Source organism: Sarcophilus harrisii, chromosome 1 (assembly GCF_902635505.1).
Source record: "Sarcophilus harrisii chromosome 1, mSarHar1.11, whole genome shotgun sequence".
NCBI lineage: Eukaryota > Metazoa > Chordata > Mammalia > Dasyuromorphia > Dasyuridae > Sarcophilus > Sarcophilus harrisii.
Window position 1 is genome coordinate 191,135,247 of NC_045426.1, and position 288,358 is coordinate 191,423,604.

Here is a 288,358-nt window from a genome sequence, read left to right on the forward strand (position 1 = left end):
AATTTAGCTTATTCTGCTCTTCCCTACTTCTAAAGCCATTTAATTAATTTCATTTGGTGCTGTGTGGCAGACTTCTTTGTGTCCACAAAACATTCATCTGACAGGAAGATGACAAGAGTCAAAAAAGTGATTTGAATTGTAAGAGGACTAATAACTATTATTAGTTTTATGTTGAACCACTCCAAGATTCATACTTTGAAGGTAATGATTCCTTGGTACGACATATTTGTCAAATATCTTGGTCCTTCATAGTTCTTCAGCTTCAGCAAATGCTTTTAGCTCTTAATCAGTCTCTTAAGTATATCTATAGATTTTCAGTCTCTAAGTATATCTATAAAGTTTTTTTACTTTTCACAATTATTATCCTAACCTATATCTAAAACAATGGTCTCCACGTTTGGGGTTGTTGTTGTTTTTTAATTGCATAGCACCATCAATAAAATTGAGTATGTAAAGATAAGATTTTGAAGAAATAATAAGAATTATTATATTTTAATATTTATATGTAACTGGGGAGGTTAGATGGTGCAGTGAATAGAGCATTGGGCCTGGAGTCAGGAAGATTTATTTTACTGAGTTCGAATCCTGACACCAGCTGGGTGACCCTGTTTACCTCAGTTTCATCATCTGTAAAATAATGTAGGATTGTTTTAATAATTTTGTATATTACTAAATTTATTCAAAAACAGAAATTTTAAAAAGATGAGATAAGGATGTTATAATACATGATTCCAGGAGGCCACTGGAAATTTTTTTTTTCCTTTTTTTTTTAATTAAAGCTTTTTATTTTCAAAACATGCATGGATAGTTTTTCAACATTGAACCTTGAAAAACCTTGTGTTCCAAATTTTTCTTCCTTCCCCCCCAACCCTTCCCCTAGATGGCAAATAATCTATGTTTAACACATATATTAAATTCAATATATGTATACAGATTTATAGTGGAATTTCTTGAATAAAAAGTAATACATTCTGATCTACACTTTAGGAAAATCACTTTGGCAGATAAGATTGAAGAGGAGAGAAATTTGAGTCAGGGAAAGTAATTAGGAGACTGCTGCAATAGCCAAGGTGATGAGAGCTTCAATGAGAGTGATGATTATGTGAATAGGAAGAAGAGGATGTAAAGATGAGATGTTGAAGAAATAACAAGAATTATTATTGTATCATAATACTTATAAGTAATTGGGAAAGCTAGAGGGTTCAGTGAATAGAGCATTGGGCCTGCAGTCAGGATGATCCATCTTCCTGAGTTCCAATCCTGTCACTTACTAGCTGTGTGATCCTGTTTACTTCAGTGTCCTCATCTGTAAAATAAACTGGAGAAGGAAATGGCAAATACCTCCTGTAACTTTTACAAGAAAATCCCAAATGGAGTCATGAAGAGTCAGACATGCTGAACAACAATTATTATTATTATCATATCCATAGGTTGAAGGAGAGTATGGAGTTGAAGATGATAGTGAAGATTGTACCAGAGTTGTCAACCTGGGAGATTGGAAGGATGGTGAAACTATAGGCAAGAAGAATGGAAGAGATATGGGAAGATAGTGTATAATGAAGATCCATCCTTTCCTCTTCAACTAGAGATAATCCCTCTCTCGCTTAAAATGAAAAGAAGGGAAATCCTTATTCATTTGTTATTGCCCCTGAGCAGCAAACTTGCGCCCTAGAGATGTTGGTCTCAGCCAGGAGATTCGAAGGGAGAGAACAGGCAGACTGGGGACAGGATTTTTATCCATGACCCTTACAGGTCCTGCTCTAGAGCTGCCTGTGTAGGGGATGTTCTAATTGTCCTGAGAGCCCAGACTTAGCTGGGAAAGGGAGAGGCAGAGGGAAGGTATGGAATGAGAGTCCACAGTGGGAGAAGAGCAGAGGTATTTGCAACAAGCCTCACAACTGGCTATTATTAAAGATGCTGACCAGTCTTCCCATCATATGATCGGCTGATTCCATTCCGCTTTGGAACCAGGGTACACCAGCTATTAACAGTTTTTCCTTTCTATAATAACATACTGATCTTGACATTGATCAAGATATCAACCTCAGCTATGAAGGGGTAGAGAGGAAGTCTGAAAAGTTCTCTAATTTTTTCCTCTCATTCTTTTTATCATCCCTTTTACAGTATAGTTAATGCTAAATCACAATCTAATTAATTTTGTTCTTCAGAGGCCCAAACAGAAGGATTTGGGTGGGAGGATTCTGATGAACACAATGAGAGAAATCATTTGACTTTATTCCACAGCGTGGGTACTTTCCAGACCTTCTCTCCTCTCCACCCGACTCCCCACTTTAGTTCTGACTTTTAAGATAATGCAGAGCAAACAACCTACATATTTTTTTCCACTTCATTTTATTTCCGGGCCACTGTTATAATCTACATTGTCCAGTAGGTGGTAGCCATGTTCTGCTATTGAGGGCATGGAGCTCCGTCCCAGCTGTAAAATTCTCTTTACAGGATTGCAAGAGTTACCTCGCCTGAGGTTTGTGCGAGTGCCCAAAGGCAGTTACTGCCAAATGCAGATGATGACGGCAGACATTATTAATGGCGATAACATCTGATGACACTGTAGGTCGAAAACAAAGTGCTTATGTATGTCTAGCTAGAGTTCACATCACCCAGTTCCCTGGATTTTATAGGGCACAATGAGCTCATGTTGAATTCATTTCAGGATCTTACCATGACTCAGATTCACTTTTTTTAAATCCAGGCCAACATTACACTTCCCCTCACCTTGACATAGTACTTGATATGTTATGGTACTATTGTTAATGTATTAATTAAAGGAATCTGACTCTTTTTAACTTTTTTTTTTTTAAAGAAATTTAACAATTCCAAACAGAATTTTCCATTTGCAATTTCTGTCACCTTGAGTTTTGCAAATGGGTAGTCAGGTGCTTAAAGTTATATATGACATGGATATTCCTGGGAAATTTTGAAAATATCGCCATGGGAGGAAATCCGGAGGGACTATATGTAGGAGGAACGTTTGATGACCTGAGATAAAGAAAAGAGAGAGGGGAGTGTGTGAGAGTGAGAAGGGCAGGTGATTGGGTGTGGGAGTGAGTTGCTATTTGTCCTTAGTTGTTTTTTTCACCCGGGAGAAATAAATGGGTTGGTGGTGATTTTATCATAAGGATTATGGGACCATCTTGAAATCAGAAGAAAGGAGTGTGAGGTAGTCACAGCTGGGGTGTTCAGGGAAGCTAAGTAGATTTGTGAAAAGTTTGAGTAAAAAAATAAGCATTATCTTGAATTTGCATCTGCCAAAGAATGAAGAAGGAAAACAATAATTGGCATTTATAAGACACTAAGATTTGTGAGCTGCTTTTTGCAAAGATCATCTCATGTTTCACTTCATAACAAACTTGGAAAGTAGCTATTATTATCCTGTTACAGATGAGGAAACTGAGGCAGCAAATGCTTAAGGGATGTGTCCTAAGTCACTCAACTAGGGAGTGTCTAAGGATTCCTGACACTAAGGTATGGGCTCCAACCAAGGAAGCTCAGAGAAATGTTGACATCTGAGTGGAAGAAATAGAATTTAGAGCCAACAAGTTTTTTACTATGTCAGAGGTCACTTACTTGGGGACAATTCCAAAACTTGTGGCTATAAGAAGTGATTCTTTACCCTCTTTCATTCTGTTCCCAGGCAGCTTTCCTCTGTTTCTGACCCTTGTCTCATTCATTTCTTTCTTAAAAGGAGAAATACTTCCCAGAAATCCATCTCTAGACCCCTATTTCTAGCTTTGACTGCCTTTTAATCTCTTTCCTACATCTTACTTGATATTATACGGGGGATGGCAAAAAGGTCAGAATATTGAGGGTTTTTTGTTTCATATGTTATTTTGGTTTTTGACTGAGAGATTTCAGGAAAGCCTGGAAACCAGTACCTACCTTCCTTTTCCCTCTGAATCTGGAATCTTCTTTTTGCTCCAGGAGCTAAAGACGACCTGTCTGAAAAGAGCTTATACTTAGGCCACTCTGAAATCCAGACTTTGAAAAGATCTTTAGCATTTTAAATTGCTTAAAAGTTATATCCTGTGATCCTCTCTATTAGTACCTCTCAAACTGTTTTGCAGTTCATTACTTTGTATTTATTTGTACTTCTACTCTTTATAGTTATTGAGCGAGAAGCCAAATAATAGAGAGGATTGAACTGGCCAAGAAAACCTGGGTTCAAATTCCATCCTGGACAAATAGTGGCTTGTGATCCTGAGTAAGTCACAGAACTTTTCAATACTCTAGGCCAGTGGTTCTCAAAGTGTGGTCTGGTGACTCCTGAATGTCCCTCAGACCTTTTCCTGGAGGCTAAAATTCTTTGGTCAAATAGATCAAAAACATTTTTATAAGAATACTAAAAGTTTTAGTCTATAACACAGCAAATATCTATAAGTAATCCACATAAACAAAAGTTCTTTGAAGGAGGAGTAGTCCTCAATTTTTAAGAGAATAAAGGATAGAGTAAACCCCAAAAGTTTGTGAATCACTGCTCTAGGCAATATTCTATAAGTTGCAGAGTAGCTGCTCACCTATAGTAGTAGGAGATTTTTCATGTAGGAATTCCCTATACCAATGAAATACAACCTAGCCTATAGTTACATATGCTTTTGTTGACTATCCATTAGAATATAAGCTTCTTGTGAGAGAGGATTATTTTATTCATTCTGTTTGTATACTAGACACTAGCATTGTACCTGGCACATAGTAACTATTGGTTGGTTGGTTGACCAATGTCTTGTTTGATTATAAATTCTCTTATTCATAATTGCAAAAGGGATCACCTACTTCCTTGGTTTATTTATTAAATGAATTTTTATATTATATGCATACATATATTTGGACAATATTATGGTATATAGTTTGAAATATTGGTCTAAGCCACATTTTTGCTAGATTATTTCCAGTTTTTGCAGCAAATTTTGCCTACCAGTGTGTCCTTTCCCTGTAGTTGGTATCTTTCAGTTTATTGAAAACTATGTTCCCTCTTTCATTTGCTTCTGCGTTTTATGTTTCTAATCTTTCCCACTGATCAACTATTCTATTTTTTAAACAGTAGGAACTAATTTTTATGACGACATTACAATATATTGCTAAGCCCCTTTACTTCTCACTTAAAAGAATTTCTACTTAGATTCTTAATCTTTTATCCTGCTAGATTAATTTTATTATTTTTTTTAAGCAATAGAAAATAGCCTTTCAGTAGTTTGGTATGGCACTGGTTAAGTAAATTGATTTATATAGTATTGTCATTTTTTAAAAAATTGTAGGATTCTGGGAGGATGGCTCCTCCCAGAAAATTTCCATGCTCTTCAGATTTTCCCCACAAAAAAAAAAAACAAAATTGTGACTCAGGGTGAATGTAGACTGATAAAAACAAATAAGACTTAAAGTAAAATAAATATCCATTTGGAACAACCTGAGAAAACTTGAAGAAAGACCTCAGGACTGGAACTTTCACCTTCATATATCATGGGGTAGGGTGTTGGGAGTATAACTCTGAGAAAACTAAAGGAACCATTGTTTATTAGGAGCTCTAGGTCCAGCTGTGCTGCTGAGATGGCCCTGGGAGAGAAAGAAGCAGCAAACTCAATTAGTCAGAAGCAATGGGGCAGGGATGTTGTTGATTGTGGGCATTTGCAGAAGGGTGCAAAGTTCTTAGTTTGGGGTTCCAGACTAAAGGGGAGAACTGAAGTGAAACCGGAGGTACCATCCCCTTTTTCCTCTCCCCTCCTCCACCACAAAACAGTGATAACACTAATAAACTCTTATTTTTTTTTTTTTAATTCAGCAGGTAAAGGAGAAAGAATCCAATAATAGAAAGCAACTATGGTAATAGGAAAGACCTGGATTTGTTTTCATAGGAGGGTATTGAAGTAAAAAAAAAAAAAGCCTTTCTTACCCCAAAGGGTAATGTTAAATAATTATCTACCCTAAAAGAATTTATAAAAGAACTCAAAAAAGACTTTAAAAATCAAATGAGGTTGAGGAAAAACATTTTTTTATTTAAAAAAAGGACAATCCAAGAAAAACAAGATTATGAAAAAAAAAAGTCAACCAACTAGAAAAGGAGATAAGAAGTCTTAAAAGATGAAAACAACTCTTTGAAAGTTAAAATTGAGCAAGGGGAAGCCAATGAATGAGTTATAAGAGACCATGAAATAATAAAACAAAATATAAAAAATGAAAATAAAAAAGAATGTGAAACATAAGAAAAACAACAAATCTGGAGAATTGTTCAAGAAGAAAAAAATAAAAATAATGAGACTATCTGAAAGCTATATCAAAAAAAAAAAAAAAAAGAACCTTGACACAAAAATACAAGAAATAAATTTTAAAATTGTCCTGAAATGATGGAATGAAAGAGGAAAGTAGAAATAGAAAAAATCCACAGATCATTACCTCAAAGAGATCCTACAAGGAAAAGACATAGGAATATTATTGCCAAATTTCAAAACCTCTAGATCAAAGAGAAAATTTTACAAACCACAATGACAATAACAAAACCAATTCAAATTTGCTGGAACTACAATTAGACTTAACACAGGATTTTTCAGTGGCTATAATAAAAGACTGCATTACTGGAATACTATATCAACAATTAAAAAAAAATAGGGTTGTGGCCAAAACATAGTATATTTAAATTAAATATAATATTGAATGGAAATAAAAAACCCCAGACATTTAATGAACTGTAAGATATTTAGGATTTTGTCTCAAACAAACCTGAACTTAACAAAAAATTTAACATCAAAGACTAATTTAAAGGGACTCAAACTGGACAAACTATTTATATTCTACACATGGGAATGTAAATCATATGTCTAAGACTGATATTAATAATTGAGTAGCCCAAAATAAAGACTGGGATGTATATATAACACTTTCCAAAATCTATAAAGAAATAAGGGGGGAGGGAAAAGGATAAGATAGGGTATAGAAGGGTGTGTGAATTAATGGGAGTAGAATAAGATGAAGAGATTAATGGGAATGGGATAAAGAGAGAGGGGAAAAGGTTGGTAAAGAAAATAAAGAAGAAATCCATGGTCAGGCGAGGGGTCCAGCGGTAGGGAGTTTAAATAATAGAAAGGCAAGTTAATAGAAGTAAAGTAAAAAAGTTGGTTGGGATAGAAAATAAGAGATAAACACAAACACAGTAAAAATGATCAGGAATAAAATTTATTAGGAAAAAAAAGCAGATATAGTAATTATTGATCTCAAATGAAGTCAAACTTAAAAAGATTCAATCAAGAGAGAAATCTACATTATGTCAGCCATATTAATATATATCGTATATATATATACACATTCACATACACACACATCTAAAACAATATTAATATGGCTATATATATGCATATGTGTGTATATATACACACACAAAAATCTATGTGTATGCAGATATGCATATATACATGTATGCATAAATATATCCATGTTTAACAATAGCCTGCTTGAGGGAGATAGGGAGAGGGAAAAGGGGAAAAAACAATAAAGTAAAAAGTGTACAGCAGAGAACAAAAGAATAACCTACAAAGATGCAAAGAAAAAATGAACAATTGTGAATACAACGTCTTGTATTATTATATATGCTTTCTTGAAGTAGAAATTTATAGTTACATATTTTGAACCCTCCCTGATGAAGATGATGACATAAGCTTTCCCCCCCTTTTCTGTTTTTCTTTCTTTTTCTATTTTGTTTTTTCTTATTTTACACTTAAGTTTTAAATAAATAAATCCATTAAAAATATTGGCATGGTCCAGTCATGAGTAGTAATTTATTTATTTTGATTTGTTCTTATTTCTGTAAAGAGTATTTTGTTGCTTTATTCATTCAATTCTTGTGTGTGTGTTGATGAAGAGATTCTCAAATATCTTATAGATTCTGCAATTATTTTTAATCAAATTTCTCTTCTTATGGGGTTTTTAATAATCAGGAAGACTGATGATTTTATATCTTGCTGAAGTTATTGTTTCAATTAAGTTTTAGTTGAACTTTCAAGTAAGCCATCACACCCTGCAAAAAAAGTTAGTATTGTTTCTTATTTGCCTACAGTTATTCTTTCAATTTATTTCTTCTGCCTTACTCCTAGAGTTGCATTTTTAGAACATCAAGTTATCAACAGTAATTAAGGACTTGCTACTCTTTGTCCTGATCTTAAGGAATAGAACTCTAGTCTTTGTCTAATACATATAATGCTACCTCTTGATTTTAGATAGATACTATTTGTCATATTTCTAAAGGACTCATTCACACCTGTGTCCTAGGCATCTTTTTTTTAAAAATTAATTAATTTGAAATACACATTGGTTGGATCACTGAACCACTGAGAAGAACCAAGTCTTTCACAAATGATCATTGCATAATCTTGCTGGGTATTGTATACAATGTATTTCTAGTTCTACTGGTTTTATTCAGCATCAGTTCATGTAAATCTTTTCTGGCCTTTCTAAAATCATCTTGTTTATCATTTTTTATAGAAAAATTCCCTAACTGATAGGCATCTACTCATTTTCCAATTCTTTGCTCACAAAAATAGTTGCTACAAACATTTCTGCATGTGTGGGTCCTTTTCCCTCCTTTATGATTTCCTTGTAATACAGATCCAGTAATGGCACTGTGGGTCAAAAGGTATGCAACAATGTTATAGCCCTTTGTGGCCTAGCATCTTAAAAACAAAAACAAACCAGAAATAGGTGTAAAGACTTTCTGTGCACTAATCATCATGTCACTTCATTTTTTTAATTAATGTAGTCTATTATGTTGTTTTCCTAATCTAGAATAAACCCTTCATCCTTAGTATAAATTTAACTTGATTATAGTATGTATAGTATTTAATCTGCTATAGAATCTTTTTGATAACATTTTTGTTTTTCTCTCAACATTCATTAGAGATATTGGGCTATAGTTTTCTTTCTTTGAGTTTTCTGTCTTTAGTTTAGATATCAAGACTATGTATGGAAAGAATTTGGTAGGATCCTTTATTTTTATATTTTTGTAGTTTATATAATTATGATTTATTATTATTTGAATTTTTGATAGCATTCACATATAAATCCTTCTGATTCTGGGTTTGGTGTTTTTTTTTTTTAATTTCCCTTGGGAATTAATTTATGGCTTGTTCAATTACTTTTCCCCATACTTCTAATCTGGGAATTTTATATATTTTTATAAATATCCATTGATTTTATATGTTATCAAATAGTAGCAATAATATGACAACAAAACTGGCAACATTAGTCTGGTGCTCTATCTAGCCCTGGAGTCTGAAGATTTCACATTAAATAAAAAGGAAATAAAGAAAATTATTAGAAACTATATTGCCCAATAAATAAAAACTATTTTTCCTAACTAATAATTGGAACTAAGATTGCCAATTTTGTTGTCATATTATTGCTACTATTTGATAGACAATATCAGAGAAACTTGTTGCAGAGATTCCCCCCCCCCATTCTCAACTTTTAAATATAATTTTGGCTGCATTGATTTTGTTTGTGCAAAAACTTTTAGAATTATCTATTTTACTTCCAGTGAACATCTCTTTTTAAAATTTGTTTTTTGGTTTTTGATACTTGTATAATATTTTGATTTCCAATTTTTCTCCCTGCCTCCCTTCCCTTCTCCCTCACATGACAGTCTAATATAGATTGTCCATGTACAATCTTATTAAACATATTTCCATACTAATCATGTTGTAAAAGAAGAATCACAACAAAAGGAGAAAACCATGAGAAAGAAAAACAACCAAAAAATGAAAATAGTATGATTCTGTTGGAGTTTGGGGATTGACCTAAAAATTATATGGGGCTTTGAGCTGGTGTTGCAAAATATTTCAAAAGAATATTTATAAGTTTAGATTACCTCCAAATAAAGAGACAAAGATTTTGTTATTACACTATTAATTGGTGGGCTAAGTTCCAAAAGGGAGTTTTAGTGATTAACAAGGACAATGACCTAGGCTAAGTTCCCTAGCAAAACTTACCATGAATAAGGGGGAAGATGCCATAAGGTGGGGCTGAGTTCTAATGAACTAGTGATTCCATAAGTTGGGCTAAATTCCTAAACAAATTAGCTATTACACCACTTAATAAGCAGACTAACCTTAAAATGAGTTAGCAAAAAAGTGGGTACCACTAGGTTCTTTTATAGGAAAAAAATAATCTTAGGTTCACATCATAACTTGGCCTTCTGATTCAGTTAACTGTAAAATCATGATAATTTTTGTCATCAAAGAAATGCAAGGAATTCAACCAGGGCCTACAGCAATGAAAGTTTACTTAAAGATAACAAAAGGCTTACTTAAGAACAAAAGGTCCATCTAGGGATGGGATAATCTTATCAGAATTCCTCCCTGTTTGCCTCAAGAAAAAGCTAGGTTTCCTAATTGTTTGGAGTTAATTAGGCTCTCTCTGGTTAATGACTCTTCTTATGGCCCAAGAAGCTATCCTAGACCAGAGATCTTTTTGCTGGGATCTCATTCACTCTATCACTTTGATCTGCATTCATACTCCAGAGTTCTTTCTCTGGATGTGGGTAACATTTTCCAACATGAATCTTTTGGAATTATCTTAGACCTTTGTATTGCTGAGAAAAGTCTATCAAAGCTGATCATCCATACGATGTTACTATTACTGTGTACAATGATCTCTTGGTTCTGCTCATTTCACTCAGCATCAGTAAATGTTTTCCCAAAATCAGTCTGCTCATCATTTTTTATAGAATAGTAATCCCTTATATTCACAGACCTCAATTTGTTCTATCATTCCCTAATTGATGGACACCCCTTGATTTTCAATTCTTTGCTACCACAAAGAGAGCTGGTATAAACATTGTCTTTTTCCATTTTTTAATGATCTCTTTGGAATACAGACTTGGTAGTGGTATTGGTATTGCTAATTCAAAGGGTATGCACAAATTTATAGCTCTTTGGGCACAGTTCCAAATTATTCCCCAGAATGGATGAATCTGTTCACAACTCCACCAATAGTGATTGCAATTTTCCCACATCCTCTCTACCATTTATCATTTTCCTTTTCTGTCGTATTAGCCAATCTGATGGGTATGAGGTGGTATCTCAAAATTGTTTTAATTTGCATTTCTCTAATAAATAGTGATTTAAAGCATTTTTTCATGATTATAGAGGGTTTTAATTTCCTCATCTGAAAACTGCCATTTTATATACTTTGATCATTCATCAATTGGGGAATGACTTATATTCTCCCTCCCCACCCCGAGTTTATTTATTTGTTTTTAATAGCTTTTTATTTATAAGACATATGCATAGGTAATTTTTCAGCATTGACCCTTGCAAAATCTTCTGTTCCAACTTTTCCCCTCCTTTTCTCCATCCCCTCCCCCAGATGGCAGGTAGATCAATACATGTTAAATATGTTTGTTAAAGTATATGTTAAACACAATATATGAATCCATATCCATGCAGAAAAATCGGATTTAGAAATAAGGTAAAAATAACCTGAGAAGAGAAAGAAAAATACAAGCGGACAAAAACAGAAGGAGTGGAAATGCTATGTTGTGGTCCACATTCATTTCCCATAGTTCTTTCTGCTCATTTTACTCAGCATCAGTTCATGTAAGTCTCTTCAAGCCTCTCTGTATTCATCCTGCTGGTCATTTTTTTTTTTTTTTGTATACTAAACCAATTTTATTTTATTATTGTTTGTATTATAGCTTTTTATTGATAGAACATATGCATGGGTAATTTTTCAACATTGTCCCCTGCAATCACTTCCGTTCCAACTTTTCCTTTCCTTCCCTCCACCCCCTTCCCTTAGATGGCAAGCAGTCTCATACATGTTAAACATGTTAAGTATATCTTAAATATAATATATGTGTACATTTGTACAGTTCTCTTGTTGTACAAGAAAAATCAGATTCAGAAAGGTAACAATAACCTGGGAAGAAAAACAAAAATGCAAGCAGTCCACATTCATTTCCCAGTGTTCTTTCTCTGGGTGTAGCTGGTTCTGTTCATTATTTATCAATTGGGACTGAATTGGATCTTCTCATTGCCAAAGAAATCCACTTCCATCAGAATATATCCTCATACAGTATTGTTGTTGAAGTGTACAATGATCTCCTGGTTCTGCTCATTTCACTCAGCATCAGTTCATATAAGTCTCTCCAAGCCTCTCTGTATTCATCCTGCTGGTCATTTCTTATAGAACAATAATATTCCATAATATTCATATACCACAATTTATTCAGCCATTCTCCAATTGATGGGCATCCATTCATTTTCCAGTTTCAGGCCACTACAAACAGGGTTGCCACAAACATTTTTGCACACAGGCCCTTCTTTATGATCTCCTTTGAGGTACAAGCCCAGTAGTGACACTGCTGGAGCAAAGGGTATGCACAGTTTGATAACTTTTTGAGCATAGTTCCAAACTGCTCTGCAGAATGGTTGAATTTGGTCACAGTTCCACCAACAATGCATCAGTGTCCCAGTTTTCCCTACATCCCCTCCAACATTTGTCATTATCTTTTCCTGTCATTTTAGCCAATCTGACAGGTGTGTAGTGGTATCTCAGAGTTATCTTAATTTGCATTTCTCTGATTAATAGTGACTTGGAACACCCTTTCATAAGAGTAGAAATAGTTTCAATATCATCATCTGAAAATTGTCTGTTCCTATCCTTTGACCATTGGAGAATGGCTTGATTTCTTATAAATTAGAGTCAATTCTCTATATATTTTGGAAATAAGGCCTTTGTCAGAACCTTTAACTGTAAAAATGTTTTCCCAGTTTATTGCTTCCCTTCTAATCTTGTTTGCATTAGTTTTGTTTGTACAAAACTTTTTAACTTAATTTCTTCCAGTATCTGCAATTTCTGGCTACCTTTTTTGAGTAGACCTGGGTGTACTGGACAAGTGTATTGTATCTTTTTCTTGGAATTCCTTGGACATCAACGTAGTATACCACTGGTATTGTTACCAACCTTAAGGAGGACACTGCTTTACACTCCTAAAGAGGAGACCTGGGCTCCTCTGTAACCTCTTAAGCTACCATTTTAACCAAAATCTTACTTGTACTTTTAAAAGTACCACTAGGTGGCACAGTGGATAGAATATTGATCTGTTATTAGCAGGATCTGAGTTCAAATCCAGCCTCAGATAATTATTACGGTACCACCTTAAACAAGTCTCTTAACTTCAATTTCCTCAAAAACAAACAAACAAACAAACCCCAAACCAAAAGGCGCTTTTATGTTCCTTATCTGTAAAATTAGAGGTCAATGCTATAGCGGCTTTAGGGCCAGATATTGGTATCAGGAAGACCTGAATTCAAGTCTTGGCTCTTCCATATGCTACTTGCTTAATCCTAGTCAAATTCCCTTCTTATTATTTTCAGGCAACTCCCTAAGATTTTAAATTATAGAAATGTAGCTGATCTAAATAGATAAAGATACTTTTAACAGCAAGTACTCCTTCTTCAACCATACACGTGCAAAATCACAGGTCTGCTTTTTACCCCCACCTTCCTGAATCTGTAAATTAGGAATGAACTGCCTCAGGGATGTGCTATCTCTAGCTTGGTTTCCACGTGAGGGATTTTGTTTGGGAGTATGTCTAGTATTTAGACAGATGAGAAATTGTATTAATCCAGTTTTATCCTGGTGTTTTATGGTGGCTTTTTTTTTTTTTTTAAGATTTAAATTTATTTTCACAGGCTCTTTTTGTCCCGTGAATTTATTTTTGAAAAAGTAAAATAAGAGAAAATTCAAAACCCAATAAAATAAAGTGCTCTTTAGTCATATCTAATTCAACAACCCAATTTTGGGGTTTTCTTGGCAGAGATACTAGAGTGATTTGCCATTTCCTTTTCCAGTTCATTTTACAGATGAGGAAACTAAGACAAAAGGGGTTAAGTGACTTGTTCAGAGTCACAGAGCTAGGACATATATGAGACTGGATTTGAACTCAGGAAGAAGAATGTTTCTGACTCCAGCTTAGCACTCTATCTGCTGCCCACTAAAATAAATTACAATAATGAAATTGCAGATTGGGATTAAAAAAATTACAGAATACAACATTCTGTAGAAACAGAGAAAATAAATTTTTTAATAAAAAAAAAAGAAAATTGTGAAAAGTAAAAAAGTGATAGATGAGCAAGAATAGCTCCATTTTACAGATGGGAAAACATACAAAAAGGTTAAATTACTTCCTTAAAGTCAGTATTGTAATTTGGAGCCAGGATTTTATCATGTCTAGTTTTATGCTCTATCACAACATAAAATATGCTCAAAGAGCTTGTAATTTTTCTGAGAGATCATATTGATTTGGACTATGAGTTTATTCTTTTCCTTTGTCAGGAAGAAGCCCAACCTATTATTCTCAGGCATAACCAAGTCCCAGACTTTCCTGTTTGTATAGAGTGATTTGTAAGATGGAACTCTTTATCAATCTCCATTGTCTATCTTCAAACTTCTGGGCATCTTTAAACAAATTGAGTTATTGATTAGCATATCTTTTAGACAAGTCTGGGACCTAGTCTGCCAGGTGCATTCCATCTGGCGCCTCTTTGATCCCTCCCTCTTGAGCTCCCTGGCACTTCCCCTACTTTCCTGAGAAATCCCTAAGGTTGTATTTCCCCTATAAAAGATGAGTTTATGAGTAAGATCTTTTCTAGATCCTTTTCAGGACTAAACCTGCTATGAGGTGCTCTCTCATTCTCTCCTTCAAAGAGTCTTCCCTTTAATAATGTCTTTCTCTTTACTCTAACTCTGGTTATTCTGCTAAATTCTTCTTTGGATCTAATCTGCCAGTCAGTGGTATACTCTGGATTCATGGTATATTCTTTTAATGGAATCTTCCAGACTACTTCCTTGGTAACCTTATTGCTCTCCCAATTCTATTTCATAATTGCCACTTTGGGTGCTTTTTTTACCTTTTTATTTTTTCTATAATGGCTTCTCCTAAATAAACCTACCTTTTGGCAAAGACAATGGGCATTGTGAATTGGTCACATGTTTATTTCAAACTACAAATTGCTACCCCGACCTCATCAAGATAATTTATTCCAATGATAATAAATGAAATGAGGAAAGGGAGCATGAGGTTTCTTTTTTTTTTTTTTAATTTTTTTTTATTTAATAGCCTTTTATTTACAGGATATATACATAGGTAACTTTGCAGCATTAACAACTGCCAAACCTCTTGTTCCAATTTTTCACCTCTTACCCCCCACTCCCTCCCCCAGATGGCAGGATGACCAGTGGTTGTTAAGTACATTAAAATATAAATTAGATACACAATAAGTATACATGACCAAAACGTTATTTTGCTGTACAAAAAGAATCAGACTCTGAAATATTGTACAATTAGCTTGTGAAGGAAATCAGAAATGCAGAGCATGAGGTTTCTTAACATTTCCTTCCAAGCCCTTTAATTTATAGGAAGATTAAACTTCAGTGACTAGTTCAGAGTCAAATAAGGGAAACAAGTCTAGAGCCCTCCATTTCCTGCTTTTCAATGTACCTACTACTCTACCTGGAAATATGAAATACACATTTGGGAGCAGGTTTGATGAAACTTATTAAAATATATAAGCCAGGGTATTTTTCCAAATTGTGTAGCTAGGATTGTAAAGGCAAAGTTGGCAATTCTCCTTAAATTAATAAATTCCCATTAACTTAATAAAAATAATTTGTCCATTACAAATTAATTAGTAGATTTACATAATAAATATTTATTAGAGCAAGTCATAACAACAATAATAATGGCTAGCATTTATTTAATACTTGTGTACTCTGGCTCCAGTGTTGGGGTCAGGAAGATTTGAGTTCAAATCTGAATTCAGGCATTTATTAGCTGTGTCCTTAACCCTGTTTGTTTTAGTTTCCTCATATGTAAAAATGAATTGGAGAAGAAAATGGCAAACCACTCCACTACTTTTGCCAAGAAAACCCCAAATGGGGTCACCAAGAGTCAGACATAACTGAAACGCATGAACAACAACAACCTTACTCTACCCAACAGAAAGTTTTGTTTCCACTGGTCAGTTATGAGGAAATCCAGACATTCCCTCCCTTAGTGAGTATTGATATCAAACTGGAATTGCCAAAAAAAAAAAAAAAAAAAAAAAGGAAAGGGGGTGAATTGGAGGCATGGAGCAGTAAAGTAAGAAAGTATGCAGTGAAACATTTCACTGTATTTCTTTCCCTGCAAGGAGCTCACTATTTTCCGTTCAGCTCCAATTTTATCTATTTTAAAGTATGGAATGTGGTAGACAACAAGGTTTACATCATCCGGGTTTTCATAATTTCCTCATCTTCTCTTCCTGAAGTGTTTTTGCATAAGAGAAACTTCCTGTCTGTATTTTTGGTGCATAATTCACCCTGGTTGCTTAACTATTTGTATCCATGCTAGACTGACTTATGCTGCTTTTCCGATACCACTGACAGTAGTAATGACTAGTGTGTAGAATTAGATCAGAATGGAAATTCCAAAAACTTTCATGGAGCATGAAATGGAATACAGAGTGGGAAAGCAACCTTGAATAAACTGACCCAACCCCTTTAGGTTGTGACTAGCTGCTCTTAACTAAATTGCTCTTAGAGGGCAGCATGGTGCAAAGAAATTGAGTTGAGTCCCTGAGTTTAAATTCTGCTTCTGATGCTGATCACCTGTGTGATTTTGGGCAACTCACTTAATTTCAGTGGCCTTCAAATCCCTTGAAAAATGAGAGGGCTGGACTAAATGGCTACCGGAATTCCTTTCCAACTTTTGTTCCTGTGGTCTATGAAAGAGCTGCCTGGTTTACCTCCCAGGGTCATTCTGAAGATCAAGTGAAAAAGGGAAGTGATTGTAAACTGGAAGGTGCAAATTTAAGGTAGTACTTTTTTTTTTTTTTTTTTGTCTTCAGGTTCCACTGACTTTTCATGACTGTTCATAGACTAATTGGAGATCAAGGGCATAGATCAGAGAGCGCTTTGTAAAGAGGAACTGAAAAGAAAAAGAAGATAGGGCTGGAGGAAGAAGATAAAGGAAGAAGAAAGATCTTGAGAAAACTTCTGAGAACCACGTAATACATGTCTTTATGCCTTTTGCTCACTGCTGTCTTGCTGACTTTTAAAGTTGAGATGCACTTGTGACTCAGAGGCACTCACTGGGGCCAAGGCAGCCATGGCCAAGGAAGGCACTGTGGCCAAGGCATGGTGAAACAGCTGACTCATGACTCTGCTCCTTTGATGCAATTACAAACATTATTATCTCATCTGGAATTAGGTGGGGTGGTGGTTGGATATGAAATACACATTTGGGAGCAGGTTTGATGAAGTTTATTAAAATATATAAGCCAGGGTATTTTTCCAAATTGTGTAGCTAGGATTGTAAGAGGAAAGTTGGCAATTACCCTTAAATTAATAAATTCCCATTAACTTAAAAATAATTTGTCCATTATAAATTAATTAGTAGATTTATATAATAAATTTTATTAGAGCAAGTCATAACAACAATAATAATGGCTAACATTTATTTAATACTTATATGTTAGGTAGAGAGCTAAGAGCTATTCAATTATTATCTCATTTAATCCTCACAACTCTGGGAAGTAGGTACTTTTATTATTATCCTCATTTTATAGATAATAATAAGAAAAAGAAGAATAACTTAGATATTTAGCATTTGCTATGTGCCAGGCCCTGAGTTAAGCATTGTACAATTTTATCTTATTTGAATCCTCACAATGACCATAAAAGGTAGATAATGTTATTTTTCTCATTTTACAGATGAAGAAACTGAGGAAGAAGTTGAGTGACTTGCCCATGCTCAGCATAGGTAGAAAGTGTCTGAGGCTGGATTTGAACCCAAGTTTTCCTGGCCTTCAGTCAGGTATCTACTATGCCACAAGGTCTAGTCCAATAATATTTTAACAAATAATAATATTAAATAAACAAATAATTTGTTAAACCACTTAAAATATTAGGGAGAAATACTGCCACAAAGATTTCACAAACACTACTGGTAATCCCTCCTGTCTCTATCTCAAGATATCTTCTTTGCTCTCTACCCAATTCTTTCCTAGACATTGTATCTTTTTTTTTTAATAGCTTTTTATTGACAAGATATATGCATGGGTAATTTTTCAGCATTGATAATTGCAAAGCCTTTTGTTCCAATTTTTCCCCTCCTTCCCCCTATTTTCTTCCCCAGATGGCAGATTGACCAGTACATGTAAAATATGTTAAAGTATAAGTTAAATAAAATATATGTATACATGTCCATATATTTATTTTGCTGTACAAAAAGAACCGGGCTTTGAAATAGTGTACAATTAATCTGTGAAGGAAATCAAAAATGCAGGCGGACAAAAACAGAGGGATTGGAAATGTTATGTAGTGGTTCATACTCATTTCCCAGAGTTCTTTTGCTGGGTGTAGCTGGTTCAATTCATCAGTGCTTTATTGGAAATGATTTAGTTGATCTCATTGCTGAGGATGGCCACATGCATCAGAATTGATCATCATATAGTAATGATCTCCTGGTCCTGCTCATTTCACTCAGCATCAGTTCATGTAAGTCACTCCAGGCCTTTCTGAAATCATCCTGCTGGTCATTTCTTCCAGAACAATAATATTCCATAATATTCATATAGCACAATTTATTCAGCCATTCTCCAACTGATGGGCATCCATTCATTTTCCAGTTTCTAGCCACTACAAACAGGGCTGCCACAAACATTCTTGTACATACAGGTCCCTTTCCCTTCTTTAAGATCTCTTTGGGATATAAGCCCAGTAGTAACACTGCTAGATCAAAGAGTATGCACAGTTTGATAACTTTTTGAGCATAGTTCCAAATTTGCTCTCTAGAATGGTTGGATGTATTCACAATTCCACCAACAATGTATCAGTGTCCCTGTTTTCCCACATCCCCTCCAACATTCCGCATTATCTTTCCCTATCATCTACCCAGTCTGACAGGTATGTAATGGTATCTCAGAGTTGTCTTAATTTGCATTTCTGTGATTAATAATGACTTGGAGCATCTTTTCATATGGCTTGAAATAGTTTCAATTTCATCTGAGAATTGTCTGTTGATGTCCTTTGACCATTTATCAATTGGAGAATGGCTTGATTTTTTATAAATTAGAGTCAATTCTCTATATACTTTGGAAATGATAGTGATTGTATCTTTGAGAACTTGATTCAACTCTACCTCCTGGACTCCTCACTGACCATTTCCTTCTGTTACCCTTGTTAACATTCCTCTATTAAATTCAGGATAGATTATTTTTAACCAGCTTACATTTTGTTTGTGTTGTTTTCAAGGGGCTCAATATAATTGAGCTAGTTTTGTCCCCCAAAATAGATTGTAAACTCCCCAAGAGTATGAATCAAATCTTATCTTTTCTATCCCTATTCTATTCCTTGCCTAGTTATTGATATGGCAGCTTGGATTCCCCCTTTGAGTCCCCCTGAAGACCTGAATTTAAATCTTTTCTCAAAAACTCCTTAGCTGTATGACCCTGGACACATCACTTAATTTCTGGTTGTCTTTGTTTCCTCATCTTTAAAATGAAGACACTGGGATCCAAGACAATTTCAAAGGAGTAATGATGAAGCATATTATCTGCCTCCAGAGAAAGAACTGATATTGATTGAATACACACTGAAGCATGTTATTTTTCACTTTCTTTTTTTTCTCTTTTTGATTCAAGTCTTATACAAAATGACTAATATGCAACTGTTTTACATAATTATATATGTATAACCTATATTTGATTGCTTAGTTTCAGGGAAGGGAGAGAGGAGGGGAGGCAGGGAGGAATAGCATTTGTAATTTAAAGCTTTAAATAAGAATATTTTTTAAGGGGCAGCTAGGTGGCACAGTGGATAGAGCACCAATCCTGAAGTCAGGACCTGAATTCAAATCCGGCCTCAGACACTTAACACTTCCTAACTGTGTGACCCTGGGCAAGTCGATTAACACCAATTGTCTCAGGGGGAAAAATTAATTAGAGCACTGAACTTGATGGCCTCTCAGGTCCTTTCTAGCTCTAAATCTGTGATCTGTGTTTATTTTCTTTAACCTATTCCAGTTACTAGTTGTCATTTATTTCCAAGCTATACCAACCAAATGCTCTCTGAGTCAAAGTCAGACAGTGAATATGAAATAAAAGTACATAGGGAATATATGTGTGAAGGAGCCAAGACTTCCAGATACTGAGCTAATTAATTAAGATTGCTCATTGCACTACCAGTCAAAAATGACTTTGCTGATAGAATCTTCTATTAAATGACACATCCCGATGTTTCTATTGCACATTTGCTATTTGTCACATGCTTCCTGAACAGGTTTCCAGGTAACCTTAATGGCTGTGCTTCTGGGGAAGGAGGAGTAGAAAATAGTTCACCTCTTCAGTAAGTGGTTTTAAAAATATAACAGCATTTAAAAGCTTTTAAAGGACAATGTTGTCCTTCTTGCTATCCAGATTGGGCCATGTTTGCTTTGCGATAGCAGCCCACGTGATGCTTGTGGCAAGGCAACTTGTGATTACAGCAGAATATGGATTTAAAAGGACTAACCCCAGTTGGAAGATTGATTTTTTTCCCCCTCCTTCTTCAGGGCTTTGCATATAGGAATAAGAAGAGGAAGGAATTATTTTGTGAAGCAGCAGGTCAGTGAGGTTATTATTTCTACCTCAGCCATGCATTCCCAAGTAAAGCTAAACAATTCCATGACTAACCAGAGATCTCAAACCACAGAATTGAGCAACTCATGTCTGAACTCCTAAGGCAACATAGGTTTCAGTGGGTGAAGTCTGAGCTATAACAGGCTCTAACATCCCAGAAGTGTACAGGAGCCAGCTTCAAAAAGATCTTAAGACCCATTGTTATATTTTTAGTGTGAGAATTTACACCTCAGCAATTTGGCAAAAAGCTTTAAAAAAAATCAGCACTTGATTTAATGTTTATTGATTACCTAGATTTAAGAAGATGGAGAAAATGTTAATAATGAAAATTAAACTTAAAAGATTTGTTGGACTTTTTAGAGAGCAGATTAAGCATATAACAACAAACTTTTGTTCTTCACCACCCTTCTCTACCAATCCCTTGACCTTGAAATGTATAAGGACAATTTCTGAGGACCTCCTACAGAGTTCCCTTCCTCTTAGCCACAATCTAGATATGATGAACATATCTCTCTCTATATATGTCTTATATCTATATATAAAAGACTTGACATGACTAAATAGATAATATGGATACAGCTGAACTGAACTGAATGAGGAGAAATCTGCAGGGAATTTTCCTTCTTGGTCAGATTTCAGGGTTTCCTTCTTCCAGAATTAAATAAGAGTTTTATGATGACAACAATCATAAACCTTGTGATTTATTCCCTTCAGTTGTAAGGTGAGGATGAGGAGGAAGAGTAAAAGCTTAATATAGAGGATTGATGTCATGGAAAGGCCACAGAATTTATTATGAGAAGACCCAGATCTGAATCCCATTTCTGCCAATTACCAAATTTCAGTAGGTCATTTAACTTAATAAGTGAAAAGTGAAATTGGTCTCACTGATTTCTGAGTTTTCTTGCAGCTCTAATCCTATAATCTTGTATTGTTCCTGCGTCATTACAATGGTACTACCTAACTCACTGGGCAAATAGAGTGCAGTGAATTTAATACTGGTAGTCAAGAAGACCTGATTCAATTTCAAGCCTTGGACACTTATAGACCCTGGTAAATCACTTGATCCCATTTTACCTCAGTTTCCTCATCTGTAAAATGAGCTGGAGAAGGAATGGCAAACCACTCCAGTGTCTTTACCAAGAAAACCCCCAATAAAGGATTGAACACAATTGAAATGTCTAACAACTTAACTCAATAGACTTGTAGTGAATAGAGTGCTATAAACCTTACAACGTCCTTACTTTAGCACACATATACTAAAGAGAAGAGACCAATGCTATTGCAGTATCAGCTGTGGGACAGTATGTTGACTTACTCTTTTTAATCTTAAAGATTATGATTTTGTTAAAGGAATTCCTAAATTATGTGGGGTTTTGTTGTTTTTGATTAAGGGAATTCCTCATTGTAAACTAAACTATAATATTTCCTGCATTTTCTTTTCTGTTTTCTTTACAAGTATACTTTTTATACCAGATTGTGCAAAGTTATATACAAATCCATTAATATTTTTAGCTGAATGGAGTATTTTGCTGTGCAACAAGAATTCCATTGTGACTTAAAAAATAAACACCACTGAATGCTACCTAATATATATTTTAAAGTATGCTTTGTAATAATAATAATTTTATAATATGTTGAGAGTGTCATTTGTACCATATTCCTAACAGGAAAATAATTGTGAGGAAAACATTGTACCGGGGAAAACATTTCACAAAATTGATGCATGAAAGACCTAGAGGATGAAACAGCCTACAATTTCCCTCGGTTGGTTGTTACAAGCAAAAGAAAAAACCATGGGCAATAGGGAAAAGGTACTTTGGGCTGCGAATGCATTATTCAAAAATTAGAGGTCTATACTACCTGAAAAAAGAACAGATTACTGTTGATCAACATGTGCTGATATCTATAATAGTAGTAACTCCCATATCACATTTCATCATTTATAAAATAGTGTATATTATATTTATAAAAACACAATGGTTCCATAAGGCATATAGGTTGGTCCTAACATTTATCAGCCCTATTTTAGAAACAAGAAACTGATGTTCAGAGTTACATGGTTGACTTACAAGTTAAAGATTGAAGCTGCATTTGAACCAATGTCTTTGTACTCCAAGGTTGGTGTTCTTTTTGCTTGGTGCACCCTCTATTTCTTGGGAAATGCTATACTCAGGACCTGAGTTCATGGAAATACTATCAGCTGCTAAATCACCAACTCATTTTCATTAGGCATCTAAGACGTGGTACTCTCTTAGAGAGGAATGACCTAGGCAGTTGACACTTACTACCAATTCAGTATATGTCTGCCATTTGTATGAGTAGGCATTTTTTTCTGCTTCTCTACACTGGTGCAGAAGGTAAGGATGGGGTTAATTCCCTATTAACCCCATCCTTACCTTCTGCACCAGTGTTATTGTTATTGATTTACTACAGGGAAATCAGTGATTCCCCTGCCTCCTATTTGCCAAATACTACTAGTACTAAGTATTAATCACAATGATTGTTTTTGAGAAGCAACTGTCCCATTTAATTGTAAAATTTGAAAATAATAAGTGACTTTATTTGTATAATATGTATATAGATGGAACAGATACATTTACATAGGCATCCATCAATTCACTCAAAATCAACAGAGATATAAAAGTCATCAGAAGCAGAAGGATTCCTCATTTGAATTGAAGTACAAGACAATATGCTTTCATAAAGTTCAATCTCAAATGACTAGATACCCATCCCTCTTTAATAGGAAACCAAGGTGGGATGTAGCTATAAAGGATGTCAGAAGCAGAAGAGGGATAGAAAAAGGCCAAATTTTTTGAGCCTTTTTACCCAGTGAACCATATCTCTTTCAAGAAGATTATAGTCTGGGGGCAGCTAGGTGGCACAGTGGATAGAGCACCAGCCCTGAAGTCGGGAGGACCTGAGTTCAAATCTGATCTCAGACACTTTAACATTTCCTAGCTGTGTGATCCTGGGCTAGTCACTTAACCCCAATTGCCCCAGCCAAAAAAAAAAAAAAAAAAATCATAGCTTGCTAAGTGAAATGAGTAGAACCAGATCATTCTACACTTTAACAATACTATAAGAGGATCAACTCTGATGGAAATGGCTATTTTCAACACCAAGGATCCAAATCAGTTCTGATTGATCAGTAATGAATAGAACCACCTACACCCAGAGAAAGAACACTGGGAAATGAGTGTGGACCACAACATAGCATTTCCACTCTTTCTGTTATTGTTTACTTCGATTTTTGTTTTTCTTCCCAGGTTATTTTTACTTTTCTAAGTCCGATTTTTCTTGTGTAGCAAGACAATTGCATAAATGTGTATAGATATAATGTATTTGACATGTATGGGACTACCTACCATCTAGGGGAGAGGGTGAAGGGAAGGAGGGAAAAAGTTGGAACAGAAGTTTTTGCAAGGGTCAATGTTGAAAAAATTTGTCAATAAAAAAATAAATAAAATATAGCCAATCTAGGTAAAAAAAAAAAAATCATAGCTTAATACATTTTTGTTGAATTGAGCTGGATGGGTAAAACAAAAATAACATCAAATATCACACAAGCTGGACATTATTCAAGTCTTTTGATGGGAACTATGCAAAGGAGAAGTAGTGACGTGATTCTGCTGGATTCTTGTGGACTGTCCTCACCTGCATGGGGCCTAGGGCTGATCTAAATCTTAATGATGGTTGTGGGAGCCAGATTGCAGCTAAGTCTATATGTGTAGCACCTGGTGCATCCAGTTACCAAGAAGAGGTGGGGCTATATACTCAGTATAGAAGGCTCTCCAAAAGAACTGTGGAGTGGGTGGACTTCAGAATGTATCAAACATTCATTTTCAGGGCCTGGATAATGGATGTATTTAGTTTAAGATTTGCATACACTGACCTTCGGACCATGAGCCTGTAGGCAGATAGACAACTCTTAATGAGGGACTCATGCTTCAGAAATCCAATCAACTATATTATAGAGTCTCTTAAGAGTAGGAGCTTGGGCAGGTCAACCAAACTGATATGCCTTCTCCCTTACCCTCCCCCCAGCACAAGAGGTCAATAATCTAGGGCCTTATCAGAGCAGGAGGGCAAAGGAATTTCGAAGGCCACATGGAACACACCCAGCTTTGGCCCCAGAGATTCAAATCTAGATTGGGAAACTTGTACAGCAAGCTTTGGTGTGTATAGGGCTTAAAATCAGCCAGCGTTCTTAATCCCTTACTTTTATGAACTCCAAATTTACTCAAACAATTTAGAAACAGAATTTTTTTTATGGTATTCTAATTACTAATGCAGGGCGGGGAAAGAAAGAAAATCCTCAATCAGGAACTCAAAAGCTCTGTTCTCAAATACTGACCACCACTTTTTGGTGTGTTGTTAATCCCAGTGTACATTTTTTCTATTCCCATCCTATTCCTCTTTTGCTTGTAACATCCAAATGTCAGTTTGGAGAGTATTTCATCTTCCAGGTCTTTAATCAGTCAATTTTAGGTAGCACTTTTCAACTTACAAAGCTTTGAAGTCAGGTCTTCCTGAATCCAAGCCCATATTCTATCTATGGTGACATTGAACTGCCCCAGAGTTCAAATTTGACCCAGACACTTAGAAGCTGTGACCCTGAGCAAGTCACTTCACCCTGTTTGCCTCAGTTTCCTCAACTGTAAAATGATAATAATAGGCTTGTTGTGAAGATCAAATGACATAAAAAAAGTGAAAGCACTTGATCAAAGGGTGATTTGGGGAAAAAAATCTCAGCCTATATTTAAATCACTGCTAACAGATGCTCACTTGACATGCTTTCTTTCTATTCCTATCAATTTTACACATTCTTTTCTTTCTATGTATGTCAAGGTTTATGTTTGGATTTTATGAATTTAAGATGATTCTGTCACCACTGACTCATGAGTGACTCAGCAGTTGAAATGATGAATCAGCTGAAACTCAGTGCTCCCAGGCTAGTGTAATACATGTGCAAAATAAAAGTGGATAGTAATAAGTGCTATGGGACTCCAACTTATGGAATTACCGCCTGTAATTCAATTCTCTGTTTAGTTCTGGGCAAAACATCTTTGGAGGAACATTTATAAATTGGGTCTCCTCCAAAGGATGTCATTCAGAGTAGCAAAGAAGCCAGAGATCACGCCAATGCAAATTGTATTGAAGGAACCTGGAAGATTTGGTTTGTGGAAGAGAAGAATTAAAGGAGGTATATAGTGACTTCAGGCATTTGAAGGGTTGTCACCTGTAAGAGGACTGGCATTGTTCTTGCTTGACTCCAGAGAGCTATACAAATGTGGAACCAACTGCCTTTTTTGGTAATGAGTTCCTCATCTTGGCAGATGTTCAATAGAGGCTGAATGAGCATCTCTCAGGGATGTTGTAGATGTGATTTCTGCTCAGGTAGAAGTAAAAATAGATTAACTTTGAAATCTTTTTTGATCTGAGAGTCTTTGAATCATCTTTCAAGGGACTATTATGTAAAAGAGGAGAACAAAGATAAGGAAGTCAGGGTTCCTGCCCAGAAGGATCTTACAATCTAGTATAACCTACAAGACACTCGTTAATTTTTGTCTTCAGTAGACTAAACTGACCTCCAGTTCAAGACAATAAATACTTCAGCTGTAGCTCAGAGAGCAAATAACTCAAAAAATGATGGCTCATAAGAACCATAAGTATTTATGGAAGTGGTGACAAAAGGCACTTTTGAATCTAAGGACCTGTAATTATCCTAAAAAACAGGAATAATCATAACCTCAGCAAGCATTTGGAAGGCAGAATAAAGGAAGACAGTGAATGATTTGAGCCTATGGTTTAAACAATACCTTACCTTGCTTTTTCAAAGATCTTGCTGACAATAGATACTTTCCACCCTCTCATTGAAGTTCCCTGGCCTGGAAGGCTTGAACACCTGCTAGAAGCCTAGGTCAAAAGCAAATTCCTTAAGCCCTGGTCATTATCAGCTGTCATGTTTCTATTGAGATTGGCATATTTACAAACCAGCAATTCAAGTCTGCCTATTAACCCTCTAGAGTCCTCTTGGATAGTAGCCCAAAATAGAGTCATACAGGCTAAGTAAGTTAGTTTTACTTGTTTCCTTGCTGTAGCTACTTGTAAATTCTGACTTTCAGTTTTTACCACACCCACTGGATTTTAAACACTTTGGAAAAAATCCAAGTTGAAAGGAAAGAAATGGAGTTTGAATTCATTTGAGAATTGCAATCCACCACAAAGCTGTAGTGAGATGTCATGTGAGATCAGAATCCAGGGTTTAAACTGTATGTCCAATGTGAGAAGAAAAGTGGAGTGGTCTTGGACTGTGTCTCTTCCTAAGGGAAGACATTTGCTGAAAGTTCTTTCAGCTCAAAGTCTAGGATCCTCCTATGAAAGCAGAGCTGATGCTTAGAACCTGGTGAGGTGAAGAAATAGTGAGCAGCTGACAAGAGCTGGATTAGACCAGAAAGGGAGTGAGATAGGAAACTAGGGGAGAAGGGAAAAGTGGTTTGAGTCCAGATGAAGGCATTAAACAGGGGAAGTTAGGTGGCACAGCGGATAGAGGGTCTGAGGTCAGGAATTCCTGAGCTTAAATATAGCCTCAGAAATTTCCTGGCTGAGTGACCTTAGGCACGTCACTTAATCTCTGCCACTGGAGAAGAAAACGACATCTTTGCCAATGGGTAATGAAGAGGTATTCTTAACTGAAACAGCTGAACAACAAAAGCATTAACATAGGCAGAAAAGGCTGTTTTTTGAGCTTCTTCCCACCCAGGCCTGCTAAGAGTAGTGGAACAAATGTTCTTCTTCATTTCTCCCTGTTAAATTCTTCTCTTCCCTGCCTAAACTGCACTTTTTTTCTTGAAGGCTTCCAAGAGTTATCTTTCTCTTTAAAATTTCCAAGCCCAATTTTTCTGGCTTTTCCCTATGTGTATTTCTGTGAGTGTGTGTTTGTGTAAGAATTCCATAGAGCATTCATAGAGTCGCCATTTCTAGCTGTGGGCAACTATATGGAAGCTTTGGAGGACTTGCTTATGACTCACTACACAAGGGCTTGTATTTTGAAATAATTATGAGTCTTCTTATTGGCTAGAAGATCTGATGACCTGGTGGAAATTTGGAAGGGAACAGCATATCCATTCACCTTTCCCTTCCCTTCTGGCTGCAAATCATGTCAAACTATTTGTAGATGTTTCCAAAAAAAGGTGTGGGAAGAAGAGTAGCCTACTTTCACTATTCACCCCAAACTTCATGTAGTTGAGAGCACATGGCATCTATAGCACATGTCCTTCCTAGGTAAGCCTGAGACTGGGTTGGGCTTCTTGGCATTTGTTCTTTCCTGATTTTGGTGAACCAGTTCCTAGACCATGATGGATATACCCACGCTTAGAGCTGACATTATGAATTGAAGAGGTTTTGGAGGTCCTCCATCTAGTTGGAGCTGAATGGCAAAAGGATAAGAGTACCTAGCAATTAATTGCTCCAGTGTTCTTGGAGAACTGCTCTGACAAGAGGCTTGGTTCAAGTTTATTTAACCAAGTGTCAAGGTAAAATGAGGATGCTTAATTAGTAATCCTGCAAGATGCTTTATGTTCTGATGAAGATTAAGTAATAGGGGCAACTAAGTGGCAGCAGTGGTAGAGAACCAGCCCTGAAGTCAGGAGGACCTGAGTTCAAATTTGGCCTCAGACACTTAATACTTCCTAGTTGTATGACCCTGGGCAAGTCACTTAACCCCAATTGTCTCAGAAAAAAAAAAAAGATTAAGTATTAGACTCTTAGCAGATTATGGTAATAGTTATGTTAAATCATTGAATTATTTTAAGGTTATTTTTGTCAAATGCACACATGAGTTTCTTATGTTTAGCATTTCTTTTTTATGAATAAGAATAAACTACCTATCCCAGATCCCTCATTCTTACTGTACCTTGTGTACTTCTTTACATCCTACCCCCAGTTTTGGGGGAGGAACCCTAGACCTGAGCCATAACCTACTAAGATTTAAGTAGAAAGCATCCTCAGGATGCTGGAATTGCCATTGGGGAAAAGGGATTAAGGAGTTAAAAAAATGAGGACAGGAAGTTTAACCCCTGTTAGAGACAGTCTCCCTCTGACCCAACTCCATCCCTAGTTTCAGATCAAGGAAGAGGGGTGCTTCAGTTTCCCAAGTTAGATAAATATAATCTGCTTGTATGTGTTAATTATGGATTTATTTATCCCCTATACACACACACACACACACATAAATATATATATATATATATATATATATATATATATATATATATATATACACACACACTTGGTGTGTGTATGTGTGTATATGCTTATGTACATATACATATGCATACACACATACACATATATGTAATATATATATATTCCCATATGTATCTATATCTATATTCCTTGAGAGTATAGTTTATATTTTATTTAATCTCTAAGTTAAGCACAGTATCTTCAATAATAATTTAATACTCTTTGTTTGGTACTTACCACATTTAAGGGGGTAATCAGTTGGTAAATGTTTGGACCCATATACATGTTCTGCTGAATTGAACAACACTGAACATACCTTTCATCAAGTTGTGACCATATTCATATGGACAATGAGGTGGATAAAGTATCAGGTCTGGACGCAGAAAGACTCATCTTCCTGAGTTCAAATCTGGTCTCACTTAGGAAATAACTCTGTGGCCTTGGACAAGTCACTCAACCAGATTTTTATCTCAATTCCTCAGCTGTATAATGAGCTGGAGAAAGAAAAGACAGACCATTACAGTATTTTTATAAGAAATCTCAAATGAGATCAGGAAAAATGGAACACAATTGAATAACAAGATACTTTGACCTTTTATAATATTGCTCTCCTATTTTTAGCATAAATTTAGGTTTTGGTTTTTATTCTTACAAAGTGCTTACAAAAATGTCTTCAATATGTAAATAACTTTTCTAATAAATGAAATCAGATAAGAACATCAATAAAAATTTGTCAAGATATTAGTCAGCAAACATACATGCAGGTATTTGTACTTACGTTATGGCCAACTTCCAGAAACTTATAATATGGAGATAAATATTTATGAAGATAAAGGAACAGAATACTCAGTGCATGTGTGTGTGTGTGTTTAAAACTTCTCATTATTTGTTTGGAGAATGATCAACACTGGAGGAAGTTAAGAAAGTAGCAGTGACAAATTGTGCTTGTGTTTAATTCACTATTGCCGAGTTTCTTTTAAAACATCATATACTTACAATTGAACATCACACTTTTGTTAGCCAAAGGATGAAAGGGCTAAATGCTGGGATGTGCCTGGGTGTGACAAGTATCAGGTCATAACCAGAACTCCAAATGATTAAGAATAGAAAAGAAAATAATTCAAACTGTAATAGGATTATTATTTGGAGAATATAAAATTTGCTTTTTGTCTTGGAAAACAATTTCTTCACTGCAAAGAATAAATGGCATAAAGTTGACTTTAGTATCAAAGCTTCCTATTTTCATTGGTGCAGTTATGTATATTTTGCATTGGTATATCCCTCCTCAGATTCCTGGGCCTTCATATACAAGATTCATGTCCTGGCAACGTTAATTTTCTGGTAATGGCCTTTTCTGCACTTACCTAGATAATAGACTCCTGGGCGTGCTGCTTCCATTGCAGTTGAAGTCTTTTCAGATTGATGGTATTGAATTGAGTCGAGAAATCTCATCTAACTGACTTCAAATCTGGTCTCATATACCTACTAACTGTGTGACTCTGGGTAAGTTACTTAACCCTGTTTGCTTCAGTTCCTCATTTGCAAAATGAGTTGAATAAAGAAATGACAAACCACTCCAGTGTCTTTGCCAAGAAAACCCCAAATGGGAATTGTACACTACTGAAATGATACAACAAGAAGATTGGATCAAATTTGTATTCTTCTAGAGAATCTAAGGTCACTTCTGCACCAAGATGAAGCTTTGGAAGAGGGCTTCAGCAGAGGAACATGGAGCTTAGTAAATGGAAAATTTTTGTAGTGAGATAATTTTTTCCAGTTTGTCCCTGGGAGTTGGATAACTGAAGGTGGAGAAATATGAAAGTTGGAAAGTCTTTGAGTAGAACTCATGACTTAACAACCATCTATCCTGGAAGGGCCAGCCTTGCCAGGGTTATCACTCAAGTGTTGATCTCTGGATCATTTCTGTTCTTGGCAATATTTATTATGCTGAGGGACTAGAATGGTGTTTTTCACTTTGGGAAAAGTTGTTGGAAACTGGTGAATGCAGTTCATTTCAAGACATTGTGTGATTTGACTGTTATTTCATTTTCCAATTTTCTTTTTCTTCTGGTTACTGAATTTCTTAGAAATGTTCTGGCCTCATTTTGACTTTTAACTAGGTAGAAAATGAGCTCGGTGGGGGGCTGTCCTATACATGTTACCCCTTTACATCTGTTCTCTTTTCAGAGAAAAGCAGAGTCCTCCGATTTTACAGTTCCCTGTAAGCAATGTTTATTTTGTTTTCTTCTCTTTTCTTTTTTATTATGAGTTTAATCACCAATGAACACAAATATTCCAATATACAACAAAAAAAGTAATGTGAAATTATGAAACTGAAATTCTGTTAGCTTACAATCTTTTTAAAAAGCATATATTAAATCTTATAGGTTTTAACAAAATTACCATGTGTTCTGTCTCCTTTTGAACTATTTGTGTTCTCTGCATTATAAATAAAAAAAATATTGATCCCATCCTTTCTTTGTGCACTTCTATTACTTTCCACTAACTCACATTCCCACCTACCCACCACCCATCCCCATCCAGTAGAAGCCATTACTTATAGAAAACAAATCAATACACTGGCAACATTCAAAAATGTTGCATGTACTATTCATGTTTGAAATCCCCAATTATGCTCAATTACTTCAAAATTCAACCTCTGGAAACATCAAAATGAAGTTTACTTGGAATTTCTTGTAATTTTTCAAAGAGGGGTGATAACTTTAAGGCTTGTCCTAACAAGGAAGAAACTTAGTCTTCCTTTCCTTCACTGAAACTGATGCCCTTCCACAGCTTCACTACAGACATGGAACATTTAGAATAGGACAACTGTACATGAAGTTCTAGAAGCTCTAGTAGGATTAAGATTGACCTTTAGCTGAGGAAGCGTGCAGTACAACTGGGAGATTCTGACCTATTTTCTCTGTACATGTATAATGTTGCACCTCTAAGGAAAACAGTGGCAGCTTCCCAAGCGAACACTGGGTCAGAGTCTAAATATCCTCAGAGAGCTTTCTTTCAATCATTAGTGGAATTCTCTCTACACACATTAGGATGATCCCCAAGACTTCCATTAAAGAGAAGTTCCTTTTAAAGAAAAGTGAGGTACAGTTTTAGAAATCTGTTTTAAAGATAGAAACATAAAAAGTGGTCATCAATGAAGAAACAATGGGGGAAGCACTTTAAAAGTATTTATTCTTATGTATGTTGAATAGTCTAAAAAGTAGATTTGGATTTTTTCAGGAACAGTTCAAAAATCCTGGAAGAGAAATATGTCTGAATTTGAAGTCAAAGAAACTGAGTTTATATCCTGACTTTGTCTGAAATGATCTATACGATTTTTGTATTATAACCTCCCTACCTCTCAGTTTCCTCAGATAAAAGAAAAATCTTAGGAATGAAAATTGTAGCTTTAAATGTATAATCAATAGATAATTGTTAACTTTTAGCTAAAATTAAGTTCCTGGAGACCCACAATTGATCTTTAACATCTCTCTTGCCAATCCTCTCAATATATGCCTACAGATTTTTATTTGTTTTAACTTTTTCTTTGCTTATAACAGCTAAGTGGCACAATGAATAGAGTTCTCAGTTTGGAATCAGGAAGCCCCGAGCACAAATTTGGTCTCAGTTACTTACTAGATGTGTGACCCTAGACAAATTCACTTAACCCTGTTTCCCTGAGTTTCCTTATCTGTAAAATGAGCTGGAAAAGGCATGACAAACCACTCTAGAATTTTTGCCAAGAAAATTCCAAAAAGGATCATAAAGAGTTGACCATGACTGAAAATAACTCAACAACATGACATTCTGAAGCATTATCCTCTGAAACAAATATTTGCACTTCCCTCCCACCCCCATTGACAGTTAATGGTACAAATTTATTTTCTTTTTTGCAAAGCAATTGGAGTTAAGTGACTTGTCCAGAGTCACACAGCTAAAAAGTAATAAGTGTCTGAGGCCAGATTTGAACTCAGGTCTTTCTGACTTCAGTGCCAGTGCTCCATCCACTGTCATCTAGCTGCCCCATTATCTAATATTTTTAATACTGTTCCTCTCTATCTCCACCCAAAGTAGGCCAGTTTTCCCTTAAAAGGTATTAAAATTGTTCTTGAGATATGATTGGCTCAGGGGGACTAAGATTCAATCTACTGACATAGTTTCCTGATCACTTGATACAAAATAATTCAGACACAGTCTTTCTGAGATTTCATTCTGTACACTAAGCAGCATAAATAAGACTGGAAACTCAATTGAATCAGTGATTTATCTAGAGAATTGACTTGAGCAAAATTTCTGTCCTACAAAATTCATTTCTGCCATAATTATTTGGTTTCTGATCAGATTCTTTTCTGGATAATGTTTTTATACACTCTTTACCAGTAACATCATAAATAATTCTGCTCAAATCTGGCAAGTCAATAGGAATTTTTCAGGTCCAGAAGGGTTCCTTGTTAGCTTTTGTGAGCATATGCATATAACAGGGATCGGCTAGTAGGATACCAATCAGTTGCTGCCACTTAGCTGCCCCCAGTATGTAGAGTTTTAGGTGAGAAATAAATGATGTTAGGGAAGTCAGGAGGTAGAAATGAGGAAAGAGAAAATGCCAGAATTGGAGGACAACTATGAATATGTCCAGTAAAAATGTGGGAGTATATTGTGTTAGGAATAATAAAAAGGCCAGTGTTAGTGATTTCAGGGTATATGGGAGGAGGGTTTAAGTTGTAAGAAGACTGGAAAAGGAGGAAAATCCAGGTTTGTGAAAGATGTTGAATGACAAGCACAGAATTTTATGTTTTCTCTTGGAAGTGACAGAGAGCTACTGAAGTTTATTGAATAGGGGAGCAACATTCTTAGTTATGTACTTATAGATAAAACTTGGCAATGGATTGAATATGAGGGTGAGAGAGTGAGAGTGAAAGATGGTACCTAGGTTGTAAGCCTAGGTGATTGGGAAGATTCTGGTGTCCTCAATAGCAGTAGGGAAGTTTGGAAAAGGGAAAGGTTTGGGGGAAAGATGAATTCAGTTTTGAACATGTAAAGTTTAAATATCTACAAGACATCTAATTTGAGATATCTAATAGGAACTTTGAGAAATAAGACTAGAGATCATTGGAGAGGTTAGGTATAGATAAGCAGATCAGAGAATCATCAGTTTAGAAATGATCATTATGTCCCTGGGAACTGATGAGATGACCAAGTGAAACTGTACGGAGGAAGAAGAGAAGAGGGTGTCAAGACAGCCTTGTGGGACATCTAGTTAGCGGGTATGATGTAGATGAGAATTTAGCAAAGGTACTGAGTAGGACAGTCAGACAGGTAGAAGGAAAACCAGGATGGAGTAGTGTCATGGGAATCTATTGGGAAGAGATGATTGAGAAAAAGATAGGGGAAGATAGTCTTCTAAAGGAGTTTAGCCAGAAAAGGAAGGAGAGATATATTAGTTGGGATAAATGGATTAAACGAAACTTTTTTTGAAGATGGAGGAAACACGTGTATGGTTGTAGGCAGTTGGGAAGCAGCCAGTAGAAAGAGAGAATTAAAGGCAAGTGAAAAAATAGGGGCAATAGAGAGTGCAATGGAGAAGAAAGGATGGAATGAGATCCTTATGCACGTAGATGGGTTTGTCTTGGCAAGAAGAAAGGTCACTTCAAATGAGACAGGGGTGAAGGAGGAGAAAGTGGCAGAACAGATTTGGGTGATGTGAGATGAGAGAAAAAAAAGGCAACTCTTGGCAAATGGCCTCTGTTTTTTCAATGAAATATGAGGTAAGATTCTCAGCTGAGAGGGTGGCTGGAGGTCAAGCAGATCTCTCCTGAGGATTGACTCCTCATTTGGACCAGCTGCTGTGGTAGTGTTAGACTCTGCTATGGTGTCTAATTACAAGACCTAATATGGTTCTTGCATTCTTTCAAAGCTTACAAAGTCATAATCTGGTCTGTACATCTCAGATATTCATTCATCTAAGATCAGAAAATAATAGATACTACACAGACAGAAGAAAGAGAGATGGCTTTTTTTTTTTTTTTTTTTTTTTTTTTTTTTTTTTTTTTTTACTACTACATGGTGGGCCCAGGTGGTACTCCCATTGCTTACCTGGGCAACTCAATTAACTTCTGTTTGCTGTGGTGTGCTTATAAGTAAAATGGGGATGATAATATAACAGAACCTACCTTAAAGGTTGTTGTGAGAATCAAACTTCCTTATGGTGCTGAGACCAGACAGAACAAATCTTTTTTCCCCTCTAATCATTCTCAGTCTCTTCTGTGTCAACTAATCTTTGTCAAACTCAGAAAAACAATTGTTTAGATTTTGTGCAAAGCTCCTTTCTTCCTTTCCTCCCTCTTGATTTTTAGGAAAATTATGGGGTCTTAATGATCACTGAAATCTCTCTGTGTGTTTTGTATTAGCCTAAAAATATTGTCATTAATAACCCCATTTCCATCCTTTAATTCTTCAGGATTAGCGGTAGCTCTGGAGTACATCTTGACGAAAATCAATTTGTTAAGCACTTTTTCCTTGTCCCAACTGGGCAAAAACTCTTCCCTGCAAAGTCTGGAAAGACTTGTTACCAGACATACATAATAAAGGAAGAAATTAGAAAGAAAAATTAAGATGGAGGGTGGTCCCTTGAAGGAGCCCTTCTCATAAGTTTTCATAACTATGCCTTTCTTCTTCCTATTCATTTACATGAAAGATGACTTGTGTTTGAAGTCTGAGAAGATAGAAATGGCTCATAACTGGTGATGTCTCTTCACTGTAAAAGTGGGTTACCACCTGTTTATGTCTTCAGCTTAGAAAAATTCTAAAAGAAACAAGTGATGACAGGATCCTCTAGTGCAAAGCTTCTTAAACCCCCATATGGGGCTGCAAAACTGAATGTGGGGGTCATGAAAATTTTAGCAATGGTTAAAAAGTATCAAATATTTTGCCAAGATTTAATTCTTTATGTAAAAAAAAACAAGCACATCTATCTCATTAGTGTGCAAATTTGCTTTCAGCTTTGATAAACGGTAAAATTATATATATACCAAAGAATTGTTTTAAAATAAAATTCTTTATGACTTAATATAACCTATGGAGGCTCTAATTGATAGTGGAAAAAAGTGACACTTTGAAATCCTCAGGGTACCTTGGAGGAGATGTAGTAGCCTGAGAGAGTGGACCCAGACAAATATTTCATAAGAAGAATGGTACTAATAATAGCATTCTTTTTCTATGTCAATAATGAGATTTATTTATTATTTATTATTGATGGAAGTTAGGTGGCACACTGGATAGAGTACTAGTCTTGGAGTCAGAAAGTCATGAGTTCAAATATGGCCCTAGCACTCAATGGCTGTATGACTCAAGCTTTTTCTGCCTCAGTTTCCTCAACTGTAAAATAAGAGTAAAATTAGAGTGTCTTTTTCATAAGGTTGTTTGTGAGGATCAAATGAGACAATATCCATAAAATATTTAGCATGGTGCCTGGCATATGAACTATTTTAAAAAATGCTTATTACCTTCCTTTTTCCTTCTCCCATTGGGTAGTCAGTTGGATTTTCTACTAAGCAGGAGGAAAATAGTAATGAAAGCCTTTCATTTTACAGATTAAGAAACTAGGGACATGAAGTGGTTTGCCCCAGAATACACATAATTTATGGCATAGCCAGGACTAGCACCTAGATCTTCTGATATTGCTTTCACAACTTCAGTTCCTGGCTAGTCATTCCTTACTTTCCTCATCTCTAAAATAGGACTAATAATACTATTCCTTATATTCCATGTCCATTAAAAATCATATGAATAGTTCTTTATAATCACAAAATTATGTAAATGTAAATGTAATGTACTAATGTAAATTAATCTTTCTGGATTTAAATTTCCTCATCAGCAAAATAAGATAAGATGATCCTTTCTAGCTCTTAAATATTAATGGGGGTAGCAAGGTAGCACAGCTAGATGGTACAGTGATGGAATGCTAGACCTGGACTCAGAAAGACTTCTCTTCATGGGATTGAAAATGACCTCAGACATTTACTAGCTGTGTGACTCTGGGCAAGTCACTTAACCTGTCTTCCTCAGTTTCTTCATTTGTAAAATGAGCTGGAGAAGGAAATGGCAACCACTCTAGTATCTTTTCCAAGAAAATGCTAAAATGGAGTCATGGAGAGTTGGACATGACTGAAACTGCTGAATGGCAATTAATTAGGGAGACAGCATAGTATAATGGATAGTGGATCTAGTAGTTGGGAAAGACTGACATATATAGCTGAGTTAGTATGAACAAGTCATCTCATTCACATCTTATTTAAGTCTGCAAATTATAAAACTGCATGTCTGAAACCTCTACCCGCCTCAAAACACTAGTTTCTTGGCTTCTATAGGTCTAATGGGGAAAAAAAAGGAAAATTAAAGAGGTGAACATTGAGATGAATATTTGACACTACAACTATCACCAGTAGGCAAGCAGGTCTACCTGGGGCAGGATGGCATCCTAATGGGGAGGCAAGAGTAGATAGCATGAATCAGGTACCACCACTTGCTCAGTCCCTGTCCCTGATGGAGACAAACCAGAACCTGGAACTCAAGAGCCTTGAGAATAGCAATATTTCCAGCCCGGTGTCTTCAGTCATCATGCTCAAAAGCAACCCTTTTGGGGATGCAGCCTGGCAATGGCTCCTTCAGTTGTTACTACTATGCTATTCAAAGACCCAAAAAGGAAACTTTCTGTCACCAACATCCTGCATCCTGTCAAGTGGTTCAATAGCAGAAACTGATGATTTTGTCAGTGAAAATGACAGTAAAGAGACATGAAATCTACTTTGCTGCAGACTAGGCAAGTGGACCAAGGGCTGGTGGACCTTTCAATCTGACAAGCAGATGAAACCTTCTACATGTGCTTTCTCCCCCAAAAGAATGTGAGCTCTGTAGAAATAGATTGTCTTACTTTTCTATTTATATACCCAGTGTCTAGCACAGTGCTTTACACGTAGCAAGTGGCTAATAAATGCTTTTTCATTCATTCACTCATTCATTCATTCTTTATTCAAAGAGCAATATTTCTTGAGGGCAAATGGAATTTTGAACAGGTAAAAGAACAGCCCTGAGTCCAATTCAAAGCTAGTAATAAAGCTAATTATTTAACTCACTAAGTTCAATCAAATCCTTTTATAAAGCAGGAAAGGTATTCCCAATGGGAGACCTTTCTTCACCTCACTTACTGTGAGGTAAAATTACTTACTTATCTTCTGTGATTGGATAACTTTGAGTTAGTCTTTTTCTTTTCTTTAGGTTGAAGGCTCCTTTTGTATCCCTAGTATTTAGCATAATGTTTATTGATTGATTGGTTGAAAATAGATTAGGAACTACACTTTGAAGAATGGAAGTCTGGGCTTAATAAGCACCTACTGAGAAGGATGGCTCTAACTCAGATATAGATAACACTGCACTCAGATTTGGAATGTGATGAGTTCTGATTCCTGCTCTGACAAGTGACTACAGGCAATTATGAATCTCCATACCTATAAAAATGGGGACAACTTCTACTCTACCTACTTTACTAATCCATTTAATGTTTTTTTGTATCCCCAGCCTTTGCACAGATTGGTGCTTAATAAATGTTTAAATTGATTGAATTTATACGGAAGTGTTCTGAAAGCCAAGTGTGATAAAACCCAGTGTAGCTGGACTTATGGGGTGGAACCAAAATAGTGGAGGAGAAGAAATGCTCAGTTGAGTCTTCCCAACATTCCCCTTCAAACAACTTTAAAATAATGCTTTAAATTGAATTCTGGAATGACAGAGCCAATGAAACATCTGAGTGAAGCATTTTTTTCCAGTCTAAGACAACTTAGGAGTTTGGAAAGAGACATATGTGACATGGGAGTGGAAGCTGACCCAGACCCCATGTTGATGAAAGACCAGTGGTGGGTCTAGATGGTGATGACAGAAGCAATAGCAGCTTTGGGATCTCCCAAGCCAGAGGTAAGGAGACCTGGCAACTGGCCAGAAAGAGACTACAGATGACAGTTAGCAGTGGCCAAAGGACCAGATGCTGTTTGATAACTCCATTACCTATATCCACTTTCATAGTTCAAGAACAGGGAGGGGCACTTTTGGACAAGAGTGAGTAGAAGGCCTGAAGAACAATTGTTTGGCAACTCCATTGTCTATACCCACTTCTGGGTCATAGTTCCAGAGCAATGAGGAACAAATGAGCAGTGACTACTTCTCTCCATAGGTGCTTGGAAGCACCTATCTAGAAAAATTAGCTCTGAAAACAGTGGTGTGAAAAAGTAGTATCCTCCCTCCATGAGCTCCCATGCTGGTAATGAAGCCCAACTTCAAAATAAAATTCCAAATTCCAAATCAAGAAAGAGGGTGGGAAAAATGAGCAAACCACAACAAAATAACCAGACCACAAAAGTCTACTATAGTGACAGGGAAGATCAAGACACAAATGCAGAAGACAATGAAGTCAAAACAGCTACAAGGAAAGCCTCAAAGATAAAAAATGTGAATTGGACATGATGGAGAAAAGAGGTACAGACAAACTTAAGCTATACTGGGGTTTTGGGCCGGTGTCAGGAGGTATCTCAAAAAAAATTTGTAGGGTTAGAGCTCCAAATCAAGAGGCAAAGATTTTATTATTAGGCAAGGTATTTACTGGTATGCTAAGTTCCAAAGAGGAGTTTTAGGAATTAACAAAGGGAAAGACAAAGACTAAGCTAGTGGAACTCACAATTAACCGGGGGAAGATGCTTTTAAGTGGAAAGACTTCCATAAGGCAGGCAAAGTCTCTGGAGAATTTGCTGCCATAAGGCGGAAGTTAATGAACCTGCAAAAGAAGTGGGAAGTTATGCCATTGATTGGAATGCTAAGCCTAAAAAGGAATTGGAAGAGGTAAACTGAGGTATAAGTAAGTTCTTTTATAGGGGAGAAATAACCTCAGGAGTTGACCTCATAACTTGGCCTACTGATCAGATATAGTACCTGTAGGATTTGTCAATGCAAAGAATTAAACAAGGAAATCAATAAGGGCCTACTTATGAAAACAAAAGATCCTCTTAAAGAGAAATTATACTGAGTGCTACTCCTTCTTGCCTCAGGGAGTAGCTTGGTTTCCCGATTGTTCATAGTACCTACCTAGCTACCAAAGACCCCATCAGATAAAAGCTCAACAGGAATTCCTGGAAGAACTTTAAAAAAGGATTTTCAAAATCAAATAAGTGAGATAGAGGAAAAATTAAACAAGAAATGAAAAGGGAAGAAGACAATTAAGAGCTTGATAAAAGAGACACTAAACTAAATAATAATACCTTAAAAAAACAGATTAGACCAATTGGAAAAAAAAAAACATCTTTTGCAAATGATATGATCGTATCCTTAGAAAACCCTAGAGAATGACTGAAAAAATTAGTTGTAACAATGAACAACTTAAGCAAAGTTGCAAGATACAAAATAATTCCCATAAATAAGCATTTCTATATACCATCAACAAAGTTCAGCAGTAAGAGATATAAATGGAAATTCCATTCAAAATAACTTTGGACAATATAAAATATTTGAAAAACTACTTGCTAAAACAAACCAAGGAAATATGAAGATAATTATAAAAAACACTTTTCATACAAATAAAGACACATTAAGAAACTGGAGAATTTTAATTATGTGTGGGTAGGCTAAGCCAATTTAAGTGTTCTATCAACTTTATTCAGTGCCTTAGCATTCAAATTACTAATTGTTTTATAGAGCTAGAGAAAATAGTAAAAAATTCATGTGGAAAAACAAAAAGTCAAGAATATCAAGGGAATCAATGAAAAAAATGTAAAGGAAGATGGTCTAGCAGTTCCAGATTTCAAATTATTACAAAGCAGTAATCATCAAAATAATCTAGTACTGGCTAAGAAACAGAGTGGTGGATGATGAGGTCCTAGGGTAACCAAGTGGAGTTGGCAGAGACAACCTGAAGTACTGATAAAATTAATCCCTGCAATAACTACGGAAGGACATTGATGGGTATCAACCATACAATCCCAACCACTGTGGAAGTCTTGGTAATTCTACTTTACTATATTCAAACAAAAAGCCAAGTTATGTTAAATGCCTGAGGTTAAATTTCCCCTAAAATTTGCCCATGGCCCATGACATCTTTGCTGAATCCTTTTTAGGTTAACTCAGCACAGCATTCTGCATCCCGGTGTCTTTCTCTTTAGAGCTAAAACTAATTCTTTTGGGTACTATGTCGTGCCAGTCAATGGTATATTCCCACCTCATGGTGTATTCCCTTTCCCTGGTTAATTGTGAGTTCTACTATGGAACTTGTCTTTTTTTTTTTTTTTTTAATAGCTTTTTATTTACAAGATATATGCTCTATTAGAACTGATTTGATTCATCTCATTGTTGAAGAGGGCCACGTCCATCAGAATTGATCATCATATAGTATTGTTGTTGAAGTATATAATGATCTCCTGGTCCTGCTCGTTTCACTCAGCATTAGTTTGTGTAAGTCTCTCCAGGTCTTTCTGAAATCATCTTGATGCTCATTTCTTACAGAACAATAATATTCCATAACATTCATATACCACAATTTATTCAGCCATTCTTCAACTGATGGGCATCCACTCAGTTTCCAGGAACTTGTCTTTTCATTGATAATTGTTAAAAACCCTTTTCTTACTAACTATATGCTCTCTCAAATCTATTTCATATTTACCACTCTTGGTGTTTATTTTACCTTTTCATTTTGTCTGTAACCTCTTCTCATAAATAAAAATATCTTTTGGCAAAGAGAAAGGACACTGTGAATTTATCACATGACTGTACCCAACATTGGTATAGGTGCTCAATCTCATCATTTGGTGCAAATTTCTCTCCTCAATCTCATTAATAGATACACATTAGTAATGACCATAATAATCTAGTGTTTGATAAAGCCAAAGACCCAAGCTTTTTGGCTAAGAACTCACTATCTGACAAAAATTATTGAAAAAGTTGGAAAGAGATGTGGCAGAACCTAGTCATGAACTAATATCCCATACCATATACCAAGACAATGTCAGAAGGAAGAAATGATTCAGACACAAAGGGCATTATTATATAACTACATTAGGGGAGCATGGAAAAAATGTACCTGTCAGACCTATAGGGAAGAGTTTATGACTACAAGAAGAAAGACAGAAAGTAAAATCGATACCTTTGATTACATGAAATTAAAAAGCTTCTGCATAAATAAAATGAATGCAGTCAAAATTAGAAGGAAAACAGAAAATGGGGGGAATTTACAACAAATTTGTTTGATATATGTCATATTTCTTAAAGATACAGGGGGCAGAGCCAAAATTGCCCAAATGAGAGGCATTCAAAAATGTTTGTGGCAGCCCTTTTCGTAGTGGCTACAAACTGGAAATTGAATGGATGCCCATCAAATGGAGAATGGCTGAATAAGTTGTGGTATATGAATGTTATGGAATATTATTGTTCTGTAAGAAATGACCAGCAGGATGATTTCAGAGAGGCCTGGAGACACTTACATGTACTGATGTTAAGTGAAATGAGCAGGACCAAGAGATAATTATATACTTCAACAACGATAATGTATGAGGATGTATTCTGATGGAAGTGGCTCTCTTCAACAATGAGATGAACCAAATCAGTTCCAGTTGTTCAGGATTGAAGAGAACCAACTATACCCAGCAAAAGAACTCTGGGAAATGACTGTGAACCACAACATACCACTTCCACTCCTTCCACTTGCATTTTTGTTTTCCCTCTCAGGTTATTTTTATCTTATTTCTGAATCTGATTTTTCTTGTGCAGCAAGATAACTGTATAAATATGTATACATATATCATATTTAACATATACTTTAACATATTTAACATGAATTGGACTATCTGCCATCTAGGGGATGGGGTGGGGGGAAGGAGGGGAAAAATTGAAGAAAAGGTTTTGCAAGGGTCAATGCTGAAAAATTACCATTGCATATATCTTGTAAATAAAAAGCTATTTTTAAAAATCCTATTAATTGTTAAAAAAGAAAGAAAGAAAGAAAAATGAGAGGCATTTCCCAATTGATAAATGGTCAAAGGATAAGAACAGATCAAATCACTTTTAAAAATGGTTTAAATCATCACTAATTTAAAAAAATGCTAATTAAACAATTGTGAGATATTACCTCCTTCCTATCAGATTGGCTAACATGACAGAAAAGCAAAATGACAAATACTAAAAGCAAAGTGGAAAAGCTGAGACACTAATGCTTTGTTGGTGAAGTTCAACTATTCTGGAGAAAAACTGGGAACTATGTCCAAAAGATCTAAAACTGCATACCTTTTTTCCTAGCCAAACCACTACTAGGTTTGAATTCCAAAGAGATCAAAGAAAAGGGAAAAGGACCTATATGTACAAAAATATTCATTGCAGCCCTTTTTGTGACGGTAAAGAATTGGAAATGAAAGGGATACCCATCAATTGGGGAATGACTGAACAAGTTGTGGTATGAATATGATGGGATACTGTTGTGTTATAAGAAATGATGAGCAAGATGGTTTCAGGAAAAACTGTGAAGACTTTTATGAATTCATGTTAAATGAAATGAGCAGAACCAGAAGAGTATTGTACATACTAACTGCTATACTGATGATCGCCTGTGAAAGACTTAGTTGTCCTAATCAAGACATCTAGTAATCCAAGACAATTCTAAAGGCCTCATGATGAAAATATCCACCTCTAGAGAAAACTTATGAATTCTGAATGCAGATTGAACCATACTTAAAAAAAAAAAAAACCAAACTTTTTTTATTGTATTATTTTGTTCCTATTTTCTTTTACAACATGGCTAATGTGGAAATGCATTTTTTATGATTTTACATATAAGTCAATATTAAATTGCATGTTTTCTCAGAGAGGGAAAAAAGAAGGGTAGGAGGAAAGGCAATGGAAACTCAACATTTAAAAAAATGAATGTTAAAATTTTTTCTACATGTAATTATGGAAAGATTAAATTTTAAAAAATTAAAAAAATAAAAATAAAAGTATCATTAAAAGGTAAGTAAAGTGGTTTTTAATGATACTTTTATTTTTAACTTATGTGCTCATCTTTGTAGAAAAGCATCCCCGAGTTTGCCTTTCTATTAGGTCCTATTAGGGTACTCCCTCAAACCTCCCTCCCCTTCCCCCCCCCCCCCCCTTAAATCAGACCTGGGATTTCATTGCCACTGGAAACTCCTAGTGAGGACATTCCTCCTACCAATGCAGGTTGGCACTTGTTCTGCAACACATAGTCTTAGAAAGTTGCCCATGGCATTGAGATGTTTAGTCAGACAACCTGTACCAGTTACTGGCAGGATGTGAATTCAGGTCTTTCTCGCTCTAAGGTCAGTCCTTCAACTTCTAAACTTATAAAGGTAACTTTTTCTTTCTTTTTTTAAAATGTTATTATAGTTTTTTATTTACAAAACATATGCAAGGGTAATTTTTCAACATTGACCCTTACAAAACCTTCTGTTCCAAATTTTCCCCTCCTTCCCTCCACTAGATAGTAGGTAGTCCAATACGTGTTAAATATGTTTAAATATATGTTAAATCATATATATATATGTATATATATATATATATATATATATATATACACATGTACACACATATTTATAGTTATCTTGCTGCACAAGAACAATTAGATCTAGAAAGAAAAAAAAAACCTGAGGAAAACAAAAATACAAGCAAACAATAATAGAGTGAAAATGCTATGTTGTGGTCCACTCTCAGTTCCCATAGTCCTCTCTCTGAGTGTAGATGACTCTCTTCATTACTGAACAATTGGAACTAGTTTGAATCATCTCATTGTTGAAGAGAGCCAGGTCCATCAGAATCGATCATCTGGTCTTATTGCCATATATAATGATCTCCTGGTTCACTAAATTTAATGCCCATAGTAAGGCTAGATTTGAAGTCAAACTTTCCTGAATTCTAGGCCCAGTACTCTATTCACAGTCACTTAACTTCTTGTAGGTCTTACTAACTGAAACTTTCAAATATAGGTCTGGTAGTTTGGCTAACAGCTATTTAAATTAATTATCTGCTCATCCACCTACCTTTGTATTTATTTAATCATTTATTTATCATTAGATGCTAAACTTATTTATCGACTACTGCAATTCATGCAGACTGAGAAGGGAGTAAGGATAGAAAACTTGTCATTTACATCAGTGGAGGATGTGCCAACAGGGATTAAATAAAGATTTTGCTGGATGATGATCATAGATTTTGAACTGAACAGGACTCCTTTTGGATCAGGCCATCCAATTTCTTTTTTTTTTTACAGATGTGGAAACTGAAGCATCTCTGTAAAATGACTTGCCCAAGATTACACAGAAAGTGGATGGCAATGTTGGGATTAAAACCTCCCATCTTCTGACTCCAAATTCTGGTTTTCCTATTATATATGCTGCCTCTGAGATAGAAATATTTTCTAAATACCTAGAGCAAAAATTTGCTATTCTATGTTTGTTTGTTTTTCTGCAAAACTGCCTGTGGACAACAGGCCCTTATAACTTGTCCTAGACTTTTTGGTGTATAGCCCGGAGAGACAGTCTAAATTCAGTCTACCTGTGAATCTGAATCCCCCATGCACTCATTATATACCATCCTCTAACCTCAGGGATTTAGTGATCATTCTGGGACTCTTGGGGAAGGCAGTCATTACTTCTTCCAAAGATTTAAACTATTGCCTTATTTTAGGCTGTGAATATATAAACCATTTCCTATGTATCTGAATTAAGAACCCAGTTTTCAGGATTAGTTGTCTTGAGTTTGGCAGGAGGATACAGTAAATAGCCTGGTTAACCAACCCTAACATTTACAGCATTAGGGTGAATGCCTCAGACTGGCCTTTGACAAGTCTCAGAGAAGAAATAATCAAGGGGCATTTTTCAATCCTGAAGTTTTCTCCACTGAGAGTACATAATACAAATAGATAAACCATAGTATCACCTAAATGTTGCTTTATTCTAAACAAAAAAAGGCCTGATGAAGGCTGATATTGAACTATGTGAGGGTAGTAGTATTGCATTCTCTAGAACCCAGCCTTAGCTCCCTATCATTTTTCCCCCTAAACCCACACAAATTGGGGTTCAGATTTCTATACCGACTATAAATAAAAAGGCAGTCATGACCACATCTTGCTTTTGCTTATCCTAGGACAGTAAAGGATATAAGGAAGGAGCAGGTGGGGAGGTGATAATTGGCTTCCATAGCACTCCCCACAGGACAGTAAAGATTTGTCAACAAAAGGGAGGGTTGAGGGGGAAAGCAGGAGGTTGAGCTAACAGCCCCTGGTGCCACCATCTACCACACAGCTGTTCCCTGCTCAGGGCTTTGGTAGCTCAGGTGGCCATGACTTCCTTGGAGACCCTCCTGGAACTTCTTTGACCCCATTTAAAGAAACACTGAACTAAATAGATTCTTTCCATTTGAAGGGCAAAGAAAGTTTACAGAGCCCTGGGTGGAGAAGTTTCACAGCAGTGGGTCTAGAAGCATTTGATCCATGATTAACCACTTCCACCCTCCTTCTACAAACCCCGAAAGCAACCAGGTGGCCTATTACTTGGATGTGTGAATACCTTTGTTATAAAAACCCCACCCCTTTGGGACCACTGTGATTTAAAACACAGAAGTTGTAGAGTTTAGAGAGAGGATTCTGAAAGACGCATCAATCAAAGTACCTGAAGGCTTTTTTAGTGTCAGGGAGCTACTTCTTGGCTGCTCAGGGACTGAATTGTAGAAAACATTAATATTAAAAGCTGATTTCTTAAAGGATAAGGTCAGTGTTTACTGTTTTGTCTGAGATGGTGCCTATGATACCACAGCCCAAATAGAGTATATTCAATTCTTTGTGTATGGGTTCAACCCAAACCATAAAAATAAAATTTATGTACTTGCTGGGTCAGTCTGCAACTGGCTTTATTCATTTAGCACTATAATTTACTGTCTCACATTTTTTGAATTGCTTCACATATGTAAATGGTATCACTGCAATGAAAAGACTGTATCCTCTTTGAAGGGAAGGAGCAAATCTTAGGATCTGTTGTCTCGTCTACTTTTGTCTCCCCACACTTCCCAACTGGTTGTGTATTCTAGAACAAGACCTTTCATCTAATTGGGCCTGACCTGTAAAATAAGTAAGAGCTGAATTAGAAAAGAGGGGTTCTTAATTGTTGAGATTTCTGAGGGTATATTTTGGAACTTTTTATATTTTGATAACTATGTTCCAGTATAATTGGTTTTCTTTGTAATCCAATGAATTGCATTTTATGCATTTAAAATCACTTATAAGACAGGGTTTACAGACTTTACCAGACAGCCAAAGGGGTCCATGACACAAAAAAAAGATTAGGGTCTCTGGTCAAGATCTCCAGCTATAACATCTCTTCCAATGTCAAGCATTTTGCTAGATGCCAAAGACTTGTTAAATTCAGTTCAAATAATCTGTTAATTCCTTTAACAAATATGAAAAATACACTGCTTTATTTTTCATGTTACTGAACTTTATTGCCAGTTTAATCCATGGTATGAACTTGATCAGTAGGGGGAAAGCTATTTAAAAATTATGCAAATTAGCTAACATTTTGAACTAGATATTGGAACCTATTTGTCAGTTATGTTAAATGACTGGAAAAATGACACTTAAATGCCTGCAGACATGAGGATATGGATTCACTGTTAGAGTAAGGTAGGCTTAAAAGCTTCTAGATAACTATAAAAGAGAATAAGCTTCAAGTCTACCATCCACAAATGCATAATATTAAAGTCTGAAGAGGAAGAATATATGTATCATCTATGCATCATCCATGCATCATAATCCATATTCTTCCTCAGGAATACATCTACAGAAACTTTAACAACCAAAGCTAAAAAGTAGGAATCTCTTTCATTTATAAATATATTTCCAGTGAGTGGTTGGTACTAAACCATCTCTTAGCACTTTAGAAGGTCTATTTACTTCATTCTACTCCTTGGAGTCGGGAAGACTTAATCCCTTACTAGTAGTAGGACTCCAAGAAAATTACTTAAACCTCTCTTTGCCTTAGTTTTTTCATCTGTAAAATGGGGATAATACTAGGATCTCCCTTATAGATTGTTAGTGAGGATCAAATAAGGACACATATCAAGCGCTTTACAAATCTTAAAAGCACTATATAAATGCTAGTGATGATGTTGTTATTATTGCTACTATTGTTAATGTACCAGGCACTGTATTACCTATCCTAGAGGAATTGATAATCTAGTAGGAATAAACATGGACACATTTGTGTAAATACAAATATATATTACATAAATACAAAATAATTTCTCAAGTAATTGGGGAAATGGTACCAACTGGGAAAATAAGGAAAAGGTTTCTTGAATTAGGTGTCATTCCCTTGATCTGAGGTGCTAGAGGTTCTAAGATATAAAAGTGAGAAGGGAGAATATTGTGGGCACGGGGAATAGTCTTCTGAAAAAAGTCATGGGAGAGGTGGTATAGTCTTCTAAGAGCAGAAAGCAGGCCAATTTGCTGGGATGAAGAGAAATGTACAATCGATCTAGATAGGAGGATAGAGCTAAGATTTTTAAGGGTTTAAAATTCCAAACAGAGGAGTTTTTATTTTATTCTGGAGGAAATAGGAAGTCACTGAGGCTTCCTAAGCAGGAGAGGGGAATAGTCAGATTTGTACTTTAGAAATACCAATATGGCAGCTATGTGAAGGATGGATTAGAGAGGGAGAAACTGGAGATGGGGAAACAAATCGGGAGGATTTACAACAACCGAGGCAAGAGATGAGTGCCTGAAAGAGAAGAGATAAAATATATTAAAAATTAGCACTGGGGGCAGCTAGGTGGTACAGTGGATAGAGTACCAGCCCTGAAGTCAGGAAGACCTGCGTTCAAATATGAACTCAGACACTTAACACTTCCTAGCTGTGTGACCCTAGGCAAGCCATTTAATCCAATTGCCTCAGGGGGAAAAATTAGCACTGGATTCAGCCAATCACTATAGTTTTATGACTTCCCACAGCAGTACATTTTATCAACACTCAGAAAAGCTTAGAAAAGGCAGATGGCTAAAATCATATAAGATTGGGATTTGGAAAGGGATTAATGGGGCCAGGAGTAGGGGAACAGACATTCAATGGTAAGGGACAGTATTTAAAATTGAATTGGTTATGGAGCCAAGATTTATAAGGGAAGAGACTGAGGCTAGAATGGGGTGATAGTCTGGGAAAGCTGGGAGAGGATGGGGGAAAATAAAGAATAAGATTAGGAGTGGTCAATCAAAGGGAGAAGTGGTATTCTGGCAAATGTTTAGCAATTTCCTCTCTGGGGAAAAGAAAATACCCTGACACACATGGTAAATCTGCATTATAATTTTCACAATCGCTTTCTTATCCAATGAAAATAAATCAAACTGATTCGTAGTTTTTACTGGTTTGTAGGGGTAATTCTCTGAAATTTAAAAAATTGGCTCCAACACACAAGCAAAGATAGAAGGTTATGATCAGATGGAATTTCAGAGTTATGAATTGTTGAGATTAAATGCTTGAAAGTGAGATGGTATCAAAGATATGATAGTTGGGGCAGCTAGACGGAGCAGTAGATAAGAGCACCAACTCTGAAGTCAGGAGGAGCCGAGTTCAAATCTGGTCTCAGACACTTTTCTTGGCTCTGTGACCCTGGAACAAGTCACTTAACCCCAATTGCCTCGGGGGGGAGGGGGAGGGGGAAGATATAACAGTTCCTGTATATGGCTGAAGTAGAGAGAAGATACAGATGATGGAAGCTGAGGAAGTTCATGAACAGGGAAGCCAGGGTCTCTTGAGGGGGCAACAACATGAAGCTGAAGTCCCCTTGTTTAAGGGCAGGGCAAGGGGATGGCAAGAGACTGTGAGCATAATACTGAGATCATGAAAATCACTACAGTATATTTTAGCCTACTTTGGCTTGTCTTCATCACATTACTGCTTTTAATCTACATCACTGATAACTAAAATCATGGCATTCTGTTTTTTACAGCCACAGAATATCACCTTTATCTATCACATTATCTAAACTTTCTGTTCAAAATTTTCCACTCTCCATCCAATGCCTCATACTTACGCTTAGGGGCTTCTGCACAAACTAAGTCAAATAGACTGCTTGCCTACTTTTCCCTTGAAATAATAACCTGTATTTTTCTCTCCTCTATAGAATACTCTCTTCTTTCCTTTCCCCACTCAAAGCCTGTCTTTGAAGGTACAGATCCTTGGAAATCTTCCCAGGGAGCCTCCCTCCTCTGAAACTTGTCTTACATATTGATCTTTTATTTACTGTCCTGTATTTTTAGTTACATCATTATATGCATTCTTATCTTCCCAATTAGGCTGCAAGATCTTTTAATGTAGGACCTGTTTTATAAATAGTACCTTGTGTGTATTAGTAAGCATTATATACTTCTTTTGAAGTATTGGGGGCAGAAACTTGGTCTGATGGGGCACTGAGAGACTTTAAACCAGCATCAATAAAGTGACATGTAAGTCGTTAGAGTAATACAATGCTACCCAACTAAGAGTTGGGTAACTACTAAGTTGGAGAACTATTAAGAATTATATCAAACTCTTTGTGACCCCATTTTGGGTTTTCTTGGCAAAGATATTTAAATGGTATATAATTTTTCTCTTCTAAGGAAGAGTTTATTAAGGGTTTACTATATGTAAGGCATTATACTAGGTCTTGGGGAAATTCAAAGTTTAAAAATATGACAGTGCTCATTCTTATGGAATGTATGCTCTACAATAGCAATGGTTTTCAAAGTATGAGCTTTGGAATCTTTGGAGATCCCTGAGGCCCTTTTTCAGAGGATCTTTGAGATCAAAACAATTTTTACAATCCTAGGATGTTTTAATTTCTAATATAGTAAATAGCAATTCATATAATCCATATGAATTAAAACTCTTTGGGGGAGGGTCTCATAATTTTAAAGAGAGTGAAAAGGTAGTAAGATAAAAAAAACTTGAGAAATGATGTATGCTACAGTGAAAAATGTAATGAATGAATGAAAAAGCATTGATTAAGCTCTTACTATATGCAAAGCATTGTAAGCTAAGTAATAGGAATACAAATTGAAAAGCAGGACTATCCTTGTTTTTAGGGAGATCACATCCTAATAAGAGATTTCAACTGAAAGTCAGATGGAAAGAACTGATGGTGCTTAAGGTACAAAGGCAAAATAGATTGTAATGCATCTTTAATGTTCTTTCCAGCCATAAAACCACTGACAATGCAAGATAAGAGTTAGATGCCAAGGAAAGGCACTACCTACACATCAGAAGTTCAGGTCTCAGAACATGTGAAGAGAGGGAATGTGCTTTTAGCAAGGGTATTTCTTCAACATAATAAATAGGTACAGGTTCAATGCCTGCCTTCTCAATGAATGGGGATGAACAATCTGGATGAAGAGAATTTGAAATAAAATTTTAAAAAGATGAATGTAATAAATAGTAAAATTTCAAAACAGGCATAAGCTCACTTAATCAACAAGTGTTTATTAAATACATACTGTGTTTCAAAGTTCTGTGCTAGATACTAGGGAAGCAAGTACAAGAATGAAATAATCCTTGTCTTTTGATGAGGCTAAATTTAGAAAAACTTTGAAATATCCCAAGACTTCAAAACTCCATGAAATACTTTTTGCTATTTTACATATTGAATATGCAAAATATTTTCAGTTATATGAATTTTTACTTAATGGGGTCTGCATATCTCATCTAACTTTTCCAGATTTGTCTGAATAATTCACTTATCTCTTAGGATCTTGCATAATTTTATCTGTCAAGAATGTGAACCAGGTTTTTAAAGAGACTGGCCAACTCTTTAGTTCCTAATGACAGAACAAAGTGAAGAGTCCCAAGTCCTAGGCCCCGCTAGCAAATTCAGATAAAGAAATCTCTCCTACATTTCAGAGACCAATATGTATGGCTCATTGTCTTTCTACAAATGGTTACATTGTACCAAGGATTCAACCACAGTAACAAGGCATGGGCAGCCCAGCTGAATCATCTAGGCAAGAAATGCAAATAAGTTCATGTTCATGGTTTCAGTCCTCCCCATTCATTAAATCATGTAAGACAGAAGCATTGACCCCAACTCTGCATTTAGCAATAAGCCCATGTCAGGGCTACTGACTATCATTGCTTCCTTCTGTACTTTCCTGGTTAGCTTAAACCTGTAGGACAGGTAAACCTGTAGGCCCCAGCCTTTAATAAAACAAACCCCCAAACACTCCACCCCAAAACATCAAGCCTCTCTCCACCTTTTGTTTCCTTTGTATTTCATTTAAAACTGATTCATCACAGGATTCCTCACCTAAAATCCAATGATCCCACAGATCTTTTAAGACTCTACCTTTGACATTCTAAGCACATGGTTTATATTTAAAACTCCTTTCACCAACTGACCTGCATGTGTTTTCCAAACAATAATTAATCCTTCCAGTTGTACAGTGAGGTAGATATTTTCATTCTAGAAGAGGTAAGTTAAATAGGTTGGTCAGACCTATAAAGCATTCCATGGATGACGCTCCAATTCACAGCTTTCTTCTTCCCAGAGAGTAGATTGTAAATGTGATATATAGTTCTATGGTTGGAAATGAAATTCTATATGGCCAGATTCATTCCAAATCTGAAACGCTGCATAAATACAGCAAAGTACTTTACCAATTCAGTTTATTTGTTTAATCTTCTCCCATCGATTCAATAGGCATATTATAAATTCATACTCTCCAGCATCAACCAACTGGGCTCTCACTGAAGCAAGGCAACTCAAGGCAACTTTTTTACCGTATCCTTGTTAGAAGCCATGCCTAAACCTCTTCTCATGTTTCCCTCCCTCTCTCCCCCTTCAGTTACTTTAATGAGAAATTGAGATTATTCAACGTGAGCGCCCTCTTCTCCCCTTTTCATCTCAAAATCTCTTGACATTATCGTCTGCCCTCTTACTCTTCCAGTTTCTTAATGAAGCAGCCCTTCTTCCTGCCAAGGCTCTCTACATATATTCTTGATTACATCTTGTGCTGTGATTTAGATTTTTATTACATGGAAAACTCAATCACTCCCTGGGTAATCTTCAACTTTTCCTTTATCTACTAGTGCCTTTCCTGCCAGCATACACATACAGATCTATTCCATTATTAAATAACCTTCACCAGGTGCTATCAATCCCTCAAACTATTTCTCCTCTCCTCAAAGTCCTAGAAAATGGTCCTCTAGTTGGCTCACGTCTTCTGCTATATTCATTTCTTAACTTGTAGTTTGGCTTCTAAACTCATCAGTTAACTGAAAGCGTTTTCTCCAAAGTTACCAATCTTTTGGGGGTTGAGGATGTGTGTAGGTAATTGGATTAAGTGACTTGTCCAGGATCACACAGCCATTATGCTTCTGAAGTTAAATCTGAATTCAGGTCCTCTTGGCTCCAGGGCTAATGCTCTATCCTGAGTCACCCAGTTGTGCCTATCTTTTACTTGTCAGATCTGATGAACCTCATCTTTCATCCTCAACCAAAATACTTAATACTTATGTATTATCTCCTGCTATTTATTTTCACATCTTTAACCCCTATTCTCTATACAACTATCACCTTGGTTCAGGACTTTCAATTTCTCTTGCTTTTATTATTGCAGTAACTTTTTAATTGATCATCCTCCACAATGTCAAATCTTCCCTACTCAAACTCCAGGGGCTCTGTAAAATATTGACTCTAGTGGGGAAAACAAATTCCCTTTGTTTAGCTTTTAAAGTCCTTCACAACCAAGCTCCCATCCAAACTGGCCTCTCTATCCCTTACATATGACACTCTCATATGTTTCCATGCCTTTTGCACTAGTCATTCCTCATACTGGGAATAAACTTTCTCATCCCTGCCTTATAGAATTTCCCTCTTCCTTCAAGCATGACTTCTCTGAGAAGTTTCTGGGGATTCTTCACCTACTTCCCTTCCCAAAATAACTTGTACTTACCTGCTTTGTACTTGTTGTCTTTATATTCTCCTTATATGTAAGCTCCTTGAGAGTAGAAATTAACTTGAAGATTCTTATCTATGTCTTTTCAGAAATCATACATAGTGGATTTATCTATGAATTTAGGAAAATTACCAAGATACTAATGCCTACTGGATTTCACACCTTTCCCTGCAACTTTTTTTTTTTTTAATAATATTAAAAAGGCTATTCATTTTTCTGATCCCAAGTCATTGCTTTCCCAATGTAACTTTTACTGCTCTTATTCATGAAAATGGTAGATGCTTAAGGAATAGAAAGATATTTTAGAGAACTTCCCAAGCTTGGGTATGTGAATTTTTTAAAGAGGTCTTGATAACTGTATTCAACATATTTGGTTTTCTTTGTAATCCTATGTATTTTAATTTTTTAATTTTAATTTACACTCTTAAAAAATATTCTGAGAAGACATCCATCTACCCATAGGTTTTTTAGACTACCAAAGAGTTCCAAGACACTAAAAAGGTTAAATATGCTTGTTTTAGAAATTATGAACATATCCTTCTTTCTTGCTTATTTTCAACTTTTCCCCCTGCAACTTTCTGATAAAAACTTATTAAGGATATTCTCTACTTCCTATTTCTCATTCCCTTCCCATGGTATTCTAACTCATATTTTATGGTTCATCTTTACCACTACATTGAATCCAATGATTCAGAAATGTCTTAAGGATGATAGAATCAGAATTAGAACTGGAAGAATCTTGGAGGACATCGAGTCCAAATCTCCCTCATTTAACAGCTGAGAAAGTCATGCCCAAGATTACATAGTTAATGTCTTCAGAAACAGGATTTCTGAACTTACACATTTCTGATTCCAAATCCACCATTCTATGTATCATGCTATCTTTATCTCCTCAGAATTGAGACAGCCATTTTCTGAACCTAATTTTGCATGCTCAACAATTCATAAGTTTACTTTAGCTGGAAGAATATCTGTCCTGTGTGAATGTTACACTTGTATGAAAGATAATAGGGGGTTAACAGAAAATAACTCTAGTCTATATTAATCAATTATCTTACTGGGAATATCTTTGTGTGCCTTTATAATAAACAGATATGAAAAGAATTTTTCAATTAAATATTTTGAAACAAGACAAGAAAAACAGGATTGCAAAGTTAACATTTTTTTTATTGAACTAAAATTTGTGTAGAACGGGAGGGGGTGGGCAACAATGGCTCAAGTGTTCATTAGCTTAAACAAAATGCCCTTGTGGCATTTTTTAACTTTGAGAGTCCTAATATGAGTTGTGTGGAAACAAGAAATAGTGTATGTATTTTTTTTTTAAAACACTTCAAAAAAAAAAAAAAAATTCAGAAAGGAGCCTCACAGTCTTGTTTATTTAATCTTCATGTTACAAAATGCTTTGCAAACATTCCCTGTTGTTTTCCTTTAGTAGTGTCAGTTTAATATTCTTCCCCCAAAATGTTCTTTTCACAGTACTGCTATATTAACTCTTTCCCATTAGGTATGTGGAAGGAAAGGATTTAGTAACACTTAGGCAGAGAGCTAATTGTAACAACTTCAAAAGTAGTGAAGGCATATGCCAAACATATGTGGTAAGTCAACACTGCCGAAAAAGCAATGAACTGGCTAAAATGTTTCAGAAAAGTTTTAAAAATAAAGATGGAATGAATGGATCATTTCAGAACCTTGCTTTAACATGTGAATCTGCCTCTGCTTTACATAATACAGTTAAATACTTCAAGGGAAAAGGAAATTCCGGTAAAGATTATAAGATGATTTAGAAATATATAGAAATTAACACTGAATTTTTAAAAAGGTTGCCAGCAATGTTCTAAATTTGTTTCAGCCAGCTACTTTGCAAGAATAAGGATTTGTGATCTCTTCCTAATTTATCAATTGATAAACAGAAAACCAACAAAATGGAAGAAAAAAAGTCTGATTTATTTTTGCTTTTAAAAAACTACTTAGTATCATTTTGGTTTGATTTAAATCAACTGTTCATTCCATTTCATAAGATTAACTGAAGAAAAAAAAAACTGCTTTGAACTGATTTAGACTAAATGAGTGAAAGACATGACAACCTTGACTGATGCTATTTTCCTATTATTGTTTCTCTCGAATGAATCAAACTGTATACAGAGAGTAGTGTAATTGAACCTGCACCATCACCTGAAAAGTTTCATTTGGCTTTCACTTGAGAAAATCTATAAATCTTGCAGTGAGAGATTAATAATGTTAAAAAATATCACTTTGATAAGTTCATACACTTATTCAACAGAGATGTAGACTAGAGAAAGAGCAGATATGTAGATTTAAAGAACTACATTTAGCAATCAATAGATGGACATATGTTTTGCAAGGCTATTATTACCATTGCAAAGGATGCCATCTACATTAAGGCTTTTACAATAGGTGGTGAAGTCTAAGGATGTGCAATGCTGGACTATACATGTGGTCTCCAGCTTAAGTCATTACCCAACCTGTAAACCAGAAGATGTGCTCACATGTTTGTGGTAGTTTTAAGCAGAACAAAATTTTGGTTACAGGGAGAGTCTTATTTGTAAACATATTTAAATAGGAATTGGTGTGGAAATAGTTACAGAGGGACTCTTCCTTCAGAATAAGAAAAGTGACTTGTACATTATGATGGGCAGACAAAGATAATTAGCCGTTTTCTATTATTTAAACTTGCATTTTAACTGAAAAAAAAAATGATCTCTAGGGTCCCTTCTAGCTCTAAAGCACTATGACTTATAGACATAAAGATTTGGAGTTATACCCAAGATTTTAGAAGCATATATTTCTTGTTTTAAAGCCAATTTTTTTTTTTTTTGGTTAACCCACCAATTCATCATCATCCAAGTAGTTACACCAATGAATCTCTTCTGGATAAACGACATTATTTACAGATAAAACACTTGAGATATATTGATAAAAATCATAATATGTATAAACACCAAATTCTACCTTATTCCTGAATAAATTCCCCTTGGTCTGTGTATTTTTTTCTAAAATTTGGAAATCTATTAATAGCTAGTGATTGTATCAATTATGAGGTAAGAGAAAGAGCACCAAAAGTCTCAAAGATGAGTAGTAAAATACCATGAATTCTGTTCTACACAGTAATAGGACTGTTGTTTATAGTAATGTGAAAAAGAGCTGGAGTCAAAGGCAGACATGCTGGGCCTTTGTATATTTCTTCCAAACAACCTAATCTTTTTTTGGTAAATGTCCTAAAAGGACATGAGAGAAAGTTCCCCCTCCCATCCCTGACTACTGGATGATGACATAGTACACCTCAAGAATCCTAGACACCAAACATATTCTGGTTTACAGTGATACACAACAAATTTGGTTAGTTAGTTTTTTTTTTTTTTTTTTTTTTGGATGCTGGAGACATTTATTAAAGACACTACCAAAATTTTGGCAAACATTCCAAAAATCAGATTTGTAAACATAATGCTTCCCTTTTCAATTGGCAGCACTTCGAAAAGACAATATGGTAAGACAACACAATTTAAGCCAACATTAGTTCAAAATCCTTACATGCTTGACCAATAACTTATGTTCCCACATGATAAAACAAGTGATAGTTTAAATCAAAGTAAACAGATAAACTGCATGAAATGAAAGTTTGTGCTGTTTGATGAATCACAGTATTTTATAGTTAAATATATCTGTTCTTTGTTATATTCCTGTCACCCAGGAGGAAAAAAAATCTTTTAAATATACATTTCATGTAGGCAATAGCTTCTTTGCATATCTCTCTTCAAAAAAATACTTTATAGCAGTATATAAATAGGTCACCCACATGTTAAATTTTATAATTCTGCCCCAAAACTATAGATCAGTTTCATTTTCATAACATTGATTTTTCCCAACATTAATAAAGCTGACAAACTGTTGAAATGGAAATGCTTTTGTCTTCCACAATAGAAGTAGCAATTTTATAGGAAAAAACCTACAGTAACACTCGTCAGTTGTTTTAACCTGAGCGTTTTGGCCTACTAAGAGTAGCAGCTTTTTTCTTCATGCATGCTCACATCCACACAACCTCTGCACACATACAATAAGTACAAGCACACTCTTACAGACGCTGGTAGGCCACAATGTGCTTCTCCATTGCTTTAATAAAATGGGAAGCAGTGTAGCTAATGATTAACTACACTATGTATACAACAAGCAAACACCTTAAGGCAACCATTGCAATGGGGGTTTAAGTTCTAGGGATAAATTACTGTTTGAGATCAAATCAGGATGTATGTAATTTATACATATATACATATATATATATATATGTATACATATATATTTCTATTTCTTAACCCCCCCAAAACAATGTTTTAACTTTTTTTTTTGTATTTTGTGCAAATTTCTAAACCTTCTACCAATTAAGGCAAAGAGTTCGCATTAATAAAGGTCAAAAAACAGGCTTATATTTATCGAAAAGCATTTCAACTTGCTACATTGTTATTTTTTTTGAAAATGTGCACAACTTTTAAGTATAGACACTGGACCCCCAATATCTAAAAGTGATTTCCCACGGACAAACTAAAGTCTTGAGGGGAAGGGGAAAGGGACCAGAAAAAGCAGCTTCAAATATGCAGGGAAGCAAAATTTAAAAAAAAAAAAAAGTAACTCAAAGTTTGCTAATACTGAAACTTTCAACTGACAAAGTTTCAACTTTTTAGAATCTTAGAGCAACTCATTTGGAATTTTAAATAAATAAGCATAAGTTTATTCACATCTTCTGGTCTAAGCAGAGGTCTAGTGCCAGGACCCTGCTTGCTGTTGGTCGAATTCACCTATTAGTCTTTTGATGTGAGCCAACTTGTTATGAAGATATTCACATCTGTATTTTTCTTCATGGTAATTGGGACTAGACTGTGGAAGGGAAAAAAAGGTAGGTTTTAGAAACATATATAATACTTCCTTACTACAGAAAAGAAAGCAAAATACCGATTGTTCCTACCTGATTGATCTTCTTATATTCTTCTAAGACTTCTTCATGAATATTCTACAAACAAAAGTTTTGAAATTAGAACAAAAGGTAAAATTCTTCAGCAAGATTGAAAAATTGATGTCATTGGCAAGAATTGAATTTCATTGTAAAACTTGCTAATAACAATGCAGAAGGAAATGAAAACACATCTCCACTGCCTAACTCAGAATAATCCTGTAAAAATGGTGCAACAGATTAAACCCTGTTAAATTTATCACATAATGAATCTCTAGTGCATAAACCTTCAAGTTCTTCCATGGGGGAAGAATAGACTTATACTATTTATCTATTCTCATCTATTCCACTTTGTCATAATTTTACATGCATTTTATGGCCACGCAACAAAACATATGCTAACTGCTTTACTTAAGGAGGACGGAGGAGTTAAGTTTTAACTGGATCCTTTTTTTATGAACTAAGGATTCCTTTAGCCAAAGGGATGGGAAACACTTCAAGTACTTATGTCTTAGATTTCCTAAGTGGGATAATAATAATACTATCATTTGAAGTAAAAGTTAAGAGCTCAATGACTTTGATAGCTTGAACAAGGGCTGGGAAGGTTAAATTTGAAGCCACAATGAGTTTATGCTATTTGCTTATTTATTTTCATAGTTCATATTATATATTGTCTTAAGCATTTACTAAATTTTTCGTTTCAGTGGCACTGAAGTGAGGATAAAGTGATTCCACGTATCTATATACATGGATATATAAGATATAGTAAGGAATAATCCTAGAAAAGATATATGTGCTAACATATGTGAGTCTCCATAGTTAGTAAACAAATATTAAATGCCTACAATGTGCAATTCATACACTATGTATTGAGGTTGCAAAGACACAGTACCTCACACAATAAGGAGCTTACTATCTAATGGTGAAAATGATGAGAACATGTAGAATGACACAAGGAAGAATTTGAGTAAGGGCAAAGAAGAGATCCAGACATAGGGCAATGAGAAATCTAGAAATTTCTGTTATAGGGAGATCAGGAAAGGCTCAACAATTGATGGATGATTAGGATAATGAAAATAGGGAATTATTTCAAAAAGGGTAAAATGGGAATGGTGGATGCACTTCAACCATGGAGTGACGGCAAGCACACAAGCAAGATGACAGGAGATACCAAGATGAAAATGGGATAGTTCAACTTGGTTAGACCACTGAGTAAGTGAACAGAACAGTATGAGATGAAGGATAGGAACAGTAGATTAGTATTAGATTGTGGAGGACACAATGTTAAATCAACATGTTTATAATGTAATTGTCACAGTAGTATACTAACGACAATTTCTGATCAGTGTGTAACGTGTCATGTAAATGACAGAGGAGCCATGAGCTAGGAAGGCCAATGGCTGGTAAGACATGAAGAGGAACATTTAATAAGAACTTTAGTAAGAATTCATATCTAAAAAATATTTGTTACTGAGGAAAAGAAGCAAAAGGAGTCATGAACACAACACCAATTGGACACATACACTTTCACTACGTGAACAAATTTCTGATGTGACATTGCTTAGATACTCCCCTCAGCCTACAGTAGGGGAGGTTAATAAATAAAACTCAAACAAGTATTTGAGCAATTAAATCTAAACCTGAAAAAAGTTAAATCAAACATAGTGGTAAACTTTTAATAGTTATTTGTGTTCATAAATGTTTTGATGATTTAAAATTTTCTTTTTAGGTGACAAATGGAAAAAATGTAATTCCTAATTGGTAATGTTTTCTTCAAGTGCTGCAGGCTTTGGATAGAGAGCATACATACTATGAATGCTACGAAGGATATAAAAACTCATTTTTATCCATGCCAAGGAGGTACCTTCTCTCCTGGACCTAAATATTATGAGTTCAAAGAGTTAATATAACTTTAAAAAGGACACATTCCTTCCATTCATGGAATGGAATTCAACATGTTTATTAATAATAATTTTTCCATTAAATAACTCTTTGAATTACATACTGTCTCTATAATTTTATATTAAGGTAAAACATCAGATGGTCAGCCACTCTTTGAGCACTGCCGAAGGGCTGAGGCTCTCTGATAGTGGGCTTGCTTTGTTTAGTTAGAGATGGAAGATGGGGACCAAAAAGTTTAGTCACATGAATGAGAGCAAGTCCACCCATTTATTACCTGATACTCCTTGGAGCCTGGAGAAAGACGCTTACGTTGTGCATCAAGTTTAATAAACCTCCTAGCGACAGTCTCCATTCTGGCATGCAAAGTTCTATACTCATCATACTCTGCATTGAAGTCATCTTTATAATTCTGGCGTTGCTCATGTGAGACAATAGCAATATATTTTCTAATAAAAAATATTTGAAGGTTAAAATTACAAGGCAAAATATCTAAAAAATATAAGCATCATCATTCCAACCAAAGATCTTATAGAAATATTTGGAAAAAAACAAAAAATACAAACATCTTTGAGAACTTCCATTTTCATGCTTCTAAGAAAAAACTACAAAAGCTTAAGGGCTCAAATGAAATCCAATCAAAATCATTAATAACAATTTGGTGTCAGAATTAAAATGTCTTCAGGCAAAAAAAAAAATTTAAACAAGATTTATTCTCTTAAAACCACTTTTCCCCCCAAAACAGACTACCACTACTATAATCACAGGTCTGACACACTGAGACATAAGGAATCAAAGAATTGCAGTCTTCATAACCACAGCAAAGAGTGCTCTAACTCACTAATAATAAAAGAAATGCAAGTCAAAACAACCCTAATTTTCTTTTCTTTCTTTCTTTTTTTTTTTTTAAATTATAGCTTTTTATTTACAAGATATATGCATGGGTAATTTTACAGCATTGATAATTGCAAAAACTTTTGTTCTAATTTTTCTCCTCTTTCCTCCTCCTCCCTCCCCCCAGATGGCAGGTTGGCCAATAAATGTAAAATATGTTAAAGTTAAATACAATATATAACAACCCTAATTTTCACCTCACATTCTGACCAAAAAGGTAACACACAATGTTAGAGGGGGCCATAGAATGATAAGTACATTAATTCATTGCTGGTGGAGCTTTAAATGGTACACCCAATTTTGGAAAGCAATTTGGAATTATGAAGCGATTTAAAATGTCCATAGTTTTTGAAATAAAAACTTACTGGGCTTATCCCCCACTGAAGTCATTAACAAAAACAAAGTCCCTCAAAATACCAAGATATTTATAGTAGCATCTTAGAACTGAAATTGTAAGTGGAACTGGAAACAAAGTAGATGTCCATTGACTGGGAAATGGCTAAATAACTTGATTGACAATATATGAGAAGACATTCTCCACTCTTGAGTCCCCAACTGTTACAAATAGAAGTTATTTTTGTACCTTTTCAATGTATTGATCAGTAGTGCTGATTTTTTTCCCTTCTCAAAAAGATGTTAATAAAAACTTATTTTGTTAAAAAGTCACAAATCTGTGTATTACTTTATATTCATTTACAAACATTATTCTGAGAGGGGATCCACAGGCTTTACCAGAATGCCAGAGTCCCAAAATAGTTAAGGAGTCTCACAAAAGAAGTTCTCTTTTAGATCTTTAAGAACTACTGGTGCTGGGAGTATTTTGTAAGGTCTAAGTTTGTATCTTAATCATAACCCTTTTGCAGACATATCCATAGGACATAAAAGAAATGTTATTTATAGTTCATTTAATAATTACAGCAATAAAACAAAGTCAATTCTCCTAAGCAGAGAGGTAGACAGGCACAGGGACTATAATCATCCTTGATATAGATTCAGAGGAATCAAAACTAGGACTTTTTGACTGTTGATTTAATTTTTTTGAAAACACATGTCACACTGTTTGGTGATTTACTTGGAAGTCAGCAGTATACATTTCAAGATAAGTTTCTTGCATTCCCTACCATAAGATTACTTTAGTATGCTTTCCCAGGAAAATGTCTTAATTTACATTTAACTCCATTTATTACATGATCCTATTGATTTCCTAGTAATGGATATATCACAGATGCTACAGGGAACTGATTTAATGGTCCACTTAGTATTTTTATTCATGCTGAGTTGGTATCCAAGTTTAATTTGAGTGTAACTGAGATAGCATGGCCATGCCAATTTCAAGTCATCCTGCTGGCCAGAACTGCCAAAGGAGGGGCAAATTAATGTTTATTGCAAGCGGACTGCCTCGACTGCACATGAGCCCAGGAAAAAAAAAAAAAGCATTAGGAATATCAAGAATAGGTAAAATGGCTACAGTGAACATCAAGTTTAGTAATATTTTATCATTTAAAATATTTATCTCTTGTTAGATCCATGTTTTTCAGCCAAAGTTCAAGTTATTTTATTTAATGATTTCAAACCATTAGGAAAAGGTCCTAAACTAGATTGCATTTTTATTTTACTATAGCATTATGTTTAGTTATACAGTTTAGGGTCTTGTCATTATTTTATAATTTCTATGTAAGTATGGAAAATAATTTCCTTAAAATTTCTTTAAAAAAGGAAACTGGCTCATCTTTATGTTAAAGAATGACATTTATATTGATACTGGAGCAAATAATAAACAGTAATGAAAAATGCAAAATAAAATTGTGCTTCTTGGAGTTAACTCCCAGTTTTCTGGAGATGATTAAGTTGAGGATAATTATTCTTTGATTTTTATTTTGTTTTCTTTTCTTTGACAACCAGTATTTGAGATACTTTGCTATTATTAAGTTAGCAAGACTGGGGGGTGGGATGTGGGATAATAGAAAAGAGGCAATTTAACTTACATCCACTTTGCTAAGTTATACATCCTTATAAAAAATGTTTATCAGGGTTAAAAATTCTTAGATTATGGTGGAATTACTTGCCTACTAATTTTTGTCCACAGAAAGTAGAGATAAAGAAAACTTGACAATGACACAGTTGATCGCCCTTCAAGTCCTTATAGATAAATAACTCTTCTCTGACTGTGGCCTATGTTGATTCTAGTCACACCTGCAGAATGGATTCTTCTAAATTTTCTTTGTAGGATTGATAATCTCTCAATTCCATGCCCATTGTGTCAATTTATTTAAAAACCTCTGTCCTGAGTCTCTTCTCTCACTCTACTTAGTGATTTCATTCAGCTCCCATATATTCAATGTTCTCTATGCTGACAAGTCCCAAATCTCCATATCCATTTCTCATCTTTAGTTCTCATTTGAGTTCTGACAAAGGCAGTTTCAACTACCTGCTTGATATTTCTATCTGGGTGTCCTTCTCACATGTACTTGAATTTCAACTCTTTACTCTCACTTATCTTCCCCTCTACATTTCCAGGGCATTTCTGTCAGACATTATTGATTAACTTCTTGAATATTTCCCATATCAATTGTCTTTTTTTCTTATATCACAAAATTATGATAACTTAGGTCCTTATCACATCTCATTTGGACACACTTGCTTTCTGATTCTCCAGTCCAAGTTTTTCCTTTGTTCATAAAATTGTTAAGTTTATATTCCTAAAAGCATATGTTGGACCATATCACGACCCTAATTTCAGGAGTGCTAATGACTCTCTCCCACTATGACAAATTACAAACTTTTCTATTTGTTATTAAAGCTTTCCTAATCTGACTGCAGCTTACCTTTCCAGGATTACTGTTTACAGGTTATCCTTTCTCACTTACTCAAAACAGTAGCCATGTTGGCTGGCTTTATCTCTATTCGACTCTTACTTTTATATCTATGAATTGCATCCACCCATTCCCTCCATTCCTTAGACATTGTCTCTCCTTCTCACTTGCCAGCTCTGGGCTAATTACTTTCTGGTTTCTAGTTCCCTTCAAGCTTCTGCTCAAGTGCCATCTCCTTCAAGAAGCCTTTCTTGATTTTCTCTTTGTAGCATCTCCTAACCCCATCTATCATGTGGTATATATATATATATATATATATATTTTTTTTTTTTTTTTGCAGAGTATTTCACTTTTGGAATTTAATTCTCAGTGCCTAGCACAATGCTTGGGACACAAGAAGTCCTTCATTAATATTTAATTTATAATATGAAAAATGTTAGTTAATTGATCTATAAGGGACTATAAGAGTTACTTAAAATGTGATTTCTTTTTGGGGGAAAAATTTATGGTAAATCAAAAAAAAAAAAAAAAAAAAGAATTTAGGATATAATACCATCATGCCCTTATGAGTGGCCAACTTTTTAAATAACAGAGCAATTTCTGCTGTTACAAGAAAGCATCTTCTTTAGCCATGGAATAGATGCTGCCTCACCAGAGAGTACTGCTGACTGTCAAACGCACTGGAGTGTCAACTCAGCAAACATTGTGAAGTAGCCGATTTAATCTAGGCAGATATATATATATATATAGGCTTTTCAACAGAGCTCTAAATCATATACTAATTCAAATGAAAGGGATATATATTTTTTTAACCTATATAAATAATAACTACCATGGAAAGCATGCTAGATCTAGAGTGAAAGGAACTAGGTTCAAATTCCAGTTTACTACTTACTAGTTATATTACTTCCTTCAGTTTCCTTATTCATAAAATAAGAGTTAGACTAGAACAAGGCTATAAAACTCAAATACAGTTTACTAAACTGTATCAATGTGAGATACATATTGACTTAGAAAACCTCATGTTAGCATTGTGCATGTTTTACTGTATTTTTACTTATTGGTTAAATATTTCCCAATTGCATTTTTATCTGGCCTTGGACGTATTCAGGAGCTTTGTAAGCCATAAGTTTTGACATCTCTGGACTAGAAGACCTATGGGATTCCTTTCAGCTCTAAATTTATCATCTTAGGGTTTAGGGAATCATCATTCATAACTAAATTTGATTCTCAAAACAATGCAATAATTTTATTAAAAACAACTTTAAAATATTCTAAGGATATATTATATTTTAGGAAAGAGTGCTTTTGGAAAATCTGGATAGCACAAAAAGCATGACCTATCTAACATAAGATTCTAATAATAGTAAAGGTCCTAATTCCATTTAGCTTTTCATGCATTATGAATATACAATATTTATGAATTTGGAAGAGGGTTTGCCTGACTCAATTTCTCCATCCTCTTGCTCTTGATTATTTTCTACTCCAACAGAACCTATGATACTAAAGAAAGCAGAATGAGGTCTCCAAGTCATAATTTCTGCTTATTATAACACTTCCAATTCATCATTTTAACATGTTGTATCACAAATACACATACTTGTGTCTATATACACATATGTGTATATATATGTATACATATGAATAAAGGAATTGTTCAAATTTTAATATTCTCGCCATCTTAAAAGGAGAACACACCTCTAAATCTATGTTCCAGTATCTGAAGAAAACAATATATTACTGTCCTTTATATAATTAAAAAGCATGCTATAAATCCCAGTGATTCCACATTTACCAATAAGCCAGAAAATGACTGTCCCCCCCTAAGTCAGACTTGTCAGCTTTGAAGTACTGGAGAGCTAAATTCTTCCATATTCAAATGTTTAGTCTATCCATGGGAACAAAGAACAGGATTCTTATGTGTTAAATGCTATTGAACAAAAGAATAGCCCAGAAGAAGGATGAGGAAGTACTATACGCCTAACTAAGAAAGCTACTCGACAGGACTAATTTTATAAATATCTTTTTAGAGGTAGTCTTTTGAGGGGGGGAATTGTCCAGATATTTTAATTTTTACGCCTTTTAAAATTTTCTGATTTGAAAATCATGCAGAGAAAATTTGCAGACTTTTAAGCCTCAAACTATCTTTCTTTGGTGGAAGACATTTCAACTTACATCAAGTAATCTGGTAGTTCAATAGTTGATGAAGGATCTGTGGAGGCAGGGCAAACCTCTTTAACTCCTATGAAGAAACAGAATTTTATTATATTCATCATTTAACATGGTTATAACAAACTTCAAATTCTAATCCAGATCAGAAACACCCAGAACACTCTTCCTCGAAACTATTCTGCTACCTCAATAAGCAACAGTGAGCAAGGAATACAATTGAACATGAACAATAGAGGCCATATGACAAGCTCTGCCATGGCCAAAACCAGGCGTTGAAAGTGCACTGGCTACTGCAGTGTCTGCACAATAAAGGAATCCAATCTTAACCCAAGGTCAATCTTCTATTATTCCAAGAAAAGTTGTGGCATCTGCACAGCATTCAAATACTGTGGTGGCAGATGCAGTCAAACAATTGAAGATACAAGTTTTACATCAACATCTAATTTTCATGGGATTTGAACAAGACAGAGAAGACAATAATGTGAAGTAGCAGGCTGCTTTAGTCACTGTATTTTTACTGCTATCCTTTTTGGGGGAGATGAGGAGGAAGGAGTATGAATTGTGTCAGAAGTTTTCCCATCAGTTTTAAGACACTTAAAATAAGGCAGTGCTATAACCCAATGCATACTGAATTAACCTAAACACATTTGGGGGGAAAAAGAAAAGAAAAGAAAGAAAAATAATGTGCAAGTCCCCGAGGACTGTTACGAAAGTGTGTCAAATCCCCACAGTATTCCATTTGTGTAAACTATCTTCACAGAGCATGTTTAGTGGCTCTTTTAAATAGGTAAATTTGTGCCACCCAAAGTAAAGTGAGGCTAATAAACTAAAACTACCATTGCTTGCTGGCAAAACTTAAATCTTTGCAAAATAAATGTGAATACTTTGCGATTTCATATCCATTTATTTCTTTTTCTCCCCTCTCCTTAGAGAACATGCAATCTTTGTAAGTTCTTAAAGATATCTGAACACGGTTTGGAGGTTCAAACTGACTGAAAGTATGACAAAGGAGTATGCCTTCTACTCAATTCTTGAGAAAACATCGAATCTGGCTAAAAGTTGACTTTTCTCAGAAGTGTTGAAAAAGTGTTGTCTTCTAATTAAATAGGTGTCCCTAATTAATAAATTGTTCCAGACCCTCCACACTAAGATTAAGCCTTGTAGGCAAAGGGAGAGGTTAGGAGACAGCATATATTCAGAGATCTGACTTATGAATTCTGAATCCTGAACTTCTGAGGTTACTGCCCCTTTTTTATCTGTCTATTTAAATATTGTGGGTTTGGGAAAGACGGTCGTTGCCTCAGACTTACCATGCTATGAGTCTGAAAGTACTTTAAAGGGCATACATTGAGACATGTTATTATACCCAAGTTCATGTTAATGATAAATTTTACTACAAATAGATCCTACTGTCTTATTTCTGTATATTTTCCCCTGATAAGAGCACCATATAGCCAAAAAAAGTTAGACTAAGAGTTGTACCATTTCAGCTCTATATACAAATATAGAAAGTAAAACATGATACTCCTTAAAATCTTATTCATATACTTGACAGAAGTAGTATTTTTCTGGGAAATTTTGCTTTAGTCATCTCCTGCATTTATAATTACCTACAAGATGGGCTGGGATTCTTCTATTTTGGGGGCTAAGCCTGACCTCAACTCTTAAGACAAGTAACTCAACAAGGCTGGTATTTCTTTTTGAAAAGCAAAACACTGAAGTAATATTATCTGATTTTTAAGTTTAATGCAGTGATTTCAAGAAAGCACTTTAAGAAAACAGTGGGAATTATAGCATTTTAGCTTAATGTTTTCTTTCAATGAGACTTCTTAGCCTATCTACTTTTTTCTTTTCTTTTCTTACATTTTAAGGTCTTGCCAGAACATGTAAATTTGACAATTGTTATAAAACATTTGCACAAAGTAATAACAACAAATTGGCAAGATTCTGAGTGAAGCTGTCATTAACCTAAAATTTAAATTTTAAGGTTCCAAATATTTAAAAAAAACATTTTCTCACCTTTAATTCTAATCCTAATAGATAGATCCTTTTCTGGCAAGATCCTTTTCTGGCAGAGAAGCACTAAAGATTTCTTATTGATTAATGTTTCCACTTAAGATCTACTCTTATGTCCTAAAGGACATTCTTGGGAGAACTAACAGAATCAATCCCATTGTTTTATTATTAAATATTTCACATGTAGAATCAAGACTTTTTTTAAAAAAAAGTATTTAAGGAAAATCATAGAGAAAAAAAAAAAGTTATAATTTGCCATAAGAGAAAAATGTGGTCAAGATAATGTCTTAAAGAACTGGAGATCACTTGGAAAAAAAAAGAAACCCCACCCCATTTTCCCCCCAATACTAGGGACAGTAGTTTATTAGGAACCAGTAATCCTGAGAATCCCACCAGCATGCATTAATGTTTTAAAACTGCGCATTACTATTGTTATTTCAATTTGAAAATAAAAAGCTGTAAGAAAAATAAAATAAAATAAAAAAATACCTTCATTTGAATCCAGAGTGGAGTTATTTAACTTGGCAATTTCCTCTTTTGTCTTAAGGTCTTTCTCCTTTTCCTCAATGTCCTGTTTTTTAATTTGGTCCTTTTCCTTATGTTTTTTAGATTTTTTTTTAGATTTTTTATATGACATTGAATGGTTCTCTTCCATGGGCTTTGGACACTTCAATAGGATTGAATCAGGTGGTGGGATTTCCAAAGAAGTCCTAGAGGTATATTTGTCCTGCTGGTCCTCAAAGATGCTACCATTTTGACTAAAACTGTCAATAGGTAGATCTTGAGTCCCCCGGCCTTCTGGAGTGCTAGGGGAATTGGAGTTAGAATTTACAGTCTGAGGAGGATTTGAAACTGGAAGGTGGGTTGAAGGAAGAGGTGGTGGAGTTGGGGTGGCGGCAGCTGCAGGAGGAGGAGGTGGTGGTGGAGGAGGTGGTGGTGGTAGTGGTGGTGGTGGAGCCACAGCAATTTTTTCATGGGTGGAATTCAAATGACCGTTTAATGTTGGGTGAACTCTATTAGTTAGGTGAGATATCCGAGTTTTTTTATTCATTAAAGGATCTATGAAATCTGAATCCAATGGGCGTTTCTGAAAAAAATAAGGAACCCCCCCCCACAAAATTTAAATAAATTAATGCATGTCCAGTACAATAGCCTCACTCAAACCACTTAATACTAAAGGTAAAACTTTTAACTTTTCTCAAGCCTCAGCATCAATAAAAAATAAATGTGAGGCCATTTAGCATCTGGTTCATATAGACATTTTTTCTTAGGAAATGATAGATTCATTTGATCAGATAAACGTATTTCCGTAAATGCCTGTCATAGAGATCTTAGGGCAGAGTAATAGCACTAAATAAAGAAAGTAGTTCAGTTCTGCTGGTACAGTTGACCTGGTTTTAGACAATATGAGGAGGAATCAATTTATACCATTTCACCCTGTAGGAACTAATAAGACTTGGCAAAATTCAACAAAGCCAATACTTATTTAATCTCTCCTAATGTATGAAAATATTCCATCTTTAAAATGAATATTATGGCTCATATTATTTTATACAAAAAATGATTGTACTAGTAATTTCTTAAGTACCTATCTTTACTGAAACACTTTTTTTACTCAAATATTGTCACTAAATTACTATAATATATTATTGTTTCAAGTGTGTTTTACAAGTGCTTTACAAATATTGAATCTCAGTTTATTCTTACAACAACCCTAGGAAATATGTACCCCTCATTTTATAGTGAGAAGTTAAATAATGCACTTATATATCTAGTAAGGACATATTTAAAGTCAAGTACTTCTGACCCTAATATGTATAGTGTTTCACGCCACCACTAAACTGTCTAGGTTATAAGAGAGCTCTAAGTGACATAAAAAAATAATAGCAAATGATCTTGAATCGACCAGGAGAATATCTACTGACAAAGTTATAGATGGATCCATTTACAGTAGGAGTTTTTAACTTAGGATCAACAAATCCCAATAGAGTTCATGGATCAATTCCAGAGAACTGGTGAAGCTGGGTGAGATATAAATGACATCTCTATTTTTATTAATCTCTTAAGAGAAAATTCCCTATTTTCTTTAGGTACTTAAACACCATTTTGCAAAAGGTTCTGCTTCAGGATTCATCAGGCTGCCAAAAGAGCCCATAATGCAAAAAAGATTAAGAACTCCTCTACTATATAAAGGAGGTTTATAAATTAAAAAAAAAAAAATCAAGATGGTTCAATGTATAAGTTTAAAATTAATGTAATATGATATTGGAGATCCCATGTGTAACACAAAGAATAACCAATTCATTCATCTACTCTCTCAAATAGTTTAACACTATTTGACACCATTAAGTATCAAGTCATTCTCAGTATATAATTAGATCAGAGTTATTTGCTATGTGGTTAAAGTTCTGACCAAGTCAGAGAAAAAGCCACAAAAGTTTTCTTTTCTCCTATGCTTCCCCCTCCAACGTCTAATAGCTAAAGGTAAATTCAGAAGACTGGAGAAGTTAAACTCCTGGGACAATGAGGAGGATGAATTAACAGCTGCCATTAAACGCAAGGCATGCTTCATTACTCTTTACCACAGGTCACTTCTATTCCCAGTCCTAGGCATGTGTGCTGGGAGCTGGAGGTTTATTCTGGTCATCAGTACTCCTAAGGATCTGGGTCAACTGCCAAGAATAAATGACCAAATTTGTTCAAGACTGCTTAATAAGTCTTGTGGAGGAACAGATTATGTTTAACCTTAGGCAGCTTTACAAGTCTTGGGCAGAAATAGATTAAGTTCAACCTTAGGCAGACTGGTTCTTATTTAACCCAGAATTGTTCGGATCTCTCTCTCTGGATTAGGCTTAATTCATTGGGGAATAATTCCATGTGAAAGGAAATCCTCTGGGATACCCCAGTTCAGAGAAATTACAATTTTACTGACTTCTGGGAAGTGAAAGGCATGGCAAATGGTTCTTTGCTTCCTTCTATTCAGTGACAGACTTCTAATAATGGTGATCCTTTTACATAAAACTTTGTAAGAAAAAAAGCAGATGAAAAATTCTATTCAGGTTCAAAGTTTTCCCCAATCCCTAGAACATATAGAAAAATGTTTTCTTTGAACCTATAAACATACTAAAAACAAACTTGTTTGGTATTATTTTTCTTTTCCAAAAAAGGATATAAAAATTGAGGTCTAAAAAAGTGAATGGATTATCTATATCTAAGTAAGAAGAAAGAAATGAGTGAGACTCAATCAGGATGAGGCATTGAGGGATTGTAATTTGCACCAGTAGGTCAGCCCATATCGAAGGAGAAGAATATAGTTTAATTTAAATATTCAAGTAAAGAATGTTAATTTTAAAAAATAATTTTCAGATGAATGCTTTTATATAACAAGTAACTTGTGTAATATGAAGAGCCACCTTCTAGACTGGCACCATTTTGCTTTCTTTAAGTAGTGGCACACCAATACTTTTTTAAAATGACTTTTTCTTTATGATCCTTTTTTAAGGCTTTTAAGAAAGTCCCTAAAAAGGTTTTAAAAAGGGGCAGCTAGGTGGAGCAGTGCATAGAGCACCAGGAGGTGCTCCTAACCAGGAGGACCTGGGTTCAAATCTGGCCTAGCTGTGTGACCCTGGGCAAGTCACTTAACTTCAATTGCCTCAGGCCCCCCCCCAAAAAAAAACATGTTATACATGTTTCTTGTTAAGATTAACTTTCCTACAGCAAATCACAGAATTATGGGGCTGAAAGGGACTTGAGAGTCATTCAATTATTAAATAGAAGAAAATCCTATTATGATAGTTAAAGCTTTGGATCAACCACCACAAAAATCTGTCTATTGCAACAGAGGATAAAAGTGAAGCATTCCTGTTAAGATACCACTGGGAGTGGGAAGAGCATTGGACTGGGAGGCAAGTGATCTGGGTCCTAGTCCTGGCTCTGGCCCCTCTCCAAGCTCTGAGGCCTTCATCTGCCCCGCTGTGTGCCTCAGTTTCTTCATTTTCTACAAATCAGAGTTAGACTTGGTGATCTGCAAGATTCTTTTCAACTCTTTAACATTCTATGATTTTATGAAATACCTGAGAAGGAGAAGATGCAGCATCTTTACTAGAAGATATAGGAGATTCTGAACCGCTGGTGCTGGTAGCATTCTGAGGAGATGGATTTAATTTTCTGTAAAGGAAACACACATCCCAGGTTATACTAGAGATTTAATCAAGATTTTACAGAGAAAGTTTGCCCTTATTTCTCCTCCCCATCTCCCCAAATCACAACATGAAGAGCTAATGTTTGGGGCAGCTAGGTGGGACAGTGGATAGAGCACCAGACCTGAAGTCAGGAGGACCCGAGTTCAAATCTGGTCTCAGACACTTAACACTTCCTAGCTGTGTGACCCTGGGCAAGTCAATTAACCCCAATAGCTTCAGCCAAAAAAAAAAAATAATAATAATGACAATAGCTAATGTTTAATGTCATAATTTTATTCTTCCCCTTAAAAAGCAACAAAGCAACTTACCTAGATAGCACTAACTCCAGTGACTGTCTGTCTATCTCATTGTATCCCGGCCAATCTTTTTGGAGCTCTTTAAATACATAATCCTTTAAGGTATAAGAGAGGTCCTTGGGATTCAGGTTGGCTACCTATAGCATAGAGCCCAAGAATATATCATTAAACCAATTTGTAAAAGAAACTCCATAGGCTCCCTATTATCTTCAGATCAATTATATTTGGCATCGAAAGCCCAAAGTTTTATCATATATATATATATATATGTCATGTTTTAACTTAGATATTTCTGGGGATAGCTAAGTGATCTACTGAATGCCAACCCTAGAATCAGCAGAACCTTAGTTCAATATCTTTTCCAAGAGAACATCAAATGCAGACACACACACACACACACACTCGACTGAACAATAAAGTATAGAACCAGTAGCAACTTTGAAGGTTTATACTTAAAAACTACTATTGAATTAATTAGCACATAAGAGATGACTCACATACCCATTTATTTTAGAAGTTTTTGTGGGCAGCTAAATGTTTACTTCCTGAAAGGTTTTTTAGTAAAGAAAGTTTCTTGGATATTTTATCTCCATTTTCCCCACCAGAGGTAGCAATTTATATTTATCAGTATCTCTATATATGTTTAATTATAATATTATTACTCTCCAAAGAGAATTAATTCTCAGATTACCTATGTTCCCAATATACACATAAAGACATAAAACAATTATACATCTGAATTAAATTAAAACTCATTAAACTTTCATGTTAAGAAACATTCTTCTCGCCAAGGTCCAGAAATAACCTCTCCCCAGAAGAATCAATGCAATTACTCTGTTAATGACAGTTTTACCAAGCTTGGAAATTTGTTTGTTATATAGTACTTAAACCTCCATAGAATTTGAAATAATTTTGATAATTTGAAATAACTACCTCCAATAATTTGAAATTTGAAATAACTACCTCCAATATTCTAGTAACTAATGAATTTATCTCAGAAGTACTATATGTACAATACAATAATGAACAGATAAAAGATGAATGAATTTAAATTTTTTTTTCCTAAATCTGCTCATTTTCACTTATCTATTGATTCCATTAATTACCAAATGCATGGTGTTTTGAGAACTGATTAATTACTAAAAGTTTTTCCTCCTAGGTTAGATGAAGGTAAAGCTTACAGCTATTTTACACTGGAATCTCTATTCTTAATAGTTCTCTCTGCAACTCAGCTGAAATTTATATAGTTTATATACTGAATACTTGAAGGAGCACTGGCAATAATGAGGGGGAAGTTCTGGTGCAGGAATTCTCTCTAACCAAGAAAATTACAATCCATCTATGACTTGGTAGATTAGATTTAGGGAGATAACTGAGGCACATAGAGGCCAACACAAGTCTTTCTAATTCAAGTCAAGCACATGACTTCATTATGCCATTTGTATATTTGACGTTATGAAAACTAATGCAAGCTATTAATTTTGGGGAGGAAAAATTTTAAGTGAAAATAATGCTAACATTAAGTTACAAGTGCAATATTTTTATGCAAAGTCACCATATTTTTACAATGCAATTTCCTGTTTTAGGAAATTCTTAGGTTTCCCACGACTCTAAAATTTATGACTATTTATGACATTTACAACTATTGTCCTATATCTGGTTCCCCCCCGATTACCCAGAGGACAAGCTGTGACAGGTACAGCACCAAAATCATTCAGACCATGATGGAAGCTGAAGTATGATTTACATGTTAGAGACTATACTGAATTGTCAATACTTACAGAAAATTAGATATTGTCCTAAAAAGTATTTCAAAATAGGAAGGAGGGAAACTCTCTCCTTTCCTTCTCTCCCTTTGTCTACAGAGAGTATCACAACCTTACCTACTGAGGCTCTTTGGGGATTGCAGAGCCCTCCAAAGATATCTTGGGGTTTACTGGCTAGATTTCTTTAAAGTGCATGCTTTAAACCAAAACCAATCGACTCATAGATTGGCCAACAATAGATTCCAGGGCAAGCCCCAGTTGGTCATCGTTGGTGTCCCATTAGACCTAGATTATGAATGTAAATAGCAATCATTTCAGTTTTGGCCAGAAACCTAGAAGGTCTCCTCCCAGATTTATTTAGCTTTTTGGGTTTTTTTTTTTGGGGAGAACGGGGGAGAGACCAAGTGAAAGAGGCTATTCTTTGCCAATTGCTCCAAGCTTAAATCACCCAATGGGTGTGGCTTCAGTCAAATTGAAACCAGTTAAAGGTCTTAGTTTAAAAAAAAGCAAAGTCTCCTATAGCATTCAGGGCCATCTCCAGTCATTCTGATCTATATCTGGCCACTGTAACAGATGACTCGAGGGGAAAGTGAGGTAGGTGACCTTAGAAAGCCTTCCCTCACCTAAATCCAATTCACTTGTATGTCATGGTTATCACCTCCCTGAAGTTATGGTCCTCTTTGAGAATGAAGGACAAGCAACAATTATATCAAATTATTAATGTTTTAAAAACTTTGGCTTGAAGAGTATCATAATTTTTAGTGCTACCTTCTAATAATGAAATTATCAGAAGTTATTTTAATGTGAAATCATAAAGGCACTCTGGAGAGAAAGTGGACCTTAGAATTAGGAGGACTTGATTCAAGTTTTTTTAAAGGCCCTAGATTGTGTAACTGCTGGTAAGTCATTTACACTTAAACTCATTTAAAGAGTGGCTATCCCCCCATCAAAGTTTATTCTAGTAAAGCAAAATGAAAAATTATATGGGCACTTAAGTTACATTGAGTAGCAAAGCCCAATGATTTTTCTTGCTTTGATTATTCGACTATTGAAGGTTACTTTGGAATTTAATTATAAGATAGCCGTTTTAGTTATCTGCTTTCTAAGTATAAGCCTGGCTTTAATAATTGAGCTTGTTTTTTCTGTACTAGAAAAATAAGCCACATGAGAATATTCTCTATAGAGGTATAAGAAAAAATTAACAAAGAAATACGTGTTACTTGAATAAAGAACAAATTATCAAAGCTTCAAAAAATATTAAACTAATTTTAAATTTAGGCTTAATCATCTCAGGGCAGTTTAGTTTGAGGAGCCATCAACTAGATGAATTAACTTTCAAAGGATGACTTGTAATAATCAAGTTGAGCAACAAATCAACAAACATCTCTATTAGCAGAGAAGGAACATGATTAGTTTATGCAACTTTTCAACTTTTATTACTCAGGAGACGATTAACCAGTTTGTGGACAATCCCTTGGTCTTTGTTTTTTACATATTCTTTGGGGTAAGCTTACTATCCATTTCCATGAACAACAGAGAGAATGGAAAGGCAGTGAAATTTTAAGTAATATATTTATAAGCTGCACAGATACAGATATCAATTCAATTAGATATAAATTGATACTGTAATTTTTTAAATGCCTATTCGACATCAAGCACTGGGGACAAAAAAGATAAAACTGAATCAGGTCCTGTCCTTAAGGAACTTCTATTTTACTTTGGAAAGTTACTAAGAAGAAATCTTAAGAAATGTTGGGGACAAGGAAAAAGGGGATGGAAGGTTTATTTGGCTAATTTAAAGGAAATTAATTTCCTAATATTATAACTTAGGCTCTCCTAATATTATAACTTATGATTTCAAGTGAGTAAGAAGTGTGGGGTCCCCATAGGAATCCCAAAACAACTTATTCAAATGCTTCATTTAACAAATATGCACATATCATAATCAAGTCTTATCAAAACATATCAAAATTGTGACTATCCATCTTGTCACTTCTATTAGCCTGTCACCTCTGTACTGTAATGCAATTGCTTTGTAATCTGCCTGTAGTATACACCTTTCCCTCAATTTAAGTTGATTTTGTTTCTTGGATCAGTTTTTCTTTAATAATCAAATCATCTAACACATCAAGACAATTATAAAGCCCAAATTTTGTGTCTCTTCAATAGAAACTGGGATAATAATTAAGTTAATTCAATGAAAAGTACAAAATATTCTTTCTTGTTTCCATTTTCTAAGTCATAATTTAGAGACAGAAGGCATCTTAATAGACATTTAGGTTCACCACTCCCATTTTACAGATAAGGAAACTGGCTGAAAGAGATTGAATGAATTGCTCAAGACCTTGCAACTTTGAATTATGATCCAAATGTTCTGATTCTAGATTCAAGAAATGTGTAGTGTACATATTCTTTCAATTTAGACAGTTGACATAATCATTTCAAGTTTTCTATTTCATTTATGAATTAAATGGCTATCCTGGGATAATTGAAAAGTACACAAATGAGTTCTCTTAGTAAACTGAGCTTGACAGTTCTCCATTTTAAAGAAGAGCATGCAAGAAATAAGCATAGATTAAACTGGTCTCACCTGTTGAAGGATGGCTCCAAGGGAGTTCTTGTCTTTTTGATTAACACCATCTTTCTGTAATCGAGCAAATAGTTCTGGTTTCTTGTATGTCTTCAGTGCCAGGAGGTGAATCACTCTGTCCCTATAGGGCCGCTGAGAAACACTGTTGTTTAAATGGATCTTTCGTATCGTATTTGCAGGGTTAATAGGAGTTGACCTTTTTCTCTCGGGTACTGCATCTGGAACAACTTGAGGTGCTTTCCGAATTTGTACTCTTTTACCTAGGGCCAGTGAAAAAGAAAGTGGTCAGTCTGCATGTTATGATGACCTTCTGTCAGTATTCTGAAGTTGCTATCTTCACATTTCATTTTCCAAAAGCCATCCTCCCTCCCCCATTTGTTATCTTAAAGTTAGTTCAAAAAAATTTCTGTCAGCTCAGGTTCAGCTAGACTCTGATGAAATCATATTAGTCCAGTTCCTGAGATCCAGAGAATTAAAGTGATTTGCCCAAAGTCACAAAGGGACCAGAGCTAGTACAATAAACCAAACCTCCTTACTCTTAGTTTAATTGCTTTCTTTAAAAAAAAAAAAAATGAATTTAATAATTGATAAATGAATATTCCAATATATGCAGAACAAAAAGTTGATATGAAAATATCAACTTCTGTATTATACAGTTTTTTTCTGTCCTGCACAAAAATCTAGAAAAAAAAAACACCACATGGTAAGATTACAAAAAATTGTTGCAGTCTGCACTGAGAATGGCTAGTTAAATGACAGTTACATATATAGTAAATTAACCTTTTCATTGAAGGCATAAACTATAGGGCTAGAGCCTAGTAATTATATGTTCTTATCAACAATAGAGCTAAAAATTTTGCAAACTCAAAAATGTCAGAAATAGCCAAATAAGCAGATTTTCATTCCTCATCAAAGGAAGGATGGTGATTTATTTATGTCTCTGCAAAGAGAAAAAGAAGGCTTTTCCCACTATCTTTATGCTGATCACATCCATATAAGAACATAAATCCTACTAAACCTTGCTTTATTTTTGATTATTAAATAAATGGTTCTTACAATTATGGAGGGCTTGGCAGAAATGGGCATTGTATTTAAGTACATGATTTGTTGAGCAAAAAAAAAAAAAAAAAAAAAAAATGAAGAGGGAGGGGAAGCCTTTTAATGTGATTTAGTGAATTTTAATTAACTCTCCTCAAAACCTTACCAGATTATTTCAAAAGTAGCCATATGTCTATGCTCCCTAATTAACTAGCTGTTTGACAGCATAACACACTGGACTATAGTTATGAAAACTCTAAATATGATTTTGTCAGTAGCTTCTTTATAATTGAGGTTAGAACATGAAAGGTAAAAAGAGGGGATGTGAAGAGAGATGACCTATTTTTTATTATCCTGACTAAAGTTAAGCTTGAATGATCAAGGAATCTCTTTCTACCATTTAACCTGGACATGATTAATGAGAAAAAACATTCTATTTTTCTAAGTATACAATGAAGACCCTTGACAAGGTCTATAGACACATGGGGAAGAAATATGATTTAAAAATTTTACTTTTCCCACTTAATATTAGAGATCATTGGAGTGTTTCTAAATTTCTACCATGACAAACCTTTCCACCCCTAATCTTAGCTAAACACATCCTATCAAAGTAAATAGGTATAGCTTCATGGTGAAGTAGAAGATAAATGTTAACAAGCCCATCAATTATCAGGGTAGTGATACTGTATAAAAGTCTAGGCAGGTACCTAGAGTTAACCAGGTAAGCTGACCCCTTTTCTCCTTAGTTGAATTTTACAAATCTTTTGATTAAGTTGTTACAACCAACTGCCTAATCTGAAATGAATATCATGTGCACAATCAGTAATGAATATTTGTACAACCTTTTACCTATTCTTAAACTCCTATTCAATTCAGAATAATGTGAAAGAAAGAAAATTTGTGATATTTACAAAATAAGCCAAAAAAATAAAGCAAGAACTATTAAGTACAAGAATTAGGAGTAGGGGAGGGGAAAACATTTTTTTAAACATTAGAAAAATCCCTCCCTTTAATGAAACCTGTGGGAGAATATAATTCTCTTTCCAGATTCAATTCTTTATATAACTGGTGGCAGTGCATCTAACTGTGTTGTATGTATGACCTGGGGACTGCTCATCTGAATCCATATTTCAGTATATTAAGATGGATACCTAATAGTATGTATCTAAGAGCTTACTAATCCTCCATTCAGATGGAGAGATTCATTCTCATCTCTTACAACTCTCAAAATAAGCAAGTTGAAATAGACAAAATACCATGCCCCAGAAAAGTAGATGTGGTCAATTTGTTTTTTGAAATTGTTTTTCTGGCCTGGTTCAGGGTGGAGTAGGAATAAAAGGCAATGGCTTTGGCCAGCACACTGATGCTGGATTTCAAAAATAATGACTAAGAGTAGTATAGAAATACTATAAACATCCATACTGCTCAATGAGCATATAAGCAATGAGGTAAATTATTTAGTACAATTAAACATGAAATTTTTTGAAAGGCATCATTGCCTTTTAACTTGGCACTCCAGTTAAGGGCATTCTGTTTTATGAAGGCTATACAACCGTTTTAAAGATAAATTATTTTAAAGATTATTTGCTCATGACAAAATGTAGGTGGCTAGTTAGCATTTAAGAGAAAAGAATCTGAAATAAACTTGATCAAATGGTTGAAACGGAAAGATGCGAAAAGATCAGAAATATGACTGAAAGAGATGCAATGCCACAAAAAATGAATGTAAATGAGATAGCAATGTAGACATCTTAAAAAGCATTACAATAAGGCCAGACCTTTATTAAAGCAATCTGTCCAGTTTTGAACTCAGAGATGAGAAGAACTGCAGAGAATTCAGAAGAGAGCAATGAAAATGATTAGAAGGTTAGCACAAGTCATAGAGAAAGGTTAAAAAGCCTTAGAGTCATTTAGCCTGGAAAAGAGAAGCTCAAGAAAGCTGTAACAATAGTATTTAAAAACATGAAAGAAAGAATACTCTATGGGTGACTGTAAGTAGCTGAATCAATGAGGATGAGGAAAAAACTTGAGAAAAACTCAGTCTATAAGCATTTATTAAAGTACCTCTTATGTGCCAGGCACAACGCTAAGTGTGGGAATACAAAGACAAAAAGTCAAGTGTCAAGGAGCTCAGTCTAATGAGGAAAACAATTATGAACAAACGAGACATACAGGATAAGTTGAAGATGTCAAGAGAGGGAAGGTATTAGCATTGGAGGGTATCAAGAAGGTCTTCTTTGAAAGAAGTGAGATTTTAGCTGGGACTTGAAGGGGGGGGGGCCAGCTTTGCAATTCAAACTGAGCATCTTATATTTGTTACTAGCATTGATAGGGAGCCAGGAGTTTGCTGAAAAGGTTGAAGACATGGTCAGATCTTGACAGCCCGGTAAAGGATGGCCTCAAGTAGGGGGAGAGAGATAGAGACTAATAAGCAGCTCTCACAACTGTCTGGTGTGAAATGATAAGAGACTGAACCAGGCTGGGAGGCAATGTCAGAGAGAAGGAGGCTTATCTGAGCAAAGTAATGAAGATTCAACAAATTCCTAACACAAAAAAATGAACTGAGGTCCTAAGAAATGGTTCCAAGGGAAATTGTTAATTGCAAGGTAGAAAACAACTACAATGTCTATAAGAAAAAAAGTACCATTGTACACAGCAAACACAATGTTCATTAATCTTCATTGAAACAGGAAGATTCAATCTAAAGGATGAAGCTCACCCATCAATGATGACAAATTATACTGTCCTTTTTTTTCATCTTAAGAGTGAAGTAACATTTTAGTATCATTACATAGCACTGAACTATCACCGTGTAGCTTGTTGGAACCTAGGTGTTTTAAACTCCATGCAAGCTAACTACAAAGTACTGTTACAGAAACAAGAAGTCGCTAGCAGTTGAAATCTATTTAATAAGTCTATTTAAAACCTTCAAACCACTCTGATTTGAAGTCAAAGTTTTTAATCAGAAAACCATCACTGATAAGCAACTACAGTCCTTAAACCCCTGTCTATTGACCCCTCTTGCTGCAATTGCTTTTTATTTTATAATAAATCGGAACATTTCCAACTGGCTTGAGACCAGGGGTAGAAATTCTTGCTTTCTATTTTATTCTTCCCATCCTCAAAACCTCTTTGATTCCCTTACCAAGTTCAAATATTTTTCTTTCTTTTTAAAAAAAAAAATTTTTTTTTTTTGATAAAACTTTTAGGACATGTTAAATAAATAAAGAAGTGATCTACCACATCCATCTCTAAAACTTTTAGTTAAAGGGGGAGGGGATGAAATAAATGCAATATTTTGAATCTTAACAATATAGCAAGATTAGATAATTGGTACATAAATTTAATTAGGTCAATTCAGAGGATAAAAGGCGTAAAAGGTACTGGAAGGCATATTTCACTCAGAAGAGGGGAAAAATGATCTGTGGTAGTTGCCTGCTGAAGAGAGAACTTGGTCCTGTGTGTACAGACACCTGGGGAAGTTATGAATTGTTGTTAAACCAAATCAAGTGTATCTAAGCTAAGCACTAGTTCCCAGGAGCATTGGCCCTGTTCCAAAAAAGTGCCTATTAATGACAGAAGTGTATTTTCTAAACACTGATTGCATTGTAGCTGGCTTGCACATAGAAGGAAAAACAGAAGCAGAATTATACTCAGCCATGGAAGATGAAGATTAAGGGGCTTGGTCCTCACAAGAGGCTGTCACTGCTAGAATTTAAGTTTTGAAATTAATAATAATTCACTTTTTAAGAAAAGTACTTGTGTTATTAAAAACTGACATAGGGTTCATCCTAGTTCCTGATAGTATTGATAGTCATCAAAATGAATATGTTAAGAGGTCTGATAAATATCTATTTCTCTATATCAAGACAAAATAAGGGACATGGATGGCAATCACCTTTATGCCATTCTCATGGTCTTCAGTTTTGGTGGCTATGTTAAGTGGAATTGGGGAAACCTGAATTTTTAGCCAATCTCTTGCCTAATAGATGAAAAGTACAAGAATACTAGATGACTACCTAAAGAACCAGAGTAATTAGATTTGGTTCCTTTAGTGCTTGTACCCTGAGGTTTAGGAAAGGATAGCTTTTGGAGATAAAAATTCCTTTCCAAATTGTTCACTGAAAAGGCAAGGAAAAGTCTGTAATGGGTGGGTCACTAAGCCAAAAATTAAAAAATAAATCTAATAGAGAACCTTTTATTTTAAAAATAATTATCAAAGTATAAAACAAGAATCATGCAACATTTTTGATTATCAAAATAACATTCTCTGGTGGCAAAGAAGAGTACAACAATCTATGCCATGTTTTTAGAACTAAAAAAAATATATTTTTGTACAGCAATAAACTAAAGGAAAAAAATCACCTTCAACAAAGTAAAAAAAAAAATTTTTTAAAATAAAACATGGTATTCTTAGGGAATAATTTTCACTAGATAAAAATTTGCACAGCCATTTTCCCTGACAATCAATTTCTTTGATTTTAATAAATAATGAAAGGGGAATTTATACACGGCAACCTAAGCTCTTTATGAGAGAGGTTTTAAAAAAAAAAAAAAAGGAAGCTCATACACACCTACAAATGGTCCACCAGGTTTTATAACCTTTGTACTTCGGTTACGGGATTCCTCTTCTGCCTGGGTCATTCGTTCTCTTGTCATTTGATAGGAGTCATTTGTTGCACATACTGTAATTTTATCTTGTATAAATCCCAGGCAATTGAGCTGTGAGGCACCAGAACTGCAGAATAACAAAGTAGCTTTGTGAGAGATGACTATTTTAAACTTATTTTTTGATCAGTACAGGCAAGCTACAAGTTTTAAAATTATTCTCTTCTGATATCTTCCTCTCATTTCTTTTGTATTTCAAATAGAATGGGTGAAACAAATACCTAATAAAGTCGCAAACCTTTGTGGAGAAGTAGAGCCAAATAGGGTTACCCTAGGGCTATGGCAACTTATGAGTGCCACATGTGATTAAGAATCCTCTACTCCTGATTTTTCCTAGACCTGAATGAAGTCTGTTTAAAAGCAACTTTTATAAACTCTTTCTTTACAGGAAAAATCTTTAGCTGAATTAAGACTTAAATTTGTGCAAATAATTTTCTAGTTAGTGACAAAATTCTAGCAAGCCAAGGATCCTCAAACACCTTATACAAATTCACATTTGCCTTTCTACTTAAAATTCACCGATAGGGAATGAATAACTAATAGCAATTTAGCATTTTTTAAAAAGCAACTTTATTCCAAAAATTTTAAAATTTAGCTGCAGATTCTTTAACTTTCTTTAAACAAATAACATCCTTGCATGCAATTTTCTTATTCTCTATTATTCAAGGGGAAATAGAACTATGGGTTGATTTTTCAAAAATCAGTTTTATAGGTTTAAAAAGTGACTTTTGAAGTTGTATTAAGAGCTGCTTCACAAGTGTTAAAATTCGTATTTCTCAAAATGTGTTAGTATCATCTATTAGGTGACATACAGAACTAGAAATCAGCCAAGTGAGAGAAGTTTAACTTGTTTTAATTAGTTCAATTTGTGTTTAATCTTCAAGACTAACATAACATGCAATGACAATGGAGAGAGAGAGAGAGATTTCTGGTGAACATTTTCCTCTAAACAATAATACTATGGTTCAAATTCTGTTTGACAAGCTAAGGGTGTAGTAGATAGAATGCTGAGCTGGAGACAGGAATTCTCAAGTTCAAATATGTCCTTAGATACTAGAGTTTTGTGATTGGCAGTTTTGTTAAGAATTGGAGGTAGAGAATTTTTAATGCATGGTGCTCAGTAGAACACTGTATTCAGCAACATCAATACTGTATGATGCAGAACTGAATAAATTAACTATTCTTAGCAATACAATGATCCAAGGCAATCCCAAAAGGACTCATGATGAAAAATATTATCAGTCTCCAGAGAAAGAAATGAATATAGACTAAAGCTTACAAATTTTTACTTTTTGTTCGAGTTTTCTTCCACTAAATGATTAAATATATAAATGTTTTACATGAATACACACGCATAAACTTGCATCAGATTGCTTACTGTCTCAGGGAGGAAGGAAGGAGATAGAATCAGAAACTCAAGAAATCTGGTAAAATTGGGTAATATATTTCAAAAAGACTCGATCAACAAATATTTATTAAATTCTTACTACAAGTCAAGCAGTAAAGTCAAGAATTGGGGATACAAAAAACAAAACAGACAAGAATACTTCCCCTTCAAGGAGTTCACATTTCAATGCTGGAGATATAACCTATAAGTATACCTATAAGGTCTTATAGGTATACTATAAGGTATACCTATAAGACACATATAGGTCATTCTCAAAGTGAAGGCAGTAGGAATTAGGGAAAGGAGAAAGCCAGTCTACAAAAGGTAGGATTTGAGTTGAGTCTAGAAAAAAAGCTTAGAGGCTGAAGTAAGGAGAAAATACATTCCAGGTAGTATACTAAGGGAACAAAAAATCCCTATAATAAAAAACAATATTTCCAAGTCTCAGTGGATAAAACTAGTTATATATTTCAAGCAAATTCAAAATGAAAATCTTTAGTTAGTCCCTTGGAATTTCTGGTAAAAGGATGAGACTAGTCTTTTCATATTGCTCAAAGGCTAGTAGTTCATAATTACTGGTAATCAGTGCTATGAACATTAGAGCTTAGTAATTAAAAGATTTAAGATAACCAGTTTAACATATTTCAGTGAGGTCAAAAGTAAGGGAAAATCCTCTTAAATATAAGAAATAGCAGAATCTTTAAAGTACCTTTCCCAGTACTATTTTGCTATGGAATTGCCAAAGTATACATATTGACTAATTTCTGTTAATGATTAGCCTAATAATGTCACATACTTACATAATAAAATGTCAGTTGCAAAGACATGTTAACTAGAAAGTTAAGGTAACATATTGGGATGAAAGACAAGAGACAGATTTTAGCATTAGTGAAAGATATAATAAATAAATGAAAATCATTGCTTTAAATTTCTGTTTAAATCACTGATGGCTTAGAGACTTCCCTAATGTTTTCCTATTAATATCACTGTCTTACAAAGTATAATTACAATTACAATTGCAATTCAGAATGGCATTTTAGTTTGTGCTTGCTTTAAACACAAACTCCAAACAGCTTCTTTTGGCTCAAGGCCAAACAAAGGGGAACCTTGAAAGCCAGTCAGAAGTTAATAAAGGAATCCAGTCAAATTAGTATTTACTGAGGTCAAATTATGAGATAAAGAGTAAATATAAGGCAGTCTCTCCTTCAAGTTTACAATATTGTTCATGAGATAAGTTTTATAGACAAAAAGATCAGAAATCATAAAAATCCAAGAATATCACCACATGTAAATCACAGAACAGCCCATGCCTATTTATCTATAAATGTCACAGGGTCCCTAATGATGAACATATTAGATGCTAGATTAAAGAACATAAATTTCTGTTAATTTCACACTGAACACCTTAGTAAGTAAGAATATGTGTCTTAACTATAACCTCCACTGGGGTTCTGAAGCCTCCATTTTGTGGAAGAGCCAGCCTTCTTCATGTACTGTTCCCAACTTCCTCTAGTCTTCACAACCACATCTTTGCTAATCCCTCCCCCTTTCCACCTCCTTTTTGTGTGTTATCTTCCCCCCATAAGAATTTAAGTTCTTTGGACACAGGTGTTGTCTGTCACTCTTTTTTGCTTCTATCTGTAGCCCTAGATCTTACCACATAAGTGCTTAATAAATGTCTAATATTTCAATTATGTGCATTATTTCTTTACATTGATCCTCAATCCCTAATGTTTTTTTCTCTCCATGAAAAGTAACATATTGGGATATTTACTAAGTACTCCACAAGAATCAGGGTTGTGACTTGACTGGCCAACGCCAAAAGCTATGTCCTGAGGAGTGGCCTAACCAACTGAAATTTAATAAGTACTAAAGTTACTTTATTGATCAGGAAAAGGTATAAATTCTCCAAAGGGCTCTATGTTAATTAGACATAAATAGAATTTGCTTTGAAAGAAAGTATGCTCTCTATGTTAATTCATTTTTAATAAAAGTCTGCTTTAGCATTAAAGTATCCTAACCACTATTCTACAGTGTAATAAAAGTCCCAGACATAAATACAAATACTTTTCTCTGATCATCACTTAACATGTACTCACCTTGAGACAGTTTGCTGGATGCAGTCAAAGCTTCCCTGAGGGTTATCTTTGCCAACATTTGACAAGTAGAAGTTAAAGTTATGCACTTCATTTGGAGGATCATTTTTGGGAATTTTGACAAGCTAAAAAAAAAAAAAAAAAAAAAAAAAAAAAAAAGAGAGAGAGAGAGAGAGAGAAAAATGTCTCAAATGATAAATTCAGCATAGAAATTTGCTACATCCTAAGAAATATATTATTACCTTGAAACCCTTCTGACAGCTAAGTTTAAAAATCACAAAATTGGGCATTTGTCATTTGAAAATAAGTCCTCTGGCATTTTCCAAAGGTTCTCACTGTTTTGTAAGTATAACTAATTTCATAAGGTTTGGTAGAAAATGCATATTAGCCAAAAAGTTCTTGAAGAAATAAAAGTATAGTAACCATCTTAAATATCCTCTTCTAGGGTAGCAGTATATAAAGCATTGGCCTTGGAGTCAGGAAGACCCGAGTTCAAATCCAGCTTCAGATACTTAATATTTACTTATCTGTGTGACTGTGGACAAGTTGCCCCTCCTTTCCCCAAAATTCTACTCTGATTTGTTTGATGTTCCTTTGCTGGATTATCAACCACAGGTTTTAAGCAAAGGCCCACTGGGAACCATCCTGGACTCTTTTCTTCTCTTTCTATATACTCTTCAGGAACTCATCAATTCTCATTCATTAGCTTCAATGTGGATGATTTCTGGGTCTATATATCCAATATACCTTCCTAAATTCCAACCCCATTCTGTCAACAGTTTTGCTGGATGTCCTAGAGGCATTTCAAAATCCTCAGAACTCTTATTTTTCTTGGCTTTCTTATGTCTGTTAAAGGTGCCATCATCTGTGGTATCACCCAAACTGTAGCATCCAAGTCAATTTTACATCCCTTACACCATCCATATCCAATCAATTTGTAAGTTTCTATGGATTCAAGTTCTATAAAATCTCTTGAACTCTTTCCCTCTACTCACAGAACTACAACAGAACAAGTTTCAGAACCATCACCTCTCACTTAGATCTAACTATTCTTTTTCCAATCTTTCCTCTTTGCTAAAATCATTGTCTGCATTGATAGTGATATTCCTGGAGAGGATTCTGGGAAGATGGTAGAGTAGGTTGGTAAATTTCAAGTTCTCCAGATTTCCTCTACAAATAGAACAAATTTGAATCTCAGGGCAAACAGACTGGTGAAAAATCAAGATGACTTGGGGCAGAACAAGGCCATCCTGATACAACAAGAAAGATCTGGAAGACCTAAACTGGGGATTAACCTGAAACATCAAAGGGGAGTCCTGGGGCTAGCTGGGTGTGGCTATAGCTTCAGCAGGAACCACAAATATGGGAAAACTAGGATTCATCTTGGAAAGGAAGACATTCAAGTAAAAAGAGGTTCTATCCCAAAGAGTAATGTGAAATGGCTCCTTGCTCAGAGAAAATTTATAGAAAAACTCAAGAACTTAAAAATCAAATCAGATGAAAATAACTCTTTGAAAATTAGAATTGGTCAAGGGGAAATCTATGAGAGACCAAGAACAAAACAGATGATAAAGAATGAAAAATAGAAAAGATTGTGAATTAGAATGTGAAACATCTTATAAGAAAAACAACAGATCTGGAGAACAAATCCAGAAGAGGAAAAGAGAATATAATTGGACTGCCTGAAAATTGTGACCAAAAAAAAAAAAAGGATCTTGACATAATAATATGACAATAGATACACCAATGAGAACCTTTGTGGAAAACACATAGGAATATTATTGCCAAACTTTGAAGTCCCCAGATCTGAGAAAAATTTGCAAGAAACAAGAAAAAAACAATTCAAATAGGCTGTAGCTACAATTAGAATTTTACAAGACAGTTACAATAAAAGACTACAGGGGCCTAGAATCATATCTATTAACAATCAAAAGAACTAGACCTGAGGCCAAAAATATATCTAGCAAAGTTAAAATCAAATGAGGAAAAATGGATATTTAAAGAATTTGCGTAGACAATTTTTTTTTTACATGGGAAATGAATATCATGTTTAAGATTCACATCAACAAGGGGGCAGGCTCAAAAGACTGGGCAGAGTTAAGTAATAATAGTAATCGGGTTATACAAATGAGGTGCAGAGGAAGAACAGACAGAGGCTTACTGGGGGAAAAGGCTTAGTAGTTCTGAAAATCTACTCATAGGGAATAGGTTAAATAAGCAAAACTTCATATATACCATGAAAGGTATAGCACCCTCAAATCTATAAATAAGTGGGGAGGGATAGGTGGTTGAAGAAGACAAGGAAAGGATCCCTGAGGAGAAGGACAGAAGAGGAGGTAGGTAAGATAAGCCAAATTATGGAGCAGAATTTAATGAGAATCAGCAGAGATAGTGTACATATATCTATATATGTAACATAAATATATCCTTTCTTAATTATAGCCTGCATGGGGGTGGAGATGGGGATAAAAGGGGGAAAAATAAAAAAGTTATGCAGCAAAGAACAAAAGAACATTTACAATTGTTGTAAATTGAACATTTACAATTTACAAGGAAGTACAGAAAAGATGGACACTTCTACTTACACACACACACAGACTTTCTTGATCTGGTAATTTGTTGTTATATATTTTGAATCCTCTCTGATGTTCTACTGGGCATATAGTAATGTTCTCTTTGTTTTGTATTTATTAATTTTGTATTCCTTTTCTTTTTTTTTAAATAAAATTTTAAAATTTAAAATTCCTTAAGTACAAGTCTGATCATGTCACTTCCCTGCTTGAGAAGCCTCATGGACTCCCTATAGCCAAATACAAACTCTGCTTTGGCACTGCACAATCTGACACCAACTTATTTTTCAAGACTTCATTTCACATGACTTCTTTTCAAAAGAAAGGAGATTTAACAATTTGCCAAAGGACTCACAGGTACTCAAGTGTCAGAGCTAAGATTTGAACCAATGTTCTTCAAATCCAGAATTCTTTCCATGACCTGACACAGCTGCTTTTTGACACATGTTGTATCCCAGCTACATCTCACATCCTAGAGGGGACTGTGTTATCTTTTCACCCTAAGCTAATGGAGGCTTAGCACAGATCTTGGGATATGAGGCATACACAGAACATAGAATCTCAGGGCTAAGGTCTCCAACCTACTTGGAACCAAAAACGTCTTCAAAAACATTCTATATCTGATGAATAGTCATTTATCTTTTGGCAGGGGGAACCCACTGAAATAGCATATTTTATTTTTGGCCAGGCATACAAAACAAAAACTTGAAATAATTCATACACATAAAATTTTACCTTTATTAAAGACAAAAGCCAAGATAGGTGTGCTTGTTTATTCTTATAAATCGTGGCAGAATATTATGACCCCATGTTGATATCAATTTTCTCCCTAAAACATAGTGTTCACCTTTGGGCTGACCAAAGTAAAATATGTTACATATTTTGTCTTGTACACTATATAAATACTGCCTCTTCTTCCTCCACCTCCTAATCTCAGATCCAGCCCTCTGTCCATTAGGTCATGTTACCATATCCACATATGGACTTGAGGAATCCTGTGCCACTATCTTATCCTAAGAAGACTAAAGGAAATACAGTTTAAGTGGTTTTTAGATGACATATTGTTGATTAATGCTGAAGTACAATAAAACAAACAAACAAACAAAAAAAAACTCCAGGTCTCTTTTACACAAACTGAAAACAAAACAAAAAAAGGGGGGGGGGGGAGAAGGAGGAAAAAGTGGTTAAGTGAATTAAATTTTGTAATGAAGGTAAATATAGCAGCTTAAACAATGGCTTTTTATCTATAGTTACTTCACAATTTAGCAAAGGTTGCTAAGATTTAGTTAATTTACTATGAAACTTTCAAATATAAATGCATTTTAAATTCTACTTAACCCCATATTTTTGAACGAGAATGATAAGATATCTAGTATAGCCTTTTAGTTGAGGAAAGGAAAGATTTTGAAAGATCAAATGATTCACTCAAAAGTTATATAGATAGTATGTACTAACGCTTGAAATAAGTTCCATAATGTATTGCTACCAATATAAACTAGCACTTTAAAACATTTTTTCCTATCCTTTTCAAGTTTCCAGGATGTCTCCTAGTTCTAGTATTTTGAGACACTGAACAACCTGTTTTCATACTATGTACTATTAACTTAAATTGATTTTATAAACACAGGAAGGAAAATGTCAAAGTTAAGACTAAAGGAAAAAAAATATTGCTGTATACTGGTGTAATAATTTCTTTAAGAGAAAGGAGATTTAGTAATTTGCCAAAGGACTCACAGGCACTATAACTAATCAACCAATCAATTTATTAGTTAATCATAACAATATAATTATAATAGCAATACAATAATAATATTATTGGTGAGTAATATTAGCTTGGTGGGAGTCACTATCCTTAAGTCTTTACCTCTTAATAGAGAAAGGATCTCCTCTTCCCTAGAAAAAATCAAGAGAAATTCATATTCCTATAGTACTCAGGGTTATAAAATAGTGGCACAGGATTCCTAAAGTCGAAGTTTGGATAAGGTAGCATGGCCCAATGGACAAAGGAGTGGATCTAGAGTGGATCTAGTGGGAGGAGGAAGGAGAAGTAGGAGTAGGAGTAGTAAGTATATAAATGCTTATATAGCACTTTCAGATTTGCAAAACACTATAGATCTCATTTAATTCTAATGACATTGGGAGGTTGGGTCTATTATCCCCATTTTACAAATAGAGAAACAGGCAAACTGCTGTACTACCTGTCCACTCTATCCATAAGTGTTCATCTCTGACACTAGTTATGTAAACCTGGGCAAGTTGCTTAACCTGGCTAGGTCTTACTTTATGCATCTGGAAAAGTGGATTAATGAGAATGATATCACACAAATCTACTTAATCAGGGATTACTATAAAGCTTAAATAAGTTAATGAATATAAAGCACCGGGCAAATTTATACAATATTATGAAAAGCTTGGTTTACAATGATGATGATAATTTCAATGGAAAATTTATGGACTTAAGGTATCCTTCCTTAGTACACCTCTGGAGTCAGTATTAATCATATCAAAACACTTTCAATGACTACTCATTAAATAAAAACCATCTCCCCTAATTTGGCTTCAAGGCTGCTCATAACCTGACAACCCTATTAACCCTCTCCAGTTTTATCTCATTAACAATTTTCATGTTTTCTAAACCAGTCATTCTCAAAGTGTTTTTTCTATGTTATTACAAATAAAAGAAAATTTATAATTTTGTTTAACATAACTTATTTTTCCTATGTATGTAACATTTTAAGTACATTACTTCAAAAATAAACAAACCTTGCCTATTCCACATACCTAATCATCTCAACTTGGAAAAAGCTCAACAAAAATGGCTATTACAGAAGGCAAACTGTGCACGCTTGAATTTCCTGACTTTCCTGTAGTGTTGCCAACATAAATGTTCAGTGTGCTATAATTTCTCACAACAAAAGATTCTGTACTGTAAGCAAAAAAAAAAAAAAAAAAAAAAGTTGAAAATTACTGTTCTGCCCTCTAACAAAACTAGCTTACTTGACATTCCCTGAATATATTCCATACTTTTCTGTCTCTGTATCTCATCACTCATGGTTCATTGAGGCACATAATGCTCCCCACCTCAGCTTATTGTTATTTTACATATTCTTCAAGAAGCTTTCAAATATCTCCCACCTTGAAGTAATTTAATCTTCATGTGATTTGATATTTTTGATGACTCTAGTGCTATTAAATGTTAATATACTAATTTATGAGTTACTTCTATTCTTTCTTACCAACTATAAATTCCTCCAGGGAAGGGGTTAGGTCAGATTATTTTAATGAACCAACAGCACTACAGGGTTCAACAGACAATAATAATTGTCTGTAATAAAGTAGATAGAGCACTGGACTTGAGTCCAAGTTCAAATCTGGTCTCCAGACATTAATTATGTCATCTGTGGCAAATCATGTAAACTCTGTCTGCCTCAATTTCCTCAACTGTAAAATGATGATAATAGTACCTACTTTTTAGAGCTGTAGTGAGTTGAAGATAAATATCTCTCTTCCCAAAAATATAAACCATTATTAGTATTGCCAGCTCTCTGGATCATAACACTATGCTTTATACAAGTCAACAAGCATTTAATTAATTACCTATTATGTGGCAGACATTGTGTTAAGCACTAAGGTTTTGTTTTGTTTTGTTTTGTTCTGTTCTCAATTTCTCCAAAATAACCTCTTCTACAAAAAACTGGATTTCCTTTTGAACTCTTTTCTACTTTACTAATTATGACCTAATTAAGCAATAGGTAAATATTTATTAAGCTCCTACCATGTTTGTGGCATTATGAAGAGCACAAAATATAAAGAGGCAAAAACTAGTTCCTGCCCTCAAAAAGTTTACAATTAAATAGAGGAAACAACATGCAAATAAATAGAAAGTATTATTGAGGGAAAGTACAGCAATAAGGAATGACAAAGCCAGTAGGAGGTGGGAGTTTAATTGGAACTTTGATGGAAATCAGGAGGGTTAGTAGTTGGACTGGAAGAGGGCGAGCATTCCAGTCACAGGAGATTGCCAGAGAATTGCCTGAAGCAGAGAGATAGTGTCTTGTTTGTGGAAAAGCCAGGAGATCCATGTTACTACAATAAAGAATATATGGCAAGGAGTAAAGTGTTCAAGATGACCAGAAAAGTAGGAGGGGGCTAGGATATGAAGGGCTTTGAATACCAAACAGAACATTTGGTACATCCTGGAGGTGATATAAAGGGAGCCACTAATTTATTGAGTAAGACAGAGGAGACAAGTTTGCCTCTGTGCATCAGAAAAATCCTTTTGGTGACTGACTGGAAATTGGAATGGGGGACAGACTTGATTGAGACGGGTGGACTCACAAGCAGGCATGGGGTGATGAGAGCTTCAATTAAAGTGGTAGCAATGTCAGGAGAGAAAGGAGAGTATTAATTTAATAATTCATTGATGCTTTTCCCCCCCTTTAATAGCATTGTATCAACCTTGATTTTGTTTTGTCTTGAACACTATAGACACTCCCAATAATTCACAAAACTCTTCCCTATATAACAAAACAAGTGAATTATTTGGGCTTTTTTGTCATGTCTAACTCTTCATGATACCATTTGGTTTTCTTGACAAAAAATGGTGAGGGTGTCCTTTTGCTTCTCAGCTCATTTTACAGATAAGCAACTGAGATAAAACAGGGTGAAGTGACTTGCCCAGATCACACAGCTGGTTAAGTGTCTGAGGCCAGATGAACTCATGTCCTCCTGATTCTGGGTCCAGTGATCTATGTCCTGACCACTTAGCAAAAGCAACATATACATATCAGGTTTATCTGAAAAAAAAAAAAAAAATCTCATTCTTCATTTCCAACCTCCTGCCAGGAGGTATAAGAAACACCATTCACTATCCTAGAGTCTTTTGAAGCTCATAATTGGTCATTTTCATTGATAATAGTTTTTAAGTCTTTCACTGAAATTTTCCTTTATAGTGTTGTATTGATTATACATAATATTTTTCTGTTTCAGTGTCTTCATTCTGCATCAATTCATAGAAATCTGTTCTTGCTCTGAATATTTCACTGTGCAATAATATTCCATTATATCCATATGTTATGGGCCAGAACTCTGAACTTCTTACAAGGTACTAACTAAGTGGAATTGATGAGACAATGGTTATTTAGTTTGGCATGATTCAGTATGATTGATTTAATCTTACAACAAATAATGGTTTCCTAGTGATATGATTGGTTTATACTCAGTGTGGAACAAATAAGCAGGAACTAAGAGCCACAGAGGATAAGCGCACGAGAAGCTCTCAGAGCCAAGGAGACAGAAAATCATTTCACCTTCAGTCAGGCTCCTGGTGGCTGGCCTGGCCTCCTACACTTCCCCTATTGAGACCAAGATCAGTCTGAAAGGCTCTCGAGAAAGCTGCCCAGCCCCAGGAAGGCGATAATAAAGGATTTGGACTTTAACACCTGACTGAACTGAAAAGGAAGGCTGCCCTAGAGACTCTCAGATAGCCCAAATAAGAACATTATGTCTATATGCTATAATTTGTCTAGTCATTTTGTTTGATGAACAGTCTTAGTTTCCAGTTCTTTGCTACAATAAAAAGTATAGTTATATTTTTGTATATGGGAATTCTTTCCTTCCTTATTTGATCCCAAGGTGCCCAGTAGTAGTATCACTGGATTAAAAGCCATGCACAGTGCCAAATATGTATAGTACCAAATCTCTTTCTAGAACAACCAGATGTCTTCATAGCTCTACTAACAGTGCTTTAATATGCCAGTCTTCCCACAGCTTCTCCAAACATGGTCAGTATAATTGGTGAGTTTTTCCTTTCTTCTCACCTTTGCCAATGTGATAAATTGTAAGGCTGAAACATAAAAAGTTATTTTAATTTGCATAAGGGTCTTAGAGGACTAAGAAAAGTTTTGCCCCAAGTCAGAACCAATATTTGTGCTGTAAGTAGAACTTGAACTATCTTCTCAGACTAGCTCTCTTCCCTTTATCTGTTTGTCTTATACCCTTACTAGATTGTAAGGTATGTGGAGGTAGGGACTGTATAGCACTTAAACTTTTGAGGTCACCCAGTACCTAACGCAGTGCAATGCAGACAGTGAATGCTTAAATAAATGGATGAGCTGCAAAACAAAACTGCAATCTATTCAGCCACTAGCATGCTATTTCCTCAACTCAATAAAGGACAATGGCTCCCTATTGCCTCTAAGATCAAATACAAAATTCTCTGAACATTTAAAGCCCTTCATAATTTAAGCCCTCTCCTATCTTTCTAGGTTTCTTATACCTTATTCCTTGACAGGTACTCTTAGTTCTAGGGACATTTCAGAATGGATGTTAATCCATGTGAAACTCCTGCACACCTTGTTCTGTATAACTTGTTCATTTTCTTCCCTAAATCCTTCATAGAGGATACTTTAATGTTTTCCCAAATGTAAAAAAGTGAAGAACAATAACAATCTACTTCACAGGGTTGTTGAGATGATCAAATGAGATAATAGAAGCACATAGTGTCAGGCACATAATAGAAACTTAATATATCTTGTTCCCTTCATTTTCCCTCACCCTTCTATCTTTCCCTAACCCCTAGCTCTCTACATGTGCCTAGTGTAAAATAAAGATATATTAAAAAAAATAAAGGCAGAACACGCCCAACTCAAGAAGCTTAGTGTAATGGATGAGAGATAAATTGGGAGTAATCTCAAAGAGAAGATAGTAAGATTGAGGATTGAGAAAGATTTCTTGAAGATGGGACTTTAGCTTAGACATGAAGGAAGCCAGAAGCTAGAAGGTAGAGATGAAGAACAAGAGAAGTTCCAAGCAGGGGGAACACTCATCTAACAGTGGTTACTAACAATATGTAGGGTCCTTATGCCCATTATATCTGCTTCACTCTCTGCATTAAATGTAATTCTGATTTCTTATGAGACAGAATCTTGAGGGCAGATATTTTATTTTTGCCTTTCTCTATTCTTGTCTTTCTATACTGTGCCTAGTATAGTTCTTGGCATATACTAGATGCTTAATATTGTTTGCTTGTTGATCACAGTATTCCATGATTTGGCAATCATATAGAATCACTAGAACATTGTGTGGGGAAGGGGAGGAAGGGAGAAGGGAGAGAAATGAAATAGATTCCATGGTGCTAAAACTATATTATTACCAAATCACAGGTTGCTGGAAGAGACCAGAGACTAATAACCTAGTTCAACCCTTTCCATCTTTTATATGAGGAAACTAATGTTTAAAATGATTAACTACATTAATTTGACCAAGATCACATAGAAAGTAAGCAGCAGAGATGGAATTTGAATCCAGATTGCACAAGATTCCTAAAAAATGAGTATTATTGAAGCTCTGAGAATTCCCTGGATATTTTCTTTCCTACCTTAAAACTGTATAACCTTAAATAATCTTAGAAATCAAAGAACTGATTCTATGACATTTTAATAAAAGTTCTTTTAAAAGAACCCTACATTAAGAACATAAATAAATTAGCCCTAAATTCAAACATTGGGATTTGTCCAACAAATATTTTAGGTTTCAGTACCAATGAATATATTTAAAAATCTTAATGGACATATCAATCACTATTACTATTATATAAGTACAGTTTATTCAAATAAGGGTGTGTGGAACATTGCTGCTTTAGTATTCTCATTCTTAAAATGTCACTTGAGAATGCTTTATTAGAATTTCAATATTGAACATTAACATTAAACAACATTACAAGGAACAGAAAAGGATGCTACTAAAGGATGTTGCTGAAGAAACTTGAGTCCCTTATATTCTGGTACCTTAGGACAAAGTCCTATTTGCCCAGTAAGTTATGATTCTAATCTGAGCTAAATATAAATACATATAAATATATAAATAAGTCTGGTTTAGCTATGACTATATTTTACCATCTATCTGCTATAACAGACTTCTTAGCTATAAAAAATCATAGTCATGGGGGAAATTTCAATACTGAACAAATAAAATGAATATATGACAGATTTAAATGTCTTTGAAAGAAACATGTAAGTACTAGATCTAACTAGTACCTATTCTTCCTTATATTTATCTCTCTACACACACACACACACACACACACACACACACACACACACACACACACACACGTTCCCCCCCAGAATACGCAAAGAAATATGGAAACTACTGTATATGCTCCAAAACGGTGACCTTTAACTTTTGATTATGCACATCCATGTACATATCAATGGATATATGTGTACTAATTTATAAATTATATAACCACATAAATAATCATGGCATAGAAAGCTATTTTGATAGCTCAGGTAAGGGATGATGAAGGACTAGACTACAGCAGTGTGAAGAGATGAGGGAAAGACAGGAGGTGTTGCAGAGGTAGATGAGCCAAGACTGATAATGTACTGGCTAGGTGAGTGAGAGTGAGGAGTTGAGGCCTGCAAGTCTTCACTCCTTTGTAGATCATGTTCCTGACATTTACTATTAATAGAAAAATCTTTACTGTGGAAGCTCACTCCATCCCTGGATTTCTCACACTGGAAGTACCCTCTATTCCAGGGGCCTCATTCCCTTTGATGAGCTGGTTCTTTCCAGACCTTCCAGTTCTCAGGCAGAGCATGTTCCTTTCCTGGATCTACAGCTTTCTGTACCATGCCCCACCCACTCCACCTTGGGTATCTTCATCCGTTCTCCTTCACGGCCCCCCTCTTAGCTCTCTTTTATACATAATCTGTCTTTATTGGTATAAAGGAAGGGAACTCTTTCCTTCTGCTTGTATTTGCGTTCCCAGTATACAGCACAATACTGACATATAAGTGATGTGAAGGGCAGGGTTTAGAGAATGGGCAGGTACCCAATAGCTGTGGGTATCTGGATCACATTAACTATCCTAAAAAGTCAGGTATCAGAGGCCAATAGTGGAAGGAAGAAGAGCAGGGAATTTTGAATGACAATAGATGAAACCACTGGAGCTTAAGAAATAAAGTCAAGTGAATTTTGGAAAGAAGAGGATGAAACCCATCTCTCTACTAATCTTAATTGATCACATGCCCTTTACAAAGTGTAGGCTGGCCAATGCTACACCACAATAGCTATACCACTAGATCTAACTAGTATAACTAGTACCTGTCTTCCTTTCTTTTATATGTTTCCTACACATATAACATATGTGTTATATGTTTATGTTTTATATGTTTACTTCTCTCTGTCTCTGTCTCTCTCTCTCCATCATGCCTATTAACCATTGTAGGTCTTTCTGACTTCCTTTCAAGATCCTAGAACTGATTTTAGCTCACTATATTTTTGGGGGCAAAACTGCTAACTATTGATGCTTCATTTCAAACTGTCTAGTGCTTTCACTAGATATTTTGTTATTATTGTCAGATCAATGAATGGGAGGTTATCAATTGTATTTTGCTAAAGTCTGTCCTAGAAAAGTAACCTAGATTTTGTTCCTAGTTCTGAATGATTTTATGTGATAGGGTCAAGGATTAATACCAGCAAGGTAGGAAGGCCAAAAGAACAGTTCTGAAAGCAATAAATAAAGCATCCCTCAACTTATGAATTAATATCTGAGGTATTTGCCTACTCTCTATTACCATTCTGCTTTATGCAAGGCACTCAGCACAGATGCAATGGTTGGAAGTGGAGGTCTTATTTGGATGACATTCCTTTCATATTGCTCCAGATAGTGGCTGGGCTAGAAGGCTGATGCTTTAGGAATGTAAATGTTGGGGAGGAAGGAGGATTCCTAGTAGTGGGAAGTCCCCTTATGAGAATAATCTCTATGCAACAGTAGTTAAATAAAAGCCCATTTAAAGTTTTGAGGGACTTCACCATTTAGATTTAAAATTTATATTTCAAAAAGTAATAAGGAATATAACTAGGTATTTTTTTGTCATCAAGACGAATGCTATAAAAATATCCCATTCTGTTCTGGAAAAACTGGCAAAGCAAATTTTTATTTTTGTTCCAAAAATGAGAGACTGCAAATCAAAGGTTAAGGACCACAATCCACAACCCTTATCCCAAACTCCAGTCTGTCTCTGATAAAAGCTATGAATAAAAAAGTTTCAGGGAACTCTCAGACATTTATAATTAACATAAACACAGTATACCATGGCATATATATGTTGAAGCTTCTAATTATTTTCACTTTCATGCTCAGGCATGTGGCAATGGGATAGAATATTATGTGAATTGTCATTTCACCAGTTTTGCATCTCTCATTTCTGTACAGATTGAAGGCAGAGGGCATACCAGAGTTACTACCACAACTGTTTTAATATTGGCTTAAACTAGTACCTCTGCTATAGGAGAGGGCCAACATTCTGGTCAAAGAAATTTAACTATTTTTAGCTCCATTCTTTGGATCAGAGCATTTTCCTAAAATAACCAATTATTTCTCTCTTTTAGTACTAATATCCAATACCATTTTTACTCAGATTATTGGTAAATTTTCATTATCTCACAGATTTTATGCAATTATTTCTATAAAAGCATTGCATTTAGTGAATGATATAAATGACAAGTCCCCTCTAACTCTGATTCTATGATTTACTATAAAGAATTTTAAAATATTAATTCTATCTGAAACATGTGTTTCCTTAGATTTTTCAGTCAGAGTTTGGAGGCAAAATCAGGAATTTTGGGATTGGACTAAGAGTTAATAACCTCAGGCAACAGACAGATTTATGAAATCAAAAGAAAACAAAAAAGTTAATTGTAACTGATGAGAAAAAAAAAAAGCACCTAACAAAAACCCTGAAAATTCCTTAGTCACACAAGATTACACAGTATCACAACAGAACTACTATGCCTACCTACCATGACAGGAAATCAGAACAAAATAGTACTTATTTACTTTTTCAGTAATGAAATAATTAACATTTCCAGGTTTCTATGTGTTAGGAACTGTACTAAGTGCTAAAGATATAATAACTATAATAATAAAGCATGTTAAAAATAAAAAAATAATAAATATAATAATAAACATTTAAATAAAGATAAAGAATACAAGGCAACCCTTTCTTCCAAAGAGCTTACATTGTAACAGGGAAGACAATATATAAACATGAATTGAAAATGGTAGAGGAGAGAGAAAACTTGCCCACCTGGTGATATAATGAAGACCTGACTGATAAAGGTGTGGAAAACACCCTTATAAGTTGTCACACAAGTGACAACTTATCAGAGTCTGGAGTACTTGGATCAGAAGTTTTGAAGGAGTTGAGGGGAAATGAAGAAAATAACCAGAGTGTGAGTGGCATGATAAGGAGATATCTGGGAAATGAGATGTGGATATAAGCAATATAAGTCTAAATTCCATTAAATCCTTTAATATAAAAATGAACTTCTATTTTCTTAGCATTCTTATTGCTTTAGATAATATATGTATTGAAGAAAAGGAAAGTACTAATAGAAGCCTTCCCTATAACTCATTGATAAGGTATAAATACCCATATTCTTTTTTTATATTTGATATATTTTATTTTCCTAGTTACATTGTTTTAAAAACTTTGAGTTTCAAATTCTCTTCCTTTTCCCCACTCACCCCTTTTAAGAAGGCACATGTGAAGTTATGAAAAACATTTCCATAAAAGTCAGTTGTGAAAGAAAACAGATTCCCTCGCCCATACACACACACACACACACACACACACACACACACACACACAAATATGCTTCAATCTGTATTCAGAGACAATTAATTCTAATTCTAATCTCCATATTCTTTTTTAGCATTTTTAAAGTAGTTTTGTTAAAAAGCAGCTCTCCTTTAACAGTTCACTATTTCTACTGCTCAGTGTCTTTTTAGAGAAATCAGTTTCTAGTAACAATTCTTTTTCAGGTATGACCATTAAAAGACAACAATAATGTCAAATTTCAGAAGTAACTGTAAGAGAAATTATAAACAAGAAATAGATTCTGTAGTAATGAAGGAGCAAGCTTTTCAAATACAAAAAAAAAAAAAATAGGAATGGAAAATGAAATAATTAACTTTAGATTATTTTCTCCTTTCCTATGACAATGCTGAGAAGTGATCAAGATGGTCTTTCCTTGGTTGCATTTATCTCTAATGTTAAATACAATAAAAATTTTGTTTTCATCAGCTTTTCTTCAACTGTTTTTCCAAAGCAGGTTTTGACGTTGGGAAACTTTTTGGTAGGAGGGATCCAAACTTCATGCGACAAAGAAAATGACACAAAAAAAGGTAAGAGTCCATCCCTGCTCTAAGGTGGATTTTGGGTAATATAAAGAAAAGCTACAGCACCTGTGGATATTTTAATAAGAGAAGGTATTCCCTGCAGAACATGAAGACCTATGAAAGCTGCAGTATGGATGGCATGAGATGATACTGGACAGAGGCAGCTAGATGGCACAAAAGTTAGAGCACTGGCTCTTGAGTCAGAAAATCAGACCTAGACACTTATTAGCTGTGTGACCCTAGGCAAGTCGTAACCCAATTTTATTTTGAGGGAAAGATGAGTGTGACAGTGTGTAATAAAGTTCTCAATGTCTTGAGTATTTATTATTATAGTCCCCTTTAACCACATGTTTGTTTTCCAGTTTCTGTTGATTCACTTGTATTAGGAACTCGTATTAGGAACTCTCGGTGAGAAACTCCACTAATTGAAAACTGAAAATATTCTACAATTTAGTTTTACAAACTTGCCTGAGGCACTGACAGGTTAACTGACTGGCCAGCAAGTGACAAGGCAAAACCTGACCTGGATCTAACTGATTTGCTAAGGTTGCATAGGGGATAAAATCTTCACAATATAAAGGTATTTATCAAAGAACTGGCCATATGAAATTAGTTCCCACTCAAGTATTCTTTCCTGTTTAATATTAGCATGAATATTCTCCCCATTGGGTCTATCAGGAAGTTATTATTTTAGAGAATAATTTGTATATTAAAGGATTATATAAGGACATTTTTATAACAAAGATGCCTATATAATATTTTTATAACAAAAGAAATTTAGTGGAGAAAGTAAAAGAGTGAACTAAAGGGTTTTGTTTTTTATTTTTGTATAATTTTATTAGAAAACTATATCCCCAAATTACCAAATAAATCACAGCAGTATATATGCATACAATTATTTTAAAACTTAATTATGAAAGTCAGACATGACTAATACTTTGTCTAAAAAATTAGCACAACTTAAAATTTTAAACTAATTTTCATCATTTTACTTTTTTTTCCCAAGATTCCAAGATAAATTTTTTTTTCTACAATTATTTAGTTTTAAGGGAATTTACTTTGACTTTTTATAGTATCAATCCTTGGGAAAATGAGGCTCTCTTGTAGTTTGTTAAGCTGGTCATGGTCAGTAACAGTTTACTAGTTAATGATTTTTTGTTTTTATTATATATTATATTTTATTATAGCTAACAATTTTTATTGACTCTTGAAAAGCCTAAAACATTCGATAAAGCCAGTACTTATATAGAAACAGGCGACAGAGAAACTTGATAAAACACAAGTCAAACATATTATAAACTGGAGCTCTAGGGAACTAGGCTTTCAAGGACTTATGGAAAATTAAGCTGATGGGCTAGGACAAGAGAAATTCAAAGCAAAACAAAACAAACAAAAAAAAGGGTGAAAATGAATGTCTTCTAGACATCACTTTGCTTTTTAGTTAAAAAATCAGTATGAGGAGTTTTTGACCTCTTTCTGCTGTGCTAGATATCTATTTCTCTGGAATATATTATCTTCTTCCTGGGATTTACACTGCAGAATGTAAATCTATGCCCTTTCTTTTTAAAAAAGATCTTTCTTAAAAAAGCTACTTTGAAAATATAAACCATGAAGGATTGTTTAAGATTCTAAGGTAAGCCACATAAAGATACCTATTCCATAAAGTCCTTTTAAGAAGTATGCTAATTTACTTTAAAACAGTGCTAGACTTCTGTACAGATATTTTAACAAATATACATCTCATACATGAGGGGGAGGTTTTCTTTAATTTTTGCTTAATGCTATACTTTGTAAAGATCTCATTCAAGAAAATCTGGAAAGTGATAACAGATTTCCTCTTACTAACCTGTGGTCATTTCCACTAGATGTGAATGGAGTCACTCCATTCCAAGGATATTTTGGCATTTTGGCTTCAATCTGTATTCAGAGACAAATTTGAGGATTTGGATATTTTTTTAATAGGTGAGGAAGAATCTAGTTGTCCTGAAATTTTCTTTTGTGGTTGATCCCTTTAGTTTGTACTTCTAATCCTAAAGAAATAAAACCCAACTTTTTTTTAAGGCTCTCCCTCAATAGTTTAAAAGATGAGACATTAAAACGAGACACTTCTTCAGATATAAAGCATCAACCTAAGTGGGACTGCCCTCTTAGAATTCTATTTAAGTCATGCATATACTTTCATAGGAAAATGGGAGGTAACTAAGTGTTTAAAGTTCTTTCCCATGGGTTGAAGACTGGTAATAAATCTCCAGTAGATAATGAAGACTTCTTTCTTCCTCACTCCCCAACCAGGTTTATAGAAATTAAGTAGCTAGAAACTCTGAATCATGGATTTGAGGTTAAAGTCAAAGTTTGTTCTTTTACAAAATTTTATTTTATAACTTAATTATGGGTGAAAGAAATGCAATAAATATTCAACTACAACACAAATACTGGTAATGATTCAAAATTTGTTCTTTCACAAAATTTACCAATAAATCACAGCAGCATATATGCATACAATTATTTTAAAACTTAATTATGAAAGTCAGACATGACTAAAAATAGCAATATTGTTATTGAGGCTAATATATAAGAAGCATGGATTTTATATTGTTAAAATGCTAGTCTTTACCCGATTGAAAAAACTTATAATTATGGGTGAAAAATGCAATAAATATTCAACTACAACACAAATACTGGTAATGATGAAAAAAAACTATAGATGACTACTGTTTCTCTAGGAGATTAGCAAACACTGCTTCTCAAGCGCTCCATATGGGGGGGGGGGGGGGGGGAATACAGACTTCAGAGCTCCAGAGAGCCCTGCAAACTAGTTACAGCACAACAAAGACAAGAGGAAATAAAATTAAGAGTTCTCATGGGAATATCATTGACACCTTAAAACACTGTCTTGGTAAATGCTGCCAATGTTTTTTAGGTTGGTATGTTTCCTCCCTTATATTAAAAAGATAACCAGCTCCAAAAATGCAGTACTAGGAACTGCCAATTTCATATTTTTGCAAAAGGATTATTTATTTACGTTCATCCATGATTCTCAAGAGGCATTATGAATACCTATTTTCATAATGCCCTTGTGAGGGAGAGTAAACCCATGCCAAAAAAACAGTTCATGTTGTTAACAATAATTAGTTTTGTAGAACCTTCTGTTTTCCAATTCTGTAACAGAAGTCATAGCCTTAGTTTTTAGAGATTTGACATATCTATTCTGAGAATAAGCTCATAACAAATTTCATTTTAAAACTGAACAAACTTTCTCTTTAATTTTTATATTCTAGGTTTTCTTGATAGGTTTAAGATCAGCTTTGTTGGGCTATTGAATCAGGAGCTCTAGAACCTAGAATGATGTCAACATAACAGCTTTGTCCTCTTTACTGCCAATATATACCTCCTACATACTGTAATAGCAAAAAAAAAAAAAAAAAAAAAAAAAAAAAGGTCTTGCCCCTAGTCCCTCTCTAAACATCCTCTTCCCTTCCCTCCCTTCCTCCTTGCAGGATGTGCTCATGGGATTGATTCAATTATTCCAAAGGAGTAAAATATTTTCTCTGCAGTAATATAGACTAGGAATAAAGCATGTTGCAACTGTAAAATGTTTTATAAATATAAGCTATTATACTGAAGGTGGCAAAACAATCAGAAGACCTGAGCTGAGAATAAGTTCTTCCACTTACGGGATATTGGGCAAGTCCTTTAATTTATCTGCACCTCAATTTTCTCATTAAAAACATAGGAGTAATATTACTTATAATAATCATTCATAGTATTATTCTGAAGACCAAATGAGATAATCAATAAGCATTTGTTAAAGGGCCTATTATGTTTTTTATTTTATTTTATTTTTACTGAGACAATTGGGGTTAAGTGACTTGCCCAGGGTCCCACACAGCTAGTAAGTGTTAAGTGTCTGAGGTCATATTAGAACTCAGGTCCTCTTGACTTCAGGGCTGGTGCTCTATCCACTGTACCACCTAGCTGCCCCTAAAGCTCCTATTAGGCAGTGCACTAGGTTCTGGGAATACAAATGTAATTTGGTTGCTGCTTTCAAAGAAATTATATCTACTGGAAGAGAATATAATATGTTCACAGAGCACTAAATAAAAGATATATTTTTTAAAAATGTAATTATTTGTGGGCACTGAGGTATCTTGAAAGAAGTAACCCTTGAGTAAAGGCTTGAAGAAAGCTAGGAGTTCTAGGGAGCTCATTTCAGGACAGGAAGAGCTGAAAGGTAGAACAAGTATGGGGAACAACAACTAGGCCAATTTGTTTGGAACATTGAATATGAGAGAAGGAATAGTAAATAATCAGTTTGGAAAGATAAAGTTGATTTTAAAAGGCTCTAAGTATAAAACAGAAGTTTTTATCCTCAAAGCAAGGGGAAATCACGGAGCAGGGGAGTAACATGGCCAGGCCTATTCTTTAGAAATATCAGCTTGGCAGCTCTGTGAGGATAGACTGGAGAAAGAAAGGTGGTGATAGATTAAGTAACAATAGTAAGGAGGGTGTGAACTAAGATGATTGTGAGGGAAGTGAAAAGAAGGGGACCTTTATAGAAGATATGGAGGAATTAATAAACCATGGCAACTGATTTTTACATGGGGGCATAATGAGGATAACTCCTAGGTGGCTGTTTTTTTTTTTTTTTGGGGGGGGGAGAAGAGACAATAATTATTCATCTTTTATTTTAGCTTTTTATTTATAAGATATATGCATGGGTAATTTTTCAGCAAAACCTTCTGTTCCAACTTTTCCCTTCCTTCCCCCTCACTCCCTCCCCCAGGTGGAAAGTAGACCAATACATATTAAATATGTTAAATAACTCCTATGTTGTAAACCTGGATGACTGGAAGACAAAAATCCTTGCCAAAATAGAAAAATTAGGAAAGGTGGGTTTAGGGGGGAAAGCACATTCTGGAAATATTCAGTTTGCCCTAGGATGTCAGCAAGTTATAGGAAAAGGCTGTGTATGTAGATTTTGTAATCAATTGTATAAAGCTGTCAGTAGAACTAGATAGTGATCTGATCACTAATTTATATACTTTTAAACCCAACACCATATACAATGTGAGCTAGAATCTCCAAAAGGAAAAGGTCTGGGAGATTAAGGAGGTGGTGGGTGTTAGCAGTAACCCTGTAGAGAGGCAGAACCTCTAGAGAAGTATACTTACAATAAGATGTTAACTCAGGGGAATTGATGAGATAATGGTTTTCTAGTTCACATATATACTTAGTACTTAGCATGGTGATATAATGGTTCTCTAGTTCACACACATTCAGTTTGCTGTAATGATATAATTACAATAAGGTATATGAGGGCTAAGAAGCATTGGAAGAGAGAGATTCTATCTTTGACCAGCCTCCTGCACTATGATCAAGACTGGGCCAGAATAAAGAATCTAGATTCTGTTCTTGACCATTCTCATGGTGTCTATCCTGCTGAGACTAAGGTGCAGTCTAAAGGACCTCCAGAAAGCTAGCCGGGACATTACATAACCCAATGCAGTTTCTTCACTAGAGATTGACTATCCCTGCCAAATAGACTGATGCTTTCTTCTTTTCCCTCAGAAATTCCAAATTAATGCTGTTTGGGTTATAATTTTAGTCATTTATTTCCCATTTAAGTTTTATTTTCTCAGGTTTCTTTCTATTAACTTATCAGGGTTAACATTTCACAATGAAGTTCTTGACTAATAATAAAAGTAAAGAAAGAAATCAACTAGTTTTTAGTACCTCTTCATTTTCTAAAGCATGTTTTAGGACCTGCAGAGCTGTCTTTTTTTCTTTGGTTCCCATAAATTGTTTTATCTATCTAAAATCTGAGTCTTGTTATTCAGGACACTCTTCTCTATCATGCACCAAAGTCTTTGCACTATAAAACTAACCAAAAATGTTAGTGCTGACTTGTAGGAAAGTGCCCTCTCCTCCTACATGCTTGATAACAGCCAGTAATAGAGCCTGTGCTTTCCATTCCAAACAGTGATCTGAAGGCAGGGGATTTGAGTTCTCTTACTTAGCCAATAGGTGACAAAGCAACATTTTAAATAGTTGGCTCATGAGATATTTGGCTAGCTTTGGATAATTTTCCAAGTCCTTCCCACTCAAATAACTTTTCCTCATAGACTGTTTTTTAAACTTTTAGTCACTTCCCCATTGTTCTGCTTAGGACTTTCTTTTAATTTTCTACATTTAACTTAAATTTGAGATTTCCAAGTTTCCAAGTATTACTAAAATCACAATCTTATTGAGTCTGTAAAACTTTCATTACTCATTTATGTTCAGCTATGTGGTTCATTACTCTTTAAAAGCTAATACACACATTCTAAGTAATGAGTAAGTTACTCATTCCTCATACTGACTATATTTACCTGATTTATTCTCCCAATAAGCTGTTTCTAGTTTTCTAGTTTTGTTTTTACAAGAGGACCTAAAATATATTTTAAACTTCCTTGAATACTAGTAAAAATTCCCAGCAATTATAGTATTCTTTTTTCAATTATAAGTATTAGCATTTAAAAAATAGCCTTATATTAGAATCGCATGCTAAATTTTTTCTTCTCAGTATTAGACTAATATATATGAATGTTGATTAATATTTAGAAAATTAATCTGACTATAATTTCAAAGGGCTTGAAATATGTTCTGAGACTGAACAAGTCCTATTCAGATACCTCATAACATCACACAAAGATGATTGCAGATTCTTAGTGGTCAAGGTAAGGAGACCACTCAGGAATGTGCTTCTCTTAATATGTCATATAATAAAATTAGGTTTTATGGTTGCCATATAATACTGCTGACTCATTGAGCTTGTAGTCTATTAAAATGTGTACCTCTTCCCCACCCCACCCCCCAATTTTTTTTTTTTGGGGGGGGTGTCTTTTTGTATCTACAGCTTAGTACAGTGTCTGGCACATAGTGAGCTATGCACTTAGTAGTATTATTAAATGCTAATTGACTGTGATTCTTAGGTATTTATTCAATGGACATTCTAGAGAAAATTGTATCAATACTGACATTCTTACTATAAATTAAACTAAACAAGAGAAAGAAATTTCCTAAGTTCCAATATGAAAAATTTGCTCACTAGCTAAAGACTTTCTGTCTTAGCTCTTGAATACTATCTACTAAGGGGTAAGGGGGGGGGGGGGGTGGTGCACTATACCCATATCAGTGAAATCATAGTTCCCTGAATTACATTAGTATAAAATGTTTACATCGCAAGACTCAATATGTAATAAAAATTACAAAATACATAAGTAATGATTCCAGCCTGAATAGCAAGTTTTAAATCAAACTTTTTAACTAAGTTTAATCATTAGAACTTCTATCATCCTCAAAATATTTTTAAAGTAGTAATTTGTTTAACTAGTGTACACAATGATAATTTCGATAACATTTTTATTCAGAATTCGCAACCTGTTTCTAATTGAAATCATGGCTCAGAAATCCTAGAATCTTGACAATTAATCCCAAATCTGAATAAGCACCTATTTACCAAATGAACTGAATATTCGAGTAAGGCCAGATTAGGGCAGAGCATAATAAATACTACAATCTATTTTTTCTTATTGTGAAATGAATTGACATTTCAAAAAGTACAAAAAAGAACATAACATCTTCTGTTGTGTACAATTTATTTTTAAGATTTTTAAGATACATGTATATAGATGCATGTACACTTATAAAGTTTAACAGGTTAGTAACAAAACTTCTGTCTCCTTCCGCACTTTCTATTTACCTTTGTGCATTTAAAAGATGATTTTTTTTTTCTTTCTTTTTTTTTTTTTTTTATTCAATAGCCTTTTATTTACAGGATATATGCATGGGTAACTTTACAGCATTAACAATTGCCAAACCTCTTGTTCCAATTTTTCACCTCTTAGCCCCCCCACCCCATCCCCTAGATGGCAGGATGACCAGTAGATGTTAAATATATTAAAATATAAAAGATGATTTTTGTTAGAGATTTACTCATAAGTAAAATATTTGTGTAATACTCCCGAGGTATAAAAATTTAGCACTTTAAAAATTAGAAAAGTGATTTATAATTTTTAAAATTTATTTAATCCTTATGACATTCCTGTAAAAGAGGTACTTCGGGTATTATTCCTATTTTGAGTGAGAATGTTGAGGTTCAGTGATGCTAAATGATGTGTCCACATCACACAACAGTAAATATTGAAAGGATTTAAGTTCAAAACTTGCCCAATAATTTAATAAAGATTATCTGTCAAGTATCTATAATACATAAGATATTGGGAATATAAAAATAAAAATGACAAAGTCCCTGTCCTCAAGGAGCTCATAATAGAAGAAAAACAACTTTATATTTTACTTATAATTCTGGGTCTTTCAAGTATTTACCAGAAAAAATGACAAGATTCTTAACAGGTATAAATGAAAATGGAAAACACATAAGAATTTTACAAAAGCAGCTATTAGAGAGGAAAATAACCATTTCCATAGCAAAATGGAAAGTTTTTTTTCATCAGGGGCATAAAAAGAATCCTGGAGGAGAAAATGGTTTTCAATTCTGAATCAAAAATATGTTTCTAGATTAAATGAACTTTCTTGGAGAACTGTAAATTTAGCATTATTGTTTGCAGATGGTCTAAACACACTAGCCTATGTTTATGGAAAAAAATCTCCAAGGAAAAGAAAAGATTGTGAACCCTTTAGTAATTGTATAACCTCTGGGCAGCCCTTTAAGATTCATGCATAATTTTATAACTCTAGGAGTAGTGTGATATATTCCAGATAATTTCTCTCTACTATTCTTAACAGATAATTATAGTTTGTTGTGGGAAGGATAATACTGTCTTATTTTCAACTCTAGCTACTTATTTCTCTTAAGGACCTGTTCTGTTACTGTTCGACTTTGAACATTTGATTCTGAGGTAGTTAGATCCTTGAGACCAGGGTCAGTTTTTTGCCTGTCTTTATATCTTTAGAATTTAGCATAGTGCCAGTTTTATAATAGGTGTTTAATAAAGTTTCCTCATTTGACTTCTGCATATGACTTCTGATTCAAAAATCTGAACTCTAAGGATGCCTGCAGTTTGAATTGGGAACCAGTCAAAAATATGTAAAGTTACTTCTTTTCAGACTTTTTATTTATTTACTTCTTCCTTCTTCAAAACAGAGTTAAACCTACCTTTTTGAAGAGGTTGAAATTTTACATCAGTCTGAAAAGTGAGATCAAACATTCTTCGTGCTATATATACCTCACAGATTGTTATATGAAACAACTCAATGCATATGTCAAGCTAAAAAGCATTTAGCTAGCACATCCAGTGTTAGGTACTCTGCCAAGAAATGCAGAAACAATCCCTGCCCTCAATATAAGTATTTATTATATGCTAACTATATACCAGTCATTATGCTAAGCATTCGGGATACAAAAAAAAAAGCACAAGATCTCAAGGAGCTCCCAGTTGAAGGCACAGAGATAAAATGTAAACAACTATTTACAAAGAAGATATAGAAGAGAAAATCTGCAGATGGTATTAGAAGGAAGTCACTAGCATTAAGGGGAATCAGGAAACACCTTAAGTAGAATATAAGATATAGTATGTGGAAATGCCTTTTATCTATGAAATGCTACATAAAGGTAACATTATTTAGGAGGTACAGTGCAACAGGAAGAATACTAGATTAGGAATAAGAGGACCAAAATTTAAATTCTGGCCGTGTTACTACTTGTGTGACTTTGGACAAATCATATACATACCCCCACCCCCACCCACCCCCACACCCCCACACATACAAACAACACACATATAATGTAATAGTAGATTACATTATAATAATATATTACATTATATTAGGTAGAGTACATAAATGTCATCTGTCAGTGCTAAATAAGTCACTAAGATAACTTAAGGGTTATTCAAACCAAAGATGAAAAAAAGATGAGGACAAAGGGATATCAACTAGGAAATAAAGAAAGCCTTAAGGATTTATTTTTATCTCCACTGCTTGATTCAGGCCTGTAGTTAATTATGCCTTTAAAGAACATAACAAACCAAGGAATGGCAGTAGGCAGGAAGCACCAACCAAGGAATGGCAGTAGGCAGGAAGCACTTTTAGGGGCTAAGGCATAAGGTGCTGGTTTCAAGTGGGTTGAAACTGCCTGCTAATTTGGAACACTATATAATTTGGTTTTTCAAACATGAAGACCTCTACCCATCCCCAAATAACTTTAAATGCTTTGCTGGAGTTTTAAAGGAAAAGAAAACAATTTAAATTTTTTACTCTTATGGATTCTCTAGATTGTTGTTTGAAGCACAACTTTAATATTATGAATTAATATTCAGTCATCTATTTGACCTGAGAGCTAATCTTTTGAAGATCACTGAGCTTTTTTGCAAAGCATTTATTTAAAACTTGTTAGGTTGGCAGCATTTTTAGATATTCTTATAAATGTACATGTCATATTTATTTGCTCCTCTGTTCAACCTTCTCTTTTTTTAAAGACCATTCACCTACAATAGAAGGGGAGGGGAAAGGATGGAGATTACTGGGCTAGATGACCTGCACTAAAGGTTAGTGTAGCATTATGTCCCAAATTTAAACAAATTAACAATGATAAGCAAATGTACATAGGGTAACCTTATTCCCTTAAAATACTGAGTTAAATCTACTGGGACTTTAGATGTATTTAGATGAAAATTAAAATCATCTCTTATAATCCTATAATTTAGTGTAATCATTCTAACTATGATTCAAAACCACCCTAGGAGGACACCACAAGGCTGCATCAAGGCTTGCAGAGATGTTAGTGTTTCACAATTCATCCAAAATACAAAAGAACCAGGGACATGCCAGTTGTTTTGTAAATTTCTTAATATCCTTTCACATTTTTTACCCACCTGTTGTTGGAATAATATGCATCTATAATTGTATAGCTTGGTGGATAAATAGATGACCTTGGGATTTAGGGAAGACCTGAACTCAAGTCCCAGTTCTGATACAATACTGGCTGTGTGGCTCTAAGCAAGTGACTCAAGTGCTCCAGGAAACAAAAGTTGAAAACCCTAATTTTTTTTTGGAGTGTATTAAAGAAAAATGACAGGGAAGGTGATTGCACGAAGTCCTAGGCTGATACTGAATCATGACATGCAGGTGATCCTGAAGTCTTAAAAGTTCCTGGACTACAAGCTCGGGCAAATTCTTCAATTTTAGAAAGACTTACAGTTCCTATAACAGAGTATGCCTATTTTCCTAGGACATATCTTAAGTACAGAGAGAATTATCACCTATAGGCTGACCACTTTTCTTTGACAATTGCAACTCATAAAACAAAGAACAGTATTAAATGGCTTGTGTTCATGTACACTCTAAGGTATTTGGAAGAGGGAGCAAAGTGTTATAGCTTTTGGACTAACTATAAATATAAACTTGACTTTTGGTTTTCCTGCTTTGAGTCTGTCTCCACTATAGGGCCTGCTCCACTCAACCAATCTTCCTAAAATGCAGGTTTATAACCATGGGGTTATAATGGGGTTACTTCCCCATTCATTAAACTCCAGTGCTTCCCTATCACCTTTGTGATCAATTGTAAAAGCCATTCATGACTTAGACCCTTTACCACATGCCTTTCTATTCTTATACCTTACTGCCCTGTCTTCAATGACACAAAGACACTGACTTCCTTACTGTTCCTTCCAAACACAGCACTCCATTTCCTAATTCTGGTCATTTTCACTGGCTGCCCCCATGGCAAAAAGCCTTTCCCAGTTCTCCTTAATCTTAAGGCTTCACTTCTGAGAATATTCCCAACTTATATATTTGTATATACTTGCTTACATGTTTGGCTATCGCCATTAGATTGCAAGTTTCTTAAGGGTATGCACTAATTTTTTTTTTTTTTGGGGGGGAGTGTCTTTTTGTATCTACAGCTTAGTACAGTGTCTGGCACATAGTGAGCTATGCACTTAGTAGTATTACTAAATGCTAATTGACTGATTCTTAAGGTATTTATTCAATGGACATTCTAGAGAAAATTGTATCAATACTGACATTCTTACTATAAATTAAACTAAACAAGAGAAAGAAATTGCAGCTAAATGAAAAGATGGGGTACTAGTTCTTAGAGAGGCAAATAAAGGAACTGGCAAAGGTGATTTAACTGTGCAGACAAAGGTAATAAGTTGTAAAATTCATGGACATTTGGATAAGCATATGCACAAAGACTATCAGGAATTAATTAAGTGCAGCTAATGCACTGATAATTCAAATAAAATCAAAGTACACTTTGATACTGATTTCCTCCAGTGTATATATAAGCACAGTTAAGAATGGCAAAATACAATGAAATAGTCAGGAGGACCCGAGTTCAAAATTTGACCTCAGACATTTAACACTTCCTAGCTGTGTGACTCTGGGCAAGCCACTTAGCCCCAATTGCCTCAGAAAAAAAAAAAAAAAAAAAAAAAGACTTGTACACTACATAGGAGTCTTCTGGTAATAAGTCACAAATAACTTTTGAAAAAATGGGAGATGGGCAAGGTGAGCACCAAATACTACTCGTTACTACTGCTATTACTAATAGCTAATGTTTAACATAGCTCTAGGTGGCAGGCACTTCACTATTATTCCATCTGATCCTCATAACAACCCTGGGAGGTAGGTGCTACTATTATCTCTTAAACTCCCAAGTTTCTTCTTGACACAGGAGCCTTTATTTTTAATACCAATACTCTTCCAGTGATATAATGTGACTGCAAGACATGGAATAGCAGCCTCCAAAAAATGAAATTAAGGATCACTGCCCAAAAGGCATCAGATAGGTATGTGATGGGCATGGTCAGAATGCAACACATTATAAATGAGGAAATATACAGAAAACAGAATTGCATAAATTTTGACTCACTATACAATTAGTACTATATGTTATTATATGTAAGATGTATATAATTATAAACATAATTGTATATCATGCTGTCACTATGTTATAATATTATTTTTTATTATAAACGAAACCATAAGATAGACAGAAATTTCAGCTAAATAAAAGATTGGTACACAGGCTCTTCTATGCAAGCATATAAAGAAATTGGCAAAGATGGTTTTCCTGTGTAGCCAAAGACAAGACATAAAATTTCATGATATCTGGCTATCATCTACCAAGCACCCATGATAAGCCTGTGTAAAAAGATAGGGAAAGTATTACAAAGGGTGTTTCTAAAGCAGTGTGTAGCTTAAAAGGGGATAGTCACATGGTGAAAAAAGAGATAACTGACACACAGGCTTTGGGCTTCCTCACTATTCTTGCATGTCAAGAGAACATGAAGGCCCCTGGAACACTGGGTGGATCCTCTGCAGAAATGAATTCATGGGAGGACTTAGATAAGAATTGTACAATATGGACAGGCACGGATGGGTTGTTATCTGCATCACTGGAGGGAATATCTACACTATTAAGATTCCAGATTCACTGGAGTAATTAAAATTCCGGTTTGTAACTAGTGAAAAATATTTCTATCTGTAGATCCCAGGCCTAAACAACTAACGTGTGGTAATATTGAATGAGATTGTAAATAGCATTTTTTTTTTTTTAAAGGAAACAGTGCCAAAAAACACCCCATCTTTTCATTTAGCTGCAATTTCTTTCTCTTGTTTAGTTTAATTTATAGTAAGAATGTCAGTATTGATACAATTTTCTCTAGAATGTCCATTGAATAAATACCTAAGAATCAGTCAATTAGCATTTAGTAATACTACTAAGTGCATAGCTCACTATGTGCCAGACCCAGATCATAGTTAAGTCAGTCAATAAACATTTGTTAGGTGCTGGGTACTAAGTCCTAGTACTTAGTGGTACTATGACATGTTCTAAGTGCTGGGCCTTCCACAAACTGATATTTCGTGCAACTTTCTCTCACATTTCTCTATATTCCCCATTTACTCTTTCTGGAACATAGTCCAGTGATTTTCAGACTATGGCCCCAAAACTCTTGAGGGGGCATGTGAAGTCAAAATTTTTTATAATACTACTAATGTAATTATTAATAGGTATGAGCCATATAAAAGTTCTTACTAATTTTTAACTGTGAATCCTTTTCTTAGTTTCTAAATTGAATTTGTTGCTAAGAAATGCCTAAAGAGATCAGAAAAAAATTGGAAAAATACACATGTGCAAAAATGTTTGTAGCAGCCTTTTTTTAGGGGCAAGGAACTGAAAACTGGAAACTGAGTAGATGCCAATCAGTTGGAGAATGACTAAATAAGTTATGGTATGTAAATGCTATAGAATATTATTGTTCTATAAGAAATGATGAACAGGATTTTCAGAAAGGCCTGGAGAGACTTACATGAACTGATGCTAAAGTGAAGTGAAAAGATCCAAGAGAACATTGTATATAGTGACAAGATTATGTAATGATTAATTCTGGTAACAAGGCACTTTTCAACAAAGTGATGGAGAGAGCCATCTACAACCAGGGAGAGGGCTGTGGGTATTGAGTATAGACCACAACATAGTACTTTTACTTTTTTTTGGTTACTTGTATTTTGTTTTCTTTCTAACTTTTTCCTTCCTGATCTTATTTTTCTTTTATAGCATGATAATTGTAGAAATATGTATAGAAGAATTACATATGTTTAATCTACATTGGATTACTTACTATGTCTAATAGGGAAGAGGGTGGGAAGAAAGGAGAAAAAAATTTGGAAGAATTTGCATGTTGAAAACTATGCATATATTTTGAAAAAAAGCTTAAATGCATATATTTTGAAAAAAAGCTTAAAAATAAATGCAAGAGTAAAATAAATGCACACATATATGCAATCTAAAAATCTAAAAATATTGTCAACTCATAAAATGATAGCATGATAGTCACTATAATGAACTATGAAGAATTTAAAACCGTCATATTAAATTGAGCAAAGTATAATAAGCATGGTCCTAATTAATAAGCTGATATTTCTTCCTTCCTTCCTCATACACTCATTCTATCTTCACATTTTCCATGTCCTTTACTAGACAGGGATTGTACATTACAATGATTCCAGTATATTTCTCCAATGCATATTTTTTCTTTCTTTCTTTCCAATATATATTTCTCCTCCCTTAAATCAATCAGCTTAAGTCCCTACAAAGGTATCTACATGCACTGCCTTAAATTTCTCATCTTTACTCATTCCTCAACTCTCTGTAATCTGGCTTTTGATCTCGCTCAAATGAAATTGCTTTCTCCTAAATTACTAATGATATGAATTTAATAATTCTAATCTTTCAATCTTACATGATAGGATACTCCTAGTTTTTCTTTTCTACCTCAATGGGTAGAAGTAGAAGACCATTTCATCTTGGTCTCCTTTTCTGGTTAATCCTGCATATTACAACTTCTAACCATGGGTGTTCCCCAAGGTTTTTGTCTTAGATCCTCTTCATTTCCTCCTCTATATTATTATCTTTCTAGTCAAGATCATTAGTTTGCAAAAGTTTAACTATCCTATATCTATGCAAATGACTCCCAGATCTATACTTTTCTAGTTTTCTTTCTGTTGTTTAATTCCATCATCATTTGCCTATTGGATATTTCAAACTGGAAGTTCTAGACACATCTTAAACTCAACATGTCCAAAACAGAACTCATGAACTTTCTCCTCAAATTCCTCCCCTTCCTCCAGTCTCTTATTTTTGCAGAAGGTACCACCCATCCTCATAGATTCATAACTATTCTCACTCTTCCTAATTCCACATGTCTAACTCAAGTGTCAATTATGACTGTTTCTGCCTCCTACCTCGTCACTCTATTCATAGAACTACAATTCAGTTTAGGCCCTCATCTCCTTTCCTTTAGATTACTGTAAAATTGGTCTCCCTCACTTAATTCTCTTCCTATGTTAGTCTAGCCTATAATGCATACCATATGACTCTCCTACTCAAAACCAATATAAGTGGCTTCCTATCATCTCTTTAATCAAATAAAAACTTCTCTGTTTAATTTATAAAGCCCAATGCAACCTGCCTCCAATCTACGTTATCTCTAGCCTTCATGGATATTTCTTTCTCACAATGGGATCCAATCAAAACAGGACTTTTCTTTGTTCTTCACTCAAAACATTTCATCTCTCAGTGTTGATGCACTGGTTGTTGTTCCTCATGCCTTAAATGTATTTTCTTCTTACCTAACCCTCACAGGTACCTTCCCTTATGACTAAGATTAAACAATCTCCTGATAAAAAATTTTCTGAATTCTCCTGTCCAAATGCTATTGCACCCTCTTCCAAATTACTCTACATTGTGTATGTGTATGTAAGCACATATGTATTTTACTAACTTTAATTTATGCTGCATGTTTTTTAGATATACTTTATGTATTTTTTTGTCTTCCCCATTAGAATACAAACTCCTTGAAGGCAAGGAAGTCCCAGCAATTTATATTCTAGATGTGCTTTTTTGAAATATCTGATATTTTTCCTGAGTGAATTGAGTGAGTGAAAATGTATAATACAGTCCATCAAGTATTTTTAAGTACACCAATGCTGAGACTTCCCATGTTATATACATTTTATATATAACTTCCCATGTTATATACATTTCCCATTTATATATAAAATATAAAAATATATGTATATATAAAATATGTATATTTTATATATAACTTCCCATGTTATATACATTTCCCATGTTATATACATACAAGTACCTAAAGGAATTATATTCTACACTTAAATAAGGTTTTGAGGAAATAAATATAAAAGAGGCTTGGCATATTATCATTGCAGTCCTTTGAATTAAATAATGTTAGCATGACAATAGTTCAAATAGAGTATATAATATAAATATAAATAATATTTCTATAAATAATATTTATCTATAAAAGAAACATAATAGTCACTGAAAAAACTTTAGATATGAACATCCTAGTATGGGTTTGAGAACTACAAGGAGGTTCAGAATGTGAATGTTGTTTCTTTTTCAGGAGATTTATAAAGAGCTCCTCACATACAGTAAATAGAATTTCCAATTCTCCTTGGAACATTTCCCCGTTTCTCCTTATTGTAGCATTTAGTGCTTTGTAAATAGGACAATCAAATTATGTGAACTGTTTTAGAAAGCTAGAATATTAAAACCTATTCACTTTGTATACTTCAAAACAGGAACTATAATATAGAAGGCCAGGGAATTAAGTTATTTAGAATTTTCACTAATTAAATTGAGTTATTAAAGAAAAGGCAACTTGCTTCTTTAACATTCCAATTTGCACATATTTAAAGGAAAATTTAAATTAAGAACTAAATTGAGAGTTCACTTGAACTAGTCTCCCAAAGACATAATAAATAATGGCATGATAACCAATGCAGAAAAATCTGTATCATGAAGGATTCAACAGCAGGTAGAATAGAAGAGGTAAGTATATTCAGTTTTAAGACCCCACTGGAATTTTAACATTTCAATTCATCTTTGAATAGGCTAATAAACTAAACAGGCATGACAATTAATGCAGACTTGAAACCAAGGCTAACACCTAAGGAATGTAATGTTGCTGAATCCCTTCAAAGAAGAGGTATGAATAGCTCAGAAATAGCAACTGCTCCATAAAAAATGATTAAATTTTCCCTCGGAAGAAAAACACAGAAAGTTTTCAAGTCTCATTTATATAGTGCAGCCTAATAGATAGCCATAAGGTGGTCAAAAAGATTTGAGTTCAAGATTTGTTCTCTACACATAAAATTTCTGTGTCCTTTTCAGTGGTACAGGCCGAGACCAAGACAAACTTCAGGAAGGTTTATACTAGGTTTTATTACCAGAGTGTCTGAGACAAATGTAAAAATAAAATTCAGGAGACTCCCATTTATTGTTTCACAAATTTGCCGTGGGTTTTGCTAACCAAAGCTATCTTCCCAGCAATGAATCTATTTTTACTGAGCCTCCAACTGCAGAGAGCTGGGCAAAAAGGAGGAACGGATGGGTGGGTACAAGTTACTAAACAATTCTGAATTCTCATTGTTACCATTTGAACTAGTTAAAGTGTGGGTGGGGGTAGGAGGAGGAAGGTGTGGCATTAGAGTAAGGAAGACCAAAAGTTTAAAGTACCTGTTTGTTACTCTTAACTCTTACCTCTTAACTTTCACTCCCCAATTCCCACATGGAAGAGGAAAAAGTTCTGAAAGGTAGTTGGAATGATTCAAGATAAAACCAATTCTGTTCAGGGCCCTGGAGGTAGCCAGTGTTTCACAAAAAGTCAACCTTCTTTACAATGCCCGAGTTACTAGTACTTAACTATAAGACTCATTTCCAATGCTGCAAATGTTGGCCTTCCCCCACCTTCTGGGGCCAGGCCAGTATGTCTGATTCTGGCTAGGTGTCTCCCTGACCAATTGTGTCCCCTCCCCAACTGGGAGAAGACAGGAAAAAAGAAAATAGACAAAGACATGAGATAGTCATGCATCTGCAAAGGGGGCACAAGGAGATTAGGTTCTGACTTTTATATTATTCTTCCCTCACCCCTATGATACTGTTGAAAATCTTCCAACAGGCTAGAATTTTATCACCATGAATGCTAAGGATTTCCTATATATGCCTGGGATAATTAAAGGATGCCATAAAGATTCACTTGTCGAAAAGAAATACTTTTAAGCCAATGTTAAAGAGCCCCAGATTCACAAAAGAACCAGGGGTTAAAACAGAAGTTTATGCTTACTACCCAGTATGCCTTTTAACAAATCCTTTGGTTCTCACATCTGAAAAGAGAGGGAATTGGACTGTATTTCTAAGGTCTTTTTCAAACTCCTTAATCGTAAGTAAGCCAACATTCCTTAAACTTAAAAAACTACTACATCATTATGCACTGGAGCCTAGCCTTTCCCAAAGCAAAATCCAAGCTATAAAGGAGCTTCATTTTACATCTCATCTGAATTGTCAGTTATAGAAATGGCAAAGTGACCTCACTATAACAATCCTATGTATATGGCTCAGCCCTGACACATGAAGACTTTTACTAAAGAGGAACACAGACTTAGGGAGGGAAAGGGGATTCTTACAATTTAAGAAATCCTTGGTCCCAGGGATTATTAAAATTGTAAAAAGGTGTATATAGCTTTTATTTTTCAAACTAAAAAATAAAACAAAAACAAAAGCACATTTCACTTATGTAGTTTAAAAAAATAGACAAGTAGTATCAAAGTTTTCCCTTCAAATACTTTTCTTCCAGAAATGTTTTTTTAAAAAATATAATCAATGCACATATTATAGGAGGGGGTTTTCATTTGTGTGAAGTGTATAGAGAGAATGAACCTATTTGCTTTTCCATAAAATTAATATTATTTATATTTTATTTCCTTAATGTATATATATATATATATATATATATATTATCAATTTTAATTATAGGTTTCTCTTTAATGAATATCCTGCTTGAAGCTTTTGTCATTATGTAGCCAAGTGAAGCTTCAGAAAATTTAAACCTACTACTATATTTATAAAAAAATATTAATTTTCCATTCATAAATTATATTTATATACTTCAAATGAATTTGGAAATTTTGCATATTACACTCAATATTTAAGGCAATTAGAGAGCCATAAACTCAATTGTTTATAATTGTTTTTAATGATAGTAGACCAGCTTTCTCCAATTGTAAGAACACTTTCTAAAACATTTCTGATAGGGATCTGACTACTTAAAAAGGAAACTCATTCCATTTTATAAATCAAGTGCTAAAAAGTTCTTCCAAGATTTAATTATGACAAATCAGTATTTAATTTTAAAATTTAAGTTTTCCTTATAATAGTTAATTTTGTAAGGTATAATCAAATGGAGCTGGACTATATGATTAATTATACATATAGCTTGTAAAAATGGAGAAAGAAAAAACAATCCATATCTTGTTCTTACATATTAAAAATTATTTTAGTAATTTATGGTTTAGTTACATATATCTACTTTTAAGTTCACAAAGATGGAGCAAACCATGAGCAAAAGATGACTACTACCCTTAGTTATCATTGATTCTAAGGGGAACAGGTGAAAAAAGCAGATTAGAAATTTAAGTATAAGTGAAAATCAGGGAAATTTCCCTGAAAAATTAATAAATAAAAAGAATACTCACCCCCTGGAGTCCTTGAAACTGAATTGAAGGTCTGGAAGGAGTTAAATTCTATTAAAAAAAAAAAGAAAAAAATAAGCTTAATCTGTATTATAGCAACAAAGTACTAATCTCTTAAAAAACTTCAAATTTGGTAAGAATAAGTATCACAAAAAAATCTTATTTTACTTTTAAAATCAGAATTATGAGACTAAAGTGACATGATAAAAGTTTGTTTAAACTATAAAAATTCCATTTTTAACTAGTTTTTCTCCCCATACTGACTGAATTTGATTATTTCTTATGGCATATCAATTCTCAGTTTCTCAAATTTTTTAAGACTGTAGGAAAAAAAGAAACAAAAGGATCTAGTTCCAAAATAAAATATTTTCTGCTATAATATTCTGTTTCATTACAAAACTTGTTTGTGTCCTTGTAACTTGTTGACTATTTGATCAGAAAATAATTTTACTTTTAATATGTAATTTCAAAAGACCTTTTGCATCCTTAAATATGATCTATCTTGGGAGCATTTTTGGAAAGAGGAAATAAATGCATTTTCCAAAATTTTAGTTTTAAAAATATTTACCTTTTTTGTACTTCTCTAAATCCCCTAATCAGTCAGGAATAGTGTTCTTAGTATCCAGGAGTATTCATTCATTCAAGAAACATGGTAAACACCAAGTTGTACTTTTAATTGTTTTTGTTGAATCAAAAAACTCTTTTAAGTTAATTCACTTCCCATACTTTGAAGGTTATTACTCTTAGTTTTAGTTACTATCCTTAAAATAACTTTCCCCAAATCCACATCTCTATTCCGATTCTCTTATTCCTTTAATCTTATAACTCCTAATGCCTAAAAAGCATCTCAGTAAAACTTTATAGCAATTACTCTATGTGAAACGCCGAAAACTTCCCACTCTTTACGGAAGAAAAAGGAGCCCTTTCTCTATTTCTGCACAATGAGGATGATGAGCATCCTAGTCCCAAAGACATACAATTTCATACTTATTTTTAATCTTATTTTTCCTTCAATCAGTCTCCAATCAACAATACCACATGAAGTACTATAACAGACAAATATAAAATGATTATGTCATAAACAATTCAAGGTCAGGGAATCTATCATTTGGATTACTGTTACAATGATCCAGGTGTGAGTTGATGATGGTGAAGTTGTGGTAATAAAGAAGGGTTACTCTTACATATGGCAAAGCTGGGTGGGTGGGTGGGGGAAATGAAGAATTATTATATTGAAGAACTGGGTCCATAAGATCATGTATTTTAGAGCTGGAAGGTATCTTAACCCTCTGACACCTCGCCGCCACCTTCATTTAAAAGTCCCAGAAAGGTGTAATGATTTGTTTTCCTTTGCTGTTGGCCTTGCTCCTCTTTATCAGAAGAGTTCTTGAGTCCTCTAGGTTTATCACAATTCCCTCATAAAGCAACCCAATATTTAGCCTTTTAAGAAAACTTTCCAGACTGTACTAGTGCTGAACACTCTCTGGCTTCTAATTCTAGGATACTTAACTATAATGTTATGCTAAACACTAGAAAAGGTAAAGTGGGAAAAAGCCAGGACTTGGAAATTAGAAGACTTAGAAATCTCTTCTTTAATATTCTTTAATTATTTGCCTGACCATCACTTAACTCATCTTATTTTACCCTAGTTCTTCATATGTAAAATATTTATAGTATTTAACTTACAGTGTGATTATGAGAATCAAATTAGATAATTCACAAAATGTTTTACAACATCTTAAAAGTGCTATACAACGAATATCAGCTATATTACTGTTTACTATTATTGCTTTGTAATTTCTTCCATGATATGTGACTAGTCTCTAGTGATAGTATAAACTCTTACAAGGCAGATACTGGGGCTTCCATTTCTAAAGTTACCTAATATATTGTCCTCAGAATGCACAGCAGTTGCTTAAAATATACTTGCTGAATACATGAATTTTAGGGTTGTGAGCCAACATAGTCTTTGCCTAGAAATTTGTAAAAAGGCTGTTATCTTTCTAGAATGGTTCAGCACACAAATAAAAAGATGAAGAAAAGGGTCTTTTCTTCATCATTTTGATTCTAAAGAAGGATGACTTTACATAATCATTACAATTTTTCTCTTGTGTAGTTAAAACACTGGCACAGGGGGAAAAAAGCTCTAAAAATCGTTATCTGTTTCTAAATATAATTTTAGTAATAAGGATGATCTATTGTAATGGAATATTTCTAAGGGATTATATTCTCATTTTTCACTGAAAAACTCACAACTAATAAAGCAGCTTTGCACACACACATTTGTGTATGCCTGAAAAAATTTTTACTAAAAAAAAAAAAAAACCCAACAACAACAAAAAAAACATGTCTACAAGCAGAATGACTAAAAATATTTTTAAATATTGTACCATTCAGGTTCATATAATCGTCAACTGCACCTCTTGTATGCCATTTTTAAAAAATGCAACAGGAAGAAATAATTTTCTATATCCAAAAACTGTCCTAAAGGGACAGATATATTAAGATTATAGTGAAATTTTAGGAACGAACACTATTATACTAAACTCTTCCATTAAGAATATTTTTAGGTTTTTAGCCTAAATCTAAACAATCATGAATTGACTAGAATGGCTATAAATGAAAGAAATATATATTAATTTTATGTAAATTTACTTGGCCAGAAGGAAATGGCATATTTCAAAATGAAACCAGAGGAAATTTATACTGAAAATTAAATGTTAATAAAACATTTACACTATTTAACTATACCTAAATATCTGCATCAAGTAATGCTCTCAAAAGTAAAAATAGTTGCAGCGTTCAGTATCTGAATTAAAAAAAAATACCGATCTTTACAAGTCAAACAAGAAACTGAATTGCAAACTGAACCTAAATTCCAACTATATGATAAATGAAATGTGATAAATGAAATGAATGAAATGATAAATGAAATGAAAATTAGTATTAATCAGCAAGTATTTATGAAGTTCCTATTATATTCTATTTAATTTTCTTGGTGCTAGGGATACAAACATAAAACAATCCCTAAAAGCAAAGAGCTTATATTTTAGTGGAGGAGGGAGACAAGGACATATAAAGAGTGTGTGTGTGTGTGTTGTGTGTGTTTGTGTGTGTGTATTTACAAGATTAGAGATAAATACAGCAGAAGGTATATATACATACAAGGATACAAGGTAGTTGGAGGTCTAGTAAGTAGTTAAGGGAATTAGGAAAGGCTTCATGTAGAAGATTGTATCTTAAATTGTATAAATAATTGGATTTAGCATATTTAACATGTATTGGACTACCTGCCATCTAGAAGAGGGGATGGGGGGAGGGGGGGAAGGAGGGGATAATTTGGAACAAAAGGCTTTTCAAGGGTCAATGTTGAAAAACTATCCATGCATGTTTTGTAAATAAAGAAATTAAAACAAATAAATAAATAATGTCTTAGAAGAGGAAGACTCATAATATTCCCAACTCTTGTCTAGCCTTCATAATGAGTGAGGAACAGAAGGAAAAGTTTGACACTCATTGTCAGTGTGAGGAAGTAATAAACAATGAAGTTGGGGGGGAAAAGGTCAGGGGATCAGATTGTATAGGGCTTTGAAAGCTCAACTCCAAGTATTTGATCACACAGGAAACTAATGGGGATGACAAAAGTAAGGGAATCACATGGGAAGATCTATGCTTATGAAAAAATCATTTTGGCAGCAGTGTGTAGAATGCATTAGAGTAGGAAGAGACTTGAAGCAGAGACTAATTCAGATGCGGGTGCAGTTAATTTAGGAGGTGGCACAGGCTTAAACTAGGAGCTGTGTAAGTGGATAAAAGAGGCAAGATGCAAAAGCTAACAGCCAAATTTGGCAACTGATTAGATATGTGGGATGAAAGAGGAGTTTAGGAAAGTGAACTTACTAACTTGACAAACTAGACGGATGATGGTGCGTTTCAACAAGAATAGCAAAGTGGGAGGGATTTGGGGGAAATTATGGAGTTCAGGTTTTGGACATGTTGAGGTTAAAATGAGGTTAAAACATTCAGTTTGAAATGTCCAACAGGTAAATGGCAATGTAGGATTGAAGCTCAGGGAAAAGGCAGGCAGTGCTTCTGAAGCTGGATCATTTGCATGGATAGAGACACCAGTTAAAGTCACAGGAGCTGAGGGGACAAGGAAGAGGCACATTGTGCTCTGAGCATATGAAATACTGTAAATTGATAAATTTTATAAAGGGTGTTATCAATATACGTATAAGCAAAAAACCAAAAAAAAACCAAAAAACAAAAAACTGGCTGGTTGACGCAAGAGCACCTGATTGTTGAAGCACTTCTATGTTCTACTAATAGCCTCATGACAAAAAAAGGGCCACACTCAGCATGTGGGATGAAACTGTGGTCAACTTCTGGGAGAACACTGGCCTCCAGAGGATTCCTGCCTCTATCTACCAACTCCAGGGAAAATTTATGGGAATTCTCTCCCTTCTCAACTCCAGTCTGGCTTCTCTAGCTTTCATCAAATCCCAGATAAAATGCCACCTTTTATAAGCAGGCTTTTCTAATTTCTCTTAATGCTGGCCTTTTCCTTTTCATTTGATTTGATTGATATAATCCTTTGATTCTATCCATCTTGTTTGTACATAGTTGTTTCTAAGTTATCTTCCCCGGATCAGACTATGAACTCTGGAAGAGGGGCTATTTTTAGCACTTAGGACAGTGCCTGATAAACAATAGGTGCTTAACAACTGCTTACTGATTGAATAACATAGAAAAGAACTGCATATGTTGGATAGTTGAGATCTGCTCTCCTGGAAAGGCCCACAATTCAATGCCTCTTAATAAATGTTGATTGAGAACTACCTAATTATAATTAGGCTAGACCCAGAGAAGAGAGAAAAATCACTTCCCTCCTTTCTTTGCACAAGTGGAAAACAGTATGGCACACTGCAATATAGTATTTGCAGTCAATCGTGGTTGACCGATTTTTATAGATTTGTTGAGCTGTTCTGTTCCTTGCTCCTCCACTCCTTTTCCTTTTATAAGGGACTCTATGGGTGGTAAGGGAGAATGGACATATTTGGAAATCAAAGTGATGTAAGAACAAAATATACCAATAAATCAAAATGAAATTAATTAACTGAAATTACCACATCCAAAATTAGTAATAAACTGGAAGATTTCTGGCCAAGATAGCCGCCTGAATGAGGTGGGCTAACCAGCTTCCCCATTTACTTCAGCAAACTCCCACAATTCTTTTTAGACTAAACAATAATCAAGAAAATCAACCAGAAAGTATAATACTGTAAGTGACTTCTTCCATCCAGAAAGTATATAAAAGTGTCAGCAGCCCATGGGCAATGGAAATTATTGTCAACAAAGCCAGTGCCATAAACAAATAAACCTATGGACTTCCAGCTGACCAGAGAAGGGTCAGATATTCATAGCCTGCAGAATTTTCTATCATGAGGCAGCTTGAAGAGGATTCTCCCAAAAAAATCTCTCAAAAGGAGTTAATCTATAAAGATAAGCAGAGATTTAAAGGAAGGAGAGGGAAGGATGTTCCAGAAGAACTATACAAATTTAAATTTTAAAATTTTAATTTAATTTAATAGAAATGAATCAAGAGATTAAAAAAATGAAATAAAAGCTATGAAGCAAAGAATTTGAAGGAGAACATAAAGATCTCATAGTCTTTAGTTCATTCTAGTTTTCAAGGAGTTCTTTAACAGTAAAGTTACCACTTTTTGTAAGTCAAGTGCAAAACAAAACTTCGTTGAAGTTTTGCTTTGAAAAGCAAAGAATTCAAATCTGAAGTCGGAGAAGTTGGAGAAATCTCTGAACAAATTGTGGCATATGAATTCAATGGAATGTTATTGAGCCATTTAAGAAATGAAGAAATGATTTCTGAGAATCAGATAATATGAACTCAGGGGCAAAGGGAAGTGAGCAGAACCAAGAGATTATGCAAGCAGAACAACGTATAGAAAAACAACTCTGAATTTAAAATTTTCATCAATGCAATAGTCTCCAGAGAATTATAGTCAAAACATGTTACCCAACTTCTGACAGAAACAAAATAGTTTTTGAAATGGTTACTATGTGGATTTGTTCTACTTGACTATGATTATTTGTTACAATAGGCTTTCCCCTTCTTTCTTGGGTTTTCAACTGAAAGAAGGTAAGAGGAAAAGCGAGTCAAGTTTAGAAATACTAACCCCCCTCCCCCGCCCCCCAACTGATAATGGGAACTCTAAACCCAGCTCTCCCAAATCTAATTACCCCTTCTGGTACCTTATTACCACTTCAATTGAAACAATTTTTTCAAACACACAGGGAACCAGAGGGATATTCAGAAGGAAGCAATGACACACAGGACAATTTTGAAAGCGATATCTGAAATATATGCTTAAAGAAAGATTCAAGTTATTTTTGGTGTGAAATGGAAATTCAAAGTTTAATATTCAATTCTCTTTTTGTATTATATATGGAAATATCTTGTTATTTACATTCGAAATTAAAAAGTGGATTTAATTAAATTTTGAAGTTCTCTAGTGCTATGTCCTACTGAATTATTTTTAACTCCAAGGTGTCCAATAGGTTTATTAAAAATTGGAATGAATCTTATGAATACACTCAAAAAAAACTTTGAAAGAATACAGGACAAAAATTAATTTGCTCATTTATCTCTTGATAAAAGTCGGTGAAAATACTGCCCCTCTAGTATATTTATTCAATTGTGTTAGAATAAACTGTTTTACTAGAATAACTCACCAACATAAGAAAATTAATAGATACTGTATTTGGATTTTTGAAACCCGCACAGGTACAGGACAGAGGAGGCAAAACTTGACAACTTTGGGAGTTGTTTCAGTCATGTCTGACTCTCCATCACCTCATTTTAGAGTTTTTCTTGGCAAAGATACAAGCATAGTTTCTTCTCCAGCTCCTTTTACAGATGAGGAAACTGAGGAAAATAGGAAGATTACCCAGTGAGTGTCTGTGGCCAGAACTCAGGTTCTCCCGACTCCTAATTGCTCTATCCTCTGTGCCATCTAGCTGCCCCAAGCTAGGCAATAGTTTGTGTGAAAAAGATTTGTGGACTTTCCCTATATAAAAGTGAAAAGGATTGCCACGGTAAATTAGGTTCTAGGTCTCTGGTGTCTTCAAATAGCATCTAAATTCTTATTTGTCTAGAATGATTTAAAGGAAAACAGGCAGCAGTTGGATTAGGAAATTCCTTCCAACTCTGGAATAATTTGGTTCTATATTGCTGAGAATCCTATTCAGCATATTTCCAGGTTGCTTCCAGTTACCATGATTTTATGAAGATATACTTCATACTGATTTAGGGCACTTCCATCTATCCTAATGCTTCTGTTCTGACAGACAGTATGGGCAAGCATTGTCCTCAGTTCATCCAAGGCTGGGTCAAGTGTTTCCTGAACTTTGTCTATGGAAATATGGTATTTGAGGACTGATGAATTCAGCAGATGAGTTCTGTATCTTAAGGCACGGCCACTCTGTTGAAATGTATCTGTTATTTCGGGATTATCCTTGCCATTTTTTCTCTATAGTATTATTAGCATTTTATCCTCCCCTCCAAGATGTATAATTCTAATTCTCAAAGGGTTGCCTGGGCCACTGAGAAGTTAAGTAATTTGTCCAGTATGACAATGTATATCAGAGGCAAGAGAACAATCCAGTTTAGCTTTCCCATCTCCAAGACTGGGCTTCTAACTACTATATTACACTATCATTCTATGAAGAGGAATATTATTAAATAGTAGCTATTGAAAAACAATATTTAATGTAGGTTGAATTTTAAGCTGGGGGCAGCTAGATGGTGCAGTGAACAGAATCCCGAGTCAGGAGGACCAGAGTTCAAATCTAGTCTCAAACACTTAACACGTCCTAGCCATGTGATCCTGGGCAATCACTTAACCTCAATTGCCTCAGTTAAAAAAAGAACAAAGTCAAAGATTTAGCACCGTTTCAATGTTAGAATTTTAAATGGCTTACTTTAAGTCTAAGCCAACTATACAAGTGGCTAAACAAATAAGTTTTTGTGAATCACTTATTTTGTACCTTCAAGAATACAACATTTTTGCCTTTTTTCCAAGAGTGATCCACTTCGGAATTTTGTTTTTTATCTGTTACTTTTTATCTATCCCTTCTAAAAGAAAAGAGTTCAGTTCTCTATTATCAAGACCAATATCAAGAGCTGAAAATTTAGAGCAAAAAATGGCAAAATAAGCTTTTCTCAGAAGTAAAATGATACTGTAGAAAGAAGGCTGAATCTGACAGAAGAGACCCTTGTAAAAATCAATTCCTGGTTCTGTGACATTACTATGTATGACCTTGGGCAAATTATTTAACCTATCAGCACTTTGGTTCACAAGGTTATAAGTAACTTCCAAAGTTCTTTCTATCTCTCTCTCTCTCTCTCTATATATATGTAGGCTTATGAGAGCATATTGTTGTTTTTTTTATACTGAAAACATAGAAGGCATACTCCATATAAATCAGCTTTCAAAAAACACATCAAATAAACAGTCCAGGGAGAAAAAGGTCTATATTCCTGGTTAAAAACCACAAACAGTTCCCATACTATTAAAACCATAAACAATCTACTGCACAATTCTGATACCCAAGAGCCTTTCAACAAATAAATTTTCTTTTTCAAAAAATGCATTTATGATTCTATTAACATTTTTATTTTCTTCCAAGATATATGATACAATACCTTCTTATTAATATTTCATTGCAGCAAGAAGTATTTATTACTCAACTATCATTTTACAATACATGTTCCAAGGTCACTCAGTCATTCAACATTCACTAAGTGCCTACTATGTGACAAGTACTACACCAAAGCCCTACTCTGGAGGCACTGCCAATCTAATAGGGAAGACAATGTGCAAATAGCTATGTACAAAAAAGCTGCACACAGGATAAATATAGGAAATAATCAACAGAGAGAAGTCATTTGAAGTAAGGGGTAGTGAAAGACTTCAGATAGAAGATAAGATTTTAGCCATTTCTTCAAGGAAGCAGGACAAAATGCCGACAAGCAACATCAGTAGAAAAAATAAAAAAAAAACAAAACATTTTTAAAAAAGCATTCTTGTAAAAACATCTTATCCAGAAAAATATTTAGAGCCTAAAGTGAGGAAAATCTTTAAGGAAAATTTAATTTAATGGATTGGTTTTACATTGATTTTCTATTGTCAAACTATTTGACAGATATCAAATTATATAGTAAATAAGATTCATTAGTTAGTAGAAAAATTCTCTAGCAGAATACCTCAAAAGACCATGAACCAAGTATTGAAAACTAGACCTTTATAACTTTTAAAAAAGGTATAATAAAAGCTTTATGTACTCAAATAATATGTGTATTTTTAAACTTCTTTAAAAAATTCTGAAACTAAAGGAAAATAAGACATCAAAAGATATGGGAGAACAGATGGAGAGTCAAATTAAAACTCAAATGACTTCTTTTTTCATTTAATCATTAGACTTAAAAATGGAGTTTCAAAAAAGTAAAAAAGGGTGGCATAGTATATCATAGTAGTGATACTTTGATAGTCATGAATGACAAGCTATCTTAACTCCAAGTAAAAATAAATTTTTTTTAATTACCAAAAATCTTGCAAAGTCTTTAAGAATATAGTCATGCAGAGAAGACTAAAAAGGACTTAAAAATATACCTTAAAATCTAAGACTAAATCAAAAAATAGCCCCTACATTTAAGGTTTCTTTTCAGTCTAAGAAATAATAATTTCTTAAATTCACATTCTCATTTTTTGATGGAAAAAAAATAACACTTTTCAAACCTCTACCCAAACAAACCACTTGTTTAATCATCCTGGAACTTAGTTGCAAAAAATTAGTGTATGTCACTGAGCTTTAACACTGGAAGGATTGTTAAAAATCTAGAATCAAGATCTATAGATTTGCTTTCAGTCATCGAGAGATCATTTATGGTTTGACAACAGACATTCTCTTTATTAGAAAGCTGAAGCATGACCCTATTTGTCTATATTAATAATTTAATTACTCTCAGTACCAATAGAACAAACTTCTTGTTTTAAAAATACTGGCCAAATGTTCTATATTCAAACAGGAGCAGTCAATTACTTCTGGGTTTAAATTCCTGAATTTTGACACAAAGCTTTAAATCATTTATAGACTTATTTAAGGTGCTTCCCCTCCCCAACCCCCCTTTACCTCACACTTAAAGGTCAACCATAGATTTTCTAGACTGGGTTCCAGGTATGTACTTTCCAGGTTGCTGTCAGTGGAATCCTTAGAACCAGTTCTTCCTGAAGGTTTAACTTAGCCCATTGATAGCAATAACTCCAGAGCCAAGCAAAATAGAGAGCTACAGCCTTCCCATGTAACTCTGGCCTGGATCATGCTACATATTTCCCAACAGTAATTTTGACGTGAAAAACCAGTTAGAACTGTGCTACAATGCTATCTGCTTTTTAAAAATTAAAAAAAAAATTAATTCAAAGAGATTAGGTGAAATTAAGACAAAAATAATTTAGTCAGGTATGAACTTTTCAAAAAACATGCACAAAAAATGAAAAAAAGATTAGCTCATTTAAAATGTATTATCACTTGGGATACTATCTCCTTTCAGAGACAACTTTTTTTTTTTAACCCCGTTTTCAAATATATCCAAAATATATCCAAAACTAAGAAATGGACAGGTTTTAATCTTTATAAAGTAAGAAGGGTCTGGTTATTGCAATGTCCTTCTAATCTTATGAGTATATACATATATATAATATATATATACACACACACACACACACACACATATATATATATATATATGAATAATATAGGAACATATCTATTTCACTTTCCAGGTTCTTTTAACTTTTCAGATAATTGAGAGATTGCTTTTTAGAACAATGTCCTTTGTTATCACCTTTCAAATTTGGCTAACAATGAATGATCTCTTTCTATGAGCTCACTACTTATGAAATTTTACCTGTCAAAAAACTTGAGATCAAGGTTTGCATTTTAAATTATTTTAAATTTAAAATTTTATACATAACATAGATGGGAGCAAGGGAAGACAATTAACAGATCTTTTAAGTCAAATCAAGAAGCATTTATCAAATTTATTTAATCCTACTATGTGCCTAGCATAGTATTATATACAAAGAAAGGCAATATACTCTTTCCACAAGGAACTCAATTATGCAAATAACTGTAAACAAGATATATAGAAGATAAATTAAAAGAAATCTCAGAATGAAGGGGCTAGCACATTTAGGGGGACCAGAACTTTCTGATAGAAGGTGAGATTATCTTAACCAGAATACTTAAATAACCATTAATCCAAATTTGGAAACCTGTTGGAGGGAAGGTGTCACCCATGAGTATTTTTACTTTATTTAATCTAGGATTTGGAGTCTATATGACTCATAGGAGAAAGATGACTTTATTAATGATTCTATTGAGAAGTAGAGTTCAATTCAAACATGTATTAAGCCCCTACTATGAGCAAGACATATTGCACAAATGAGTTCTGAGAATTTCTGCTGTGGTAATAAGAATTAGTACTTAAATATTGATTTAAATCCTAATGCTGAGCAAAACCTAAATATGAATTTTTAAGTGCTTATATTGAATTTGTGCATTATTTACTACCAGATACTAATAAAAACAAGAGTTTTGTTTAAATGTAAAATTGTTAGATTTTACAAAAGAACATGTTAATGGAATACTAATTAATGAATGTGATAATCTTCCTTCCTAGACATTAATTTTCACCCAGAAACACATACACACACAATAGCTTAGAAAGCTTACGTATAAAAGATTTTAAATATAAATACTATAATTAACAGGAAGTGGACATATTAATGATAATACTTTATAAATAGTAAGACCTTCATAAATACTTCATTTATTCATTGAGTTTCAAATGCCTTTAAAATTTCCAAGAGACAATATTTGACCGATTAGACGGTGAAAGTAAAATTTATACAAGATTTTATATCTTCAATTTTAGGTACTCAAACTGCAAAGTGATTACCAATGGAACTGGCAAAGCATTTAACTAAAATTCAATACTGCTCCTGGGGATGTAGTCAGGAAAAACTGATGAAATTAAAATGTGTTTTTCCCCAAATACTGGCACATTCAGACAGCAATTTTTTTTTTTTAAGTTTCATGTCTCATTTGCTCTTTTTCTTATCCAGCTTACATATACCTGCAGTTTAGAAGGCAGCTTTGCCAATGTCAGCAAATTATCCATGATATTCCTCTGCTCAAACATGTTTGGTTCTTAATGCAAGTCATGAAAACCTTTTAAGTTAATATACTTACACATATAACCTGTTTCAAACTGTTTCCAGATTCAAATTGACTGGAAAATTTCTTATAAAACAAATCTCTCATTGCAGCTTTTACTCAGACTTAATTTTTATAATACTTACTTAAAAGTCACACTACATAGGAATAAACATTTGAAAATTATGCGGCATTATCCCTCTTTTGAATAAAAAGGGCATAAGATAACTAAAATCAGTTAGTTTGGGATGTCTTCTGAAGCACTAAGGAATTGTGATTTGAGATTTTAGAATTTTAATTAAAGCAAAGTTTTCATGAACTATTTGTGTTGCATAGTTCTTTTAGGTTCACTCAACTACTGCTAGGAACTTTTTATTTCTTCTACTTCTCAGCTCCCCAAAGCTCTTAAATCTCTCTCAAATCTTCACAATTTTCAAGCCAGAAGGATTATCTTGTAAAAGTAATTCAAATGGACAAAGAACAAGCTTAAAAATTTGGGAAAGTTCTATTAATTGTAATATTGAGATTTCTGGCTCTTAGAAAGTATTGTCTCTTTAAAGTCTTCAGACTAGGAGAAGTAATAGTTTTAACCTTGCCCAGCCTGAAGTCACTTGGGGGATGCTTGCTGTTCTGGCACCAATCTCTTTAACAATGAAGAGCACAGGAAGGGTGAGGGAAATTTTATATGAGAAACCCAAGCAAATCTTTCTCTAAGCAAAGGCCTAAACCTTTGCAGAACATTCAGATACATATTTACATTTCCCGATTATAGCTGCAGTTTAAAGTTTTTATAATTTATTCTGACAAGGGTCCAGGGTGAAAAGAAAACCAGACTGGTATATTTCTACAGATCAGTATACTTTTGGGGGGTTACTGGTGGGGATTATTGCTGCTTCTTCCCTACCAGTCATTTGGCTGACTAGAATCAAAATATTGGTCAGGAAGAAAAAAGCACTAATGCAGAGTCAGTTCTAAGACCAATTTATGTCTGATTCTGTCTTTGTGTCTGATTTGTCAGACATTGCAGATGGAAAGGTTGCACTGGGAAATAACCAACCTCCCATTAGCTGCTCTAAAAAGTTTATGTGGCAGCTCCCTAGTTTCTGACAGTTCCCCTACCTCTTGAAACTCTTCTCACTTCCTGATCTATAGTGCCTAGCAGCCTCACCCTGACTCATGGCTTTGCCAAGCATGTTAAAAAGTTCTGTTGGTGCTGTATTGACAGCATAAGCTGTGGGTCTGGCCTTGGGATAGGAATTGGTTAAGCTCAGAGCTGGGCCTTGTCCTGTGGCAAATGCCAAGTCAGCAGGTTTCCTCCCCCTCCCCTCCCTTCCATTCCATTCCCCTCCCCCTCCTCCTGCACCCAGGAACTATGCACAGTACTAGGAACAGTTTTTCTCCAGCCTAGTAGATGAGGGAAAAAGGGATCTTATATCTAACCGATCCAACCAGGCTGCCATGCACAGAGAAATAAAAGGGACAAGATAAAACCAATTTTTCCTTAACACCTCAATCCGTCCCTACACAAAGAATAACAAATATCCCAGTAGTCTGCAGATGAAAGAGGAAAGTAACTTTATGGAAAAAGCCCAAAAGTAACACTGCTAATATTAATCCCCGGAATGATCCAAAGACTCAACTAACCAACACCATAAAGCCACTGTGGAGGGGAGTGATTGGAGATTTCCTTCCTTTCTCAGCAAGGATGATGGAAGATACACTTTTTCCTGCTATCCACGCCCAGAGCTGAAAACTGGGGGTAAGGATCTGCTTGATCTTAACCCCATACTAGCCAAACATGGAAAGTAGGGAGACATAAGTGACTGCTAGACAAGAAAAGTAGGGAAAACAAATGGGTCTCCTTTCCCTGACCCTCAGAGGTGGTGCAGGGCAGTATAGATTCTGAATCACTTAATCATCCTGCTACCCTCTGAACAGCACATCTCTTCCAGTACGTCAGGATTGTTCTCAGTAAGAGAATATGTCAGTCTGTGTCACCCCGTCTCCAGCCTCTTTCCCTTCACTAATCTGTCTCTTTCAGGGAGCACATCTCTCCCTCCTTGTGAAACTGTCTTTTTTATGTTGACCACACCTGTCTGTCTCGAGTTGGCCTTTCTCTCCCACTTCTACATGCCCACACGGTCACTCCCATGACACCATTTTTGTCCACAAATCCACTCTTTCCCAACATTTCCACTTTTTCTTTACCCAAACTCATTCTCATCGCATCTGCAAGGCGGTGTCGTCCACTGCAAGTCTGTTTCCTTACCTCTCCTGCCTCCCCATCTGGCCTGTTTCTCTTAGGCATTCTTTTTTCACCTTTCTTTTAGGATCCTTCTGGCTAACTTTGTGAGCCAGTCCTCACTGACCTGGGCACCCCTCTCGATATTAATCTGTCTCGGGCATGCCGGGGGCTCTTCTCCAATGTCTGAATATCTATTCTGCTTTCAGACTCCTCTGTGTCAGAGTCCCTCTGCAACTCTGTCTCTTCTAAATGTTGTGAATTCAGGAGTTCCTCCCTTGCATTGTACGGCTCGCGTACGTGTTTTCCTCCTGGGGGTGTCTCTGTGATGTGTACCTATGTACCTTCTATTGTGTCTGAATCCTATTCATGCTCCCGTCTGCACATGTCCCCGGCCAGGGCGTCCTATCTCTGCCTCACCTTCAGCCCACACTCTGCCCCTCCGCTTTTCTGCCACAGGAATGGGTATCCATGTGTCATTCATTCTGCCTCCACTTGGTGGGTCCCTTTGAATCGTCTTCTTTTTACCCCCTAATGGGGTTTCTGTGTGCATTTCACTGCCCTCCCATCGAGGGCTGTGTACCCTCCGACAGCTGTCGCCAAACGTTTGTCTGGGCTCAAGCTTCTGTCCCTGCTCCCGCTGTCGCCTCCGTCCGCAGTCCCGGCCGGGCTCCGTCCCGGGCGTTTCTCTGGTGCGCTCCCAAGGAGCGGCGCTCAGGACGAGCCTCCTTCCCTTAGGGGCTGCCCCCGATACCGGCGGCAGGGGAGAAGGTGCGGCCGGCCGGCCACTCTCCGAACCCCGCTGGAACTCGGGGAGCCTCCCTGCCCGCCACCCGGCTGCCAGCCGAAGAAGAGACGTCTGGGAGCGACGCCGCCCGCCGGCTCCCGGAGCTGAAGCAGAGAGAACGGCCCCGGGAGAAGGACGGAATCCTCCCGGGCTGAGGAGGCGCCTGCCCTCCTGCCCTGTGACTGCCTCTCCGGGACAGGACGGGATGGGACGGGACGGAACGAGAGCGGGCAGGAGCGCGCGGCGCAGCCCCGCTACGGAGCGCCCGCTCCACTCTGCTCCGCTCCGCAGCCCAGCCCAGCCCCGGCTCGGACTCTCACCTTATGGGTCTGGTACGTTTCCAGCGCCCGGATCGCCGTCTCCGTGAGCTTCACATGCAACACGGTGATATTGTCCTGGCCGAGCCTCCCGCACGATAAACCGTAGCGCCGCTCCTCCCGCAGACCCGCTGCCGCCGGCCCCCCCGCCGCCATCTTAAACTCCCCCGGGTGCCGCTGCTGCTGCTGCTACTGTTGCCTCCACTGCGGCCGCAGCTGCTCCGGCTCCTGCAGCCGCCACCACAGCTACGGCCATCCCGTTGCTGACGTACTGTCATATACTGAGCGCAACTAAACCCTCCCGCTGCCCCGCTGCCGCCACGTCCCGCCCCCCTCCACTCCTTTCCGCCCCCCCCGGTCCGGTCACCACCTCCTGCCTCCTATCATTGGCTCTTTTACTTCAAGGCCCTCCTCCATTGGCCGCGATCCACCCGGAGTGGGGCGGAGCCTCCAGCGGCCTCAGTTTCGCTTCGGAGACTGGGTGCCAGGGAGCCGAAGGACTGACGTAGAGATGACGCGGACTCCTTAATTATTTCTGACGTCACGCATGGACGATTTGGCCGGTCGGCTGCGATTGGTTAGCCCGGCTAGTAGCTCTTATCCTAATTGGGTGACTGTTTTAGGCTCTGGTTACCTGGAACCGGGGGCCCCTCCCAGTCAGGGAGTGAAAGCGGGGGTTGCCGGTAGTGGTTGGTGTTTTTTTCCCCTTCTCAGTGGAATTCCTGAACTTCTGTGTGGACTTTTGGGACGTGAGGAACCAGGGTTGAGTCAGGGGACGGGAGAAGTAAAGGGAGGGTTGGGTGGTGGTCAAGTAAGGAATTTGCCCCTTTAAGGTTACGAACTCCCGATCTTTCATGTAAGGCTAGTGGGTGAACTCTTTCCAAAGCTCAGTCTCTATATAGCTCAAGGGCGTGGACTCTGAGGGCGTGGACTCTACGGCTGGGGGCGTGGACTCTACAGCTGGGGGCGTGGACTCTACGGCTGGGGGCGTGGACTCTACGGCTGGGGGCGGTCCTCTCCTGCCGGGAAGGCGGTAATGGGGATAGGCTTAGAAAGAGGGGACTCTTTACTGGACTCTAGTGCTAAGGGGTAATAATTCTAGAGCTAGCATCTGCCACCTTTTCCCCCTGAACCCGGAGTTGTTGCTATAGACTTTATTTAGAAAGTTGTGTTCAGGTTCCTTTAATTTCTTTTATTCTGGAAAGAGACTGGATTTTAAGTTAGAAGTCCGTTCTGCTCATTTATTTTGTGACTTTGGATGTTAAATCATTCACTTTTATATAATGAAGGGAGTTGGACTAACGAGGCTCCAAGGTCCCCTTTTAGCTCCAAATCTATAATCCCACAGTAGTCTTTATTGAAACACTTGTTCCCTTGAAGCCTCTTGAGTGTATCCAGTGATGGAAACAGGACTGCTGAAATGCAATTTCAAAATTAAGGCTCAGTTCATCCCCCCCTCCCCTAATTACATACATGTGATCAAAGTTGGTTGAGTATGGTTAAGTGCCTACTGTTGTGTGCCCGGACTTACTGCTTGTTTCAGAAGTTTCAAAGATAAGTGAAACTTCACATTTCAATGTTATTCTTTCAAAGGGTTGAAAATAGAAGACTATTAACGATGAGATGGCACTTTGACTCAAGTTCCACGTCATAGCGTTGATTTTATCAATATTTGTCTCTTTGACGGGGAAGTGGGAACACCTGAATGCATTAAAATGGCAAAGTGGGGGAGAAAGGTTCTGAGACCAACAGGAATCTAGGTATAGTAGGGGAAAGAGGAGTCATTTTATACTTCCCATTTAACAAGATGTGATGTCAAGCCCTATTTGTATTGTAGTTTGGCTCAAAGAACTGCAAATATCCAATAATCCTTTTCCTGTTTCTTTGGAAAGACCTTACAGATAGATTGCAGAAAATTAGTTAACCGAATTGTTGGAAATAATGTTTAATAAAACCATTGCAAGAGTTAAAGGGAGTATTCTCCAGGATGTCATTCTTATTTTAATGCATCCTTCATTGCAATCAAACCATCCTCGCTGTTCTAATTGTAAGTTGAGTTAGATCAAATGAGATAACATTTGTAAAGCTATTAGCATAGTACTTAGCATACCGTAGGCACTTAATAAATGTTCGTCCTGTTCTCTTCCCCCATCCCACCCCTTTTCCTAGCTAATCAGTAGGACTTTAAAATTAAAGAAACTTTTTACTTGGATTTTTATTTATTTATTTATTTGCAGAGGCAATTGGAGTTGTTACTTGCCCAGGGCCAAACAGCTAGGAAGTGGTAGGTGTTTGATTTGAGGTCAGATTTTGAACTCGGGTCCTCTTGACTTCAGGGTTGGTGCGCTATCTACTGTGCTACTTAGCTGCTCCAAGAAATATTTAAGAAATGACTTAAGACAAAATATTCTTCTCTGATTATACTTCATACGTTGTTTATGGCAGTCTTAAATTGATTATTTATGGACATAAGATAATACAATATTACATTTAAATTGTATTTTCACTCCTTTAGAATCTTTTTGAGGAGGTGTCTCTTTTCACACTTTCCGAGAATTAGAGAAGCTTTAACCAGGCCAGATCTTTAACATACTTCCAAAGTAAAAGAATTGCTCAAATCATTTAGACTCTGGTCTACATTACTTTCCGTTATCTTATTGACTAGTATCTGACTATTCAGATTGTCTTTAAGAGTGTTGTCTTATTTTTCTTCTTCACTTTGACAGTGAATCTCTAGTTATTTATCTATAGTTTAGCTGTTTTGTGTGTTGGCAGAAAACAAATACAATTTATATCTAAACTATTTCCCTACATAGGATTTTTGAAGGGTGAATTCCCACCCACAAACTATCTTTGTGTGCTTTTTGGAAACTCTAAGGGATTAGCTGAGTATTTGATAGTATTTATTGTAGCTTTGAAGCTCCTAGGAATTACACATTTTATAATTTGGGATATATTGGAAAATATCTGAGCATATACTATATTAATAAGGAAACTAATATTTAGATTTCTACTTTTTACTTCGAATTCGAGCATTTTGTTTCTTGTGATTAAAGATATTCATAAAGACAATGTATCAAGAAAAAAAATGCTATTTGGGCAGTTTGTCAGTCCTTCATTGATGCCTCATAGGCATCCCATACATCATGCTTGTATGAGGATAGTCAGGGTTGTGATGCTGATAAGGGTGATTATGAGGGGAGTGATGAAGAAATACAGTTATGAAAGGTTGCCATTTTTGTTGTTTTTTATAGCTCATATCCAGTTTTTCATGCCATTGTTCTTGGATGCCTTAAAGGTGCAAGATGCTGTGGGTTGTTTACTGGATACTTACAAGGTGCAAAATGCTGTGAGGATACAGATAAGTATGTCATCTATAGTTCCTCAACTCAAGTAGCTTACATTCTGTTTGTGATGACAGAAGTAACATACATAAAACAATTAAATGTTGAACCATTGTTTAATATAGTATTAGTGTAGGAATTTAGGAAAAGAAAGGCCTATGTGGCCTGTCATAGGTGAAAAAGGTTTGTTTCATGAGGTAGGTACATTTGGGGGCCTTGAGAAACAATTCAATGGAGATAAATAGGAGATGGAGGTAGGGCAGGGACTCTTTACTCAATCATTGGGTTCTTTATTTTTATTGTGATTATGTTAACTGTAGACACAATGAGCAACAACCCTAACCCTAAATTTGCGCTGTCATCAGATTGTCTATTAGGGGTATGTAGTAGTAAGCCTGATGCTACTACTTCCCCTGGTTGATAAATCACAGGTTGTCTACCTGTGTTAGTGACTGGGATATTAGCTACAGATTCCCCAGTTTCCCACATCAGTGTGTGGATGGCCACTGTTTTGTAAGCACTCTCCAGAGGTGAAATGGTCAAGCCTACTGTGCCTGGAGGCAAGGGATCCATGGGCTGGACAGGAACAGATTTCACTTCTCCAGGGGATATCTCAGTAGTCTCTACTGCATACAACTCTGTTTTTCCTAATTGCAATCCCCTTTTGCCTTTTTGTGGATTGATTGTGTAATCTCCTTCTTCCATCCGATTGCCTTTTGGCTGATTGATCATATCTTACTATCGAATTTCTAAAGGCTCTCTGGGCGTAACCTCAGCTGCCATCTTGCCCCACCTGGGGCCCTGATTGATACTTAGGAGCTGTTACAGAGCTGGATGATGGAGTAAGTGTTCGTTTTTTAGGGGAACAAATAGACCAGTATTGCTGAAGCATCCCCCACATACTTTCATCCTTCTTGCTTACTCCTAGCCCCTTCCCCCTGGAAAATGGATTTTAATTCCATGATGATTAGTGTACAAGTACTGGATCTTTTCCTAATTCCCTTCCTTTTCTTCAGTGCAGACCTGTGTGGAAGAATAGTATGATCATGTATCAAGCCATCATTCAAATCACCTCTTTCCTATTCTCACATACACACTTAATAACAGCCAACATATACATAGTGCTTTTAGGTTTGCAGAGCACTTTACATATGTTATCTCATTTCATCCTCCTATAACTCCATATTGTAGGCAGTTATCAATCTCATTTTATAGATAAGGAAATCAAAACTAGAAGATTATCACTTCATATAGCATCATTAGGGTTAGGGTTATCACAAATAATTAGAAGTAAAACTTGAACTCATATCCCTGATTCTAAAAATAGTGCTGAATCCATCATGCCATCTAATGCCCGCTTATTCATTTTTTTTTGTTGTTTTAAGAGCTGCATATTCTATATAGATTTTGTCCTTTTGAAGTCTTATTGTCACATGAAGCATTATGTCCATTTCCCCTTCTTGTTCTCTAATTAACAATTTTCCCATTCAAGGAAGACAAACAAATTAGTATTAGGTTCTTCTCATAGTCAGTTTTCAGTTCTTCAGCCATTGGACACTCTAACACACACACACACACACACACACACACACACACACACGGCATTTAAATTTCACAACTTGATTGTCTTTTTTTCCACTGAGATTCAAAACTGGGGGGTACCATAGAGGTCATTCAGTATACCTTTTTTCCCTTCCCTTCCTTTATCTCCAGCAGAGTGGTGTGTCCCACTTGGAAGTTTTTCTAACCTGATGCAAAACATTGAAACTGTACCAAGCAAGCAGAATGGAAATGGAGAAAGACACAAGGAACCCCAGCTGCTCAATGTCCTGCTGTGGGAGAGTAAAAGGAAACCTGAGTTTTAATACTAGTCCGTACATCAGCATACTTTGGGATCTTTAATAACTTTCTTACATTCTCAGTTTGCCCATCTGTTGAATAATAATTGTAGCCGTACCTACTTTACAGAGCAGTTCAGAGAATCAGATGAGGTAATGAAACTAAAAGTGGTTTTAAAAACACTAGAATACTCAAATGTTATAGTGGCAGATGCTTTGGACTAGAAAGCAGGAGACTTGGGTTTTAATCTCAACTCTCTGCCTCTCCATAGCTTGAGCATAGATCATCTTCAATTTTTTTTTCAGCTTTTAAACAATTACGTGTCCAGAAAGGTATGAAATATACAATAAAACCCTATTCTAAAGTGATGTCACTGGATAATTCCTAGACTTAGTCTGTAGTCTTTGAGAGTTGTGGTGCTTGAAAAATTCTTTGTTACCCAACCAACCTGCTAATGAGCCTTTCTGAGCCTAATTAATTTGGCTAGTCTATCAGTCAATTAACAAGCATTATGAAGGACTTCCTGTGGACTGGAGACAATGGGGTATAAAGAATAAAACAATGCCCACTTGCAAAGAGTTTACATCTAATGAAGAAAACAAGAAATACATATAGCAATATATTTATATGTGAGGCAGCTAGGTGACTCAGTGGATAGCATTCAGGACCTGAGAATCAGGAACATTTGAGTTCAAATGCAGCTTCAGATTCTCACTAGCTGTATGACACTGGGGAAGTCCACTAACTAACCTTTGTGTCAGTTTCCTCACTTACCTGAAAGGGTTGTTGAGAGCAGAGATAATATTTGTGAAAAACTTAACACAGTACTTGGCACAGAGTAGGAATTTTTAAAAAGAGCTATTCTCTTTCCCACCATATGTATAATATAAATAAATGAAAATATTAATACTAAGAAGTTAATACAAGGTAATTTGGGAGAGATGTCATGAAGGATAGTTTCTTTTTCTTTTTTTAAATTAAAGCTTTTTATTTTCAAAACATATATACAAGTAATTTTTCAACATTTTACATAGCCTTGTGTTCCAAATTTTCCCCTCCTTCTCCCCACCCTTTCCCCTACGTGGCAAGCAATGCAATATATGTTATACATGTTAAAATATATGTTAAATCCAATATATGTAAACATAATTATACAATTATCTTGCTGCACAAGAAAAATCAGATCAACAAAGAAAGAAAATGAGTAAGAAAATAAAATGCAAATGAACAACAAACAACAAAAAGAGTGAGAATTTATGTTGTGATCCACACTCAGTTCCCATAGTGTTCTCTGTAGGTGTAGATGGCTCCATGAGGAAAAGTTTCATGCCAAGACAGTGCTTAAACTGTCTTAAGAGGAAAAAAGACATTGAGGCAGAGAATAAATATTCCACCTAAGTAGGCTGATGGCAAGTGCAAAGGTAAGGAGGTGGGAGATTAATTTATTTCATTAATTCTTCAACAGGTTTCAGTTTGACTGAAGTCACACCATTCAATGATTAAGGCTAGGTGACAACTGAGGCCAAGAATCTCCTCTTTAACCTAATCAAAAAAACAAACAAACAAACAAACCCACAAACAAACCAAAAAACAACTCAGTCAATATGGGAGGGGAAGACTTTCAGGGTTTCTGGCTGAAGCAAAAATGACTGCTATTTATATTCAATTTGAGTCAGTCAGGACCTTAAACCTTCCTCATCCTGCCAAGTGCTAGGCACCATACTGGAGATGCAAAAAAAGGGAAAAGATACTGCCTTTAAGTAGTTTACAGCCTAATGGGGAAGACAACATATAGATAAATATATACAAAGCAAGCTATGTACAGTATAAATAGGAGATCATTAATTGAAGGAATTAAGAAGGGTGAGATATGGCTATCTGTTGTAGTTGAGACTTAAAAGAAGCCCTAGAGGTCTATAGTTGGAATGGAGGAGGGCGAGAGTTCCAGATTTGGGGATCAGCCAGAGAAAATGCCCAGAGCCAAAAAGCTCTGGGCCAAAAATGCTTTTTGTATGGAGCAACATAGAAGCTGGTATCACAATATCCATAAGTATGTATCAGGGAGTGAGGTGTAAGAAGACTGGAAAGATAAGGAGGGGGCTAGGTTATGAAGAACTTTGAATGGCAGAATATTGTGCATTTGTTCCTGGAGGTAATATGTGAAGAACAGAGAAGGTTCAGTTACAACACAGAAAGTAGAAGAGTAGGAATGTCACATGAGGCTACAAAGATATAACACTTGTCATATCTGTTCCTAAGAATTACTTTGGCAGCAGTGTATAAGATGCTCAAAAGTGAAGAAACACTTGAGGCAGACAGATCAATTCTCTTTGAAAAAACACCATAGATACAGACAGAAGACAATCTACACATCTATCTATCTGTCTGTCTCTCTACCTACCTACCTACCTACCTGAGGCAGACAGACCAATCATCCTTGAAAAACAGCCATAGATATAAACAGTAGACAGATAATCTACACATTTATCTACCTCCCTATCTACTTAAGGCAGAGAGATCAATCATCCATGAAAACCTGCCATTGATATAGACAGCAAACAGACAAATAGATAATCTATACATCTTTCTATTGATCTATCTATACATACATATATATTTACATAGGCTTGTTTTCAGAAGCTTTCCTGCTTAGTAGGACCTGCCAGAATTTTTATTTCAATCAGCCTAGAAGAACCCATTGACACACCCTCCACTCCCCCATCCCCCACCCCCATCCCCATGATAAAGTGTCAGAGACGGATTTTTTTGATCATATGAGCCAAACCTATGATTTAATTGCCTTGGGGAACTCCCAGATGAGGGAACTCCTAAGGCTGATGTAGGTTGCAAAAGCTTTATGGAGTCAAGTGACTTATCCAGGATCAGTAACCTGCCCAGGTCTCCTAGGATTTGAGACCTGCTATTCATTATATCATGTTGCTTCATCCCACCCATAAAATCATGACTCTCTGACTCTGACTGACTCTGTTTCCCCCCCCCCCCCCCCCCCCCCCCCCCCCCCCCCCCCCCCCCCCCCCCCCCCCCCCCCCCCCCCCGCCCCGCCACTTAGTGCTCTCTCTCTCTCTAACTCTGTTTCTCTTTTTCTTTCTTTCTCTTAAAAATTTGTACTTGGCAAAATTTTTACAGCAAACATTTGATAAAGGCCCTATTTTTCAAATATATAGAGAAATGAGTCAAATTTTCAAGAATATAAATCATTCCCCAATTGATGAATGATCAAAATATACAGTTTTCAGACAAAAGAATCAGTTATCTATAATCATATGAAAAAAAAATGCTCCAAACCACTATTGATTGGAGAAATGCAAATGAAAACAACTCTGAGGTACCACCTCACATATCAAATTGGCTAATATGATAAAAAAGGAAAATTATAAATGTTGGAAAGGATATGGAAAAACTGGGACATTAATGCACTGTTGGAGATGGGAATTGATCCAACCATTCTGGAGAGTAATTGGGAACTATGCCCAAAGGATTATAAACTTTGATCCAATATTACCTAGTTCTGCATCCCAGAGATATTTTTTTTTAAAGGAAAAAGGGACCTGTTTGTTCAAAAATATTTATAGCACCTCTTTTTTGTGATGGTGAAGAATTAGAAATTGAAGGGACACTCATCAATTGGGGAACAAGTTGTGATTATATAATTGTGACGGAATATTGTTGTACTATAAGAAATGATAAAAGAAAAATCTAGAAAGACTTACATAAATTGATACAAAATGAAAGAACTGTGAGTAACTTAACTATTCTCAGCGTTACAATGAACCAAAACAGTCCTGAAGGATTCATGATGCTGCCTCCAGAGGAAGAACTGATGCTGTCTGAATAGACTGAAGCACATTATTTCCCCTCTTCTTTTCTTTCTTCCTTCCTCTTCCTCCCTTTTTTTTTTTCTTTCTTCTCTTTTTATCTTTTTGTGGAAAATGACTAATATGGAAATGTTTTGATTGCACATGTATTGTTATGCCACAGTTCTCTTTTATTGTCCTGACTCAGTTTCCCTAATTACCCTGACCCAGTTCTGCCTTGGTATTTCCATAATTTTTCTGCTTTAGTTTATAATTGTCTGCTCAATCCTGCAAAACCACCACTCCCTCTTTTTCAGAATATTTGATAGGATAAAAGATCTTATGTTTTAGAATATCAGAATGTCTTTCCCCATCCTAAGCTATTAGAATGTTAGATACCATTTTATCAAGATACCTCTCCCCATCTCCAGTGTTCTTCACCCCCATTAGGTCATCCTATCTCTGGTGGCTCATCCTACCCTGTCAGAGTCCTGTTCCTGCTCTCAGCACCCTGACTCTGATTGAATTCTCAATATATCATTGAGAATTCACATTGTTTGCTGGATTCTTGGAGATGATAGTCTCATTTAGCCCTGGGACCAAACCATGATCCATTTGGTCCCAGCAAATTTCTCCCTTTTAAATAAATTATTAAATACTCTCTAATCTCTATCTTGTCTCAGTTTCTCTGGCATTACAGTATAATCTGTATTAGATTACTTATTGTTTCAGGCAAGGAGAGAAGTGGGAAGGGATAGAATTTGGAATTCATAACTTTAAAAACAAAACAATGAATGTTAAAAATTTTTAGCATGTAATTATAGGGGAAAATATTTTTAATGAATAAAACCACACTTCTGATCTCATTTGTGGAAAGAATTCCTGTTGAGGAAATTCTCTTGACAAATGGAAATCTATTTATTCTACACTTCCATCTTTAGAGTTGTCTCTATTATTGATAGGTTAAGTAAGTTACTAGGGATCATTTAACAGTATATGTCAAAGACAGGACTTAAAACTTCTGAGCCCAGGACTGGCTCCATTGCTACTTTAGACTTCCTTTCATTATTAGTGATTCTCTATTAGGAGCTTTCTTTTTCTACTCTTAATGCCATAATTGAGTTGCAGTTTTGCCCCTGTACTCTAAAGTGCCTGGTCAGGATGATTAGGATGTTGATTTAACATTAAATCCAATAACTATATATTAAGTATATGACATATACAATGTGCTATACTACTCCATAGGGATACAAAGATGAAAAATGGAAAAAGAAACTTATTGGAGTATTAGCTCAATTTATTTTAATCTGGTTCTGGTTGTCCTCAGGAGTATTGTGGGCCTATTGGTATTTGACATTACTGTTCTAAATTACAAATCTAAAGAAATGCAAATCAACACAACCCTGTTTACCCAGGGTTAAACATTTTTTCTGTATTCTGATTATCACCCAGAAAATTGGAGGACATGGGATGAGCATAGTTATTGTTGGAGGGGTTGTGGAAAGATAGGCACACTCTAGTCCATTGTTAGTGGAAATGTAAATCAATATAAACCATTTTAGGAAGCAAATTGTAATTATGCATGTAAAGTGACTAAAATGTCCATTGATTGGCATATATGGCATGGAAGTCATTGATATACAAAACTATTTATAGCAGTAGTTCTTGTGGTGGGAATTGCTGAACAAATTATGGTGTATACATGTAATGGAATATCAATATATTAAAAAAAATGACAAAAATAATGATTAAAAGAAGCATGGAAAAATGTATATGAACTGATACAGAGTGAAGTAAAAAGAGTCAAAAAATAAAATACAGTAATATCAATAATGTAAATGGAAAAGAATTACTAGAAAATAATTAAAGTGAATATTGCAGAATTTTTTATCTTCCTCTTTTTCCTTTTCTTTAAAAAATATTCTTGATTATATAGAATGGCTCTCTGGGAGAAGGAAAGATACTGGAAGAAATTTAGATGAAATAAAAACAAATGAAATAAAATTCTATTTTAAAAAGAAAGATGCTACTCAACTACCTATATTAGGAGTTCTTAACCTGAGCTCTGTCAACTTTATATTTTGATATCTTTTAATATAATTAATTTCCTAGGTAAGCCTATGTATTTTATGAATTTAAAAACATTCTGAGGAGGAGTTTCATAAGGCTTCACTATTTGGCCAAAATAGTCTATGAAATACACAAAAAGTTATGCTTATATGACACCTTCCTGAGCTCTCCTACTGCTAGTGCTCTCCCTCTCCACCTATTTTTTTTTTTTTTTTTTTTTACTTATATGTGTACTTGTTTTACCTGACAATATTAGCTCCCTAAGTTTAGAGATTGTTTTATTATTGTACTTATATCCCCAGCACCACTTAGTACAGTGTTTGGCACATAACAGGTACTTAAATACTTTTCTGCTTGCTTGCTTGACTAATTAGCATGCATAATGAGTTAAAATAGAAAAGTACCAGATGATTTCTTTCACTGCTCGCTAATATATCAGAGGTGAACATCTTACACCCCTGATACATTGTACTCCCACCCAGCTTTGGTATACCAGCCTTCAACTGAATTTGTCTTAAAAAGTTAATATATAATATTTATAATTTTGTCCTTTTGTAAAGCTTGCCCCAGGGTCAATGTTTCTGGGTATGAGAGATAACTAATCAATAGAGGAGAGGTAGGGAATCTGGGAAGTCTGCATAAAGGAGGTGTCAAACTGACTTAGATAGAATACTGACCTAAGTCTTATTGTTCTAGGCTTGTTCCTTGGAAGTGTGAATCAGTATTGTCATTATATAGAGGCTTCATAGAGCATCATCGGAATGTGATGTTAAGGTTAAAAAGTAAGGGTCATCTTTTAAAATAGAACCTAATAAGATTCAGCATAGATAAGATAACTCAACTTTTAATTTTAATTAAATTTATTTACTTTAAAAGATTTGTTGTAAATATTATTCAAGATTATAATTTCCAGTATCATAGAAAACTAAAATGATTCCCAAATTTCCTTCTAGAAAACTAAAATATATCAATTGGAAAATAAATCAATACTATATAGTTAATTAGGTAAAGTATTTGAGTTGTAGCCTTAGGCAAATCACTTAATTTCCTTGATCTGATTTTTCCTCACCTATAAAATGAGGAATTAGAGTAGATAGTTTCTAAGGTCTCTTTCAGCTAAGGATCTATGAGCTTATGAACTTGATACAAGGCTGGCATAATGGAATAATGGTAATCTCTGTGGAATATAAAGGAGAGGCAAGGTAAGAATTTGTCAAGAGTATCTCCAACACTGTCCAGGGAATAAAGTGCTCTATTTTAATAAGCACTATTAGTAATCATGATAAAATAGCTCTGAAATATTGTTCACTTCTTCATGATCCATTTGGGGTTTTCTGTTTGCCATTTCCTTCTAAACTTTGTTTTACAGATGAGGAAAGTGAGGCAAAAGAAAGTAAAGTAACTTGGCTAGGGTCACACAGTAAATGTATGAGTTTGGATTTAAACTTAGGAAGATGAATCTTCCTGATCCCTGTGCCGCTCAGCAAGTAGATTTGCCATGGGTTAATTTTTATCATCGATAGGGTAGCATGCAAACAATTTGCTGTAATGTTTACAAAACAATCCTTTTAGAATTAAAAGGAAGCTCAGAGAGCATCTATTTTAATCCTCTTATTTTGCAGATGAAGGTATTGTGGCCTGAAAGAGTTAAGAAACTTATCCAGTATTAGAACTCAGTGGTAGAACTGGAACCTCCACTTCTACAGTATTGCTTTTTTTTTTTTTTCCTATTAAAACCACACAGATTATCTATGGTTTGGATTTTATAACAGAATAGTGTTGCCAGCTTTAATGTTGGCTCAGCCTAGTTGGAGCAAAAGAAAAGGCAAAGCCAAGGAAATTGGCTCAGGATCTGCTGCTCTATTGTTTAGGGCACAACCCAATCTTAACAAATTATACTAAAGAATTTTGGATTACACAGTATCACTTTTCATCAGTTTAGCTTTGTTGGTTACTCTAAATCATCCCTGACTGTCCATTTAGTACCCATTACCTCAGTGGTTTTCCAAACTTTAGGAGATCAATTTTATGCCAGTCTTAGACATTTAGTGAAAGACTTTTTCTTTTTGTAAGGCTGTGCTAATGACCACTTTTTTGTTTTAATAGCTTTCCAGCAAAAGGTGATAGCTCTTTAAGATTTAACAGAACTGTTTCCTGGTGTCCTTGCCAGGTACAAGAAACCATGTCTCTGAATCTTTATAAATGAATGAACTTTATGATCTTTAAAGATCTTTTCAGCTTTAAAATTCTCAGACTTTGTAGCAATATACCCCATTCATGTGCGATTTATTTAGTTTGAAAATCATGCTAAAGATAGTGACATTTTCTGTGTGTATAGTCCCAAAGACCTAAATATTACTAAGTATTACTCTTTGTGCACTTAACTGAATACTGGTTTGTGCTTATTAACCATTGTTTTCAGGGCTCAGTATCACCATTTCTGGATTTTCCATAGATCTACACAACTTTTTAAAAATGAGTGATAATTTTATATGTGTTTTAGGTTTATACATAATTATTAACTTAGTTAAAAATGAAAGTATTCTTCCTAGTTAGTTGACCCTGGACAAGTCACTTAACCCCAATTGCCTCAGCAAAAATAAATAAATAAATAATTGGAAAAATAAAAGTATTATGACTTTTGGGGGCAGCCAGTGGATAAAATACCAAGTTTATGATCAGGAAGACCCAAATTAAAATCCTATTTGCCTCAATTTTCTCATCTGTAAAATGAGCTGAAAAAAGAAATGGCAAACCACGTAAGTATTTTTGCCTAACCCCCCCCCTCCAAAAAAAAACAAAAAAACCAAATGGGATCAGGGAGAATAAGATAGAACTGAAATAACCCAATAATGAGCTGTTATATTTATCATATGACCCTTTTAAAAGTTAGATGACATGTAGCTGTTTCTTCCCATTGCATTGAGCTTGAGATTTTTACTAAAAATCCTGAGAATTATTGGGGACCTCATAGATCAATCTAGACACCAAAAGAATACCCACCACAAAATAGCCAGCAACTGGCTAACTTTTTTTTTTAATTATAGCTTTTTGTTTTCAAAATATATACATGGATAATTTTCTACATTCGCCTCTAGAAACCCTGTGTTCTAATTTTTTTCCTTCTCTTCCCTCCCTCCTCCAGTTGGCAAGTGATCCAATGTATGTTAAACATGTGCAATTCCTCTATATGTGTTCTCACAAATATTATGCTGCACAATAAAAATCAGATCCAAAAGAAAAAAATGAGAAAGAAAACAAAATGCAAGCAAACAACAAAAAGAGTGAAAATACTATGTTGTGGTCTACATTCAGTTCCCACTGTTCTCTCTCTGGATGCAGATGGCTTTCTCCATCACAAAACCATTGGAACTGGTCTGAATCATCTCATTGTTGACTAGTGGTTAACAACTTCTGCTTGAAAAACCTCCCAGGAGAAGGAACCTACCATCTTTTGAAATAATAGATTCTGTTTTAGAGCTATTTTAATTGTTACTATTTTACCTCCTCCACTTCCCTCATCCCCATCCCCAACATTAAGCTGCTTTCTAACTCAGACTATAAATTTGCAACTTTTTTGTAACTTCCACTCATTGTTTCCCTACTCCATGAAAACTTTTCAGATACTTTTGAAAACAACTTTCATGACTCTGCTGACTTTTCTTGATGCTAAACTTCTCCATTTTCTTCACTAATCCCTTTATTTCAGTTCATAAGTATTTATTAAACATTTAATGTATGTCAACATTGTACTAAGAACCAAGAATATGGAGAAAGGCAAAAACAGAATCCCTGAGCCTTTCAATGTCCTGGTGACCTTCTGGACATTTTCCAGCTTATTAATTTCCTTAAATTATGATACCCAGAACTCAATATGGTAGTCCAAATAAAGTCTGATGAGGGAAGAATGGGACTATCACCTTCCTATTTCTGAAAACTATACTCTTCAATGTAGCTCAAGATTCAATGAACTTTTTTGGCTGTCATATCACATTTCTGACTTCATATTGCATTCCTGAATTTATATTGAGTTTGTAGTCCACTAAAACCCCCAGACCCTTTTTGGAACAACTGTTATTTATATATGCCTGTTTCATCTCTTACTTGTGAAGTTGATTTTTTTTTTAAATCCGAGTGCAAGATTTTACATTTATTTTATATTCAGAATAGGCTAATTCTCTAGCTTGTCAAGAGCTATCATTCAGCAGGCAGGTTTGTACCAGTTTTGTACACATTTGACTAGCATAGCTCTGTCTTTCTATCTGTATAATTAATAAAACTGTTAAATGGCTCTGGATTAAACACTTGTCCTCCTTTCAAGGCCAGCTTTTTAATTGACTAAATTATTTCTCAGCATTCCATTTTCCAGATGAATATGTTTTGCTTATATAAAGACCATGAGTATTTATATTCTAAATCAATAGCTCTCTTGTTTCTTTTGAGAAACTCATCTTTATGAACTCCAGTTTTTCTTTTCTGCCATTAAAAAAAAAATTCTGTGCAAGCCATAAATTCTGCTTTCATAATTTTTATTTCTCTTTTGAACCATTCAGAACATTCTGCTGTGGTTCCATGTTCTCTTGAGTTCTTTTTTTCATTAGGTCAATTTTCATTTGTTTTTCAGTACTTTAGAGTTATTTGAACTCAGATGTTTTGGAGGACATCTCTTATATTCTAGTATCTTACCTTTTGATTTATTTGTTTTTACTCAAGGTTTTCAATTGTGTTTTCTTTCTTCTGAGATCTTTGGCAATTTCAGTATTTTTTTTCTTTTTATATTCCCTTATCATTCACTTTTTGATTTCTTTTTCTTTGATAGAAGATCCCCAGGTATGGATTAGGGAATTTCCTTTTCATCAGGCTTATTTCCTTCCCTATGTGATTTCTAGGAGGACAAAATTAGTCTCAGCTGGATGTTAGTCTCCTTTGCTTTAGTCTTGGAGCAGCCCTCCACATATACTGGCTCTCTGACCTCTGTTCTTTAGTACTTGGATGAGTGCAGGATAACAGAAATGTGGCAACAACACAGGGACGGGATTTTTTGTCAGAGGCTTCAGGAACAGCAAGGAAGTTGACTGCCTAAATGGGTGCTGTTGTGCTATTCTTATAGCGTGTGGGACCTGGTTAGGAAAGGGATACTGAATGAATGCTGATATTAGGAATTATTATCTGAGGTTAATTCATCATCATTAGACTTTTGAGTATCTACTTAAATTACTTTACATCTTGCACAAAATTCTTATATTGGGGAGTTTTGAGAGTTCGTGAGGACTGGAAAAAGTGTATAATCTTTTCTTATGTTAGGGACCTCAAAGACCCTTAGAACATTTCCCCAACTTTTATTTTAGTCTTTTATTTCTAAGAGATCAAAACTTTTACTTCACAAGAATTTCTAAGTATTAGGACAAAGACCTTGCTTCCTGAGTTATCCAAGAACATATATAGAGGGTTAAGTGTTTAATATAAAAGAACTTTTTGTTGTTGTTGAGGTAATTGGGGTTAAATGACTTGCCCAGGATCACACAGTTAGGAAGTGTTAAGTGTGGGAGACTATAATTGAAGTTGGGTCCTCCTGCCTTCAGGGCTGGTACTCTATCCACTGTAGCATCTAGCTGCCCCTAGAAGAACTTCTTAAGAACTTTCTAGCTGTTTGTGTCATAACATGTAGAAAAGTGGCTTTCTCTGCATCTAGATTTTGATCTAATTCTAGCAGTCTAGGAGTCTTTAATAGATATATGTTTGTGTTTACAGGTGGATGCACATGTATATGTGAGATACAATGTGGGATCATAGAAAAGGACCAATCTCAGTCAGAAAGTCTTGATTTGGGATCAAGCTGCCCTGACATTTGATACTAACACATAGCAGCTGTGTTACTTTGGAAAAATCAATTACCTTCTCAGCATCTCAAATGCTTGAAGCTTTTAAGTTACAAGTGAGTTACATCTTCATTAATGCATGGAATTTTCATATGAGGAATTCCCTATTCCAAAGAAATCATAGATTTGGGTGTAATGTTCTTCTCTAAAATATAATCGTTCTCTGAGAGCAGGTTTCTTGGAGGGCTTCTGGAAGCAGCCTTAGTTTCAGTTCAATAAAATCACCCCAAATGCAGCCAGGAGTTAAAGTCCAAATGCTTTATTGTCTCCTTCAAAATAGGCCAGTTAGCTTTCTTAGAGGCCTATCTCTCTCCTTGGTTCCAAAAGCTCTTGCCACTAGTCCTTTGTCTCTAGCTCCCTCTGAATCCAAAGCCTCCAGCCAGCACAAAAGTGGACTATGGAATGACTCTGACTCGGCCTCCCAAAGAGTAGGCTTGCCGGTTTCTGACTTGTGAATCTCCAGAAGTCTCTAGTGGGCTTGTCCTTTAGTGGGATCCTCCTTATATATGCTCTCTTAAGGTGTGAATTCTAATGTGTGAACTCTCTTAAAGGTGTGAACACTAAAGGTGTGAACTAAGCACATAAGCATTGTCTCTATCAATTCCAGTGACTTAGCATCTTTTCTCAAGTTCTGGCCCATAACATTTGGGTCCTAAAAAAAGTATGTGTATGTGTATTTATAGATGAAGTAATTGCTATGTCACCTGTGTTAAATCTATTAGCCTCTTTTCTTCATTTTTAAAGATCAGAAGTTTATTCACCTGTGCATTGAATTACTTAATATGCCCATGTGACCAAAAGCAAATCATTTCATCTCAATAAACCTGTTTTTTCATTTATGAAATGGAAATGAAATTGTAGACAATGAGTGCTGTAGGAAGAGGAAGAGAGTACTTCTTTCTTTGGGTAATGGAGGAAGTGGGATTTGAACTGGGCTCAAGTGGGCTTTGAAGAATAGTATTTTCTATCAGGATAAGATGATAGGTAAATATGAATGCATAAAGAGAATAATGTGAGCAAGTTATGGAAATAGGGAAGCATAGAGTTTAATCAATAAGTGGATGGTACAAAGATTATTTTAACTTATTTTTGGCCTTTATAACCTGTGTTAACAGATCCATTAGCCACTTTTTTTTTGTTTTCTAAATTTATTCACCAATGGTTTGAATTATGTGTGATACTATAGATCTAGCAAGTAGCCCCACTGTGTAGGGGATTCACATTTCTCATATAGAAATACCCGATTTCTCTCTGGCTTTAGAATACTAGCAGGTCTCAGTTTCCAGAGAAAAAACCATCACTAAGCAAGATATACAGGGCGCAAACCTATAATCTAACTATGGCAAAGTTATGTAATGGTTGTTACTAATATTTTTTGGAGAAAGTCATAATGGTTATGGGGTTGACTTGAAATCAACTTTTTGAGGGTTCGATTCCTTCCTTTCTTGCTTGTTTTAAGCTTTAATGAAAACTGGTTGCTCAAATGTATGGTATGGGGGAGGGCAACCATAGAGTCACTTGATATTAGTAGTAGTAAGTTCTACGGAAGAAACTTCTCGTTTTGATGCGAAAGCCTCTCAGATAATGAAGATTATTAAGATGAAGGCTGTAAGAGAGATTAAGGAGCTGATTGAAGATAGTACATTTCATGCTTGTAAGCATCTGGATAGTCTGAGTATCGTCGAGGTATGCCCGAAAGTCCTAGGAAATGCTGTGGGAAAAAGGTTATATTGACGCCTATGAATATGATAGAGAAGTGGATTTTTGCTCATATGTCATTTAGTATGTAGCCTGTGAAGAGTGGAAATCAATGGATGAAGCCTCCTATAATCGCGAAGAAGGCTCCCATAGATAGCACGTAATGGAAGTGAGCTACTACCATAGTATGTGTTGTGAAGAACAATGTCCAGGGATGAGTTGGCAAGTATGATTCCTGTTAAACCTCTGATTGTAAAACGGAAAATGAAACCCAGGGCTCATAGTGTAGCTGGGGATCATTTAAAGTTACGTCCGTGTAGTGTGGCCAGTCAGCTAAACACTTTAACACCTGTAGGGATTGCGATAATTATTGTAGCTGATGTGAAATATGTTCGTGTATCAACATCAGCAGTTTCTTCATATACATGTTAGCAGTGTCTGTTAAAACAAAGATGTTTTTTTTCTAATGAAGCTATGTATGAAAGTGCTTATAACAGTGACAATATCTTACATCCTTTGACAATAGAAAACTCATATACAAAACCATTTTTTGTTCCTTTTATCACTAAATGTCTACATTTATCTAAAGGGATAGTGTACCTTATATCAGAACAATTTATCTTCATTATCCTTACACAGGCAATTAGCTTCTTTAAAGCTGTGATGAAAAGCCAAGAAATATTCTATTATACTCTGTGTGTGTATATGTGTGTATATGAATACACACATATATATTTCCTTATATATATAATTCCCACATATATAATTTATATATGTACATATATGTATTTCCTTTTATATATAATTTCCACACATATGAATTTTATATATATACATATACATATATTTCCTTATATATAATTTCCATAAATTATACACATATGTATGTATAAACATACATATGTGTGTATGTATATATATATATATATCTTTCCTTATCAAGCTTCTCTAGCTCTCTATTATGTCAATCTGACAGAGTAAATCAGAACTTTCTCCTTGTTCCATTGAGAGGGCTCCCAGTAAATCCCAAACAATACTTTAACCACAGGAAACCAAAGGCTTATGTCTGGTTAACCTATCACCTGACACTCCATTTCTTCCACAACATTCTTCCTCCACTTAAAAAATACATTTAACCACAATGCCATTGCAAAATCACTCCTGCTGACTATCAAATGTTTTCAGATGGGCCTAATCTAGGCCAGTCCTGTGATTCAACTTCAGGAATTAGAATGCAGTGAAGCACTTTTGAGGACCTTAATTGCAATAAAAATCATTTTTACTGATAACAGATTAAAAGAATAACATTTCCTAAGTAAAAAATAATGCTGAATTAAATAAAATATTACTTCCCTCTCCTATGGAAACTATAGCAACTGGCCACTCTCGGTCAAAAAGACATTTCCCTCAGAGCAATAGGCACTCGGGACACCAATTTCCCCTAGATTGAGTCTTTCATTCCTCAGGTAGAAAGGAAGCCAAATGGCCTTCCTGTCCACTTAAATGAGCCAATCCAGCCTATGTGCTTAGTGCTTCTCCCAGGTATGTAGTTAGGCTGCTGAGTACACTCTCAAAGAAGGAAAGAGTGAGGGGCAGGGATAGAATGAGGAATAAGAAGAGATTACTAAGGCAGGATTTTTCATGGAGAAAGAAAAGAATCATATGGATAGTTTCTGTAGAGCATATTGGAGAGGAAAACCAGTTAATTGCCCAATGCAGGTCCACAGGAAAAGGGATTGATTGCTTGTTGAGCAGCACATATGTTTAAATTATGAGTCGTCTAAACTACAGGTTATTACTACAACTCTTGGGGACTGTTTGTGACTCTCAGAGAGAAGAATTGTATTTGTATCCGGGTATATTCAATCATATCTCCAAGTTCAAATTGATCTGATGTGCTAGATCTTTTATGTATTCTCAGTTTGTGAACTTCTCTTGAGTCTTTTTTATGTTTTTTTTTTTTTGTGGGTGAAATAAAGGTTGTTCTACATCTATTACTCATATTTCATTTTGAAAGCAGGGGACCCTTTTATCCATATTGAGGTAGCTAGATGACAACCTACTTAAAAGTATATTATACTTTCCTGAGGCAGTTCTAGGCATGGGGAGTCAACGAAGAAATTAGGTTCTTGGATTCAAGTCCTTAGGATCAGACCTTGCCAATGTGAGCTCAGGATCTTGAGAGGCCACTGGTTAGAGATTAAAGCATGTGTAGAAGTTTCTAAATCTTCTACTATAACTTTTTAAAGACCTTCTGTCTAACACACTGAGTCATTACAAACCAAAAACCAAAAAAAAAAAAAAAAAAACCCTTAAGAAAATTTCTTTTTTTCCCCCCTTACTAGGAGGTCTATCACCAAACATTTAGGTTTGGTGAGCAAGAAACTCTAGCTTTATAGTTTAGCTAGGCTTAATTAAGTATTCTGAACTGTGTCATTTGACAGTTTTTAGCACATAGTTTTCAGCTTTTTAGAATTCCTTTGAATTTAGGGTCAGAAAATCTGTGTAAATTGCTGCTTAATTTCTATATGGTAAACTGCTTTCAACTTCTTACCTTTTAGATGATGGTGGTTCAGTCTTTTTTTTTTTTTCCCCAGTCATAATTCATTCTTCTTGACCCTTTTTGCTATTTCTTGGCTGAGATATTGGTTTTCCTTTTCATTTTCCAGCTCATTTTCTGATGAGGAAACTGAGGCAAACAGGATTAAGTGATTTGCCCAGATTCACACAGCTGAATTAAATGTCTGAGATTATTGTTCCTGACTGGAGGTCCAGCACTATGTCCACTTTACCATCTAGCTTCCTCTTTAAGTAGTAGTCTTTCAGAAGATTGCTATTCATTATGGACTTTTCCAGTTACTCAATTTTATAACCCAACTTTTATTCTCCCATTTAGATAGGAAAGTGAGGGGAGGGGAGTGAATTGGATGAAGTGTTGGGCCTGAAGTTAAGAAGACTTAAATTCAAATCTCAGTTCAAATCTGGCCTCATATTCTTAGCTGTGTGACTCTGAGAAGTCACTTAACCTCTATTTCAGCCTCAATTTCTTTTTTTCTGTAAAAATGATAATAAGAATAGCACCCATCTTGACAGAGTTGTGAGGATCAACTGAGATCATTTTTGTACAGCATTTGGCAGATTGTAGGTATTAAATGAATAATTGTTGTTATTTTATATATATAAGTGCTAAGGAGAAAGGCTTCAGAATAAAACTAAAACCCCTTGTTTTAGAAGACAAGACCCTAGTTTCCCTTTTGCTTAATCAAATTTTTGGCCTTTGAAATTGAACTGTTTACAATCAGCAGTGACTGTACTAACCCCAAATTAGAATAATCTAATTTCTCTTGATAAGCATTTAAAAATTAGAACAGTAATGATCTATTGTGATATTTTGAATTTGAACATATTTGTTGCAGATCTGCAGAAGCAGATCACTTTAAACTTTGGTAAATTTTTTATAAATACTACCAGTAGCATTTTGCTTTCTGTCAAAAGCTCAAAAGGTCTGTCTACTTCTGAGGGGAAGAAGTCAGTCCCAGACAAAGTTTGATAGGGACTACTGTTTTTAATCTCCTATTTTATTTCCTGATTAATATAAATAGAAGTTGAATTTCCATGTCCTGTTGTAACTTTTTAAAGTCTTCTTCTTTTTCTGTTTATTCCCTAGACATACAAGTTTTAACAGGCTGAGAGAAAGATATATTTGCCTCTTCACCTTCTGTGTGGGAAATTACATTGGCTAAGATGTGTATGCTTAAGGTAAAAATTTATTGTGTGAGTAATTGGTTTCTACTAATAATTTTCCTAGGAAGTGAAATATTAAATATTCAAGTACAAAATTACTTAAAATTGACTTCCATGAATAGTTTTGATGGAAAGAATCAACCTCCTTGCTTCTCAATGGCTCTTGAATATTTATATTTCTCCTTCTTGTTAATATGAATGAGACCAATTTCCATCCATTTAGGTAGCTTCTCCTTAAAGTGACTGCTTATTACTGTTTTTGACTGGAAAGTGGTCCAACCAAACTTGCTCCCTTTTTCCTTTTCTTGAAAGGGAAAAATTGAGCTTCAGCTTCAGAATTAAGATTTAGTGAATCATTTTATCAAGCCAAAATCAAAATCAGAATTTCAAAATTTGTATACAAATATCATTCTAACCAACTACTTTAAGCAACTCTTTTCCACCAGTTTCCACGAAGAGTACTTTATTTCATGAATCCTATAACACAGGGTTTCTTAAACTTTTTCCACTAGTAACCCTTTTTCTCTGAAAAATTTTTATGTGACCCCAGATATATAAAGCACAAATCAAACCTTTATTGATAATAAATCATAAATTTATTTTAAATAATTCTTTGATATACTTATAATTTTATTAAAGACAAAAGCAAATTTGCATGGTAATGAGATAGATTTGCTTATTTATTTTTACATAAAGAATTAAATCTTGGTACAATATTTGATACCTTTTACTGCTGCCAAATTTTTTGTGACTTCCACATTCAATTACTTTTTTGTGACCCCCACATTCAGTAACAACATGGGGTCGCAACCTACAGTTTAAGAAGCTTTGCTATAACACCTCTAGAACTGTTTGGATAGTAGTTACACCCATAAACCTTTGAGAAACAGCACTTTAGTGCTTCCCATCAGGTGTCATAGCAAATAAAACTTGTTTAATTCATCTTTTCTGTTTTATCCTTTGTTTGGTTTTTGTTCATTTTCAAGTGAAGTTAAAGGATTTAGTCTCTATCAACTTGAATGGTATGTGATTAGGAGGAATTTCTTTACCAAAATAGCTTCATTTCAAGTATCTTGGAAACCAACCCTTACATCCCTTTATAGTTTGTAAATATTTCAGGATTCCATCAAAGACAAACAGAAATGTGTTACCTCATACAGTTATGCCTGCTGAGAGAGTTTCCTGAAAAATAATCAAGTGTATCAACTTCTGAGTAAAAGAGACCTTGTATCACCTGTCCTTCTTTAACTTGGCAGAACTTTTTAATTTATTAGTAGGCAAAAATTCCATATACAGGAGATGAGTTGTTAGGTTTGAATGAGGAAAAGAAAAAAAAAAAAAACAACTACTCATTGGTCCCTAAGAGAGTATCAATTATTATTTAAAGAGATCATAAAACTTTCCTTGTACCAATGAAGCAATTCCCCCCACTGCTTTGTTATGGGGTGTTAATAGCAAGAAATAGGATTAAAGGAGTGGAAGGATGGCTAACAATGAATCTTTTGTAAGGCTTTTGAAATTTTAATTTGATTAACTTCAATCTCATAAATCAATGGAAACACTATAGCACTTGTCACATTTTCATGATTCTATCTGTAATAGAATGATCACATATAGAGTTTTGGTTATACATTGTTTGTTTACAATTCATTAGAAAAACATATGCTTATGTCTATATGTACATGTATGTGTAAATGTGTGTGTGCACGTATAATATCTGCTTTCCCTTTAGCTTTTCAGCCTTGTATATGTAACCAGACATATAAATCATGTACAGTTAGGTAGAGTTAGAAAAACATGATTGATGTTAGTGCTTAGTGATTATGGATGGTGGTGATGATGATATATTGATGATTTCGGCAACAATAACAATTCATATGGATGGGTTCTCAGATGAGAGTGTGCAGGAATCAATAAACTATGAGAAATACCAAAACTATTAAATTTTACACTTTTTAAATTGTAGAAACCATTCTTATCTCTTCGGCTGCACAAAACTAAGATGTAGGCAGGATTTGGCTTTTGGGACTTGTAATTTGCCAACACCTACTATAGTATATGATTTGGAATCTGAAGAACTACTGCCTCTATAATGCTTTCAACTTTACTTCCTCAACTGTAAAATGAGCATAAATAGTACTCATAATACTTCACAAATTTGTTGTGAGGAAAGTTTTTATAAGCCAATAAGCTCTTAAATATGAGTTGTTAACATCAGTGATATCATCAGTATTTGAGTTCTTATCAACGGTGGAGAGAGCAGTTCATCTATTCATGAGTAATATGTGTGTATGTCTTCCCATAAATTCTCCATAGACTGACCAAGAAGTGTGGTGAGGGGCTTGCCTCTAAATCTTTTACATTATGTAGTGTCTGTCATAGGCAGCTAGATACTGCAGTAGATAGCTTTTCCAGAGCCTAGAGTAGATGTAAGACTCATCTTCCCAAGTTCAAATTCCACTTCAGATACTTACTAGCCATGTGACTCTCCAGAAATCACTCTGCTTACCTAAGTTTCCTTATCTGTAAAATGACCTTGAGAAAGTGAAAATGCCCTTTTTGTAGTGGCAATAAACTGGAAACTGAGTGTGGATGCCCATCAACTGGAGAATGGTTGAATAAGTTATAGTATATGAATGTTATGGAATATTATTATCTACAAGGAAATAACCAGCAGGATGATTTCAGAAAGCCCTGGAGAGACTTACATGAACTGATGCTAAGTGAAGTGAGTAAAATCAAGAAAATGTTGTACATGGCAACAGCTAGATTATATAATAATCAATTCTGATGAATTTAGCTCTTTTCAGCAGTGAGATGATTCAGCCCAATTCCAATGGTATGGTTATGGAGAGGACTGTGGGGACTAAGTGGGGACGTAGTATATTCATTTTTTTTTTTGTTGTTTTTTCCTTGCATTTTGTTTTTGTCTTCTCATTTTTTCCCCTTTTTTGTAGCATGATAAATGTGGAAATATGTTTAGAAGAATTGTACATGTTTAACATATATTGGATTACTTGCCATCTGGGAAAAGGGGTAGGGCAAGGAGAAAAAAAATGGATCATCAGGTTTTGCAAGGGTGAATGCTGAAAACTATTTATGCATGTGTTTAAAAAATAAAAAGCTTTATGAAAAAATTCCTAACTGCTCAGCTCCTCAACCTACTCACCTCCCATGAGCTACTCTTTCATCCTACTTCAGCCATATACAAAGATAACCATATCCTTGATCTTGCCATCACCCACAAATGAACCATCTCTATATTCAAGAACTCTGAAATCTTTCTTTAAGTGCCAGCTAAAATTCCATGTTATATAAGAAGGCTTTCTCTACCTCTTAATTCTAGTGTCTTCTCTCTGATAATTATTTCCTATTTATACTGTATAAAACTTGGGTTTTAAAATTTTAATGTATTCATATTTGCATGTTGTTTTCTCCATTAGATTGTAAGCTCCTTGATGGTAGGAGACTGTCTTCTGACTCTTTTTGTATCCCTACACTTAGCACATAACAGGTGCTTAATACATGTTGATTAATTGATTCTATTCTTGGAGGCCAAACAGAACAGGTGTCTTCCAGACAGCCCTTCAAATATTTAAGCTGTCATTTGCCTTACCCACTCACTGCTGCAGTTTGTTTCTTTTCTATTCCAATTTTCTTCACTTCCTTTGAGCAGTTCTCATAGGGTGTGGACTCAAGGTCCTTTATCATCTTGGTTGCTCTGTTCTGGAAGCTCACCATTCTATGGTGTCATTCCTAAACTTTGGTGCTTAGAATGTGATTGATCATTACAGGTATGGTCTCAACAAGGTACAGAATAGCAGATCGAGATCATATCCCCATTCCAAATAGCTGTATATTTTCCAGCATAAACCAAAATTTAGCTTTTTTGGCTGCCACATCATACTAACAATTCATTTTTAGTTTGTAGACCGCTAAAACCCCTCTCAAATTATAGCTCTGAAAAACCAGGCTTTGTCCATTGTGATTCAAATGAATTTAGTTGATTATGCCTTTCAACTCAAATCATTCTCCCCTTTCACTATTGGCCAATAATAGGTTCAACCCTATTTGTGAAGTTAAAATTTAGTGAGTTTTAGCTGCAAACTGCCTTTCTGTAGAAAAGTGTGGAGTCTACCTAAAAGTTGTTTAAAGCATGTGTTATCTGCAAATATTTACTGAGCTTCCATTAAGTGCATGGTGTATGTCCCTTGTCCAGAATATGACATGACTAATTAATGAAGAACTTTAATATAAACTGAAATGATGTGCCTCTCTCTAAATTGATAGAATTCTCAGTCCTATTCTCCAGAATCCTTCTGCTCACTGATTTCAGTGTCTACTGAAGACATTAATAAGTTTTAGAAAAAGATGAGTAAACTTGAGGGACAGCCAAAAGACTACAGAATTTTGATATACTCTTTGTGATCCAGTAATTGTAATCAGGGTGTTAATTGCTCCTAGAAAAGTGAATTAATTGGGTGTTTGGGGGTTGATTAGCTGTGTTGAATTTGGTTATCAGGTGTCAGTTTACTTTGTTTTAAAATCAATTAACTTAGTACACTGGGAAGTTTATCACATTGCTCATTAATAGAAAGGAATCTTGAGTCCAGCTATCACATCCAAAAGATAAAACAACATTTCTTTACATTTTCACACAGGCCATGTTAAGACAGAGAAATTAAGGGTTCCCTTGATATTAAATGAGAACTATTATTCTATCACCTCTTATAATTTTTCTCACTTTCCAATGTCTCAATTATTTTATTTAATAATACTTTTAATACTTTAATAATTTTTTGTATAGTTGTTAGCATTCAAAAAGCACTTGCATATATCTCTTTTTTTAATCCTCATAAAGCCCCATAAGGTAGGAGGGGCATATACTATTAATCCTTCTGAATTTTAGTTTCTTCACCTATAAAGTGGGGAGGAGTGAGTTGTCTTAAAGCTAGTAGTAAATGATAGATCTAACACATTTAGGTCATCTGATTACTAGTTCTAAAGGTTCTTCTTTCCCCTACTCACTTAATCAAGATTATTCTTTATAAGCAAATGAATAGCTCACAAGGGAATATTCTTTTAAAAATTTTAAATTTGAACAGCTTTTACTGATAGCTTTTGCTTTTATATCACATTCATTTCTGAACATATATTATCATTGTCCTTTTATCCACCAAACCTTTTCTTATAACAAAGTTTTTTTAGAGTTAAGGGAAACCAACTGACAAATTGAGACTGTCCAAAAATATATGCAATATTCCCTCATCCATAATTTGCTGTTCTATGATCTACTACCTCTTCAATAGAGGAGAGGGAAGTACATTTTCTTATAATTTCTCTGGGGCCAACTTTTGTCATAATTATCTGCTTAGTTTTGTTTTAGCCTCTTTCACTACATAATTCCAAACTTTTTCCAGAATGGTTTGACTATTTTATTGTATCATCCAACAGTGCATTCAATGTCAAGGGATCCTTCTTTAAACTTTTTTCTATTTATATTTTTTTTGTTTTTACATCATCTTCATTTCTAAATGTATGTTTCCTAACATTTAGGACTCTGCCTTCCAGCTCTCCTGTTGGAGGGGAGAAGGGGCTACAGGAGGTGGTATCAGTCAAGGCTTCAGTTAACCTTCAGCAAGGTGGTACGTTTTTAAATGATGAACTTATCCTGGGAGTGTCCTCTTGTTCCAGGCAGGACATCTGATGCAAAGTGAAGTGAATTCAGAGAAACACTATTTAGAAGTTTTTGTTTGTTCAGGCGTGTCTGACACTTTGTGACTCCATTTGGGGTTTTCTTGAAAAACATCCTGGAGTGATTTGCTATATACAGTTCATTTTGCACATGAGGAAACTGAGTCAAACAGGATTAAATGAATCAGCTAGGGTATCACAGCTAGTAAGTGTTTGAGATCCAGACTCAGAGCTTTATCCATTGCATCAGTTAGTAGCTCTCTTAGGACCCTAGTTATTTATAAAGTACTTAGGTTACTATGTGAAAGAATGTATTGAAAGTGTGCTATTTTTTCATTATGCCTGTTTTTCACTTAAATACTATTAATGTGCTGCTCATTTTTCTCTTATTCTTTTTTTGAATAAACTGACCATTTATCATTTTGTATTTTTCCTTGTGGGTTGTTAAAGCAAGCTAACGGCTAATTTGGCTTTGTGTACTTTTGTTCTTAACACCATTGTTCATTTTAGATCAGAAGCCCCTAAAATGCAAAGTGCACATGGAGCTACTTTAAAATGCTAATATAGAAACACTAATGAAGGCCCCATTTAAAAACCTAATATGTTATCAATAATTAGGGAACTTGGAAAATTAAAATATATTTATCATTCCTAAGCATAAAATATTTGTGAATATTGTATAGGAATATTTATATAGGAATATAGAATGTCAGAGAGAATTTGATAGACCATCTTTTCAAGATAAAATTGTATTTTTACTGTATTTTTACTACTATACATCTGAGATTCACAACAGCATGCTGGCACATGATATACTGGTTTACACTAAGTCTTTTGCCTCAGCCTTTTGTGACCCACACAATCTAAGATTGCTGGGGATCAGTGGTGTAAGCTATGTCTGAGAAATGGATTTTTCTCCATGCAATTCTAACTGGACTATAAAGGATTGGATTTACAACCTATGTAACTTGCTTAAAGTTTTCAAGGCAGAAGTCATGAAGAAAAGAATCTTTGCTATGCTCATATTTAAAATCTGCTAAATACACAGAACAAAATCCATACATTCTTAGCTGATCCAGCAGTCATTATCTATGACTAAGGAAATGGGCTTGACCTAGCAATATTTATAACCAAAGGCTGAAAGACCATGTAAAGACTTTGAAATCAAGTATCTCAGATATTCTGCAAGTTGTAAAACAATTGGAAGAATCTCAGATGTATAGTAGTAAAAATACAGTAAATATACAATTTTATCTTGAAAAGATGGTCTATAAAATTCTCTCTGACATTTTATATTCCTATACAAATATTTCAATTCCAGGATTTTGCAAAAAATGACTGAAAAGAATCAGTTATATTATATATTAAAAGCGAATGATAATAGGCTTAATCCTAGTTTAGGATGTTGGCTATTCCAAGCAGAAATGACAAGAGTATGACCTTGTATATACAAGCATGACCTTGTATATCAGACTTCCTTATTTACTAGTCCACCTCTAAAGTTAAATTCCTATAGGATAATAGTATAGTACCAGCATCACTATTAATTATCGACTGAATGGGGCATTAGACCTTTAATTTAGTGAATGTTAGATAAGTGAAGATCCTTTCCTCAAATATCCCAATTCATTCCAATTTTTTTAGATGTACAATCCACTTTAAAAATAATAAAAGTAAAAAAATATATACCCATATGACTAAAAAATTTAATCCAAGGAGAATTTTAAAGTAACAATGTTTATCTTATCTAAGGAAGTCTGTTTGGGTTACTATTTGGTTTCTGGCCAATTTGGCTTGTTTACTAAGTCTAAGAACTTGGAGCAATTAACAGCATTCAAACAGCACTAATCTGCTGTGTTATTTCAGCTGGGAAAGTAACTATATGAACTAAAACCATCTTCCCTACTAAACATGAATTATAGTATTTTACCCTCAGGGTGGGTGGGGAGTCAATTTTTGGTCACTTAGGTATGTTCTAGTCTCATACTTCATAATAGAAAAGTATTGAAACTTTCTAAATAGTGAAAAATGGTGAAGATGTTTTCAGATTTTAAAAGTGGAAAATCATATAACACTGTCAACTGAAAACTCTCAAAGATGATGAAATAGATACAAAATAAACATAAACAGTAGATGGTCCCTTCTCCATTGTGAATCACTACCCTTGCTTTAAAGAATGTGACTATTTTAAGGTTTTTAGCATGTAATAATTTGACAAGGTACTTTTCAGACTTTGATAGTCCTTGAGATGTTGGTATGTTGGTCCTGTGTTTTGCTAAACAAGTAAAGTAGTTGTAAATGGAACATTGGTTTTTACAATAATTTGATAAATAATATTGAACATTTAATTTTTCTGGGTCTCAAAGTTCGCTTATGTATAAAATGAATATGTTGAACTGAGATCCACATAAATAGAAATTTCTATGATTCTTAAAAATGTAGCTGAAGTGGGGATAGAACTCCCTCACTGCATGACTTCTTTGATTAGAAAGTCTGATCTGAGTGTACCCATGTGTTGCAAATTAATGACAAATTTTAAAATTTTAACTCAAAATTTGTAAATTTGATTTTTATTTTAATGTTAAATCAGAAATGAAATACCCTACTTTTTTTTAAAGTATATTCAGAGTGATAAGGGAAGAGTTTGATATTTAAAATTTTATTTTTTAAAGAAATATATCATCTTTGATTTTATCTGTTGATGTTAAAAGTATTTCAGCTTTTGTTTTATGTTAAACAAGATGTCAGCACCTTATCTTGCTGAAAGCGAATGACTAATAAAAATTTGAAGAACTTTAAAAATAGTTATTAAAATACTAAGGCACATATTTCTCAACTTTTCCATGCAAATGCCAGTCCCCCTTTTTCCTTTCTATCTTCCCTTTTATTCTCCTTACTCATAAAAATTTAGTAGAATCCTCTAAATAGGTAAGAATAAATTAATAGTCTGCTTCAAATAATATGCTGGTAGGTATCACTTATAAACTACAGGGGATTTTTAAAATGTAACTAATCGGATGTCTCCATTGCTTATTAATCTCTAAACTCATCTACAGGTATATAGAAATGAGAGAAAAAAATCATTGTAGAAAGGGATGAGTCTTAGATCTCTAACTGTTTTGCTTTGCTTTTGATGCTGCTGGAGCTCAGGTCCTGCCTGCTGTCAATAACAGCAGCTGTCAGTGATTCTTTAGCATAAAAGAGAAGAGAAAGAGAGAGAGAGGAGAGAGAGAGAGAATAGCATTAGAACATATGCCTTGGTCAGGCAGACCATGAGAACACATGGGTGAACTCAGATCACACTTTCTAATCAAAGAAACCATGCAATGAGGGAGTCTTGTTCCCATTTCAGCTCTCTTTTTAAGAATCTTAGAAATTTCTATATGTATGGAATCCAGTTCAACATACTCATTTAAATATATAAGAGAACTTGAAAAGGCCAGAAAAATTAAATTATTTTTTCCCAAAGTCACATAACAATTTTTTAGAAGAATTAGAATTAGAACTTAGATCTTCTAGTCCAGTGACTGGAAGTCCCAATAGTATGAAGAGGTTATTCTAAGATGGAGAATTTTATTTTCTGCCTTTATGACTGGAAGCCTAGCTGGACTCCTTAGAACAAATGAAAGTATGATAGAGTCAGAGCTTAGGTAAAATCTTACTAAGACCCAGTGTTACAGAAATGGGAACCAATTGTTCACTGCTCAGTTGACCAAGCAAGGTCTTTTACAATCCATCTGGTATTTTCATTCCTCCAAGGTTTCTGGGGACAAGTTCCATCTTCTAATTCAGATTGCTATTGCTCACAGATGCTAAGGGATATAAACATGCAAGTACCAAGTTGAGAGGGAAATCTCACCAAGTCTGACGTTTTTCCAGAATTCCTGATCATAAGAATAATCTAAAGATATTTTCAGCTTTCAGAGTAGGTTTCTTTTCATCTGAAGTCTGAGATTATTCCAAACCTATGAAATAAAAGAAGAAAATGAGATTTGTGAAAAGAAGTTTAGTAGAAGAATTTAGAACACATTGTAAGTGGTTATAAGAGTCTTCATATGAAGATCCAACTTGCATTTATTTATCCTGTAGGCTGCCTTGGGACAGGAAGACCACTAAATTAGGTTCTGGTAGGCAGGTAAAGATGTCAACAATTCAGGTGCTTAACCCATCATAAAAATAGAAAATGCTGTTGTAAACATTATCCTTCAGACTAACCAAATACTTTTTCTTTCCTGGCATAAAGGAATAAAAATAGAAATAATTTTTGTTTGTTCTAGATCATCCTAAGAGACGATTTGTTGCTATAAAATGTTCTATGGAAATCATCTCACTATTCATCTACCCATAGCCCAGCTGCTCTTTATCTTTTGTATATATTCTGAAGCAAAGTGAATTAGTGCCTTAGAGGTGTTCCTTTAACTACAATAGTTCCATATGCTGTAATGAAAACATTTCATATGCAATGGTTGTAAATTATTGTAAAGAGAAAGCTGTAGTTGCCTAGTAAGAACCTCTAAAACTCAGATCCTTCTCATTCAAAACTATCTTCCTTAGAGTTTAGCATATTAAGACATTCCTGATTTTGTTTTGCCATTTACTTGATTTGCTGTTTTCCATTTGAGACTGTGAGGTAGCCACCATGGAAAGAATCTGGGCCTGGAATCAAGAGTTCAAATATGACCTCAGACACTTAACTGTATGATCTTGTGCAATCTAGTTAACTGCCTTAATTTAAGTCACTTAACCTAATCTGCCTTAGTTTCTTACCTGTAAAATGAGGATAATTATAGCATCTCACTCCTAGAATTATCATGAGGATCAAATGAGATATTTTGTAGAGTGATTTGTGTACTTTAAAATGTGTTTGAACGTTTGTTGCTTGTATTTTAAAAAAATAACAAAGCACAAAAATCTTCAAAGAGAGCTGGGGGGGGGGGGGGGGGGGGGGGAGAGGAAAGCAGCCAAAGAGAGCATAGAGAAATAAAAGAAGACAGTGCTAAGAATAATTCCATTCCAGGGGATCGTCTGACTTCAGAATTTTAGTCGGTTTAAATTTTACTAGTCTGTAAATCTTTTAAGTAAATTAGCATTGCAATATGTATTCTTGTAGTTAAACTTCATAAGAAACCTCTGCTAGTCAGGCTCTGCTCATAGTTTCAATTAGAGGAGCCTTAAATGCTAGTAATTTAAAATTTTGCATAGAAAGGTCCCATTAGACCAACAATTCATTTCCAAATCCCAAAAGATGAGATGCCTTTGGAATATTATTATTGTTGTTAATAAAGTATGTATGGGAAATAATCATCATACTAGTAAGAGTTGCTAACTTAGATTGTTTGGTAGGGTCTCAGAGTAAAGCAATTTTAAAGCCAGTGCTATTTTTTCAGAACAGACTTTGTTTTAATCAGTCCTATTTTTCTTATCTCACATTTAGCCTTCCTGCTGAATTCTAAGATATTCATGAGGCACAGAGTAAATTAAGATACAGTGTCACTATTGATGGACAAAGTATCATATGATAAGAACTTGTTTAATACATTGACTTTTAAAAAGCTCAATTAAAATGCTAGCTGAATTAGCAATATATCCAAATGATCATTTTATTGTCCTTTTGGAATCACACATTTACCTCCTATCTGCCATACAACTTAGTTACACTAACAAGTTAGTTACACTAACTTCAGTAAAGGCAACTAATACAATAATACAAAGAAAAATTGATTTAAGAGTTAAAAGCTAATCGGTGAAATTCTATTTTATTTTATTTTTATTTTTTTATTAAAGCTTTTTATTTTCAAAACATATGCATGGATAATTTTCAACATTCACCCTTGCAAAACCTTGTGTTCCAATTTTTTCCCTCCCTTCCCCACTCCTTCCCCTAGATGGCAAGTAATCCAATATATGTTAAATGTGCAATTCTTCTATACATATTTCCGCAATTATGCTGCACAAGAAAAATTAGGTTGAAAAGGAAAAAAATGAGAAAGAAAACAGAATGCCAGCAAACAACAAAAAGAGTGAAAATACTATGTTGTAATCCACTCTCAGTTCCCACAATCCTCTCTCTGGGTGTAGATGTCTTTCTTCATTACAAGACCATTGGAACTGGTTCAAATCATTTCACTGTTGAAAAGACCTATGTCCATCAGAATTGATCTTTGTATAATCTTGCTGTTGCCATGCACAATGATTTCCTGGTTCTACTTACTTATCAGTTCTTTTCTGAAATCATCTTCTAATCATTTCTTACAGAACAATAATATTCCATAGCATTCATATACCATAGCTTATTTAACCATTCTCCAATTGATGGGCATCTTCTCAGTTTCCAGTTTTGAAATTCCATTTTAAAGTAGGAGCTTTTAAGTTTAGAAATTCTGACCAAATTGGCCTGTAAATCATAGGCCAATTGACTGATTGACTTTCGCTGTGGGAAAACTTTATGAGGTATGGAACAGAGGAGAGGAGACTATCCTTTAGACCTATTTGCCACTGAGTTAATTTTTATATTTCCTATTCTACCTTGTATATAAAATACAAAATATGTTATAAAAATATTATTCTGGGAATGAGGAGGGATGAGGGAATAAGCATTTATATAGTTATTATGTGCTAAGACAGTGCTAAGTGCTCTTACAAATATCATCTCATTTGGTCCTTGCAATAATCCTGACTGGTAGGTGCTACTATTGTCCCCAGTTTTGCAATTGAGGAAACTGAGGCAAACAGAGATTGTCACTTGGCCAGGATTACATAGTTAATGAATATCTGAGATTGGATTTGGACTGAGGTCTTTCTGACTTGAGACCCAGTGCTCTATCCATGGCCACCAGTTGCCTCTAATTTGATTAGTTAATATTATTTACTCAATAATACTGGAACTTCTTTTAGTTCAAATCAAGTTTGCTGTTTTTTAGCAAAAAGTTAAATCTCCAAATAACTCGAATATTTGTAGTTGAACTCTGGGGCAAGCAGATTGATATGGTAGTAGCATAAAGGCAAAGAAGGCTGATTGAAAAGACTTTTTTTTTTTTTTTAAACCTCTTTGCTCCCTTACATGCAAAACTTCCAGAAAGCACGTAGGACCCCAAAATAGCAATTTTACAAATCATATAATGAATAGTTTATATTCTTAAACAAAAGCTAAGTGCATGAATTCTGTAAAATGTATCTTATATTTGTCTCGTGAAATAGGAAAAAAAAGCCAGGCAGTTCGGGCCAATATCATCCATCCAGAGCATTCTGATTTCTGACACCATCTCAAACAAAATTAATCATTTACAATTTAGTAGTAAGCCCTCATAAATTGTATTATCTTAAATGATAGATTTGAATTTTCCTGGTTTTCAGTGGCATGTTTAAGCTTATTAAACAGAAAATGAGGGTGGGGGTAAATTAGCTTTTGAGTCTTTGCGATATATAGAGTTGATTGGTTGATATTGCTTATCATTTTCTCATCAGGTAGACCAAATCCTATGACTAATATCTTCTAGAAAGTCCTGTTGTAGGAGAGAGCTTATTGCCAGATTGAATGTTCAAGTTCTTATGCTTCAAAAATTTTTGCTTCAGAACAAGAAGTAGAAAATTTAAATAGTCCAATTACATAAAAATAAACTGAGTAATCCATAAAGGAAAAAAGAAAATAAACCAAGATGGATTTAAAAATAAATTATTTTAAGAACTACTGACTCGTATCATATTAATTGCAAAATTAGAGAAAGATATCCTTTTATGTGTTAAATATAGTCCAAATATCTAAAAAGAGGAAAAATAAGGCAATGGAATTATAATAGATCATTGAACATTGATGCAAAACTATTAAGTAAAATATTAGCAAAGAGTTTATAGCAACATATTAAAAAGATTATTCTCTATGACCATGTTGGATTTATAGAAAAATTCAGTCAGTTCAATATTAAAAACTATCTAAATAATAAGCTAAATTAAAAATAAAATGATAAAAATTAAGGTAGATGCACAATAGAGTTTTGACAGAATATAATACTTATTTATATTAAAAATCCTAGAAAGCAAAAGAATAAATGGACTTTTTTGATTATGACAAATAGTATCTATCAAAACCCCAAAACTAGAACTATCTTTAGTGGAAAAACACTGGATTACTTCTGGTTAAGGTGGTAAATGTGTAAAGATTGTTGGGTAGTCCATCTGTCTTACACTTCAGCAAATATCTGAAAAGGATCTGAGAGAGAGCAATGATCATAAAAACAAAAGAGAAAGAGAAGTGAAAAAGAATCCAGTGGAATCTTGGAGAGGGTTTGCCTCAGAGAATTCGGTTTGATGTCTGATAGTCTTACAGTTGTAGGATAAGTTAGGGATAAGTCATAAACTCAAATAAATAGTTCTGAAACAACAGGTGAGGGGAAAAGTCTTATATTAAGAAAATCCAGTGGGACCCAAATTCTGGTAACAGGAACTGAAGCCAGTGGATGCTGTGAATGAGGATGGTATAGGGTGGGATTGGAGATGGATCAAAAGTAAAAACAGTTTCTGGGGCCTGGAATCTGAAATAAAATCACAATCCTAGATTGCAAAAAGAAAAATGAGTAAAGAGAGTCACTTTTGTTATAGATCACTTTTATTTTATTTTATTATAGCTTTATTTACAAGATATATGCATGGGTAATTTTTTAGCACTGACAATTGCAAAACCTTTTGTTCCATTTTTTCCCCTCCTTCCCCCCACACACTCCCCCAGATGGCAGGTAGACCAATACATGTTAAATATGTTAAAGTATATGTTAAATACAATATATATATACATTTCTATACAGTTATTTTGCTGCACAAGAAGAATCGGACTTTGAAATAATGTACAATTAACCTATGAAGGAAATAAAAAATGTAGGTGGACAAAAATAGAGGGATTGGGAATGCTATGTAGTGGTTCACACTTATTTCCCAGAGTTCTTTCACTGGGTGTAGCTGGTTCTATTAATTACTGAATAATTGGAATTGATTTAGTTCATCTCATTGTTGAAGAGAACCATGTCCATCAGATTTGATCATTATATAGTATTGTTGTTGAAATATATAATGATTTCCTAGTTATAAGTTACTTTTAAAAGGGAGGAAGATAGGGTCAACCTGTGGCCCTTGGAGCACTGAAAATCTCATCAGGAAATAAAGTCAACATTGCACGTGCTTTGAGGGAAGAGGGAGTAAAAAAAGACTAGAGATGTAGTACATTCCCAGAGATCAGACTGATCTATCAGAACTCCAGCAGAGTATGGAACAAACTACCAATTAGAGATTGCATAAGACAGAGAAAGGCCAAATCTAATAAATTTGAAGCATAAGATGAGGTGCCATGTCGGCCAGAATGGCTATAATAGCAGCATACAGGCTATAAAAGGATAAGACCATATAGTAAATACCCAACTAATCCAAAAATGCCAGTGAAATCGGAGCTTGATCATGGCAAAAAATCACAGTCCAAAGACAGATTGGAAAAATGAATCAACAGAGGAAAATACCAACACTTTGAAGAAATATTGTAGGTTAAGTGAGGCCTAAGTGGTAAACCTGGAAGAGAGTATTCCAGAAGTACAAACAAAACTTAGGGGTAAACAGTTTGTCCCTAAGGATTACCATTTATTAGAGGAAATGAAGAGATGAAGAAAATGAAGAGATGGAAAAAGTGAAAAAAAAAAAAAAGACTTGAAATAAAAGCTTTATAGGAAAAGAACTGGCAGGAAAATGAAAAAAGGAAAATTTTAGGACAAAGTAAAGACCTCATAAATCCTAGGAAAGATCTGACCTCCCAAAATGGTGATCTATCACAGTAAAGTGAAAACACTGCCTGGCAGACACCACCCAAGTCAAGAAACAACAAACTCTGGGGGCAGCTGTATTTATGGTAGCCTCAGCCTTAGCAACTTTTGCCTCATGGAGAGTTTGAGAGTTAACCAAATAACTGATCAGGGAACGTGGTGGGGCACGAGATAACTGGTACGAGGTGCTGCTCACTTGACTAAGACAAGTCTCAGGCTATGGTTGCATATGAGGAGGAGTGAAGAAGGATACAATTTTACAAAGGGGTAGGGCCCTGTAAGTTTATGGTTACTCACAGAAGATAAGAATGGTTTCCATTCTAGAACAGAGGGGCAAGCAGATATCTGCAGTTGCCTGGTTGATCATAGGAGAGCATTTGCTATGGCAGAGGTGGTGGGGGCACTGTTTGAATCTCAAGTATAGGAGTAGAATATTTGAGATCACTTACAGACCAAGATGTGAATTGAAGGAGCAATAATCAGGCCTTGCATTATAGAACATTGGAAGAACCAAAAAGTCAAAGGCCCCCAGATAGGGCTCAGAAAATAATAGCATAAATGAGATATCCCTTATACCCCAAGAGTGGAACACACCCCTAACATAAAATTAATACTTAAGAAATAGGATAGAGAAGATCAATGTTCAAACTTAGAAGTAGACAATGAAGTCATAACAACTACTTGTAATGCTTCAAAGAAAAATGAAAATAATCTTTTTTTCCCCCCCTGAGGCAATTGGGGTTAAGCGACTTGTCCAGGGTCACACAGCTAGGAAGTGCTAAGTGTCTGAGACCGGATTTGAACTCAGGTCCTCCTGACTTCAGGGAGAGTACTCTATTCACTACACCACCTAGCTGCCCTGTAAAATAATCTCAAGTCCAAAAAAGAGTTCTTGGAAGAGCTTTAAAAAAAGAACCTAAAAATTAAATAAGAGAGGGAAAATTGGGAAAAGAAATGAGACTAATAATATAAAATCAAGAAAATTGTGAAAACTCAACCAATTAGAAAAAAGATATCTAAAGACTTGCCAAAAAATTAATAATAACACCTTAAAATTTAGAATTGGCAAAGAGAAACTAATTAATTCACAAGACATTGAGAAATCATAAAACAAAATTAAAAGAATGAAAAAAATAAAAAAGAATGTAAAATATCTCTTTAGAAAACAAGTGACCTGGAAAACAGAAAAGAGAAAATATAAGTTGGACTACCTAAAGAAAGAGTATGTCTAGACACTATACTTAAAGAAATTGTTAAGGATAATTTCCCTGAAATTTTAGAACTAGTTATAGCTATTCTCTCTCTCTTTTTAAAATTTTTTATTATATTTTTATTTTGTTAAATATTTCCCAGTTACATTTTAGGAGCAGGCAAGAGTTTGACATCTCTGCCCAACATCATAAGAGCATCCCTTGGAGCACTCTGGCTGTCTACCTCTTCGCCACTCCTCTTCCTTTTGTCATAAAATTTATTGGTGATAACCATTACCTTCAGAGTTCTTTGCTAGTTTTATGTTGCAGCCTACAGATAGAGTGTTGGGCCTGGAGTTGGGAAAGACCTAAGTTCAAATTTGCCCTCAGATATTTACTAGTTTTGTAACCTTGAGCAAATTATTTAGCTTCTCTCTGCCTCAGTTTCCTTAAATGTAAAACGGAGTGCCTATCTCATAGGGAGGTTTCTGTATTCTCTCTCTTTTTAAAATAGCTTTTTATTTTTCAAAATACATGCAAAGATGTTTTTCAACATTTACCTTTACAAAGTCCTATAATCAAAATTTTTTTCTTTCCTCTTCCCTCCTCCTCCCTTGACAGCAAGTAATTCAATATAAATTAAACATGTGCAATTCTTCTAAACATATTTCTACATTCTCATGCTGCATGAGAAAAATCAGTTCAAAATGGGAAAAATGAGAAAAAAAACAAGCAAAAAATAACAAAAAAAGTGAGAATATTATGCTTTTATCCACATTTAGTCTCCAGAGTTCTTTCTCTAGATGCAGATGGCTCTCTCCATCACAATCTATTGGAATTGGATTGAATTATTTCACTGAATTAAAAAGAGCCAAGTCCATCACAGTTGATCATTATCTAAGCTTGTTGTTTGCTGTGTCCAATGTTCTCTTGGTTCTACTCACTTCACTTAGCATCAGTTCATGTAAGTCTTTCCAGGCTTTTCTAAAATCAGTCTGCTCATCATTTTTTATAGAACAATAATATTTCATTACATTCATATACCATAACTTATTTAGCCGTTCCCCAACTGATGGGCATCCACTCAGTTTCCATTTCCTTGCCACTACATTTTGCACATGTAAGTCTTTCCCCCTTCTTTATGATCTCTTTGGGATACATATACAGTAGAAACACTTTTGGATCAAAAGGTTTGCATAATTTGATAGCCCTTTGGGCACAGTTCCAAAAAAAACTTATTCTCATTGGAACTGGATTAAAGAGGGAATAACATACATATAGTAGAGTATAAAAATCATCTTCACTTGCAAAAAATAGGAGGGCAAGGATCAAATAAGAGAGAAAGACTCTTAGAAACATGTGTGGATTAAGAAATAGGAGAATGAAGGTTAGAATAAAGGATATAATAGGGAAGATGTAGTCAGAAGTAAATTAGACTTATAAGGAGAGATGGTATAAAATGGAAGAAAGAGAAGGTAAACAGTGAGGAAAAGTAGAATAGAGAGGAACTAATAATTATAATTTTGAATGTGAATGGGATGAACTCACCCATAAAATGGATATGATAGCAGAATGGATCAAAACCCAGAATCTGACAATATATATGAAACATATTTTAAAATGAGAGACACATGTAAAGTAAAAATAAAGGGCTGAAATAGAATGAAGTAAAGCATTTTTTTATGCGTTAGCTGATATATAAAAAAAAAAAAAAGGCAGGGACAGCTAGGTAGCACAGTGGATAGAGCAGTCAGGAGGACCTGAATTCAAATCTTACCTCAGACACTTAATACTTCCTAGCTATGTGGTCCTGGGCAAGTCATATAACCCCAATTTCCTCAGCCCCCCCCCAAAAAAAAACAGAGAATAGTAATCATGATCTCATAAAATTAAAGCTAAAATAGATCAAATTAGAAGAGACAAGCAGGGAGATTATATTAAAAGGTACCCTGAAATAATATAAAAACTAAATATATGTACCAAAATGCTATAATATTCAGATTTTTAAAGGAAAAGCTAAGTAAATTACAGGTGGAAATTGATCATAAAACTATGATGGTAGGAGACTTACAATTTTCCCCTCTCAGAATTAAATAAATCTAAATAAAAAAATTAATAAAAAATCAAGAAGATTAATAGAATCTTTTTTTTTTAATTTTTTTTTATTTAATAGCCTTATATTTACAGGATATATACATAGGTAACTTTTGTTTAAAAAACAAACCTAGGAAAAGAACAAATTAAAAATCCCCAATCAAATACCAAAATGGAAATCCTGAAAAATTAAAGGTAAATTTAATAAAACTGAATGTAAGAAAATCATTGAATTAATAACATTAGAAACTGCTTACATGAAAAACTGATAAAATAGAAAGCCATTGGTTAATATTATTTTTTAAAAAGAGAGAAGAAAATTGCATCACTGGTATTTTAGGAACAGAAATTGAACAGAACTTAAACGAATTTTCTAAGAGAAAAGCATTAGGATGAGATGGATTTACAAACAAATTCTTACCAAACATTTAAAGATTAACTATATTCTAATATTAAATAAATTATTTGGAATTATAGGCAAAAGGTCCTACCAAACTCCTTTTATAAAACAATTATGGTGTTGATAGACTATACAGATACAGTTAATATGGAAGAGCAAAAATAGAGAAAAAAATTATAGACCACTTTCACTGATAAATATTGATGCAAAAATCCTAAATAAAATACTAGTTAGTAAACTATAACAGCATATCACAGATATTATACATTATGATCAAGTGGGGTTTATTCCAGAAATGCAGGGATGGTTCAATATAAAGAAAACTATTAGCATAATCAATTATATTAATACAAAAGTAACAAAAACCATATAACTATCAATAGATGCAGAAAAAGCTTTGATAAAACATAACATTCATTCCTATTAAAAGCATTTGAAAACAGGTTTTTTTTTTCAGTATCTTTTTCCTTAAAATGATACCTAAAATCATCAGCAAATACCATTTTTAATAAAGATAAGCTAGAAGTCTTCCCAGTAAGTTCAAGAATGAAAGGATTTTCATTATCACCAGTATTATTCAATTTTGTACTAGAAATTCTAGCAATAGCAATAAGAAAAGAAAAAGAAATGGAAGGAATCAGAATGGTCAGTGACATAATAAAACTATTTCTCTTTGAGATATGATATTATGGTGTACTTAAAAAATCCTAGAGATTCAACAACAACAAGTTACTTAAAACAATAATTCTAGCAGAGTAGCAAGGTATAAAATAAACCCACACAAATCATTAGCATTTCTAAATTTTTTTTAAAATTATTTTTATTATAGCTTTTTATTTACAAGATATATGCATGGGTAATTTTTCAGCATTGACAATAGCAAAATCTTTTGTTCCAATTTCTTCCCTCCTTCCCCCCCACCTCCTCCCTCAGATGGCGGGTTGACCAATACAGGTTAAATATGTTAAAGTATAGGTTAAATACAATATATGTATATATGCCCATACAGTTATTTTGCTGTACAAAAAGAATCGGACTTTGAACTAAAAATGCAGGCAGACAAAAATAGAGGGATTGGGAATTCTATGTACTGTTTTTGTTTTTTGTTTTTAGCATTTCTACATTTTACCAACGAAGTCCTACAAAGAGAGAGAAGAAACTATATAATTTAAAATAAGCATAAACAATATAAACTACCTAAAAGTATACCTGCCAAGATAAACCCAGAGACTATATTAATATAATTATGAAACACTTTATACAAATAGTCAAATTTAAATAATTTGAGAAATATTCATTGTTCATGGTAGGTCAAGCCAATATAATAAAAATGACAATTCTACTTAAATTAATCTACTTATTCTCTCTCTCTCTCTTTTTTTTAATAGCCTTTTATTTACAGGATATATACATGGGTAACTTTACAGCATTAACAATTGCCAAACCTCTTGTTCCAATTTTTCACCTCTTACCCCCCACCCCCTCCCCCAGATGGCAGGATGACCAGTAGATGTTAAGTACATTAAAATATAAATTAGATACACAATAAGTATACATGACCAAAATGTTATTTTTCTGTATGAAAAGAATCAGACTCTGAAATATTGTACAATTTGCTTGTGAAGGAAATCAAAAATGCATGTGGGCATAAATATAGGGATTGGGAATTCAATGTAATGGTTTTTAGTCATCTCCCAGAGTTCTTTCTCTGGGCGTAGCTGGTTCAGTTCATTACTGCTCCATTGGAAATGATTTGGTTGATCTCGTTGCTGAGGATGGCCAGGTCCATCAGAACTGGTCATCGTTTAGTATTGTTGTTGAAGTATATAATTAATCTACTTATTCTCTTGAGGTCTTTCCTGTAAGTACTGTCCCAATTAAATTTCCAAAAAATTATTTTATTGAACTAGAAAAAATAATAACAATTTTAATTTGGAAGAACAAAAAGTCGAGAATTGTTGGTGTTCTTTCTTCTTTATAATATAAATGGTTCTCTCTGGGGGAGAGGGTTTCTTGGGGAGGTTTTCTGGAGGCAGCTTTAGTTTCAGTTACAAGTAAATAATCACCCAAAATCGCAGCCAACTGATAAAAGTTCAGATCTTTTATTGTGTCCTTCAATATAGCCTGATTAGCTCAGAGGCCTATCTCTCTGCTTGGTTCCAAGAGCTCTTGCAGCTTGTCCCTTGCTTCTACCTCTGCTCTCTCTCCTTGGTTCTAAGAGCTCTTGCAGCTTTGTCCTTTGCTCCTGCCTCTGCTTTCTTCAGCCTCCAGCCAGCACCAAGGTAGAAGATGAAAATGAATCTCTCTTGCCTCAGAGAGGACTTGTGGGCTTGCTTCCTAGAGTGCTGCTCTCCAACCCCAGTCAATGTTCTGAAGTAAGACTCTCCAAGCTCTAAGAGTTTCCTCTCTATATATGATCTCCCAAAGGTTAACTCCTCCTCTGAGAGAATGGGATTATGGGTTATCTCCCAGAGTGCTCTCTGGCTCTAAGAACTTCAAGGGAGGTGTGAATTCAGATATCTCATACTAAATGAGTATTGTTGTCTATCAGTTTTATTTAGTACCTTGTTTCAAGTTCTGGCCCGTAACATCTCCTCATAGGATCAAATCAATCATATTGAACCATGCTAAATTAGATAATTATTGTCTCTATCAAATCTAATGGCTTAACAGTTTGTAAAGATTCCAACAGAGAATATAAAATGAATTAACAGGGGAAAATAGAAAGGAGGGAGATCTAATAGTATCAGATATTAAAACTGGTAATTATTAAAACTATCAGGTACTGGCTAAGAAATAAAAGGGTAGATCAGTGGAGCTGAGAATATATATAATATACAGTAGTAAAATATAGTAACTTTGTGTTTCATAAAAGTTTAAACTTTTGAGACAAAAATTCAGCATTTGTTTAAAATTGTTGGGAAAACTGGAAAACAGTCTGATAGAAATTCGTTATAAGATATTAGATTAATATCTTATATTATTTACTAAGATAAGGTCAAAATGGAAATATAACCTAGACATAAAGGTAGATATCATAAGTAAATTAGAGCATGGAACATATTATCTATAAGATTTATGGATAGGAGATGAATAAACATGAAACAGAGCATTGTGAGATATAAATTATATAATTTTGATTACATTGAATTTAAAAAGTTATGTGTAAACAAAACCACTCTTAACCAAGATTAGAAGGAAATCAGAAGAATTGGAGGGGAGGGGAGGGAGTGGAAGAATTTTATAGTTTCTCTGATAAAAGTCCCCATATCTCAAATACATAGAGAACTAATTGTATTTTCCCTCATTCATTCTCTTCTTCCCCTGTACTTCTTCAAAAGTGTTTTATTACTGACTACTCTCTCTTCTAATATGGCGTCTCTTTTTTCACCTTCCTACCATCCCAATCCCCTCCTATTTTCTTTGTAGGATAAGATAAATTTCTATACCCCTATTGAGTTTGTATGTTAATTCCCATTTGAGCCAATTCTGATAAGAGTAAAGTTCAATCACCCCCCCCCATCTTCTTCTTCTTCCCCTCTATTGTAAAAGCTTTTTCCTGCCCCCCTTTTTAAATGGCAGATAGTTTTCACCATTTCACCTTTTACTTTCTCTTTCTCCTAGTACAATTTTCTCTTGCCCCTTAATTTCATCAATTTTTAAAAAGATGTTATCCCTTCAAATTTAACTCACACCATGTCCTCTGTCTATATATATTCCTTCTAACTGCCATAATAATGAGAATGTTCTAATGAGTTACAAGTATCATCCTTCCATGTAGGGATGCAAATAGATAAACCTTATTAAATCCCTTATGATATCACTTTCCTGATTACCTCTTTATGTTTCTCTAAAGTCCTGTATTTGAAAATCAGATTTTCCATTCAGCTCTGATATTTTCATCACAAATGTTTGAAAATCGTCAGTTTCTTTTTTTTCTTTTTCTCTAAAGGATTATACTCAGTTTTTCTGGGTAGGTGATTCTTGGTTACAATCCTTGCTCCATTGCTCTCTGGTATATCATATTCCAAGACCTTTGGTTCTTTAATGTAGAAGCTGCTAGATCTTGTGTTATCCTGACTACGGTTTCACTTTACTTGAATTGTTTCTTTCTGGATGCTTGCAATATTTTCACGTTGACTTGGGAGTTCTGGAATTTTGGCTATAATATTCCTGGGAGGTTTTATTTTGAGATTTCTTTCAGGAGGTGATTGGTAGATTCTTTCAATTTTTATTTTTCCCTCTGGTTCTAGAATATCAGGACAGTTTTCCTTGATAATATCTTGAAAGATGATTTTTTGATCATGACTTTCAGGTACACTAATAATTTTTACTCTCCAGGATCTATTTTCCAAGTCACTTGTTTTCCCAATGAGATGTTTCACTTTTTTCCTATTTTTTGTTTTGCTTTATTGTATCTTGATTTCTCATAAAGTCATTATCTTCCATTTGTTCAATTCTGTTTTTTAATGAATTATTTTCCTCAGTGAGCTTTTGTACCACCTTTCCCAATTGACCAATTTTGCTTTTTATGGCAAAATTCTCTTGAGGTCTTTCCTATAAAAAATTCGGGTTTTTTTTTCCCTGATCTTGCTATATTTCAGTAAGCCCTAATCACATGACCATAGAGAAAAAGATTTGCCTACGGGCAAGAACTCATCTATGCTCAAACTACGCTCATCTATATATAGTACTTTACTTGGCACAGAATTAGTGACAATGGTAAACATTGTAAAACATCTGCTGCTCAGCTTCACTCTCTCTGCTGTCCTCTTTCAAAAACATGTTTGAGCTAAATTTTGAAGAAAAGTAGGTAATTTAAGATGCAGACATGAAGAGGGATACATTTCAGGCATGAGGGATAGTTTGTACAAAAGTAAAGAGATGTATGAGAATCCACAAACAGATCAGTTTGGTTGTCTCATAAAGGATATAAAGGGAAATAAATCATAATCCTGGAAAGATAGGTTGGAATCAGAATGCATATATAGCTATTAAAATATAAGTTCCTCGAGGTAGAGACCATCTTTTTTTTTTTAATTATTATAGCTTTTTATTTACAAGACATATGCATGGGTGATTTTTCATCATTGACCCTTGCAAAATCTTCTGTTCCAACTTTTCCCCTCATTCCCCCAATTCCCTCCACTTGATGGCAGGTAAACCAATACATGTTAAATGTTAAAGTATATGTTACATGCAACATATGTATACATATTTATACAGTTATCTTGCTGTACAAGAAAAATCGGATATAGAAATAAAGTAAACATAACCTGAGAAGGAAAACAAAAATGGAAGCGGACAATAACAGAAGGAGTGGAAATGCTATGTTGTGGTCCACACTAATTTCCCACAGTTCTCTCTCTGGATGTACTGGTTCTCTTCATTACTGAATAATTGGAACTGGTTTAAATCATCTTATTATTGAAGAAACCCATGTCCATCAGAATTCATTATCATATAGTATTGTTGTTGAAGTATATAATGATTTCCTGGTTTTGCTCATTTTACTCATAATCAGTTCATATAAATCTCTCCAGGACTTTCTGAAATCCTCCTCCTGGTCATTTCTTACAGAACAATAATATTCCATAACATTAATATACTATAACTTATTCAGCCATTCTCCACTTGATGGGCATTTATTCAATTTTCAGTTTCTTGCCACTACAAAAAGGGCTGCCACAAACGCTTTTGCATATATTTATCTCTTTCCCTTCTTTAATATCTTTTTGGGATATAAACCCAGTATATGCACAGTTTGATAACTTTTTAAGCATAGTTCCAAATTGCTCTCCAGAATGGCTGGATCCGTTCACAGTTCCACCAACAATGTATCAGTGTCCCAGTTTTCCCACATCCCCTCCATCATTCATCATTATCTTTTCTTGTCATCCTAGCCAATCTGTGTGTGTAGTGTGTAGTGGAGACTCATCTCATTTTTAAAATTTGTATCCTCATGGACCAACATACTGCTTGCCATATACTATGCATTTTTATAAATGCTTTTTGACTGATCACTCATTTAAATAATTATTTCATAGTTAAGAGTATACAGGGAATTCTCTGATTAATTACCTTGACCAGATGAGAAGACTGTTCAATCAATTAAAACTTTTCAATGCTTTTGTGGAGACTTAACTATGCCTTGTAGAATGAAATCTAGAGATGTAAAGCATTAAAATCTGAGTCAGTAGGGGAGCTCCAATTACTTCTAGTGATAGTTTGAATTTTCATTTTCTACTATTCTCTTTTGTACCTTGTCACTTTGTTCTCACAGGGAAAAGGGAGACTGATACACCCAAAGATCATTTTGGGAAGTACTTCCAATAATTCCTGTATTCCCCAGCACTTGGAATAGTCTGTGGGAAATAGTATTTACTTAATAAATGCATATTGACTTGACTTGACCCCTAGTATCAAAATTACTGAGCTGATGGAAAATGATTTCACCATGTTCCAGCTATCTCAAGACTGTTGCCCTACAATTTTCTGCCAAATTTTTAACCCCAGAGTGTGGGGTGCAGGATCAGGAATTACATAAGTGCTTTGTACACTTGTTGAGAGTATTCATTTCTTAACTAGCAGCTAGGTGAATTTGCTATTCGGATGCTTTAGGTACTAGCCCTAGCAATATAGCCTTAGGGAATTCAATACAGGCTGGTCTGTATCTTCAAGTTTTACATCCTTATTCTTAGGAATACCAGTTAGTCAACTAGCATATTAAGTATCTACTATGTGTTAGGCACTGTGCTAACCCCTGAGAATACAAAAAAAAGGGGAAAAAATCTCTACTTTTAAGAAACTCTTAGAGTAACTAGGTAGGCAAAACAAGAAACAACTATAAACAAACAAATGCCTTACAGGATAAGTTGGTGATAATTAGATGGAAGGCATTAAGATTAAAAAGGATTGGGAAAGATGGCTTGCAGAAGGTAGAATTTAAGATGAGGTTTGAAAGAAGTCAGGAAAGTTAGGAAGTAGAAATGAGGAAAGGAATGTTCCAGTCATGGGAAATAGTCAATGAAAATACTTGGAGTTGGGAGGTGTACAAACAGTAAGAAGGCAGTGTCAGGATCTTAGAATGTGTGGAGAAGAACAAACTGTAAGTAGACTGGAAAGGTAGGAAGAGGCCAGGTAATGAAAGATTTTATCTTTCATAGCAATCAGTGACATTGAACACCAGAAGAAGAACAAAAGCAAGAAGAAGGAAGGGAGAGATGCAAAATTCTGTCTATGCCCTTTTAAAAGTGTCAATAACTGTTGACTTAGCATGACACTGACAGCTTGCCTTTCTTTCCCTCTCCTCCTTTCCTTCCCCTCATACACCGGTTATTCAGCTGCATGCTTCTGGGTCTCTGACTCCTTCAAATACAGAATCTGCAATGGAGGGAAAAAAAATCCAGGCACTTGCTGCCCATTGGGTGGCTGCCATAGCAAATGTTATATCAGTATTTATAAAATAGACATTTTTAAAGTGAATGAATGGATTATTTATCTAGCTGATAAAATCTTTCTCTATCCATGAGTGGATTGATATTCTTTATGAATGATCCTTGTCCACTCTAAAGCTGTCTTCTCCGACCCTATTTAAGTCACAAGCAAAAAGGGAAGCTTTTATTCTGGACCTGATGCTGAAGTAAAAATAACTAGAACCTTGGGAGGAAGCTGACCACAATCATCTTTCATAGAGGAAAGCCATATGTACTCAGAGATTGACCATGAATTTCTAATTTTTTTTCAGAGAATTCAGGGAAAGATACTATACTATGACCTAAAATTCTGCAGAGGAAATAATCTCTCAAGAACAAAATTCTGTTAACACACACAATGATACCCATGAGGAAGAAAAGGGAAAATTGTCTAAAGAGACTAGATTATTTTATAGATATGTTAAGAGAAAATGTGGTATAGGACAGTTTTTATTATTTGACACTTTGTGTACTGCTCATTAAGATCAGCAGATTATGTCCTAAACTGGTCCTAAACCACAGGAAATCCTTCTGTACATATTCTGGCCTCGTTTTTTGGACAAAACATTTGAAAATGATAGTCCCACAATAGCTCAATATCCAAGTTTTAAGAAAAAAAAACACATTTTAAAAGTCCTAATTGGCATAATAACCTGCAATTTTCTTTTCTTTTTTGGCATCACAAACTTTAAATCTTGTCCTTTGGATTTATTGTCATCACATAATTGTCAGATATTTTTAAGAGGTTTTAAAAGTGGTTTTGATGCTATGTTCCTCAATTAACTGCCCAATATGCTTCCATTATATGTAATCTGTTGTGATACTGGTTTGCCCTGTGAACAGACCATGGTGATTTTAACAGTGTCCTTTGAACTTTTGTTTCTCATATCATGGATTAAATGCCAATTCCTGATTGAAGGATAAAGTATTAAAGAAGCACAGAGAATGTTCTCATTATACCTGACACACTATGGAGATTTCATCTCTTTCTCATCTCAGACCAATATTCTGCCTCTTTTCCCTCTCACTAGATCCTATGATTTCATTGATATGGATAGTTTCCTATGAGGAAATTGTTTTCTGATGAGCTCTGTACTAGGTACTGTGCTAAGCTTCCAGAATACCAGGAAAAGCAAAAAATTCATCTCTACCATCACCACCTCCACTACCACCATCACCACCACCAACACCCCTGTTCTAGTTCTCAAGTTGCTCATAGTGGGGTGTATTGGTCTCTGTTCCATAACTTGTTGGGTGGGGGAAAGCAGATAAGAGGTTAAATGATTTAAGTTCATAGATAAAAAGGACCTTAGAGGTCTTTCTTCCTCTTTATTTAAAAAATGAGAAAACTGAGGCCCAGAGAAGTTAATGGACTTGTCCAAGTTTACACATGAAATAAATGTCAGTCAGAAGATGAATTCAGATTTTCTGACTCTGAAGCAGGAAGACCTGAGTTCAAATTTGACCTTAGTCATTTACTGGCTGTGTCACCCCGGTAATGTCACTTTACTTCTCTAAAACCTCAGTTTTCCCATTTGTGAAATGGGGATAGTAGTAGCACTTCCTTCCAAGGATTTTTGTGAGGTTATAATGAAGTAATTTTGTAAAGTACTTTGAAAATCTTAAAGCATTATATAACTGCTAGCTATTACTATTACCTATTCAATTTTATTATCTTAATATGTTATTTCTTGAGCTTTCTTTTTTTTTTTATTAAAGCTTTTTATTTTCAAAACATATGCATGGAAAATTTTTTAACATTGACTCTTGCAAAACCTTGTCTTCCAAAATTTTCCCCCCTTCCCCTTACCCTTTCCCCTAGATGGCAAGTAATCCTATATATGTTAAATCCAATATATGCATACATATTTCCACAGTGATCATGCTGCATAAGAAAAATCAGATCAAAAAGGGAAAAAATGAGAAAGAAAATAAAATGCAAACAAAAAACAACAAAAAAGGTGAAAATGCTATATTGTGATCCACAGTCAGTTCTCACAGTCTTCTCTTTGGGTGTATATTGCTCTCTTCATCACTGAATAATTGGAAGTGGTTTGAATCATATCATTGTTGAAGAGAGCCACGTCTATCAGAATTGATCATCATATAGTATTGTTGTTAAAGTGAATTCTGCTCACTTCGCTTAGCATCAGTTCATGTAAGTCTCTCCAGGCTTCTCTGAAATCATCCTGCTGATAGGAGGCAGAACAATAATATTCCATAACATTCATGTAACATAACTTATTCAACCATTTCTCAAGTGATGGGCAGCCATTCAGTTTCCAGTTTCTTGCCACTACAAAAAGGACTGCCATAGAGGGCCAGAACTCTGGAGAAGTATACTTGATACAAGTATAACTTAACTCAGTGGAACTGATGAGATAATGGTTCTCTAGTTCACGTATATACTTTGTACTTAGTATGGTGATGTAACGGTTCTCTAGTTCACACATACTCAGTATGCTATAATGATGTAATTATAATAGAGTATTTAAGGGCTGAGAAGGACTGGAAATGGGACATTCCATTTTTTACCATCCTTTTGGTGGCTCTCCTGCCTCCTGCACTCCTCTACTAAGATCAAATCTGGTGCCGAGATCCTCCAGAAAGCTAGCCCGAACATTACAGGCTGCCACAAACATTTTTGCACCTGTGGGTTCATTTCCTTCCTTTAAGATCTTTTTGGGATATAAACCCAATAGAAACACTGCTGGATCAGAGAGTATGCACATTTTGATAGCCCTTTGGACATAGTTCCAAGTTGTTGAGTTTTCTTTTAGAACCTTTTTTTCCTTCCTTCTTTAAGTTGGATAATAGCACTTAATGAATATAAAATTATAAAGCTTTCCTCTCATGTCCTTCTCTGATATCTTATCATTGTATAGAGGTGAATCTAGTTTCTTTTATTGTTGTTGTCGTGGTGGTGGTGGTTGGTGTTACGATTACTAATCTAGATATTTTAAAAAATTATTTCATCTTTTATTTTTATATCACATTCATTTCTATATCTCCTTCACCTCACCTCTTGCCACTTGATGAGCCTTTCCATGTAACAAAGATTAAAAGAGGAAAAGATAAAAATACATCAGCAGAACCAAGCAACTCCCATGTTGACTACATCTGAAAGGATAAGGAACCTCATAATCTCTCTGTTTTGACAATGAAAGGAAATGGTTTTTCAGGATTAAATTGGTCATTAAAATTGCCCTTCATTCAGTTTTGATCTTATTATTTTCATTTACTTTGTTGTGATCATTGTATATGTTATTTTGCTGGCTCAGGTTGCTTTCCCTCTGCATTGATTCACTGAAGTGTTCCCATGTTTCTCTGAATTCTTTATTTTTGTCAAATCATAGCAGCAGCAAGGTAATATTGTATGACATTTATATACCACGCTTTGCTTAATCATCCCCAAAGTGATGTGACCCTGAATTCTTGAAATCTGTGTCAGTGGAGTTTAAGCTCTGACGGGTACTATTGGTAGAAATTGGTTGGAAAATCTCCAAATACCAACTCAGCAATGGTCCATGTCTGTTATCTGAGAACTAATCTAGTGAAGGTTGGAGAGGTCTATCATCAGAATGGTTTCAGGCTCATGGATTTCTTGGTTACTCTCAAAGACAGCTTATCAAGTTATAGCAGGGTTTCAATCTGTTTTGATGGAAGAAAATATACATATAAGTAAAGTCAAGTATATAAAAATGTATAACTTTACCAAAAGTAATTCTAAAGGAATAATTATGTCATCAAATATTTATTCAATATCTACAATATCTTACATGTTATGCTTGATGCTATAAAGAATGCAGAGGTGAACAAAACATAATTTTAGCCCAAAAGGAGATTAATAGTCATTCTCATTATGTATTGGAAGGAATAGTAAAGTGGGATAGCTTTTCAGATGACATTACACCATCTCTTACTTTTAAAACTACAAGTAAATAGATTAAGCCATCCTTTTTCTTTCCTTACAACTCATTGCTTTTAATGTATTTTCTCCCTAGCTTAAGAGAATGGGCTGACTTTCAGTGATTCAGAATGTTAAGGAACTTATATACCAGCAAAGGTACTTGGGCATTTGCAAGAGTTCAGGGATGTTACAATTACATAAAATGTATTTAATTTTCATTTAACTACTTGTACATTGTAGCAAGTCTATTCTTAGGCAGTCTGTAAAATAATATTATAATCAATATTTTATAATGCCTTGTCAATTTCTCTTTCATTTTTTTCTTCGGTAGCCATTTTCATAATTTTATACCAACGTTGCACTGTGGAAAGCAGAGACCCGGCCAAGAAGGAGAATGCCATCAGAAATCCTTACTGTGCCACATATGGCTGCTAAGCTATATTTTGGAGAATGCAAGAATAGAAATGTGTATGACTTAAAATAGTTGGAAACTTAAACAATGATATGTCTAGATTTTTTTCTGATAAAAACCTAAGGTAATTTCCTGCTTAGAATATTAGAACATTTCCCAGGGAATTAATCCAATATAGATGATATATTAATATTTGAGTATTAGAAATATGTTTAGAAGGAAAATAGTAATTTTTGTAGCATATTTCAAATGAGTATTTAAAAAAAATGAAATGGAGAGCACTTTTAAGGAATATATAAGAAATTAAGGTGAAAAATGATTTCATATAAAATTATTAGGTTAATATCTATATCCATTAATTGACTTGTGTTCTGTAAACTGAAGAAATCTAGTTGCAAGGATTTATTTTCAAGAGTTTTAATTTTGTTGGATGTCCATATTGCAGTGACTTCTAGATATATTGGAAAAAAATGTATGAAGAAATCATAGTACATGCATTCAGAAGTATAATGTGACACAAAAAATAAATAAGTGTAGAATTTAGAGATTTTTTTCTAGAAGTGCAGACATATGTGTAAATATATAGCTACCATTTATATAGTACTTGGACTGTATGAAGTGTTTAGGAAGGACTAGTACCTTTGTTATGAGGGCTTGCTGAGCCTTTGGTATCCACCTGGTACTCAACTCTCACCTGTGGCTCCAAGAAGCTATAGCATGTACAGCAGCCACACACATCTTGGCAGATGGACATAGAAGATGCCCAGGCCATCTACTGCATCCTGGGCCATTGCCCAGACAACAAACACAAGTTGTTCTGACTTATGTCCCACTATTGGGCTTTGATGACACTGAGAGAGAGAGAGAGAGAGAGAGAGAGAGAGAGGGGCTGATGATTTTGTTCAACTCTATCTCACTTAAATCCAATTCACTTGTGATTTAAGACATCCCCCATGATGTCATGAATCCTTTCTGAAAAAAGGAGGAAATACAACAAAAACAATAAAGCACTTACTTTGTGCCACACACTGTGCTAAACACTCTACAATTATTATTTCATTTAATTCTCACAACAAATCTGGGAAGTAGCATTATTATTATTATTCCATTTTGTAGGTGAGAAAACAGAAGCAAAGAGAGATTGAGTGATTTGCCCAGAATCAGATAGTTGGCAAATGTGAGACTAAATTTGAACTCCAGGTTCTGTGTTCTATCAAGTTATGTGATATTATGATCCAAAGAATAGCTAGCAGTATTGCTATTTATGTATGAGTTTAAACTACATCATTTTTCCTTTAGATTACTATAACAGCTTTCTAACTTTTTTTTTTGCTACAAATTTCCTCATTTTTCTTAAAGTACATATGTCAATAAACCAATGACTCCCTATTATGTTTAGGATCAAATATAAATAACTCTGACCCCATCATGATCTGGTCCTATTCAACCTTTCCAACCTTACTACACATCACTTCTTTTCAAGAACATGAAGCCAACCCAACAAATTGGCCATCTTTCCTTCTCACACCTGATATTTCATCTCTCATCTCCATGCCTTTGTCTTAATTGTCCCATGTGCCTGACATGAACTTTTTTGTCATCCCTACCATTTAGAATCCCCAGTTTCTTTCAAGTTTGGCTCAAGCTCCACCTACACAAAATCTTTGTTAATGTTACTGACTGCTAATATCTCAGAACCCTCCCTTCCTCCCTTTTTAACTTCATATGTATTTTATATATCTCTGTATAAATAGATTTATAGCTATAGACATGGAACTATATCTCCCCTCTCCCCCTGTCCCAAATAAGTTGTAAGCTTCTCCTGTGTAGGGATGATTTAATCTCTGCATCTACCAGAGGGCCTGGCACATAAATAGGGGCTTAATAAATATTTGGTGATTGTTTAATTGATGGGTAAGACTGAAAATGAAACATTTTCAAAAGTAATTTCTGAATGCATGAAAAATTCCCCTTTGGTTTGTGGATACATATATTGAATAGCAAAAACAACAGAATTTGAGTGAGTGACCTGGGTTTGAGTTTTCTTTCCATTTTGAGCAAATCAACTTAATGTTTGATCTTGAGCAAGTCAACTTAATATCTTCATTTCTTTATCTCTGAAACGAAAATAATAATGCCTATCTTGTCTACAAATATCTACTTATATGCCTTAATTATGTGAGATTATTTTTGTATATGATCCTTGATATGACAGGACTTTAAGGGGACATGTATCATCTTCCCATAATTTATATAATCAAGCTATCCTTGTTTAATCCTTTATTATTGTTCATTCATGTTTACCTTCTTATGTTTCCACTTAATTCATAAGATTGAACTTCAAAGTTTCTCCACCACAATGTGGTCTTCTCTTTTGGAATTCTTAGAATTTTTTTTTTCATTAAAGGTCCATTTTCCCCCTCTGTAACAATTCAGTTTTGTTGGGCAAATGATTCTTTTCTGTATCATTGTCTTGATATTCCTCTCTTATCAACCTGTTATCTGACTCGTCACGTTTGTTCTTTTAAACCTTTTCATCCCTTCTCAAACTTTCCCAGATACTCCCTACACTACTCTCTCAGCTGAGAAACTTGCTTCATATTTTACAGAAAAAATTGAGACCATTCATTCTGAATTCCCCCTTCCCTCCTCTTTCTTGCTTCCTAATGCCTTCTGCCATTATTTCCTCCTCTAATACATGATGATTTTTTGTCTATTGATCATTTCCTACTACCCACAAACATGACCCTATATCCCGCATTCTGAAAAAAAAAAAAAGCAAAACCTTACTTGAGCTTCCCATCCTCACTATCACCTTATATTTCTTTTGTCCTTTGTTGCTATACTTGAAAAGACCATCCACAATCCGTGACTCTCTCTTCTTAGCCCCTTACAATCCAGCTTCTGACCTTATTATTTCACTGAAACTGCTCTCTCCAAAGGAACTAATAATTTCTTACTTGCCAAATCTAATGTCCTTTTCTTAATTCTCATTCTTCTTAATCTCTCTTCAATCTTCTCACCTCCTTGATATTCTGTTCTGTCTAGGTTTTGGGGACACTATTTTGTCCTTATTCTTATCTTACTTATCTGACCCTTCCTTCTATTTTCTTTGCTGGATTCTTTTTCAGATCTCTCCCTCTCACTGTAGGTATCCCTCAGGATGCCAATCAGGGCTTCTCTTCTCCCTCATACTATTTTACTTGGTGATCTCATTGGCTCCCACAGATTCAATGATCATCTCTATGTTAATAATTCTCTTTTTTTTCAATAGTAATTTATTTTTCCAAATACATCAGTTTTGTAAAACTTTGCATTCTGAATTTTTTCTCCCTTCCTTTCTTATTTCCCCCGTCTTCAAGACAGCAAGCAATCTAGATTAAATAGGTTAAATACATACAATCGTTTAAAACATATTTCCATATTTGTCATGTTGTGCAAGAAAAATCAGACCAAAAGGGGAAAAAAATAACAACAAACAAAAAGGTGAAAATATTATGCTTCAATCCACATTCAGTCTCCATAGCTCTTTGATTGCAGTTGGCATTTTTCATCTCAAGTTTATTGGAATTGCCTTGAATTGCTGCATTGTTGAGAAGAGTCAAATCCATCACAATTGATCATTACATAATCTTATTGTTACTATGTACGATGTTCTCTTAGTTCTGCTGACTTCACTCATATACTGATGATTCTCAAAACTACCTATCCTTCCCTAATCTTTCTGCTAACCTTCAATCTCATATTTCTAACTGCCTTTTATACATCTTAAATTGGATGTTGAATTGTTGTTGGTCATTTGTTTCAGTCATGTTCGAATTTTTGTGACCCTATTTGAGGTTTTCTTGGCAAACATATTGGAGTGGTTTGCCATTTCCTTCTCCAAAATGAAAAAAAAAAAATAACATGGTCCCAGCCCTCAAGGGGGTGTTGTTATTGTTCAGTTATTTCAGTCACTTGGTGACCCAACTTGAGGTTTTCTTGGTAGAGACACTGAAGTGGTTTGCCATTTCCTTCTCTAACTCAGATGAGGATCTGAGGCAAATAGTGGCTTGCTCATGATCACACAGCTATTATGTGTCTGAGGTCAGATTTGAACTCAGAAAGATGAGTCTTCCTGATTCTAGACCCCTCTCTATACTCGTGTTACCTAGCTGTCCCTAGGATATTGGGTAAACATCTTAAATTCAATAGATTTGAAACAGAACTCATTTTCTTTTCCCCAGACTCCCTCTCCCAATCCTACTTTCCCTATTATTGTAGAGAGGGGAATATCATCTTCCTGGTTTTTCAATTTTCTTTCCTTTCCCCTCAAATATCCAATTTGTTGTCAAAATGCCCTCTAGTCTCCTGCGATGCTGTCACCTCTGAATTTCTTAAAGTGCAGATTTGATCATGTCTCACATACCCCAGGCCCCCACTCAGTAAACTTTAGTGATTTCTTATCCTCAGTATCAAACACAATTTGCTCTGGTTGGCATTAAAAGTCCTTTATAACCTTATTATAACCTATATATATATTTCCAGGCTACTTCCACATCTTATTCCTTACCATGTACTCTTCCTTCCAGTGATGCGGCCTTCTGACTATTTGCAAACAAGACATTCCATCTTTTACCTCTAGGAATTTTCTCTGACTATCCCTCATACTTAGAAAGTTTCTCCTCCCCTGATTTGACTACTGACCTCCCTGAATTGCTTTAAGTCTTAATTAAAATCTTTACCTTCTACAGGAAGCCTTTACCAAGTTCCTCTTTAATTTTAATGTCTTCCCACTGTTGATGATTTCCTAAATATCTCATGTTAAGTCTGTGTCCAATTAGATTGTAAGTTCCTTCAGAGCAGGGGCTGTCTTTCCTTTTTTTGTATCTTCAGCACTTAGGACACTGCCTGTCTTAATAAATGTTTATTAATTGATTGTGGAACATTTTATTTTAAGCTCTTTGTTGTTGTTTTTTATATACCTTTTTATTTACAAGTTATATACATGGATAATTTTACAGCATTGACAATTGCCAAACCTTTTGTTCCAATTTTTCCCCTCCTTCTGCCCACCCCCTCCCCCAGATAGCAGGTTGACCAAAACATGTTAAATATGTTAAAGTATAAATTAAATACAATATAAGTGTACATATCCAAACAGTTATTTTGCTGTACAAAAAGAATTGGACTTTGAAATAGTGTACTATTAGCCTGTGAAGGAAATCAAATGCAGGCAGACAAAAATATAGGGATTGGGAATTCTATGTAATGGTTCCTAGTCATCTCCCAGAGTTCTTTCGCTGGGTGTAGCTGGTCCAATTCGTTACTGCTCTATTGGAACTGATTTGGTTCATCTCATTGCTAGAGATGGCCATGTCCATCAGAATTGATCAGCATATAGTATTGTTGTTGAAGTATATAATGATCTCCTGGTCCTGCTCATTTCACTCAGCATCAGTTCATGTAAGTCTCTCCTAAGCTCTTTGTTTTTTTTACAGTAATTGGTGGCTGCTAAATCATAGGTGATCCTGTGTGTGTCTCCTCAGTACTTAAATACTTTCTTTTTGGCTGCTTGCAGCATTTTTTTCCTTTGATCTAGAAGCTCTAGATTTTGTCTATGCTGTTCTTGAAGTTTATATTTTGTGTTTTCTTTCAGGAGGTGACCAGTGAATTCTTTTTTAATTCTACTCTGTCTGCAGGTTTTAAGAGATCTGGATAGGTTTTTTTCTTTCTTCTTTTTAAAATTTCAAATATATTTGTAAAAATAATTGCCTTTTATTTTCAAAATATATGGAAAGATAGATTTCAATATTCACCCTTGCAAAACTTGGTGTTCCAAATTTTTCTTCTATCCTTCCCTTGCCCTCTTCCCTAGATAGCAAGCAATCTAATATATGTTAAACATGTATAATTGTTCTATATATATTTTCACATTTATAGTGCTGCATAAAAAATTAGATCAAAAAGGAAAAAAATGTGAAAGAAAACAAAATGCAAGGAAACAACAACAAGAAAGGTGAAAAAACTGTGTTGTGGTTCACATTCACTTCCTATAGTCCTCTCTCTGGGTACAGATGGCTCTCTCCATCACAAGCCTATTAGAATTGGCCTGAATCACCTTCTTGTTGAAAAGAGCCAAATCCATCAGAATTGATCATCATATAATCCTCTTGTTGCTGTGTATGATAATCTCCTGGTTCTACTGGGTTTACTTAGTATCAGTTCATGTCTTTCCAGGCCTCTCTAGAATCATCCTGTTGATCATTTCTTATAGAACAATAACATTTATAACATTCATATACTATACATTATTTAGCCATTTCCCAACTGATGGCTCCTACAAACATTTTTGTAGGTCCTTTTCCCTTTTTTATGATCTCTTTGGGCCCAGTAGAGACACAGATATATCGAAGGGTATGCACAGTTTGAAAGCCCTTTGGGCATAGTTCCAAATTGCTCTCCAGAATGATTAGATCCATTCACAATTCCACCAATAATGTATTAGTGTCCTAGTTTTCCAACATCCTCTCCAATATTCGAAATTATCTTTTCCTGTCATCTTAGTCAATTTGAGAAGTGATAAAGGGGTACTTTAGTGTTATCTTAATTTGCATTTCTTTAATCAATAATAATTTAGAATTTTTTTATATCATTCAAAATGGTTTTAATTTCTTCTTCTGAAAACTGTCTGTTCCTATCCTTTGATCATTTATCAGTTGAAAAATGGCTTGTATTCTTATAAATTTGAGTCAGTTCTCTATATATTTTAGAAATGAGGCCTTTATCAGAACCTTTGGATGCAAAGATTTTTTCCCAGTTTTCTTGGGGAGTTTTCTTTTAAGATTTTTTGAAATAGAAAGTCTAGGCTTTTTGTTTGTTTGTTTGCTATGGCACTCAGTCCAAAGGTTCTTAATTTTTTCCCTCCTTAATCTGTTCTGCAAGTAAATTGTTTCTGCTACTAGATAACTAATATTTTCTTCTATTTTTCATCCTTTTGATTTTGTTGTCTTAAGGAATAATTGGCATCTCTTTGGATCATTCTAATTTTCAGAAAGTTTTTTTGCTTCAGCAACATTTTATACCTCTTGTGCTGTTCCGTTAATTCCCTTTCCAATTCATTCTTATATAAATCTTATCCCCCCTTTATTCCTCAAGCTATTTTATTTATTTATAAAAAGATTTTGCAAAAAAACTTCTAAAAATTCTTGCCTCCTGTCTTCCAGGAATTCTATTTATTTTTGCTCAATCAGGGTTTTCCTCAAAGGCTTTGCTTCTGTATATTTTGGAGTCATTTTTTTCTTCTGTGTTTGTGTCTTGAGTATCTCTGACAATATAATAGGTCCTTATGGCAAGATTCTTCTTTTTTGTTCAATCTTCCAGTCTACATCCTCACTTTGTTTTTGATATTAGGGCTGCCATATTTTGGGAGGGAAAGTCATGGCTGATCTTTTTGCTGCTTTCTTGGATTATTGAGTGTTGTATTCTAGAATTTCTCAAGATGGGCTAGGAACCTTTAATATTTGATATTTGTTTGTTAGAGGCTATAATTGAGATCCTGCTGTGCTCCTGGAGTCTGAGCCAAAGCATTGCTGCTTGCTTTTGAATTTTAGTGTACAGTTCCTGTCTACTGGGAACACTATCCTTCCTTATTCCTGCCCCACAATTTCCACAAGCAGGTCTTCTTTTCAGGCTGCCCTGGACAGAACTGAGTACTGGACAAGAAAACTGTCAATTGGTATCTGGATACATTATAATTTCCTAGCATTGATTGGGGGTGTGTCCCCAAGTGAGTTTGGGACCTCTTCTTTCCCTAGTGCATATCCTCTCCCTAAGTTAGACCTAGAGTCCTGCTCAGATCTAGTCATCTCTAGTGTCAAGTCTTGATTGTCTTCTGTACAGACCTGGGTAGGCAATGGACTCGTAACTTTTTCTGGAATTCTCTATCAGGAGTGAGTCAGGTGCACTTTCTAAATCAATTTAGAGGAGTTTTATGGACCAAAGTTTAGCTATGTTCTTTCCACATTTTGTTCTTTCTCCTTTCTTCCCACTGCCTTCTTCTGCCCACCTCCCCAGTCTGGGTCAGAGAATTGAGATTCAACTTGAGATCCTAAAGTATACATACATGCTTATATCTATACGTTATATATACATTTATATATGATTTATTTTTACAGAAAAATATAGATGAATATATTGACATTAATATATATTTATTTTTATATATTGATTACATATAAAATTATATATTGTAATTCATATATTTTATCTATTTATTCTATCTACCCACCTTTGTAATCCATGAAATAATGGACAACTGTAAGGTGGGAGGATGGTAATGGTTATTATTATTTACTATTGGGTAAGGGGGGATTGGATTCTCATCAAACTTTTTATGGAGTAGTAAAGATAAAAGCAATATTGTAGGGGAGAAGCACAGGAGATTGGGTTCTTGTCATCTTGCCATTGCAGTGATTTATTGAGATAGAACTAATGATAAGAGTATCTCTTATTGAAGTCCTTTGTTTTTTGGATTGCTCTTAAAAAGCAAACAATCTTGGTACTGATAGATGGACAGACAGCTTTTTTTCTCATTGGTCCTTCTCTGTTCAAACAACTCACAGGGGTGGGAAAGGCCCACTTGTCACTATTTTTTAAGAGACATTCATTCATTTAATTCACTTTATCACTTCTAGTTGCTTTTGTTTGACTAATTTAGAGATAAACATGTAGTTTTAATTTTTTTTTTTAATGGGAGAGGAATGTCTTGAAATCAAATACTCCTAGATCTTTAATTTAGTCTCAGCAGAGATCATCATCATCATCATCATCATAAGTATTACATATTACATTTTAAGTTACTAAAATATTATTCTTAAGTACTCGTTTGATCCTCACTATAACCCTAGAGGATAATCCCATTATTTTTTCAATTTTTAGATCGGGAAACTCTGGTTGAAAGAGATTAGATGATTTGTTCTAGGCACTAATAAGTATCTAAGGCAAGAATTGAATTCAGTCCAGTTCTCTATCCAGTAAGTGAGTTGCTTCAGAAGCCCACACATCTAACAACCCACTAGTGAAAAGTTGTTTACCTTTTTTGGTGGGAATGCCTGTATTGGCTAGACAAGGACCTCAAAAGTTCCTCCAACTAATAAATAGTTACCTCACATGTTATACCAGTTAACAAACTCTACTTTTAAACATAAATCTTCCCTTGTAAGATTAAACTTGAGTGACTCCATACTTTAGTATGAGCTACTTCAATTAAATCACCCAGCTAAGGTCAACCACACTGAAGTCATGGTAATTTTTGATGGGAGAGAAAGAGGTATGGAGAGGACAGTACTGTTTTCAGTGGGTAAAAGGTGGGAGATGGAGAGCTTTGAATAACCACAAGTTAGCACATAGAATATGGTTGACTTGAGTTGAGGATTTGGTGGCAATGAGGGATATTGCAGTTATTAATAGATAAGTGTCAAAGACAAAAAGTTCTTTTTAAAAATCATGCAATGTTTTTTCTGTGTAGTTACAAAAGTCTAGAAAGAAAATATTTACCTATAAGTTGGGGAATGACTGTACAAATTATAATTCATGAATGTGATAGAATATTATTAAAAATTAAAAGGTTGTTATTGGAGTTGTGAATTGATCTAACCATTCTGGAAAGTCATTATTTGAATATCCAAACCCTTTGGCCAAAGATTCAATTACTGGACATATCCCAAGGAAGTCAAAGGGAGAAAGACCTCCTATACATAAAAAATATTTATAGCATCAGTTTGGTGCTGCAAATACCAAAGAAGTGGTAAGAAGGTAGATTATACCAATTTGGAAATGGCTAAGCAAGTTGTAATATGTAAATGTAATTAAATGTTATTATGAAATGATGAATATAAAAAAATAGAAAAAGGTGTGGGAAGGCTTATATGAATTGATGCTAAAATGAACTAAGTACAACCAAGAAAACAATATGTATGATGACTACAGCAATATAAATAGAAAGAACAACAATCTCCAAAATCTGAATCCTATGTAATTTTAATGACCAGACTTGTCTCCAAAGAACAAATGAGAAAATGAATTTCCCTCCCCTCTTTGCGAAGATGGGAAATTATGAATGAAGAATCTTGCAAATATGGTCAGACTTAGTCAATGTGTTGGTGGTTTTTGCCAGAATACATTTCTTTTGAAAAGATTTTGCTACACAGAATGGCTTTCTGGGTAAGACAAAAGGGAAAATGGACTTGGAAATGAAATAATATAAAAGTAAAAGATATATGAAAAAATTTTAAATAAAAAATTAAATTTTACAGTGCTTCAAATAAACCCTAGATTTTTCCTAAGAAAAAACTCCATCTTTTCTCTAGGTGTATTCTTTAATGATGTTATATAGATACAATTCATAAAGTACCGCAATTTCTAGAGGATCAAAATTGGGGATAATGCAAAGGTGGGTTATACTTTACATTGTTTGAAGACAACCTCACATTGAGATTATGACTCTTTTCCCTCAAATTCCAATAGTATCAGCAGTCATCAATCTCTATATAAATTGTATTACACTCTCAATGAAAATTAACTTAGTTTGCCCTGAACAAGAGGTGTAGGTGGCCCAAAATCTAATCTAGAGCATTAAATACCATTCTTTTTGGAGAATATTTTAAAGGGTGTATGACTATTTATTTTATTTTTTTTTATTTTGATAGTGTCAAGTTATTTTTAAATAGCATAATTTAAGGACAATGAAACAATAATGGTGTGGATTATTTGAACCCATAGGAGGGATTTCTCTTTCTTCCATTTGTTGCCCCTGAGTAATACTAATGAGAGACAAGCCTCAAGGGATTTATATTCTATCTTCATTTGTCAGAGAGATTACATTTACTAATGTCTGAGTATTTTTCAAAAGTATTTTAGAGATATTTTTGTGATTTTTCTTAATTTGAAATAGATGTGATTAATCTACTGTTACAGCTAAAAATCTTGATGAAGTTACATGATATTTATTTCTTACTGAGTATCATTTCACAAGTAGGTCAGTTATTCTAAAGAAATGGCACTGTAAATTTCAACCTGATAAAAATAATTAGGTAAATTATTATACTATTGACCTAATAGTTGAAAAACTCCTTACTACTTTCCTTTTTATCTTTAGCTTAAATTGTTGTATTAGATGAGATTATTTGTTAATGATGTTGAATATACTAAGATTTTTGTTGTTGTTGTTGTTGTTGTTGTTGTTGTTGGTTTATACAGGGCTCTTGAGATTTTCATGTGCATTGTTAAAATTATAAGCCTAATATAACAAAACTAGAAAACAGTTGAAATGTTAATTCATTTTTAAAAAAAATAGTGAGGAGCAGCTAGGTGGTACAGTGTATAGAATACCAGCCTGAAATTAGGAGGACCTGAGTTCAAATCTGGACTCAGACACTTAAACACTTCCTAGCTGTGTGACCCTGGGCGAGTCACTTAACCCCAATTGCCTCAGCAAAAAAAAAAAAAAATTAGTGAATACTGCATAAGTTTAGTTTTTAGAAAATGTTTCTTTTTTTTTCTCAAAGTTCCTTTGTAATGAATTAGTAATGCTCTTAATTTGGTTACCTTATCATTGAATTATTTTATCTTCCCATGTATTACTGGATTCAGAATTATAGAATATGGATATTGCCAGTTGTTATTGGGATGAAGTTAGGCAAATTATTTTTCTTCCTTGGGTCTTTTTTCCCCATTTATAAAATAAATGGGATATACTTTCCCCTAGTCTTTATATTTACTAAATGTGTGATATATACTTTTAGGGAAATATTTTTTAACTATACCACCTTAGCATCCTTTCTTAAAACTACTTAAGATTAGATGACTAAATGATTCTCAACTGATAACTGTGGAGGGAACACAATGGGGGTTTAAGCCAATTGCATTAGATTATTATTCCTGATCCCTGAAGGGTATTATAACCCAGAGGGGGCAATATAGCTAAACTCTGGAGAACACAGTTCATTAATGGGAGTAGGAATTGGGCTAAGTAGCCTTAGAGCTTATACTAATTATATACAAATGAAAGTTCTGTTCCATTTTAATTCAGTAGAAGCTAGAAAATATTAGGTCAATAATAAGATAACCTTAGGGAATCAGATTTCCCCCCCCCCAAGCAACTTCTTCCTCAAAAAATCTATATCTACAACATGACAAACATCAAGCTAGCATCAAAATCTTCTATCATTATCTATTAATAGTAAGTGCTTAATAAGTGCTTAATCATTTCAAAAAGAATTAAGCAAGTAAGTTAGAATGGATCATCTATAAAGTCTCTTTTAGGTATAAATCCTGTGATTCTATAAAAATAAGACTTTATCTATTTTCCATATTTATTTTGGTGAGGCAATTGGGGTTAAGTGACTTGTCCAGGGTCACACAGCTAGGAAGTTTTAAGTATCTGAGACTAGATTTGAACTCAGGTTCTCCTGACTTCAGGGCTGATGTTCTCTCCACTGCACCACCTAGTTGCCCCGACATTATTTATTTAATAATAATAATAAAAAAAAGACAACTACTCAAGTCCTTCCTGGAGACCATTCCATCCCACAGTGACCTATCCCTTTTCTGAAATACCACATTGTTTGCTCTCTGTGTCCCTCACTTGACACTTAACCAAAAAGTTTTGAAGCTTCTAGAAAACAAAAAACTTATACTGTTGCTTATAGTCTTCATAATGTTGATCCTCTTGTTTCTCTACATCTCCCACATTCACCCCCCTCTTTTACTCAAACACTAACATCTTAATTTAGGACCTCATCATCTCTCCCTTGTACTACTGCAATGGCCTCCTAAATGCTCTTCCTGCCTCAGTTTTCTTCCCAGTCCAGGCTGCCTTCTATGTCATTGCCAAACGTGATCTTTCTTAAGTGCAAATCTGACCATGCAACTCTCCGACATTATTTCTAATGACTTCCCACTTCCTCTAGGATAAAATAAACTCCTCTATTTGGCTTTTAAAGCCCTTCACAACTGGTCCCAATCTCTCTATAGCTTCATTATATATGATTCTTTTTTCCATGCTCTATGCTTTAACTAAACTAGCTTTCTCTCTGTTCCTCATACAAGCCCCTCAACTTCCCAGTGTTTGCACTGGACATATCTGGTGCCAAATATATTCCCTTCTTGCCTTATTTCACAGAGTCTCTTGCGTTTTAGGATTTGGCTCTAATAATAGCAGCACCATCACATCAAGTCTTTCCTGATCCTTAGCAATCCTTACCTATAGCAGTCCTTTGATATGCCAGTTAAATAATTTTTCAAAAAAAAAAATGAGAATGAGTTTAGTCTGGCATAATCTGTTATTACTGAGCCTATGCTAGTCCTTTATGATAACCATCTCTTCTTTAAATATCACTAATCATCTCTTTAATAATATGTCCTAGAGTTTTGTGAGAATTCAAGTCAGATTCACTGTCTATTGTTTACAAACTTTATTCTCTTCCTTATTTTGAAAATGGAAAGATTTGTTTTCCTCCTGAAGTAATTTTTTTTGACTTTCTATAATCTTTCACAAATTGCTTTCAAGGACTCAGCAATTATACCTGCCATTTTTTCCATTATTGGGATATGAGTCATATGGTCTGGTGACTTAAACTCATCAAAGGCAGCTAGAATCTGTTACTATCACCCTGCCTAACCTGAATATTTGCTCTCTATTAATAATGTTCTGTGCTTTCCATTTGGAACATTATTCTGTTTAGAGAAAAAAGAAGGCCTTTTCTCATCTTATCTTCTAGAGGAGATTTTTCTTGCTTTTCCCAATGATGATTATCATTCCTTCCTAAAATTATCTTGTTTTTACTTTTTTGTATGATATATGTTTGATTTATATGTAACATATTTCCTTCTAGAATGCAAATTCCTTGAAGGCAAGGACTATTTCATTTTCTATTTGGATCCCTAATGCCCAAAGCATAACAAAGGTTTGCTGAATATGAATAGAAAAGACCTTAAAAGTATATGTTTTTTATTCACAAAAGGGAAAAGATTGTTGTTATTACTATTTAAAATTCATGTTTTCTAGTCAAAGGTGAGGATAACTGGTGGAAACCCCACATGCCTCTGTGATGTTTGAAGAGAAATAGAGAAAGAACCTTAGCATCTTGGCTGGATTGGCTGTCTTGAATTTCTAGAAGAATCTGGGTAAAAGTTGCACAGGATGGGCAGGTATGGATGACTTGTGATCTTCATTGTTGCATGAAGTAAGTGCATGAATGACATTACAGATCTAACAAATATTAAAATATAAGAAAGTAATAAAAGTATTAGGATTAATAGGACCTGCTATAACTCCAGTAAATTAAGCCATGATAAGTATTAAATATAGTTCACTTATGTGAATTTTTTAAAAAAGCCTCAATATTCAGTTTATATAAGTATATACCATGTGATAAGTCCAAGCTTCTAGTATATTATATTTTGAAAATGTCTCAAATTAGTTGTCAAGCTTAATCTGGAGAATTATTTAAGTTTACTCCATGTATCTATTTAAATAAGGGTCAGCTGGATATCATAATATATAGAATTGCATAGAAACCTAGTTAGGAAGACTTATCTCCTTGAATTCAAGTTCAACTCCAGACACTTACTAGTTATGTGACTTTGGGTAGTCACTTAACCCTGTTTGCCACAGGTTCCTTATCTGCAAAATGAGCTGGAGAAGGGAAATGGCAAACTATTCTAGTATCTTTACCAAAAAACTCCCAAATGGGGTCATGAAGAGTTTGTCACAACAGAACAAAAAAGTCCAAATCAACGATGGCATGACTTTATTTTGCTCCGTGAAAACAGTACTACCTATATACTTAACCTTCCAGCTAATTCTTCTTTTCTTTTGTTAGCATTTTATAAAGAATACTTTGCCATAGACTAGTCATGCAGAAGATACGCTGGCTTTAAACACATGCATTTGTAACTCTGTAAAGCATGGTATTGAGCTATGTTACTTGTTCCAACAAAAACTACTGAGTAAAATGTACATTCATTCCCCTGCCCATTGCTTCCAACTAAAGACCCAGACTAAGATAGACAAGCAAGCTAGTGAAAACAATAATAAGAGCAAAGTTTGTGCGTGGAAATTTCATTTATTTTCTTTCAACTATAGTCAAAATTATTTGAGAAGAAGACTTGGATTAAGAAAAGATTTATGGACCCAGTGATGTCAGTGGAAAAATATCTCTTGGACAATGAGGCTGAAGTCCTTTCTTTTAAAAATAAATAAATGCATTTTAAAAAATTTTATGTGACTTTATAATCTCTTCCTTCCTTTCCCTCTCCTCAATTAAACAAGAACAATAACAACAAACAAAAAATAAAATCCTAAAGTCCGAGACAACAAATTGCCACATTGACCTTGCTAGAAAATATATAGATGTTTCCACCTGAGTTTTAGGTGTATCACCTCTCTAGCAAGAGATGAGTGGTATGTTACAACTTTTGCCTTCTGGACATGTGGTTTCTCATTTCATCAATCAGATTCTAAAAATCTTTCAAAGTACTCCTCCCTTCCCCCCCAATAATGATATTGTGATTGTATAATATGTTCTACTTCTACTCACTTTGCTTTGCATCAATTTATTGAGATTTTCCAAGTTTTCTTTGAAACTATCCACTTTCCATTCTTTATGTTGTGTTGTAATTTTATTTATTTTGTTAAACATTTCCCCTTTTATGTTTTAATCTGTTTTCCAGCCATACTTGGGAATTTTGCAGGCAAAATGTAGCTCATGGGTTACAAGTTTAATTCATTTGATCTAGAATATCTGATTCCTTGAGAAAGTAGTTAAGTGTGATTGTAATTTAGTTTATCCTCTTTAAGCAATAACACATATGAAATAAAATATAGCCTTTTAAAATATGTAAATATTTCACAAATATATTACACACTTCCCTGGCTTCTTGAACTTAACATACTGAGTATAATTTAATTTCTTCTTGATCATTCAGGGTCATTATTATAATTCAGCAAAAAGGGAACAAATGTTGTTATTATTATTGTTGTTGTTTTTTTTTTGGTGAGGCAATCACCCAACATTCTACAGCTAATAAATGTTAAATGTCTGAGACTGGATCTGAATTAAGGTCTTCCTGACTCCAGAGCTGGTGCTCTTTCCAATTTATCATCCAGCTGCCTCTAGAATATTATTATAAAAACAAAGAAATCATGATATTGTGTCCTGACTCTTAATGTTAGTCACTAATATTTTCATGCCTTTCCTTCTTGGTCTTTTTCTAAATTCATTCCACACAAATCTTTCCCTAGCTTTGGACCTTTTGCTCTGATATTTGAAAAATCAATTTGGTATCATATGAAAAAAGTTAATAAACTGGATACTTCTTTGGATGGAAGATCACCCTGCTGGATTTATATCTGATGGAGGTCAATCACAAGAAGAAAGAAAAATTCCACATATGCCAAAACATTCATTGTATGCTTTTTGGAATAATAAAGAGCTAGAAACAAATTACATGCCCAATAGTTGTAGGGAATAGTTCATTCTCTATCTAAATGCAATGTGACAGTCATCCCGTGGCTCATGGATGCAGTGGAATGCTATTATATCATAAAGAACCACAAATATGAAGAATTCATAGAAATTGGAAGTCTTCTGTGAGTTAAACCATAGTGAAAAAAGGATTACCAAAACAATAATATCGGTAATGATATAACTGAAGGCAACATGAAAAGACAACAAAACTTAGCTCATGGAGAATACTGGTTCCAAATTGTTGAAGTTAAAAATGAATCTTTCGTTTTTGTCATTAAACTATAAAAAATAGAAATTTATGTTTACTATCAGTAGCAATCACCATATTAGGAGGTTTTTATAGGTAAGGAGATATCTGAGAGAGATATTGTTTGTTGAGAAATTGCTGATGCATCAAAATGTATTAGTTTAAAAAAAAACTGATTTTAGATCATACTTAGATTTTATACCAGATAACTTAGGAAAGTTTGGAAAAGATATTCAACCATGGGAAAAAATATATATATATATATATACCTAGCAATTCTCTCATGTACACATGCACAAATTCACTTTTTTTTTTTTTTATAAAGCTGGTGCATACATCAGGACATTATTGATCTCTTCCTCCTCTAAACTTCCTTTTCTATACATCCTCATTTTTGTTATGAGCAACACAGTTTATAAGGAGGAGTTGCTTTTGTCTTTTTTTTTTTCATGTCCAATCATTTGCTTAGTCTATCTCCAAATATTTCATGCACACAGCAGCTAAAATAATCTTCTTAAGAGAGATCTGTTTTCCCTGTTCAAAAGCCTTCAATGGCTCCCCCTTATCTAGTAGATGAAAAACAGACTCCTTAGCTTACCACTAAAACTCTCCGTAATTTGACTTCCATCTGCCTTTCCAGCATTGTTTCAGATTACTCATTTAATGAACTTGATCTTCCAATAAAGCTTTTACTCTTAACTATTTCCTGAACTTGATTTTATATCTCCTATATCTGTACATTTACTTAGGACTCCCTCCTTGTATTTCTCTCAGATGTTATTGTTATCTTGTTATCTCAAGTGTTACCTCTTCAAGAAAGCTTTATTTTTTTTTATTGCCCCAGTGAAGCATTACCTTGTATTAGTTGCCTTCACTTTCCCCCTTTTCTTTTCATATTTCAAACACATAAATATTGGTGATTTTATCACTGGAGCTTAGCTAATGGAGCAAGTGAAATAAACTGGAAACTGGGAGTAGTAGATTTTAGAGCACATCTGAAAGCTGAAATAACTTTAATGAAATTCAGTCATACATGAAAGCATCCTTCATTATAATCAGTTCACATTTGTTTTCAAAGATGAGCTAATTAACATAGCCACTTTGCATTAATTCTTCAGCAGTTCTAAAAGGACAGCAATCCCCCCCTTTCTAAAAGCTTAATTATCTTTGAATTAATATTTCATTTGTTTCTGATGTTTAATTTCTTAGTCTTTACATGTATGTATAAGAAAAATCTGGAACACCTAAATCTTGTAGAAAAGTACTGAAAATCAAGATCATTTGTAAATCTATCAATAAAGACAAGAAATTTTTGATAACTGCTAATACTACTAAAATGAAGGCAGAAGTAGCAATGCTGGCATGCTCCCTATCTTCTTAGGAGTCCTTAATTCCATATTAAAAATTCTCTCTTGACAATTAGTTGACAAAAAACCCAGTAACTTTTGTTGATCTAAAGTACACTTTTTTGACAATAATTATGTGTGTCCTAGTTTTTGACCATATTAAAATGATTCAAAGTATTAAAGCAGGCTTGTCGTCCATATAGTGGCAGTGATGCAATACAGTCAATAGACTGCCAGACCCTGGAGTCAGGAAGATTCATTTTCCTAATTCTCCATAATTCAGGAAAAAGAAAAAGAATCTGTGTGTTCTAAAATATTTATAGCAGTTCTTTGTAGTGGCAAAGAACTGGAAATTGCAGGGATGTCCATCAATTGGGTAATGGCTGAAGAAGTTGTGATATATGATTGTGATGGAAAACTCTTGTGCTGTAAGAAATGATTAAATTTGAAAGGAATAGCAAGTTCTAAATAATAGATTTACAGTTTCACATGTAATCATCTTTTTATTGTACTATTTTATAGAAATGCTTATTTTATTTCACAAATTAAAAATAAAGTAAAAACACTCATTTTCCTGAGTTCAAACCTAGCCTCAGATACTTACTGGTTGTATGATTTTGGGCAAGTCACTTAACCCTATTTGCCTTAATTTTCTCATCTGTAAAATGAGCTAGAGAAGGAAATGGCAAACCACTACAATATCTTTGCCAAGAAAACCTCAAATGAGGTCACAAAAAGTCGGACATGAATGAAACAACCAAATAACAATCACAATATCATCCATACTATGACAATACTTATTTAAAAGAACTCTTAATTATCAATGTTTGAGCCTTAATAATTGAGCTTATAATTTAGAATGTTCAATTTTTTAAATTGGCAAGAAAAATTCCAGTAATTGTGTTCACATTTGTAAAAACTTCATAATCATTCATTTTCAAATATGTATAATAATCTAATAGTTAAATATAATTATGTGAGGTAGATCTGTACCTGAATAACACTACTTATATATAATGAAGCTTTTCCAAATGGTTTATTTTGCCAAAGTGATGGGTTAATATCATAAAAGACCCAATTTCTTTCATAAAGTATTCACAAAAGAGACAAGAGAAAGGTAATTTGAGTGCTCCCTACAAGGATGAAATTCATATGTGTTTTAATCTCTAAAATAAGAGAGCAACAAAGATGAAGGCGAATAATACAGAGTGAAGCTTTCCATGATCTTTCAAAGATGCAAGAAAGTATTCTTTGCTTTTATTCATGGGTTTTCCCAAATAAGAAATATATGTCTTTAGGAGTTATTTTTTTCTTTCTATCATTTAAATTGCTATATACTCATGACTCCTTCCCTTAGCTTCAAATAAAACATAGAATGAGAGGACGCAGAACAGACCCTGCCTCTGTAGCATTTATCCTGGCTGTTTTCCCAAATATAGCTCCTTATAAATCCTGTACTCTGGATTCCAAGAGAAAGGAAGTAAGATGGGTGTTTGCTGCTTTAACTTGCTTTTCACTCATATTAATTCAATAAGCATATATTAAACACTATTATATACATCAGACATTGTGTTAAGTGCTAGGACACAAATAAGAAAAAAGAAAGACAGTGACAAAAAGAAAAATAAAGGAGCTTACAAAGTATAGGGGTAGACAATACAAAAAAGGAAGCTGAAAAGTGGGGGGTAGGGAAGGCAACTACACTTCAGGGGGTGGAGATAATGTTTGAAGAAGTTCAAATCAAACAAACCCATATTGGAAAATGGTGAGCTACTTTGAAAGTTCCAAGTTTGGGCTAAAAGAAGGCTTTGGGAGTTTAAAGACTACCATTTGGTTGGTATCAGAGTATATTACTGCTCTATCTGCCATTCATTCCGGTTTTTCCCATGAGTAGGTAGGAGCAGGAATTTGTTGTGTTGATAAGTTTGCTGGCTACCTATGCTGTTGCTTCAACCACTGTACAAATCCAAATTCTCAATATTTTATTAATGTTGGATAGTCAACAGTAGATCCAGGTAAACTGACGTACACTTATTTGAGGTAGCAGATAAAACACTACAGTTAGCAGGAAGGAAAGCTAGGTTTGATTTCTATCTCAAGTATTTGCTACCTGTGACACCTTAGAAAAAATCACTTTCCCTTTTCGGGGCCTCAGTATTCTCATCTTTAAAATAGTAGGTTGACATTCTGGAGAGCAATTTGGAACTATATGGAACTATGCTCAAAAAGTTATCAAACTGTGCATACCCTTTGATCCAGCAGTGCTACTACTGGGCTTATATCCCAAAGAGATCATAAAGAAGGGAAAGGGACCTGTATGTGCACGAATGTTTGTGGCAGCCCTTTATGTAGTGGCTAGGAGCTGGGAATTGAATGGACACCCATCAATTGGAGAATGGCTGAATAAATTGTGGTATATGAATGTTATGGAATATTATTGATCTGTAAGAAATGACCAGCAGGATGAATACAGAGAGGCTTGGAGAAACTTATATGAACTGATGCTAAGTGAAATGAGCAGAACCAGGAGATCATGAGGATCAATTCTGATGGACGTGGCTCTCTTCAACAATGAGAGGATCCAATTCATTTCCAATTGATCTGTAATGAACAGAATTAGCTACACCCAGAGAAGGAACACTGGGAAATGAGTGTGGACCACAACATAGCATTTACATTCTTTCTGTTTTTGTTTGCTTGCATTTTTGTTTTTCTTCCCAGGTTATTTTTATTTTCTTTCTAACTCTGATTTTTCTTGTGCAACAAGAGAACTGTACAAATATGTACAAATATATTGTATTTGAAGATATACTTTAACATGTTTAACATGTATGAGACTGCCTGCCATCTAGGGAGGGGGAGTGGAGGGAAGGAAAGGAAAAGTTGGAACAGAAGTGTTTGCAAGGGTCAATGTTGAAAAATTACCCATGCATATGTTCTGTCAATAAAAAGCTATAATAATTTTTTTAAAATGGCAGGTTGAACTCCATGATCTCTTAAGCTTACTTCCTGGTTTAAACCAATCATCCCAATAAATTGTTCATTTTCTTTGCTTCATAAAGGCTTTTGTACTAAGAGCACAATGACTGACACATAGTAGTCACTTAAAAATGCTACTTGATTGACTGACTGAGAATCAAAATAATGGGTCTTGTGTATATTGGGTGTGATTACTTTCACACTCTTTATTAATTTATAGGTTTGAAGGTAACTAAATCTAAAAACTAAATAGGTAATCAGGTAACTAAAATGCCTGAAGACATATAGTACATATATTGAGAAAAGCTCACAAATGACAGATTTCTTACAACAAAGAGAATTAAGAAAAATTGATTCAAAATAAAATCTATATAAATACAACAAAAAGTATCTAGAAACTTTGCTGTTAGTTCTAATCCTCCCATTAGGGATGCTGATAGTTTCCTGCTGACATTACTCCCTTAACCCTTCCTCTTTCCCTCCCACCCCACCCCTTAACACCCCAAAGAGAAAAAGAGACCAACCAGGAAATGTAAAATAAAATCCATTAATTAAATAGTCACAAAATAAACACAGACTTTCCATTATTCCACAGGACTAAATCCAGCCAGGAAAGGAGGTTGCAAAACAAAAGCTGCAGCTTTATTACCCTCAAATGGTGATACTGTGTTTACCAAAAGCCTAAATCTCCAGGGCTGACACTAACACTTAAAATTAAAGAAAGTTTTTCTAACACTTATCCTAAACTAAAGGATTTTAAAAAATAACTCCCAACTTGACTTTCATCTGGAATTTCAGAAAAGTTCACATTTTCTCAGAAAAGCATTTTTAATGTTTGCTATGCTACCTCTAAGTGCTTGAAAAATTGAAAACTTTTTTTTTTCTGGTTACTGATAGGAATTTTTAAAAAATTAGTTACAGCAATATACTGTTTGTGTTTTCTTCTTGCTTAGAGAAGAAAATCTTGAAAAATGTTTGCAATCTAAGAACAGTAGAAAAGTTGAAGAAAATATACTTTCACCTGTGCAGAAGTAGACATATAGCACTTGGAGGTCTTTTTAGAATTTCAGGAGGTTGGGACAATGACCTTGACCTTATGATAACACCTTACTTCGAAGAAAAAATCTTGATCTATGGTACATAATGCTCTATTCTGATAATTTGCAGAAAGATTGATTTGCTATGGCATAGCAAAGTAACTACTAAAAGCTTCCTCACTGAATTAGAAGAAAGTTTCAGAAATTGCTTGTCTGTGCCATGTTATTATTGTTGAAGCACCAGGTTGCAAGTAAAATTTAACATTTTGATTTTATATTATGAAGTAAAGATCTTAAAACAATCTTGATTTTTGCACCCTATTATGTAAGATTTTTATTTATTTATTTGTTATTTTTATCTTGTGCTGGAAACTGTTTCGAGGATCAAGGTATCCGACAGTGACTTTCTAAATATGGTGGTATACTTAGAATTTTAGCCAGAGTTTTGATTTCAAATGGAGATATATATGTGTCTATGTATAAGGCAGGCCATCCTATATGTTACATGCTGTGTTCTGTAGTGAATAGGCTTTGTCTTTCTTGGTAATTTATTTCTTGACTTGTTTCTGTATCCAGAATCCTACTCCACCTAGGATACTGATTAAATTTATGAACATTTATCTGTACTTGATTATAGGGCATCTAATCGCATTTGAATTGATTTTTCATTGACTTCCCAAAGTGAGCAAACTTAATTCCTGCTCAGCCCTTATTTGAAAGCCCTTTGCTCTAGATTTTAGCCAGCTCTATGGGCAGCACAAACATTGGAATAAAGCAGAAATCTTGAGAATCGAGTGCCTCCATTTTACTACCTCCTGCTCCATTCAATATTTCCAATTAATTAAGCCCTTGAAAAAAGAAAATAGCACATCCTAGCCATCCTGCTAATGAAACTAGACCAAATGGAAAAAGAAATATAGTTAAGACTCTTGAAGGCTTTTCACAGCTGGTGTCAATTTGACAACATTGTTCTCTTGAGCTATGGAGTCTCGTCCAATTACTTTCATCCACTGTTTTGGATAACCTTGCTGCCTTCTCTTTTAGGGCATAAGGGGCTAGATTTGGGGAGGGTGGTGTTATACAAATCTCTAATACTGAATCATGTTGGTGATTATGTTGCCTGTGTAAAATAGATATAGAGTCAGGAAAAAATAAATGCATGAAAGAACTTACTAGCACTTATTTAGCAGGAATAATCAGATACCATCTTTCTATAGCTTTTCTCCAATCTTAAAAAAATCATTCAATACTCCTTGACTTTACTTCCTCTCTTTTCCCTACACTGCTGGTTCTCCTTCTCCATCTTTGCTAGATCATTATCACTGTCCTGTGGTTGTCTATCAGGGATCTCTCTTGAAAATCTTCATCATCTTGATCCAGATGACTTCCAGAGCTATACATATAGTTGTAATCCCTCTCCTGATCTTCAGTTCTACGTTATAGGATGCAGGGATTATAGACATAGTGCTAGAAGAAAACTTAGAAGTCATCTAAACCTCTGTTTTATGGATCAGGAAATAGAAACCCAGAGAAATTGAGGAACCTGACTCCAAATCATACAGGTAGTTAGAACTGAGGTCTAGCTTTGGACCCTGTGACTTTGGGTTCAGCATGTGGGTTTTTTCCATTGAGTCACTGGACATTTCCAATTGAATGATCTATGTGCACTTCAAACAAGCACAGCCAAATGAGAAATCAATAATTATCCCCCCTCTCTAATTCTCTCTTCAAAAATCCCTATTTCTGTTGTGAACCCTATTATCTTTCCAGTCACACAGGTTCACATACCTTGCTATTATTCCTTCTTTTACTTTCTTTGCCAACCGCTCTCTATTCTATTTCTAAAAATATATGTCATCCCTTCCTTTCTATTCACAAGGCTACACCTTAGCTCACCCTTATCACTGCTTCTCTAGACTGGCAATAACTTTATTCCTGGATTCCAGGATTTTCCTTTCACACAGCTCCCAAGATAATCTTCCTAAAGCATAAATTCAGTCATATCACTTCTCTACTCAAGAATCTTCCCTGGCTCCCTATTGCCTAGTAGTACAACATACAAACTTCTCAACTTGGCTTTTAAATCCTCTCACAGACTTACTCTGGGTTTTCTTGCTAGGCTTGTTTTACTTCTGCATTGAGTCAAACTGACTTACTTGCTCTTCCCAAAATGTGGTGTTAAATCTTTCATCTCTACACCGTTGCATAGGCTATCTCAATATCTAGAATATATTTCTTCCTCACTTCCACTTCCTAGAAAACTTTAAGGCTCAACAGATACACTAATATCTATTGAAACCCTTTTCTTGCTTTTTCACTTGCTTTTAGTCTTTCCAAATACACACATACCACACACACACACATACACACACACACAGAGTATACATGCATGTATATATGTATGTGTTCACATATTATGTGTGTGTGTGCAGCTAGATGATGTAGCGGATGGAGCACTGGGCTTCAAATCTATCCTCAGACACTAACTAGTTATGTGACCCTGGATAAGTCACTTAACACTAACAGTTTCCTCATTTATAAAATGAACTGGAAAAGGAAATGGCAAACTATTCCAGTATTTTTTTCTAAATATATAGGTCATATTTTCTCACCAGATTGCTCAGCTTTTAAGAACAGGAATTTTTTTTCTTGATCTTTGTATCTCCAATACCTTGTACTAGTAGGTAATTAATCAGTGACTCTTTGGATGGAGTAGAATGTGGATTAGATGATCCACAGTCTTGAGTGCTTTCATCTCCTAAGTGTATATTTCAAGGCCTTTGTCTTCTTGGCTTTCCCTCAATGGAAAATTCCTAGTTATAGCTTTCATTCTTAGAAAAAAAATTAAGATTCTTTTTATCCAAATATTTGTGTTTTTTCCTTTGCTTTAATGGTCATCTAGTTTCCAGATAAAACCCAGTATTGAATGTAATAATAACATCTTTTTTTTTTTTAATGTAATGTAGTTGCTTTAAAAAAAATAAACAAAACTTTTAAGTGTCTGGATGACTCAGTGACCATTATGTAGTGATTATAAAAGAATTGCAAAATGGTCAAGTTTCTGTTACACAACTGCCTATTTTCTTGGTGGAACAGCATGCTGCCATCTTGCCTTCATCTGAATACCAAGAATAGAATGTCTTTTTTTTTTTTTTTTTGTATTTTCATCCTTCTCCCAACTTTGGTCAGTTCAAGGAGAATGTAATGAATGCTATTTATGAGAATAAAAATGATGTGAAATTGTGGGAGGTCAAACTAATTCTTTGTGTCTTCATCACTGCTTTCTTTCCATGTTTTCAATTTCAGTTGGCTAAACCCTTCAGAAATTTCATCAGAATACTAGCCTGAGGCAAAAAAGAAGAGAGAAATAGAATATAAGAACAATTGGCTCTTCCTGAATGGGCTGAACCACTATCCTAGTCATAGGGGATTTTTGCCATTTTCTGAGAAGGGATTTTACTATGCAGGGAGGCTGAAGAATCAGTCACATCAATAACATCTCCATTTTATTTAAATTAAAGTTCAGCAATTAATTTATATGAACCTCAATATGTCCCATATGAATTCAATGGTGGTGGACTAAAGGGGAAAATGTTTTGAAGAAGAAAGACTTTTTAACTGTGTTATGTAGGGTTCACAAAATGGATCTACAGAAAATGTCCCTAGTCCCAAGTTTTATATTTCTGCTAGTCTCAACTTCAATTCTGGTATCACTAGAATGCTAGGTTGTATAGTGGATAGTGTTAGATGTAGAGTCAGGAAGCTCTGCATTTAAATCTTGTCTTAGACACTTGTTATCCATGTAATCTTAAGTAAGTCACTTAAACCTCTGTCAGCTTCAATTTCTTCATCTACTTCTTCATCTCATTAAGAAAATGAGAATAATAATATCAGATTTATGGTGAGTATTAAGTGAAAAACAGATGTAGAGGGTTTGCAAACCATAATTTACTAGATAAATACTAACTATTGTTATTATTACAATTATCAATTAATTATAATATGTACAGTACATGTAACTATATGGTATATATAATTTATTATGTATTATTACTTTACATAGTATGCATATATAATTAATATATAGTATATATAACCATACATAGTGTGAGTATATAATTAATATATAGCATGCATATTATACATTTAACTATATACAATTATCTCTTCTGCATCATGAGGTTAGGCACATAGTTGTTGTTTTCCTCTCTTCTCCTTCTCTCCCCTTCTTTTCTTCCCCCCTTCTTCCCTGTGATCCATAAAATCTGAGTAAATTTTTATTTACCTTCCCTTAATACCAAAGAAGTTTGAATTTTTTCTTTTTCTATTATAGGATGTTTACAGTACCTTATTGTAAAATTTGGATTGATGTTATACAATATTATATATCTACTTTTTGTATTTCTGAGTTTCTAAACTTTTTTCTGTGTTGTCTGCTAGTCTTCATGTGCCATCTGTGGCTTCCTCAGAACTTCCTCAAAATTCTCATTTAATTTTTTTGCTGACCCACAAAGTATTGAAACCATGATGGGGAAAGTTGTGATGTGGAAGGAATAACTATAGTATCTATATATAATTAATATTTAGTATATATTTTATATGTAATGATATATACATTATATTTAGTATGTAATTAATATAAATATACATAATATAATAATAATGTAGTGTATATATAATTGACATATATTATATATTGTTAGTAAAGCACTATCCTGATAAAAAACAGTTATCTATCTTGTGAAACTGCTTTCATTGTCAGTCTTGTAAAAGTACTTTAATTTCAAAGATCTTTCTACCTAGAATATCTTTTCTATACAGTCTTAATCCCATTAAAATTGTATTCCTTTGCTTTAACCCGAAGATGCTGGATTACTAAAATGTCAACATACTATGAATGGTAATTTCTGAAGCCTTATCAATTACTTGTCCATCAGGGTGGATGAGTTTATTGGTTTTTGTTTTTTTTCTGAGGGTTTGTATTTGCAGTGTAGGAGAGAAGATAAAGAGAGAAAGTAGGTGCCATTTGGAAGATAAGAAGAGAGGGTACAGCCCAATATGAGGAGCACAAGAAGGGGAACATTGGAAACACCAAAGACAAACTTCACTTCTTTGTCTTAAGATAAGTCCTATATAGATTAAAGACCATCCAGTATCTGGTGGGTCTTGAGAAGAGTGAGTATATTATTTAGAAAGTACAGAAAGCTTGATTATTTCTTTATTTAATGTACTACTAAAGGTATGTAGACTGGAGCCAGTCCTGTGAGCCGATTATTACATTTCCTTTGTGAGATCTATACCATGAAAATTAACAAATGTTAGAAATGAGGACTTGGTTTATTGTTCTATTCATTTCGTCTTAAGAAAATTATGGGAAGATGTTAATAATGTAAGTTAAACTTCCAAGTGTGTCATTTGACCAACAGGATGATTTCAGAAAGGCCTGGAGAGACTTAGACGAACTGATGCTGAGTGAAATGAGCAGGACCAGGAGATCATTATATACTTCAACAACAATACTATATGATGACCAATTCTGATGGACTTGGCCATCCTCAGCAATGAGATCAACCAAATCATTTCCAACGGAGCAGTAATGAACTGAACCAGCTACGCCCAGAGAAAGAACTCTGGGTGATGACTAAAAACCATTACATTGAATTCCCAATCCCTATATTTATGCCCACCTGCATTTTTTGGTTTCCTTCACAAGCTAATTGTACAATATTTCAGAGTCTGATTCTTTTTGTACAGCAAAATAACGGTTTGGTCATGTATACTTATTGTGTATCTAATTTATATTTTAATATATTTAACATCTACTGGTCATCCTGCCATCTGGGGGAGAGGGTGGGGGGTAAGAGGTGAAAAATTGGAACAAGAGGTTTGGCAATTGTCCATGCTGTAAAGTTACCCATACATATAACCTGTAAATAAAAGGCTATTAAATTAAAAAAAAAAAAAAAAAGAAAGAAAAAGAAAAAAAATACCAACTGTTTGCTCCTTTTTTTTCAGACTCCTTTGGCCTCCATCAATATTTTTGTCATACTGTATTACTTGAGTTAATATTTGTAAGAAATGGTAAATTTCTTTACCCATTTAGGGCCATCAGTAACTAATTTGAATGTTTGTAATTGCATGTTATTTCTTCTTATCTTTGTACTTCTAATATAATATTGATTTTAACCTTAGTTCTAATTAGATCATAGTTGATTGGAAGGCATATAGATCGCTATATTTTTAGATTTATTGCTATATTTTGTCTTGACATAACAGATACTAACTAATACCAAGTGTCCCCTCCAACAGAGCACATTCCCCTAAAACAATGTATTATTTTGTCAACTGATATGGTGTTTGGTGACTTTTAATTTTGGTCTTGTGGTACTTTCATTGACTATTGTATTTCCTTAAAATTTTGTTACCTCTCTATATTGGTTGTATACTTTCATAGATATTATACCTTTTAGATATTGTATCTTTTCTTCACTCTAATTGTTCATATAAGTATTCCCATGTTTATCTAAATTTTCTGTATATGACAGATCACTAATTTGGAAAACAGTTCGATATCTTGGAAAAATAGACCTGATTTCACTTTTTTTTGTGACTGCTTTGTAATTCACTTATTGAAAATATTCAGGAATTCCATGCGTTAAGCATTTGAAGAGTCCACAAGTCTTTGGTCTCCTTCATTAACAAAGAACAATATTTTGTAACCTCTGTCAAAATTCCACTGTGCCAGAATTTTTCACTGAAGTCACCAAGAAGCAAGATATGTATTGACCTGCTTTGTTGAATTTTGTCAAGTTTTTCAGACAATTTCTCTAGCTCTGAAATAAATGTTGGCATTGGTGCTATACTAAAAAAAAACAAAAAAACAAAAAAAACAAAAAACAAAAAAACCAAATTGTGTCATTTATACATTCCTGCCCTGCTCTCTCCCCAAACCTTGGAGAGTTAGTTGATAAAAATGTACTAGTGTATCCTTGTCTATAACCCTATTCAACAAATTTGCTGTACCAAAGACTAGAGTATATAGATAATTCTTACTGGCCTTGGCCTCTGTATCTTCTCAGGATGATATAAATGTAGTCTTTTGCTAGCTTAGTTCCTCCATTAAAAAAATAAACAAAACATATGTTTAAATAGTAATCTGAAATTATATTGATGCAGGACATTTAAAAATGATTATAAAGTTATCTTTTAAAAATTGCAATAGACCTATCTTATATTTGAAACTTACACTACATATTGAAAACTACCTATTAAACTGTCATTTAATTTTTAATGTCTGTATTTAAAAGATTTTTGGGTTTTTGACTTGAAAGTTGTACAGAGATCTAAATCAATTATATAGTATCTTTTTAGTGCGATCTTTTCTTCTAGGGCGAAACAAAGGGAAAAAAACCTATCTCAGATATAAAAGATTCAGTTCCATTTATTTCTTTTTCCCAAGTCTCCTGTTGGTAATTAACAAAAGGTTCTTGTTTTCTGTCTATTAAATATACAAGCAAACATGGTTTATCTTTAACCTTCACAAATAAGACTGATTTATGAGGCTATTTTTTATATAGTCTAGTTAAAACTCTGAGCTGGTTTCACTAGTGCATTTCTCCCATATAACAAGCTGATTATTTATGTATCACCTGGGGACTCCTCTCCTCAGTCCACATGTGGGTTTCTCCCTATTAACTTTCACTGATTCAAGATATGCTATTTGTCTACAGCTCATGAACCCCCACTGATATGCTAGTGAACCCCAGAGTTCACAATTAGTTAAAAGCAAAGTTTTTTTTAATGAAATAACTTAGTAAAAAAAAAAATAATGAGGACATTTTCCCCATAAGTCTCTGGAATGATTCTCCCATAAATACACACTACATTTGTGGTTAGAGTAGACATACCAAAGGAATATATGTAGATAGAGATAGATACATGGCACCCGTAGGCAGGTCAACAATGTCTTCTGGTGACAGAATCAAACTTCTCCCTCGGGTTTGCTTCCCTTTGGTCTCATATATCATGGCTTCTGTCTTTGCCATTGATACTGTCTCTGTCCGGTATGTGATTATGGTGGAGATTTTTGCCAATTTTTGCCTTTCATATAGTCACTGTTGGATAGTATGTCACTGATCTCATGATGGTTTCTAGATATGGCTCCCAAAGGGGGTTATAGTTTTAGAGCTTTTCTCTGTTTTCCACTTCTGATTTCATCTGGATTCTTAGTTGGGGTACAAGGAGTAAGCCATCTGCCTTTTACTCAAAATCCCTAAATTTAAGCATTTTTTTGGAAGACAGATTCTTCACATATCAAGCCAACCCTTTTCTGATTTTTCTCCTCTGCAAGGGCATAAATCATGAATTCAGGATCTGGTGCAAACAAAAGACCATATTGCTTTTTGACCTAGTATCTTGTCACTGACAGGGCTCTCCAGATATTTCTTTTCATAACTTGTTCATTGCTTGTTGAGAACAGGTGGGCCCTAAAAGGGAGATTCAGTTGCTATTCCATGCTAACATGTTTTAGATCAAAACTCCAATGACTTCAAGTTATGTCCAATCTCCTTTTTATTATTTATTGGTTAGGCAATTGGGGTTAAGTGACTTGCTCAGGGTCACATAGTAAATATCAAGAAGTTGAATTTGAACTCAGGTTCTTCTGACTCCAGGGCCAGTTCTCTATCCACCATGTCACCTCCTTCTCCTCTCCCCTTTCTCCTCAAGTCTTCTTTTAATTTTCAAGTCTTTGATCTAGTCCATAGCACCTGTAGTTTACTATGAGAACTGGTAAGATCTTGGTTGAAGGGAGAGGGAGTATTTAAATGAAAGTAGTATCATCCCACAGTAAGGAAAAGAAACCACAACAGGGAAGAGAGATATAATAGATTACTAGTTTAACCACTCCCCCCCCCCCTTTTATTTTCTAGGATGATAAGGGCTTGTGGGAGAATTCCAAGAATCTTTCCACTTACCATTAACCCTGTCTACATCCATTCTTCTTGCTTTGTGCATAAGAAAGGGAGAACCTTCACCCAGTGAAAATACAGTGTTTGTAAGAGGTTATGTAACAACCTGACTCAGGCTAAGCAGATGTATGCCCAAATGGTCTTGTCCAACTTGAGTATGGAAAGGAGGGTGGAGAAAGAGAATATACCTTTGTAGGCTATCTGCATTTCTCCCAGTTTTGTGGGTTATAAGATGTAATTTTTTTTTCCATTTACTGTTTTTCTTTTTCTGAACCTTTCTTTTAAGTGAACCTCAGCAACAAATGAAGAGGGTCCCAAACCTTCTGAGGCCATAGAAGTAGAAACTTATAGAGTTGTTATCTCTTATGCTAATAAGTGCCTTCTTCATACTCACTCATCCTACAATGATCCATTGTTAGATCCTCTGGCGATAACCTTACATGGGTCCAGATGCCAGCTGGAGAGTTTTACAAATAGCTAAGTCTCCCCTGGAACTAACAGATAAGTGGTACAACAGCCTCACCTCTTCTCTTGGTATCCTTGGCTGGAGTATCTGCCCTTAAGACTGGAGTGTAGGCGGTCTGTGGGAAGAGATTTGTTATGGTTTTGACTTCCTCAGACTATGATGGTTGAACAAAGACTTGAGTATTGTGGGCCATTTACCCTCCCATCACCCCCTAGAGTCTAGGCCTTAGCCATCTTCCCTACTTTGAAGGGGGGGGGCAGTGGTATTAATTTGCCCTTTAAATTCTATTTGCTTCACTCAGGTTAGGGCACTGTAAGATCATTTCAAAATGTTTCAGACTTTGAACTACACCCATTTGCTCTTTCAATCACATTAGTCTAAACCATTAAATTCATGTAGACAAACCAATAATTAAAAAAAAAGATTTATGAATTATTCACAATGTTATGTAATGGCAGTCTGGCTTACGTGCAGATATCATGAACTTGCTCAGAAAGCATCTCTACATGTGGAGAGGACTCTGGGGAGATGGTTCCTGGGAGAATCATGAGGATATATAAGGAAAATACTTTAAAAATCTGTGGAGTGTGCATGCAACTGGTTCTATTTGGGTAATTGAGTGGTTAAAAGGAGGCTTTTCCATTGCTTGTGTTGCTAGAACTGTCAGAATCTTAAAAAACAAACAAACAAACAAACCTGAGTCAGCATCAGCCAGCTTTCTTTTTTGTATTTGTATTTGAGAAAATCCAGGGACTCTTTCAAAATATTCAGTGAGAGACTTTGCAGTAAGAAAAAGATCCTTAATACTTCTTTCCATTTTGCTGCATCGTGGTCCTCCCAAGCAGATCTAGATCCTTGGCCCTTTTTCATTCTAGGTTCAGTCTCCAAAGCTTGGGAGAATGAATCTGTGAGATAGAAACCAGGTTGGGTACTGCAGCTAGCCTAGCACTGATGCTAGAGAAGCAAGGAAGGATCTTTAGTCTTTGGGAGTGCCTTCCAAATGCATGCCAATGAAAACTGAAATGAGGATTTACTGTAAATCATGCCTTCTTTTAGATGCAACCTAGAGAGATCCAAGGCTATGTGAGAATTCAGCTAAGTTTTTTTTTATTATAGCTTTTTATCGACAAAACATACACATGGATAATTTTTCAACATTGACCCTTGCAAAAACTTCTGTTTCAACTTTTCCCCTCCTTCCCTCTACCCCCTCCCCAACATAGCATATAGTCCCATATAGGTTAAAGTATATGTTAAATACAACATTTTTTATATATATTTATATAACTATCTTGCTGCACAAGAAAGATTGAATTTAGAAAGAAGGTAAAAATAACCCTAAGAAGAAAAAACAAAAATGCAAGTGGACAATAACCAAAAGAGTGGAAATGTTATGTTGTGGTCCATACTCAGTTCCTAGTGTTCTTTCTCTGCGTGTAGCTGGTTCTGTTCATTACAGATCAATTGGAACTGATTTGGATCCTCTCAATGTTGAAGAGAGCCACGTCCATCAGAAGAATTCAGCTAAGTTTGATCTTACTCCCTTGGTAGTGTAGTACTACTATAAGGGATAATGTGTCCTTGCATTATTGGGACAACTATTTCTATGTTTCCTGTTATATTTTTATAAAAGTCAATTGATGGAAAGTAGTTAACTTACTAGGGTGGTAGTCACTGCTCCTCACAATGGAGGGAGGTCAGATACACATAATGAGTTCATTTTTGTATGGCTTCTAGAAAAGATTCCGATCTCCCCCACCCTCATCCTTCGGTGCTCCTTTGGAATTCTGATGGGAGATGCAATAGGCTGAATCCTGAGAAAGTGGGACCAAAGAAAATATGGTACAGCTGTAATAAAATCTATATTACTCTCCCAACTGTGCTTCCAATTATTCAGACTTTACTGCCATCATCTTTTCCACCCTACCTCTTTTCAGCTCCATTTTATGTGTAGTCTTTTCTTCTTAGAATGTAAGCTTCTTGCTTCTTGAAGGCAGGGGCTGTCTTTGTTTTTTTTTTGCGTTTTTTTTTTTTTTTTTTTGGTATCCTCATTATATGGCATGGTATGCTGGTTGAGTTGTTTTATTTCCAATAGGCTTGGTAAAATAATAGCCAAGTAGGAGTAAAGGCTTGCTCTTTTTTTTTCAAGTATGGTTACAACCTACACACACAGATGGAAAAAGTGATTTATTCACAAATTACTCTGTGCTTTTTGAGAAGCCTATATTATTACAGTTTTTAAACTAAAAAAAGTTTCAGTTTCATCTGATTGTGTATTTGAAAAGGTCTGGATTTGCGAAAGCAGGATGGAATGAAGAGGTGGTAAGGACAAGATGTATTCAGAAATAGTTTATAGAAAGACTGATTTCGTCCAAGGACCTCTCATCAGGAATGCACCATTATATGATAGTTTAAAAGAGATTTTAAAATTCAATTTTCAGCAAACACAAGACTTCTAAAGTACTTGGGACCATGACCTGAATCTCACAGCAGTCTTTGAATTTAGTCAGGTTGATTGTATTGTTGGTCTCACCAGGTGATTGTATCTCTAAACATAATTTTGGAGGTGGGGGTGGTAAAAAGCCTGCTGACAATTAGAAAACAAGAAGAACTTATGTCATGATATTTGCTTATGGGTCAAGAGAGTGCCATTGAATGGGCATTTCTTGGTTCAATTGTTGATTGTAGGTCTTGTGGGAATCACATTTACCAGCCCATTGACTCCCTGTTCTTTAGTCTTAGCACTGAACAGGGTAAATGGCTGCCCCTTCTCTTCTAGTCATAGCTCCTTCTTATGGACTCTATTTTTTTTAGACTTTTAGAGAAGACTCTAAAACTTCTTATGTTTTATACAAAGTAAAACCGTATTAGTTTATAAATAGTTGAATGAAGGCTGTTTTAATTATTGACTTCAAAAACTATGATGCTTCATGCTTTATTAACAGTAGTTTAAAATCAAAACCTGAAATAAATCATCAGAGTTCTTTTATAATTTCTCAATATACATTTATATTCAAAAAATATACTTAAGTTCTTGAAAAGCATTTTAATTTTAGGTTAAATGATTAATATTGAGCCTTGCTTATGCTATTAATTTGTTTAGCAAATTTTTCCTTAAAAGATCTAATTTAAACTTTAACCCAGCTCATAATGAATTATCTCAAAATAATTGGATCTGAATGAATGAAATTGTGTTGTATTTGCTAAAATGTGAGAGGATGCTTTGTGTTATAGGTCCAGTAGAATTGGGGGGAAAGGAAGAAGGAATAAAACAACAAAATACTTTCTGTTAAGTTAAAATGACACACTCTCCCTGTCTAATCATGCAGTAAGTATTGGCACTGATAACATGATTGGAATTGATTAACTGGGGCAACAGGAACTGATTTTGGTTTCCTTAACTCTTTTCCTTTCCCCCACCCCCCTCAAACTATTTGTGCCTCTTCAGGGACATAATGAAAAACAACATACTCCTTTATATATTATACTCCATTGTAAAAGTCCTAAGAAAAGTTCAATTGGTTAAAAGTATCTTTCTGAGTTTCAGTGTTTCTCAAATGTGTAAATCCATAAGGTCTCTGAAAAGCCTTTCAAGTTTCCTAATACTTAAAAAATTCTATCAGCTAGAGTTGTATTCAGATAGCTTCTTTGCAATAACAGATTGCTAACTGATCATTAGATCTCATTAGGTATTCAAATGCTTCTAATTTTAAACTGGATGTTACCATTCTCACCAGGACATATTGTCTATAGTAGCTAACGATTCTGACTGTAAACAAAAGTGGCTTACAAAATTTAAAACATTTTAATTTTAAGTTGGTTAAGAGTAGAGGGAATTTTAAATTTTCTGTCATTTATTCTTGTGTGTGACTAACACCTCTGGACACTGAAAGAGAAGCAATTCATTATGGTATTCATTCAATAAGACTTGATTTAACAAGGCAGCTTAGTTCCTGTGGAAGCATTATTCTCCATTTGATAAGCACACAAGCTGTTTTCTGAATTTAGGGATTTGCTTTTAGGATGTTCTATCAGTCCCCAGATGACTCTAAAAGCAAATATTTAAACTTTTAGTTTCTGTTGTTATTCCTGAAAGTTTATTTCCTAAATATAAACTTTGTAGTGGGGCTTTCCACTGGGTCTTATAAATGATATGTTCTGGTGAAATATGGGAATATTCATCAATTTTTAAAGACCCTGTGTAACTCTTTAAACAAATAATCAGTTTCCTTGGGAAAATATGGAATGGATAATTCTGTAAGTCTTCCTTCATCAACATTAGCAAGTTCAGCATTTTATACAGAAAGTTTTGAGATAGGTGTTATTTTGGGTGATGGTAAATAGCTATAAGATGAATATGTCTTCATATGAAAGTCTTCTTATTGCTGTGGAAAGCCTAGCCCTTAACATTTTCAGAAAGGCAATGTAGGTTAGCTTTTGACTTCAGAGGGTATCAAATAGCTGTAACAAAGGTATTGGTCTCTCTGCCAATTTGAAGCAGGAACAATTAAATGAAATAAGAATTCAGGTCTTGACACTATTTTTTCCCACTACCTTGGCTATAATTCCAAGTGTGGTGAATAGAAGGAGAACAAGATAACAGAATGAGACATCAGTATGACTCTGGGAGTTCTGGTAGCTTCCCGGCATTCACTGTGTATTTGTGTTCCCCTGCATTGTGTAGGTCTCTTAGAAATATACATTAGGCTGTGTTATAGAGTGCTGTGTCTTAGACCTGGGCAATGATGATGATCATGACCAGGTAGCACTGCTTGCATCCTAGACAGGAACTTGGGCATGCTTCATTATTGCTTTGGGTGTTAGAGACCAAGGGTTTCCTTTTGTGAATGGTCATAACGCTTCAGGAACTGTGGCACTATGCAATCTATTCTCTCTCCTACCCTATCCTATAATTCTAGAGGGTTTAAAGGGTATTAGACAGGGTCAAGAAAATAGCTGCAGGAATCCCAAGGGATGATTGCTCAGTCTGATTAGCAAAAGTCATCTACACTATGATGTGTAGTGGCAATTCTGTGACTAACCTGTCCTGTTGCTTGAGCTTGCCATTATTTTCTCATCTATGTTTTAAGGATAATAAAAGTAGAAAGTGGTTTTTTTAGTTCAGCAAATATTGAATTTTTAGATAAAGCCTTTTTTTTTTTGGTAATAGATTTGGTTAGAGTACCCTGTAATCTTAAAAAATTGGGAGCATCATGGATTGAATGAATGCTGGTTCTTCCAGTGGAAGAGGGAAATTCCTTTTCTGCAGGATTACTAACATTTTAAAATCACAATCCTGATAATTCAGGAGTAACTTCTCAACAAGGTGACAGGAGGCAGACCACTCAGCTCCCAAATACCTATTCCAGTAAAAATGAAATTTACACTGGACCAAATAATGACTAAGAAATCCAATGAGAAACTACAATAAATTATTTCTTCCATTCCAAAAGCTAATGGGTATTAGGAAAGGGGTCCAACAACAAAGTCAACTCTAGGACTGCAAACACACCAGTAGCCTCCAACCACTTCTAGTGTTAGTTCTGAAGCAAGTTTTGCTTGTAATATTCTGTGACTTAATGAGTAAGACAGTCTCCTTAGGGTATGCCCCAGGGTTATCAGAGAGTCTGGGAATGTAGACCTTTGAAAAGCCAGGTAGCTGTAGCAGCCAAAGCATTGCAGCAGTGTTCACACTAGGATATTTGAGCAATTTGGCTATGAGGTTCCTAGTACATTTTTTTGAGATGTCATGCAGGGGTCCTCAAACTTTTTTTTTGAATTTCCAATGATGAATCTTTTCTTTTAAATAACTTTTTATTGACAGAACCCATGCCGGATAATTTTTTTACAACATTATCCCTTGCACTCACTTGTTCCGATTTTTCCCCTCCCTCCCTCCATCCTCTCCCCCAGATGGCAAGCAGTCCTGTACATGTTAAATAGGTTACAGTAGATCTTGGATACAATATATGTGTGCAGAACCTAACAGTTCTCTTGTTGCTCAGGGAGAATAGGATTTAGAAGGTATAAAAAACCCGGGAAGAAGAACAAAAATGCAAGTAGTTTACATTCATTTCCTAGTGTTCTTTCTTTGGGTGTAGCTGCTTCTGTCCATCCTTGATCAATTGAAACTAAGTTAGATCTTCTCTTTGTTGAAGAAATCCACTTCCATCAGAATACATCCTCATACAGTGTCGTTGTTGAGGTATATAATGATCTCCTGGTTCTGCTCATTTCACTCAGCATCAGTTCATGTAATTCTCTCCAATCCTCTCTGTATTCGTCCTGCTGGTCATTTCTTACAGAACAATAATATTCCATAACATTCATATACCACAATTTACTCCAATCGATGGGCATCCATTCATTTTCCAGCTTCTGGCCACTACAAACAGGGCTGCCACAAACATTTTGGCACATACAGGTCCCTTTCCCTTCTTCAGTATCTCTTTGTGGTATAAGCTCAGTAGAAACACTGCTGGATCAAAGGGTATGCACAGTTTGATAACTTTTTGGGCATAGTTCCAAATTGCTCTCCAGAATGACTGGATGTGTTCACAACTCCACCAACAATGCATCAGTGTCCCTGTTTTCCCACATCCCCTCCAACATTCCGCGTTATCTTTCCCTGTCATTCTGGCCAGTCTGACAGGTGTATAGTGGTATCTCAGAGTTGTCTTAATTTGTATTTCTCTGATCAACAGTGATTTGGAACACTCTTTTATATGAGTGGTAATAGTTTCAATTTCATCATCTGAAAATTATCTATTCATATCCTTTGACCATTTATCAACTGGAGAATGGCTTGATTTCTTATAAATTAGAGTCAATTCTCTATATATTTTGGAAATAAGTCCTTTATCAGAACCTTTGACTATAAAAATATTTTCCCAGTTTACTGTTTCCCTTCTAATCTTGCCTGCATTAGTTTTGTTTGTACAAAAACTTTTCAATTTGATATAATCAAAATTTTCTATTTTATAGTCAATAGTGATTTCTAGTTCTTCTTTGGTCATAAATTCCTTCCTCTTCCACAGGTCTGAGAGGTAAACAATCCTATGCTCTTCCAATTTATTTATGATCTCATTTTTTATGCCTAGATCATGGACCCATTTTGACCTTATCTTGGTGTACGGTGTTAAGTGTGGGTCAATGCCTAGTTTCTGCCATATTAATTTCCAATTTTCCCAGCAATTTTTGTCAAATAATGCATTCTTATCCCCAAAACTGGGGTCTTCCCCAAACTTTTTAAATGGGAGGCCACTTCACTGTTCCTCAGACTGTTGGAGGGCTGGACTATAATAAAAACAAAAACTTTGTTTTGTGGGCCTTTAAATAAAGAAACTTCATAGCTCTGGGTGAGGGGGATAATCATCCTCAGCTGCTGCATCTGGCCCGCAGGCCGTAGTTTGAGGACCCCTGTGAGGGTACTGAAGACACAGTATTTTGAACCTTAAAGATCTGGGAGTGGTGCTTAACCTTGGGAGTTGGGGATCAATGCCGGAATACAGGTGAGCCAGAATGAAAAACAAAACAAAACAAACAGGGTTATGTAAAAACTCAACAGGGGAAATAGCCCAAGTTCTTGGTTCATATATAAATCACATATATACTATGAAGGGTTTAGCACCTCCAAAACCTGTTAAGAAATAAGGAGGGGGTGGGGGAGAAATAGACAGACTGGGAAGCAAAGGGTGTGGGAAGAAGACAAAGGGAGGGATCCATGGGTGGGAGAAGGAGCAGAATTAAACCAAAGAGTTAGCAGGAATAGGAAAGATATGTATTTGTATGGGGGGGGGGGTAATGTATGTGTGTGTGTGTATATATATATATATATGTATGTGTGTATGTATATATTTACATATGTATACATAAATATATTCTTTCTTAACTATATATAGACTGCTTAGAGGTGTTGGTGGGGAGGGATGAAAGGGGAAAAAAAGAATAAAGTAAAACAGTTGCTTAGCAGAGAACAAAGGGACAATTTACAAGAAACCAAAGAAAAAATGGACACTTGTGAATATAATTTCTTCTATTAATATTTATACTTTCTTGAACTGGTAATTTATTATATATTTTGAATCCTCCTTGATGTCCTACTGGGCACATGACAATGTTCTCTTTTGTTTTATTTTGCATTCCGTTTCTGTTTTTCTTATTTTGTTTTTTAAAAATAAAAAAGAAAGAAAAAAGAACTTTTAAAGACTTAAGAACTTATATCAATGCAGTGGCTAACCATTTCTCCAGATGACCTAATATGAAGCATGTGAACTACTTTCTGACAGGGAAGAGATTGGCACAGGGTAGAGAAAGAAATATACATTTTTTTGGGACATGGCCACTATGTGGATTTGAGCTTTTTGGCTGTGCTTATTTCTTACAAATTGTTTTTTTTTTAATTTCTTTCCCTGGGTTAGTAATTAGGCAGCGAGAGATGGAGGGGGGGAGGATGAATTAGAAAAAATAATTCAAAAGAAAAATAAGGCCATTAAAACATTTTTTAAATGCACATAAGAAAACAGAAAGCGGTTCAGAAAAAAAGCAAAAATAAGCAGGAAATTTTGAAAGAATATGGCATTTATCTTATATTTAAAAAAAACAAATTATATGAAATTCAGGTTCACATTTTCATATAGAATTGTTTTTCTCATCTTTGTATATGAAAATAATCCTTTTTTGATATTTAAGTTCAGAACAACAAAAATATTTCAGGGGTAACTTTGTTGAAAGCATTATACTGTTTTATTAGTGAGTGGTAGTAGGAGGGAGAGGATTACGAGTTTTAGGACAGGGAGGATATGGACATTCTGCCTATATATTGAGAGGGAATGTGTAAAAAAAAAAAATTGGCCACATTCCTCCTTTACTCTTGCAAATAGTAGATATTTAATGAATGTTTGTTGAATTTATGGAACTGAATGGACCTTTTGCAGTCCTTTGAGAAAAAAGTAGGTAGAAAAATATTTAGTAAAAAGATATAGAGAGTGTTGAACATAAGAAAACAGTGAACATAGAGTCTTTAGCTGCTATAAAGACCTGGCATGGGAAAGGTGGCTGATTAATAAAAACTTATTGTAGGCATAGAGACACTGATCTATACTATTAAAGACAGAGGGAGGATACTTATTTCCTATAACACCTTTTCAGGAGTGAGCAAGTTTCCTCAGATACATGTGGAAAGACTAGATCAAATACCTCCTAGGCAGATAAAGTATAGTGTAGCAACTTAGGAGGTTATTACCATAGTTAAGGAAGCATGTCAGATAAGCTTGTCGAAGAAGAATGCATAAGTTGCTCATAATAAGCTCAATAAAGTTATAAATGTTTTACCCAGGGCTCTCTGTAAGAATATAGAGAAGCAAGGTGACACTAGATCTCTGAGACAGTATTCTTAATAAGGTCCATGAGCTGTGGTTGTAAAACTGAGTAAGTTGGAAGGAGGGAGTACAGAAGAATCAGTTAGTCCACTTTGTGGAGATTTCAATTACTTGAGTTGCTTTTCTTGAGATTATCTGTTTGTGATCTTTTTGTGTTATGTGTGTCCCTGGAAAAGCTCATGCATTGAACTGTGCAATAAACTTCTTGAGGCCTTAGGATTAGAGTATTGGGAAATAATGACACTTTCACCGTGTCAGTAACAGCTACATCCTTGACAACATCTTATGAATTTTCCTCTATTCTCTTGCATGTGCCCGAATCTTGGAACCCTGACATCATCCTAAATCACTGTACCAATAATTACTCTAAAAGGAATAATACACTAATGTGAAGGAAAAGTAATTAAAACATTTCACCACTATGCCTTTTAGTATGTTTAATGCTCCTCCCTTCTTGGATAACACAGTCTTTTAATTGGCAAAGGTGGATACTTTCGAAAAACTCTCTTTGTGTTACACTAGTCAATATAGAAGGATCATGTAACTCCTTTTCAGTAGTTGCTAAGGTGATCAGGGAAGAAATATATTTTTATTCACTTTATGATCCTGTTATGTTCTAGAGATGAATTTGAAAAAGCATGACAGATGGTTATATCTATGATACTAATGATTGTGCTGTTGTCAAGTTACCTTCCACATAAAGCTTTTGGATGCAATGCATACATTTCATGTTGACTCTGAACCTTATATGACTTGGGTTTCAGATGTTATAACAGGAATTCATCTTGGGTCTAGCTCCATAATTCTTGTGGCCAAAATAAACATGTTAGAGTATCATCTAGAATATAAATCACAGGATGCTAGAGAAATAAAAAACTTCAGAAATTGCATAATTCATCCCCCACATTTTGCAGAGAAGAAAACAAATCGAGAGGTTAATTGATTTGTCTAAGGTCACACAGGTGACAATGGCAAAGCCACGATTCATGCCCGAGTTTTTTTGACTTCAAATTCAATGATCTTTCTGAATCTGTGTTGCATTTCACATGCTTTTCTTTGTCTTGTGAGTTCTTATATAAATCAGAATAAAGAAGTTTTGGAAAATCTTATGATGTTGTCCTGTTATATTTAAAGTATTCACAGATTCCCTTCTCAAAGCTAGTGGTGGTTATGAATTAGATCTCAGAATGTGATCATCTTAAGCAAGAATCTTAAGAGTATTTTCCCTCCCAACTTTCCCTTCTATGTCATTGATACTCTTTCCTGTTAAATAAATTAATTTTGAACTAAATCTTTATTTCTTTATCCCTAACAGAATGGACAAGCCATTGAGGTTAATGTAAAGAGAACTTTCTTCCTCTCTTCAAGTATACAGAATACATAATGTTATTATTCTTGTTCAGCAGTAGCTCTTTCAACTCAGGATTAATAATACCAGAGGCGAATCAATCAATAAATCAGTAAGTGTTTACTAGGTGCCAACTATCTGCCAGATACTATGTTTGATATTGTTAACATAAAGGAAGAAATGAAAGCATTCCATTATAAAAGAAATTCTATTATGTTGGGAGCAACAACAATTATATATAGCATTATATATGTTAAATAAATAAAAGGAAAAGTTTTTGGAGGGGAATTGGAAAGGTCCTAACAGCTAAGTATCTATCAGGAAAGGTGCCATATAGAAAAAATTGCTTGATTTGGGCTTAGAAAGAATCAGGAGATTGTTGAGAAGTGGAGAGGAGGAAATGTATTCCAGGAATAGGGAAAAGCTTATACAGAGATGCAGAGATGGGAGATGCATTATTATATATGAAAAATCTTAAGAATATTAATTTATCTGGAGTATAGAGTACAATAAGGGTAGTAATATAGTCGGGAAAGGTATCTTGAAGCTATGTTGTGAAGGGCTTAAATACTAAACAGAGGAATTTGTATTTTATTCAAGATGTAATAGATCTTATTGAGTTGAAGAATGACATAGTCAGATCTGTGCCTTAGGAAAATTGCCTTAAAAGTTGTACAGAGGATGGATTGGAGAGAGGAAATACTTGAAGGAGACAGATTAAGAGAATTTTGCAAAGTCTAGACAAAGGGTGATATGGGTCTGAACTAGGTGGGTGGGTATGTGAGGAAAAGAGAAAAAGCAAATGTGAGAGATACTATAAAGGCAAAATGGAAAAGATTTGGCATCTGATTAGATATGTGGGGTTTGGGAGAGCAGGGAGTTGAGTTTGATTCCAAAGTTACCAAGCTATTGACTGGAAAGACAGTGGGGCCTAACAGAAATATGAAAAGACCACATAACTAGACATTTTGGCACAGACTTCTTCAGGACCTTGAAATTGAAATTTTATTTTCTGAATGTGGTCACAAAAAAGCTTGTTCTTAGAAGCACTCTGAAGCTGGCAAGTGTAGTATAATCTTCATTGGGTTGGACTCACATGGGTTCTCTTTAGTGTGTCTAATTGTCTCATACCTCAGATTTCTACAGTTATCACTCCATAGTTTTTAATAATATCAATTGCTTTGTGGGAGGGCAGGCCGGTAGGTACCTAATATTCCTTGACTGATGGAAGATCATAGACAGTAGTTTACTTTGCTTTTTTAAATACTAGATTCAGCACCCTGGACAGTAACCATGACATTGCTCATGAAAATATCAGTAATTTTATCACTGCAGATATTTGCTGTTCAACATGAAACGACATGCTAAGTTATAAGTTATCTAGAAAACATATTTACCAATATCTAATTATCTGTTTCAAGGCCCAGTCAGTTTCATTTTAGAGGTGGAAATTAGTTCTTTACTTGTCTAATACCTTCCAACTCTCTTCTTGAACAAACCAATAAGTCTCTATTAAGCCTCTATTATAAGCCACTCATTATGCTATGAAATGGTGATAAAAAGGCAAAGAATTCATGATTTATAGGTGGGAGGATTTTAAGTAGTCTATAAACCTTTGGTCACTATCATATTTTAATTCTAAACCATATTTTCTAATTACTTCTAGCCATCCTCTCCTCTGTCTTCCCTTGGGTCATTGAAGTCATAAGAAAGGCAGAATATCTTATGTTCTTCAAGGAGTTTCTCTGCGACAATCTTTGCAAGAATGGTTGATATATTATGCAGTCATCTTTTTTTTAATGATAACTTTTTATTGACAGAACCCATGCCAGGATAATTTTTTTTACAACATTATCCCTTGTACTCACTTTGTTCCAATTTTTCCCCTCTCTCCCTCCACCCTCTCCCCTAGATGGCAAGCAGTCCTATATATGCTGAATATGTCGCAGTATATCCTAGATACAATATATGTGTGCAGAACCAAACAGTTTTCTTGTTGCACAGGGAGAATTGGATTCAGAAGGTAAAAATAGCCTGGGAAGAAAAACAAAAATGCAAACAGTTTACATTCATTTCCCAGTGTTCTTTCTTTGGGTGTAGCTGCTTCTGTCCATCATTGATCAATTGAAACTGAATTAGGTCTCTTTGTCAAAGAAATCCATTTCCATCAGAATACATCTTCATACAGTATTGTTGTTGAAGTATATTATGATCTCCTGGTTCTGCTCATTTCACTTAGCATCAATTCATGTAAATCTCTCCAAGCCCCTCTGTATTCATCCTGCTGGTCATTTCTTACAGAACAATAATATTCCATAACATTCATATACCACAATTTACCCAACTATTCTCCAATTGATGGGCATCCATTCATTTTCCAGTTTCTAGCCACTACAAACAGGGCTGCCACAAACATTTTGGCACATACAGGTCCCTTTCCCTTCTTTAGTATCTCCTTGGGGTATAAGCCCAGTAGTAGCACTGCTGGGTCAAAGGGTATGCACAGTTTGATAACTTTTTGGGCATAATTCCAGATTGCTCTCCAGAATGGTTGGATTCATCTACAACTCCACCAACAATTATGCAGTCATCTTTATGGTAGTTTTAAAAATTCTGTTCATTATGAGCACTGCAAGGTAGGATGACCAAATGGTTTATGAAATGATGCTACTTTTTGCCTTTGGTTATACAATGAAATAAATTTCTCCATTTATTGATATAGTCCAGTTTTAATATGTCAACTTTTCTATCATTGGACAAAGTTCTCACATTTGTATACTATAAGCTAAATAAATATAATTTAAAATGGTTCTTGCTTGATTTTGAGGATTATTGGTGACAATTCTATAAGATTCTTTTCCATGACCTCATTAAAATCATCTGAGGTATATATCAGTTCATTGTCAGAAATGAAAATATTTGATAATCTCTGAGAGACCAAAGTAGGTCCCCAGAGATAATCCTCCAACTTGCTAAAGGTTTGTACTAGAGTTATTTCTGTTAAGTTCAAGGTACTTCCAAATGTACTCAAAAGCATAGTTCATAAATCCTCACCAATGTATTTACCATTAATGCAACATTATCTTGGACTCATAAATAGTTCAAAACAAAGACATTTAATGAAAGGGCATAGTTTTAAAAAAGGTAGAAATAAAACATTTCTCCTTTAAACCTCCCCTGAAAATAAATGTATAAGAAGTTAATGCATATAGGGAGCTTGCATAGCTAGGATATATGTATAGCATTTGATGATGTATTCTGATGATGTCATCACACTACTCCTTTTAGACATCCTTTTATGGATCTACAGTGTATATTAATTTATATACCATAGTATGGTGTATATTAATTTGCCTTGCCCCACTTGATATATATTCTCTGCTGAACCTAGTCTTTGTCAAGTATCGTTCTGCCAGATGTATAATCTCAGCTGATTATAGATCTTCTGAATGTAGTCTGTCAATTTTTTCCAGGCCCAGACTCACCAAAAAAGTATCACTGTAGAATTCTCTCTTCCCTATTTCCAGTTTTTGGCCTTAGCAGAAGTCTTTGGCAACAGGCTTATCTCTGTTGTGCTCTTTTAGTTTATAGACAGAAGTTTCTTTTTCCTCGGTTTCTCTCTATCTCTGTCTCTGTCTCTTTCTCTAGGACACTAGCCTTCCCAAGCAATGGCTAAGGACTGGAGTTGAGGAGAAACCTTTGTTGGTATTATTTTCCTTAAAAAACTATTTGTCTTGTTTCTTCAGAGTCTTGATTTTGAGATTTCCAATCTCCAACATGAGACTTCCCAGCTACAGCTACTAAGTTTTTAGAACAAAGAGAAGAGACATTTTTTTCCCCCAAGTAGTTCAGAACTCTCAGCATCAAGTCTTTTTTTTTTTTTCTTTAGACTCTGAGAATGGCTATTGTGACTTTGGTACCTCTGATCTTATTAGAAAATCCTCTTAGTATTTTTCCATTTTAAGTAATTCTAGATCTAGGTTTTAAATATACATACTTTACTTTCCTCAGTTAAGGATCATTTAAATATTGCTATACTTCTTAATGTTTTTAATTTACTTATTCTCAGCTATTGTTACATTGCTACTTTTCTAAAACAGAGACCTAACTATATTACTTCCTTTCTCAATAAGCTTCAGTAGCTAACTCTAGAAGAATTTAGTTTAGTTCTTTAAAATATGCAAGATCCTACCTCAACCCATTTTTTTAGCATATTGTTTTCCTTCTTTTCTGCTTCAGTAAACTGGCCTGTCCTCCTACCTTATGCATGATACTTCCTCTCCCATCTCCATGCCATTGTAGTTCATTCCAGGTTCATTCTTGGAATGAACTCCTTCTTCCTTCCATCTCATAGAATTCTCAAGTTACTGCTTCAAGCGGTACTTTCAAGTTACTGCTCAAGTACTACTTTCTAAATGAATTTTTGTGTAGTTATCTTTCCCTCTCAAAACTATTTTCCCTCTCAAAACTATTTTGTACTTAATGAATTTGTATTTATTTGTATATATTTGCAATAGTCATTGTGGGTAGCAAGCTCAGTATTCCTGGAGTCAGGAAGACCTGAGTTCAAATTCAGACTGAAACACTTGCTAATTGGATGACCTATATTTCATGGAGACAGTGGAAAACAGGTGGCTCTGATGTGTTATAAACCATGGAATCACAAAGAACTACAGAACAACAACTAATCTGAGAATTTGCTTTGCTTGACTATATATTTTTGTCATAAAGGTTTTAATTTTTATTTCTTTTTAAAATTTTATAATCATCTATTTATTTTATAAATATTTATTAAATTTATCTATCCCTCTCATAAGTATTAGAGATGCAAATTTTAAAAAAAGATAGTTCCTTCCCTCAAGGAGCTTAGAATTTAAGACAAGAAAACTGAAAGGGAGAAAGTATGCAGGTAGTGGGCTAGGAGAGGTTATTAGAGAAACTTAAAGGAACACAGAAGAGTAGGAAAGGATGAGATAGTTAATTTTGGCTCCCTCTTTAACTAGAGATTCTACGAAGAGCTCTTAGTTTTTTTTCCCTCCAATCAGAGGGTTCTGGGGGGCAAAGAGTATTGACAAAATTTGAGTACCAGAGCTGATGTTATCTTATAGAATAAAGAGGTTTCTAGGCAGTGATGGAGAAGTACAATAGAACTCAGAGGGATAGAAAATAAAGAGAGAGATAGCTAATATGCCCTTAGAGGAAAGACTAGTTGGGGTTAGAGTGAGATATAGATTGAGTAGTATTGAGGAAGATAGGGATAAAAGAAAGGAAGTAGAGGTTGGGAATGGTTTTCTCCTATGTACCCAGTGACTGATGAATTCAGGAATAGAAAGAGAAATAGGTAGTGGAAATTATTAGCCATAAGGATAGTAGTGGCAGATGAAAAAAGGCTCCCAGTCTTAAGAAACATTGTTGGGAAAAGGACCTGGGGTATGGGGCCATAGTCACTCTCTCTTGGTGGTCCCTGACATTTTGCCATAATTTGATACCTTTTTAAAAATTTTAAGGTCATCAACTGTCAATTTCCTAATCTACATTTTCAGAGTTGAATTGCATATGCTGTGCAGTTCCTTAAAAATGTTCTAATTCTGTGAATAATAATAATCAGTGTAAGTACAAGTTACTTAGTGTAATAGTGTCTATATTTAATTTTATGAAAATATGTTAAATGTTCCTAAGTTATACCTATTTGAAAACCAATAGTTGCTGTTGCTTTGTTTCAAGATGGTAGTAAGGACTCAAAACTTAAAGTGTATCTTTATTGTCTTTAGTTATGATGAAGTCCTGGGTAGCTAGGTGGAATTGGTAGAGAGAGTCTGAAGTACTGATAAGATACCCTGAGGCAAGCAGAGAAGGGCTCTGATAAGGATCAGTTCAACCTTATAGTCTTACCTCTGTGGAGGTCTTGGGTAGCCACACCTTGTAATGTCCAGTCAAAAATCCAAGTTATGTTAAACACCCAAGGTTAAATTTCCTCTATAAATCAGTCAATTCCTTTTGGATTAATCTGCCATGGTGTTCTGTCTCATGGAGTCTTTCTTCCTTCTTCCTCCCCAATGCCTCATGGTGTCTTTCTCCTCACCTCATCACTCTTCCATGTGTCATGATTAACTATATGGTCTCCCAAATCTATTTCATATTTACCATTCCTGGTGTCTTATTTTGCCTCTTTGTTTTGTCTGTAACCTCTTCTCATAAATAAACCTACTTTTTGCCAAAGAGAATGGCTATTGTGACTTTGTCACATGACTGAATCCCAACATTTGATACCAAATGCTCTTTTGAATCTCATCATTTTGTGCTGCATCTCAAAACACATCAGTTACATACTAGTTGTAGTCAAAATCATTTAGCCTTTTATAAATTACTAAGGAAGAAACTAATGCAAAATTTTGAGCAATCAAGTTGAAGTAGAGATCAATTTGGTGGATGCATTTAATAAATATCATTCTGTTTACCTCAGATGCATTAAATATCATCTTCATTTGCCATCAGTGGCTATGCTTGGTTTCTGTGCAAATTGTAAAAACATCACACCTCTCCCAGGATAAGTTGAACACCAGATTTCACAATGCAAATTGACTCAGCTTTTGAAAATCAATATCTCCTTAACTTCTTCAGTTGCTTTTCCCCTGTGAATGGAATGCAAGAGGGTAGAGCATTAAACTCCTTTCAAAGCCCTCCCAAAGCTGAGAACTTCCAGATAACACTTCATTTTCCATTGTTGACTCTCTTGGTTTGGCCCCCACGGAATATCATGCTCCTGTGACTTGGAGGATCACCCCCCTTACCTTTTTTTGTGTATTGTCTTCTCCCATTAGATTATAAATTCTTTGAGGGCAGGGACTTTCTTCAAGTGCTAAGCATAATACCTAGCATAGGGTAGGCATCTAATAAATGTTTTTCTTGAATTGAATTAAAAATTAAATACATATCTTCTAGGCTCAAGTAAAGCAAAGCAAAAATAAAATTTGTAAGAAAGACTGTTTGAAATAACATTGAAAAACAAATGTTCAGTCATAGAAATGTAACAAAAGACAGAAAATAGAGAAAAGTTACTAGCACTAATTCTAAATAAAATATGTTATGCCCTTTGGCCTCAAATTCCCAATTCACTTTGACTATGTAGATATATCCCCCTGTGTTTTAACCAGCCCAAGCTTACATACATAGTGTGCTGACAGCAGCAAACTTTTTTTTTCAAAAGCAGTTCTGTGTGCTTCTATTTATTCCTTTGAAATATTTCAAATAAGTCCCTTTCGCTTTATCCCAAAGCATCACAAAGTAAAATATAGACCAAAGGAGAAAAAGTAGAGAGGAGTCAAAAGACTTGCAAGTCTTCTAGTACTTTTCCTACATATGAAGAAAGGGTACCCAGGTCAGTACTGAAATTGTTCTAATTTCTTCCCATTAATGTTTCCTGCATATCCAAAAATAGAAGGAGACTGTACTATATCTTTTATATTTAACATATGAAAATGAATTTTTTTAATCATAAAAGATCAAAACAATGATAATCTGATAACAGTCGTAGAGATCTTGATTTATTGTAGAAACATTCTCATATTGATTTGATTCTTAAAACTTGTAATTACAAAGTTGGCTTATTGTGTACTGAGTAGTTAGTTAACAACTTCTAGAAAAATGAACTTTTAAAAACAAAACAATCTAGCTCACAAATAAACCCAAATAAACATTAGATTTGGAGAGTTTAAGAGAAACATTTTCCCTGTTAGCAGGAAGAAGCAATATATTTGAAAGTTCCTTAAAGAAATTCACAGGATATATACCATCACTTTCCTGATAGGAGGTAGAGGTAGATAATATATTTCATCAAAATTGCTTTTTTTTTTTTTTTTTTTTTTTTTTTTTTTTTAACAATTGTGTTATTATAAATTGTTCTCATAATTCTGCTCAATTCACTTTGTGTCAGTTCACAGAGGATTACCAGATTTCCATTTTGTCATTTCTTAGAGCATAATACTAATCTATTACATTTAACTTTGGGAAGCCTTCAAGTAAAGCTCTGTGACCAACTGCTTGTCAAGTATATTGTAGAGAAGAATCTTATCTGAGCATCAGTTGAAACAGATGGCTTTTGAGGTGCTTTTAGATTCTGAGATTCAGTGACTTTCCTAGATTCAATTATAAATTATGACATATAAGTTATGACATTTGTGTTCATGAGGTGGAAGTGACAAGGGGAGCCTCCAAACTCTCACTCTCTCTCAGACTTTGGGGGGAATGCTTGAGAAACTCCCTCAGAGACTCTCTCTCCTGAGAGACCAGCCCCAGGGAATCAAGATAAAGTGATTTCATTCTGTTATCTGAATGGGACTAGTTGAATCCAGGACCACTCCTACTTAACCCAAGCTGGAGATCTAGATATGACCTCTATTGAGTTGGAGATCCAGGGACACTCTCGTTCAATTAAAAAATTCTCTATTCTGATTTCAACTCAAACTGCTCCCAGCTCCCACTAAGACCTACCCATATAGCAAACTTCCTTTGGCTTAATTCCTTGCAGAGGACCTAAAAGCAGGAATCATGCCAGGCCAGGGGACTTCCCTTGGCATAGTTGCCTCCGAGGGACTCTCTGCCCACTGAAAAGACATTCTCTTTTCAGCATTAACCTCTCTTTGTCTCTGTCACACATTTCTCTAACAGGACTATACCCCTCTTTACCTCTTAGTCAGGATTTCTCTGCTAGACCTTTTACTTGTCTGTATGGAATGCCACTAAGGAAATCAGTCTTCCTAACAAAGTGTGGCTTCTCAATTCTACTAATAAACTTTTGCCAGTCTAACTTTTCAGGTTCATAAATTCATTTATGAAGGACCTGCGCTGACCAGAAGGGGGTTTCCACAATCTCTGCCCTGTGCTGAACCTCATCATTTTTGCCTTCCTGACTGGGAATTGAGGGGAGCTGAACCTCATCATTTTTCTCCCTGACCAGGAATCAAGGGGAGCCAAACCTCATCATTTTTAGTTGCCTGACCAGGGGGGAACTGAACCTCATCATTTTTGGTTCCTTGACTGGGAATCAAGGGAAGCCAAACCTTATCAGAAGTGCCCTGTAAGGTTCTTTATGTATAAACCTTGGCATTGCTAGCAGAGACTAAGACCTGGGCAGCATATTGTTTTAGTTTCCTGACCAGGCAGAACAATTGTAGATTTTTAGTAATTAGGTAGCACAGCAGTGAGAGGAACTTTGGTTAAGATTTTTTGGTGGTTCTTCCTTTTTCATAACCTTTTTTTTTTTTTTTATCTTGGTGGGGAAAAAAAAAACACCCACATATGGTTAGCTGAAGACTATTTTTAATTTTAAGTTTTTTTTTTTTTCCAGTCAGGTTGGTAAAGTTCAATGGGTTGTTTGTTTCTCCTTTAGGAGAAGTTACTCAAGTATTTTAAAAATATATTAAAAAGTATGGTTTAGGTGCCTAAAACCTTTGGATAATGGGCACTATGCCTAGAATTTAAAAACAAATAATACTTTGTAAAGATGGATAAAATAGCTATTGTTATGCAGAAAGTTTATGAACATTTTTGATAGTTAAAAGCTGCCTTATATTAATGAAGGAAGAATGTTGTAAAAAGCAGGCCTATTTTTTTCTTCTTCTACCAAAATGATCCAAGTCCTCTGCACTCTTTGGTGAGGGAACTGAAAGGGGCACTTGCAATCTTATTAATTATCCAAAAGGGGACTTTTTTCAGTAAAAGAGCTTTTATTTTATACTGATATCAGCTTAGTATATTTCAATTGAGCTAACTGTGGTCTCTATTGGGCAAAAGCTTATGTAGGTCTTAAGATCAATTTTTAGTGAGCAGATAAAATTCTTTTTGAGACAAACTTTTTTTGTCAGTTGAGTTAGGTGTCAAACTGCTCCAGAAGGAGTAGGATTTTTCAAATGACACTATTTCACCATGCCTGAAGCCATTCTAATTAATTTAGGATAAAACAGCTAAACATTTTTAATTAGTTGGGGGGATTATTTCATTATTTTTTTTTTAAATAGATTTTTATTGCTAGCTTATTTTTGTATCACCTATATTTCCCAGTGTATCACCTCTGCTTTTCCTTCTCAGAAGGCTATATATTGTAACAAAGAAGAAGAAAGGGGGAAAAGGTTTGTCAAGACATACCAACATCTGAGATAAACAATCTACAATGTTCTGCACTTTTAGAGGGAGTAGCTTATTAAATCTCTTCTTTGGGACCAACTTTAATTATTATAATTTCATAACATTCACTTTCATTCTTTGTTGCTATTGTTATTCTATTTACATTATTTTCATTGTGCATATTGTTTTCCTGGCTCTGCTTATTTCATTTTGCATTAATTCATGTCTTCCCATATTCCATTCAAGTATCATGACTTATCTGACCTTTCCTTACTACTACAAAAAAAAGTGCTGATATAAATATATTAGTGTATATGGGATCTTTCTTTTTGTCATTGATCTTCTTGAAGTATAAAGCTCTCAATAGAATTTCTGTCTGAAATCATATAAGCACTTTAGTCACTTTCTGTGAATAATTTCATATCATTTTCAAAAACAGTTGGACCAATTCATCACTCTATCAATAGAATAATTTCCATTTCCCCACTATCCTTTCAACAATGATATTCTCATCTTTTATCACCTTTACTTTACCATTAACAAAGACTGTGTTTACAATTATAAACTAAAATGAAAAATGAAGGCAGTTATACTTGATATAATGGAAAGGGATGGTGAATTTCAAATGAAAAGACTTGTGTTCAAATTCTGACTTTTACCTAATTACTTATGTGATTTTGAACAAGTAATTTCTTTGGGACTCAGTTTCCTTATTTGTAAAATGAAGGGGCTGATTTAGATAACCTCTAAGGTCTCTTCTGGCTCTAAATCTCTAGGATATTCAGGTCAAAGTTGTTATCTGTCTTTCCCTTCTTCCTGCCTCCAAAGCCATTCATGTTATGGGTATAAATACAATCTAGTAGGCAAGGAGACCACTGCCAATAAAATTACCTACACTTTTTGTAACATAGTCTTTGGTTCATTTTCAGGATAAACATAAATCAGCTGACTTAAAGTGATTGCGGGTGCAATGTATATTGACTTTCATACACTTAAATACACACATTTGTCGAATAATATGACATATTAGGGACTGAAGGAGTATTTTTTTTTAAATGACTAACACCCAACCATCTAGGAAAAGTGGGAGTGGGTTGGGAGGAAGAAATATTAAGAAGATGGAAGCAAAGACTGGTAAAAGAGGATAACTATAAATGGGTACATGGTCCCGGAAAACAAAAACAAAAAACCCAGTGTTCTGAGTAGTAAAGTTCAGAATGAATCAACACAGGCTGGTGACAGAAGAAGCTAAGGACAAAACATAATAGGGATGATGATGGTTGTGGTTGTGATTGTTGTTGATGTTGCTGGTTTGTAGCAGTATTGGGAATAGAAGAACTAAGACTTTTGCTTGAGGTGGATAGAGAATGATAACATAGCAGAAAGAAGAAAGACTGAAGATGACAAATGTTAGAAGGACAATATAACAATATGACAATATGAACAATATGAACAATATGAACAATATAACAATATGAAACACATGTTAAAAGGATAATGTTATAGTAAAAAATATCTTTCAAAGATTTTAAAATTCTGATCAACCCAATGATAAACAATGAATCTAAAGACTAAATATATCACACAGTACTCACTTTCTGCCAGACAACTAAAGAACTTAAAATATAAAATAAGGCATATGTTTTTAGATATGGCTGATATTTTGCTCTAAAGAAAAGATATTGTAGGGAATAAAACCAATGGATTATATTTTGTGATGGACTCCATTTGGAAGGGGATGTTTCTCAATACTTCACAACCAATCTACTATGATATGTATGTTGTATATACACATACACGTGTGTGTGCACACGATAGGTAGCTAAGTTGATATAGAGTAGTGCACCTGGTATGAGGAAGACCCCAGTTCAAATTTGGCCTCAGGAACTATTTCTTAATCTATTGGAGAAGGAAATATTAAACCATTCCAGTATCTTTGCCAAGAAAACCCCATAGTAGGTCACAAAGGAACAATCATAAGTATGTATATATTGAAGGCTTTCTTTTCCTTTTCATTTGTTCATTGGCCAGTGGAATGGGGTAAAGAATGGACAGATTAATAAAAGAAAAAGAATAAATAAATGATGATTGAAAAAAATCCCAATAGATTATTGAGCTTGACTTGAATTCTGAGTAAATTTCCAAAATGGACCATTAAGGAGATAATTGCTTAACATCTAGAAAAGGAAGCAATGATTGCAGAGTCAGCATGGCTTCATTTTTCTTTGCATCCTAAAATCCTAAATGCTCATTGATAAGAACAAGTAGTACCAAACTAAGCTAAGCTTTTCCTTTCCTTTCCTTCCTTCCTTCCTTCCCTTCCTTTCTTCCTTCCTTTCCTTCCTTCCTTCCTTTCCTTCCTTCTTCCTTTCCTTCCTTCCTTCCTTCCTTCCTTCCTTCCTTCCTTCCTTCCTTCCTTCCTTCCTTCCTTCCTTCCTTCCTTCCTTTCCTTCCTTCCTTTCCTTTCCTTCCTTCCTTTCCTTTCCTTCTTTCCTTTCCTTCCTTCCTTTCCTTTCCTTCCTTCCTTCCTTCCTTCCTTCCTTCCTTCCTTCCTTCCTTCCTTCCTTCCTTCCTTCCTTTCCTTCCTTCCTTTCCTTCCTTTCTTCCTTCCTTCCTTCCTTCCTTCCTTCCTTCCTTCCTTCCTTCCTTCCTTCCTTTCCTTCCTTCCTTCCTTCCTTCCTTCCTTCCTTCCTTCCTTCCTTCCTTCCTTCCTTTCTTTTTTTCTATCCATCTTCTGCCTCCTTTCTTCCCTCCCTCCCTCTCTCTTTCCTTCCTTCCTTCCTAAATAGTATTTTAAAAATAATTTTATATTCAACTGAAAAGAATGTACACCAGTTGGGATGCCCAGATCATACCATTTATTCTCCCTTATTTTCCTTGTAGATATAAAAGTATCAGGTTCAGTCCCTTATTTCCTACTTTGAGTATCTAATGAAAGAATAGTATAGGGAACAAAATCAATGTATTATATTTTGGGAAAGGGCTTCAGTTGGAAGGATATATTTCTGAATACATTATAACCAATCCATTATGATACTTAATGGACAACTTGTCCATTAAGATACATAGTTTTAAATATCTTCATTTTTTATAAGTGAAGATTAAACAAGGAATTCATGGTCAAAAAAAGACAATTTTATATCTGTCAATGATAAAATCCTTTTTGTTTTCCCTAACATGCTATTTATTTTTAATGAGAATAAAGTGATTTAATATGTTTCATTGTTTTAAAAAGTCATGGAGCATGTGTGAAACATCTGAAGCTCCAAGTCTTAGCTGGGTTTTTTTCAGTTCTTATTTTTAATGGCTTTCACACACACACACACACACACACACACACACACACACACACATACAGAAAGTTCATACAGATCCTAATGGGTGAAGTGCATTGTTGGTTGTGTTAATAAAATTGTGATATTCATCATTCAGTCCCATGTACAAATTATGCAATTTCTAATGAAATACATTTAGTAAATTTTCCATCTTCCCCATGATAATGAATTATGCTGATAAGCTAATAGGAAAATGTTGCATTTTAATATTTTTAACAAGTGGGCTTGAAATCCAGTAAATGTCATCATTTGGAAGATTTTTTAAATAGGCTAAATAATTATGTTTCCAAATTTCTAAAGTGTATGAACATTTACAGATAATATTCTTATACCATTCTGGACATAAAAACTAGATTTTTAAAATATCTTGCTAATCTTAATAATTCCATACTATCTAAATTAGTTAATATCTCAAGATACAATATACATTTTGGGCAAGGTTTATTATTAATGGGGCAATCTAAAGTCATATTTCAAATAATCTTGATAAATTAAAATTCTTTTGAGCTATCAGTTCTGCTTAAACAGCCTTCATTTTTACTGTCTGATGTAGCAGACAAAGAACTATATCTAGGAACAAGAGAAATATCACTTCTTATTTTTGTTGTTCATTTGTGTTCATATTATTGATATGCTCTTCAACCCTTTTTTTTTTTTTTGCAATAATCTCTAAACTGTACTCTTTTTGTGAGAGTTAGTTTAATTGAAACCACATGTTATAACTTGTGGATAGGATTAATTTGGCACACATAAGTGAACATATTATCTTAAAATTCTGGGAGCAATCAATTGAGAGCAGACATTTCTATCATCCCATCTTCACTGTCACTGTGATTTCCTATTCTTCCCTTAGTACTTTATCTTTTATACTGTACATTATATGTAACTAAGCATTATATTAAAACAACTACCTGAGAGAGGTATATGAAATGCTAGTAAACTTGAAATTCTTTTTATGTGTTTTAGATAATACAAATGTAAATAAAATTCCCATTATATTTCCCTACATTCCAGTGCATGGTCTTGGGGTCCATGTATTCCATTTTGAAGACTACTGAACCAGATAGTAAGATATTTACTTGTTTTCAAAACTGTTTGTATGACAGAAATCAAAGAAAAGCTGTTCAAGTTGTTTAACTTGGAAAGAAATTGATAGATCGGCAGGCAGATAGATAAAATAGACAGTAATTCTGAATCCTTTTTCTACCCCTATCACTTTATTCCTTATTCCCATTGCCCTTAAATCTTTTCCTAAAGTTCCAGCAAAATACCACTCACACATTCTACTGTACTCTCTAGTTCACAGGCAACAAAATTTCCTGCATCCTAAATCTTTATTCTCTTCTCCTTTTATCTACTAGCTAATACTAAAACCTAGCTTTTCACTGATGACAGTCTCTTTGGCCATCCTTTCTAGTACTGGTTGAGCCTACACTTATTCACCATGACTTACTGACTAAAGCAGGAGAATTAGAATAATCCTTGTTTCCTATTGCTACTTTGAGGTAATCCTTTTACCTTCATCACTGAGTAAACTTCTTTGAGTTTCATGCTACTCATTCCTACTGCCCAATCAAAATCCTGGTAACTTTAGGCTATCAATCCCTTTTCCCCCCAGTTCACTTTCCTCACTTTCTTAACAACTTTGGTGACTTCCACACTTTTTTCCTTTCCTCTTCAACTCCTACTTTCATATTAGGAGACTTGAGCATGATATTGACTCTCTTTCAAACATTCAACCTACTCAGGTCTTCAAACTACTTATTCCCATGAACTACTCCTTCACTCCACCTTAGCCATGCACAAAGATGGTTATTCCCTTGATTGCAAATAAATCACTTCTATGTTCAAGAATTTTGAAATCCTCTTACATGACCATAATTTGTTGGCTTTTCACTTCTTCTTCTGTCTTTCCTACCAAAACCCTATTTGTTTGTATCTTGACTTCTAATCTTTTGAACTTTCAGTTCTTTCTTAGGCTGTCTCCCCTGAACTAACCACCTCTCCGCCCCCCCCCCCACCCCCCAACTCTACCCAATGTTGAACGGATTAAACACTACAGTATCTTCCTCTTTTGAATCTGTATCTCTCTTATTGTATTACATATTATACTCAGACAAAGTTTGGCCTTGGATCATGCAAAATATTTGCTGCCTCCTATCCTACACACACATTGCTGAGTGAAGATGGAGAAAATCATGAAATCATTCTGACTGGATCCTCTGAAAGTTTATGTTACATAAACTCAATTGGGCTTTCACTGCTGCAGGGCAATTCTACTATACCTATTCTGTGCATGGCTCTTTAAATTTTTTCATTCCTCCTCAAACTTTCCATGGCTCCTCTTTCCACAACTATTTTGCTTGAGAACCTTGCCTTACATTTTACAAAAAAAGTTGAGGCCATTCACCATGAGGTCATACTTTTTCCTTCTTCCTCTTCTCCAATCACTCAGTTACTTTCTGTTGTTTTCTCCTTCAGATAGATACTCCAGTGAAACTTCTCAAGGATCTGTGCTTATTGGTCTTATGCTGTTTAACATAAAGTCATAGATGGTATGCTCATCAAATTTACTAATGACACAAAATATGGAGAGATAGCTAATACATCATAAAGAATAGGACTTGTAAAGACCTTAAGGGGATAGAACATTGATATAAATCTATTAAAATGAATAGGGATAAATGTAAATTCTTATGCTTGGTTATTAAAAAAAAAAATACCCCAAACTCAAGCATAAGTTGGGGGAGGCTTGATACACACATACATGTCTATATATATAAAGGGATTATGATTGTTGCCCCCAGGCCAAACCCCACAGAAATTCTTAATCACTGACAAGTAGGTCGGCATGCTCTCTAATCACATCATCTGGTTTAGACATACCACAGAAATCAGCCAATGAGAAAGTAGTACCAACAGGATGCAGAACAGGATATTGGACAGTAAACCACAGAAAGAACTTTCCCAAATGCTATGCCTGAGCACTTTCTTTGCTTTCCTTTTCTTGTATTTATAATATCATTACCATATCATACCTGCTCCTTTCTGCTCCCCTTTTCCCTCTGGGCCTTTGTGTAAGTATTTTGGGTAAGCATATGTACAATTCCACCAAGGCTTTAGGCTTTAGTTCCACTCTTCCTATAACTTCAAAATTTATGTATCTTGAAATATAGTTAGTACCATTTACTCTATAAAAATCCTTGTTTTGTTTTGCTAGGCTGCTGACTCTTTTCAGAGAGCTTGGTCTGTCCACTGAGTAAGTAAATCTTATTAAAATGCCTTTGCTTGGGTTACAGACCGTCTGAACTTGAATTCTTTCAAAGACAACACTGAAATCTCCCTGCCCTTACTTCAACACATACATATATATGTATATTTATACACATATACATATACAGACATACATATGCCAGTTTTTCTGAAAAAACACCTGAAAGTTTTAGTGGACTGCATGTTCAATATCAATCAATAGAGTGATGTGGCAGGGGAAAAAATTAATGCAACATTTGGCTGAGTGAAGAAAGATGGATTCCTAAAAGCAATGTGAATATGGGCAAGTCACTTAACTTTTCAGTGTGTCAAGCAAAACACTAAGAGAACAAATTAAGAAAGGTTTTCTTTTACTTCTTGTTTTTGTCTGCGTTTTGTTTTATAGCATGACTTATATGGAAATCTATTTTATATGACTACATATGTATAACCCATGTCAAATTGTTTGCCTCTCAATAAGGGGGAAGGGCAAGGGAGAAAGAGAATTTAGAACTCAATATTTGAAAAAAGATTGTTAAAATCATTTTTACATGTAATTGGGAAAAATACATATTTTCTAAAAAGTTAAGAAAGGACTGCAGATTCCCATTTGTGATGTTTTCATTTTTGGAGTTCCTTACATAAACAAAAATATAGGTCTAGACCAAAATAAAATAAACTGAAACAGAGACTCACATGCAAAATATCAATTCAAAGAGGGCAAACAGCTAAAGCCTAAAGACCTATAAAATACCTTATTTGACTTTTAAAGCCCTTTATAAACTCTCCTCTTCTTACCTTTCTACTCTTGTTATATCTTATTTCTTTCCATGTAGTCTATGTTTCAATGGCACTGTTTTCTTTAACTCTCTAATATTCTACACCATCTCCTGATTCTAATTGTTTTTCATTGGTCATCCCCAGACCTGGAATAAATACTTTTCCTCCTCATCTTTATCTCATTGATAGCTAAAATCCTGCTTTCTACAAGAAGCCTTTCTTAGTCCTCCTTAATGTTAGTGCCTTCCCTCTGTGATTATTTTCAATTTATCCTGTATAAATCTTCTTTGTACATAGTGTTAGCATGTTTTGACTCCCCATTAGGCTGTAAACTACTTGAGATTAGGCATTTCCTTCCCACACTTGGCTTTTTTCCTTTCTTTGTAGTTCTGACATAGTACCTTGCCATATAATAAGCTCTTTAAAATGCTTATTGACTTGATGATTAAAGAGGTGGATAATTGATATCACAGAGGTCAGATGACTATTGTTCATAATACAGTTTTTGGAAGATTTGGGAATAAGAACAGGATACTTAGTCACTAGGGATTACAAAATGTGTAGGAATCCAGTTAGAGGGGAACTGGTAACAAAACTGAATGGATGATGAGGTGGTAAGCTCTTAACAAAGGGATCCTTATATTACATTCCTCTCCATTCCCCACCAAAGTTAAGGACAGGATTTATGTTAGCCACTGGAAACTGAGCAAATAGGTCAGCCCTCTTGCTAGGATAAAAGGGATATAGAAACTAAGAGTTGGACACACATCATTCATATCATTTCAACCTTTTAAAAGCTGTGTGTTCTTACGGAGGCAAAGTGCTGAACCTTGACCATCTTTCCATTCAAAATTGGGTAACACCAGTGCTATTCAAAACTCTTAACTACTGACTTTCAGGGTTGCATGCATGCAATAAAGGGATCGAAATGTGTGCCTGATGCTTACTTTATGGCCGTAGTTCTAAAAGGTGGCAAAGAAGATCTGGGGCAGTAACAGGTTCAGATACTGAAAGTACTGTTCTTTTATACTACAGAAGTATTAGTCATTCATATGATTATATCAGAATAAAGGCAGATAAAGCTTTTGTTAAAATGCAACACTCATTCCTATTAAAAACACTTGAAAGTACAAGAATAAAAAGGAGCTTTTCTTAGAATGATAAATAATATCTCTTCTAGAACTAAGAGGAGATACTATCTGTAATGGGGATAAACTTGGAAGCCTTCCTAATAAGATTGGGGTGAAGCAAGAATGTACATTATCTAGTATGTTGGAGGGTATATAGAAAAAACAAGAAAGCTAATACACTATTGATGAAATTGTGAACTGGTCAAAGCATTCTGGAAAGCAATTTGGAACTATGTTCAAAGTGCTATAAAACTGTGCATGCCCTTTGATCCAGTAATACCACTACTTAGTTCATAGCCTTTAGATCAAAGAAAAAGAAAAAGGATATGTATATACAAAAACATTTATAGCAGCTTTTTTTTTTTTTTTTTTTTTTTTTTTTTTTTTTTTTTTTTTGTGGCAAAGAATTAGAAACTGAGGGCATAGCCACCATCTGGAGAATGGCTGAACAAGTTGTGGCAAGTTGTGTTAGAATACTGTTGTACTATAAGAAATAATGAAGGGTGTGATTTCAGAAAAAACAAGTAAGCCCTATTAGTTGATACAAAGAGAAATGAACAGAACTAGGAGAATATTGTATGTAGTAACAGCTATATTGTAAGGATGATCAACTATGAAAGACTCTGATTAATACAATAATCCACAACATTTCCAAAGGACTCATGATGAAAAATGTTGTCTATCTCCAGAGAGAAAAATGATGACTTCTGAATGCAGACTGAAGCATTTTTTCATGTTTTTCTTTGTTTTTTCATTATTGTTGTTTGCAACATGGCAGATGTGAAAATGTTTTGTATGAATTCACATATATCATATTGTATCATATGTATCACATTGCCTTCTCAATGGGTGATGGAAAGGCATGAGGAAGGGAGAGAATTTGGAATTGAAAAATTTTAAAAAGTATAACCTTAGAAGTATACATATTTTATTAAGAAATTATTCTATAGTCACAAAGTTTGATATATCTTCTTGATCTCTAATGTTTAAATACAAGTTTCAAGTACATATATGATTAAAACTAATTCTTGACTCCCTTGTGGAATATTTTAGAGTTGGTCTAGGAAATCATGTTGACTATAATAAATATTGTACTTTGTCAAATATATCATGTGAGACATGTTCTATCATGCAAGTAAGGCAGAGTTCATATTTTAAGAATAGTGTTTGAACATAGCATTAGTACTTAGTGATCTCTAAACATCTGGATATCAACATTTCATCACTGTTTAATTTTCTGAAATTTTGTTGCCCCAGAAACGCTAAAATACTATGTCATATTTTAAAATAATTATGTTCAAGAACATTTAGATAATTTTATTTTTAGTCAATCAATAGGCATTGATTAGCTCTGTGACTGACAATGAGATATGTTTTGAGAAAAAAGAAAAAATTCCCCCTTCAGAGTTATTATAGTATGTTATGGAGATGGCATATATATGCAAATGTGTCTATATATTTTCACAGATATAGCTATAGACTTCTATAATTGTATATATGTATGCATATGTGTATATATACATACATGTGTGTCATGTATAGATCTCTCTCTGTCTCTCTCTTTATCTATATCTATCAGCCTTTCTACTGTAATCTTAGATCTCCATCCCCACAGAGGATAGTAATTATTTTGTATTCAAAGATGGACCTTGTGGGAACTCCCCTTCTAAAACTATAGCTATGAGCCCCTGCACCATGATATTATCCCTCTTTAGTGTCTACCAGTAGACTCAGTTCTTACATATGACTAGCACAGTAACATTTCCCCCACAAACCTGACACATAGTCTTCCACAAATATACAAAGCATCCATAGAAAGAGTAAACTCAAACTTAAAAGTCCATTCCTAGCAAGGCTCATGTATTTTCATAAATCTTTATACTGCAATAACTGGAAGCCCTTTTTCTCTTCATCTACTATAGTCCTGGGTCACCAGGGTCTGCTATTCTTAATAGCCAGCTCTCTTCCCTACTTTTTGCCTCAAATCTGTTTCCTTCCTCAAGTTATTATCTCTCTGTATCGATGTTTATCCAAATTGTGTGTCTCTGGTCCCTCAGTTGTACTTCTAACTCTCTTGAAATGAAAATTCTCAAATTGCTACATATGGTATTTATTGTTCAATGAACTTTATAACCAATAGAGGAGAGGAAGAGAGAATAATCTCTTCTATGTAGGGCTCTCCTCCATAGTTTCTAAACTTCAATCTTCTCTTTCATCTAAACCTTCCAGAATTTATTGTAGCTATTTAAAATGCCTATGGAATGGCTAATTGTTGCTTTCTGATTTATTTAAAGGTCCTATTCATGCCACATTAAGGTGTGACAACATTTTATAGTTTGTTTAGCACCTAGTTACCTTTTCAATCTTTTACATCTATTGAACTGGAGTAGGGGAGAGGGGCTGAGAAGCAACTCTCCTTTCCCTTTGTTTATAAAATGTACATATGTCTACAGAAATAGACTTCTGGGGATATGAAGTTCATGCCCAAATGTGAAGGTTCCACTCTCTATAATGCTGAAAAGTTTGTTACAGATTTTTGCTATTTTCTTTCTATTTTAAATGTCCTTGGGATGATTTTTCTTTCTTAGATTTCCTGACATGCTTTCTTAAACTTTTCCCCCCTCTGCTTCTTTTCTCTGCTACATAAGATAATATTGCTCATAATTGTTCATCCTTTGTAAGGTTTTACAAACAAATTTATATTCAAAGTGGGTGTTACCTTTGTTGCTTGGCAAGTACATCAAATGTTTGGTAAGCGCTTTCTCTGCTTACCCTCCTCTCCCCCTTTTTTTAATCTTGCCTCTCTATTGTGGCAATATATTTATAGTTATTAAACTTTTTTTATAAAATTATTGAATCAGTGTCAATAAATTTTCTGATCTTTATATCCCATTTCATTATTGAGTACTTAATAGTTCATGACTAAGTTGCTTCAATTATATATTGTATTTTATTCCTTTTTTTCTTATTTTTTTTTAAAAGCAATTCTAATTTTTGTATTGAGGAGTTGATCTGACTGCTTTGACTGTTCATTCATTGACATCAAGTATTTTTTTCCATCAGAATTCAATCTATTTTATTTGGTAGAATGTCATTTGGTGCCTGCTATTTCCACTACTTATGAAATGCAAACAAAATCCATACAAGAACATTTTCTAGGGAGATATTAACACATGAAAGGATTGAGAAAGGCTTCAAGTATAAGGTAGCATTTGAATTCAATCTTAAAGGAAACTAGAGATTCTAAAAGGTGAAGATGAGGAGGGAGGACATATGAGGCAGAGGGGTAAGCCTGTGCAAAGTATGGAGATGGGGGGCAACTAGATGGCACAGTGGATAGAGCACCAGCCCTGAGGAGGAAATGAGTCCAATTCCTGCCTCAAATCTTAACCCTTACTAGCTGTGTGATCTTGGTCAAGTCACTTAACCTCAATTGTCTCTCATACACCCCATTTCCTGAAGCAAAATAATTTATCATAAAACTGGAAAGATTGGTTAAAGTTAAAGTTAGTTAGTTAAAAAGCCCAAAAGAGAAGTTTGTATCAAAGCCTACCAGTAATGGGAAACCACTGGAGTTCACTGATATCCTAGGCAGGGGTGAAAGGAAGTATTTGACTTTTATTTTGTTAATATTTTAACATAGAACAAAACATTTCAGATATTACAAGTTGAGCTGACACAAAGAAACATCTCGGAAATCTGCACAAAGAATGTTTTAAAAACTGCATGATGATTGAAACTAAGTTGAGTTAATGTCTGTCAGAAGATATAATAATATTTAACACATACACGCAAGCAAAAAGTTTATATATCCAAGAAAAATTGGAGCTGGGGATGACTCATATAATACCATGTCAACTGTTTATGTAATGTGTGTGGTTGCATTTTTGTTCTCTACTACCCAACTACCACATAATGTAACAACATATGAGCTTTCTACTACTTAAAACTCTTAATATTTGGAAATTAGCCATATTACACATACCTTTTTACATACACATGAATTCATCTGTTTATTATTGAACATGAAAACAGAGCAGGATCGAGAACTCTTAAAAAAAAAAAGTCACTCCTATAAAAGAAATCCTATTCAGATGATTACCCAATATTCTCTGGTAATAATTACCAGAGAATATTGTACAAATGCTCAAATAATTCTAGAATTTTATCCATGTGGCTATTTCTCTTTAACCAAACAGATCACAACTTCTCATATTTGTCTATCCTGTATCTTTCCATACTTTCCTATAATTTTGTAATATAATTATGTCACCATGACAGTAGGCCATAGTAGTGACCTTTATTAGTTCCCTTGACTAGAAAATGTAGAGAATACCAATGTGGCAGTCAGAATGGTCACTGATTTTGTGATGTTGTTCAATAATTTGAGTCATCTATGACTCTTTTTGATTCCATTTCAGGTTTTCCTGGAAAAGATAATACAGAGGTTTGCCATTTCCTTCTCTAGCTCATTTTACAAATGAGGAAACTGAGGCAAAATTACCCAGTTAAGTGACTTCTCACGCAGTTAGTGTCTGAGGCTGAATTTGAACTCAATTTTCCTGACTTTAGGCATAGCACTCTATCCTCTGTGCCACCCAAATGCCCTTTCCATTGATTTACATGAATTAAACTTCTGTAGGAGAAGATAACAGCTGGTAATGATGTCCTTTCCTCCATCATTTCCCCTTTTCCTTCACCTTAAAGCAATTAGTAATTTGTTAAACAAGGTCAGATTGGAGTTATTTTAATTGCACGCCCTAACTTTTTCTCATTTATTATTCTTTCTTCTAGCTTTGTATTTTCTCTTTGCTCTAATAAATCAGTGCTTTGATTACATAGATAACTGATTCAGAAATAATTCCTCTGTCTGTAACAATTTTTTTCTTGCCTTTTAAAAACATAGTAAATGTTACTTTTTGTGATGTTGGTGGATGTTTATTGTATCCAGCACTTTCACATTCTTTTCTTGAAAAAAATATATTCATGATATAACTAGGCAGTTTCTGTATAGTTGATGTCCTTGGATTTTCTCATTCCTTATATCTGAACCACATATTCAACATATCTTTGTTGTTGCTGTTGTTATCTTCACCTATATCTTTCTACCTTTGCATTCAAATCATAAAATATATGTTGATTTAATTGAGAAGATCTTATTCACTGCTTTATAGAGTTTTCTTTTGTTTTCTTCAGCATCTTCAAAAGACATTGCATACCTTGAAGTCATTTTCATGGTTGTCTTTTTTGCATGGGCTTATGAGTACTGCAAAATAAGATGTCCAGTTGTTCAATGAAGTATTTTCTGTTTCCATTGGACATATGAAAAAAACCCAATTCCATCATTTGCCTCTCTTAGGGAATTTTGGGTCCATCTTTTCATTTATTGGTATCTTCCTTCAGTTTTTTGGCTTTGATGACAGCAAGAATGCTCAGATTGGTACAAGTAAGTTTTTTCACTTACTAATATGCCCCCCTTTACTAGTCATCAGACAAGGTTCTCACTTTTAGAGTACCAACAGCTAAGTTTGTTTACAGATAATCTAAAAATTGTGTGCAACTATTAAGTTAAAGAACAATATATTGTATACAAAGTAAATATTAAAAAAAGGCACTAATAGAAAAAAGATCAAGAAAGTTCTGAGAATCTAGAGACTCTTAAGAAGTGGAGGTGAGAAAAAAACAACAAAAAATAAAAAGTGGAGGTGAGGGAGAGAGATGTGGGTGACAGCTTGTTCAAAGGCAGAGCAATGTGAGACAAGCTCTAAAGTACTTAGTAGCTCTATATTTGATGGGCTATTATAGAAATGTTTTTCTTTTCTATCACTGTCATGGGAGTTTGCACAGGTGAGAGCTTTGCATCAGTAACCCAGTTTTATGGATCTAGGAATCTATATCTTGTAATTGTCCAAGCACAGCATTAAGACCCATTTTTGTATTTTCTTTGTCTCATAGATTAGAGGGCCAAACAATTTATCTCCAAGTCACCATTACTGAATCTTTCTCTATACTTTGATAAACTGGCTTTTGGAAAGTAATCATGGTCTGTTGTCAGAACCATGCTGTCAACCTTTCCACTAATTCAGGAAAGCCCTAGCCATCACACTTCACTTTACTGTTTACTCTCCAGAAATCTCCTCTTTGCCAACTGCTTTGTCACTCTAAAGAAATTTTTGCCTTCATTGCTTCTTGTGGACCATTATTTTAAGGAAATTCCAACCATCAAGGTTTTTTTTCCCACTCCTCATTCTTCAGTCATCTACTCATCAACTGAAAGCACACCCATTCTCCCTTCTCCTTCTCCCCACCCCATTTCCAATGTTTATTCTGATATCACAGGATCAGAGATCTGGAGCTGAAAGAGATCTCAGGGGCCAAGTAGTCCAACCCCCAACATCTGATGCCTAGGGAAATTGTGGCTTGACCAGAATTACCTAGAGAGTAAATGTCAGAGGGGAAATTTGAACCCAGGTTTTCCAGCTTCAGAGTTAATTCCTTTCTACTGTATTTCACTATTTCCCTAGTCCTGGAAATATGAACTACCATAAAAATCATTTGTGCCATTGTCCCTGGATGAGGTGTGCCAATCTATTTCCCTATGGATCCTACTTACCATCTCTGTAACTTTCTTTACTAAAGTATCTCGTTCTTGTCATCACTTTGCTTTATGTATTGACATTAGAATATAAGCTTCTTGACAAAAGAAACAGTATTTGCTTTTATATTTATATTCCCAATGTTTAACACAGTGCTTGGCACATAGTAAGAGCTTAATAAATGCCTATTCATTCATTCATTTATTGATTCACTCAAGCCTGAGTGAACCTAAGAGTGTGACCTACTGTCTCCCTTTGGAATGCAAAATAATCAAAATACTGTCATTAGGCATTGGGGTAGGATTTTGTGGAGGATTCACTGTCCCACAAAAATAAAATCTCTTTATGCCATTCATTTCCAACTTAACTGCAATGTTAGTGTTAAAATCACATTCTCTTGATGGTACTATTAAAATACTTTCCCAGACATTATATAACAAACATTTGGACACGCAATTATTTTGATAGCTTAAAAGCAGATAAAACTGTTTCTACCTTTTTAGCAGTTGTAATTCATCTCTATTAATCATTAAAAATCTCAGTAGCAATCTGTTCCATTCCTTTGCTTCCACACATACTTGTTGAGTGTCTGCCACCTCTTTGACTTTGCAATTTCTTTCCACGTGTGCAAAATGAATTATATGAGAATTCAAGGGGTGATGCTAGAAGACTCCGTTTACTTTGCCTTCCAAGAGATTATTTTTAAAATTTGCAGGATTTTCCAATCCAGTTCCACCACAGTTGGGGGAAAAAAGGCTCTTCTTACACTTTGCTCTGAGTATTTTTGTGTTTGTTGGAGTCTTTCCCCTGTCTCCATTTCTCTATGGAACTGAGATAATTTTCCAATTCCATGCCCTATTTTTGGTCCAACATCCCCACACCCCACCAAAAAAAAAAAGGGGGAGAAAGGGGAAACAGATCTAAAAGAAGAATCTACGCAATTACCTCAACTCTATACAGAATAATAGCTGACATTTATATGGTATTGGAGATACTGTGCTAAGTGCTTTATAATTATTACTTCATTTGATTCTCAAAATAACCCTACCAGGTAGGTGCTATTATTATCATCTCCATTTTACAGATGAGGAAATTGAGGCAAATTGCAATTAAGTGATTTGCTTAATATCACACAACTTGTAACTATCTGAGGACACATTTGAACTCAAGTCTTCCTGACTCCCAGCTGGATACTCTATTTCCTGTAAGAAAAAGAAAGGAGAAATAACAAGAACAATAACACAAGAAAACAAAGAAAAAGCTTTAAGTAGCAAAAAATTCTCCCATTAAGAAATAGTGAATAATGTTGATATCTAACTCAGAAAGCACCTAGACCCCTAAATGGCAATACTATCAGTTATAATTATTCTTTTATTCTGTTTTATTTAGCTGTTTGAGGGATTGTACATTATGAGGGAATGTATTTGTGATTATATTTATGTTTATATAATGTCAAAACAAAATTTATCCATTAAAAATGCAGGAGTAGAAAAGGGAACCTGGCTGGATATAGTGGGAAGAGATAGTTGGGAGTCAAGATTCTTGGGTTCTAGTCCTGGGATCTACCAGTAAATTACCATGTTCCTTTGGACAAATGAAGTACCCTGTTAATAACTTATTAGCTTCATCTGTCAAGTGGAAGAACTACCTCTTCCATCTACTTTCTAGAAATCTAATGAGTAGCAAAGGAAACATCCTGATCAAAAACATCCATATTAATTTTATTTGCCAGTTTATTCCTTACAATTTCTCTTCCTCCCACCTTCAAAAATATTGGTAGTAGGGCATTTTTCTTTGCACTCATTGAAACTGTCACAAAGTCTTGACTTTTGACACTATATATTCAAAAAATCTTCTAGAACTAGAGGATACCAAAATTTTCATCTATTCTAACCCCATATTGAGGGCAGGAATCCCCTTAACCACAAATATTAAGATTAATAGAATCATTGTTAAAGTGGAGATATCAGGGTAAGCCCTGAGATATTTGCAAAGTATATTTATCTCTAGGTATCAGGAAAAACAAACTTTTGAGATGTTGGCAGTTTATTTTTATTTCTAAGCTCACTTTTTTAATATTCTTTATTCTCAAAGCTTTGTGTTTTCATGCTTCCTCTTTGTGTTCAAGATCCTCCAATATGGCATCCTTCTTGGCTTATATTCTCTCTCTCTCTCTCTCTCTCTCTCTCTCTCTCTCTCTCTCTCTCTCTCTCTCTCTCTGTCTCTCTCTCTCTCTCTTTTTCTTTTGCTGAGGCAATTGGGGTTAAGTGACCTGCTCAGGGTCCCACAGTTGGGAAGTGTTAAGTGTCTAAGATCAAATTTGAACTCATGTTCTCCTGATTTTGGGGCTGGTGCTCTATCCACTGCACCACCTAGCTTCCCCCTGCTTGGTTTATTCTCAATGCTCACTAGACTTTAGTGTCTCTCTTCCTTTCTCAATTAAAAATTGATCTGTCTCTTGTCTCATTCATTTTGTCTTTCTTTCTCAGGTGACTAATCCGCTGATCTGAATATATTTGAACAGAGACTAATTAGTCTCCTCAACAAGATATTCCAGTGGAGGGTTAGGGAGGGTCATCTCTTAGGCTGCTGACTAGATTAGATGATTTTTACTTCCCTTCCAGCTCCTTCCCTTCCAGTGGCAAACTGATTTGAGCCCAGATGGTAACTGATAATGAATCAATCACTTTTGAGTTTTGATTATGGATCCCACTTAGGAATATCTGCTATTTATGCCCATAACATTTTATTTCCTGCCTCTGTGCCTTTCTGTATGTTCTTTCATCTCATCTCAGCCTATTGGAATCTATTTCCTTTTAAGGGTTAAAGTGCTACTTTCTACAAAGGGACTTCCTTCCTTCTTTCTTTCCTTCCTTCCTCTCTCTCTCCCTTCCTTCCTTCCTTCCTTCCTTCCTCCCTCCCTTCCTTCCTCCCTCCCTCCCTTCCTTCCTTCCTTCCTCTCTCTTCATTTTTATTAGTTGTCTCTTATGCCTGCATGTTCTTCCTCTTTATTTTCACCTCCTGACTTCTTTCAAGACTCATTTTACCTTCGGTAAGAAGTCTTTTTCCATCCTTTTTTCTTTGTTTCTTTCTATCTTTTAAAATTTTTACTAGTTTTATTTTGTACTTAAAAATAAAAGAGGCATTTTTATAATATAGTAGAATAGGGAAAAAAAGATGATTGTAGCTGAAACTGAAAATCTGTTATGTACAACTTATTATTTCTTTTTTTTTTTTTCTCTTTCTTTTTTACTTTCAACTCATTCCTTCTCATGCCCATATCCACCCTGGTTCTGAAAATTGATACCATTAGACACAAATATGTATCTGTATCTATATTTACATACATATATGTAAAACCATCCTATATATATCTATTATCAGTTGCATAATGCAGATAGCATCTTTTTCAAATGCTCTTTGATAGTTAGTTTGGGTATTTATAATAGTCAAAATGATTTATTCACAAGGAGTCCTTTTCTGCAATTTTATTAGCAATTTCTCCCTTTTAAAATTATTTTGTACATATTTGGCATTTACTTCTCAACATATTGAATCCATCTTTCCTTTGTAAACATAATTTTGTTGAGAGCAGAGATTGTTCCTTTTTTGTCTTTGTACTACAGAACCTAACACAGTAACTTGCTCACAGTGGGTACTTTATAAATGTTTGTTCGGTTGAATTAGAAAATGGTATCTTTCTTCTCTAAGCCTTCAGAGATGTGGCAGGGTGAAAGGAAATTGGAGGAAGAAGTAGGGCCATCTTGGAGGAATTTAGTTTGTTCTGAACATGGATACACTATTTTTCAGGTTTCAAGAAGATGTCTTCCTGCTTCACTGATGAGAATCATGGCAGACTGAATGAGCTGGACCTCCTGTAAATTGATCTACCAGAGTCAATAGTTCCTCCCAAAATCAGAGCTAATGGTTTTAATATGATGGCCTATGGAACTACAGAGTCAGCAAGAAGTGGGCTGTTGAAAGACTCCTGTAGTTCCTGCAGAAAGCTCCTGAAATTTTGTTTGCTTATTTGTTTTTTTAAATATGGTGACTAGTCATATTTATGATAGATCATGGGCCAGCAGGTAATTTACCATATCAGATACTAAAAAGGAGTGCAAACAAAACTAAAAGGCCAGTGATAAAAGGATAGTTCTAGTTAGTCTCTTAACCCAGAAAGATTTGATTAAAGGTCTCAGGATCATTCCCTAGATATTCCCTAGATAACCTGGATATCTGGTTAGGTTTGTGAATAGGTACTTTCTTTGTAGAATCAGTCTACAAAGACTTAAATGTTTGTAAAAGTAAGGTGCTGAACTGAGAACTGGGCAATGCAAAGAAAAGCAAAAATTATCCTGCCCTTGAGAAGCTTAAATTATAATGGAGGAGATAATATGCAAATAACTTTACATACAAGATTTAGACAGAGCAAATGGGAGACAATCTTAGAAGGAAGACATTAGCTTTAAGGGAATGGAAAACTTGACTTCACAAGGCAAAATGAGTCTTGAAGAAAATCAGAAGGTGAAAGTAAAGAGGGAGAACATTGCAAGCATAGGCGAGGCCAGTAAAAATGCATGAATTTGAGAGATAAAATGTTCAAAGAACATTAAGGAGGTTAGTCACTGGATGTGGAAGGGGAAAGATGTTAAGCAGGGTTTAAAGTAATATATGCTATGTAAGAGTGTATAGAGCAGTAGGAATGTATGGAATTAAAAGTCAAACAGAGGATTTTATATTTTATCCTAGAGGTAATGGGGAGCCATAGGAGCAATCAAGGGAGAAAATGTGATATTGTCAGACTTGATCCTCAGCAAGATCAGTTTGATAGCTAGAGGAGGAAGAACTGGAGGGGAAAAAATAGACAACTGAAGGATACTAACCAGAGGGCTGTGGCAGTAGTTCAGGCATAACAGTGGAAAAGGCCTGTGTCTGCCTTTTTATTCTCTTCTTATTCAGAAGAAAGAGGAAGGCTTTTTTTTTTTTTTGTTAATGGGAAATATTATGAAGGTAGAATTGAGAGATTAGATGGGAGTGGGAAGCATGAAACAGACAAAGGCACCTACCCATCCCTGAAGCATCTCCCTGTGGTTCAGGTATTACTGCAAAGTAATAGTTTTGTCGGCTGCTGTAATATATGCTCACCAAAGCTGTTAATTTCCCTAGAACTTGGGTGGAAAGGGATGCATTTTCTGGCAGCAGGGCACACTTGTACTATCTTAAATCATCAGTAAAAAGCATCCAACCCAGCCCCTGCAAAGTTCCAAAGCTCAGTAATATCCAGAAAAGTGGCCACACAGGCTTTTTGGTTCTGGTTGAACTCTACCCTACTTGGAGAATAGGGAGAAGGTCTGCAAAGAAGTACCAGCACTGATGGAGTTCAGGAATGCAGTAGAGCAAGTCAAAATAAGGAATGAGGCAGAAGGTCAATGGAGCTGCAACAAGCCAGAGGCAGGAGGTGATGTTAACATCAAAACAATGTCAGAACGAGAAATATAAGCAGTGATTGAATGGGGAGCTAATGGGAGGTCTGGTCTGGGTTTTAGACTACAAGAATCTGGAGTGGGACACAAAGCAAGAGTTTGATTTGTTTATTACTCTTGTTGTTCATCCTTCTTTCTTGAATGGTACAAATTACATGAGAGTGAGATCTTGACTTGCAAGTGAATTGGATTTAATTGTGGCAGAACTTCAAGTCATCAGCCTCAATCTCTCCATCACAGTCAAGGGAGTCTAATCCAAGACATAGATAAGAATGACTGCTGTCCTTAAAGACCACTCAGTGGTGCATAGAAATATAAGTCCTCCATGTAACACTAAATCTTCTTGGAGTGGGGAAATATGTGACAGCTTCTAATCTAGTCTAGACTCTACTTCACAAACCAGGCGAGAACCCCAAATCAAATAGTGAAGTATCATATTGAATGCCATCTTTTATGGTAGATTGGCTCCATAATCACCCCCACCCCCAATTTTCTTTAACAACCAGTTCCTTCTCTGCTACTTACACACACAATCTAGGGTCTCCCCCAGATTTAAAACACTCTCACTTGACCCTATTATCCCCTCAAGCTATTATCTTATATCTCATATATCTCTTCTTTTCACAGCCAAACTCTTCAAACAAACAACAAAAACTGTCTCATTGCTTTTAGTTCCCTCCTCTCCCCTTCCCCCACTCACTCCTCAATCCTTTTCAGTCTGGTTTCCAATGTCAACAGTCACCTGAAAGCTGTTCATCCCAAAGTTATTAGTGGTCTCTAAACTGCTGGATATGATGGAAATTCTCTGACTCTTCATTCTTCTGGACCTCTCTGCAGCCTTTGACACTTGGGCAATTATAAGCCATTCTCTTCAGAATCTTTCTCCAAGAATCTCATAGAAATTTAGATTTTTTTCTATGTACTTATATACTCATTTCTATTATAATTATATTTTACTATCTTATTCCCCTTCTCCCCCAATAATCAATCAATAAGCATTTATTTATTCAATACTTCATGTAGTAAGCACTAGGGATTCAAATATTAAAACGATATAGTCCTTGCCCTCAAGAAACTTATTTTTTACTAGGAAACTACAACCTGTTCTCAGAAAAGCCTGTGCAAGATACTAAAATGTGTGTGTGCATGTGCATAATATACATATAGATACACATGTACACAAACATACACACGTGTAGATATACATACCTATGTATATTTACATACATGCATATATCTTGCATGTAAATATATAACAAAAATCTATAATGTTTATCTGGGTCAGAAGTACTAACAACCAAGGGGATCAGGAAAAGCTTCTTGAAGGAGGTGGCAATTGATCTACTGGATTTTAAGCTCCTCAAAGGCAGTTAGAGATCACATATAAGTTCATCTTTATGCCCGTACCCTGCTTCGATATGCACATATATGTAAATTTACATACATATATCTTTCATATAAATATAAATAAGTAAATATATAACATAAATCTACAATGTTTGTCTGGGGAGAAGTGTTAACAACCAAGGGGATTAGGAAAAGCTTCTTGAAGGAGGTGGCAATTGATCTACTGGATTTTAAGCTCCTCAAAGGCAGTTAGAGATCATATATGATTTCCTCTTTATACCCCTACCCCACTTCAAGGAAGTAGCTTACTCTCTTACATAAATTAGGTGCTTAATAAATGTTGACTGAATCAAATTTATGTTTATTGCCTTGAGTTGCAATGGCTAAAACCAAAGACTGGATGGGAGAAGATGATAAGAAGTGGAAGGATGGGGAGATCTCAAAAAACTTAAATTACTGTCAGCAGAGTCTGGGTCCATTACTTCTGAATATAGTATTTTATAAGCTTGAACTTTTGGCGCTAGAATTTAGCAGCCAGTCAGTCAAATGATGAGGGGAAGTGTAATTGCAGCTCTCCTAAGGATTTTATTTTTGTACTTTGAGTAAATGGATAATGATGGAATTCAAAGACTGCAACTTTTCTAATTATGGAATGTACTTGAAACCCTGATTCATGGGGGTAATAATGATGGTAATGTGTCCCAGGGCTACCTCCATCAAAGCTACTTGCATTTGTTATATTTCCCTTCACTCTGCCTGCTTTTCCCATGCAGTGTTTATTGTCTGTGGTTTATGCTGTGTGGCCACAAGGAGAGGAGTAAACCTGTATGGTTACTTTAATAGTCACAGTCATGCAGTTTCCTTATAGAACTTCATCCAACTGTCCCAGTAAAGTGTGAAATTCCGTTTTCTGGGAATTGTTTTCTTCTGATGTTTATGCTTCTTAACCAATGTCTCAGTGCTCTATCCACCCTATTCCCAAGGCCCCAAATGCCTTTCCTTTCTCCTTCCCCCATCAGTCCTAACACTGCCTTCATTTCTGACTGTTAAAATCCCACTCTCCTTTCAAGGTCCAGCTTAGCTGAAAAGTTGTTTCCTTAACGAACTCTTCCTGGATCCCCCTGCTGCATGGGATCTCTCCCTTATTTGGACTCTCAGAGCATTTTGGAACTCTATTAGGCCTTTAGTTAGCATTATAAGATTTGTGTGTGAATCTTTTCTGCCTAATTAGGGCTTGTGGGGGGCAATACGTTGCTTTACTTCATTGATCTGTCTTACAATGCCTCCAAAAATAAGTCAGTCAAAAAGCAATGGATGATTCCTTCTCATGTGTCAGACACTGTGCTAAGTGCTAGAAAGGCAAAAATATGGGTGTTGCCAACAAAGAACTCACATTATAACGGGAAAGACAAAATGCAAATACTATGTATATAGAAGACATATAAAGGGTAAACATAAAGTAATCTCAGAGGAAGGGGACTGGGAGTGGGTTTGGTGGGAGATATAGAAAGGCCTCTAGGAGAAGGTAAGATTTAATCTATTAGATGACATAGTGGATAGAGCCCTGAGTCAGGAAAACTTATCTTCCTGAGTTCAGATGTACAATGGAGACTGACATATAGGATCACTACTGGTCTTTGTAGTATCTGTAGAATCAGATAGAATTTGACTTGCCAGAATATTTAGTTCATCAAAGATACCAGGATTTTGACAGGTTGAGGAATAAACTGGAAGAATCCCAGCCTACCTATCTCATTCTTCTAGATAGTAAACCCTTTAGTTCATTACTTATCTGTGTCCTGCTAGGTTGGAATATTCATTGAATTTCTCATTAAACTAAATATTATACAAAACATTCGCACAACAAATTTCCTGCCATGGGAAGGCTTATGTTGGTTTGATCCACATTATAGGTACAATGGGACTTCTGGATACTACACATTTTAACTTATGATACCACACATTTATTAATATTTTATGCCTTTTGTTTTTTATTGCTGGTTGGATAGGCTTAATGTGAAGTATGTAGACTTTTTGGATGTTTGCTTATCTGAACTGTCTCAATAAAAATTGTACCGGTTCAAAAAAAAAAAAAAAAAAAAAAAAGGCCCAGGATAAGCTCCTTCTGTTTGATCTCCTAACCATGCTGCTAACTTAAGCTTTGATTGACAAAATCTGCTTCAGCCTTCTCTCCCCTTTGATTAGAGGGCAGAGTCCTGAACTTCTCCAAATGCTCCCAGTGGCCTTTCAGCTCCCTTCACTTTTCATCTGATGCATCTGGTTTGAGGATCCCTGATGTATCTCACTCTTACCCATTTCTCCCTTTTGTGTCTTGTCTCCCCCTACTAGATTGTAAGCCCTTTGAAGGTAGGGACTGGGTTTTTTTTGTTGTTGTTGTTAATTGTATCTTTAGTTCTTAGCATAGTATCTCTTTGGTAGTTAATAAATGTTAATTGGATATTGAGCGTTGGATTCTAAAGAAGCAGTGCTGGGCCTGAAGTCAGGAAGACTTGTATTCCTGAGTTTAAGTTCAGCCTCAGACACTTACTAGTTAGGTGATCCTGGGCAAGTCACTTAAATCTTTTTGCTTTACTTTCTTCATTTAGAAAAGGAAAGAACAAACAACTTTAGTGTCTTTGCCAAGAAAACAATCCCCAATGGGATCGTGAAGAACTAGACATGACTGAAAAACGACTGAACAAAAACATTGGATTCTAAATTGTATACTATATCTTTTTTCTCATTATTATTCTTCCTTCTTTGATTTTAGCCCTGTGTTGATTGATTACACACAAAACTGGCTCAGGGATAGTTTTCTCATCAATAATGAATTTTAGTCTGTCAAAATATAATAATTTTCATTCTTTGTGGTATTGAGGTTCACCATTCCTAACATCTATCAATTGCTTTTTTTTTTTCTTTGAAGAGATAACATAGAGATTTGAAGCTTCTTTATAATCTACAAATCTTTGACCTTTCTTATTTCTTTCTCTTGGAGTATGCCTTTTCATATGTGTCTCTTCATCCTCATCTTTTGTCACCTTTGAAATGAAGTTGCAAAGTAGCAGAATATGTCCTGATTTGATTTAGAGTGCATTGGCAAATTCTTTCTTTTTAAGTTTATTGCTATTTTTTGGTTTTTATGTTATAAACATTTACAGATTCCTCCTGATTCATTACTCTTGTAACAAAATGAAACAATTAAGTAATATGGATAACAGTGATCTCATCTGAAGGTATATGCAATATTTCACATCTGTAGTATATCTTTACCTCTTTATTTAAAAAAATAATTAATAGAAAATCGACATGCTCTCCCATCCACTTCTTATCCCATTGGAAAATATTTTTTTTCTTGAATAAAACTGCTTAGGCAAGAATAACAAATTCTCCTAGTGTCTGTATACAAAAAAAAAAAAAAATGCACACTTTATTCTGTGTGTATACAGGATGAACAAATGATCCATAAAATTATGTATCTGGGAGATTTGGGCATATGATAAAATATACTTGGACCCTTTCTTTGTCTCTTCAAGAAATAATGAATTTATCCCTCTACTGAGTAGTAGTTTTTTCTTCTGATTTCATTTGTAGCAAGTATGTCAAGATTTATGGAATTTTTAGATATTCCAGAAATATGTTTCCTCACTGGTCATTGCATAAGAACCTAACATTTAGGGGGCTAGCAGTTAAGTTAAAATTTGTGATGGCTAAAATCTGCATGATTCTTAGTACCCTCTTCCCATTTCCCCAATATTGTCACTGCAGAAGAGAAGGGGACTTAATATTTTCTTTTTCTAATCAGTTGTGATTTAAAAAAAAAAAACAAAAACAACAAAACATTACTTGGTGGTTAGCTTACTGGTGATTTGCCTTGTCTTGATTAGTTAGATTGGTATTCAGAAAACAGAATCTCTTACTAGAACTCTACTGGAAGACTCTTTAGCATATGAAATCTGTCATAGATTATATTCTAATAGTATGTAGCTTTCAGGAACCTAGGATCACCTGTTTCCTGGGGAAATCAGATTAGGATTTTGTGGTAGGTTGAAAGTCAGTAAATCAGTCATTCAACAAACATTTATTAAGTAACTATTATGATCCAGACACCATCCTAAGTGCAAGTGAGATAAATAAAAGCAAGAGATAGTCTCTGATTTCAAGGATCTCATGGTCTCATGGGAGAGTCAATATGAAAACAATTATCCAAAACATAAACACACACACACACACACACACACACACACACACACTTTTTTTTTTTTTTAAAAGAAGGTGGGGTTTTAGCTGGAATTTAAATGAAGTCAGGAGGTAGAGATGAGGAGAATATTCCAATATGGAAGCCAGTCAGTGAAAATACCTGGAGGTACAACTAGGTGATAGATTATTGGCCCTGAAATCAGAAGGATCTGAATTGTGAATCTGGTCTCAGACATTTACTAGCTGTGTGACACTGGGCAAATCCCTTAACCTCAGTGGCCTCTAAAAAAATAAAAAGGAAAGTAATAGAAAATGTCTGGAGAGAGTATCTTATTTAAGGAGCAGGAAGGAGGCCTATGTCACTGTACATTGTGGGACTGTAAGGTTTAAGAAAACTGGAAAGGTAGGAGGGGGTCAGATTATGTGATACTTTGAACTAAAAATAGAGGATTTTATATTTAATTCTGGGGGTGTTAGGGAGTCACTAGAATTTATTGAATAGAGAGATGATGTGATCAAATCTATATTTTAGGAAGATTAATTTGACAGCCTAGAGGAGGATGGACTGGAATGAGGAGAAACTTGAATTAGAGAGACTAACAAGAGGGCAATAGTTCAAACATGGAATAATGTAGTCATATCCAAAGTGAAGGCAATGTCAGGGTAAAGAAGGAGGTGGATATTAGAGGAGACACCTATGTTGGGAGCCTGGGTAGGATGGTGGTGCCCTCAATCGTCATAGGGAAATGAGGGAGAGGGGAAGATTTTGGAAGAAGATAAATTCAGTTTAATGTTTAAAAAGGTCGCAGCCATTGAGATTTGTTTTCCAGAAAAAAAATTTTAAATGCCTTTATTAAAACCATTTAGAAGACAGGAGATAGAATAAGCCAAAAGATAGTGTTTAAAGCCTTTCATATACCAGTATGAAAGTAATGTATGAAAGTGGAGAAAGTGTTAGAGTGACAAAAAAAATGATCTCTTATCTTGCCTGGGATACTAACTATCTGACTGTGGCAAAGCATAAAACCTTTTTTTTTTTTTAGCCAAAATTCCCTCATCTGTAAGATGGAGATAATAATCCTCGATTCCGCTGTTGCAAAGTTGATTTAGAGGAATTATTTTGTAAACTCTTTGCAATCATTTAAAAGTCATAAGGTGGTCCTCTATTACCAAGCCTAAATGTGTTACAATAAGGGAGGGTGCAGCCAGATGGTATAGATATAATTTCAAGGGACATCCCTACCTAGACTTGGGGGTGGATAGAATTTCAAGTCATATGAGAACTAGGGAATACTTCTGATCAATAGGCTCTGTAAGGAGGCATCAAGAGCACAAAGGTTGTTTTATTTCAAGCATACAGGAAGGCTTGGTATTGTTGACGTCATACCTGTCAGTCCCACAGACATATAAAATCATATAAAACAGTGTATGATAAGTACAGAAAGGCAAACAAAGTGTTAGGTGGTGCTTAAAGGGGGGAGGGGAAGGAGAGTTCAGGGAAGATTATTATATTGGGTTCCCTACAGCTTAGCACAGAGCCTGTTTCCTAGTCTCTATTGAGTAAATGTTTGTGGATAGTTAATTAAGGGATGTTTTCTGAAGGAGCTGACATTTAAGTTGAGCTTTGGGGAAGAACATTCCTAACATGAACAGGAGTGTAGAAGTAGGAAAATATGGCAGGTCAGCAGAGGGCAAAGAGTAGTTAGTCCAGTTTGACCAAAGTGAAACATAGAATAAGGGACTACAATGAAGTAAGTGTAGAAAGGTTAGATGATGTTCTATTATGAATTGGATGTTGCATTGCATACCGGTAGGCAATAGGGAGCCACTAAAGGGTTTTGAGTAGAGGAGTAATGGGACCAAGTTTTTGCAAAGTCTAATAGCTGTGTTGGGGGCAGTGGGTAGAGTGCTGGGCCTGAAGTCATGAAGACCTGAGTTCAAGTCCAACATTTAGTAACTGTGTGATCCTGGGCAAGTCGCTTAATCTTGTTTGCCTCAATTTCCTTATCTGTAAAATGAGTTGGAAAGGAAAATGGCAAACTGCTCCAATAAGTTTGTCAAGAAAACCGCTATTGGGGTCATGAAGAGTTGGACCTGATTGAAATGATTCCACAACAACCAACAGCTTCATAAAGGATAGATTGGGAGGTGATGAGAAGGGAAGAATGATGATGGGAAGACTATAATAGTCTGAGAGGGTGATGATGAGATTCTGTATTGTAGGATGATGGCAGGGACAAAATTAAGACAAATTAGAATCAATAGGAATTTGTAATTGACTAAGTATGGAGAGTAAAGTAGAAGGAAAAATTAGAGATTACACTAAAAGATCAAGTATGGGGAATTGGGCAAATATGAATGTTTTGAGTAGAAATGGGAAAGGTCAAAGGAGTATGATTTTCTTTTTTTTTTGGGGGGGATATAATAAACTCATAGGATTGTAGATTTAAAGCTGTAGATTTAGACCTCAGAGGTCATGTAATCTAATCCTTTCATTTTATTAATGAGGAAGCACATTCTGAGAAGTTGTGACTTACTCAAGGTCCCACTGGAAACAACTGGTAGAACTAAGATTTGAATATGATTTTTTAACCCGTTCTGTATTTGGACACATTGAGGTCAAGATACTTATGGGACATCCAAGTGGAGATATTATACAGGCAATTGAAGATGGAGAGTGGTCAGGGCTGTTATCCACCTTGAAGAGATGGTTCAAGCTATAGGACTGAATGAAGTTTCAAGGAAAAGAGTGTGAGAAAGAAAAGATAAGGATTCAGGACAAAATCATCATAAAATATATACTTCAAGGAAAACCAATAAAAATTATAGAGAAATGATTAGAGAGATAAGAGAAGAACCATGATAGGATAGTCTCTGGGGCAAAAGGAGGCACTTTTCTTTTGAATATATAAGTGACATTTACTTTGATGTGTTTGCAACAGAATCCCATATGTGGAGATATTTTCTTTTCCTCCCCTTTTTTAATAATAGCTTTTTATTTTCAACATACATGCAAAGATAGTTTCCAATATTCATTCTTGCAAAACCTTGTGTTCCAATTTTTGTCCCTCCCTTCCCCCTCACTCCTTGGGAGACAAGTAATCCAATGTATGTTAAACAAATGCAATTCTTCTATACATATTTTGTAGAAGTATTTAAAAAAATAAAATGCCATTGCATACTATTAAATACAGATTATATATATATCACTAGAAATTTTGGTATCTGGGACAAGACTAAGTTCCTTCCATTTACAGTCCTCTGCTCCCTCAGTTAGACGTTTCTCTCTAGCCTAAAATTGTACCAAAGAGTAGATGGTTTTGTTTTGAGAGTCCTTCTTCCTTGATGCTTATCACCATTTTCTGGCTTTCTTTTTGCCTCTTAAGGAGCATTCTAGGGCTCCCCCAGTTTATTTTCCCCTCTTCTCTCCATTTAACCACCTTTTCAAACCACTAGCACATTTTGACCCTGGTCTGATGATGGATTAAAACTTTAATAGTTACATGAAGATGTAATTAAGAGAGATGGTGTATTAAAATAAAAGTCTATTATGAGAGCAGAAAAAGCACATTTAAAAAAAACTCAAAAACCAAAACAACGGTGTGGTTTGGGGAACTGGCACTGTCAGCTCCATGAATGCTTTGTTAAGCAACCTCTGACTGAGCATACACTGTTAGCGAGAATCTTGGCAGGTTACTGAGGAGAGAAGGAAAAAGTTCTGTGAGTTCCAAACTATGTGCATCATTAAAAGAAGCTTAAATGCCACTTGCAATCCTGGTCTCTGGGATGCTTTCATGTTACATTACATTCTCCCTGGGCTGACTTCAACAGTAAGGACAGGACTAAGCAGGGGAAATTATCTGGTATCAGGTAAACAATCTTGTGGGCTTATGGATCTTATTTGGGGGCAATGAGTATCTCTTCTGACTTTTTCCTAAATTTTCCTACCTATTATGTCATTCTTTCTCATTCTTTGCTTATCTCCTATCCTCATTTCATAGGTTTCATAGGATTGAGAGCTTATGGGGTTTTAGACATCATCTAGTTCAACTCCCTCATATTTTATGTGTGAAAGAAAGAAACTTGGAGTGACTAAGAGACTAGCCCAAGTTCCCACAGCTCTTTCTTTCCATTTCTTCAAGTTTTCTTTTTCTTCACCTCACCCTAAATTAATTTCCTCTGTATATTTTAGACTATGTCCCCCAAATTGTGAAAATGTAGAAAGAATAAAAAATTTTTAAATAAATACTCCCCTACAGTTGGTTATCCAAACTACTACCAACTGTGTTCATTCTTTTTATTGAAATATTTTTTAAAGTTATATTCATTTACAAATATGTCCCTCCACTCTTCTTTCCATTAAACCTTTCCTTTATAAACCAAAATTTTAAAACAAAAAAATTTAACAAAACATACTGACATATTTGACAACACATATAATGCTTTACATCCATAGACTTCCACTTCTCCAATGATAGGAAAGATGCATTTTTTCATGTCTTTTCAGAGGACAAACTTGGTCATCCTAATCACACAACATTAAATTGCCAATTTTTTGTTCATTTTTTGGTAGGAGTCATATTTACTGTTCACTTTGTATCAGTTCCTATGTCTTCCCATGCTTTTTTCTGTTCTTCCTACCAATTATTTTTATGATGCATTGATATTATATTAATTCATATACCTGATTCACCAATTGGAAATTGCCTTCAGTTCTTATAGATTTATTCTGTATAGAACTGAAACAAAAAATATATGACCAAAGGATATTAAACTTTTATCCAGGATATTTTCCACGTTTACACTTTCCCTTTTTATCCTAACTTTATTGATTTTGGGGGGACAAATAATTTTTTATTTTATATAATTAAAATCACCTATTAAAAATCTCTGTGCTTTGGTTGGGTAAGAATTTTTCCCTTATATAATTATATGGTTCCTCTTTTTACTCTCCTCTTCTTTTTATTATTATGTGACCTTTTATATTTTGTTTGCATAACCATTTAGAGCTTATTCTTTCTGCCAACATATTTTCCAGTTTTCCCAGCACTTTTTGTCAAATAGGGGATTCCTTCTCCCAGTGATTTATGTACTGGGTTTAATAAATACTAGCTTAATGTGTTTGATTGCTTCTAGTTTTTACATATTTAGCCTGTTCCTCTCATCTACTTTTCCATTTTTAAAACAGTCCTAGTTTGGATGACTCTTCTGTTATAAAGCAATTTGAGGTCTGATGAAATTTATGTTGTTTCCATTACTTCAAATTTTACTGCTGATTTTACATTTCAGTCATTTTTCCCACCCATATTGAATACTCACTTGTGACAAAGAGAAGCAATTAAGCAAAGAACATCTGCTCTGGATATGCTGATTTCTGTGCATTTATTTTATATCCTGCTTCTTTAAGGATGCTCTTAATCATCTCAATTAGTTTCTTTGTGGATTCTTTAGAGTTTTCTAAGTATAGCACTATATCACTACAGACAGAGATATGATATGAATGAAAAACCTGAGAGACATAGTTTATGGGTAATTAATAATCAATTTACTAATTATGGCTAGCAAATAATAAATTGAGGGCAGTGTTTTCTCTTGGCAACTAAAGATGAGGCTTGGAGGTCATTTATTTAAATACCCTTGGAAAAGGGATTGTCTAACCTAATAATTGTTTATCAAGTTAGACTGACCAAAATTAGCTAGATTAAGGAGAATGGTGCCATTAAAAGGGAAGTGCTAAAAGAGAGAAAGAGTATCTCATATCGGGCTTAGTCTTGAAGAGAATTTATCAAAGATCTTTATTATAAGCAGCTTTTTTTTTTTTTTTTCCTGAGGCAATTGGGGTTAAGTGACTTGCCCAGGATCACACAGCTAGGAAGTGATAAGCAGCTCTTTTATAGGGGACATTTAGCTTTGGGAATTTTTCTCAGAGAGCCCAGAGCAGTAAAGGCAGGAACACAGAAGGAGGAGTGATGATGCCGGATGGAATGTACTAAAGATATGCTAATCAATATCTCCAAAGGTTATTTGAAGATACCCAGAGATTGGGCGATGGACAATGGGGATTGCTAAAGAGTCCCTTCCTAAATAATCTGATAATCTGATCTATCTGATAATAGAATTTTCTGATAATATCTTCTTCCTGACAGGGGAAGAGAGTAACTCACATCAGGAAGAAGAAGATTTGAATTCAGATATGACATCAATCTATACTTACTGGCTATATTACCTTGGGCAAAGCATTATACTTCCTATTCAGTTTCCTCATCTGTAAAATGCAGATAATAATACTACTTATCCTCTAGGGTTGTTGTGAAGTTCAAATGAGGAATTTGTATCAGTGTATCAGCAAAGTTCCTGATACATAGTAAGTCCTTTATAAATACTTATTCCATTGATCTTATTTGTAATGTGGAATGGCGCCTTGGAAGGGGAAAGGGGTAAGATATAGAAGGAAAACTATATTATAAACAAAATCAATTAAAACTTATTTAAAAATTTTTTTTTCTGTAATTATTTAACTATTTTATGTGTTAACTATCTTTTCCCCAGCTACATTGGACACTTTTAGAAAAAAAAAATAACATTATCCCTTCTACAACTCTAGGGTTTAGGAGCCATGGTTTCCCCTCTTCTAACAAATCTGGAAAACTCATGTAAAACTTTAGTCTTTTTTTTATACCAGAAAAGAAGTCTGAATATTTTCTCTTTATATTGTGGGATGTTTACAATATCTTATTATAAAATGGATTAAATTGGTCTTAGGCTCTGTGTCATCTGCTGGTCTTCTCATACCATTTGTGGCTTCCACAAAAGTCCCCCAAATTCCCATTTAATTTCTTATGTTGACTTACAATATATTGAAACCATGATGGGAAAAGTTGTGATGTGGAAGGGATAACTGCATTATGTTTTATATTTCTTCTGTTATTTCCTTCTCTTCCTGGCATGGTCTTACATATAGAGGTTATTTAATGGGAGGAAGGGGAGAGAATAAATGAACATTTATACAGCGCCTATTATGTGGAGGCATTGTGCAAAGCACTTTTTTTTTTTTTTATTATAGTAACTTTTTATTGACAGAATCCATGCCAGGGTAATTTTTTTTACAAAATTATCCTTTGCACTCACTTCTGTTCCGATTTTTCCCTCCCACCCTCCACCCCTCCCCTAGATGGCAAGCAGTCCTATATATGTTGAATATGTCCTAGTATATCCTAGATACAATGTATGTGTGCAGATCTAAACAGTTTTCTTGTTGCACAGAGAGAATTGGATTCAGAAGGTAAAAATAACCCGGGAAGAAAAACAAAAATGCAAACAGTTTACATTCATTTCCCAGTGTTTTTTTCTTTGGGTATAGCTGCTTCTGTCCATCATTGATCAATTGAAACTGAATTAGGTCTCTTTGTCAAAGAAATCCACTTCCATCAGATTACATCTTCATACAGTATCGTTGTTGACGTATATAATGATCTCTTGGTTCTGCTCATTTCACTTAGCATCAGTTCATGTAATTCTCTCCAAGCCTCTCTGTATTCATCCTGCTGGTCATTTCTTACAGAACAATAATATTCCATAACATTCATATACCACAATTTACCCAACCATTCTCCAATTGATGGGCATCCACTCAGTTTCCAGCTTCTAGCCACTACAAACAGGGATGCCACAAACATTTTGGCACATACAGGTCCCTTTCCCTTCTTTAGTATCTCCTTGGGGTATAAGCCCAGTAGAAACACTGCTGGATCAAAGGGTATGCACAGTTTGATAACTTTTTGGGCATAATTCCAGATTGCTCTCCAGAATGGTTGGATTCGTTCACAGCTCCACCAACAATGTATCAGTGTCCCAGTTTTCCCGCATCCCCTCCAACAATCATCATTATTTTTTCCTGTCATCTTAGACAATCTGACAGGTGTGTAGTGGTATCTCAGAGTTGTCTTAATTTGAATTTCTCTGATTAATAATGATTTGGAACACTTTCATATGAGTGGTAATAATTTCAATTTCATCGTCTGAAAATTGTCTGTTCATATCCTTTGACCATTTATCAATTGGAGAATGGCTTGTTTTCTTATAAATTAGAGTCAATTCTCTATATATTTTGGAAATGAGGCCTTTATCAGAACCTTTAACTGTGAAGATGTTTTCCCAGTTTGTTGCTTCCCTTCTAATCTTGTTTACATTAGTTTTGTTTGTACAGAAGCTTTTTAATTTGATGTAATCAAAATTTTCTATTTTGTGATCAATAATGGTCTCTAGTTCATCTTTAGTCACAAATTTCTTCCTCCTCTACAAGTCTGAGAGATAAACTATCCTATGTTCCTCCAATTTGTTTATAATCTCACTCTTTATGTCTAAATCATGGACCCATTTTGATCTTATCTTGGTAGTGCAAAGCACTTTTTACAAATATTATCTCATTCAATCCTCACAAAAGTCCTGGGATATAGGTGCTATTATTCCCATCACAATTCACTTGTTTGCCTCAGTTTCCTCATCTGTAAAATGAGCTAGAGAAGGAAATAGTAAGCCATTCCAGTATTTTTGCCCCAAATGGGATCACAAAAAGTCATATATGACTGAAATGACTGCACAATAACAACAGGTGAGGGAACTTAGTCAGGGAGAGGGTAAGGAACTTGCCCAGGATTACACTGCTAACAAGTATCTGAGGCTGGATTTGCACTAACTCCCAATTTTTAACTCCCAGTGCTCTATCTACTGCAACATCTACCTGTCCCAGTTAGAATTTGTTGACTAACTGATTTATAGCCCATCTATCAGTGCAGGTCCCCAATCATTTTAGCAATTAGAAGTGCCATGATACTATTATTGAGTCTCAACTTCCTAAGGCTTGTTTTTCCTCCTGTACTTGATTTGGGGTAAGAATGTAGATAGTCACCCCCTTCATGGAAGGGAGAGAGGCTAGACATCTTAATTGGGCACAAAGGATTCTAAGTGGAAAGCTTTGGTTCAAATAGGCAAAACCTGTGGTATTTATGAAAGAAGAAAACAGTCTGAAGGGTGGTAGTGGCAGGAGCTTTGTTAGTATGTAAAGCAGGAGGTAAAACCAGCTATGTAAATAATGTCTACAACAGAGTGAGGAAGATTGGTCTATAAAACAGAGCAGCAAGTCTCAAACTTGGTAAAGAAGTGGTTTCTGTGGGTCCTGGCAGAGACTTGGATAGGGATGAAAACTAGGTTTTGTCAAACAGAAAAACAAGCCACACTGGGGAGAAATCAGATTGGATCTGGACTCAAGATATCCAAAAGACATTGCAGTTACTCAGTGACAGCTCACAAGTGGAAGGGAAAGGGTCACATTGCCTCATTCCACCTAATTTGCTATGCTCGGATTTGAACCTGAGGCACGTAAGTTTTCTTGAAAGTTTATTTTTTCATCTTCCCAGGCATAAACTCAATTCAACAATTATATCTATTTATTGGGGGGGGGGAATTCTAAAAAATCCCTTTCCAAGTATTCAGGTTTTAAATAATGCAGCAAGCATGGATGTGGCTCATAATGATCTCTTCATTATCACTATGTCCCTATAATAGAGGAAAAGCTTTTTGAAAAAAAATTTTTATGGGTCATTAGAAGCACATTAGTCGTGCATTTACAAATCATTAATTATCTTGGAGACTGTGGTGAAATGACCTTCCCCAGTTATTGAAGGGGGGTACAAACATGAAGATAATGCTGTCTGCCCATGCAGTTTTGGTAATTGCAATTATTATAACAATAGGCAGTCTGGTTGCCTTGGAATCAAGGGGACCTAAGTTACTTAGGAGCTAAAAATCATAGTACCTCAGACACTATATAATACTATAAGTTAGAGAGGAGTTGCATTGGTGAAGTTTCCACATTGAGAAAATTCTCTGTAGCTGTGAAATCAGGAGGGAAAGGGGAAAAGAAGGGAGACAATAGCTTTATAACATGCTGATCTGCCTCCCACATCCTGGGGAGAAGAGGCCCAAGATGGGCCTATGGGCCATTACTTTGATGTGAAGAAATAGAAAAGGTCTCCAATATTGACATATTAATTATTTCTATCAGTTTAGCTTAGTTAAGAGCTATAGTTCTAATGACTGACTCCCTAACAAATGGGTCCTTAGAATTATACTTCAATTTAACATTGACTAGCTTGTACAAGAAGGTATTTATTTCAAAGACACAGAAGTCAGAACAAGTATACAAACTTTTTCTTCAATACTCCCAGCTCACATGGTTCATTGCATGGCTTTTTTTCTTAACTGAGAAAAGATAGATTGCTCAGTAATTTGGAGTTTAGTCAATCCTACCAAGAAGAGAAACAAGCCTTCACCTCAAGTCATCAAGAGCCAGAAGACCATACAAAGACTTAATAAAAAGGAGAGGGAAGGAATAACCATTTTATAGAGTCCATTATATGTCAGGTACTATGCTAAGTAGTTTATAAATATATCATTTGATCATCACAACAACCTTGTGAGTTAGATGTAATATTCCTCCCATTTTATAGTTGAGGAAACTGAGATAGAGGTTAAATGACTTGCAATCAAGGCCACATTTGAACTCAGAGTCTAGCTCTTTATTGTGTTTCCTTGATAATCTATAATAAAATTTATTATATAGATTATTATTTATTATATATATTTAATACACTTTGCATTTTGTAATTTTCTCTTTAAAAGGGAAAAAAACTCAAAAGAATAACTCCTTAATTCAGAACTTGTATTTACACAAAGACTGAAAAGAGTAAGATAACTTAAGTGCCTCAGACTGTGTAGTGATAGGAAACCAGAGAAACTGATAGACTTTCTTTTAGTGCAGTTCTCTTTTTGGGTTACTTTAAGGGGCAGGTCAATCTCCAAGAGCCTCTACAGCTGTGGATCATAGCATCTTAAGGAGTTGCAAGGCAGCCTTTGCTGACACAGGTGTTGCAGACTGGGAATGAGATAAATTGGAGGCAGAGGGAAGAGGAGAGAGGTCAGACAATGCAACTGTCTCTCAGTGAAAGAAGTCAGAGAACGGTAACTGCCTCTCAGTCTCCTTGTATCAGCCTCTCACAAGAGGAGATCCATTCTGCAGGTCTGGGTGGGATCTCCAGAAGCCATTGTCAGGTGGCTCCCATGTATTTCAGCAGCTTTCCCATGTATTCCAACAGGTTAAAGCTTAAAGTAGCCTATGAGATGCAGGTACTATTATTTGGCCAATGAAATCATGATGGGATGAGTGATGTCTTGACTTGAGCATGAATTGGATTTAAGTGAGGCAGAATAGCACAGAATCCATTTTTGCCAGTCATGGAAGTCCAGTGGCAGGACAAAAACTAAGCTGACTGGTGACATGCTGGGATGAAGTAAATGATCGTGGCTTCTTTGGTATCTAAATCTCTCAGCATTCCACAATGCTTGCTTCGGCTGCCTTTGTGGCCCTTGGAACCAACTATTCTCACCTGCCCATTTCCCAGGGTAAGTTTCACTTGCTAGGGGTAGACATCCTAACTTAGTAATAGGTTTGGGGTTCTCAAACTTTTTAAATAGGGGGCCAGTTCACTGTCCTTCAGACTTCTGGAGGGCCAGACTATAGTAAAAACAAAAACTTTGTTTTGTGGTCCTTTAAATAAAGAAACTTCATAGTCCTGGGTGAGGGGGATAAACGTCCTCAGCTGCTGAATCTGACCCGCGGCCCTAGTTTGAGGACCTCTGATACGCCCAGCCTGAGTTAGCCTGTCTGGCAGTAAGGTTTTTCTGGGCGTGGCTGCTACATATGCTACAGCTTCATGGAGCCACAGGTGAAAATTAGGTGAAGTTAATGAATTGGTTATTGTTCTTCATGCTGGAAGGGGACCAAAATGACATGACTATGTTAGAATTAAGGTACAGTGTGTGACTTGACTGATCAGCTTGGAAAGTGGAGCCAAATTAGGTACCCAAGTAGAGTACCCAAGCTAGGTACAAATGGTCCATATGGACATTTGGGGGTGGAATTGTGCACACCTCACATTTCTTTTGAGCTATTGCAATTCTTCTTTGTTTATAAAGCACAGTACCTTCTTTGATGCAGGTACACCATGCTGGGTGGTGCTGTGCCAGTGTCTCCTATGTCATGCAATCAATTCCAAAAGTCTTCAGAGAGATTTTGAGAATGTCCTTGTATCTCTTCTGTCCACCATGTGTTTCCCTTGGATAAATACTCAAACCCTGTGACCAAAGTTGCTCTCTCAGCTGCAGTTTGAGAAAGGACCCCAGCGTCTGCCGGATGGTCTTCAGAATCTTGAGATAACTCAAATGGAAGTGATTCAGTTCCTGGCACAGTGCTGGTAGACTGTCCAGGTTTCCCAGGTACACAACAATGAGGTCAGCACAGTGACTCAATGAAGGTCAATAGATCTTCAGTTTAAAACGTCTCTCCCATAGTTTCCTTCAGAGCCTCACAAACACTGAGCTAGCTCTGGCAACATGAGCATTCACTCATTATTAATGGTAAAGGTGGGCAGCCAAGGTGGATGAGGAGTTCTGAAGAGGGCTGGCCAGATCTTCACACCAGCGATCCTAGTATTCCCTGAACATCTTACATACTCCATAAGGGTAGATGGGAATGGAGCATCAACCTCTATAATCCACATATTTAAGACGCCGTAGTCAAAGGTAGTGTGGGAAGAATCAATGGGTCATATGTGGTGTTTAAAGGTGTATACTTGAGCAGAAAAATAACAAGACAGCTTTAGGCAGGTACACAGGACTGATTACATATCATGAGGATTATAGGATCATGACCTCAGCTGTCTAGTCCAATGCCCTCATTTAGTAGATGAGAAAACGGCTTACATAACTCATTTAGATTACACAAGAAAGCATTAGAAGCAGCATTTGAAACCAAATCTTCTGACTGAGGAGCAAGTGTTCTGCTATAGCAAACATGCACTTTATTATGCCTTCTGCCTTTTGTGTCCTAATTTCTGAGCAGGGAGATTATCACAGCAGGGCACTGGTCAATTTGGATATCCTTATTCCTCATCTGGAAATCTGTCATTCTTTGTCCCCAGGGAGATGGCAAGGGAGATTCTATTCGCATTTTCAGAATATAGTGGTGTCCAGTGGGATACTAGTTAAATTTCACAACTGGCTCTCCAGCATCCTTCTAACCTTTATGATTGACACTTTCCTATCACTTTCTTAAGTTTACAAGATCAACAAAACAATTACCCTATTTGTAGTGACTGCAAATTTCTAAGATGTAAAGGCTCACTCTGAAAATTTCACAATCTGGGTTGGCTCAAGCACACACCAGGTGGTATCCCTATCTCGAGGCAGTTAAGTACATTTAAAAAATGGCATTAGATTTTGAATGAAAGGTCAGGGATTCAAACACTAGCTTTGCCATTTACTATCTGTGTAACTTGAACAAATAAATTAATTTCTATGTACTTTAACTATAAAGTGAAGGTCTTATGCTAGATGGTTTCAAAGATCTCTTCTAGCTTCAAATCTATGATGCAAGAATGCTTCAATGTTTCTGTAACATAGCAAAGGACTCAACTTGTCCCTTTGGTTGGCTGTTCAAGACCAGAATAAAATCAGCAGAAGAGAGGAGGAAGGAAGAAGAAGACGACCTATACCCTCCATCCTTCTTGCATCACCTGTCAGTAGTTGGTTGAGCAGGTCAACTAGATTGTAGTGTGATTGTTGAAATGATGGAGAAGGGTGGGGTCTCCTTTCCCTCCTCTTTTATATGTTCAATTTCTGAAATTCCATCTAGGACAACTTACTTTATATAGTTATGTTTCTAATAGGTTATAACATAAAAGAAATTCTTATCATTATAGAATTGTATTTCCACAAAGAAAGATTACTTTGTGACTCAATTTTCCTTGTTGAATGAAAGGGATAATCTATGGCAGAGATTTACAAGGAAATCTGATGTCCCTCATTCAGTTTCTGCCTTTTTAACTGTTCTTTCCTTAGTTTCTAAAAGCTCTAGGATAATGATGCTTGATCTTTTTTTTGTGTGTGTTACCGGCCATTTTGCAGTCAGGTGAGGCTTGTGGGCCTTTTCTCAGACATATATATAGATATAGAGATATATCTATATATCTATAGATATATATCTATATAGATCTACATATATATCTATATATAATATAGATATTTATTTATGCATAGTTTTCAACATTCATCTTTGAAAAACTTTGTGTTCCAAATTTTTTCTCCCTCCCTTTTCCTCATCCCCTCCTTTAGCCTGAAAGTAATCCAATATATGTTAAAAATGTGCAATTCAGACTAATATTTTTAAATAGGATACTGAAAGCTTTTATTTATAATCTCTTTATTTCTTTCAAAAGTTTGAGACATAATACATAATGATTGTGCCTATAAGGAAAGGGATGTTTGATACCTCTGTCTTTCCAGTGTTCCCCATGCATTATCTCATTTTTCCAGAGTTTATATTCATTATTTATTGTTCTTTGTTGTCACCCTTTTCTTTTCCAGACCAAACCTTACCTGGTTTATATTTCTCTTCCAACCTCTCCTTCTATTGTATGTTTGGCTTCCTTTCCCAGCTTATCAATCCACCCTAAGTTGGAGTACGGCATGGGGGTTCAGTCAAGGTCCTTAAAGATCTACTAGTTCAAATGTCACCACATCCTATTTTTTATATGAGGAACCTGAGTCTTAGAGCAACAGAATGATTTAACTTAATGGCACAAAGTAAGGACTAAGGTCCTAAATTAGAGGCCCAGGACCTCTAACTCCAAATCCAAAGCTCTTTTCATTATACATTAATAAGACAGACAGAGACAGAAAGACAGACACATACAGTGTAGATGATATCCGAGATGTGTCTAATGTCTGTATGTGTTGAATCTCTGAGAACATTGTCTCTGAAACACTTTGTTCCCTTAAGAACATCTGTATCAAGGTCTTGGGAAGTCAAGTAATTCAGAAATGAGATACCTAAAAGACTCCACCTTCTGAACTGTAGGTTTTTGATTCCTAGGATTCTTTAGGAGAGCTCTGATTGCTGTACTGAAATTTTGCAGGCAGTGTAATATAACAACAATAACAAAATTCACTATATTCAGAATGAGCAGTTCTAAGTGCTAATCTTATTTATAATAATAATTTACTGACCTTGAGCAATTCATTTAATGACTCTGAGCCTCAGTTTTCTCATCTGTAAAATAAGGAGAACTAGAATCCTTACTTAGAAGAAGATTTGATAAAAAGAGAAGGGAGAGAGTTTGAGTAGTTATTTGTCTAGTGGGGAAACATATAGAGAAGGAAAGGAAATATAGAGGAAGGGATATAGAAAGGAGAAGCTAGAGATCTAAGACAAATTTTATCTTCATAATTTTAGCTGGGGTGACCTTGGAGTCAGGAGAACCCAAGTTCAAATCTAGCCTTGGACACTTACTAGCTGTGTGACCCTGGTTAAGTCACTAATTTCTTGCCCCCTATCCCTCAAATAATTTTAGCTGTTTTTGATGCCATAGCTGGTATGAATGACAACTTTAAAATGACTAATTTCCTTCCTAACTTGAAATGTGGTTACTCTGTGATTCTATGAATCTTAATGTCACCGAGTACATATTTATGAACTTACTAAGTAGCAAAATAATAGCTTATGTTTGTATTACAATTATTGTTATTGACCTAATGGTTTATGTAGTAGACTGGCTTCACAGTCTACTAGAAAGCGTAACAGGATTTAGTGGAGCTTGCTAGAATAATAAATGTATTTTTCTATTTGTGAATCTGATTTTTAGAACCATCTTTTCATGTAATAAGAGCTCTTTAAGGGGCAATTAAATAAACAAACCTCTGTCTTGAGAATAGAAAGAGCAATAGAAAAACTATCTACCAATTCTGATAATTTGGCAACCATTAAGATGTATAAGAATGAGATTGGACAGAATTGTTTCCTTACTACTGGGAGCAACCCATACAATTGTATTTCCATATAGGGACAAAGACTTAGAGAAAGGTCACATCGGCTGACCAAGTTAGTTGTACAAAACAAGATATTGAACTGCTGAACTAGTAAACTGATAAAAATCACCCCAAAACAAGAAGTGGGTGAAAGGTAGTTGCAAATAATGCGTGCACATGCTTAATAAGTTAAGTATTATTAACTTTTCCTCCCTCAAAAAGGAGTTTTCTGCCATTTTTGAATATGGATTGTATGTAGGGTGAGGGAGGGGGAACATATCAAGGAGGAAAATGCAATGGGAGGACCAAGAAGTCTGTTAACTTAATTATTCTCAGACAATTGAGGTAATGAGGGAAGGACCTTGTGCTTCAGGATAGGAAATAAAAGGGTCATTCCTGCATGTATAAATGTGGATCTGCTCAGGGTGCATTAGCACTTTCTTGCAAGAATCACAAATAAACCAACTTACTTTATACATTTCTTAGTACTTTTTATCTTCGTAGCATATTTCTAACATTTTTTTCTTTCTTCTTCTCTCCCTCCCTCCTCCCTCCCTTCTCCCTCCCTTCATAATACATCCAATGACATTATTGATCCATTGGGATCACAAGATCCTAGAGCTAGAAATAAGAGTGAGGACAAGTAAATTGTTCTAGCAGATCCAGAATTATGAAGAAGAGAACTTTTCAAGTCATGGTAGGTGAATATTTAGGAAAAACATCATGAAGAAAGCAAAATTTCATCTGAGTCTTAAAGGAGAGGTAAAATGCTGTATGTTCATTTTGTTTATGCCTCTATTATGCATTATATAACATTTATCATAGATAATATATGTAAAGGTAGAAATCATGTCTTGTAGTGACTCTCACCATGTCAGGCTCATAGTAGGTGCTCATAAGTACTCAGGAAAATATCTCAGCTAACTTTCATACCTCAAATTCTTATATTCTTAGATAGTAAAAATTAGTCATCAGTTTTATACATATAAATCCTTTGACACTATATACATAGAATAATTGAAATAAAACTGGTATTTCATACACATACTTGTATGAGTTCAGTATGAAAGTTTTTTTTTGATTTTTTTTTTTGGGGGGTTGAATCCATACAACTTTGCAAGCAAATGTCCTTTGCATCTTCATAAAAGAGAGATCATCAGTAGATTAAAGAGAAGAGGCTGGTTTAATTGTTTCAGAGTTTGTTGGCATCTCTATATAGTTGGAAGGTTGGAAGGGAAGAGTAGATGTACACATCTTCTCTTTTTTGCCTACTTTATACCAATTTTGAATAGGAAAAAAAATCTTGTCTAAGAGGTGGCTAAAATTCTTTTCTTCAGGGAGATTTTGCATTTACTCAGGGTTGTTTTCCTTCACAGTATCCTTGCTTCTCATTAATCCAGATGAGAAAACATTAGGTACTCCTGATATTAGGTACCCTGGGTCAGGTCACTTTGTTTTAACACCTTAGCAGTGGTAAATCCGGTACTACTAGTTCAAACTGATTAAGTGGTTCTACCATGGAGGTAAGCCATTGTGACTGTGACAAGTCATATTATGTGATCTCTGCCTAAATTGCCTTAGTCATATCAACTAAAACAGACTCCCAAATATGATTAGTTTTTATTTTTATCTAAATGTCATCTAGCTTTTTGATATTATATCCTATTTTGATGTCAGGTGAAAATAGTATACAAACTTCTCTTTCTTTAAAAGTTTTCATTTACCTTAAAAATATTTACTAGCCTAAATATTGTGGTCATATCATTTCCACATGTTACTTTGGTTCATTAACCCAAAGAAACAGAAACATACCCTTATAGCAAAAGGATACTTGTGGTTAACCCCAGAAAACAATTCCCCACTAAATCCAAATAGAAGAGTTGAGGAAAAGAAGAGAAATAAAGGTAAAATGATACTAATTTGATCCACATTGGAGAGAAGTAGGATAGAGCACAGGAAGACCTGAATTGAAATCTAACCTTAAACACAAATTGCCTGATTCTGTTTGCTTCAGTTTTCTTATCTGTAAAATGGGGCTAATAATTGTACCCATCTCCTAGGGTTTTTGTGAAGATAAAAATGAGATATTTAGAAAGTGCTTAGCAAAATGCCCGACATATAGTATGTGCTATGTAAGTCTCATCTATTGTTGTTGATATTATTATTAGGGTATAATTAGCACTGTTATTGGGCTATAATTAGGCCTATTTCCTGATTTTTTTTTTTTTCAGTTTGGGACCTTTGGCTCCATGTCTGTTTTCATGACTAGGTTAAATAACTTCTCTAGGTGGTAAGTGAAACATTTTCTTATTCTGCACTTGAAAAGAAGATAGAATTATTTTCTAGAGTTTATTTAACTGGTTTATGCGTCATATCAAAATCACTTGATTTGCTCATTCAGTGCTGCACTGCTGTTACAGGGAATTATGACTCTAGCTCATTTCTCTAATTGGATCAGCTCCATCTTAATATCTGCCTGAGTAGGGAGACATGTCTGAGCAGGTTGCCTCAATTTTTTTTTTTTTTCTTTCCAACTGAGAAAGTGTGCATTCAGTGTCCAATTCATGTTGTGTCTGTGGAATAAACTGTGTACTGATTTAGGATGACTCAGCTTTGAATACTACATGGAGAGCAATGGACATGGCATACTGTTGGAGCAAGCTACTATAACACATAACTTTCAGTGAAGAACATCAAAAGGGAATGGGAGTAAAAAACAATCTCATCAGAGAAATGTATGATTAAAAAAATATGGATTGGTCATTTATAGAAAATGAGAGGTGACAGGTGGATAGTCCTAGTGGCCCATAGGAGAGCGAGAAAGGCCTGTGGCACATTGGTTGGACCTCCAATGGTTAATGGCGGGAACTACCTGATTATAAAGTCATAGACCTATCTAAGTAGGGTATTGGTATAAATATTTTTAGGGCTTGAAAACACATTTGGGGTGATGAAAGAAAAGCTTTAAAATGCCTGAAAACATAGAGGGAAAGGCCAAGTTACAATTGGCTCAATTGTGTCTGTATTTAATTTCTACCAGGAAATAATAGCAGATATTTCTTAGAACTTTCATTATTCTCAGAAATCTCTGCTCCAAATATATCAGAAGCAGGATTTATGTTTTCAGTAAGTAACACTGTAAGATATTGAAACACTGAAAATCGCCTATGCCTCCAGCCCCTTGCAATGAAAGGAAATATCAAAGAAAGAAAGCAGTTGAAATGTGGAAACCCTGTTCCTTCTGAATCAAAAAGCATTTCTTGGAAACTCTCAAATTTGGGCTTTAGCATAGAGCAATGGAGAGTAACTTGAATTATGTAAGTGAATAAAATAACAAATAAGTAAATAAACAAATGAAAAAATAT

General features: G+C 34.9%; 1 protein-coding gene and 1 long non-coding RNA gene across 4 annotated transcripts; one reads left to right on the forward strand and one right to left on the reverse strand.

Annotated features, from left to right (window-relative positions):
• Nucleotides 1-55,270: 55,270 nt before the first annotated feature.
• Nucleotides 55,271-137,482, reverse strand: ELL2 (elongation factor for RNA polymerase II 2). The gene is made up of 12 exons (XM_031967874.1): nucleotides 137,187-137,482; nucleotides 121,547-121,594; nucleotides 86,723-86,844; nucleotides 83,143-83,306; nucleotides 77,531-77,790; nucleotides 73,187-73,311; nucleotides 72,750-72,843; nucleotides 69,166-69,763; nucleotides 66,664-66,730; nucleotides 61,059-61,230; nucleotides 58,898-58,942; nucleotides 55,271-58,809 (listed from the first exon to the last, which is right to left on the reverse strand). The coding sequence occupies exons 1-12, from the start codon at nucleotides 137,337-137,339 to the stop codon at nucleotides 58,693-58,695; spliced, it is 1,965 nt and encodes a 654-aa protein (XP_031823734.1). The 5' UTR covers nucleotides 137,340-137,482; the 3' UTR covers nucleotides 55,271-58,692.
• Nucleotides 137,483-137,534: 52 nt separating this feature from the next.
• LOC116423470 lies at nucleotides 137,535-205,786 on the forward strand. Of its 3 annotated transcripts, none has more exons than XR_004234085.1 (4): nucleotides 137,535-137,760; nucleotides 159,496-159,587; nucleotides 204,592-204,734; nucleotides 205,672-205,786. It is a non-coding gene; the product is annotated as an uncharacterized LOC116423470 (long non-coding RNA). The 3 variants fall into 3 exon arrangements; XR_004234087.1 differs by lacking the exon at nucleotides 137,535-137,760 and adding an exon at nucleotides 139,552-140,548; XR_004234086.1 differs by lacking the exon at nucleotides 137,535-137,760 and adding an exon at nucleotides 153,875-154,186.
• The last annotated feature ends 82,572 nt before the right edge of the window (nucleotides 205,787-288,358 follow it).

Bases quoted from the DNA above. Each gene is read 5' to 3' on its own strand.
- ELL2 (XM_031967874.1), bottom strand. From the start codon at position 137,339: ATGGCGGCGGGGGGGCCGGCGGCAGCGGGTCTGCGGGAGGAGCGGCGC. The intron at 86,845-121,546 runs GTGAGTATTCTT...TTTTTTTTTTAG, and splicing joins AGTTTCAAGGACTCCAGGGG to CTTGTCAAAATTCCCAAAAA. The intron at 83,307-86,722 runs GTGAGTACATGT...GTTATTCTGCAG, and splicing joins ATCCAGCAAACTGTCTCAAG to TTCTGGTGCCTCACAGCTCA.